We start from the raw sequence: 241396 nt of genomic DNA, 5'->3' as shown, positions 1-241396 counted from the left end.
AAACCGTGGCCGTTTCAATTTTAGATCATTAGGTACTGCGAGTGTTTGAGTTGTTCTGAACTTGAGATATTTGCCCGACCGATCAAACGAAATCGACTTGGCTTCTTGACCCGTAGTGGAGTGGGGACTGGGAGCAAACATAGGTCTAGCCGAAGTGGTCTGGCTATCCCACTGCAAACATTGGTTCCATTTTCGAAATTGTGTGACAAAATAATGTAATTAATAGGTTTTATGGGGAATGCGCTCTAGCATACAGGGTGTTGGAAAAGTTGTAAGTACCAATAGTTAGCTGAAACGGTGTAATCATTCTGAAAAACTTAATGTTCTTACGAATTTTGGAAATTTATGAAAAAAAAAATTCCTTAGAAACGTTGTTTGTTACGTGCTTATTATTTTTATGAAATTGCTAGCCAGGAAACGAACCAAAGACCTACAGTCCCGATGAGGCCACGAGGACTAATCTCAAACTAAAAAAAAAAAAAAAAAAAAAAAAAAAAAACTAATCAACTGATAAAACTTTTTCCTTGTAGCTGATAAGTACAGACGTGGTACAGTGGTAGTGCTTACTCGACTTCTAGTCTTATTCTTTTTGTAGCTTCCCCCTGCTTCGCCAATTCAAAATTAGTCTGGGAGAAAAGTTACCTAACGATATAAAGCCTGAAACGTAGGTCCAATGTACAACCTACTTTACGTATTTATATTTTATATTTTGTACGTATTTGTCTCCTACTGCGTGTAAAACTTTTAGGATGAATTCATTACTAAGTACTTACGAGTAATATACATATAACTATAAGAGAAAGCTAAATAAAGCCTCATACCTCATAATATCAAAAACCTAATTACCTAATATAGAACCTAATATAGAAAGGATATTTGGTAATATATTGTGAAAACGCCTTCAAGCGTTGTACCTATACTAGCCAAGCGAATAAATGGTCTCAAATTTGAGGTCCAGTAGGTCCGATTACCACCCACGCTGAAACTTCAGCGCCTGAAATTCAGTACCTTTCGAAAGCTTGGCGGGGGAGGTCGCCGCGTTTCTGAACGGGACGCGATCGAAATTTCTGAACGTAACTTAACATAAAAAAAACTGCAATAGCATCGTCACCGATTTCATATTTAAAAAATCGAACGCGCCGATCACCGACCACGATTTAAATTTCGATTACAATTTTGTTTTGAGTTTGGAACACGTGGTGACGCTTTGTTTTTATTCGGTCTGCAGTCGGCCAGTTGTAATATTTTTTCTCTGAGTGTTTGTGTTTGTGTCGGGTAGTTTTCCTCAGAATGTGGTGGATCCTGCGCCGGGCTCGGCTGACGGGGGCGTCGTTCTTCAGCCAGTCCTCAAGCACCAACAACAACAACGTCTCCAAAGCAGGTAGGTTCTGACATGATTTTTATATATTTTCCTCGGAAGAATGGTAGTAGTACCCGATTTTTCAGCTACCTACTGTTGACTATAAAAGTTTTTGGTGTATGAGTATGAAGCCTGTTTGATGTTCCCTCATGAACGGATATCTACATTTAATTTATCGTTTGCCGTATTTAAATTATTTAATTGTAAGCTTCACTCATACGTACCTACGTAATAATTCATGTTTCCTAGACAATAGCAAATCTGAGGTGAATATGATGAAATCATGATCTTTTTAAGCCTACCTGCGTTTATTATATTATATATTATGGTTAGGAATATTTTTAAAATTAATGAATTGATCTATTTTCTTATTACTTACTTAGTCCGCTGGCGCAGCGAACCAAAATGAGTGTTGGCCTCCGATACAAGAACTGGCCACTTTCCTCGGTCCTGTGCTGTGTCCTACCAGTCGCTAGCTTGAAGCTCACGTATTTTGTATTAGTTTATTATTTGACCTTGCCAATTCTTGCCTGTGCTACCTCCGTGGTGCACGAAAACAGCATCCACGCGTGTTTCTTGTATACGCACGCTGCCGCTGGGCAGACAGCTAGAGACGTCTATAATCTGTCTGGCCATTCCTTCTGCCAACGTGTGGAACGAAGAACTAACTACGAAGTACCTGTTTTAGTACTTATCCTTTTCGTGAAGATCCGTTTTATGTATCTTCATAAGTCGGTTAAGTACTTAAAATAATCACAATCCCGCGTAGCCTGACAAGTTAGTTAAGCCAAATTGGTATAAAATATTCACGAAGTTCATGTTGTGGCTATTTGAGGAATCTAGTCGTCGATTATGCAAGAAAATAGGCCATTATTTAATGGTATGTCCATCAAAGTTATGTTTATAAATCTATAATATAAATAGGTGTATGAATGTTCTTTCCACTGTATTATCTATTTGGATTAATCACGATGTATTTCGCGTATACATATATAGCAGTACGTAGGTAGAATAAACATAGATAGAATATTCTTTATTAACTTTAGTTTTGCTTTCTGTCATTTTTGTTCTTGGTGCAAATAAAGTCAGTATATTCTATTTATTTGTCACAAACAAAAGTTAATAAGTAACAAAGCGTATAGGTACAACAATGGCGGTCTTATCACTAAAAAAACGTTTTTTTCAATACATCCTTTGGATGGAAGGATTGTGAAATTATGATCAAATGTGTACTATAAAGAATTCAGGATTAACGTTAACTACGTTAATGGTACATAAATGTATATTGTATTCTACTCATAGTAGGTTTGTTCAGCAGTAAACTTACAAACAAATTCTATTTCTGTTTCGCCAGCAAATAACTTTCAGAAAGGCAAAATCAGTAACAGATTTGGGAACTCCAAGTAACATTTTAGGCACAATTACAAGTTGCGTCGCGCCACGCTAGCTCGTCGCCAACGCAGTCGACGTTAACGGCTTTCTGTGATGTAATCAACGTACGGGTAACGCAATTTTGTTAACAAATTAACGTATTCAAAGGAGTTTGCTTTGCTCAATATACATATTATCCTGTATAATGTAAAGGATCCTAACTGTTCCCGCGAGCTTCGCTTCGCCCATGGGAATTCCGCAATAAAAAGTAGCCTATGTAATAATCCAGGGTGTCAGCTAACTCCATTCCATACTAACTTTCATTAAAATTGGTTCAGCCATTTTGACTGGTAGAAGTAACAAACATACACACACATACTCTTAAACTTTTGCCTTTATAATATTAAGTAGGATAAATTATAAAAAAAACTTATTTATTTTTAATTGTTATGTAATTAAGTAGTTTAATAAGGATCTGGTTTCAATAAACAGAGGTGTTTATTAAAGCACTTATACATTTAAAGATAGGTGAATTATTGTGTGCTATGACTTCCATGTGGACTTGGGCTGCATCAGCTGAAAAAGAGAGACATATAATTGATTATTGACGACCGGATAGTGTAGTGGTCAGTCACCCTGACTACTGTGCCGAAGGTCACGGCTTCGATTCCCGGCCGGGGCAAATATTTGTTTAAAGACTCCGGTCTTTGGTGATAATATGAATTTATCTGTGTAGATATATGAGCTGTACGATGCCGATATTACAGGCTCCTGGGTTCGGATGACCCTGTGTGAGATGTCCCTACATATTATTATTAATGGTGTAACTACTTACATAATTATTATAGAGATTGTTTTTGTATGTATAGACAAAATATGATTTAAGTCATCTATCTTCCACACATATGAGTCTAGGATCATATTGTATCTAATAATCTTTTGCTGACTGACTTGGTAGTGTCCATAGTTTGAAATAGTTTCTGCTCTGTTCTGTTTTACGTTTTATAGCAGTTTTGTAATAACAAAGTCTCCGACTATAACGAATAAAAACTCGACTAAACGTGATTGTAATGGTCAACTTTCCGCGCTATGAATGGCAACTATGAGTGAGTGAGTGAGGGAGTATCCATTCAAACCTTATTAGGTTTAAGAGCACTGTATTTAGTATTAAGAAATATTATAAATAAACCATTGACATATATATTAATAAACGAACATTAAAAGTAATAGGCCCGCCCCCTCTTACATTGGGACTAACATAACACTGGCGCAAAGTGGGTGCAGCAATGCACCTCTGCCTACCCCGCAAGGGAGTACATTAGTACAAGGTGTGAGTGTTTGTTTTTAATAGTAATAAAATAGTATCATAACGAGTTCTTACCCTCCGCTGCTAAACTGCAACGTTTTAACGACGACGCGAGGCGTCCGTTGAAGTTGGCGATTGCGACGAGGCCGCCGGTGGCGATGCCGACGAAGAAACATCTTCATCACCAGCCTGCACTGTCCCAGCCAGGAACACCAGCTGCAGAATCAATGTAACAATACAGTTATTATCAAAGATTAAAGGTAGAGTACTTATTTTTTTTTGCACTACAAAGGACGTGACTGGTGTCTAAAGTGTGTTTTTAATCTCAGATACTAAATTGATAGATTCTGACCGGTTCATCAACAGTCGATTGTCCCGCGATTAAGTGACGTATCGTTCTATTGGCGGGACAATCGACTGTTGATGAACCGGTCAGAATCTGTCAATTTAGTATCTACTCCAAAAAATCAGACTTTAGGGATTGCAATGCGGCGACTTTGTTTTATACTATGTAGTGATAAACACACGTAAAATAAGACCAACGTATAAAAACAAATCACATTTATCAAGTTATTAAAATTTAATAGAAGTTATCAAAAACTTGATATAAATTGAACGACTTACCATCATTATCAGCGCCAAAAGAGAGAAGTACTTCATCTTGTATTTGTCAGCTACAGACACACTCAAATGCCTAGCGTAGGTTTTTATAGTCTCATTACACGTGTTGTTACAAAAATCAACACTTCGCACTTGTGTCAAGTAGCTGTTAGGAACATTTAGGACCTAATTCGTCACAATCACAGATTTTCTGTGAACCACCTTATTACATATTTCCATAGAGATCATTAAATATTATAAAATAATGTTATCAAATGATTAGTTATGTATTTAATATGATAACGTATTCATGTAAAAATATTTTCAGTTCATGAATGTTTGTTTCAATGAGGAATTTTCTGACACCTCAATTGAAGCTTTAGGGTCACTATTACCAAACGCTAAACGTATTTAAAATTGTATTTAAATCAAATTTTGTACTGACAGACGTTTGACAGTCCACTAAATACGTTTAGCGTTTGGTGAAATTCCACCTTAATGTATCTTTTAATAATGACCAACTATATTATTCCACGTGAGCTACTTAAGTAGGTATAATATTAACTTATTGGAGGATGAAAAAAAAACAAATTACTCAGAGGTAATGTAGGTATCAGTTTTAAAATTTTATAATTCCAAAATTTATTTATTTATTTATTTATTTATTTTAACACTTTATTGTACACAAAAAACAAAAATACATAACAATTTATAAACACAGTAAAAGCATACAATTGCTTCACTGCAGTTTGGGAGTTTAGATTAAGTATACCTACCCAATAATTTAATTATTAATATTTTTTTATTTTCTTTTTTGCTACACAAATAATATATAAAAATAAGTGTACAAAGGGTGGACTTAAAGCTAATATAAAATGAAAAAATCTTACAGGGTAGCTATGAATATTTGTAAAATTTCATTACTTACGCGTACTGAATAAATACTTACAAATATTTCCTATTCATAGTATTACGTAGTATATGTTTGATGAATTAGAATTTTATTGAACGGTTAACTTGACACAAGTGTGGTGTATGTAAACTGAAGGTGTAATATAAAGGCGTTCATTCGTCGCCACGATCATAGAGTTTCTCTGACAAATCTCAACATGAAGTTATTCTACATTCTATCACTGATAATGATGGTAAGAAATTTATATTATTTAATAAATACTCTTAAATTATAGGCGACCGAATGGCGTAGTGGTTAGTGAGGCGACCGAATGGCGTAGTGGTTAGTGACCCTGACTATTGAGCCGATGGTCCCGGGTTCGATTCCCGGCTGGGGCAGATATTTGTTTAAACACAGATATTTGTTCTCGGGTCTTGGATGTGCCCGTAAAATGGCAATAGGCCCGCCCCCTATTACATTGGGACTAAGATAACACTCTGGCGAAAAGTGGGTGCAGCAATGCACCTCTGCCTACCCCGCAAGGGAGTACATTAGTACAAGGCGTGAGTGCGTGTTTTTTTTTTTTTTTTTGTTTTTGTTTACTCTTAAATTAAAATATTATTTCTAGGTAAAGTGTGTGTCATAATGGTACAATAATCCATGGTGTGTGTAAGGTGATAGATGTTAGATAAGGCTGTCCTGAATTTAGAGTAGGCGTATGGACATAAAATGACAGACATGGAATTAAGATAATAATTATTTTTGATTACTTAACTTAGTTACTTACCTTAGATTTTAAAGTACTGAAATAAATATAACTAATGTTATTTCTTCGTACAACCAAAAAATTGTAAAAAGTCATCATTAGCCTATAGCAGTCCACTGCTGGACGTAGGCCTCTCCCAAAGCACGCCACTGGATGTGATCTTTAGTAGTAGTTCTGTAATAATTATAATTACAACGCGACACTCACGACTGTCTGATTATGAATATAGAAACAGTGAATGAAAACGTCTTTTAAGAAAGAAAATGAGCCCTCAGAGATTTTCGTAAGTTCTATAAATGTTTTCATTTTCATGACCAGTTTCAGACTTTCTCGTATTTGTTATCAATCAATATAACATTTTTGTGTCCTGTTCTGAACATAAAATTAACAATCATAGTACGATTTAGATAGTTACATACAGATGTAGGTACATAGGAACCCTAGATTTATTCCGCGCCATAAGAACAGTTTGAAAGCCTAAATAAATAAAGTGGTTATTAGTTTTATAAATTACTAGCTGTCCCCGCGCGCTTCGCTTCGCCTTAAAAAGTTTTCCCGTGGGAATTCCGGGATAAAAAGTAGCCTATGTTCTTTCCCAGGGTCTAGACTGTATGTATACCAAATTTCATTCAAATCCGTTCAGTAGTTTTGGCGTGAAAGAGTAACAGACAGACAGACAGACAGACAGACAGACAGACAGACAGACACAGTTACTTTCGCATTTATAATATTAGTTAGGATTTATTCTAATTTCCCTTCAAAATCCTTAATAATGATGATTGATTTTTCAGTTTGTGTTTATCGCTATTGGAGGAGCTCAGGCCCAGAAAGAAGAAGAATCTTCAACGACTGCTAATACAAGTTCTGCCCCAGACATTGAGAAAGATGGGGATATGGACAATAATGGCAGTGACTAATCCTGAACTTTTCCTATTGAACTCACGGGCGCGGTCATGAAATATCATACATTTTATTTATGACGTGATACGAAGTGTATATGTCGCAGGCAACTGGTTTAATCTCCTGTTTGATTGAACCACTAGCCCGTTCATTGGATGGCGCTGTTCAGTTGTATGACTAGGCCGAACGTTGATTGTACAAGCGTCACAAAACGTCCAACTAGTTAGCTGACTTAAAATCAGTCAGGTGGTGAATAAAACAAATATGGCGTCTAACAGCTAACAGCTGACACAAAAAGCACCTATATTGTTAGTTTTTTGCAAATAAATTAGCTTTAAAGTGCGTTATTTGTGTTAAAATAGTGTGACAACATGGATTTACCTATTATTACGCCGCGGGCGGATAGTTTCAATGAAAAAAAGTGGCGAAACTGGATAATTATGAACAACAATATGAAGGTACGTTTATTGTTATTATTTAGTTTATTTGTGAGATAAGAGCTTTGTAACATAGTCTTTTTGTTGACTCTTGTCTGGTGATGTTCACCCTAACCAGACATTACAAAGTTGCTATACTATATCCCATTCAACGACCTCGCTGAATGACGTTCAGTCAAGACGTCGAACGTTACAATCAACGACTTGACGAGTTGTCCTTTAGTCATACAACTGAACAGCGCCATCCAATGAACGGGCTAGTGGTTCAATCAAACAGGAGATTAAACCAGTTGCCTGCGACATATATACTTACCTAATTATTATATCTACGTAACACTCTATATTTATGACGAAAAACAAAGTTACAGAGCGCTGCTGCGCGAACCACGACTCTATCTCGTTGTATTAAACGTGCCGATTGCACGTCAGCTCTCTTTCGTTCGTTTTTCGTCAGTTTAGTTAGAGTAACCTTCCTGCGCCTGCGGTCGCGCCACTTCAATAATACCTAAGTACCTAATAATATGAATAAGCAAAAGGGTTGGCTGGAAGAAATTGCTTCTTGGCAATAAGCCCGCCTTTGTGTACTTCTTACTTTTTCTGTCTTCATGTTTTTGTCTATTTATGTTTTGTATACAATAAAGTGTCTAATAAATAAATAAAATAAATAAGATAGGTACCACGTGAGGAAATCAGTAGAAATGAATTATAATTAAGTAAACCTACCTTATACAAGTATAATTAAGTATAAGTCTACTTTCTTAAATATCCCTTCCGATAATAATAATCATTAATAAAATTTAGTAAGTACTTACCTAAATCAACACTTTTTATTTGATTTGAACTATTTTATGACGACCGAATAGTTTAAGCAGTGGTTAGCGACCCCGACATCAATGTCGAAGGTAAGGAAACCGGGATAACTCATAATTATGTCAATCTAGCTAGGGTATCAGCATACTGCAAGCCTGAACTACATGTTACCAAAGTTAATGAAAATCTGTTAATTAGGTAGGTATGTACTTCAAATTAACTAGGTAATAACAATAACGCATGGAATTTTGAATATTTTGTTACTCTTGTTCGTAAAAAATACTGAACTGTATATTATACATAACATACCTACCTACAAGTACAATATTAGTAGGATGACCTTAGATTAACAATATACGAACAATCATTTATTAAATAAAATACAAAATTTATCAAACATTTAACATACAATCCACCCTCGCTTCGTCAAAAATAAAATACAAAAGAAATAAAACAAACAAACAAAACACAACTTACTTAGCTAAATAAACCACCCCAGGACGCACCCGACCCAAAAGTCCCCATAACGCTAGCTGCGTTGCCGCGCTGCACGGCGAGGGAGATCCTCTGTGCCAGGTACGCCCCAGAGCGGCAGTCAAAGCCGCGGCTTCTCAAGCGTCGCCCAATCTCCCTGACGAACTGCCTCCCCTGTTCCCCCCAAACCCCAGTGGTCTCAATGGCAAGAGGCACAAAAATATAGCCGCCCGCAATCAACTGGCCGTATTTGACGCACTTCTGTCGTGCAGCCGCCTCGGCAGCCGCACCCACCGTGCCAAACAAGATGTCAGTGCAAAAGAATCGTCTCGATAAATAACGCCCCACTTCTACACTGAGCTCTAATTTTTAATATAGTTCGGTTAGAAGATAATATCATAATAAGGGACTATGCATGTCTTTTTTATATTCTTATTCAATAAAAAAAAATTCAACGCCAAAAAAGTAATTTATTGTATTTTAAAGAAAGTTAACAATTTACAACCATCACGACCACTATGAAACGTCCGTCATTTCTACGCGCTGGGTGTGACGTCACACTTTCGTTTCACGGCTCAGCATAATGAGTCTGGCCAGTCGCGCCGACGCTCAGTTCTATGGGAATAGATTATTCTGAGATTGACATATCAACTTGCTCAAAAATATTGATGGAGGTATAATTTCTAAACAACAAAGTTTATTAAAAATGGCCTTTATTTGAATCACATGCATATTCCCTATAATGCGACGTTATTCATTGGTACGATCAGGTACAGAGAAACCTGACCCCCATCTCATAGTAACAATGCTTCTGAGGGGGGTCAGGTTTATCTGCCCCTTCCTCTACCTACAATGGTTCTCATTAGGCTGAACTTCAAAACGGTTTGAAAATAAACAAATGCGGACAGTTTTTGCCTTGTTTTTGAATGTGACACACCATCTTTTGTCCTTATATTGTTTAATCAATCTTAACGTACTTAGTACTGCAGGGGTAACTTTGTTCCGTACTGTAAACTCAGCTGAAAGGTTACAATACATACATACCTATACCTTTATCCCATTCCACGGGGAAAGACATCTGACAGGACCCTTATTAAATTCGAATAAGGGTAGTTTTTGTTTGTATCTGATGTCTTTTCCCGTGGAATGGGATATACAATACATAGGTACATACTATTTGTCGTGTTTTGGTAGCGGAGGCCAAGATCCACTTTGGGTCAACGAGCTGTGGCGGACTCCTAGCCACTAGTTCAGATGAAGATCAACAGATGGCGCTCGGAACTCAATACAGAGAAGATGTATGGGAACTACGCAAATTACTATGAAATCCTACATGACCAAAGCTGCAATATATAGAAATCCCCAACGCTAACCGTTGGGCAGCTGCCCGCCAGGCCACACCACCCGGCCTGGTCAGAGGATCCTCCCTTTGCGTGGGGATGCTCCAACACCTCCAGCATCTCCATAGAGCCATCAAGAGTGAGAGTGAGTGAGTGAGTGACTATTATGACACATTAAAAGTTACAACCTGTCAAAATCGTATGAAAGTACCTCAGTCATCGGTAGATAGAGTTATAGAAACTGGCAGTAAGTCGTTACTTATTTCAAGTAGCATAGAACAATGCGGTCTCGTCAAGTAGTGTCATAATAGTAAGCTGACCGTACGCCATGTCCTGGCAAATATCGTCTGTGATTTTAATGATGTGCTCTGCCTGTACTGTGTCCAGGATTGAACATGGATTGGTACTGGTTCCTGAGGTTATTTTGCACAAGTAAATGACTAACCTATAACACTTCTTTTTTACGTGATTTGTAACATCGAATATAATAATATAAAACACGATTGTTTAATACATCGTACTAACAAAATGTATTATATATGAAGAATCAAAAAATGTATTCCTAAGTACCTAATCAGAAGAAAAACCCTTTCATTGCAACCATAGTTTCACGAACCTCTGTAGATGCAACTAAAAACATTTTATATATATTATTGAATTTATTGTGATAAATCTAAAATTAATATAATGAGGTTTTGTAGGAATTGCGAGTAAAACTTGAGATTTCTGATAAATAATAATATTTATTTTCTGCAACACACACGACAGCTAGAACACGGGGCGAAGACGGTTTCCATAAATCATAATAATATTATGACATACTAAATTCAAACTTTTCATTTTCCAACACGAATCCGAGGAGCGAATAAACAAATAGTGAAATATAATAAAATATACCTACGTTTATTTGTTAGTAACCATGTAGATATTTAAAACATTTGTGTTGACTGTTGTGATGTCCTCTTTCTTATGTGGCAGGCTACAGGTACTCCGTCTGGAAAAAAATGCAGTATTAAAATACAGGATGAAGACCAAAATAAAATGCTTCATGTCGGAAACTGGCTCAGAAAATTAAATTCTAATTCTGGACAGTGATGTAGCAGCGTCTATTCACATCCTTGCCACGATGTTTTTCACAAAGTACATCACCAAAGGAGCCACCCCGAGTAACGTAGGTACCTTAAATCTACTGGAGGGTTATTGTAAAAACAAACTAAGAAGAGCAGCAGAGCTGTCATGCAATCAAGTTCAATAAAGTTACGAATCAAATCAAAAACAACATGTAGGTACATTCGACGTGCATTGGGCTGCCAGCGAAGCTGAAGATTATATGATTGTATAATAAAACTGAATCGTCTGAATCTGGTTGTTTTAGCAAAAATGTCATACTATAATTCATTTTAAAATGTTTTACATAAGATAATTTTAATGTAGGTATTTTTTTAATATTTACTTCATTTTGCCATTCCTCGTGTAATTTGCGTATTTTTGGATCGTTGCTAAAGTCTACGTCTTCTAATGGTTTCGCTATAAAATGGGAGTTTCCTTCCGGCTTCGGCAAAGCATCCGACACTCCGATAGTGATAAATATCATCTGAAAAATAAACCGTATGTATACAGGTATTCAAAATTAGAACAGTAGGGTGCCAGGAGCCCAGGGGGCAGGGGGTCAAATCGCGGAAATATGTTAGCTTTTCGACAGATACTTTACTGTCACATGACGTTTTTACTTAGCAGTAGATTTATTTTGGGTGAATTTCCAAGTCGTAGAATAAAAGTTTTTGAGAACTTAAAATAAAAGGACAAGCGCGAGTTGGACTCGCGCACTGAGGGTTTCTTGTACCTGAGATAGTTTTACTTTTAATTTCGTCATATTATGTACTACATCCATGATTTCTTTCATATTTTTTGTACCAACCATTTAGCCAGAGGGATACTTGAGTCTAAGAAAAATTTGCACTTTGAAGCTCAATATTTCGTTAATTGAAACGTGTAGGTAGTACTCGCGAGTAATGTAAAAGTCCCACTTACAAATGAAAATTTGTAATGGCCACAATTTATGACAGAATTTTAACACATTATTTATACAAGTATTAAATTGGCAATATTAAATAAACACAAATATAAATTGAAAAATGTACTTCAATATTGCAGACGCCGTCATTATCCAAGTTTTTTTCCGTTCAGGAGTAATTGGCCAGTTGACAACTTAGGTCTATCAGGAATTCTATTCTATTCTATTATCTGTGGGGGTGTAAGTACCTGCACCTGGTTCTCTCGAGTGGAACCTTTGTGCATATCCCCCCAAGGTCTACTGCCTTCCTAAGCTTGGACCATTTCCCACCACGCTGGTCCACTGCGGGTTGGTGGGTTCGCATATCTAGATGTGCTAAATCTAGATATGCAGGTTACTTCACGATGTTTTCCTTCACCGTAAGAGCGATGGTATACATTGTACTTAAATTCAAAGAACTCATTGGTACATGTCAGCGCTGGCATTCGAACCCGCATCTCTGGCATGAGAAGCGGGCGCTACCCGACTGAGCTACCACCGCTCTCGGTCTATCAGGAAAATTGTGCTATTGTTACTGGAACTTTTTCATCTCTCACGAGTGTATTTACTGTTGAGTGACTTTGCAATGATCATTAAAAATGTGTTATAATGGTTATAAATAACCATTGCCTTGATTTCAAAGCGCAGCCACGACGACGCCCGGCTGTGTGCTTGGACGAGAGGTTGATGAAGATGTTGAGGTGCCCCTTAAAGAACCCTGTGTCCAGCAGTCTTTTATATATTTACTACACACTTATTTGTGTTTGGTTGAGGCTCCACTCCCACTCACTAAATTGGTCCTGGCAGAATACCAGCGCTGTGATTATTTAATTATAATCATAGTATTATGCTGAGTCAGAACCCTTTTGCTAACATGATAAATACACATGTTGCTTATCTATCTGTCTGTCTCATAATAATGTTTTGTGTTAATGTAATCTTAAACTTAATGTTAGAAATCTTTCTGTGTAACATGTGTATGTGTTGTGTTAAGTAAATAAATAACTTATCTATCTATCAGTCTACGATAACGAACTGATGATGATAAAATACTCAAACTTGTTCTCGAGTTTTGGAATTTCCAGTACCATATAGCAATTATTGGTTCCCGATTGGTGGAACACTAGTGAAAAGTTTCGTAATGCACTCCCTACCCTGCTAAGGAGAACACTAGTATGGTCAAAGTTATGATGCAATAACTTAAAAGTAGTTTTAAAAATTCTCGATATAATTTAAAAAAAAAAAATTACTTACCACCATTATCAGCGACAGAACAAATAGGAACTTCATCTTCAAAGGTTTTCAGAGACACACTGATTCTGAAACCGCCAGTAAATCCTTTTATATTCCTCCTGATGTTTAAAAATAACCAATACACCTACATACACACAGTTGTGTAAAGAATTATATGAACCCAAATTTAATTCAAATCATCAAGGATTTTAAATTTGGTAGGTAGGTACTTAGGTCTATCTATGGTCTTCCATACAATACTATTAGGTATATTGCTCACTTAACCCTAGAGTGCTCGCGCTATGAGCATTTTGCCGCGCTCAGCAAAGAATGTTTAATATTTTGTGAACTATGCACTCCTCAGGGTCCAGCGCCTATGTAGCTGCCCTCTCGGTCCTCTCCTACATGTAACGTAAATTTGGAGAAATTCAGTGCACAGGTTACAGCAGGAAGAGAGAATTGAAGAGAGTGTGTCGCACGGGGCGGCAAAATGCTCACTGCGCGAGCACTCGCGTCAGTAAAATTAAAGTTATTTTCTTTACAATTTTTATGAATTATTATAAGTTTTTCAGTGTTTTTTGGTAATAATAATGTAAATGTAATGTAGGTATGTATCTATTTCAGTTTACATTCGATTTACGATATAACTTTGTTAATTTACTAACCAGTTAATTTTACGAAGAATTTACCTGAAAGAAATAGCTCTGCCCATAACTACACCACGTATAACAATAAAATCTTACATATGGACAGTACATAAGTGTTTTTTGTTGGTCCGGTGGTACAAATCTCCCGTTTTGTACCACCGAACCAACAAAAAACACCCTATAGAAGAGAGGGTACATGCCTATAACTATGTCCATATAAGAAAAATAGCAGGTCAAAAAAGGGTGCAATACATGAAGAAAGTTACTGTGCAACGAACACTTTATGTTCATGTTTCAGGATTGTATTGCTGAAATAAATGCTGCAGATGACAATAACTTCTAATTTTTTAAATAATTTTGAGATTTGTTGATTTTGTGTGGCTTAAGACGCATTTATACCTAAAAGATCAGAAATTGTCCCAAAGCATGAACGATAGCTCATATAGTGAATAATTATAATATTAAAACTATAAATATTACGTTTTCTAATACCATATGATTCATTTTATTCAAATTATATACATTTATAAGATATCGTAATTATTAAGTGTCCAATAAATACATTTTAATATGGGCGGCAAAATGCTCCCCACGCGAGCACTCGCGTCACACAAAAAGGCGCGACTACTCTAGGGTTAAAATGAATTGACCTAATTTTTTAAAGCCCACTTGTTTTATAACTGCTAGGCAAAGACCTCTTTTTCTTCCACACCCTTAGATCCTGTGAATCTTCAACCCAATCATTGTGAAATTTATCCAGATCGTCCCGCCCCTCTCCAATTTTTTATAATCGGTTCAATAGTTTTTGAGTTTAATCGTTGTACTAACATACATACTTACTTACGAATATTTCCTATTTATAGTATTATTATGACGTAACGTATGATGAATTAGAATTTTATTGAACGGCTAACTTGACACAAGTGTCGTGTATGTAAACTGAAGGTGTAATATAAAGGCGTTATAAGTCGCCACGATAGAGTTTCTCTGACAAATCTGAACATGAAGTTCTTCTATATTCTGTCACTGATAGTGATGGTAAGAAAATTATTTTATTTAATAAATATTTTATATTGAAATTTAATAAATAGTCAATGTGCTGTACCACGGTCTGTATGGGTAACGATGAGAAGCACGAAATAAATGAGGGATCGCCTCTTTTTTCCTCTATCTACCAGTAGAACGCAAGCTCGGGAATGCCTTCGCTTCACGTTACGGTTATATATGTGCGGTGACCATTGAGGTCAACCTAATTTTAATTTTATTTCGTGCTACTCGGCGTTACCCATACAGACCGTGGCATAGCACTTTATATTATTTATTAAATTTCATTATATGGTATACTAGGTGTTGCCCGCGAGCTTCTCTTCGCCTCTTGCACTACCCTACCCTACCTACCCCACCCTACTCTACCCTACCCTACCCTAACCTACCCCACCATACCCTACACTTCTTACCTTTTACCTTTTTACGTTGAGATATTGGTACGAGAACCAGACAAACAATTTAAAATGGGGCGACCTATCTAATGGTTTTAGATTAGACTATGGCGTACGACAGGGGGGCTCACCTCTCCGGACCTCTTCAACCTGTATGTTACCGATCTAATCGTGGAGCTGAGAAGCACCAGGATCGGTTGCCATATAACGTGTGTGTTAACAACTTGAGCTACGCGGACGATTAAAATTTGATGCTTCTCAGCCCCTCGATTAACGGATTAAGGAAGCTGCTTTCAGTCTGTGAAGCCTTTGCTGAAAGACACCGCATAAAGTATAATGTGGCGAAAACCGAGATGCTCGTTTTTCGGGCAGGTAGGGTGCCGCTGGTTCACCAGTTCGGGTAGTGAAGAGCTTCAAGTACTTGGGTCACCTCCTGAAAGAGCAGATGAACGACAAGCAGGACATGGAGCGGGAGCGGCGCGCGCTGGCCGTGCGCTGCAACATGCTCGCCAGGCGATTCGCGCGCTGCTCCCGAGAAGACAAAATAGACTCACGGGAAATTAAAAAGTTCCAGTGAGAAAAGCGCCAAACTACTCCTAGGCCGAAATAGCTAGCTTAATGACGCCGTCTCATCTGCAATATTAAACTACAATTAAATGTGCACCAAAATATTGCCAACTAAAACCAGTTTTTGGTAAAATTTACTATTAAATTTGTAAAAAAACTATTTAGGCCCACTTGCGTGGATCACAGGGTTAAAAATATAAACTCAGAGGTAACTAACTCAGGGTTAACTTTGTAAAATTTTAACCCGGACTTTTGATTGCGCTAATGGAAAATAACCCCGAGTTAGCTAACCTGACGTTTCTTTTTGCACTCTGTGAATCTATGTCCCGTTCCAGGCTGAAAGGGACCAAGTTTCTATTGCCGTAAAAAAACATTGTCTTCTATCTCGTTTTCACCTCACGTCTTTGGATAAAACTATCCCTCTCTATTTCCATTTTCGCAATCTGTCAGTAATTTGTATTTTGTTTACAAAGTTTCATATTTGTGATTTCCTTGTAGATATACATTACGAAAATTATAAAAAATTGAAAAGAAACGGCGGTAGCTCAGTCGGGTAAGCGCTCGCTTCTCACACAAAAGTTGCGTGTTTGGATCCTAGCGCAGACATACCAATGAGTTCTTTGGAATTTAAGTACAATGTGTGGCAACTTACTACCACACATTCTACTTACCACAAAACGTTCAAGAACCTTATCATAAGCAGCTCTCTTCAATCTAACCGTACCAGCAAGCAATACTCAACCAATAACAACAGCAAGTATTGATTTTATTGAACACATCGCGGTTGCAAGTTGTGCTTTAGATAACAGCAAAGATAGCCCTGTAAAGAGCTGTTTCTGGAAACAAAGAGGGAGTTCCGAAAATAACTGTTCAGCACTTACACTACCCTACCCTACCTACCCCACCCTACTCTACCCTACCCTACCGTAATCTACCTTACCATACCCTACACTACGTACGTACGACAGGGGGGGCTCACCTCTCCGGACCTCTTCAACCTGTATGTTAACGATCTAACCGTGGAGCTGAGAAGCACCAGTGTCGGTTGCCATATTGATAACGTGTGTGTTAACAACTTGAGCTACGCGGACGATTAAAATTTGATGCTTCTCAGCCCCTCGATTAACGGATTAAGGAAGCTGCTTTCAGTCTGTGAAGCCTTTGCTGAAAGACACCGCTTAAAGTATAATGTGGCGAAAACCGAGATGCTCGTTTTCGGGCAGGTAGGGTGCCGCTGGTTGCTTGCTGGGTTCACCAGTTCGGGTAGTGAAGAGCTTCAAGTACTTAGGTCACCTCCTGAACGAGCAGCTGAACAATGAGCAGGACATGGAGCGGGAGCGGCGCGCGCTGGCCGTGCGCTGCAACATGCTCGCCAGGCGATTCGCGCGCTGCTCCCAAGAAGACAAAATAGACTCACGGGAAATTAAAAAGTTCCAGTGAGAAAAGCGCCAAACTACTCCTAGGCCGAAATAGCTAGCTTAATGACGCCGTCTCATCTGCAATATTAAACTACAATTAAATGTGCACCAAAATATTGCCAACTAAAACCAGTTTTTGGTAAAATTTACTATTAAATTTGTAAAAAAACTATTTAGGCCCACTTGCGTGGATCACAGGGTTAAAAATATAAACTCAGAGGTAACTAACTCAGGGTTAACTTTGTAAAATTTTAACCCGGACTTTTGATTGCGCTAATGGAAAATAACCCCGAGTTAGCTAACCTGACGTTTCTTTTTGCACTCTGTGAATCTATGTCCCGTTCCAGGCTGAAAGGGACCAAGTTTCTATTGCCGTAAAAAAACATTGTCTTCTATCTCGTTTTCACCTCACGTCTTTGGATAAAACTATCCCTCTCTATTTCCATTTTCGCAATCTGTCAGTAATTTGTATTTTGTTTACAAAGTTTCATATTTGTGATTTCCTTGTAGATATACATTACGAAAATTATAAAAAATTGAAAAGAAACGGCGGTAGCTCAGTCGGGTAAGCGCTCGCTTCTCACACAAAAGTTGCGTGTTTGGATCCTAGCGCAGACATACCAATGAGTTCTTTGGAATTTAAGTACAATGTGTGGCAACTTACTACCACACATTCTACTTACCACAAAACGTTCAAGAACCTTATCATAAGCAGCTCTCTTCAATCTAACCGTACCAGCAAGCAATACTCAACCAATAACAACAGCAAGTATTGATTTTATTGAACACATCGCGGTTGCAAGTTGTGCTTTAGATAACAGCAAAGATAGCCCTGTAAAGAGCTGTTTCTGGAAACAAAGAGGGAGTTCCGAAAATAACTGTTCAGCAAGCTCAAGCAAGCAGCAGCAGCGACCACCACCGTCACCGCGGCAGCTCGGAGAGGAGAGCCTCCGACAGCGCAGTAAAGGAACGAGTCCCCGTGCATTCCCAACGCCACGAGTATTTAAGTTAGCACCGCGCGTATAAATAGGCTTATTTTCTGTAAATAAATTATTATTCTGTCCACTCTGAGTATTATTTTGTACCTACTCTACACAATATCTCCAAAAATGTATACCATAGCTCTTACGGTGAAAAAAACATCGTGATCTAAATGTGTACCCTAAAGTGCATTGTACTCTTTCAAAAGCGGCGATACGGCTCGCGACCTATCACGTGAGTACAAAAATGTACAGCGAAAAGTGGGTGAGTCACCTCTGAGTAACTACATTACAGTCATAGTCGTGAGCATATATGTATGTAACCACACCATCGTGCTCTTTAATTTCACAAGTGGGACCATTTGCTACTTTGCTAGATAGTGGAAAAATATAAGAATGATGAGTTAATCATCATAATCAAACATTTCCAACGAATACAAGAATATTGATAAAAACCTTTTCTTTTGACGTAAGCCGGGTTAGCGTCTTAACCCTCCAATATTGGGGGGTTAAATATTTAAGAGTTTATCCCAAGGTTAGCGCTCATATTTCAGCGATGCAAGACAAATTAATAATCTAACCCTCCTTATGTCAAATATCTCCGAGTTAATTCGCTAACCCAGGTCTGCGCAAGTGGACCTAGAGATGGAATTTTGTAAATAGAAATGTTTCTTTGCTCGTGCGTGTCATCACGACCCATTACGTCCCCACTGCTGGGGCACGGGTCTCCTTCCAATGAAGGAAGGGTTTAGGCCTAGTCCACCACGCTGGCCAAGTGCGGGTTGGTGGACCCCAACACAAGCAAGCTTGTGCTGAGAGAGTTGTCGGGTAAGTGGGCAACCCGACTGTCACATGTTTTCAAGCCGCCCAAAGGCCTCTGACTAGGCTTAACGACTGCTGCCGAAGCAGCAACCGGGACCCACGGCTTAACGTGCCGTCCGAAGCACGGAAGCGTCCAGAAAAGCACCACTTGAAATTGGTCACCCATCCAATGGCTGACCGTGTCAGTTGTTGCTTAACCTCAGCGATCAGTTATGATCACTGAGGCCCACTCGACTACGGACGCTTCCGACTACGGACGCTCGTGCGTGTAACATTGTTAGCCCCACTTGCGCAGACCTGGGTTAGCGAATTAACTCGGAGATATTTGACATAAGGAGGGTTAGATTATTAATTTGTCTTGCATCGCTGAAATATGAGCGCTAACCTTGGGATAAACTCTTAAATATTTAACCCCCCAATATTGGAGGGTTAAGACGCTAACCCGGCTTACGTAAAAAGAAAAGGTTTTTATCAATATTCTTGTATTCGTTGGAAATGTTTGATTATGATGATTAACTCATCAATCTTATATTTTTCCACTATCTAGCAAAGTAGCAAATGGTCCCACTTGTGAAATTAAGAGCACGATGGTGTGGTTACATACATATATGCTCACGACTATGACTGTAATATGTAGTTACTCAGAGGTGACTCACCCACTTTTCGCTGTACATTTTTGTACTCACGTGATAGGACGCGAGCCGTATCGCCGTTTTTGAAAGAGTACAATGCACTTTAGGGTACACATCTAGATCACGATGTTTTTTTCACCGTAAGAGCTATGGTATACTTACATTTTTGGAGATATTGCGTAGAGTAGGTAGAAAATAATACTCAGAGTGGACAGAATAGTAATAATTTATTTACAGAAAATATCCTACGTATACGCGCGGTGCTAACTTAAATACTCGTGGCGTTGGGAATAGTGTTGCCCAAATGCAAGAACAAGACGAGACTTAGCCAGTCTTGGTCTTGGTCTTGCGCCAATACACCTGGTCTTGGTCTTGGTCTTGGTCTTGCGCCAATACACCTGGTCTTGGTCTTGGTCTTGGTCTTGCGCTCCCAGTCTTGGTCTTGGTCTTGGTCTTGCAGCAAGAGTCTTGCAAGTCTTGCAATTACCTATTAGTCTATTACTATTTATTATAGTTTACTTTTTGATTTTAATAGATATTTTTTTATTCGCTATGTTTATGGTATTAGTCGTAATGCGCATAGGTCCAGTTTTTCATTTTCTTTGATACAGTTTTTTGCATCTCATAGAATTCCTAAGCGTACTTACCTATACACCGAACTGTTACACCTAACTACTCAGTGAAATAGCGCTCTGCAAGACGCAAGAGTCTTGCAGGCTATGTCTTGTTCTTGCTCAAGTCTTGCACGGTCAGTCTTGGTCTTGGTCTTGCTAAAAATACGCGGTCTTGTTCTTGGTCTTGGTCTTGCAAAAACGCAAGAACAAGACCAAGACTGCAAGACCAAGACTGAATTTGGGCAACACTAGTTGGGAATGCACGGGACTCGTTCCTTTTCTGCGCTGTCGGAGGCTCTCCTCTCCGAGCTGCCGTGGTGACGGTGGTGGTCGCTGCTGCTGCTTGCTTGAGCTTGCTGAACAGTTATTTTCGGAACTCCCTCTTTGTTTCCAGAAACAGCTCTTTTCAGGGCTATCTTTGCTGTTATCTAAAGCACAACTTGCAACCGCGATGTGTTCAATAAAATCAATACTTGCTGTTGTTATTGGTTGAGTATTGCTTGCTGGTACGGTTAGATTGAAGAGAGCTGCTTATGATAAGGTTCTTGAACGTTTTGTGGTAAGTAGAATGTGTGGTAGTAAGTTGCCACACATTGTACTTAAATTCCAAAGAACTCATTGGTATGTCTGCGCTAGGATCCAAACACGCATCTTTTGTGTGAGAAGCGAGCGCTTACCCGACTGAGCTACCGCCGGTTCTTTTCAATTTTTTATAATTTTCGTAATGTATATCTACAAGGAAATCACAAATATGACACTTTGCATTGACAAAATACAAATTACTGACAGATTGCGAAAATGGAAATAGAGAGGGATAGTTTTATCCAAAGACGTGAGGTGAAAACGAGATAGAAGACAATGTTTTTTTACGGCAATACAAACTTGGTCCCTTTCAGCCTGGAACGGGACATAGATTCACAGAGTGCAAAAAGAAACGTCAGGTTAGCTAACTCAGGGTTATTTTCCATTAGCGCAATCAAAAGTCCGGGTTAAAATTTTACAAAGATAACCCTGAGTTAGTTACCTCTGAGTTTATATTTTTAACCCTGTGATCCACGCAAGTGGGCCAAGCGTACTGCTCAACTTTTTATACTTGTCAAATTTGGGTTAACTCCACCAACCGCTTTTAAAATGTATTAAGAGTGCAATACAACGACGCCTTCCGTATTATAATGAAGCTACCCAGGTACTGCAGCGCGAGTGGCATGTTCGCGGACGCCAGGGTCCCGGACTTCTATGCTGTCCTTCGGTTACGTTCAGCTGCTTTTTGGGAGAGGATTAGGAACACTAACAATCGGATCCTAGGAACGATTAGCTCCATCCTTGATAATGGATTTGATAGACACTGGTTGGCTGTGCACCGTGCTGAGATAGGCAAATTCTAACTGATCTTAGCTTCGTAGATTACATAGTTACGAGTATAGGCAACATAAATAACTTAATTTTACTATTGTATTTGATTGAGTGTTACCTGTAAATAACAGTTCTTTATTATTATTATGATTAAACTTTCTCTGAACTTTTACAAATTCCCTGGATGTCAAAAGCAAAAACATACCGGTTAAAATCATAAACCTCCTTTTCGCTCCGCCGTAGTCGGGTAATTAGCGATAGCGTTTCAGCCGTTCTCGAGTTATAGCGTCAGGAAGGAAACCCGACTCTATTTTTATATAGTAGATGTGCGGTGACCTTAAGGGTGACTTGTACCAACTCTGAAAGTTTTTTTTAATGAGCTTAGCTAGTAAGCTTAAGTGCAGTGGGCTACATCTGTCGAAGAACCGATAACCGATGGGGTAAGGGTAAACGTGTTCTGGAGTGGAGACCGCGGCCGTTTTATAATGGACCCTCTAAAACAGAAAATATCTCGTATGTTTGTGTTAAGAGTCGTGACGAATTGAAAAGGGGCCTACATAGATTCATTACATTTTTATTTATTTTGTATCGTCATAAAATATTTTAAAAATACATGTATTTAAAACTAGATATTCAAATAAAACATAAGAACGAATGAAATACAAGTAGGTACCTACTAGAAAGAATCATTACTATATTTTGTTTAAAAACTCAAAAGACACATTTAGATTATTTTATCTTAAACTTGTATAAAAAATAGTCATACATGAATTAGCCAGCAATATCCTTAATGATGGTTGATGTTATTGTTTATTGCAGTTTGTGTTTATCGCAATTGGGGGAACTGGAGCTCAGGTCTCGGACTCGACTGGTTCAAGTACAACTGATCCAAGTACAACTGAGTCAAGTACAACTGAGTCAAGTACAACTGAGTCAAGTACAACTACAACTGACTCTACTCCACCTGATAGTACAACTGATAGTACAACGACTGATAGTGCCACTGATAGTACCTCTAGTACCTCTACAACTGATACAAGTATAGGTAATTTTATGCGGGAATGGTATGAAAAATATAATTTAGGTATATTTTAAATATCACCGTTGTATTATAGTAATATAACTGCTGCTAATTATTTGTTCAGTTCAGACCCATCAATCAAATATAAATAACTTGTAACAACTTGCATGCAAAATTATGTAAATTATATCCAAATTATTATTTAACAAAATACATTAGATACCTAGGTACTTAGTTACTGAACATCATAATTTTAAATAAGTATTAAGAAAACTATTTTTTTTTTCATTTTTTAAGTGGGCAAATGTACTTAACTAAGTACTTATATTACATAATTATGTTCTTATGAGAATAAACATATTTAAACCTAATTATTAATGTTCTTGTTTCGCCCTTTATCCAACTAACATTCAACCGATAGCTCATAGAATTATCTGTAAAGATAAATATATATTAAACACTTATTCATAAAAAAGTTAGTAGACGCTTTAGCTATTGAACTGTTTTGCCCTCCCTGTCAAAAAACAAATTGTTCTCAGTGACAGAACAGTTCGATAGCTAAAGCGTCCAGTAACTTTTTTATGAATAAGGGGGTTACTTTGTAGTCGGGGTACAAATCTGTCTTTAAACAAGCATCTGCCCCGGTTAATTAATTATACCTACAGGTAAGTATATACCCAAAACCTACAATTATTTACACCGAGATAACTGGGACCTGGATATTTATCCACTTTACTCAAGGAAACCTCCATATTTGGGACTCATGCTGGGCCCTCGGTACTTTAACACTTACCTCTGTTAGGGTCTCAGCAATACTCAGATACTTCAGAAAAAAAAATACTCAGATTACTCAGCATAATTAATTAAGCGTTACGTAAAAGGGTCGCTTTTTTTTCTTTTGTCAACCACGCGTTTGCGAGCTCGCGTTCTACTGGTTGACAGAAGAAAAACAGGCGATCCGTTTACGTTACGCTTATTGTATGTGCGGTGACCTTAAGATCTGGTTTCTCATGATTCTGTTAGTTACAGTCTCAATCACGGATTTGCTGACGACGCGGTTAAGGATTAATACCCTTGTTAATTGGATGAGTCCCATGACGAAAATCTAACAGACCATTCGTAAATCAAGCATTATGTGAATCATTCACTCACACTTCATTCAATATTCTGTCATATTCATTGAAATTGGTGTCTATGTCTCTATAATGTCAAACAACCTCAAACAACCAAACTTTTTGGTTTTGAGGTTGCCATGGTTACTATTTCTATCGAGGTTGTTTTTTGGCATCCGTCATTGAAAATAATATCATTACGCCATGCCCTTTGAAAAACAATACAAGGAACTAGATGGAGTGTCAGTGCAAAAGAAAGATTTCAACAAATAACACCTCAATTTCTAAGAAAGTTCTTATTTTAAAATATTTTGTTAGAAGATTTTTCACTTAATTGAATAGTTCTCATTAAGTCATTAGGTTTAACTTCTTATATCTACCTCTGTGGTCTAGTGGTAGAAGCTCAGCTTCATCACCCAGGGATCCCGGGTTCGATTTCCAGGTTGGGCCATCAATTTGTGTTTCTATATTGCGGTTCTAAGTTAGGATAGGACATTAAATTAAAACTTTTATCTCGGTTTGACAGTATAGAAAACCCAGACAGTATTTCGTTTAATTTTTTATATTTATTAGTATCTATCTATCTATGTATTTGTGTAGATATATCAGCTGTCCGACACCCATAACACAGGTTCTACCTAGCTTGGGGTCGGATGGCCGTGTGTGAGATGTCCCCACATATTATATTATTATTATTATGTGACACAACATCTAGTTCGTATATTGTTTATCAAAGGATCTGTTCATTTTTCCATCTCGAATTCTTGACAGATGTGTCAAAAGTCAACAACCCGTTGCCTGGTTACCAGTCTAAGGGTGCTTTTCCACCAGAGATGTGCTATGCAGCTATGCTGCGAAGATGTGATATCTACGCTACGAAAATATGTGACCGTTTCCACCAATACTACGCTAGGTAGCTGTGCGAGGAAGATGCGCTACGAAGATGCGCCGCCGCAAAGTAGCTGTGCGAGAAAGATGCGCATCTCGAGCTATGCTATGTATCAATAGTAGGGAAACGACGGGGGCGGCGGCGCCATAGCTACACCACTCGCGATGGTCCATAGTACATATCCATAGCACGCATCCATAGCACACATCCATAGCACGCATCATTCCATACAAAAAACATATCTTAGTTGAATCCGTTTCCACCAGTGCTAAGCTATGTGCACCAATAATTATGATTGGTGGATATCAAACGCATCCATAGCATCGTAGCATAGCACATCTCTGGTGGAAAAGCACCCTTAACCAAGTCTTAGCGGAACCCCACAGCAGCAATTAAGTTTATCACCCGATCAAGAGAGTTAACCCCTTGATTTAGCGTGGTGGGACACTCACTAACCTTAACGGTCCATCATGTAACCAAACCGAGGTATTTTTAACCTAACCGAATGGTGTGAAATTAGGCCTAAGTGGGACAAATCAAACCTCTATAACTAAGATTTATGCGTAGTTTCATCATGTTTCATCATAGAATGTTCTATCATTAACACCCCTGTTACATAGTGTCATCTAAAATCAAATTTCCATATTTATAGTATATTATTATATGTATTATTGATAGGTGTGTCAAAAATCTAGAACTAATCCCATGTGATGACGATGACCCTTGTTAATGATTTAACGGATTATGGTGATACTAGGGCTTATGCCTAGTTATCTATAGTCTCTTAGATCATTAACACCCCTGTTACATTGTAATGTCATCAATTATACGCCATCTCCATATTAAATTCTTTATAGATGTGTCAAAAGTCAACAACTAATATCTTGTTATGATCCAACAGAGTACGGTGGAACTGAGGCTAAGTGCCAATTTCTCCATAGTCGGTTATCTAACCGACAGGGATTGATTTATTAATTAAAAATCATCTTTATATTAAATTCTTGACAGATGTGTCAAAAGTCAAAAACTAATACCTTGTTATGATCTAACTCAGTATGGTGAAACTGGGGCTAAGTCTTTCAATTTAATATTCATGTTACCTCTATAATTGAAACGGCTACCTATATAGGCCTCGCGGACAATCACTAGATGTTAAGATAACTAATTTGAGGAGTGAATAAACAACAGTGCAACATAATAAAATAAACGTTTATTTGCTAGGAACCATATCAATATTTGAAAAATCAGCGTTGTCTGTTGTGATGATCTCTTTCACATGTGGCAGCTACTTGCCGAGCGGTCCGGGCTGAAAAACATAAGTAAATGCAGTTTGTAGATAAATAACATGCTTCATGACATAAAATCAAACTTCAACGATATTTTAATACTAGAACTAGAATTAACACCCTACATATATGTAGGTATGATTAATTAATAAATAAATTTGTAGGGACATGTCACACACAACCACCCGACCTCAAGCTAGGCAGAGCCTGTGATATGGGTGACAGACATCTGATATATCTACACAAATACATAAATAAATACATTTAAATAGATAAATGACAGCCAGATTTTAAATAAGGCAAACACAAATGCTCATAACACAGATGTTTGCCCTGGGCGGTTTCAGTTCACACACACACTCACGCCTTGTACTAATGTACTCCCTTGCGGGGTAGGCAGAGGTGCATTGCGGTTTCAGTTCAGCCCAATGTAATAACAATAATAAAATTTAACCAATGAATAAATAAACTATTTCAAATTAAGAGCTGTATACGCTAGTTAAAATAGGTTTAAAAAATAGATCATAAGTTAGAATAAGATAAAGCCCCTACGAGGGTGACATAGTCACTTTAGTGTACTAAACCCTCAATAAAATAAATAGATTAAAAAAAAAAAAAAAGAGCTCAAAGTTCGACGTGGGGTATTATTTGTCGAGTGGTTTCTTATGCTCTGACCTATCTTGTTCGTATATTGTTAATTTAATTTGTGTACCATTTGAGCCATCCACTTGTTCACAACATCACCAGCTCCAGGAATATCATCCACTCCAGGCACACCAGCACCAGGACTCGGCGCTGCGGTGGCGATGACTACCATCTGCAATATTAACCACATACTCGTACATATATAGGGTTTTGAAAAAAGGGTATACTAAGCCGAAACCTACATGAGCAGCATGTTATTATCTAAGCCCGAAAATGAAATCAGAATTTCAAAATTCGCAAAAAAAACTCAGTCTCCATAGTAAAAAGTCAAATGACCAATAAAGTCTCTATGGAAAATGAATATTTTTTTTCTACATTAACATGATACACATGTGGTTTCGGCTTAGTATACCCTTTATGCAACACCTGTATTATACAGGGTGACCCAAAAGGTTACGTAGCTGAGAAGGGGGATGATGGGGTCACAAATGTTTTTTTTTTTTTAAATAAAGCAATATTAATGTTGTAATACTTAATAATACTTACTAATAATACACTTAATAATAATGTACCTTTATTTAAAAATATTGCTTTATTTAAAAAAAACTTTTGGGCATAATGCCTATGCGAAATATGCAGAAGAGGCAGGTATTAAAAAAAAAAATCTTTAAAAACGAAAAGTTTAACGCATTGTTGGGCTATTTCGCTAAGTGCCAATTTCTCCATTCTCGGTTAGAGCATAACCAGGGAGGAGTGGTTAACTTTTGACACACCTGTCACGAATTTTATATGCAGATGACGTTTAATTTATAAATCAATCCCTGTCGGTTAGATAACCGACAATGGAGACATTTGCACTAAGTTTATGTTTATATGTAATCGTCAAAACATTTAAAAATAAAAAGTTCTTGTCAAGTCATGGTGTTAGTATTGCGATTTTTCTCAACTTCCTCCAAGTTTCCTGAAAACAATAGCCAGATAAAAGTTACCTGGGGACTAATAATACAGGGTGTTGCAAAAAGGGTATACTACACATGCTGCACATGCTGGTTTCGGCTTAGTATACCCTTTTTGCAACACCCTGTATTATTAGTCCCCAGGTAACTTTTATCTGGCTATTGTTTTCAGGAAACTTGGAGGAAGTTGAGAAAAATCGCAATACTAACACCTTGACTTGACAAGAACTTTTTATTTTTAAATGTTACATGTAAATATACAGGATATTATACTGATGCTGTCGTGTCTGAATGATTTTTCAATAGTCAGTTTAGTGTTATCTGAGGAATAAAATTGTAGCTGTCACTGTTTAATACAAACATTCAGTCGCGACAGCATCAGAATAGGGAATATGCATAGTTTTTTTAAATACTTTTATTGGATTGTTTTACATCACTTTATTATAGTAATAAAAAATTCAACGCCAAAATAAGTAATTTAAGGTATTTTAAAGAAAGTTAAAAAATTACAACCATCACGACCACTTTGAAATTCCCGTCAGGATGGCGGGCTGGTGTGACGTCATAATCTTTTAATTTCACGGCTCGGAATAATGAGTCCCGTCAGTCGGCATAGATTTTTTACCTAATCAAGTAATCACAGAGTACTTTTGTATTTTCAACAAACCAATGTTGTCATGGTAACAAACGAAAAAGGAAGTGTATAAAATGTGATCAGTGGCTGTTTTGTAATGGTAATAAAGTGTGACCAGTGGCTGTTTTGTAATGGGAGCTCGTAAATAGCTACTAGTAGCTCTTTTGAAATGGGAGCGCGCAAACCAGAGGACCTTTGTACACAATATTACGCTATTATGGCAATATGAATATAAAGTAATATTTGTATTGTATGTAAGTACTTACTGTAACTTTGGTTCTCAGTAAGAGAGGCTAGGGTTAGTGGGTTATTCTATTCTATTATCCGTGGGGGTGTAAGAACCTGCACCTGGCTCTCTTGAATGGAACCATTGTGCACATCTCAAAGGTCTAAACCCCCTTCCTAAGCTTGGACCATTTCCCACCACGCTGGTCCACTGCGGATTGGTGGGTTCACATATCTAAATGTGCTTAATCTAAATATTGAGGTTTCCTCACGATGTTTTCTTTCACATGCTACATGATTATCCCCGAATTTAATTCTACAAAAATAATAACGTATAACATACATATTATCTTTTATTTATAATAAAAACTTTTCCGCAGCTGGCCACAGTTTACTCGTTCATACTGCGTAATAAATTTAATGTGTCCAGTTCTTCTGATTACGAGAATTCTTCCATAACTTAATTTAGAAAAAAATAATAACTTTTGAAATATACTAACGACTGCCAATATAACCTAAAAGTAGAAAGAGCAACTTGTGTCATGTTCATGTCATAATACTTACAATACAAATTTAATTTTATTGTGTTGCAATATTTAGCATATTTGAGTGGCTCGTTGACTAGCGAATGGCTGTTTACGCCTCATTACAATAGAACAACTAGTGGCAGCCCATACACTACCAACAAAAAATATAAAGTCCTAAACTTTGCAAACAAACAAGCATATCAAACAAGAAGTGGAGAGGTTATAGGAGGCTAGGATCTATTGGAAGAATTTTTATGTGATCCATCGTATCTGATCACAACGAGCATCACAAACACTCGGTGACATTAACATTTCTTTGTTTACACTTGACATTTATTTAACTTCCGCCGTAAACGCAAAGAAGTTATTATTCTGAGATTGATATAAAAAGAATTTTGACGTCACATCCGCCCTAAGAAAATGGGTGACGTTTCTCTGAAGTTAGAATTTACCGAAGTTTTTTTGTACTTTTCAACTTCGTTTACTTGCTCAAAAATAAACTATTATCAAAAATATTTATGGAGGCGTAGTTATGAAATAACTAAGTTTATTATAAATAATATTTGACCTTTATTTGAACCTCTTGCATATTCCCTATTATTCCTCAGATAAGATAAGATAAGATAAGATGTTCTTTATTTGCACACAAAAATATGGACAACAATACAAAACTTAATCTAACACAACTTAATATGTACAAATGGCGGTCTTATCGCTTAAAGCGATTTCTTCCAGACAACCTTTGGGTGGAAGGATATTTAGATGTAAAGGGTAGTTCAATAGTCAGATAAAAGTTATCTGACTATTGAAAAATCAGCCCTTAGACATTGAAAACAACAATTTTATTCGTCAGATAACATTTCTCTGACTTTTGCATAATCAGCCCTTACTAAAATGTAACAAATAAATTAAAATGACTTACCATCATAATCAGCGACAGAACGAATAGGAACTTCATCTTCAGGGTTTTCAGAGACAGACTGACGATGAAACCACCAGTAACTCCTTTTATATTCCTCCTGATGTTTAAAAATAAACAATACACCTACATACACACAGTTGTGTCAAGAATTATTAAGACCCAAATCCAAATCGTCAAGGATTTTAACTATAATTATACATTTTTGAACGCTATTGTATTCTCTATATACCTACTATACAGAGTGTACAAAAGTGGTATGCTTTGTCATATTATATTTTTTTTCTCTTCAGTTCTCGAGACTTATGTAGGTACGCTTTCTATTTTATAGTTCGTTTGAAGAAATGATAAGAGCCGCTATAGCTGTAAAATAATAGCATGAGCCCCATTGAGACCCGAGTCCGTGTTATTCTATGATGAGCCCTATGACATTTGATTAACAGATGTTTCTAATGAGCCGTTTTCCTTGACAGGAGCTATCAGTTGAGTTTTTGTACTAGCCGATAGATGTCGTGACAACATAGTGTACCGAACTGTCAAATATTGCACACAGAGAGCAAAGAGGTTGAAGTATTAAACTCAAAATAAGAACTCACTACTTTTAATAGTACTTCTATTTAGTCTAATTTACAAGTTCTGAATGTTAATTTTTCAAGCTTCGTTGCTGTATAGAGCGTATGAGGGCAGATATACTATAATTTCCTCTTTGGAAATACGATGTGAGCTGACACAAAATCTGTGTTCTAAGGGTGTAACAGTTAGTACAACTCAGACAACGCTTTCTGAGTTGTACTAACTACTGAAATCTGTTTCTCCAACAATGTAAACTCTTTTTTTTTTAACAAACGCCACATTTATTCCTTATGAACAATGGATGTATCCCCCTAACAAACTAACCTATGACAGGTAGGTAGGGTAGGTAGGTAGTGTCATAGGGCTGTGGCTGCTATATTTTGCAAGGAGTAAGTCTTCCCTTTCCTGTTCTCTATAAGTACCACGTTTGCAACATGCAAAAAAACAACCTGTATAATATAATCGAGAACACGACTGTTATTCGTAGGTATTATTTTTAGTAGACACACAGAGTATACTTATAGCAATAATGCAATTAGCTGCTTAATTAGGTATGTTAATAATACACGAAAATATTTCCATTGACGTAATATACTTACTGTATAATACTTAAATAATATTATATTACTGGGAATATTAAGTTGCATAACTAAATAAAATTATGCAAACGTAATTCCGTCACGAATTCTTTATAATAATTAATAAACCATGCACATAACTTATAAAAATACTAAGTTCTTAACTACCTCTACTGCCCGCATCATAACTGAACATATTGTAGTTATCCTAACTAATATTATAAATGCGAAAGTAACTGTGTCTGACTGTCTGTCTGTCTGTCTGTCTGTTACTCTTTCACGCCAAAAGTACTGAACGGATTTGAATGAAATTTGGTATACATACGGTCTAGACCCTGGGAAAGAACATAGGCTACATTTTATCCCGGAATTCCCACGGGAAAGCTTTTTAAGGCGAAGCGAAGCGCGCGGGAACAGCTATTTCTCATAAGTAGGTAATTGTTATCAAAGTCAAAGTCAAAGTCAAAGTCAAAATTTTTTATTCATCGTACAAATATAAAATTTTCTGATGAACGTCAATTTTTACAAATTACTCTCCGTTCGGATAAGGGGGGGCTCTTTCTGTCTAAGGAGAAGAACGGAGGCAAGAAACTCCTGAGCCATCTTTTCAAAAAAAAGACTTAAAACTAGTTGGTATACAATAGGTACTTATAAGCTTAATAATGATTATTATAATAATATGAGCAGAGCTAACTACTTATCACAGCCATGCATTAACGTCCTCTAAGTAATCATCAATTTTATAATAAGCTTTTTTACAGAGTTTCTCTTTAATGTAACACTTAAACTTATTCTCTGGCATTTGAGCAACTTCTGTTGGAAGCTTATTATAAAATCTAATACAGTACCCTAAAAACGATTTATTAACTTTCGCCAGACGCATCGCTGGAAAAGCCAGCTTATGCTTGTTCCTAGTATTAATGTCATGATTACTGCCAATGAGGCGTTTGTTAAAAAAAAAAAAAGTTCCTTTTTGGAGAAATAGATGGCGTTGTCTGGGGTCGTACCAATTTTCAAACCCTCAGAACACACTCAGATCACAATATGTTATTCTGTGAGGCTAACGAAATGTGAAAGTGACGTAGGTAGGTAGAATTGTAGTATTATTTTGTCTATGATGTCGATGTCACTGTTGCTTCAGCGTTCAGTGCGATTGTGCGTACAGCCGTTCTTTTCAAGTTTTCTCAGTTTCCTTGTGTTTCTCCTGTATTAATTGAGTTGTAGTTGAGCTATCTGCTCCTCCTCCCTTGATACTGTAGAGTTAGTGCACTTGAGATAGTGACTCTTTTGAGATAGTGACTCTTGTGAGATAGTGACTCTTGTGAGATAGTGACTCTTGTGATAGTGACTGCTATACTGTAATAATGCCTAAGGACTATGGATCATGGTCCCTTGCCAATCTGAAGATAGAGTTACGAAAACGGAATGCCAAACTAACTGGACGGAAAGCCGTCTTGGTTCAGAGGTAAGTTTGATCAAAGCATTTACAATAATAATATAGTAGCAACGTAGTAGTGCTTATGTTATATTTGCTTTGTCATTGTCATCCAAATCCTTTGTAAGTTAAGTTATATGATAAATATAGGTACAGGTACTGACTGAGCAAGCCACCTAGTGCATATAAAATGTGAAAAGCTATAAGTACCTACATGCAGCTCAAATCCTTTTTAATGAATTTGGAAATTTATGATGTCCTTTATTTTTTTCAAGTTGCGACGGCACACATTCTCATCTTGTCTTGTAAGTATTTCTTTGGGATCTTATTTAGGATCATACAATAAATAAAAATAGAAAATCAGTTCTCGCACGCAGCACCCGTTCAAACGGCGCGCATAGAGAAAAGAACACTACGTGACGGCGCGGGTAGAACTATTCACAGAATACTTAGCACTATCCCAAGCCACATGCAGTCTGAGCCTCGGAAGGATGGCTCGCGCTACCACCCGACATTTAATCACAACTAGTGAGTTCTTATTCTGAGTTTAGTACTCTTTGCTCTCTATGTAATTTTTGACAGTTGGTACACTGCGTTTTCACGCCATCTATCGGCTTACCCAAAAGCTCAACTGACAGCTGTCAAGGAAAACGGCTCATTGTATCAAAAGTTGAAATATTCTTTCGTACATACATTAAATTGGAAAAAATGAACTGACATGGAACTGTAAGGATGTTAATTTCTTTAAATAGTTCTCTCAATGAATCCCTGGAACCTAGTTTGTATATAGAGCGGATGGCTCTTTTCTGTAATACAAATATAGTTTCAATATCAGCGGCTCTACCCCAAAGCAAAATGCCATACGACAATAAGCTGTGGAAATAACTAAAGTAAACTAATCTGGCGGTTTCAACGTCGGTCAGTTGTCTAATTTTCCGTACAGCAAAAGCTGCGGAGCTCAACCTTCCAGCCAATTTTTCAATGTGAGGTCCCCACTGTAACTTTGAATCTATAGTCATCCCAAGAAAAACAGTATCATTAACTAGGTCCAATTTATTCCCATCTAGAATAATGTTAGTATCGCATTGTCTAACATTCGGCAGTGTAAATTTAATACATTTCGTTTTCTTAGAATTCAATAGAAGATTATTAACGGTAAACCAATCGTGTATGTCAGATAGAATAGAATTAATTTCATTAAAATTATTTTCACTTCTTTTAACTTTAAAAAGCAAAGAAGTATCATCAGCAAATAAAACTATATTAGTCAATTTTTCAACCATAAAAGGCAAGTCATTAATATAAATGAGGAATAAAAATGGTCCTAGAATAGATCCTTGAGGGACGCCTATCTTTACATGAGCCCCCTGTGATTTAGTATTGTTAATATCGACCCTTTGTTGCCTCTTGTCTAAATATGAAACTATCAAATCTAAAGCCTTTCCTCCTATTCCATAGTATCTCAGTTTCGAAATTAAAGTCTGATGGTCTACACAATCAAACGCCTTCGATAGATCACAGAAGACTCCAATAGCATCGTGATGGTCTTCCCAGGCGTCAAATATGTGCTTAATTAACGCAGTACCGGCATCGGTTGTTGATTTGCCTTTTGTAAAACCATACTGTTGGCTATGAAACAATCGAGCTTCATTGAAATGCAAAAGCATCTGATTGAGTATGACCCTCTCAAATATTTTACTCAAAACTGGAAGAACCGAGACAGGCCTGAAATTTGCAGGGTCCTCCATATCCCCACTCTTGAACAGAGGTATAATTTTACTCAATTTCATAAGATCTGGGAACACACCTTCAGCGATACATTTATTAAAAATGTTAGCCAAAATTGGGGCGATTTTATTAATAATAGAAAGAACAAATTTAACTGACATTCCCCACAAGTCTTCAGTTTTCTTCATATTTAAAGACTTAAATGTTTTTATAATAGTTAATGTATTAATATATCTGAATTTAAATTCCTTATCGGTTGAAGGTGCGTTCTCCTTCGCCAGGGTTTCAGCTAATGTAGCTGAAGAATCTAGGTTGCAAGTAGTCTCTAAAGGAATGTTCGTAAAAAACTCTTCAAAGACTCTCGCCACCTCGTCATTTGATGTTATTATGTCATTGCCTACCTTTAAAGATAAATTAGTCTCGCGTGTTCGATTCTTCCCCGTTTCGTTATTAATTATATTCCAAATGGCCTTAGATTTGTTAGCCGAGTCTTTAATCTTGTTATTAATAAAAATTGTCTTCGCACAGTGACAGACACATTTGTACATTTTGCTATATTTCTTCACATAAGATTGAAAGTCAGGGCGGAGTATGAATGTTTTCATCTCATACAGATCATATAATGTCGCCCTGCTTTTGCGAATACCATCTGTAGCCCAGTCACAAAATTTAATTTTATTGTCTATCAAAACTTCCTTCGTTTTAAAATTACTCTCAAACTCATCAGCTATTATCTTAAATAAGTTAGTATACATCTCATTAGAATTGCAATCTACTTTAACCTTCGGAAGTTTTTCGTCTAGTTTCTTCAAGTAATTGTCAATTTTCTTTGTAGTAATCGGTCTGCATCTCACCTTAGTTTTATTTGTCTTGTCAGTGTTTACTAAGGTAATGGTCTGCCCACTGTGGTCTGACCTCAGACAATTTATCACACTACTGTCTTTAAACTCACAGTTATAGAATATGTTATCTAGACAAGTGGCAGACGTGGATGTAATTCTAGTTGGTTCCAGAAAGACATTAAAAAGATTAAATGATTTAAAAAGTAACAGTAATTTCGACCTATTAGGAGAGTCACTTAATAGGTCAACATTAAAGTCACCACACACTATTACTTCCTTTTTACTATTGGAAGCTAATCTTAGAACATCCTCCATGACAGTCTCAAAGGTAATGAAATCACCAGTAGGTGGCCTGTAGGTACATACTATTATATACTTGTTTAGCTCTGCACATGAAATTTCTATATGGTGTTTAACAGAAAGAGCAACTATGTCCTTTCGTTCTTTACATTTACAATTTTCTTTAAGAAATATAAGTGACCCGCCATGCTCGTTGCACTTTCTGTTAAAACAGCTTATAAGTTTGTAATTTTTCAATTGGAACATCATTTGATTCTCGTCTAACCAATGTTCTGTGATACATAAACAATCAATGTTAAATTTTTCCGAAAATAGTTCTATTTCTAACAATTTAGAAGAAAGACTCTGAATATTCTGATGTACCAATTTAAATTCATTCTTAAATGTCTTGTCCTTTAATAGTTTTGAGCCGAGAGAGCAGTGAACTGAATCAATCTTTATATCAACGCTATGATGCTCTCCCGTTGTCTGGGAATCTAATTTAAATCTACTGTACTATTACTATTATCAGTATTACTACTGACGGTGTCAATAGGGACACAAGTTTTCGTCGTTATAATGCTTATAACTGAGTTAATAAGATGAGCTACTTCTGTAGCTAGACGTCGTTTCTGATTTGAGGACAAAAATAAACTGGCCCAAGTCAATTTAAAATTATCTACGTACAAATTAGTATCAAAGAAATTGATACAGTCGGATTTACAACATGCATTGTACATTATTTTATTTAGGCTACATGTCATATAATTGCATTTGTCGGGCAGTGTGCATGAGTAAGGAAATGCACAAACAAATACATGTTTAGCAGGAAGGCCTTCTAATATAGCAAAACTTCTATGTATGTCAGACTTTGACACCCCTAAACTATTTCCCACCATAATAAATATAGTTGTTTTGTCAGTGTGTGACCTCTCTGAAATCAATTTAACTATTTGTCCGAATGTAAGTTCTGGGTAACAATAATTAACAACTTTTCCATTTACATGATTACCCAACATGTGCCCAAAATCCTTGCCAAGCCTATCGGAATATACAACTGTGCTGTAATCCTCGCTTGAACTGCTACTACTTGTAGTAAGCCTTGTCAAGGAAGTGGGTGCCATCTTAGGTAACTGCTTATTGCCTACTATTCTACTAGCTGCCTGAGCATAGGTGGGTTTCCTATGTAATTTCTTAGTGGAGGCCTGAAAAACATCTGCTGCCGCCGATGCGCTCTGGATGACCCCTGAGGATGGCGCGGCCGTCGGGAGGCTGGTGGTGGCCGCCAGGAGTCTGGTGGTGGCCCTCGGGAGGATGGTGGTGGTCCCCGAGAGTCCGGTGGTGGTCCTCGAGAGACCAGTGGTGAGTCCAGTGGTGGCCAACGGGATGCTGGTGGTGGCCGCCAGGAGTCTGGTGGTGGCCCTCGGGAGGATGGTAGTGGTCCCCGAGAGTCCGGTGGTGGTCCTCGAGAGACCAGTGGTGAGTTCAGTGGTGGCCAACGGGATGCTATTTGTGGCCTCCGAGGTGGTGGTGGTGGCCTCCGGAGATGCGGTAGAGGCTTCAGCAGATGAAGACTTCTCCGGCAGCATCTCAACCCGAACTAAGCCCACACTTCTCAGCACCAGCAGCTGGTTTTCATACTCCACAGTTCTCTGGTCTAGGGCAGACTTCAATGTGGCCAGCCTAGACTGTAGCATAGCCATGTTGAACTCGCACTCTTGGTTGTTGTCTGCGAGTTTCTGGTTGTAGTCCGACATCTCTTCTTCATATTTATTCACCAGTAGTTGTAGTCTCACTCTATCCTTTTTCAATGGAAGGTGCGTCTTATGCTTTTTCAATGCTCGCTCAGACTTCCTAATATATTTATTTATTTTAATATATTTTTTAAGCCTGTTTGCACCTTTGATATTGATTGATTTTCTTGGAGTGGTGAGGTCTATTGTTGGCATAGGGGTGTGATGTAGGGTGACTAATTCATCGTACAATGCCATTGTCTTATTTGTTTCTTCGCTTGCATGTGCTTCATTTATTTGCTGGATTTCTGTGTGTGCTTCAGCCAGTTGATTCTCCAGGCTGCAGATCTTTGTCAAGGCAGCTTCATGTAAATCCTGACACTCTGTGTTTGATCTCAGTACAATCTCCAGCTCATCACATTTGCCTTGTAAGTCTTGGTATTGAATGTCCATTTCAGCGATGACATTCTTTAAGTCGGTGTTCTTTTTCAAAAGGGAATCGAATTCCTTTTCGTTGTCCTCCCGCTCTGCCATCAGTTGGCTTGAGAGGTCACGAGACGCCTTGAGATCCTCCAAAGCTGTCCTCAGCTGGATCTCCAGGTCACGGCTCTGCACCTTCCGGGTCGTCATCCTCGACATGTCTGAAACCACCCGGGGTTACCCGTTAGTATGTTGATAGGTAGAATTGAGAGGATGCTTATCCAAGATATATACAAAATAACCCTCTTTAGGTATAACTTGATCAAACCAGATACCAATAGGTTATAATAATTAAAGTATATTGTAAGTCTATGTAAAAATGATCAAAAGGTAACTTATTTGTTAGTTATCATATACAATGTAGTCATGAACACAAAGTATGGGTGGGGAGGGAGTAATATGCTTAATATGTTACTTAATGAATAAGTATTCAGTGGTATTATTGACTTAGAATTATGTAAACTTTAAGCCAAAAAACAATCACTTGATCATTATTCAATGAAGTACTAATAGCAATTAAGTAGGTGGAGACTATGGTATAGTAAGAATAGGCAATAAGGGATACAAAAGCTAATAGAAAGTTTGAAAATTAGAAATGAAAACAACAAAGTTTGAAAATGACAAAGTCTAAAAGTGGGTTAAGGAAGTGTGAAAAACATCTCACGTATGCAGCAAACTAATGAATAATGATTAAATAATTTAGTGATTATGATTTTAAATGAGTAATACTAGTAAAAATATGTAATTTTAACAATACTCCCCTGATAGATATCCGTTGGCAAATTCGAACTTTGACAGGTGCCGCTGCTTCAAATATCCGAGTCCCGTAAGTGTTTTATTTCAGGGTTTGAAGGTTTGTCTTCATTTGCACAGCTGTATAACACTATATTCTTTAAGTTAACACTAGTTTTATACGTAGTTACACATTAAATTTAGTAATATTAAAAGAAATTAAATCAGCTGTTTTTTTGACACCCGGTTCGTAGGGTTGCCAGGGTAAAAAAAAAAAAATCATCATCTTTCGTCTATCGTCATTCATCATCTTTCACTGAAATATCTACTGTGTGTTAAAGTAGAACCAATAACTCAAAAGTCTCATAACACAGCTAAATACCAACTTGCACACTAAATAATCCAATATCATATTTTTTTTGTGAACTGAATCATAATAATATATTATTATAATCTTTGTGTGTTTTTACTTGAATTTATTAAAAAATAGGTTTTAAACTAATAAAGCATAAAAACCAATGAAATACTTAGTCCCTAATTTCGTAGTTAAACCATATTTTAGCTATAATTTATTTGATAAATAATATTTTGATTAAAAAAAAAGATCCCGACGAATTGAGAACCTCCTCCTTTTTTTGAAGTCGGTTAAAAAGACAAAGATTGTTGAACTTTTATGCCCAGTAAGAATGACTGCAGTATATCTGATTTAGGCAGAAGTGATTGTGCGAATGCATGTGCACTGTGGAGGATTGGATTAGCTGATGATCCACAACAAAACTTCTTCAGAATGACTGATACCAATGAATGAAATACTGTTACCACTTTTGTACATCCTGTATTGATTTATGTACTTACAGATTACGTACTAACAGATATTTTCCAATATTTGGTCAGCTGGGTCAACATTAAAATTTGGACATATTGTAATAAATAATAAATACTACGTCATACTCATACATGCGCCACAGCACAGTGGGTTGAAACTGCCCTATGCGGGACATTGATTTTATTTATTCCATGATTTTAATGCTTATTGAATGATCTTGGTATTCGAATTAAGGCAACTTCAGGCAGACACGCGCTGATAAGGTAGAATTATAACCAATAAACCATAGTATAGTTTTAGGACAGTTTTTTAGTGGTTTTATATCAGATGTCAAGACAATTTTTTGCAGTCACAATTAGTAATATGATATTTTATAATAATAATGGTAATAATAAGTTACAATTTTATTATTCATAACTATAACAAAATCTTTCAATAAGCGTATTTTTTTTTAAATAACGGAATTGTTCTCTTTAATAGAAGTTTCGACCCACTGTGCGATGCCTGAAATACAGGTGTCTGGCCTAGTTCAGGCACAGATGTACAATGTTATCTATAATAAACTTATTCTATGAATAAAGAAAAGCACTTAAAAACGTATCATGTTATGTTGAGTAAATAAACATTTTTAATTTAATTTATTGATACTACGTCACCGGGTCTCGGTGTTCCTTCCTTGGGTGTTGATGGTGAGCTGGGTCTTGGTGCTGGTCCACCGGGCACCCCCGGGGTCCCCTGTGAGTCTGCACCTTCCACTACTTCGATAGACATGAATAATGTCTACAATAATACATTTAAGAATAAAAATCTATGGAAATTATTTCAAGAAAAAAATACATGTGAATGAATGTGTTAAGGGTCTGCAATAGGGAATCGAGGGTTGGCATTGTCATAGAATTATATAGTAAATGATGCTCTACAGCCTTGAAAAAAATCACACAGGTAGCCGAAGAGTCTAGCTAGGTGCTGAATCATTCGAATTTAAGTAAATGCTTATGGATAACTGTAAATTAATTTCGAAAAACCAGTAAATCACACTCCCGTATTGTAACAACTGTGTCGTAATTATAAAGAATTTTCATATGATTCTTATCAAATTATAAAGATAAATGCTTGGACTAGGCGCTAAATACCTTGTTTTTAAATAAACACACACCTATTTTGTGTAAATTAATAACAAACTTGGGCAATTTTTTTCCCTCAAATCTTCATACAAATATCTATGGCGGCTTTCTGTGTTATAAAATCATAAACACAAGCGACGTTTGACTCAGTCGGCCGCTGGCCTCCAAAGAAGGGTCACGTCGGTTTAGGCAGCACTGACAGCTCGCGATCTTTTCGTGTACAGATACAAAAGCACTGCACATTGGTTGTCATTGCACTTTTTCAACTTTTATGACACCAACATAATTTGATTTGAAATTGAGGAAGCATAATTCTTACACTATATTCAATACATTAAATTAAATTAGATAGTGGGCAATGTTCTCGCGTGACATTACAGTCTCGTAAAGGTCCGATGAGGAGCAGGAATATAGCGAATGGATCTAAGTGATGACAATACGTAGGAACATTAGGTTAGGATTCATCAAAAACACAGTCTCATGGTACTGGTTGAGGAATGGTCTCGTGAGGATCTGATGAGGGCAGTAACAAGGTGGTGACTGAATTTTATTTCAAAGATGTTAATAGCTAAAAGCATCGAGTTTGGGCTATTAAGTATGTTTTTCAGAGAGACAGAAAGATATTTTAGGTTTCCTCTGGATTAGTTAGGTTTACTGGGTTTACTAAATTCATTCGTAACGTAAAATTGATAATGACGCAATTTCTTCTATAGACAGTAGTTACTAAAAAAACCAACGATAGATGGCGTAATTTGCAGAAGTACCTATCTAGTCACCCTGTCACGGGGTGACTTCGGTTGGTAACTCAGAAAAAATACTATATGTTATTGCATCAATAATAAAAAAATCAAGAAAATATTCAAAGTTTCCATCCTCGCACACAAATCACAAAATCATGCCCTGTTCTAGGAGCAGGGTCTACCCTAGTGCATTTTCATGACCACTTTTCGGTTCTACCTTTTTTGACCCAAGATTTATTTGCCTAATCTCGTATTGCATAGTAACGTTTGGTCAAAGTCTCGTTTCGCCGAAAATCGTATGGCATAAATCTCGATTAGTAAAAAGTTATTTCGCATTATCTTGTTTAGCCTAATAATGGTATGGCCAAATCTTGAATAGCCTAATAATAGGTTTATACAAAGTAATAATATTTGTTTGGCTTTAACTTTGACGGAGCGTCTGTCTATAGCGCAAACTGGTGCCTTGTATTGTTTCCGCTGTTTGGGAAACGCTCCGCTCCGCTTCGCTGCGCTCCGCTTTGGTTTTGATGAACATGTGCACCTAACACGCTACTCCTCGCTTTGCTCGTCGTCGCACCTATCTTTAGGTTTCGATCTCATGGGGTTTGTAATAATTATTGTATGTGTATTATAAATGTATGTTGTATTGCTCGTTAACTTTCGATTTTTTAATCATTCAATATCGTGATTTTCGGGATGTATGAGAAAAAATACCACAATTTGTACATTTACTACATACTTAATATAATTTATTAAGATAACATTAGGAGAAACAAGATTATACATAGGTATAGACGAACATACATTTGAGCAAACGAAACTTAGGTGTTTAAAGATTGTGCCTAAAGAGTTTTAGACGAAACGAGCCTTATGCCACATAATTCTTGGCAAAGTGATGGTTCGGCCAAAAAAGTTTAGACCATACGAGTTATGCGAAATGAGTTTTGGTCAATAAAGATTATGCGAGATGAGGGGAACCGCCACTTTTCACTTGTGTCCCACCGGTTTCGGTGCTCAGCGGAATAGCACCATTAACCATTATTATTCTGAGATATCATCACTTCTTATTCTGAGTTACCCAACATAAAAACACGTCATCTATTGAAATCATTTTTTAATTAGGATTTGTCTATGGTGTGGTCCCCAAATTTAAGGGTAAAAGCGAAATAATTATATTTTAACCTTTTTTTATACCTATTATATATATTAAAAGACCAATTCAACGATACCCTACCTACACCATCAAAATAACCGGAAAAAATATCAGCCCCAATTTACTTGTATGGGAGAGGGAGTACCCCAATATTTTTTTGGGGTACTCCCCATATCTATGCGAAATATCAGCTTGATATCTTTACCCGTTTCTGAGAAAAAGGGCGGTGACAGACAGTCAGTCAGACAGACGGACAACAAAGAGATCTTATAACGGTTGCTTTTTTTCCTTTTGAGGTACGAAACCCTAAAAATAAGAAACAATATTATTCTGCTACCAAAAAATATACTTACAAACATACAATCGAAAAATATTACCCTCCTCCTTCGGCAGTCGGGTAAAAACAAGTGAGACAGGGGGTCATTCTGGACTTTTGTTCTACGAGTTTTAAAAATTAACAAAAAAAAAACCTTTTTCATAGAAACTTTGATGACACGTGACTTTTTACCATGGAAAACGAGTATTTTTTTTCGCGAATTTGCAAAACTCGTAGAACAAAAGTTGTTCAGAATGACCCCTTGAGTTGAGTCATCCCCTTTCGGCTTAGTATACCCTTAGTATCTACACTTTAATACCTGTAGTTACCTTTCTACAAGTAAGTAAATACTACATTTGTTTAGAAAGCTAATCGGGTTCCGAGTATGGAGAAAAGTGGCACCCCTATTAATTTCTACTCTTTCCTGGTGCTTACCAGTGTAATTAAAAATTATACTTACCCTCAAATCACTACTTGAAAATAATTGTCAATAAAGTTGGCGAGTAAAAGTTTATGACCCACTGTGCAAACTTACATGTGTGCGTGTCACTGCGTGTGCTGTGTGAAGAGCATTGAAAACCCAAATTTGGCGGGGCACGTCACCCTGTACGGGCCCTTAAGGGGCATGTCTTGTATCCCACAAGTAGCCATAACCCAGATATTGTGAAAATTGGCCCTTAATATGATAAATATTATAGTTACTTTCACAATAAATTATTATTATTGTCCATTCATATAAAATTAATGACTTACCATCATTACCAGGGACATGAAAAATAAGTATTTCATCTTGAGGTTCGTTACAAACGCACTTTTTCTAGAATGGCTTGTTGCACTTTATGTATTTCTTAGAACAAAAAAAAAACACTTAATTGTAAACAAACATTGAAAACATTATATATATTTAGTATTAATTATACATTTACATAGCTACGGTGTAAGTTTTCAAATACATTTATAACATAATGCGTCATTGTTATAAATCTTTTGTTGACCACCTATAACAATGGGTGGCCTATAGAAAAACATTTTGTCATCAGTTGATTAAATTATAGCATCGGTATTAAAGTATTTATCCTAGAAATGCAGCTATGTCAATATTGAGTCTGAATATGTATTTCTAAAAGAAAAAACAAATGCGAGATAACCTCGAAACAATGGTTCCGTACAAAAGGTAATCAGTTTCGCTCAAAACGAAATAACAATATTTAAATATAGGAGGAAACGCCCAAGAAGTCATTTTACTAACTACTTTGTCGTAATTTTACTTACTAAAATACCTCTATGAAAAAGTTTTACTTCGGTGTAGAACTTGTATCCGAGCTTATTCATACTCACCTATTTCTTCAAAATCGACACACTTATTGTACTTTTCAATGAATACTTCTCCTTTCGGGCACATCGGTAACGCAAAAATTGGCAGTAAGTACGTGCTGTAAAACAGCTTGAACACACACATTTTTTTTTGCACATCGTACACCCATCCGCTGCGACAGAGGTACTGCCTTCTTGATTTCACACTTCTGTGGTCCATTTGGTCCTTGAGCGAGTCAAAATTGCGAACCGGAGTAGAGTCACCAAACTTGAGATCCTCGAAGTATAAGTAGTTCAGATCTGTATTGCTGAGTACTGCGTCCAAGATATCTTCACCAATAGACTGAGTTGCCGTGACTGAGAGGAGGAGGGGAATTATGACACAACTTAGATGCCGCATTTTCAGTATACGTCACGTTTTCCTGGAGTTTCTTTTTTTCGTAAGTTTTATTTTGGTATCGTAACCGTTGGACTTTCTGTAAGGAAGGTTGGATGAGATTTTTCAAATTTAATCTTGTCTATTAAGGTGAATATTGGTTAACGGGTTGACAGGTCAGCAAAACTGAATTATGGTCGCTTATTCTAATCACCTTTTAGTATTTTTCTTGATTGGATCGTTTCTTGGTTTTATCCAATCCTATAGATAATATATAAATTATTATTTGCGCGAAAATGGGCAAGTCTTTGTCACGTTTAACCTAATGTGTTAGGTATACACAACAAAAATAAAACTTCTTTACAGTCTCTAACCAATGACGGGTAATCGTGGAATGGGCAATATTTTTTATAATATGGCTAGGAATACTGAATACTCTAGACTGTATTTTCATAGAAAATAACTTCTTGTGTAAAAATAACATGCGTATAGAAGAATATTGAATTAATAAAATATTATTATTATACTGATGCCATAAGGGAAGTATATTATGGTAACAAAATTGTTTAAGTATAAAAATAGCTAATGTACTGAAAATAAATGTACCTATTTAAGTACAACTTTTTACTTTCTTTCTCTAGAGAATAACATTAAAGTAAGCATTGACTTTGCAACTTATATTTAACATTTAGTGTATTGTAGCACACAGATGTTTGAATGAGAGTAATCTTTACAATAGGACCAAAATACTGAGATATTTTATTTTAGATACCAATCATCTTTTGTGTTTGAAAATCATAAAGTTATATTAAAGTTATATGCGAGTAACCTACTCATTCGAAGAGAATACTAATAAGTACAGTGATCTACACAGAAACCTGACCCGTCGTGAAGCCTGCGCGCAATTTCACTTTTGCAACACGATTTACAAGACAAGTCTTCTTGATTTTCATAGTATTCATACTCTTATCATTTCCCCTCGATTATTAACACATATATGAAGACGCAACGAGATACAAACGTACTAAATGTTATATTTTTGGGATAAAAAAAGCGTTACATAAAAAAAACGCAGTGCACTCAGAGTGACATTGCTACTGAGAGGAGGTCCTTGCAGCCCACTGTACCTTCATTTTTATGTCCTCTGAAGGGCTTATTTTATTATTACCCTTATTAAATTTTATTGTGCCAGCGCCGTGCCTCGCCTCACGAGCATTATACATTATATTCTGTGTAGGTGTTTTTCATTCGTGCTATAAAAGTGTCCCTTTTCGCGCAATAAACTTTACGAACTTTTCAGTTGATTGGCTTTTCAGAGAAAAAAAATAGAAAATTGCAATATGCTTAGCAAAAGAAACTGATGAGTAGGAGTCTCTAAAGATGACTATGTAGTGGTGGTACTTTAATTAGATGTTATGAAATACAATTTCAAAATATCTAAATGTTAAATATTCAAGTCAATCATTTGTACAAACGAATAAAGATCAATATTAGTCTTATTATCCAATCCAAGACCAATGAAACATGGAAAGGGCTTATACAATACAGAGAGTATCTACCTCGATCCAATGTAAACTTTATACGCTGTATTTCAAAGTATAGAATTGCTTACAGCAAATTGGGTTAGAATATATTAGGACCCCTGTCCCTCGTGGTTAACCTTTGGAATCCCAAATGAGTTAGTATGAAAGCAATATCATGTATAGATATCAATGTCATAAATCTTCTGTGATTTCGGTACTAACTGGGTTAGAAATATTAATAATATTACATAGTACCATCTTTACAATGACGAATCTCAGTTTTTGTCTCGTCATCATCAGCCAATAATCAGCCACTGCTGGACACAGGCTTCTCCCAAGGAGCTCCACAATTTTCTCGGCCTTCCTCATCCAGCCACTACCGGCTATCCGCCTATATAAGGTCGTCAGTCCAGCGGGCAGGAGGGCGTCCCACGCTGCGTTTGCCTGTTCGTGGTCTCCACTCGAGAACTCGTCTACCCCAACGGTTATCGGTTCTTCGGCAGATATGACCAGCCCGCTGCCACTTCAGCTTGCATATTTTGACAGCAGGCTATGTCGGTAACCTTAGTCCTCTGACGGATAACCTCATTTACGGGAATAGCTAGTATACATCCGAGCTCCATCCGAGTCCGCGTTGTTCTATGGCCCTGCGGACTCCATTCAAGAGGCTCGATATGGTTTTGTTGTCGTCGACAACTTAACTAATATGTCATCAGAACCTGTTTTGTTTTAAGCATGTTTTAAAATGAACGTATCAATTGGTTTTGTTTGTAAAACCTTTAGATACAATGGCATACAATAACGGATTATTTCATCACTGAATATTCATAATGTTACATAGCCCTGACCTTTATATGAGACAAAATGATCGAATTACGTATTCTTAGATTAGATATAAACATCTCAAGGATAAAGTACTTACCTAAGTATCTATAATCTATACATATACTTATGTAATTTATTTCATGGAACTCTGGACTAATAAAGGCAGACAGGATTAACCTCTAATCATGTCTGCCTTTCTCATCATGAACTTTTCGAAATTATTAGTATTTATATACCTATGTAATTTATGTAAGTATTGAGTAAGTATTTTTAAGTAAATTTATTCAGTGTCTATCAACACACTGACTCTGAATAAATAAATTTTATCTTTTGTACATTCGGTGATGATGATACCTATTTGCATTTGGTCCACCTTTCGACACTTAGATATAGGTTCTTTTTTATATTTATGCAAGTCAATAAAAATCCCTTATAAGTGATCTAGGCCGCCGTATTGCCTCGCGAGGACATGATCGTCGCTCCGGGTCGTACTTGGCTCAAAGGCTCTCTCTTGCTATTCAAAGAGGTAACGCTGCAAGCATTATGGGTACTTGTGTGCCAGGTATGACTTGTGGTGGATTATTAGATTAATTTAACTTTACTTTTTACTTTGACAAAGCTTGTTACGCTATAAAAAAAGTCAATAAAAACTATAATTATAATATTAGTAGTTCTTTAGAGTTCTTATATCCATGTTAGCCAAAACACAAACCCATTCCAACAATGCACCACTGATGGGCCATTCACTTAGCGTTATTGGACCCCTGAAAGTTGCCCCGATATTATACTCAATGACCGAACGGAAATAGTATTTGAATGCCTTCACTTTCGTAGATAAGGAAGTGATTACGGGAAAAGCACATAAAACGTAATATTCTTAAATGTATCCGCATTGTTTGGTAGAGATACCTACATAATACACGATTTCCTTTCAAAACTGTTTTGACCTTTGCCATAGATGATACGACGATTATGTTCGACTGAAATTCGTATCCTCAACAATGAATACGAATAACGAGTCCCGGGTTTGAATCTGTGCCGCGGCAGATATTTGTTTAAAATCAGATATCCTAATCCTAACTAATATTATAAATGCGACAAAACTACTGAACGGATTTGAATGAAATTTGGTATACATATGGTCTAGACCTAGACCCTGTGAAAACCATAGGCTACTTTTTATCCCGGAATTCCCACGGGAAAATCTTTTAAGGCGAAGAGATGCTCGCGGGCACAGCTAGTTTGTAATAAATATTGACCTTTAATAAATATTGAATATTGTCCCCACATACTTATTTATTTATTTATTCTACTGGATAATTGAGTACTTTTTGCTTGTTTATTTCAATAACTTATATAAGTTTCCATTGCTTTTTTCAGGTAGGAAAAGCTAAACATTCCAAAGATCACCACAGTGGGTAAGAATTAAATTGTGAAATACATAATTAGGTACATAATGTCCTCCTAGCCGAACTCCATCACTCTCATAGCCCAATGGGACGGATTGACCGACACGACTGGAGAGAGCTAGGCGCAGGACCGACTGCTTTACATGCCCATCCGACAGCATGGATCGTTTCACTGTTTCGGACATCAGGTGATCAGCCTTCTATGTCCTAACCAAACTTAGAACCACAATTTAGAAACACAAATTGATGGTCCCACCCGGGAATCGAACCCGGGACCTCTGGGTCATGAAGCGAAGCTTCTACCACTAGACCACAGAGGCAGTTAAGTTAAGTACCTCTATATTTATTTATTTATTTATTCTTCATTGCACAATATACAAAAGTAATTATGTACAATTAGGTGGACTTAATGCTAAAAGCATTTTCTACCAGTCAACCTACAGGAGGTACAGGGAGTAAATTGAATGGGAGTGCAAAAAAAAAGAACTTATTTAAGACAATTTCAGCGAAGAAAACTAAATATGTACTACTTAAATATAATATCCTACAACAATTTATACTTATACAATATACTAATAGATAATATATAAACCTATACCTATAAAATATATACAATACATAAATACCTAATATAAATATATATACTATAATATTATTATTATATAAACACACAACAACTGAGGTGCATGAAAAAATGAACTGTCTTCTATCCTATCCTGCTGAGATAATGAGCCAACCTATTAGGAACATATAGAGGTACGTATCAAAAAGCCTCATCTTACACTATGTATAATTATAAAGTAGGTACTTACACTAAATAATAATTATAATTATTCATCCACGTGCCTTCGCATAATATTAACCTTTAACTGAAACCCTTCCTTAATTTGTTTATCATTGTCTCTTCCTTCACGTTAACTTGTTGATACTATTTTATGTTGATAATAGATTATAGCAACTTAATTAAATAAGGGTAGGATAGAATATCGTATGTTTTAGTTATTTTGTACACAAACGACTGTTCGTTTATCCCTTTAACTGATGATGGCAATATACGTGCCACCATCTTATAGGCCTGAGAATTCTAAAAGTTTATTCGATCTTGCTACTGGAAACGTCACTAATACATAGCTGAATGCACATCAGTATTTTTTTTCTTCAATCAAATCAATTAATAGTGCCAACATTTAAAAAAAAAATGTCACTTGAAAAAAAATTGCCTCATTTCAAAAGTACAAAGTTTATTTAAAAATATCTCATCAATCCTGCAGATAAAAATGTGAGTAACCTTCTTTTTTATATAAACATGTAGTATAGAAGACAATATGATCACTATTTATAAAAAAAAATTGTCATTTTTTATTCGAATTTCCATTTTTTTGTGGTGGCCATATATATGCCACTATCAACTTGTAGGTACCTACATGGTGGCAATATAATGTACACCGCCAGTCCAAACCCCGGCAAAGCTCCGCTCCCTCCCTGCTTCCTCCAGACAACGATCCACAATGAAGCGGAACAAAGTCCCAGACATGCCCGGCACTCCAGATGGCACGACTTTCGAAGATGACCCGGAAGAACCGGACCGGACCCAGAACAAGCTTCCACCCAAAACGATTCGGTGAGGGCACCCACAGGCGACGACGCTCCACCCAGCTCGACGGCACCACCGTCCCCACCCCCACCAGCCTGCCAATCTCCCCCACCCACCAGACCCCCAAGCACCTCAACACCAACACCAGAGACTCCACACCGAAGTCCCCCAGCCACAAGACCCCAAAGTGCCTCAACATCTGCACCAACATCTCACCAACATCAAAGCCGCCCAGCTGCAAGAGCACCAAGCAACGCAGAACCAACCGCATCCCCCAACACACCAGACAGGCCAGACGAAAATGAACCCCCGGACCCCCCGTCCCCAGACTCGGACGAAGATGAGACCGACTGGAAAAAACAAGAATGGACCCAGAAACCAGATCAGCCACCCTGACACTCCGAAAGTTCAATCCCCAAAACAGCCTCCAAACAGAACGAAACCTCCGACCCACCCCTCTCCACTCTTCAGCGATGACGCACCAAACACCACTGTGGACCAAACCAATTTATACCAAGCCATGATTTCTTCTTTAGTGGTTGGTGTATAATTTCTCGATCCTACTTGTACAGCGTATAAATTAGTTTGGTCCACAACAATGTCCAGCACGTCATCACCAAAGAATAAAGAAAAGCAGGTCAGAGGCCCCGCTCCGCCCGGAAGCCGCTCCGAAGACCGAACCCTCGGAGCACCAAAGCAGCCGAGATCCGGCCCCCGGGTCCACTCCTGCTCCCCCCAACCAGTCCCATCCTCACCCGAATCCGAAGACGAGAAATCCGAAAGCTCACCCCCATCCAACCCATCCGGCATGCTAGAGGATGCAACCGGCTCCGCGCCACCCGGCACTCCCGCAGCCGAGCGGCCCCGACGCCGGGGAGACACCAGTGCAGACACCGAAGCACCCCGAGGTCCTGCAGCCGAAAGACCTCGACACAGAGCCTCCGGTGCCGATCCCGAAGCGCCCGGAAGTCCAGCAAGTGTAGGAGACCGACAAGCCGATGAGGACGGAGACGACAGCGCCGCCGAACCAAGCAGAACGCCACCACCTGCAAGCACCCTCACCAAACCACCCCGGGCAGAAACCCGTTCCGAATACGACTCCCCCACACCATCCCCAGAAACCGCACCATCCGGAACACCAAACGTGTCCCCCAACTCATGGGCAACAGCATCATCCGACAAGACCCCACTCCGCCTCACTCCACTCATTGCAGATCACTATCCAAAAGAAACAAAGAAAAAACAAAACAACACCAAAGTTCAAACCGGCAGTGTACATTATATTGCCACCATGTTTTTTTCATATAAAATATATATATTTTTTAATTTTTTTTTCGAATTTTAATAAAGCTTTACATATATAACCCATACCCAAAGTTTCATTTTTCTGCTACACTTGGATCCTTCTGCTGGTTAAAGGGTTAAACTATACTTACGCTGAGTTGCACAAAGGAACTTTTAGCTAATGTCGACCTTAAATAGTAAGCCTTGCTTTGATACTTTGCGAAACCAACAGGCGGAGATTTAATGCCGACATTAGCTTAAAGTAATTTTGTGCAACTCGGCATTAATATGTTAACAATGAAAGTCATTTCATTAAAATTCATAGGTTGATCCCTAATATCCTGCATTAATAACTTAACCAACGTTAAAAACCCCAATATTCAACTCTAAATACGCATAATCTTTGCCGATAACCCGATTTTGATAAAATATGGCTAAGAATTATTATTACCTATGACCAAAAAAAGCAATTCAGCCGTTTGCAAGCTACTACCACAGACAGATACACACACACTCAGATACACAGACATGTTACACTTATATCACCGCTCTTTTTCTTGGCGGTTAAAAAAGACAAAAGACACGCTCATCGCTCAGGCAAGTCAGGCATCAAGTTAGACAAAATATTAAAAAAGCTCCGCAATGGTTTCATAAATTCTTTCTCATTGTCATTGTGCTTTCAGAAGCGTTCATTTCCTTCAAACTATACAGCCTTATCTTATCTATTCTTCATTACACATACAATAACTATATTTATTTTATACGTAGGAGGTATTTACTGACAATATACCTACCTACATACTTTAATATAACTTTTTTTTTATCCCCGACGAAAAAGAAGGGTGTGTTATAAGTTTAACGTTGCTTTGTATCCGTGTGTCTGTGTATCTGTCTGTAGTAGCGTAGCTCCAAAACGGCTGAACCGATTTTCATTGAATTTTTTAAGGTAATAAGTAATGTTAATGTTACCCTGGTGTTCTTAGCTATGTTTCGTGAAAATCGCTTTGTTACAGCAGTCCAAAAGCTATGCAACTTTTAGTGTTGAATGTTAATTAATTTTAACATTAGTTAGGTCACATAACATGTTATAATCAATCGTACATAAACACTTTCACAAGGACCGGTGGCGGCGGCGGCGACTCAACTTTCGATATTCACACATATTGAGTGTACCCACTCGACTCATACCTATCGCCTGGAGTGCCCTCTGGGAATCAAATGGAAAATGAACTTGGCTTTATCGGGTCCTTTCACTGAAACTCTTTAGGCCTCCACCGCCGCCGCCCGCGAATCAAAGGCAATGGAATGCCGAGAATTTGGTTTCTGATTTCTTTTTGCGAATATTTGTGACTAGCTTTCGCGTGCAGATTCGTTTTGTACGTTTCTGTACGAATCCCTGGCTCAAAAATATCCTCAGTGTCCTCTGTGTGTGTACTCTGTCCATTATATTCATGGAAGTAATAATACAACAGGAATGCGCACTCTCCAAAATGATGCAAACAAAAATAGACCTAACGAATTCACCTTAAGATTTATATTTGAAGTGAAAGAGGCCGCGAGCCGATAGAGAGGGTTACCACAGAGCCCTTCCTCTCTTTCTAACAATTGCCAGGATTTAGTTGTGTAAACTTTAGTAGATTTTGTACGAAGAGAGCTATGCAAAAAAATATTAAATTACTGTATATCATATCATTTTCAAAAACAAATTTATAATAAATCATTATAAACATGTAATTTTAATGAAATATTTGGTATTTGTATGAATAATAATTTCATAAAAAATATTGGTAGTTTTTCTAAATACTTTACGACAAGACCGAAGTTGTCAAGATGACGGATGACGTTTATACTGTTGTGAGAGACGTTATGGTTAGGGTGACCATTCATTCGTACTTTTGAATCACTTTCCATTAATTAGGACCTGTTCCATTCAACTTTTTGTTTTATTTTATACCTAAGTATCATTAGGTATTATTGTGGCTGTTATCTTATAAGGCTGGTAAAGAGTTATGAGCTGTTGATTTTTTTGGTGATAGATATGAGTATTATAAGATAATTTAACAAGTTTAAAACCGGCGGCGAAAGCACTTAGGTTGAGATATTTTTGAAATCTTATGATTTTCATCAACTAGACTATGTAAACGGAACACCCACAGAGAAAACACGTTTTAGGTACATAGTTGCGTTTAATGTTAACCTGTTTTGACACTTTCTTGTCAACCCTACACCCAACTTAATTTTATTTACTTAAACTTTACATATCAATATTACATTGCAGTTTGCGCTGCAACAACACATCTATACAAATTTTACCTTCACCCCATTGGTTTACTCAATTGTCATATCACCAAAATACATTCGTACCTACATTGCAGTCGAATTATTCGAATAATAGGTGACTTTGAGACCATCGACACCTATTCGCGACATGATAGATTAGAAGTGATGTCTCATGAATTACCTAAAATTATGGTCACCAAAAATAGAAAGAGATGGAGGGCTCCGTGCTGACTATCTCTGTCGGCTCGTTTTTTTGGTGCAGTGCGCATTCCTGTTGTATTATTACTTCCATGATTATATTATTGATTTTTTGACATTCGAAATCCCATACCTACATATTTGATGACTGCAAAGGAAACCCAACTTTACTTACCAGACATATGGAAACGTCAAAAATACAATAACATAGTGGAAGCTCTATAGTCAAAATAACATATTTCTTAAAAATGCTTCAAGCTGGATGAAGAAAAGTCAAGTATAACAATTCAATTTTAATTTTCCAAAGAGAAATATGTCCTGGAAACTTGTTGTACACTCACGGGCAATGAAAAGGTTCCACTGAGAAAAGCACCAAATTACTTCTAAACGGAAAGTCTAGCTTAATGCCGTCTTCTGCAACATTGAAGTACATTTAACAGAGTATCAAGATATTACCAACTAAAATCGGTAATATTTGAAAAAATTGGGGTCGTTTGCTGCCGAAATTTTGTAAGTCGAACTTTTTTATTGCCCGGCAGTGTATGTCAATCTGAGTCCAATACCACCGGCAGGCCTGGAAAATTTGAACCTGTCTTTAATACATACGAACCAAAATACAATAGTTCCATTGGTTTAATTATTATTAGTTCGTTTTTTCCATCTTTTTAATTTATTTCTGTAAAAATAAGCTACCTAATTAAATCTGGTAAAATTAAAAAAATCTGGGTAAATGCCCTTTATAGTAATTATACAAACACTGTTTCCTATTAACCTCTCTTTATAATATCCTTTGTGCAATAAAGTACAGCGCGCTGACTCTCAATTTTAATCAGGCACTCTAGTGACGCGTTCGTTATAGGTATATACCTAATATAGGGTCGAATTTATTCAGTGACACAGCGGAGAGCAGGCAACATTTCACCCAAAATAAACGCTACGGCATTCAGTGACGACAATACTATATTTTGTGGCCATCTTTCATATTATTACTAAACTAAAAATATAAAAAAATATTAATGTAATTAGGAATTGTAATAGAGGCGGAACTCCGGAAGCGGCAGGAGTGAGTAGGAGTCAGCTTGCTTTGTGGGGTTACCACCACCGAACATTAGTAACTAAGAATCCTAAAGAAGCGTCGTCTCTCTCAGAATAAATTGGATTTGTTATATTAAAACACCTTTTCTTATTTTGCTGTTTTATTTTCTCAACTTCACCTTTGACATAGTAATTTCTTCTTTTTATACCATAGTGAATCGGACATACCGCCCACCAAAAACATAGTTTTTAAGATAAAATTAACTAAACAAATATACTTAACTAACTTAATATAGCTTATAAATAGCAATGGACTGTATAATTTTTTATAGTTTCTCCTTTCTTTCAATTGTACTTGCATGCCGCCCACCATGACTTACTCGGCCTCAAGTTGTTTCGGCAGTGGTATTATCTTGTACAAAGGTCTCTTCAATTCATTGTTTCCTTTGCACTGTACCGTCACTACTCTGACTATGTTATCTTCTCCTGGGTGAAGATACTTGATTCGACCCAGTAACCATTTAGTCGGGGGCATGTCTTCATTCTTGACGACTACCAAATCGCCTATCTCTGGTGATGGAACTGCTACTTGCCACTTGAATCTCTGTTGCAGAGTGTTGAGATACTCTGTTCGCCATCTACACCAGAAATTACTTGTCATTCGTTGAATGAGTTGCCATCTTGTCAACAATCCGATCTTCTTAGTTTGGTAGTCTGGACCAGGTACACCTATTAGAGGTTCTCCCACTAAGAAATGTCCCGGTGTTAGCGGCGTTTCTGTAGTGTTGTCTATCTGACAGATCGGTCGCGAATTAAGGCATGCCTCAATCTGTGTTAGCAGGGTAGACATCTCTTCATATGTAAGTTTGGTATCTTTATTTACCCTGGTCAAGTGTCTTTTCGCTGATTGTACACCTGCTTCCCATAATCCGCCACATGTTGGCATTCTAGGGGGTATAAAGTGCCATGTCGTGCCGTCGTTGGCTAGCTGTTCTGCCACTTCTTTGGTCATAGCACTCTTGTTTTCGTTAAAGAGTTCTTTTAACTCTCTGGCGGCTCCGACAAAGTTTGTTCCATTGTCACTCCATAAATGCGCACAATGTCCCCTGCGTGCCACGAATCTCCTGAATGCTGCAATGAAGGCTTGTGAGGTAAGATCTGTCACTGCTTCAAGGTGAATTGCCCGAGTAGACATGCATACGAATAAGCAGATGTATCCCTTGTATGCACGTTGTCCGCGCCCCTTGGATGTTCTAATTAACACAGGCCCGGCGTAATCGACCCCACTGTGTTTAAACGCTCTGTGTTGATTGACTCTCGCGGCTGGTAACTGACCCATGAACTGATTCTTGCCTTTAGCTTTGTCTATAATACACGTCTTGCAGTTGTGTATGCATCTTCGAACACCTGACTTTAGACCAATCACCCGGACTGCCTTTGTCAGAACTGGCGATAGGGAGACACTACACCCGTACAGGTGGGGGGGTAGGGGTAGATAGACTATTACTACGTTTCATAATCATCATCATCACAACCCATCATGTTCCCACTACTGGGACACGAACACGAGTCTCATTCCAATGAAAGAAGGGCCTAGGCCTAAAACCTAGTCCACCACGGTGGGCTAAGTAGTGCGGATTGGTGGACCCCAACACAAGCAAACTTGTGCTGAAAGATTTGTCAGTTAAATGGTCAACCCGACTGTCAGGTGTTTTCGAGCTGCCCGAAGGCCTCGAACTAGTTTTTACTACTGCTACCGAAACAGCAAACAGGACCTGCTGCTTTGCGGTAGCACCGAGACAACAACAACGACGGGTGAAGCACTGATAAAGTCCCACCCGCATGATACTTATAATGAAACCGTTATGTTAATTTATCGTGGAACCTTGCACGGTATTACGGAATACCTCCACGTCGAACTGAAATTATTAATGTCGTTATTAGAATACCTTCAGGAGAGGTGCTCAATTTTTATCGAATTTCAGGTCGACTTGGGTTGGCTATAATCGCTGGTGGACATTATAAGTATTGTAGGACAAGATATACCTAATATCATCAGCATGAGATAGCACCATATATGAAGCAGGTAAAGGGGTTTGGAGGGCGCTCCACGCTACGTTTCCTGGTTGTTGTACATGGTTTGGTCTCTGCCACAGACAAATAATGATATAAACTCGCGAACCACGATAAATTTCCCCTTACTTTGATTAATCATTTACGTTTTTAGTTGGTATTCTGATGCGTTGTTAAATGTTCTTTATGGTTTGAGCGAGAGAGAGAGACTTTACAGCTCTTGCGAGCTCATCTTAATGATATTGCAGACGGCGTCATTGGGCAAGCCTTTTCCATCTAGGAGTAATTTGATGCTGGAACTATTTAATTGCTCGTGAGAGTACTTAGTTACCCATATCCTAAGCCGTTAGTTGTACAAGAATATCTTAGAAACCTCTTACAGCTGAGATGCTAAGCCCTTGATAATCGAATCGTACCCAAATACGTACTCGGCATACGGAATGCCGACATCTCACGTAATCCCAATATAGCGGGGTGAAGGGCCCTCATCCCTTTTCTATTGGATTCAAGTACCTCTGGAATATAATTCCACTAAGTTAATCGCTTTTTGTTCGCGGTTCGTCGGTACATGTTCTGGAGTGGAGACCGCCACTAGGGTGAGGTTGACAAGATGTGTTATGCATGTTCATTGTTCAATAATGTACCAATTATATTTTTTGTATGTAAGTACTTACGTATTAATATTTTGGGAACCATGGTATTGTTCTAAGATTTCTTTAATTTCCGGATATTGCGATAGGCACACAGCTTTTACCCAGAAAACATTGTAAGTTAAGTCGGTAGGTAAACAGACTGTATATATTTTTTCTTGTTTCGAGGAATAAAACACAATGTTTTGGATGTTCGTCGTAGCGCGGTACAGTGAAACATGCGAAAATATATTTACGATTTCTGCTACAATATTGTTGTGCTTTGAAACGTGTTTTCCGTTTTATTAGCTTTACCTTTACCATCTTTCTTTATGACGCTAGAAAGGGTAGCTACGGAATTTGTAAAATGTAGTCATGTATCTGTAGTCGTAAAATGTATGACTTCAGATTCTATTCTTAATCATTTCCTTCTCATATGAATCGTGAAATATCTATATTATTCCTTCTATAAAGAAGGAAGCCTTAGATAAAACATCCCAAGATTAAATAAAATCGGTAAACTCAGTCGTACCTAAGTTTAATCTTCTTCTAAAAGTAGCCTTTGATAAGGACAGGATCTGAGAACTCCGGTCGTATTTAAAGAATACGAGTAAAATAGGGCACAGATAAAAGATGCACGTGTGTGCATTGTAGATGTGACATCCACTTCCGACGGGTACCGAATCACGAGTTGCGGAGATCATTTCACCATGCCGAGGTATCTGGCTGAATTGTAGTTTGACTTGGGTAAACATTTAAAAATGGTATTCTGGGAGTATTCTGGTAATTTCGCGTAAAACTTCAAACGTCAAAATTTCTTTAAGTTTGACATTAAATTTGAGATTTAAAGCGGACACGTAAGGTTATTTTGAACGGAGATATATGTCGGGTTATTTATTTATCTCCGGCTCTCGGGAATTGAGCTCCAGACATATTCACCCGCATATCCGGAGTGGATCGATCAACAGAGATCGTGACCTGCCATGTGATCGCATTAGCTAGAATAGTTTTGAAATATTTAGTAGATAGCACTTATGTAGGATCTAGGCGTGTCGGGCCACAGTAGTGTTGCCCAAATTCAGTCTTGGTCTTGCAGTCTTGGTCTTGTTCTTGCGTTTTTGCAAGACCAAGACCAAGAACAAGACCGCGTATTTTTAGCAAGACCAAGACCAAGACTGACCGTGCAAGACTTGAGCAAGAACAAGACATAGCCTGCAAGACTCTTGCGTCTTGCAGAGCGCTATTTCACTGAGTAGTTAGGTGTAACAGTTCGGTGTATAGGTAAGTACGCTTAGGAATTCTATGAGATGCAAAAAACTGTATCAAAGAAAATGAAAAACTGGACCTATGCGCATTACGACTAATACCATAAACATAGCGAATAAAAAAATATCTATTAAAATCAAAAAGTAAACTTTAATAAATAGTAATAGACTAATAGGTAATTGCAAGACTTGCAAGACTCTTGCTGCAAGACCAAGACCAAGACCAAGACTGGGAGCGCAAGACCAAGACCAAGACCAAGACCAGGTGTATTGGCGCAAGACCAAGACCAAGACCAAGACCAGGTGTATTGGCGCAAGACCAAGACCAAGACTGGCTAAGTCTCGTCTTGTTCTTGCATTTGGGCAACACTAGGCCACAGTCGGAGCCAGGATTCCATTACGAGGTACTTAAGGCGAGTACCCGAACTCGACCCTTTTCTGAAACACAATAAAATCTAGTTCTCAACTTAGTTTCATGCCGTTGTGTGCTTTACCTGAATATTAAGATATGTATGCATTATTGTAGGTACCAACTGTGTTATTTACTCTGTACAAGTGTGCATTATGCAAGAGGTAGGGCGAAAATTTACAGTGAAAAATTTATAATTAGTTATACTTATAGTTTTTATAACACCTACATGTTACATTCGGGGCGATATTACACTCACAGGCAATGAAAAAGTTCCATTGATAAAATCACAAAATTACTTTAAAACGGAAAAAATCTAACCTAATGACTCCTTCTGCAATATTTAAGTACATTTAACAGCGCATCAGAATATTACTAACTATAAACGTAAATATTTTGCTCGAAATTCCTATTAAGTATTTTTTTTCAATGTGGCCATTTGGTATCTGCATTTGTAAGTGGAACTGTTTCTTTGCCCGTGTGTATTTTTAAACGCAAACAACCTGTTTATTTATGAAAAATGTAACGATTATCGAGTCTTTCGAAGTAGTACATTTGGCCTCCCAAAGGCCTTTCTTTCCCTCGTTCCATTTTACTGTGTCGAAGTTCGCTGCCAATAACACTTGACATAGTTTGAACGACTTGTTTCGCGTTTCGTTTCTGATTCTTTTATTTGTCTTTTAGTTGTTTGATAAGTAAACAGTTTCTCGTTTAACTGTAGGGTTTTATTTATTTTCCTTGCCTTTTCAGGGTTGTTAGTTTGCTAGTAGCGGTCAAGTTTAAGGTTACACGATGACTAATACTCTTACCTACGCTACGACCATTTTGTAGTAGGAACTAACTGTTTGTAATGATTGCGTTAGATTTTTTTGTTTATCTGTAAAAAATATATTTAGAAGAGGTAGGTACTGACCCATTTTGAAATTAAAATAACTAAGGGTGTCATGCACAACAAAATTAATCCAAATTAAACCTATGACCTCTTGCAACTTTTGACATTATACTGTCAGAGCAAGAGACAAACTATTGTATTTTGTTGTGCAAGCTACCCTTAAATCTTAACTATGACAATAATTTATTGAATTTATTAGAAATGAAATGTTCTTTCATAGAAGTTCTTTAAAAAAAAAACACTTCAGTGAAGTTCTAAACTATACCTATATACCTAGGTACCAAAAATATAATTTTAACCTAAGTACTTAATTGGTTATGTGTGGGTAATTTGGTGCGTTAACATCAAAGTTTGGAGCCCGCACAAGCGTTCACATAATTACAAGCCGAAGCTAATGATTACGCAAATATATTTAACTCAAGTTTTCACAGGTGACACTCGACTTACTGCTCCATTTACGTAATTATTTATTATATAAGTATGTGTACGTACTAGTGAACGCAGCTGTTCAATACATTTTGCCGGAGAAGCTATAGGTGAAGATATAGGATCTTTAGGGCGTCTTGCACAACAAAGTCAAATAAAATTAAATCTATGACCTCTTGCTCTGACATTATACTGTCAGAGCAAGAGACAAACTATTTAATTTTATTTAACTTTGTTGTGCAAGACGCCCTTAGTGTGTCTTTTTAATCAAAATATTATTAAACAAATCAACTCTAATAAATGTTTTCGTTGTAAAAGTAACCATTTTTGCTAGTTTTTAATTTAAAACCTAGTTTAAAAAAAAATTTAAATGCAAGTAAGTCATTAAATAGTAGTAGGTTAGTAGGTTGGCTGGTAGAAAATGCTTTTAGCATTAAGTCCACCTTTTGTTATATTTCATATTTGTGCAATAAAGTATCAAATAAATTAATATGACATAATAGATATATTAAATAAGTAGATCATATTACCTATATTAAATAAATTTATTCTGGTTGTGTCTATAACCCTTATATGAAAATTATTAAACTACGTTTTCCAACACTACACTTTCGAGTGGGTAGATAAGTACACCTTATACTATGTAAGTGTGATTAAGGTAGCGAGTGTGTAGGTTACGTTAATGGGTATATTAACGCCTTATACACACGTGCGTTAATGAGCAGATGTGCACCCTGTCAACCACTTTGTTGGGGGCGTGGAAGGTACAGTCAGCTGCATAAGTAGCTATACACTTTTGAACCTTGTCAATCTAACAATCCGCCTATCCATTCATTGAAGCATTTGACAGTTCGTCTGTTTGACAAGGTACAGAAGTGTATAACAACTTATGCAGCTAACCGTACATACTTATACCCTTGTTACATCTACCGAGTAGAGTGGCGAGACAGTATCCTCAGCCAATGAACGACTATCAATTATTGAACGAGTGCTCTGCCGAGGATACTGTCTCGGCCACTCTACTCGGTAGGTGTAATCAGGGTATTAGTAAGGTTTGAAAATACCTTTTATTTATGAAACCACGCTCTGCTACCAAAATGTTGGTATAACATCTGTTTCCGTACCGTATTTTTGTTCGAACCGAGTTTTAATTGATGGCGGCAATTTAGTTCTAGCAATATACAGTAGCAAAAAGGACCATTCAGCTACAGGGAATCCCAAACGTTCCAGCGAGTTTGTTGCCATAATTAATGGATTTAAAAATTGCGATCGCAATCCGATTAAATTTGACGAAATAATTGCCAAGTTCATAATTTGACCGACATGAACGTCCGCTAGATGGCGGGAATTTTGGTATCTCCGCATCAAAAGGTCACGAGCTGTTTTATAACCAGCATCCGATATTTTAATATGTTGAATTAGCCCGCGAGCCTCACCAGAAATGCATGACATTAAATAAGCTAGTTTCTGTGAGGGTGACAAATCCGTACGATTATCTACCAAGCTGTCAAATAAATTATTAAATCCGACCCATTGATCCAAATCACCCGTAAAAATAGGTAACTGCAGGGTAGGTAATCTCGACACCAAAGCCTCTGAGTCGAACCTGTGTCCGTCTGACCGCGGCTCCGACTCGTCCGTGGAACCGCTCGTGCTCCGGCGTTGTTTTAATTTTTCATACATTAATTTGTCAAAAGCTTCTAATCTTTATCTTTATCTTTATTCAGAAAACCAACAGCGTTTTACAGTAGTACTTATGAACTAGTTTAGAAATATTTAACAAGGCTAATAATAGGTTTTCCTAAAATAAAAGCGATTGTGCATTAGGTGCTTAAAACTGAAAACATCGTATGCTAATGATATTGAATAACTTATACATATATAGTTAAGCTCAACAAAAAGTTTAACAAAAAGTTTCCTGATTTAATTACATATACAACTTATATTGAATTGTAGGAATGGATGCCATTGTTGTGAAAAATAATGACACATTTATTAACAAGTACCTATTATAAATAAAAAAATAAAATCTGTGAAGTTTAATCGTTTAACTTAAATGATGAAAATAATTAATTAACACTAATGTAAAATAGTCCAGATTACTCCAGATAATACATAGGTAGTACAAACACATATTAAATACTGACATGATATTGTAGTCTATGATGTAATTACGCCACCACTCACACATATATACCACTGCGCCTCTAAGCAACAATAAGAGCAAGTTTATTATCCTATAAAACTACCAAACATTAGTCAAAATAGAGGCAATGGTAAAAACGTAAAATAAGAAAAATAATGTAACAACCACTACTATACATTTCCCACACCGTGGTAATAGTTGATTATTGAGATAGATAGTTAGAGTGCACACTACTGCAAGTACTACACTCCACGCCCACTATACCTATTTGATCATTAGCTGTATAATCATATTTTTGAATACTGGTTTGGAGAGGGTAAAAAGATCGATACTGTGGAATGTTTTATTGTAAGTTCGAGCAATCCTAGATAATGGGGCATTACTGGCGTAATTGGTGGCGTGAACAGGTACATAAAGTAACGGCGTATGGCGCGTACGGCGCTTCGGCGCGAGCAGGGACACCGCTGACAACAGCTCCGGGCAGTCCAGCCTCCCGCGCAGGATATCATAAAGTAGGCACATATCCATCACTGTACGGCGTTCCTCTAGTGTAAGGAGATTATACCGACGACAATCTTTTAAGTACGATACAGAAGGTTTACGTGTGCGAAAGTTAAGATTCTTAATAAATTTTCTCTGGATGCGTTCCAGTTGTTCCTTATAAATGATGTATTGAGGCGACCAGATGGGGCTAGCATACTCTAGTATACTACGCACATAGGCGAAGTATACAATCTTAAGAGTGTTAACGTCATTAAATGGTTCACAGGAACGCATGACAAACCCGAGATTTTTATAAGCCCGAGCGGTAATATGTTCGATATGATCTAATGCCCTCACATACTCCTTACGTGCCGCTTCTAAAATTTGATTTTCCGAATTATTTTCCGGGTCCGCGAGTTCAATTATTCGTTGATATGAAGCTTCTAAACTCGTAAATTCCGTATTAACCGTTAACAGTCGAACAGAGACGCGGTTGACATGTTCAGGTCGATCCAGCAAGTCAGCACTGTCAATAAGCCATTGAAGTTTTACTTTAAATACCGAAAACGATGCTCTCAAAGCCATATTACAATCTTAAACAATAAACAACGCAACAATACCGAACTCGATGGTCGGTTATGAATATCACCTCACTTTATAACGTCAATATTTACTAACTCCTGAAATTTATTCAAATAAAACTTTATCCCGTATTATAAGTATAATATTTACTATGAAATTAACCAGTTATCTTTAATCAAAAAGCTATAGTTACTAAGAAATCGAAGTTACAAAGTGACTAAACCAACCGCCATTTAAATTCACAATAATATTAACTACACTTCAATATTACAGCCGTAAATTATTCAACATAAAGTAACTAGGTACTTTCTCAGGTCGAATCACCAAATCACCGACCAAATCTCACCACAGCAATACTGCACGATTAGTTAATAAATAGGTAAGTATGTTTAACTTAAAAGATAAATGATTCAACGCCCATAGCGAGCTGAGACAATATGGTAATTACTAACGTGAGACGTAATTGTACCTACCGAATATCTGAGTTACAATAATAATCAAATTATAGCCGTAAAGTTAAGTAGTTAGCTACCGTAGTACCTACCGTACGAAAACCAACACAAATATAAGTATTGACCGAACCGAAATAAATATACCTATACTTAGTACAATAGAAACTGTATTCCGAAAGTAAAATTATTACGTAAACAATATGCAATGAAGCTAACCGAATTGATAACGCCGCCCGGAGCTAACCTCAAAAACTTACGTAACACGAAAACTTAATAATATAGCCGTATTAAAACCACGCTCTGCTACCAAAATGTTGGATAAATATATTTAATAAAATAAATATTATATAGGTTTTTGCTCACGTGATGGTTCAAGGTCCAAAGCTCGGCGTGGAGGGCCCTCCCGATGCTTGAGTAATCCGTTTTAATCTTGAGGTTCTCACACACAAAATCACATGTCCACTTATAATCGTATACACAAATATAATGCCTAATAGCAGCTGGTAATATTTAACCGAAAATACAAATATTGCGAATATCGAGACCGCGCCGAAATAACAAGAGCAGCTAACCCGACGAGAGGCTGCCAACGACTGGTAGACTGTCAAAAATAAAAGAACCTACCCACATACAAATATAAGAACCTACCCACATCCAATTATTAAAGTGTTCGTCGGTACCGAACAGTAGGTATGTGTTTCATTTATCAGGCCTGGAGGAGTTTTTTCAGTAGTTAGTTGTACATAAGTATAATATTAAACGTATATATCTACATTTCAAGCTTTAGAATTAGAATGAAGGTAAAAAACGGAATTATGGCAGCATAAAAAACGCAAAGTAGGTGCTGGCAACCCCAAGCTGTCAGCTGAGTTTTTATTTATCTCCGCTGTTTTTACTTAAAATTATTAGAAATAATAGTATTTCAGGAATTCATTGATAATCCCAACAATCAGTAAATAACTATACGCTATACCCAGTGTTAAAATACAGTGAAATAGTGCTCAAACAGTGAAAATACAAAAGTGCAATCTTAACAGTCGTAACGGCTGTTAAAACAGTGCAAATTTTCAAAACAACCGATTGCAAAGTTCTCGTCGAAGATTAATAATAAACCGCAATAACTCATTTAAAATATTAATCCACATAATCTTAAGTGAAGTGAATAAACTTTACTAGTTAGTCTACACTGTGATCAGGAGTACAAATACCTATGCTTTCTAAAACAATAAGTCTGATCGTTTTCAACAAAATCATTCTTCCTGGATACAGCAATTTGCCAGAACAGTGATAAAAATCGATTGCAAGCTGTACGAACACAAAGACAACCACGCAGTAAGCTGAATGTTACATATTTATAGGGATATCTGAATTTTTAAAAGAAAATAACATCCATATTTGCGAAATCAACGCTAAGTAAACAAAATCCCGCCATCTGTTGACGAGTAGTGGAACTAGAACTAACAACACTGACAGATCTATCATCTTACCTGATAGTTCATGTATCAGCCACTAGAGGACGCCAAGAAAAATAGAGTCAACTAAAGACAAATTCATAGAAAGTGTAGAGTCACATGTAGAGTCGCATGTAGAGTCGCATGTAGAGACTTATGTAGAGCCAATCAGCGAAAAATAGAGTTTCAAGTGGAGAAATTGTAGAGCCATCTCGAATTCTTCAAAAATAGAAAAAAGCAAAAGAAAATTACCTACACCTCAAGGCACAATATGGCCGAATTGGCAGCTGCACTTAATTTATTAAGAGAGCAAATTAAGCAAGACAATGAACGAAGTTTAGAGCTCCTAGAAGAAAAAATCACCCTAAAAATTAACAAAAATATCGACGATAAATTCAAGGCAATGCAAATCGATATAGAAAGCATTAAAGAAACTCAAAATATCCAGGAAAAGAGATTGGATGAATTCGATAAAAAGCTACGTCAAAGAAACATAATACTGTTTGGAATTCTTGAAGAAGAGAAATGCTACGTAGAGCTAGAAGAATTATTACTTCAAATAATTAATGTGAAAATGGAAATACCCTGTGAAAAAATGAAATAGAGTATATTGGGCGAATGGGAAAAAAAGGTTCAAAGCCAAGACCCATCCGGGTAACATTCACAACATTCGGCAAAAAAATAGTGATCCTGCAGAACAAAAAATTATTAGAAGGAACGGGAGCATACATTAAGGAAGATTATCCCCCAAAAGTCCTAGAAACCCGAAAATTGCTTATACCTGAGCTCAACGAATATAGAAATAAGGGTACTAAGGCTATTCTGAAATACGACAAGCTCATTGTAATAGAAAAACCTAATAATAAAAGAGCACATTCAGCTAGCCCAAGCGACAAAAGTGACCTAGAGAGACCAAATATAGCAAACAAAAATACCAACCCAGGTCAAATCTCGAAAAAAACAAAAACATCAAGTCCTGTGTCAAAAACATGGACCAGCAATATAAAACAAAATGCTAACAGTAGCTCCTTGACATCATACCTTACAAAAGGCGCAAAAAATAATAAAATAAACTCATCAGACAATGCGGACACAAGCAAAGAAAAGCACAAGCAACAATCGTTGCATAACAAGACTATAAATGGAGAAAATTAACAACTACCAAGGGCACCTAAGCATGGAAAAACTATGGAAATCATACAAAATGATACCTTGAACCTGGACGGGTCACACAACACACAAACTAACTACATTACCAAAGAAAACAGAAAAAATCTGCTCCCAATACGGGTGGTCGCCGCGGGAGTTTACGACCAAAACCCTCCATATAATGAAGGAGATAAAGGAACATATCAAAACAACCACAAAAACAATACGTTAAAAATATGTACATACAATATAAGGTCATTAAAAGCCATACATCGTATATTAGAACTAGAGCACGCGTTAAAAAATCTCAACTGGGACATAATTGGACTCTCTGAAGTTAAAATAAATACCGAAAAAATATTAGAAAAGCAAGATTACATCCTTATGTACAGAGGTGACCGAAAAGGAAAAAATGGAATTGGATTTATGGTTAAATCCGCCCTAAAGGGCTATATCACCGACTTTAAGACATATTCCGATAGAGTCGCAAGATTAGACATGAACTTTGGAAAAACAACCCTGAATATAATACAAGTATACGCCCCACAAAGTAAGATGAAAAAGGATTTAGAAAAAGAAGTTGAATCTTTTTACAAACAGGTCGAAGAAGCACTTCTTGAAACAGGGAATGACACCATAGTAATGGGTGACTTCAACTCTAAAATAGGATGGCCCTTAGAAGAAGAAAAATCGATTTGTGGGCCGTATGGATACGGTGAGAGAAACAGTAGAGGTGTTTTATTAATGAACTTTTGTTTCGAAAATAAGCTTCAAATCACAAACACTCTATTTAAGAAACATCAAAAGCAAAAATGGACATGGAAGTCTCCAAATGGTGAAATAAAAAATGAAATAGACTTTATACTTGTAAAAAACAGACAAAAAACTCTAAATAATGAAGTGATTGGGACAAAATTTTCATCAGACCACAGACTAGTAAGAATTACATACGATATCAATCAAATATGTAAGAAAAGTAGAGCAAAGTTCGGAATCAAGAAAAAAGATTTCACTTCAATTGAATCAAAGTACCTTGGAATCGTTGCAAAGGATCAATTTACATATAATGATTTATTTATTTTATTTATTTATTTATCAAATATGGAACACCAGCAGTTTACACAACACACACTGATAACATATTCCTCGTTACAAATTTCGTTGCGAAAACCATTTATAGGCGTACACGTCATTATCAAAGAATCTTATCTTAAAAACAACATAATATTAAAGTAGGAGTTTAAACATATTTAAAATATAACGAACACTAACATTATTAGCTAAACAAATTATTAAAATTATGTGTAACAAAAACAAAATATTAAAATTACTTGTAACAAAACAAATTATTTGCAACAAAAAATATTTGAATGAATGTAAAAATTATAATTATTTCAGGCATATTTTTTTCTTAAAGATATTGAAGGAATCGTGAAAGATGTCAATATTTAATTTATGATTATACATATTATAAAGGTCACATAACCTATTAATTGGAGAGTGGGATCCAAGATTCGTACGAGATTGAGGTCCACTGAGTAGTTTTTTTATGGGATGTCTCGGAAGGTGATGCGGGATTGGGAAAGAGATAGATGCAACAATGTCAGGACAGTCCAATAAATTATTTAGAGTTTTATAGAGAAATATTAAGTCATGCGTTTCGCGTCTTTTTCGTAAAGAAGTCATTTTGAAAAACTTAAGCCGGTGCTCATAAGGAGATCTGTGGGAAATATTACGGGAATTAAAGGCTAGATGGCGAGTGAAGGATCTTTGTATGCTTTCAATTCGTTGAGAATGTATTGAATAAGACGGGCTCCAAGCAGAAGAAGAGAATTCCAGGTGACTCCGCACAAGTGAATTAAATAGTAACATTTTGGTCTCGGGCTTAAATTCTTTGCTATTGCGCTTTATAAAACCTAGCATTTGTGAAGCCTTCTTGATAATAAAGTCAATGTGGGATGAAAATTTAAGTTTAGTGTCAATAATTATACCAAGATCACGAATTTCTGATACTTCAGTGACTACATCGGTTCCAAGAAGATAATTACTGTTGAGAGGATTTCGTTTTCGAGTAAATTTTATATGAAAGCATTTTTGAGCATTGATGGACATATCATTAGAAAGACACCAATTAAGAATATTGTTTAGGTCATTTTGTAGAAGAGTGCTATCATAAGGGGATGTAATTGTTCTATAGATTTTAAGATCATCAGCAAAAAGAGAGTGGTTACTATGTTTAATATGGTGTGTAAGGTCATTTATGAAAACTAAAAATAGAATAGGCCCTAAATGCGACCCCTGGGGAACCCCTGATTCTGCATAAAAAATTCTAGATTCGTGGCCATTGATGGAAACAAATTGTTCTCTACTTTCTAAATATGAAGTAAACCATTGAAGTAGCCAATCACTAATACCTACTGATGCAAGCTTTTTAATCAGTAATGAATGGTTTACTTTGTCGAATGCACTGGCAAAATCTATGTATATTGCATCAGTTTGGCGGCCAGCATCGACTTCATGGGACAGTTCATTGATATAGCTGACTAAGTTAGACTCAACTGAGCGCCCTTTTCTGAAACCGTGCTGAGATGTACTTAATATGTGATCTAATTCCCTAGTTACAATGGGACAAATTATGGATTCAAATAGTTTGGAGAAACATGGAAGAATAGAGATTGGTCTATAGTTAGATACCACAGATAAATCACCCTTCTTATGGATTGGTGTAATTCTAGCTCTCTTCCATAGATTTGGAAACTGTCCGTCTCGTAATGAGCGATTGAAAATAATAAAGAGAGGGTAGGAAAGATATTTAGCACAACGATTAACAAAGAGAGGGTGGATACCGTCCGGACCAGCGCTCTGGTTAACGTTTAACTTTCGTATATATTTAGTGATTTCTTTCTCGGTGATGAAAATATGTATGTTATTTGTAATATGTGAAGAACTATTATTATTAGCAATATTTTTGTTGTATATATTGGAGAAATGGGTTGCGAAAAGATTAGTTATATCTTGTGCATTAGATGCAGTTTCACTATTTAGATGCATCTCAGCTGGTATTGCTGAGGAACCTTTTCGTTTGTCTTTGATAAATCTCCAAAAGGCTTTTGGTTGAGTTTTAATTTCCGATTCAATTCTATTTTTATAATCTCTATAGCATGTATTAATTAGTTTATGACATCTATTACGTAGGATATCGTATTCTAGTTTATCTCTTGGGTTTTTATATTTATAATATCTAGTACGAATCTTGTTTTGTTCAGTGAGAACCCGAATCAGTGTTTTAGTAAACCAAGGAGGATACTTTGACATCTTTCTGCTCCGTTTAGGTACAAATTTGTTGATAATTGAATGTAACGTATCGTTGAGTAATATTACCATAGAATTAACATTATCACAACTTAAAAGTAAGCTATCCCAATCAATAGAACTTAATTCCAATTTAATGCTATCATAGTCAGCCTTGTAATAATTAAGATTAGAATTAACATTAGATTTAAGATATTGCACACCAGTTAGAGGAACTTGGATAAGAAGACTTGGGTGTAGATTATCAACTTTACTTAAACTTTCTAGGGCCACAGAGTTACTTAAATTACTTATATTACTTAAGATGAGATCAAGAGTTTTATCCTTAATATTTCTAATTTTATTTATTTGGAATAAATTATTTGCATGCATAAAATCTATTAAAGGGTAACCTAAATTGTTATTAAAATTATTAGGAACTGTATGTGGAAAGTCTTTGTTGGCAGTCCAATTAATAAAGCTTAGATTAAAATCACCTATTATAACTACATCGTTTAAATTTTGCATAACATCGTTTGCATTATCAAGAAGTGCTTTAAGACTATTTAATTTAACTGGTGGAGGAATATATACGGCACAAATAGTAATTTTTTTAAACATATTATTAATTTTAACATTAACTGTAACCCAGATGTCTTCGCTGTCACTTTCATAACTATAAATACGGCTAGCTTCAATGTCCCGTGAGACAGCAATCAGGACACCACCACCATCTTTTTTGTCATTACAAGTACGATCTCTACGATGCACAATGTATCGATCATCAATAAATTCTCTATTGTTTATGTTAGAATTTAGCCAAGTTTCGGTAAGTACAATTACTTTGTAATTATGACGTAAAATATTTTTATACAAATCATTAGTTTTAGTTTTTATACCTCTTACATTTTGATAGTAAATATCCATTATTTAGTGAGTACACTTATAATAGCATTGATAAGGTCAATTAAACTTAAAATTTAATAAATTTTGCTTAGGCACGAAGAATTACGGATAACTAAAATGGGCGAATATTCGTCCTTTCGCACTTGTATGCGTCCATTCCGTACCCATATAAATTTGTAAGACAGTTCCTTAGCTTTCTTTCGAACTTCCGCGTGAAGTGCCTTGTACGTCGGAGTCAAATGTTCAGCGACATAGACCGGGGAGCTTGCTCCATCATAGCCAAGGTGGTGAGTGCTCAGTTTGTTTCCCGGATTTTTCCTATTGTAGCTGGAGACTGCAGCGATGAGAGCGTCGCGGTGGCGGGTACTGCGGAGCTTAGCTACGACTGTTCTTGGCCTTGGGTTTTCCTTGTTCAGCTTAGCGACACGCGTCACATGGAGTACATCATCATCCTTCAGCTGGCAGTCGACGGACTTCGCAATTTTATTTACTATAGTCGATAGATTTTCGGAGTTTTTTTCGGGGATACCATTAATCTCAATGTTGCTTTCTCGCATTTGCTGCTCCACTAGACATAATCTTGAGGTTAGGTCATTGACCGTGCTTTTTAAGTTCAGGTTTTCTTCTTGTAGTACTTTGATGTGAGTCGACTTTTCCTCAAGATTCGCTTTTAAGTCCTCAAAGTGCTGATTAAAGAATGTCATGGATTCGTGAAAGCTGCCAATTTGTTGGTTTATATTTTGTAGTTCAGCCATGACCAATTCTTTAATACTTGATTTTATTGCTGCAGTAATTTCTTGCTTTAGAATAGCGCGGAGATTAGACTCTGTTACGAAGCTAGTTTCGTTCTGGGTGTTGCTCTCATTTTGCTTCTTGCGGGTGGTTACATGATAGTCAGCTGGTGTTTTAGTCAAGTTATTTGTTTTGCTTGAGGAGCCGGTAGAAGTTTGCGGTGTTGAGGTGGTTGTGCAGACCGGAACTTTCTTAGACACACATACATCGCACTTCCAGTTGATCTTATTTTCTTTCGTCATGAGTGCATAACGTTTAGAAGACACAACCGCGCAATCCAAATCGTATGTTTGTGCACATTGGAAACACTTCATAAATTGGGTATTTAATATTTTATTGTTACAGTTAACACAAACACTGTTCACTGGTGGCATTGTCAAATTACACTTAATTAAGTTTATCGTTTAACGGCAGCGAGCGCTCGAATCTAGCGCTGCAGCGCTCAGGCAACGATAGCGCAAGAGTGTCCGTTGGCTCAAGGTCAGCGCTCGAGCCGCAAGCGACAAAAATGTTCAGTTTATAAAATGTTTTTGCTTATTACTCACGTAATAATACACTTGCACTCAAAACACAAACACTATCAATAAGTACGTAATTAGACGAATAGAATGATATATAGTAAGAATATGAACGGTTACTGTTTACTATTGTTTTGAATTAAAATAGACGGAGAAAAATTTAATACATGTTGTCGGTAAGATAGCGCGCGCGCGAAAAATATATACTGAGCATAGAGTACCTATGTTTAGTCTTAAAGATAGTGAGCCATAAAAAGTTTAACATAATGAAAGTTTAATAAATGATGATGAACCTATTGAAACAAACTACAAACACACCTTGACCAAAATTAAGGAGAGCCTTACAAAACTACCAAGTACAACACAACATCATTATAACAACAATATAATTACTGAAGACATAGAGTCTATGATAATGGAAAGAAACACCCTAAAAAATGTAAGTAACAGGACATTTGAACAAAGGAAACGTCTTAAAACGCTACACAAGAAAATAGCCAAAAAAATTATTCGAAATAGACAAAAAAGGAGACTCGAACTTTTAGAAAAAGAATTAGAAGAAAAAAGTTCAACCAAACGCAGTCTCAAACAATTTAATGGAGGCAAAGAGTGGGTGAAATCACTGAAGAATGCCAAAGGGGATAAAACGTCCAATAGAAAAGACATAATAAAAACGGCAACAGACTTCTATGAACAACTATACTCGAAAAATAATACAACAGAAGAGATAATAGCACATCAAAGAATATCAGAGACTATTCCATGTATCTTAAACCGCGAGGTAGAGTGGGCAATAAATAAACTGAAAAAAGGAAAAAGTTCAGGAGAAGATAATATCACAAACGACGCGATATTAGCGATGATAGAGCCTTTGGTACCGCACTTAACAAAGCTCTTTAATGAAATTTTAGAACAAGTAGTGATTCCCGAAGACTGGAGCAACTCATTAATAACCCTACTGTACAAAAAAGGGGACCCTAATGTAATCGATAACTATCGACCTATATGTCTACTGGCAGTCCTCTACAAAGTTTTCTCGTCGGTTATACTGAACAGGATAAGCAAAAGTCTAGATGAACAACAGCCTCGGGAACAAGCCGGTTTCAGAAAGGGCTACTCAACTTTAGACCACATATTCACGATAACACAAATAATAGAGAAATACAACGAATATAATAAGACACTATACCTAGCGTTCGTAGACTATACTAAAGCTTTCGATTCAATCTCACACGATTTTCTCTGGAAAAGCCTGGCTCAGCAAGGAATACACCAAAAATTTATAAACATAGTCCAAACTATATACAAAAATAGTTCAGCCAAAATAAAACTGGAAACGATTGGAACAAGCTTCGAAATTCATAGAGGGGTAAAACAAGGCGACCCGCTTTCACCTAAACTATTTACAGCGGTACTAGAGCATATCGTCGCAATCGTAGAACAGTGACGGATCTGATTTTTTTCGATTTTCGGATTATTGCAGATTCTTCTTTAAAATTGCATTATCTACCAATACAACAAAAGTTTTTTTAAAAATCTTTTATAATAAGTGAAATACAGAGTCGAACACTGACGGTTTTGATTTTTTCGCGTAGTACATGGGCGCTTGTGATATTCCGTCGATGTTCCGCGGTGAACCTCACCCCCCGCGACCCGCTCCCGCGCGACGGTTTGTTTGTTCTGTCAGTGTTCTATGTAGAAGCACATGGAACACGTAATGAGTACATAAAATGTTTTTTTCGCTATATTTATTATTTAAAAAGTTCTGTTTTCTAAGTTTTTTTTTTTTCATACCTCTCCCATGGAAGAAAGACGGTCTCTCAAATCCGTCGTTATTCTTGGGACTTAGTTTTAATAAAATGAAAGCCCTGATTTTCGCTAAAATAATTGAGAAGTTAGTTATAATTACGTACGGTGTTTAAAAAAAGTAATATTGTTTGTTTGTTATATTTAGTGACGGTATTTAAAATGCGACGATGTTCTATGTCCTAACTGGTCCTAACTAATGGTGCTTTGTATAAACCGACATTGTTCTATGGATAAGTGGTAGACGTGTGTAGATAACCGTCGTTATTCTTTGGGATTATTTTAAGATACGTCGCTGTTCTTTAATAATGTTGCGTATTTTCAATGGAAAATAAATAAATTTATGATTTTTGAGTACATTTTTGCTAATTTATTATGTTTCTAAAACTATGTGTTGAAAAACAATGTTTAATTATGTAACTATTTTTTTTGTGGAGCCATGTTCATCACCTCTACCATCAGAGGCAGGTGATGAATTATGGGAGCACGGTATTATGTGAGATGTTTCGAATTATGTTTTTTCAGCGAGTTTCATGAGTTACCAAACCAGTCAGTCTCAGAATTCACATCAAACATTAAATTTATGTAATAACAGCCAGCTATCGTTAAATCAACTGCAAAGGGAAAGTCATCCGGTTGATGCTGGTAATTGTCAAACAGCTGAGGATAATGATCATCGCGAAGCAGTTTGAGAGGATCCTTATACGGCTACGGATAAGATGAGAGCAATTTCGTTCATTGACTGCTTACAATCAGTAAATTCTCTGTTTCTAGGGGTGAATGTCATTGCCGGGGAGTCAACATGATCGGGCAGCAGTGAATTTACTTATTGCGGGCAGTAAATAATTAAGGAAATCATCATCTCAAACTGCTTGGCGATGATAATTTTACTTAGCTGTTTCACAATAACCAGCATTCGATTGATACTGGGGCTTTCCCTCTTAAATTAGGTGAGCCCACTTAATTCATGTATTAGTTTCAGGAAAATTTCCCCGTAAATTCTGTAATTCTAATACTTAATTCTCCATAAAAAAGGGTGAGAAATCAGACCTCGGAAACTATAGACCCGTTAGCTTGACATCACACATGTATAAATAATCCATAAAATTAATTCACAATCGCATCCGTTTTCTGCTGGACTAACATCAACTACCAGAACAAGCCGGTTTCCGACCTAGTTATTCAACCACGAACCATCTACACACACTCAACCAGATTATTGAAAATTTCATGAGTTTAACACACCACTTTATCTTGCATTTATTGACTATACCAAAGGTTTCGACAGTATCCACCACCAAGCAATACTTTCCGCCCTTAAACCACAAAATTCATCCAACCTAAATCGAACTCGTTGCTACTATCTACATAAACAGCTCAGCCAACGTGAGAGTGGATCAACCTGGTCCGACGTTTCCGTTGAAAAGTGCGACATGCAAGGCGACCCTGTACCGATTACAAGTTACCTCGAAGAGGTCTTCAAGAAGTTGACACAGTCCTGGGAAGACAAGGACATCAATGTTGGAAGTAAAAAATTGTCAAACCTCCATTTTGCTGACAATATTGTCCTATTCCCCAACTCAGCGCCCGAGCTTCAACAAATGTTGCGAGAGCTTTCCACGCAAGCCTTGAAGTTGGACTAAAGATGAACCGGTCGAAGACAAAAGTCATGACCAATAGCACGAAACGTAGGGTTGAGGTAGATGGGCAGGAAATACAATATGTCAATGAGTAATTTACTTGGGCGAGATAGCGTCCTTCGACGTGGATGATGCCAAAATTAAGTGGGACTGGGCGGCGCACATCTGTTGTATGCAGCTGGATAGGTGGGGAAAAAATGCCACCGAATGCATAGCCGATAACGGCCGTCGGCACAAGGGCAGACCTAAAAGAAGATGGCGGGATGACCTAGACATGTTTAGTAGGAACTAGAATGAGGAGGCCATGGACAGGGATAGCTGGAAGACCCAGGGAGAGACTCTTGCCCAGCAGTGGGTTACAATTGAGTTGGGAAACTCCGTCACATATTCTCCTCGGCCATACCTCAGAGCCTGAAGACAAAAGTCTCCTTCAACCAGTGCATCTTGCCAGTGATGACGTATGGGGCAGAAACGTGGACACGGTAGTACTGGTCCACCGACTTAAAGTCGCTCAGCGTGCTATGGAGAGAGCAATGCTGGGTTTCTCTGATGGATCATATCAGAAATGAGGGTATCCGTCTGAGGACTTAGGTTACCGACATGGCTGTCAAAATGTGCAAGCTGAAGTGGTAGTGGGCTGGCCATATCTGCCGAAAAACCGATAACCGTTGGAGTGGACGAATTCTCGGGCCACAAACAAGGACAACCTTAGGCAGGTACCCGGTAGTGGCTGGAAGAGGAAGGTCGAGGACAGAGTGTTGTGGCGCTCCTTGGGAGAGGCCTATATTCAGTATTGGATGATTATTGGCTGATGATGGGACACAATAGGGTCTTAAAAAACATTTTATAAAATAATTTTAATCTTAAGGACCTAAACCAAAAATAATATAGCGCAATCAGCACCCTCCTAAATAGGTTATTTAAAGATCCGCCTTTTAATTTTCCCATATATTCCCCAAAACAACGACGAAAAGTATAATACGCCATTAGATACGCAATGATAGTCCGTAAAAAAACGACGTATCATATAATGCGACATAGTAGGATCCATAGAAAAATGACATATCTGATTTTTCAGGAAACCTAGACTTATTACAGACTTATTATACAGCCTATATTGCAAAAGTTCATTCGTATAATAATGTGACCAAATTTCAAATGAATTGCTTCAGCCGTTTTCATTTTATCGAACAAAACGTTGTTTAAAAACTTTAACTGGCTCTCCTGTAAAGTTGCTGTTTTGCAGATCCGTCATTGTTCTACGACTGCGACGATATCTTCAGAAACCTGAAATGGGAAGAATATGGTATCAACATCAACGGCGAAAAACTCACGCACCTACGCTTTGCAGATGACATAGTAGTAATCTCTGAAAGTGCGGAATATCTGCAACAAATGCTGATGACGCTTGACAATGAGAGTAGCAAAGTTGGGCTACAAATGAATACGACCAAAACAAAAATTATGACAAATGGAGAGCAAATCCCAATAACAATATCATCTGGAACAATCGAATATGTAGACGATTACATCTACCTCGGCCAAACAATATCTTTTAGCAATGCCTTAAACAAAGAAATAGACAGGAGAATAGCGTTGGCCTGGAAAAGATACTGGTCACATAAAGAAATATTCAAGAGCAACTTGCCAGTCCACTTGAAGAAGAAGCTGATGGATAACACCATTTTACCAACCCTAATTTATGGATGCCAGAGTTGGGTACTTACAAAAGAAGTTATTAAAAAAATCTCGGTATTCCAAAGAGCTGCAGAGAGGTCACTTCTAAACCTTAAACTAAAAGATAGAATCAGAAATCTGGACATAAGAGCTACCACAAAAATCGTTGATGCAGCTTCCACAGTCTGTAAACTTAAGTGGAAATGGGCCGGTCATATCGCTAGAGCTACAGATGGACGATGGAGCGAACGTGTCCTGCACTGGCTCCCCAGAGATGGCCGCAGACTAGTGGGAAGGCCCAAACAACGCTGGTGCGATGATATAGTCGAGGTTGCCGGACACACCTGGACGAGAACGGCCCAAGAGAGAAAGACCTGGAAATATATGGAGGAGGCCTATACCCAAGCACGGGTGCCCAAATAATTAACTCTAAATTATAAATGCATGTTTATTTTGTTAGTTAGTGAATTAATTATCATATTAATTTTATCTTACACTATTAATTCAATGTATTAATTTAAAATACAATTGTCTGACATTCTACAGTATAAATTTTATTTAATGCATGACTATTTTGTTAGGTTAGACAATTAATAATATCATTTATAATCTTATCATATACTATTAATTCAATTATTCACCTAAAATACAATTATCCGATATTATAAACTGTTAATTCAATGAAATCTTATTTGTTAACTTATAAAATGTGTATGAATTGTAAACTAATTTTAAGAATTATTGCAACTTTGATATTATTATCTTTTACTTTGTTTTGGGAATAAAGGCTATATTATTATTATTAAAAAACGCAATCAGATAAAACCTTTTCATTGAGTGACAAATGCTTTAGGCAACGCGTAAACTGCTGAATTGTCGGCGATAAAACCTTCGGATTTAAACTGACTATGAAAATAGCGCGGCGTTCTGAGATCGATCCGTCACTTCCCTGGCCCTGCGGCACGGGTCTGTTTTCGTTGACAATAAAACGGTTAAAACCCGTGAAATCAGAGTCATAAAAAAAACTATTGTGTATTTCGTGATATCGCAACTTCAGCTCGCAAAAGGTTATCATTGCGCCGTATTTATTGCTAATCGCGATATAGTGATGTTTATCTACGTCAATAACGGACCCGTGCCGCGACAGCAGGGCCGGTCCCCATTGTACAATCGGACCTTTGATCCCAGATTTTCCGACTGAATTGAGGTGATAAAAGCTTTTAATACTCTTTGAGAACTGAAAAAGATGGTTCTGAAATGACTCCTTTGTGCTCTGTCGGCCCGGAAACTGATTATATTGCGGCCGGGAATCTCCGATAGAGACGGCAAGCGAGGCTAAGGGTAAGAATAGAATAGAATAGAATAGAATACTCTTTATTTTGCACCATTAAAGACAACATTACAATTCACAACTTATATATAAAATAGTACAAAAAAGGCGGCCTTATTGCTTAAAGCAATCTCTACCAGACAACCTTTGGATGGAAGAGACAATTGGTAAGCGTCCACCTTTCAGCATCGTACGCAACGGACGCATCGGATTTAGTTATTTGTATATAAATTCACACAAATGCGTCCATTAGAAGAAGAATATAATGAAATACTTACCTTTAATTTATTCAACGTCAATTTTTCAATTGTGTGTCGATTTTCTAGATTATGAGCCGCGCTGTTTCTGCTTACATTTATGACAATCCGTTTGGTGCAATACAGGATAGATGATACCGATCCAGATATGTGTTTGATTTTTCGCATTGAGATGTTTCGCATAAAACTCTTTTGGCACAATCTTGAAACAGCTAAGTCTAGTTTGCTCAAATTGTTCGTATTGGTATAGTTTTGTTTTTCCTAATATTATCGTAATAAATGATATATTAAGTATGTTGTAAATGTACAATTTGTGGTATTTTTCTCCTACATCCCGAAAATCACGATATTGAATTATCAAAACATCGAAAGAGAATGGCCATTATAATTATTATGACAAACGCCATAAAACCTCATGGGATCGAAACCTAAAGATAGCTGCGGCGACGAGCAAAGCGAGGAGGAGCGTGTTAGGTGCACATGTTCGTCAAAAGCAAAGCGGAGCGCAGCGAAGCGGAGCGGAGCGTTTCCCTCATAGCGGACACCATACAAGGCACCAGTTTGCGCTATGTAGAGAGACGCTCCATCTAAGTTAAAGCCAAACGAATATAGGCTATTCATGATTTGGCCATACCATTATTAGGCTAAACAATGTGTAGGGGTTCTAACTTGCAGGATGGAGTAAAACAACTATTTAAGGTTGACGAAGGCGTGCGTCCAGTGGCCGCTATGTAAGTGAGCACATGTGTGATTAGAAATTTGGCCTTATATAGACTCGGTGCCATCCCCCCGCACCGCGCGGGACCCTTGTGACGTACCGGTTACCGGTCGCACGCCTTATGAAAAAACGTATGTTTATTAAAATAATGCACGGTTAAATATACATACAAAATGCATACAGTAGGTATCAGTAAGTAGGTAAGACATCCATATTTATATGAAACAGTACCTAACGATTCTACTTAGGTTTAATTAACTAGGTATTTAAGTAATTTATTTGACTACAACTAAACAATGCGTGTGTGTGTGTGGGGTGACTGGTTGGTAGGTATATATTGTAACGCGTCGCTAACATTCCCCACCCTAGTGCTGAGGCAGCACTCCTAACCTACAGGTATAGTTGCGACGCGGGTCGCGGGGCGCCTCACCAGCCCGGCGCGGGTGCGCACGTCCACCACCCTCACTCGCTCGTCCTTGCCCGGCAGCACTGCCTCCACGACGCCTCGCAGCCACATGTTCCTCGGGGCGTTCCCGTCCACTATCACCACCAGATCACCAACTTTTATAGGTGGTACTTCATCCGTCCATTTTCTTCTAGGTATCAGTTCCGGCAGAAATTCTTTTACCCAGCGAGACCAGTACATATCTGCCAGCCGTTGCGAAATCCTCCATTGTTTTCGCAGGTACAGGTCTGATTCACAGAATTCTCCGAGGACAGGTAGGTTCGACGATGACCCCAGCAGAAAATGATTAGGTGTGAGCGCTTCGCTCGATCCAGGCTCAACACTGACATGCGTCAGCGGACGACTGTTGACAATTTGTTCCACTTCGGCCATCAGAGTGAGTAGGACTTCTTCTCTAGGGGCGCGTTCCCTCAGGATTATCTTTAGTGACGCCTTGACTGAACGAATAAGTCTCTCCCACGCCCCACCCCAGTGTGGGCTTGTAGGTGGAATAAATGTCCAAGTGGTTCCGTAGTTGATAGCAGCTGACTTTAAAACTTGTTGATCCAAGTCCTGTATTGATCTCCTCAGTTCAGTGTCTGCGCCGCGTAGATTAGTTCCGTTGTCTGAGAACAGCTGCTGTGCCCACCCACGACGACAGGCTTGTCTGCGTAGCGCCATTATTAAGGAGTCTGTGGTCAGTGTAGCCACCAGTTCTATGTGTATGGCTCGCACAGTCAGACACGTGAAGAGGACGCCGTATCTTTTTTCCCTCCTTCTTCCCACAGTGACTTCCATTGGGCCGAACAGGTCAAGCCCACAGAAGGTGAAAGGGCGTTGATGGTGGGCCATGCGTGCTTCCGGTAAGTCGCCCATTCTAGGTGGTCTAGGTTCAGCCTTTCTTATTCTGCAGACCATACATTCCATGGCTACTCGCTTCACAGTTGGTCGAATTTTCAGCACCCAGTATTTTTGTTTCAGCTCGTTGACGACAGTTTCATGATTCCCATGAGCAGCACGGATGTGTAAGTGCTTGACTATAAGGCGAGCGATGTGATGGCGGCCATCGAGGATGACGGGGTGCTTCATGTCTGCGGGCACGTCGCGCGCAGCTTCGATGCGACCTCCAACACGCAGGATTCCGAAGTCGTCTAGGTAAGGTGACAAGGTAAGTAATTTACTTGATTTACTTAATGTGTTTTTCTTTTTCAGGTCCTTCAGGTCATCGGGGAAGCTCTGCATCTGCGCATATTTAATTAATAACCTTTCAGCTCTTATCATCATATCTCCGTTAATGGCACCGGTAAGTTTCTTAATTTTTATATCAATAAATGATATCATAACGCACGTAGATCTGAGTAGCCGCAACCATGATGAAAATTTCAGCGGGTCAGGAACGAATCGTGTGTCCAACGGGTTCGTTTGTACAATCGTTACGCATTCCAGGTCCAACTCGTTCACTTGAGGAGTAAGTATTCCCCGCGGCCATGATGACTCATCGTCGAGGAGGAACGCCGGGCCATGAAACCACTCGTTCTTGAACACCGAAAACTCGCAAGTTTCCCGCGTAGCAACATCGGCGACATTCACACTCGTAGGTACATATCGCCATTCGCTGGTGTGCGTGAGTTCATCAATCTCCCCTAGCCGATGCGCTATAAATGATTTATAATTTCTTGCATCATTTTTTATCCAGTGTAGAACAGTACTGGAATCGCTCCAAAATATCCTTTTGATAGGCTTCATTGTGTGTTCCCTTTCAATGTTATCAGCCAGCCGAGCTCCTAGAAGTGCTGCCTGTAGCTCCAATCGCGGCACCGACATGTGTTTCACAGGAGCAACCCTGCATTTACTCGATACGAATGCTGTTCGAATAACATTAGTTTCCCAGCGCCAGTAAGCCACAGCACACATAGCTTGAGTCGACGCATCGCAAAATATATGTAGCTGTAAGTTTGTATAGCCAGCTGGAGGCGGCGCGTCACTGTTGCTAGGCGAGACCGGCCCGATGTTATTCAGTACATTCAGTACATCTTCTTTCTCGCTCGCACCCATTGGAATTTGATAATAACGGGGCACGCTTAATGAGCCCACGCGCTGTAATAAAGTTATCCATTCAGACCATTTTTCATGAATGCTATCAGTGATGACGTCATCCCATTGTAATCCATTTTTCCAGGTACATTGTAACATAATCTTTCCTTTTATTGTAAATGGTGAAAGAAACCCCAGTATATCGAAGATGGACATAATAACCCGCAGCATTTCCCTTTTCGTGGGTTTCTTAGAACCGTCCCTTATATTTTCAGGAATTTTCTTCAGCGAGACGTCGAAGCTAAGGCAGTCATTCTTCGGATACCAGATAAGGCCAAGAGTTCGTTCACCTTGATTATGTTGGTCCATATTCAAATTAACAGCTGTATTGCCCAGAGATTCTTGAGGCAACCCATCCAAAACAGCTGAGCAGTTGCTTGTCCAATTTCTTATCTGGAAACCACCCTGACTGTGAATGTAAACAATATCCTTCACAAGCTGTATAGCGATATTTTCGTCGTCTATACCATTGGTACTCAACCTTTTTTATATAAGGGCCACAAACACGTTTAAGTCATGGTGTCGCGGGCCACAAGCAATTTTTTTTTAAAAACTATTATAAAGCGATGTAAACCGATGATGTAAACTATCGAATAATAATATAAAAAAAACACATACAGATACTACTCTGTGTAAAAAGTATCGGGATTAGATCCATAAAACAAGAAACGATTGTTATTCATCCAAATTTAATTTATGTCCTTCAAAGTATGCTCCTTCAAAAACGATACACATACGCCTCACAACATTTTTTTAAACGCTGTTTCCAGAGTTGTGTTTAGTACTCGCGGCGAATTTTCTTTTTTGTCTTCTGATATGATTGCAGCTCACGGCTTTAGCTTCTTTTTTTTCCTAAACTCAAATTACCACTTCGAGGCACAGTTTTCAATCGATAGAATACAATAAGGAAAAATCGCCGCGAGTACTAAACACAACCCTAAAACAGCGTTTTAAAAATGATGTGATGATTGGATAATTCGTTGGCGTATGTGTATCGTTTTTGAAGGAGCAAACTTTGAAGGTGATAAAATAAATTTGGATGAATAACAAACGTTTTTTATTTTTCGATATAATCCTGATACTTTTTACACAGAATGTATATTCTCTATTATCTCTCATGGCACGCGGGCCACTGATAAAGGCCCGGCGGGCCACATGCGGCCCGCGGGCCGCAGTTTGAGTATAGCTGGTCTATACTATCTATATAGTCATCTGCGTAGTGTTGTTTACATATAGCGTGGACGGCGGCCGGCATCGAAGACTCGTACCTGAGTGCATTTTTATTCTTCACATACTGTGCGATGAATGGTGAACAGCTGGCGCCAAATATTAGTGACGTCATCACGTAGGTTTTCACAGGTACTTCCGGTTGGTCGCGCCATAGAAATCTCAATGCATCTTGATCCTCAGGATTAATTTTAATCCTAAGAAACATGTCCTTTATGTCTCCTGTCACGGCTATTCTTTTTTCCCTGAAGCGTAACATAATTCCATACAGCGACATAAGTAAGTCAGGACCCGTTAGTAGATAGTCATTGAGACAAAATCCATCAGTTTTAGCGGCGGCGTCGTATACTAATCTCAGTTTTTAGGGTTCCGTAGCCAAAATGGCAAAAACGGAACCCTTATAGTTTCGTCATGTCCGTCTGTCCGTCTGTCCGTCTGTCACAGCCGATTTACTCGGAAACTATAAGTACTACAGTGATGAAATTTGATGGGAATATGTGTTGTATGAACCGCTACAAAAATATGACACTAAATAGTAAAAAAAAGAATTGGGGGTGGGGCCCCCCATACATGTAACTGAGGGATGAAATTTTTTTTTTCGATGTACATACCCGTGTGGGGTATCAATGGAAAGGTCTTTTAAAATGATATAAAGTTTTCTAAAAAACATTTTTCTTAAAGTGAACGGTTTTTGAGATATCAGCTCTCAAAGTCGTAAAAAGTATGTCCCCCCCCCTCTATTTTTATAACTACGGGGTATAAAATTCTAAAAAAAATAGAGGTGATGCATGCTAATTAACTCTTTCAACGATTTTTGGTTTGATCAAAGTATCTCTTATAGTTTTTGAGATAGGTTGATTTAACTGTAATTTTGCTGCTACGGAACCCTTTGTGCGCGAGCCCGACTCGCACTTGGCCGGTTTTTCTTATTCGGGTTGTCGACCCCGAAGTGAGGTAGGTACCAAATTCTAGGCGAAGTACGTGTACACGTCAGCTCCTCGGCGAAGTCATTGTCCAGTAGGTGTTGCACCCGTTCCCTGTACCTGAGGGAAAAACCTTCGTTGGCCTTCATCTTCTTCTCCACGTTCTCCAGACGTTTCATAGCGTTAGGTTTCGAGTTAGGCAGGTTAACATCAGCTGTTTTCCACGGTAAGCCGACGTACCACCGTCCATTCAGCAACACAGAATTCTGGTCCAGATGGTTCACTGCTTGAACGTCCAGCGAGTTTTGCCGCGGTTTCTGCGAGACACCCATGGACTCGATGGTGAAGGAGCGACGCACCTCGTCGTGCATGTCACGCAGGATGCGCTGGCACTCCGACTCTTCCTCCGGTTCCCGGCAGCAGACGAGCAGTGAGGAGTGGCAGGCGGCCCCGGCGGGTGAGTGTGGCACGCAGCCGTGGAGGCACCACCCCAGCGGTGTGAGTGTAGCATACGGTTCATTAACCTTACCCTTAATGACCTGCATAGGTTGCAAAAGATGATAATTATCCTGTCCTATCAGTAATTCCGGTTTAAGTATCCCTTTAATTAATTGATCTTTTATTTTAGCTAAGTGTAAATATTTGGAGGTTTCAACAGACAATGTATTTTGTACAGGTAAATTTAATTTATTTACACTACGCGCCTTGATGGTAAACAAGTCCCCATTATTATTACATAAATCCAACTGAACTATCTGACTATCGCATACCATTTCTGTGTCGTTCCACGCACCACACACGCGCATTGTTTGTTTGTGTCCCTGTAAGCCCAACTTATTAGCTAACCCTGCGCTTATCATTGTAACGGTAGAACCGTCATCTAGCAAAGCAATAACATTGTTAATAATACCATTTGGACCATTAATACTTACAGACACAACCTTTAGCAATACTTTAGACATTACGTTAACATTTGTAACAGTTTCTACAATAGGCTCAGACACTAAGGGCTCAGAGGGTGAAAGTTGTGAAATGTTTACACTATTTTGAGATGAGTTATTCATGTTATAATGTAGCAACTTATGGTGCGACTGTCCGCAGTTATCTATATCACAAACAGGTGCGGAGCATTGTTCCTTACTGTGCCGCGAAATTAAACATTTATAACATAAGCCATTACGTTTAATGTAACTCCACCTATCTTTGCGCAAAGCCTTTTTAAACCTTTTACATTCTGGCAAGTCATGTTTAGATGTACGACAATAACGACATTTATTATGGCTCCAGCCAGACTCGTCCCATTCCACACTCGACCCGGCCAAACTCGACCCGAATTTCTAAAATACGATAAGGTCTAGGTACTTTTGTTGAAATGTATGAAATGTACTGTCAGCCACAAGAGTTTTTTTACTGAAATTATAGTTAGGTGTTTTATGTGCTGATTAATTCAAACAAAAGTAATAATTTGTACTTTTAATCATTTATTTATCATTTTCTATAAACATTATTAGTAGGTAACACATGTTTTTCACCTGTGCACTGGAAGATGTTTTTAAGCTTGTAGAGTGGAAAAGACTGGGCATTAACGTCAATGGCGAATATATCTCTCATCTACGATTTGCTGATGACATAGTTATTATGGCGGAAACGCTGGAGGAGTTAGGCGAAATGCTCACAGACCTCAATGATGCCTCTAAACAAGTTGGGCTGAAAATGAACATGGACAAGACAAAGGTCATGTCGAACGAACATGTTTCATCATCGCCGGTAACTGTAGGAGGTGTCACCATCGAAGTTGTCGATCAGTATCCCTACCTAGGACAAGTGATCCGATTAGGTAAATCCAACTTCGATAAAGAGGTAGCTCGTAGAATCCAAATCGGATGGGCAGCGTTCGGGAAATTACGACACATCTTCACTGAAAACATACCTCAGTGTCTGAAAACAAACGTTTTCAATCAGTGCGTGTTGCCAGTGATGACTTACGGAGCCGAGACGTGGTGCTTCACCAAAGGGCTTATCCACAAGCTCAGAGTTGCTCAACGTGCTATGGAAAGGGCTATGTTAGGCGTGTCCCTGCGAGATAGGATTCGTAATGAAGAAATCCGCAGGAGAACTAAAGTTACCGACATAGCCAAAAGGATTAGCACGCTGAAGTGGCAATGGGCTGGCCACGTAGCCCGCAGAGCCGACGACCGCTGGAGTAGAAAGGTTCTGGAGTGGAGACCCCGTGTCGGCAAACGGCGTGTCGGTCGCCCCCCAACCCGTTGGTCTGATGATCTGCGGAAGGTAGCGGGAAGCCGCTGGATGCAGATGGCGGGTGACCGTTTGGGGTGGCGATCGTTAGGAGAGGCCTATGTCCAACAGTGGACTACAGAAGGCTGAGAGAGAGAGAGAGACATGTTTTGAATTATAAACGTAATAAGTAATAATAAATATTAACAAAATAAGTAACTATTAATAATTATGTGTGCTAAAATCACAGTTAAACAAAATATCTTTACAATGAAATATGTATAAAATCCTTTTTATAAAATCCGTTTGCTGTTTATAAAATTATAATTACTTCGCAGTAGCCCTTGCTTATCAAATGTATAAATTACAATACAAGTAAGTGCGCGAAAGAGATGGATGCAGGCCATCCAAATCTTGACCATTGTTATCGATAACCCGTTTATTTCAGGCTAAAACAATGAGAAGGGTAAACTACCTCTCTCTGTTACTGAGGTCAAACTTAGGCTAGTTTAGCCAACATATTTCTTAAATTTAAGTGATAATCACTTTATATGCAATCAATTAAAAAATCCATAAACATTTTCTGTCGACTGTACTTTGCGATAAGAAAAAAAATACAAACAAAAATGAACCTTATCGAAATTATGAAATTCGGGTCGAGTTTGGCCGGGTCGAGTGTGGAATGGGACGAGTCTGGCTGGACCCTTTATTATTAGAGTTAACACTTTGCAATAATACAGACTGAGAGTGATTATGATCATTATGTTTACGAAACTTAGGTACGGTCAAAGTAACAGCTGTTTTAGTTATTTTTAATGCTTCCTCACTCAAAAAATCAGACAATATTTGTAATCTAGATTTCGTACCTTCGTTTATTCGTGAATATCCGTAGTCACTCCACTTAGAGATTAATACAGGTGGTAACTTTGATAGGATAACAGATGTAATACTCATACCCTGCAAATATTCGTCTCGGCCTAATGCTAGCACAGCTGCAACATAGTTCTGAACTTTAACTGAGAAGCTAATAATGTCTTTTTGATAATCGTCACTTACTGCGTGTAGCCGATTTAGATCCTGTATGATCCTGGGCAGGATGACGTCAGGGTTTCCATACTGCAGCTGCAGGGCGCCTATCACCGTCTCGGGCGCGGCGGCCGTCACCAGCAGCGCCGTGACGGAGTCCCGAGCAGGACCACGGAGACACTTCCTCAGCCTCCACATGTTTTCCTTGGGGGTGAAGTGACAGACCTCTGTAGATTCTTCATAGGCCTGCACGAAGTTCAGCCATTCCAGTGGATCGCCGGCGAAGGTAGGTAGATCTCTCGGCGTGGACAGACGGCTCAGCATCTGGGAGTGCGGAGTACTCGTAGCTGCGGCGACGGCGATGTCCTTCATGGCCTGGACCAGCTGCTGCATGTCCGAGGGCGGCTGCGCTGGCGGCGGCGGCAGCGGCGGCGGCGGCGGCGACTGCGCGATATCGCGCACGGTTGAGGGTAGGGCGGCCGCGTCGTGGCGTGGTTCACCGGGCGGCGGCGGTATGGTTGATGGCCGCGGCGGATCGTTAGCGTCGTGATGGCTATGTTCTAACCACTGCTCCACCTTTTGTGACACGTTCACTGATGAGTATGACGCGGCACTATTTTTAGAACAGTCTTCTAGTGCGGCGATGTCCGCTTCCAGTTTCTTTTTGATCAGCTTTTTATTGATATTGGCGATCGCTTCTGCTGCTTCCAGCTCCAGCTGTTTTTTCCTCGCCTCAATGGACCGCTTGCTTGATGCCATGGACATCTTCTTGGAGGTGGAAGATTTGTGGCAGCCAATTTCCATCTTCATGCAGCTACCCACTTTTCGTACGGGCGGCTCGCATTCCTTCAGCTCGTTCTTGGTAGTTATTTTCTCAGACGTCGCCACGTTGACGTTGAGACCAGAAGGTCCATCCTGGGTGGATTGTTCTAGAAGCGCCATCTTCTCCCGTTCGTGCGCGCTGCGAGTTTGTACCATCTTGCGCAGCGGCGGTGGCGTGGTGAACATTCCAGGTCGTTCTCCAGCAGTGGTTCTCCAGTAATCCGGCTCGAAGGACCAGCTTGTAGGGGTTCTAACTTGCAGGATGGAGTAAAACAACTATTTAAGGTTGACGAAGGCGTGCGTCCAGTGGCCGCTATGTAAGTGAGCACATGTGTGATTAGAAATTTGGCCTTATATAGACTCGGTGCCATCCCCCCGCACCGCGCGGGACCCTTGTGACGTACCGGTTACCGGTCGCACGCCTTATGAAAAAACGTATGTTTATTAAAATAATGCACGGTTAAATATACATACAAAATGCATACAGTAGGTATCAGTAAGTAGGTAAGACATCCATATTTATATGAAACAGTACCTAACGATTCTACTTAGGTTTAATTAACTAGGTATTTAAGTAATTTATTTGACTACAACTAAACAATGCGTGTGTGTGTGTGGGGTGACTGGTTGGTAGGTATTATGCGAAATAACTTTTTACTAAACGAGATTTATGCCTAACGATTTTCGGCGAAACGAGACTTTGACCAAACGTTACTATGCAATACGAGATTAGGCAAATAAATCTTAGGCCGAAAAAGGTAGAACCATGAGGACCAAATTGGTAAATATCGCATAAGTACCTACATAGAACAATGCATATATTTTGACCTGCGTGAAGTTAGCAGCCTAAAGTTAGCAGCCTTTGAATAGCCGACCAAATTAAGATGGTCACTTCAGTCATTGCATACTTTATCAATTAAAACACGTAAAAAGCCCCAAAAACATTGGAATAACAATGCTAGGTATTCATATAAACACTATAATATGTTCTAAAATAAACAAATACTAAAAAAATACGACGTTTATTACTGACGCCCTTGTTGGTTAATGGATATTTTGTATGGGGGCACCAAGATGCCATAGACCTGCCAGCATCTCACCTGGTTTATTATGTGTGTTGACTCAATAAAAAACACTGACAGAAGTTTCATCAACATTGAAACGGTATAGCAGGTGTCCAGGAGCCACTTTCTGACAGATTTTGGGTGAAAAATTGACAATATTACACGAATATTCAAGTTTGCAGGTAGAACCTGAAGGAATTCAGCTGCAAATGATAGTTCATATGAAAGATATTATTAATACCTAGAAACGGTTTTCAGCAATTTCAGATTAAATGACTTTTGGTGAATATTCAAGGGGAAGATCAGAAAATAAAAGTTAGCAGCCCAAGATTACCATTTTGTATGGGGGCACCAAGATGCCATAGACCTGCCAGCATCTCACCTGGTTTATTATGTGTGTTGACTCATTATAAAACACTGACAGAAGTTTCATCAACATTGAAACGGTATAGCAGGTGTCCAGGAGCCACTTTCTGACAGATTTTGGGTAAAAATTGACAATATTTCACGAATAATCAAGTTTGCAGGTGGAACCTGAAGGAAATTAGCTGCAAATGATAGTTCATATGAAAGGTATTATTAATACCTTTAAATGGTTTTCAGCAATTTCAGATTAAATGACTTTTGGTGAATATTCAAGGGGAAGATCAGAAAATAAAAGTTAGCAGCCCAAGATTACCATTTTGTATGGGGGCACCAAGATGCCATAGACCTGCCAGCATCTCACCTGGTTTATTATGTGTGTTGACTCATTATAAAACACTGACAGAAGTTTCATCAACATTGAAACGGTATAGCAGGTGTCCAGGAGCCACTTTCTAACAGATTTTGGGTAAAAATTGAAAATATTTCACGAATAATCAATTTTGCAGGTGGAACCTGAAGAAAATTAGCTGCAAGTGATAGTTCATATGAAAGGTATTATTAATACTTAGAAATGGTTTTCAGCAATTTCAGATCATATGACTTTTGGTGAATATTCAAGGGGAAGATCAGAAAATAAAAGTTAGCAGCCCAAGATTACCATTTAGTATGGGGGCACCAAGATGCCATAGACCTGCCAGCATCTCACCTGGTTTATTATGTGTGTTGACTCATTATAAAACACTGACAGAAGTTTCATCAACATTGAAACGGTATAGCAGGTGTCCAGGAGCCACTTTCTGACAGATTTTGAGTAAAAATTCACATTATTTCACGAATAATCAAGTTTGCAGGTGGAACCTGAAGAAAATCAGCTGCAAATGATAGTTCATATGAAAGGTTTTATTAAAACCTAGAAACGGTTTTCAGCAATTTCAGATTAAATGACTTTTGGTGAATATTCAAGAGGAAGATCAGAAAATAAAAGTTAGCAGCCCAAGATTACCATTTTGTATGGGGGCACCAAGATGCCATAGACCTGCCAGCATCTCACCTGGTTTATTATGTGTGTTGACTCATTATAAAATACTGACAGAAGTTTCATCAACATTGAAACGGTATAGCAGGTGTCCAGGAGCCACTTTCTAACAGATTTTGGGTAAAAATTGAAAATATTTCACGAATAATCAATTTTGCAGGTGGAACCTGAAGAAAATTAGCTGCAAATGATAGTTCATATGAAAGGTATTATTAATACTTAGAAATGGTTTTCAGCAATTTCAGATCATATGAGTTTTGGTGAATATTCAAGGGGAAGATCAGAAAATAAAAGTTAGCAGCCCAAGATTACCATTTTGTATGGGGGCACCAAGATGCCATAGACCTGCCAGCATCTCACCTAGTTTATTATGTGTGTTGACTCATTATAAAACACTGACAGAAGTTTCATCAACATTGAAACGGTATAGCAGGTGTCCAGGAGCCACTTTCTGACAGATTTTGAGTAAAAATTCACATTATTTCACGAATAATCAAGTTTGCAGGTGGAACCTGAAAAAAATCAGCTGCAAATGATAGTTCATATGAAAGGTTTTATTAAAACCTAGAAACGGTTTTCAGCAATTTCAGATTAAATGCCTTTTGGTGAATATTCAAGGGGAAGATCAGAAAATAAAAGTTAGCAGCCCAAGATTACCATTTTTTATGGGGGCACCAAGATGCCATAGACCTGCCAGCATCTCACCTGATTTATTATGTGTGTTGACTCATTATAAAATACTGACAGAAGTTTCATCAACATTGAAACGGTATAGCAGGTGTCCAGGAGCCACTTTCTAACAGATTTTGGGTAAAAATTGAAAATATTTCACGAATAATCAATTTTGCAGGTGGAACCTGAAAAAAATTAGCTGCAAATGATAGTTCATATGAAAGGTATTATTAATACTTAGAAATGTTTTTCAGCAATTTCAGATCATATGACTTTTGGTGAATATTCAAGGGGAAGATCAGAAAATAAAAGTTAGCAGCCCAAGATTACCATTTTGTATGGGGGCACCAAGATGCCATAGACCTGCCAGCATCTCACCTGGTTTATTATATGTGATGACTCATTATAAAACACTGACAGAAGTTTCATCAACATTGAAACGGTATAGCAGGTGTCCAGGAGCCACTTTCTGACAGATTTTGGGTAAAAATTCACAATATTTCACGAATTATCAAGTTTGCAGGTGGAACCTGAAGGAATTCAGCTGCAAATGATAGTTCATATGTAAGGTATTATTAATACCTAGAAACGGTTTTCAGCAATTTCAGATTAAATGACTTTTGGTGAATATTCAAGGGGAAGATCAGAAAATAAAAGTTAGCAGCCCAAGATTAACATTTTGTATGGGGGCACCAAGATGCCATAGACCTGCCAGCATCTCACCTGGTTTATTATGTGTGTTGACTCATTATAAAACACTGACAGAAGTTTCATCAACATTGAAACGGTATAGCAGGTGTCCAGGAGCCACTTTCTGACAGATTTTGAGTAAAAATTCACATTATTTCACGAATAATCAAGTTTGCAGGTGGAACCTGAAGAAAATCAGCTGCAAATGATAGTTCATATGAAAGGTTTTATTAAAACCTAGAAACGGTTTTCAGCAATTTCAGATTAAATGACTTTTGGTGAATATTCAAGAGGAAGATCAGAAAATAAAAGTTAGCAGCCCAAGATTACCATTTTGTATGGGGGCACCAAGATGCCATAGACTTGCCAGCATCTCACCTGGTTTATTATAAGTGTTGACTCATTATAAAACACTGACAGAAGTTTTATCAACATTGAAACGGTATAGCAGGTGTCCAGGAGCCACTTTCTAACAGATTTTGGGTAAAAATTTAAAATATTTCACGAATAATCAATTTTGCAGGTGGAACCTGAAGAAAATTATCTGCAAATGATAGTTCATATGAAAGGTATTATTAATACCTGGAAACTGTTTTCAGCAATTTCAGATTAAATGACTTTTGGTGAATATTCAAGGGGAAGATCAGAAAATAAAAGTTAGCAGCCCAAGATTACCATTTTGTATGGGGGCACCAAGATGCCATAGACCTGCCAGCATCTCACCTGGTTTATTATGTGTGTTGACTCATTATAAAACACTCACAGAAGTTTCATCAACATTGAAACGGTATAGCAGATGGACATGGGTGAATTTCCCGCGGCCAAAATTTGCGTGGCATCAATGAAATCGGTACTAAAAATCAAAGTTATAATTTTCTTATATTTTTTTCCGGTTATGTGGCATAGCAATCTATATGAAGCACTAAATATTTTATCATTAGGATTAATGGATACTTTACAAAAAAATATTAAACCTCCAAATCTTTCATTGCCGTGTTTGTCCCCAGGTCATCTCGTTTTGTATTATTCTTCATTGATGAAAAAATATTGAATGTTTAGATTTAAACTTAGTTTCATTTGATACATTAATAGTTAAAGTATTGTTACGAAATACATTTATTCAAATAAATAAAGAATATAACGAACGGTAAGTGAAAATTCATGTGTCCCAGAACTACATTTCATCGCCGTGACCTAAACATGATCAAGGATATTGTATTATCTATGAACTTGAGTCCCCCCCTCGGTGCGCTAATCGTTTTTTACAAGTTTTGCCTAACTACTCGACGTGGAAAGAGGTACACAGGTGCCCACGTTTTCGCGCTATAGTGAAAGTTATATTTGTTTTTGGTCACTGGACATTTTTTCTTTCATCGCCGTGGATAGATATAACTTCTATAAAATTAAGTTTGTCTTCTTGAGTAAGCATTCAAAAGAAAGCATTTAGAAAATATTTGTCTTATAAAGTGTTTGTTTCTCCGAATAGTTAATACTTTTTTCGTTATTTATATTTAATGGCTTGATTTTCATCGCCATGCTTTCATTTCCGTGGTTTCCGTGGCCAAAATTTGCTATGGAAATGAAAATAAAGTCACGGCAATGAAAAAAAATTCATCGCCATGTCTTGTAAAATAATATGTATTCATTGCCGTGGCCTGGTTATTAATTTCCGTGGCCAGGTTATTCATTTCCGTGGCCAGTTTATTCATTTCCGTGACATATGTTTTCATCATTGAAATTACCTACAGGACTTGTTAAATTACCTCTTTTTGCAGTTCGATAAAACGGGCGCGTATCGCGATGTATAAAAACTAAATGTATAATTTATCAATAATAATCACAAAATAAGTATTATAATTAATGTAATGTATAAATAAGATCTGTTTTAACTCATGCGCCCGCTTCTCGTGCCAGAGATGCGGGTGCAAATCTCGGCGCTGGCATGTACCAATTAGTTCTTTGAATTTAAGTATAATGTATACCATCGCTCTTACGGTGAAGGAAAACATCGTGAGGAAATCTTCATATCTAGATTTAGCACATCTAGATATGTGAATCCACGGACCCTCAGTGGACCAGCGTGGTCGGATATGGTCCAAGATTAAAAAGGCAGTTTAGACCTTGGATATATGCACAAAGGTTCCATTCGAGAGAGCCAGGTGCAGGTTACACCCCCAGCAGATAATAGAATAGCATAGAATATACATCTCCGCAGGAACTCAGCTGGATGCTAAGTGGCCTAAATGCTGCTTGCCAACGTGTAGGCCTCGGTATGAACTTGAGCAAGACGAACGTCATGTAGAATGTTCACATCAAACGGGAGCCGGTGATCGTTGGTGAGACAACTATATGTCTACCTCAAGCAGACTATTCGGCTAGGCAGAAGCAATTTCGACAAGGAGGCTTAAAAGCGCATCTAACTGGGTTGGGCTGCATTCGGGAATCATCGTCACATATATATGCTCCTCGGCCATTCCTCAGAGCCTGAAGACAAAGGTCTTCAACCAGTGCACCCTGCCAGTGATGACGTATGGTGCAGAGACGTAGACACTGAGAGTGGGACTGGTCCACCGATTTAAAGTCACTCAGCGTGCTATGAAGAGAGCTTCGCTTGGGGTTTCTCTAATGGATCGTATCAGAAAAGAGGTTATCCGTCACAGGACTAAGGTTACCGAATAGCTGTCAAAATGTGCAAGCTTAGGCAGGTAGCCGGTAGTAGCTGGATTAGGAAGGCATAGGTCCGAGTGTTGTGGCGCTCCTTGGGAGAGACCTATGTCCAGCAGTGGATGATTATAGGCTGATGATGATAAAATACATTCCATATTATTATATCAATTAAAATATACTTTCATTTAGCATAGAGCTCATAAAATATTCCATCATATCACGTAATCTGTGTAAAATTACACAACACCATCAAAACCCCTAGCACCAAAACCTTAAGATAGGTGTGATGACGAGGAAAGCGAGGAGGAGCGGTTAAGTGCACATGCTGCGCCCCACTTCGCTGTTGACAAACATGTGCACCTAACTGCACCGTCCTATCTTTAGGTTTTGGTGCTTTTGGTGGTTTGTTCGGTGATTTGTAACTCAGCTGATCAGCACAGATCATGTCATATCATAATATATTTTATGAACTTTACATAAAATTAACAGTTCGTATACTGTATAATATTATTATCATCATCATCATTATCTCAGCCATAGGACGTCCACTGCTGAACATAGGCCTTCCCCAATGATTTCCACCTTGTCCGATCGGAGGCGGCCCGCATCCAGTTCTTCCCCGCGGACTTGACTATATCGTCCGTCCATCTCGCGGGGCTTGCCGCTACGTGGTCTCCACTCGAGGACTCTTCTGCTCCACCGACCATCAGTCCTTCGAGCAATGTGTCCGGCCCACTGCCATTTCAGCTTACTGACTCGATAGGCCATGTCGGTTACTTTGGTTCTTCTACGGATCCCTTCATTTCTGATTCGATCACGTAGAGATACGCCGAGCATAGCCCTTTCCATAGCTTGCTGGGTGACTCCGAGCCTATTTAAGAGACCTACAGACCACGTCTCGGCACCGTAGGTCATCACTGGCAACATGTATAATATTATACTTTATGAAAATATGGATGTTATGATAGATAAGGTTAATTTTATGTTGTGAACGATATTAATGTGAAATTAAACATTTAGTTTTTATAAGTCGCAATACGAACCCCATAATACTACTTAAAGAATTCCATACTACATTCTTTATTATTTTATACATACTGTCGTTCTTTCTTTCGTTACAATATCTATCCAAATATTTCTACTATACATAATCTGTCTAAGTTTGCGTTTCCCTCACAGTTATTTTATTGCAATGGATTGATTCTTTCATATCCATAGCACAGTTCTTTCATTGCCGTGAGCGTTAGTTTCATTGCCGTGGATGTTTTTTTCATTGCCGTGGACGCTTATTTCATTGCCGTGAACGCATGTGTCATCGCCGTGGCACGAAATTTTTGATCATCTGTATCTCGTTAAGTTTTTAACTTATCTGCTAGCCATTAAGTAAGAACACTAACATTAACAAAAACTTTAATAAAAGCTCTTTTTCAATATAAAAAACCTAAAGATAAAAAAGTCCACGGAAATGAAGATTTTTTAGGACTTGTTGAAATCCACCCACATCCACATGGATGAGCCACTTTCTGACATCTGTTATCATCAGTTTTTTTGTACTTACGACAAAAAAACTGCACTTATAGAAAAGGACAATACTCTTATCAGTATCACAAAAGGTCATCTTTTCAGCCTTACTCTTTCCGCCATACAATACGCATGACGCATGACGCAGGTGTGAGCCTTTGATGGCATGCCGACTAGTGTTATTTTATAGTTGGGAAACCATTTACCTACCTGACTAAAACAAAGAGTTCATCACACCACAACAATAGAATGTCCTAACTTATTACCTGTTGCGAAACTAAAGAATTGATTATGGTTATTTTTTGTGCGTTAGTATACAGAATATTTTTTTTACCTTTGATCATAAGCCGACTTGCAAAAGTTTTTATTGACAAGACGTGCACCTGGCAAAATAATGCTATTGTCTCTATTTGCTATTTAATCTGAAATTGCTGAAAACCGTTTCTAGGTATTAATAATACCTTTCATATGAACTATCATTTGCAGCTGATTTTCTTCAGGTTCCACCTGCAAACTTGATTATTCGTGAAATAATGTGAATTTTTACTCAAAATGGGGATTAAGAAAGTGGCTCCTGGACACCTGCTATACCGTTTCAATGTTGATGAAACTTCTGTCAGTGTTTTATAATGAGTCAACACACATAATAAACCAGGTGAGATGCTGGCAGGTCTATGGCATCTTGGTGCCCCCATACAAAATGGTAATCTTGGGCTGCTAACTTTTATTTTCTGATCTTCCCCTTGAATATTCACCAAAAGTCATTTAATCTGAAATTGCTGAAAACCGTTTCTAGGTACTAATAATACCTTTCATATGAACCATCATTTGCAGCTGATTTTCTTCAGGTTCCACCTGCAAACTTGATTATTCGTGAAATATTGTGAATTTTTACCCAAAATCTGTCAGAAAGTGGCTCCTGGACACCTGCTATACCGTTTCAATGTTGATGAAACTTCTGTCAGTGATTTATAATGAGTCAACACACATAATAAACCAGTTGAGATGCTGGCAGGTCTATGGCATCTTGGTGCCCCCATACAAAATGGTAATCTTGGGCTGCTAACTTTTATTTTCTGATCTTCCTCTTGAATATTCACCAAAAGTCATTTAATCTGAAATTGCTGAAAACCGTTTCTAGGTATTAATAATACCTTACATATGAACTATCATTTGCAGCTGAATTCCTTCAGGTTCCACCTGCAAACTTGATAATTCGTGAAATATTGTTAATTTTTAACCAAAATCTGTCAGAAAGTGGCTCTTGGACACCTGCTATACCGTTTCAATGTTCATGAAACTTCTGTCAGTGTTTTATAATGAGTCAACACACATAATAAACCAGGTGAGATGCTGGCAGGTCTATGGCATCTTGGTGCCCTCATACAAAATGGTAATCTTGGGCTGCTAACTTTTATTTTCTGATCTTCCCCTTGAATATTCACCAAAAGTCATTTAATCTGAAATTGCTGAAAACCGTTTCCAGGTATTAATAATACCTTTCATATGAACTATCATTTGCAGCTGATTTTCTTCAGGTTCCACCTGCAAACTTGATTATTCGTGAAATATTGTGAATTTTTACCCAAAATCCGTCAGAAAGTGGCTCCTGGACACCTGCTATACCGTTTCAATGTTAATGAAACTTCTGTCAGTATTTTATAATGAGTCAACACACATAATAAACTAGGTGAGATGCTGGCAGGTCTATGGCATCTCGGTGCCCCCATACAAAATATCCATTAACCAACAAGGGCGTCAGTAAGTAAACGTCGTATTTTATAGTATTTATTTGTTTTAGAACATATTATAGTGTTTATATGAATACCTAGCATTGTTATTCCAGTGTTTTTGGGGCTTTTTACGTGTTTTAATTGATAAAGTATGCAATGACTGAAGTGACCATCTTAATTTGGTCGGCTATTCAAAGGCTGCTAACTTTAGGTTGCTAACTTCACACACCTTATATTTTGATGGATATGTAACGTATTCATAGCATCGCACATAAAAAAAACAAACACTCACACCTTGTACTAATGTACTCCCTTGCGGGGTAGGCAGAGGTGCATTGCTGCACCCACTTTTCGCCAGTGTTATAGGTATTAGTCCCATAGCATTTCACGGGCACATCCAAGACCCGAGAACAAATATCTGTGTTTAAACAAATATCTGCCCCAGCCGGGAATCGAACCCGGCACCTCCGGCTCAGTAGTCAGGGTCACTAACCACTACGCCATTCAGTCGTCGTACATAGCACATCTCTGCTGGAAAGTGGAAAAGCACCCTAAAGCGAGGTGAGAAATATAAAGGGCTTGTAGGTTTCTTTTTTCATTCTGTGTCTGAGTGCAACGGAAATGGACGTGGATTGAATATGCATAAATTATATTTAATGGACTCGTGTGAATAAGAAATCCTTGCGAGTGTTTTTTACTTGGATTTCGAATTGTTCATCCATAGTTCACATACTTACCCCCTTATGCATAAAAAAGTTACTGGACGCTTTAGCTATTGATCTGTTTTGCCACTCTTTGTCAAAGAACAAATTGTTCTCTGTCAGGGAGTGACATAACAGTTCAATAGCTAAAGCGTCCACTAACTTTTTTTATGAATAAGGGGGTTACTTTGGTATTTTTAATGGCAAATGTATGCAAATTTAACTTTCATTTCTCTCTGTAATATAATTACAAAAGAATAACATAAAATGTCCTTTGAATCGCAGTTTTTCTTTCCTTGAAAACATGATTGCCCGTCGTAAACACGCGAGGTCCGCTATTTTAAGAAACCAGCAACTGAAATGCAATCTAAGCTACAATACTGCATGGCTAGAAAATGCTCGTGTTTCCCAAATATCTGCTTGGTATTGTAAGTTGTTGGATTATAACTTAACTAATGTTAAATCCCCCCGACATTCAACGCTAAAAGTCGCATAACTATTGAATGGCTAAGCCAATTTCGATAAAATATGGCTAAATAATAATCGGGGTAACATTATCTACGATCCGAAAATAAAATACACAAAAATCGGTCTACCAGTTTGAGAGCTACGCTATGACGGATAGATACACAAACTCACAGCTACGTTAATCTTATAACACTCCCCTTTTTGCGTCGGGGGTTAAAAGCTAAGCCATATTGCTTCACGTCAGGTGAACTATTGACTTAACGGTCGCGTGATAGCACTTTGTAAACTTCAGAAGGACTTTGAACAAATACATACTGTATACCGACGTAGTTTAATAAGGGCCTACGAAACTTTCGCCGTAATATTTCTTAACTTTCGTTGTTAGTAGTTTCTGGAACTTGCCTGACTTTGTTCCTTGCTATAGTTTATGGAGGCAAGTTAACGAAGCACTTTGTTTTAAGTCTTGTACCATATTTTAAACACTGCCTTAAGTCAATATGCCTACGATATTATAAAGTAACAAAAAAGGTATAGGTATAATAAAATATCTATGATGGTACACACACACAGGCGATCATTATAAATAAGGTATGTTGTCAGTCATAGGGCGGGCTGTGCGAATGGGGCTCCTCTCGAGTGACTTCTTGGTGGTTTTATTACTTCTATGACTCTACTTCTACTTCTAGCCAATCTTGTCACAACATTAAAAAACCCTAGGCTTGTGTAGCTCTTGTGTTTTTCAAAGACAAGAAAGCAAGCAGTAGGTACACTATTGTAATGCTCATAATTTACGTTCTGGGGTCAACGACTTCAAGTCAAGCACATCATCAAGTAAAACCGAAATAACTTTCGTATGAACTCATCAAATATGATAATTAGTCAGCCGCACACAAAATCAGCCCTTTTCATTTAAAAGTTGAAACTCGTCGGTAAAACAAACCCGAATTCCTAACAAGGTTTACTAATAGAGTAGTTGGAAACTGAAAGTTTTCTAAAACTAATTGAAAACCCGACACAGTCCAGTGAGCACAGGGACATCACACACTGGCGGGTCACTCTATACTGACGAAAAACTATAGGCCGATTCACACACTATTTAGTGCAAGTGTTAAGTAGACGTACATTGCTGAGTATGTATGGAAGATTCAAAAGTTTTGCAAATACTAAACAAAGCCCAGCAATGAGGATACCGTACGTCTACTAAACACTCGTCCTGAACAGTATGTGAATCAGCCTTAAGGAACGAGAGCTGTCGTGCAATCGGCTCGTTTATTCAACTAGGTAGAGTCGTGGCTCGCTCACCAGCTCTCTAAAGCTTCTTTTTTCGTTATATAGAGTGACCCCCTGGACTTGGGAATAAACAGAGCTCGGAATACAAACAATAACTTCTAATATACGTGCACCTATGTTTATCTTTTGTTTTGTTCAATTATTGTTATTTCTTATAGCCCTTTGAAGGGAGATATTATAGCTACGTATTAAATAAGGGAACACTGATTGACTGATACTGATCAGTACATAGGCATATGAACTTATACATAAGCACTACGGATAATTCTGGAGAAATGAAAAAGTTTAACTTACAAAATGTGGACACCAATTGACCCCATTCTTTTTTAATTTAATCAAAATATGTATTTATGTTTTTAGTTGGTAATATTCTGATGCGCTGTTAAATATACTACAATAGACGCATTTTTCCTGAAATAAAAATGACATATTATGTATCTAGCCTATCTGAAACCTAGTTAAACATTGTGAGATTTGGCGTTTCGACTTTCTCCGTGTTCGGCATCATAAGGGTCACAGTGACAGTTAAATAAAGTTCATTTTTCTCTCCACCTTTAGTTTGCAAGGTGCGGGTGCCTATATAAATAGAGTGAGTCGCCCGCGCGCCTCAGTTGTAATATCACCATGCAGAAATGACTAGGTTTCAGATAGGCTAGATACATAATATGTCATTTTTATTTCAGGAAAAATGCGTCTATTATGTAGTCTGAGCCTATCTGAAACCTAGTTAAACATTGTGAGATGTGTTTATTATCGCATGGTGGAGAGAAAACCAACTGTGACCCATAAGCTACTGATGAGTATATCAGTAGATAAATATTTGAATCTATAAATTTATAATGCATAGATTTCTAGGTAGTAGATATACTAAAAAGAAAGGTATAAGTATACATAAGACTTAAGTACTTCCTTATTATTCCTGACTTGTCAGAAAGTTATGGAAGGTATGTACCTATACATATAGGTAGGTATTATACATATGGATACACACAGTGCCTCTTCGAAAGCAATACTTATAAGTAATTATTGATCAAAATCTTGTTATTGTCAAGGCAATATTTTTAACATACACTAGCCGAATGAATGGAACCAGTGTAATACTTTGCAACAATATTTAAAAGCTGCAAAATGTAGAATATCGATCCAGGCCGCTGGGGCTCAGGCCAGCACATGCTGATTGCTGACTAGGGTATGTAATTCTGGACTGACCTCAGAAATGCAGCAGCCGACCCTAGAACCTCGTGGACCTGCTCAGTCAGCCCCGTACGACGACACGGCCTGCAACACCTGGCGCGGCATCTAGTCCTTGGAACGAGGAGTGGTGCTTGCAGGGAAGATAATTTTACTAAATATCACGCCTCATCAGCTACTGGAAAAGATTAGATGAAGGCTGTGACACTGGCGGATAACTAAGTATTCAGTTTTTCAAAACATGATGCAGGTCACCGTATTCATATTCTAGATTGACAAGTAACACACAGTCTAATTTTGTATTCTAAATAACTCGGCGGTTAACGAGTTCCTGTGCAGTCCTACTAGGAAAGAAAGTTATTTTATAAGCCTTTGCACCGATTTTGTTGGCTACTATCATTCTGTATCATCATGTGTGAATATTATGAGCCCTGGCAGCATTCCTTGGTAGATGACATCAATTAATAAAGATTGATTAACACAACAATCCCGGCTAAAATGTCTTAACTGGGTAAGTAAATGATCAGTCATGCCACCAGGATAAGTAAAATGTTCAGTACTTCATATGAAAAACATTAACAAGGTCACCTTTAGGTATGTTCGTCAATACTAAGGGCAGGTCCCGGCCAAAACCTTAATTTAGGCTTCGCCTTGTTGCAACTTCAAAGGTACGTAGGTACCTACTTACATTGTTGTAGGTTATGAATGTTGAAGTGTTAAGTAGAATACACAAAGCTTTCTGGTCAGTTCGATTTTAAAACCATTAAGTCAACCAAGACAAAACAAAATAAAATAGCTCGATTAAATAAAGATGGTACGTAAAGATGTTAGTTGTACCTGATCAGACCTGATGCAACGACAGCCAACATAGATAGACTCTCTAATCTGTGGAAGCAACAATCATGGTGCCGGGAACATGGACAGTTGGACGAGCCACCTCGAGCCTAACTTATCAATCAGACTTTTAATTGACAGTTCGCCAACAGCAGATAGCTTGCGGCTATCTATAGGTAAACTTAGGTAGTTAGCTATACCAAGAAAAAATCCTTGGACATCGATATGACAGTGGAACGGCGAATATAACAGGGACATTCTTTAAAACAAAAAGGCTTGTTGTTGTCCAGCTAAGGAAGGTTACCTACTTCAGCGACCTGGTATTGCAGTTCTCTCACGCCTTGTACTAATGTACTCCCTTGCGGGGTAGGCAGAGGTGCATTGCTGCACCCACTTTTCGCCAGAGTGTTATGTTAGTCCCAATGTAATAGGGGGCGGGCCTATTGCCATTTTACGGGCACATCCAAGACCGCAGGGAAACGAACCCGGGACCTTCAGCTCAGTAGTCAGGGTCACTAACCACTACGCCATTCGGTCGTCACAAAACTTAACCAAAATGGAATTGTGAAAACGGCACGTCTGCATCTTAACCAGTCAGTCTAAGTAGTTTCAAAAGATACAGTGTTGAAAAATAGTTATGAAACGTTTGCGCCAGAATCGAATTAAAAATACATTTTCATTAGAGAAGCCGTTTAGGCATGAATAGGTACTTTCTCCCTTTGAATTGTGATCCAAATGATGACCTTCGAAGTTCATAGAAATTTAATGACGACTGCCATTGTTTATTATCTAGCCCAGTAAATTGAGTTGGGCTACGGCTACACGTGATGTGATACACAGTACACAGTAGGTATATGCATGTTCCCAGAATAGTGGAAAAGATAATTTTACCAAAAGGTAGTCGTCTCGTGCAAGAGCACCGTTACTCGATTTATTCGATACACAACTAGTAGACAGCTGCTGCGTAGGAGGTTCACGCATTTTTCAACAAAGAGCTCGGACACACACTCACAATCCACTGGGACGTAAGGAAGACAGCTAATATGGTGTCACTCAGAAACCGCAATGACACTCTGATCCTGATCATCCGACAGTAGGATCATAATAAATTCGGTAACTTGTGAAACGGTATGGTATAGCAACAGCGACTTTCACGAAATCAGGAATTAGCTCAGTGCTTTCAGGTTGAACACTCGCCGGTGGGATTCACTTTGCTCACAGCCGAGAAAAGAAAAGACTCAAAGCTGGAATCTGCCGATGTGTCATGACACTTGAAAGATAGTGTCTGGGGGGTCACTTTATATAACGAAAAACTAACTTTCAGTGCACTGCAGCGCGAGCTATCTGTTTGTATGTATTAAACGTGCCGATTGCACGACAGCTCTCGTTCGTTCGTTTCTCATCAGTATAGAGTAACGCTCCTGTACTTACCGTGCGTCACCATTCCCATGAGCAGTCCAATGATCTTTAGGCAGTTTAGAACAAAAGCTGCATTAGACAGTTTCTTCAGCAGACATCGAAATAAAAATAAAAAATTCTTGCACAACTATCCCCAGGAGCAGTCTACAGGTCACTTTGGGCAGTTCAGAAGAAAGCTGCTTTAACAGAATACCCTACCTCAGCGGAGGCATCAAATTGAAGTGCTATAACACTTGTAGAAGCGGTGCACGTTACCCGATTTGTCGTCATCCATGCCGATGCGGCTACGGCGACTGCAGGTGGGTACTCAGGCTTCGTTGGTGTGCCCTTGTATGGCTAACATGACCAACCTTGGCAGTAAACGTTCGTCCGCATATGCCATAATCACTGATGAATAGCGCACGATACCTTCTAAAGAAGTCGCTAACAATTATGGCTGATGATGATGATGATGATGATGACCGTGCTAGCAATAGTGCAGGCGGTTCCGCTGAGCATAAAATCTCTTCCCAGACAGGGGGCGTTTGGATCTGGCAACCAGAACAGGAGTGCCAGGTGTGTGCAGCGATGCAGGTGGGACAACACAGCCGCCAGGGCAGGAGTGCATGGCTGGGTCTATGCAGCGATGCAGGTAGCACAAACCGGTGGCTAGGGCCAGGACCGGGTGTACAGCCGCCAGGGCAGGAGCGCATGGCTGGGTCTATGCAGCGGTGCAGGTAGTACAAACCGGTGGCCAGGGCCAGGACCGGGTGTACGCTGCGACGCAGGTGGCAAGAGACGGCGGCCAGCGCAGGAGCACAGGGCCGGGTGTATGCTGCGATGCAGGTGGCACAAACCGGTGGCCAGGGCAGGAGCGCAGGGCCGGGTGTACGCTGCGATGCAGGTGGCACGAGACGGCGGCCAGCGCGGGAGAACAGGGCCGGGTGCAGGTTACACGAAACTTCAATTTCACCAAATCGGCCTGCCTACCCTTCACCGGGTAGGTACCGGCGGATCACATTACTCGCCGCACATGCCACAATGTCCCAACATACTGAAACTCGGAGCCACGTGCTTCCTGTAAAAAATCCTATGACGGTCCTGGAAAGCTCCTGTTTGTAAAGCCTTACATCAGCTATAATAAAGTGCATTATTGTAATAGCAAAGTTTTTATCAACTGTTTTCTAAAAATATTAGATTGAGGGTAGAAAAATATATTTTTATTATTTTTTCCTGTATAAAATAAACATTATGCTTTACTTAAAGCGGTCATTAATGTAAGTATCTAGCTCAAGCGCCACTAGTAGGACCGGAATATGTGATCAATCATCACCACGACTATTGAATCGGACCCTACTGCGTGGGATAAAAACCCCAAGCGCCGGAGCATTATGACCAGTGGCTGAGCTTTTAAAAGCAGTAATTAATAGCATTTTACTCACGGCTTATCAGCTCAAACCTTCGTTGCGAAATCCTCAGCAATGGCTGCGTGCGCAGCAGCCGGCAGGTCCCGCTCCCCGACGCCACGTGTCGCGGCGGCCGCGCCCCGCGTCGCCTGGTCCGTATCACGCTGCTCCCGGCAGTGAGGACTCCGCAAATTCAATATTATATTTTTCCCCGTTCGGAGCGAAGCCGACGGGAACCGTGGCTACATTGAGCCATTTTGCCGAAGTGTTCACTTCAAAAATCAAAAACCAACTGAGGCGCGCGGGCGACTCACTCTATTTATATAGGCACCCGCACCTTGCAAACTAAAGGTGGAGAGAAAAATGGACTTTATTTAACTGTCACTGTGACCCTTATGATGCCGAACACGGAGAAAGTCGAAACGCCATATCTCCCAATGTTTAACTATGTTTCAGATAGGCTCAGACTACATAATATTGTATTACGCTAGTCTTTTCCATTTAGGAGTAATTTGGTGCTTAACTGGAACATTTTCATTGCTAGTAAGTGTATTTGTAAAATTTACAGTAGGTACAATAAGATTCTCACGCCTCAATGGACGATAACAACTCTGTTTTATACACATTTTATTTTTCCTATTAAATAAAACACACACGAACAGTCTCACTCCACTTCCACGTTTTAACAAAAGCAAAACTTCAAATTGAACGTACGACATTGAAACCTGAAAAAAATAAAAACAATTTAGGCCCGTACAGTACGAGCGCTATTCAGAAAACTGGATTATTCAGAGCTAGCTACACTTCTAAACACAACCCTATTGTTAAATATATACGTGAGATTATTGCTTGGTTCTAACAATATTTTATTCAATACGGCAGAATGCCAGTATTAAACTCTATTGTGTTTAGAGATAAGAGCTATAATGCTTTGTGGTACTGGATGTTGGATCAAAGGTCTGGTATAAAGATACGTATGGTTGGTTCCAGCCCTATAATTGTGGTGTGTGGGAATGCTCGCTGGTCTATTGATATTGAGATTTGTGGTGTTGGTCTAATTTTAAACCCCTTTATACAGCTGAAAGGGCAGATAAAAACATAATAATACTAATCGCGAAGAAATCGCGTTAAGGCGATAAGTCCGCCTTTGTTTACATATAGGTATACTGTCAACTGTAATGATTTATTACACAAAATAGGTACATTTTATGTAATAAATAATGATACTAATTGTAGTAAAAATTCCGTTCCTTGGTAAATGTTTTCTTATTAAATTAAGTATTTTATAAAACTAATGGCTTGCTCTTCCTTCAGTTCTTTTTCAATATCTTTCTCGAATAAACTAGAATTTTCCTGATAAAGGGTTCTCGTTTCTATGAGAGAATATCAAATTCCGTAAGAAAGCTATGACCCGCGTAATTCACTGTTCAAAGGCTCTTCATAAAAATGAGAAAACTTTATATAAATATGAATTATCGTAGAATTCCTAAGCGAAGATCGCTTTTTCTCTAAAGGAAAAATACCTTGAAAATGTAATAATTTATCGATAAAAAATAAAAAGTTTCATTTAACTAATTATTTGCTCTTAGGTATGTTTATTGGCTGATGATGAGGTATGTTTCATTTAAGATAATTTGTTCTATTAAAAAAATTGGTTTATTATTATATTATACTATATTTAACAAAACAAAACACAGTGAAAAGAAAAGTAAATCACAAGATTTCGTTTACTTAGAAGACGAGTTTTTATTACAACCAAAGTGCCCTAACGACCCTTAATCTCCGCTAAATCTCTCCAAATAAAGATTGCGAGACACAAAGCAGGCATCATAACAGTTATCCTTCAGCTAAGAGCTGTATTAAGGGCTACGCACACCGGGACGACATGACAAGGGTTTTTTTTTCTAATGGACATTCAACCGTAATGTTACAAAAAAATATGACATAGGTACATTCCAACTACAAAGTCCTGACAATAAAGAGTGCGCTTTTGCTAAGACTTTTTATCATTATCAGTTATTTACTTGCATTTAAATATATTTTTTAAAATAAAATACCGTTTGGGTGCGGCTTTTTAACGGATTTGTCTTTAAATAAATATAATACATCGATTAAATACGGTCTGTAACAATTACTTAAAATCCACTTCCGTTTTCAGGACTTTATAGTCTTACTGTAAATAACTGTGGTTTGAAATGTAGCCGTTGTAGGAATTTTTCTGCAAAATTACGGTTAAATGATCATTAATAAAAATTAAAATCCCTTGCAATACCGTCCCAGTGTGCGTACGCCATTACAGGACCTTGAGGGAAATACGAGAAAAAATCACTTACTTTCCTTCTAAATAAAATATGGCGACGATTCCTTGTCTGATTAAATAATATTTCCGCTGCGACAAGGACAAGTGGGCATTGGAGGAGGAAACGAGTCTCCGGGATTGTAATAATATGCCGGGAACACTCGCCCGGGGTTTATTTCTCTTGTTTTTGAGCTACCGTAAAACCACCACCAACGATATCTTAATATGAACTAGGTATATGGAGTGATAGTGCAAAAGAAACGTCTCGACAAAAAAACACCCTAAGGGCGGATTCGACCAACGTCGAGTAACTTTTTACTCACGAGTAAAGTACCAGTTACTCGCGAGTAAGCAGATTTTGCATTCTACCAAACCTGAAACCAAGATAACTAGCTTATCCCAAGAATAAAATGTTATACCGCCAAAATTGACCGTGTAACGAGCTTATCCGAGAGTAATTTTGTAATGGCGGCAGCAAATCAGCTGATTAGAAAACGGTCATAATGACATATAAACACATCTGTCAAAACATAAACAAAAGTACGTTAAAAGGCAAAGTCTCAGAATAACAACAGCGAATAAAATATTAAAACATAAACCATTTCATACTATTATAATCCATTCAAACTAAGTTGGCATGTCATTTCTATTGCATGCTTTGAAACGCAGCTATTTTTATTTTAGTTGCATTACAGTTTCGTTCCTCGTTCATTCAATTTAATCATGGTATAACTTGGTAGAATGCAAATGTACTTATCCTAGATATTTACTCGCGTATAATTTTAATTCCGGTATAGTTATTCTCGTGTAACGTGATGTTTGGACGAATTCACCCTAAATCTACTACTGAGCTCTTATTTTGAATTAGTTTGGTTAGAAGACTTCATTCATTGGTACAATGGTTAAGGTTATGTTTGTTAGTAAACAAATGCGGACAGTTGGCATAATGTTATCATCACTAATAACAAGATTGATTTCTAAGCCCGGGTTTAGAAAGTCTGAATCAACTACCTAAGTACCTAGGTAAGTATATAAATTTTTATTTCATCGATAATGTATGATGTCTGATATGATGGATCCTCTAGAAATTCTTCAATATAAGTACTTAGTACTTACGAATTTCTTTATTGTCACAACTTTATAACAAATAATAGGGCTTAACGCAAAACTTTAAGTAAGTTTGATTATTTATCAAAAGTCGAAACGAAACAGAAAAGTTTATCAGAATGGAAAAGATGCGTAAGATGCGAAAGTCTTTCGTTACGGTGATAAACTCTAGGTGGGACCCATAACGAAGTGAAAACGAACTAATTAGTGTCAAATTTAATTACAATGAATATTTGGAATGCATCTGTATAAAAAGAATGCATTTTTATTAATGATCGTAAGTTTTACTGCCAGTTTCAATAACTCTATCTATCGATAGCTGAAAGTTAATATCATACGATTAAGGTACCAAAGGATAAGGTACCAAACTGTCAGCTATCGATAGATAGATTTATTGAGACTGACAGAAAGAGCCCCTTATCCGAACGGAGAGTAGTTTGTGAAAATTGACGTTGATCAGAAAAAAATATATTTATACAGATTTATAAGATGAATAAAACTTTGACTTTGACTTTGGCAGTTAGACGTCAACACTAACACACCGTTCGTGCATCTGTGATAAAACGTGATAATGTCTAAAGAACAAATAACGTGTTAAAACACCCCATTAACTAAAAATTCTAATTCCCTTTTACGAGTGTTGCCAGTTTACAGCCATAAAAAGCGCTAAAGCCTGCTTTTGCGTCATAAAACCATTACGGCTTATATTTTAACAAGAGTTTTATACTTTCTTTGGCCTAATTTTGCGCGGAACTGAAACCTATTATTCTCAACCCTGACATGATGAGCGGAAACAGGAAATGAGGTACCTATTTAGATAATTTTATATCGTACTATAGTATACAGGGTGTTGCAAAAAGGGTATACAAAGCCGAAACCAGCATGTGCAGCATGTTATATCTAAGCCCGAAACTTAAACCAGAATTTAAAAATTCGCGAAAAAAATATTCATTTCCCATACAAACTTAGTTGGTCACGTGACTATTTACTATGGAGAATGAATATTTTTTTTGCGAATTTTGAACTTCTGATTTCAGTTTTGGGCTTAGATATAACATGCTGCACATGCTGGTTTCGGCTTAGTATACCTACCCTTTTTGCTACATCCTGTATACATACAACTTTAAGCTACCACCGCTGTAAGCTAATGTCGGCATTCAATCTATGTCTGTCTCTTTCTGATCATAACATAATGTACTGTCAAAACAAGGCAGCAATTCATTTAATGTTTACATTAGTTTAAAGTTAATTTCTGCAACTCAGCATAAATGTCAAACATCTGTCAGCTCCATACAAGTTGCGTCAGATTGACAAGTGAGCAACGCTGCTTAGCGACTGTTAATTGCTAATGTTCGGTGGTGGTAACCCCACTTTCTCTTATACACGTCCGGCGCACCCAACGTCGATGCTGTGCCAAAGTCTACAAAGAAACTGCCCTTTCAGTACGTAAGTATAGTAAGTACTACGGTGAACACTTAATTATAAATAAATAAATATGTGGGGATATCTCACACACGGCCATCCGACCCCAAGCTAGGCAGAACCTGTGTTATGGGTGTCAGACAGCTGATAGATCTACACAAATACTTATACATACCATATAATTATATCAACACATAATAAATATAAATATGATATAAATATCAACACCCAAGACCCGAGTACAAATATCTGTCTTTAAAGAAATATCTGCCCCAGTTGGGAATCGAACCCTGCACCTTCGGCATAGCAGTCAGGGTCACTAACCACTGCATCATTCGGTCGTCGAAAGTCACTGATAAAATTCCACCCTATTTAATGACATTGATCCTCTTGTAGCTATAAAGAGGAACTGGGAACGTTGCCGTTGTTAATTAAAACGCTCTTAATCCAGTTTTCCTGTGAGAATAATAATAACAAGAATGCTTTAATATTCCTGTACAAAGTTGATGAAATTTTTCAACCGTAAAGGTCTTCTTTGTCTTTTTGCGTCAGGCCGCACTGCCGCTGGTTCCTATGTAGGTTTAATATAGTTATGCAGTGAACTGACCCCTCAATAAAGTCAAATGTAAAGCAGCCTAGTAAGCCAAGCCACGTGACCTGCTACGTCACAAGCCAAGCCGGGAGGTGTTGCCGTACCAGCCGGTACCGCCCACTGCGCCTTGTATAAATAAGCCCGCCACAAGTTGATCGGCGTCATTTTGCTCTTGAAAATTGTAAGGCGTTACGCTGCCCGAATAAAAAGCGATTATATTGTGCCATCTGTTTTTTACTTCTCGCCCTTCTTTATAATCAGAAGTGGGATAAAAAACTCACAATGAAGCGCCGTTCTGCAAGAAAAGAAGACAATCGTGTTTCCGCGGTTGAAACTGCGTCTACGAGCACCAGCACCGAGACAAACTCCAACGAGGTTCGGATGGCCACAGAAGAGGAAGAAGACGACTCGCAGCCTGCCAAGAAACTACTGAAGGATCTTCTCGTCCACGAAGTTGACAAGGCTCTACGATCATTGCAAGAGGAAACACCAAAGCTGTGCCAATCTAACCTCCGTGCCGCTTCCTTAATACCTGAATTTGACCCTGAAAATGAAGACTGCACCATTACCACGTGGTTGAAAAAAATTGAACAACTCGGTGAAATACACGGATGGGATGACAAAACAAAGTCATTTCACCTACAAGATAAGTTACGAGGCCAAGCACGAAGATGGTACAACAGGTTAGAAAGTTATGATTACACGTGGGACGATTGGAAGGTTATGTTAATCCGAGCCTTCCCTAAGCATCGAGACTACGGTAATATGCTGGAAAACATGTTAAATAGAAGAAAATTACCATCAGAAACGATGACCAAGTACTACCAAGAAAAAATTGCCATGTGCTTTCGATGCAATTTATCGGATGCTGCTACCCTCTCTTGCATTATTCGAGGGCTCCCCGTACAGCTACAATCAAATGAGAGGGCTTATCAGTGTACACGACCTGACCAGCTATATGAAGGTTTCCTGTCTGCTCTTGATGACTACCGATATCCGACATTCGAGTCCCGTGCATTCAATAAGCAGCCACTGGAAAGAAAACCGTCAGCAGCCAATACTGAAAGCGATCCGTGCCCACGGTGTAAGAAGACCGGGCACCTGGTACGGTATTGCCCATTGCCAGATCTACGAAGTTGCTTCAAATGTGGCGCTCAAGGACACATTGCGCCACGGTGTCCAGTAACAAAGGACGCACCTATTAATTCAAGCAATACTGTCAAAAATATCCAACTCGTGCAAAATTATAGTGATATCTATATGAAGAGTGTGAAAGTAGATGGAACCTATGTAAAGGCATACCTTGATACCGGAAGCCAGGTTAATGTTATGTCCACTGAAGTCGCGAGGCTCCTGTCGCTGCCAATAAAGCCAACCCAAATCATACTAAAGGGATTCTCTGGTGGTATGCTCACCACCCGTGGAGAGGTAACATTCAAGCTGGAGGTCGACAAGTTAACCATCCCCTGCCAAGCCTACTTGACCGACATAAATATGAATAACATCCATTTGCTGATCGGACAGCCTATCATTAACCATGAAGGCGTCACACTGCTTGTCCACAACAATACAGCAGTTTTACAACAAGACTGTGATTTTTTGTCACAAATTGAAGTCACGGAAGAAAGGCTTAAATTTAATGTCGTAACCCACTCTAAAGAAACCTTGCCACCTGGAAGCTCAATCATAATGGTTGACATCGAAGGCAACAACCAGGATGCTGACGTCATCACTCCGGCACGCCACTTCGAAATGGATGGGACATCCTACTCGATTCCCGCCACGATCCTGCGCGGCTGCCAAGGCCATCTGAAGGTCTTCAACTCGGGGACCAAGGACATCCTGTGGGAGCCGGGAGTTGTCCTTGTGCGAGCTGAGATCTGCAAGCATACGCCTCTTTGCCATCAGGTTAGCCATAATGATGTAACTACTTCATTAGCCCATAATAGCGTTTTGTGCATTAGTCCCAGCCATAGCCATAGCCATAGCCACAACCATGACTCATCAATTGGGGGTGTCAATTTAAACGATATTGACGTAGGCGCACTAAGTGAACAAGAGCTAGATTGTTTGATAAATCTTTTGATTAAACATAAAACTTGCTTTGCTTGTAACTAGTGTTGCCCAAATTCAGTCTTGGTCTTGCAGTCTTGGTCTTGTTCTTGCGTTTTTGCAAGACCAAGACCAAGAACAAGACCGCGTATTTTTAGCAAGACCAAGACCAAGACTGACCGTGCAAGACTTGAGCAAGAACAAGACATAGCCTGCAAGACTCTTGCGTCTTGCAGAGCGCTATTTCACTGAGTAGTTAGGTGTAACAGTTCGGTGTATAGGTAAGTACGCTTAGGAATTCTATGAGATGCAAAAAACTGTATCAAAGAAAATGAAAAACTGGACCTATGAGCATTACGACTAATACCATAAACATAGCGAATAAAAAAATATCTATTAAAATCAAAAAGTAAACTTTAATAAATAGTAATAGACTAATAGGTAATTGCAAGACTTGCAAGACTCTTGCTGCAAGACCAAGACCAAGACCAAGACTGGGAGCGCAAGACCAAGACCAAGACCAGGTGTATTGGCGCAAGACCAAGACCAAGACCAAGACCAGGTGTATTGGCGCAAGACCAAGACTGGCTAAGTCTCGTCTTGTTCTTGCATTTGGGCAACACTACTTGTAACACAAATGAGCTAGGATGTACCGATTTAGTTCAGATGAAAATTAGCCTAAATAGTGACCAGCCCATACATTGCCGTCCTTATCGTTTGTCTTATAACGAACAAGCTATGATTACCGCTAAAGTGACAGAATTACTCGAGGCCGGCATTATTAAGGAATCCGATTCAAGCTATGCATCCCCAGTTATACTAGTAAAGAAAAAAAATGGCGATAGTCGAATGTGTGTAGATTACCGTGCGCTTAACGCTATAACTATTCGTGACCGGTACCCATTACCAAACATCGATGATCATGTTTCTAAGCTTGCCGGAAAAAAATACTTTACGTCACTAGATATGGCCCAAAGTTACCATCAATTAAGTATACACCCCGATGATACTCATAAAACTGCTTTTGTAACACCGCGTGGACAATACGAATATTTACGTATTCCTTTTGGTTTAGCCAACGCGCCATCTGTTTTCATGCGGTTAATAAATAAAATAGTTGACCTTGTAGGTAGTGACGTTAAAAGTGGTAACTGCGAAAGCGATAAAAAAACAATAGTACGGAAATTTTAGCATTCCTTGATGACTTGCTTATTCCTTCGGAGGATGTGACGTCAGGATTACAGTTGCTCGACACTGTGTTAAGAGTGTTCGAAACTCAAAACTTGCGATTAAATATGAAGAAATGTTCGTTCCTTAAAGAAAATATTACCTACTTAGGTCATGAAATTTCATCTGACGGAATCAAACCTGGCGCATTTAAACTCGAAGCGGTATCTAAGTACCCTCAGCCGCAAAACGTGCACGAAGTACGCCAGTTCTTGGGGCTTTGTAGTTATTTCCGTAAATTCATTTTTAATTTTGCGGCTATTGCTCGACCTCTTACCGAATTAACAAAAAAGAATGCAAAGTGGATTTGGGAGGAGGCACAGGAAAATAGTTTCCAGTGTCTTAAAATTAAATTATGCAATAAACCTGTCTTAGCTTTGTATGACCGAGAATTACCAACGGAGATCCATACAGATGCATGCCAACAAGGAATAGCCGGAATACTATTGCAAAGACAATCTGACGGGACGTTACGACCGGTCATGTATTACAGCCGAGTTACTAGTCGAGAAGAAAGCGTTTACCATAGTTATGAGTTGGAAACTTTAGCTGTAGTGGAATCATTACGTCGATTCAGAGTTTACATTGAAGGTATACATGTAAAGGTCGTAACAGACTGTTCAGCTGTCCGTGCAACATTGACAAAAAAAGATCTAATACCGCGTATAGCTAGGTGGTGGATGTCGATACAGGATTATGACATTGAAATAGAATATCGTCCCGGGGAGCGTATGAAGCACGCGGACGCGTTAAGTAGAAATCCGGTAGATGTCGCTAACATCAATAGGTTAGAAGTCTCAGATTGGTTTTATACAATACAATGCCAGGACGATAAATTAAAACACATAATGGACCTTTTGAGTTCCGGTTGTACCGACGCGGACATAGTCAATAATTATGAACTAAAAGACAACCGATTGTATAAGAAAACACTACAGGGTAGTAGGTTAGTGGTGCCTGGTTTCGCTAGGTGGAAAATAATGCAGATGCACCACGACAATATAGGTCATGTGGGCTATAAAAGGTGTTTAGAAATAATTAAACATGATTATTGGTTCCCCAAAATGTCGCGATTTATACGAAAGTATGTTTCAGCCTGCTTGCATTGTGCCTACGGTAAGGGCGAGTCTGGTAAAAAGGAAGGTAAATTACACCCGATACCTAAACCATCTCAACCGATGAATATGATCCACATTGATCACCTAGGCCCATTTTGCAGAACCAAGAAAGGTTATCAGTACATATTCGTAATCACTGACTCTTTTTCCAAATTCGTAATTGCCGAACCGACGCGTACCGTCAATTCAGTAGAAACGATAAGGGCGTTGAAGAAAATATTTAGTTTGTTTGGTTACCCAACGCGCGTCGTATCAGACCACGGAAAGGCCTTTACAAGTAGGTACTTTAAAAGGTTTGCTAACGATAAACAGTTTAGGCATACACTGAACGCTATTGCATGCCCTCGTGCGAATGGGCAAGTAGAACGGACCAACCGTACCTTACTTGACGCGTTGCGGACAACCGACTCTGGTGAGACGGCTAATAACTGGGATAATATATTACCGGATGCAATCTGGGGAATAAATAATACAGTGAACGCGACAACCGGTTATAAACCATATGATCTGATGTTTGCAAATCCTGGTCGATCTATTTGCGACGTAAACATTCCTGATAGACCGACAGACGCCATAGAGACTAGGCGTGCAAAGGCTGTAAAACGCATTAAAAAAGCGAGCAAGACAATGAAGGCACAATTTGATAAACGTCGTAAAAACGCGACAGTGTATAAAAAGGGTGACCTAGTTCTATGGAAGCAGGCACCAACAAGTAGCGCAAGTAAGGTAAAAACTAAACTGGATGATTTATATTCAGGGCCGTATGTTATCACTAAGGTTTTAGGAAATGACCGATATAAAATCCGAAGTATCAAAGGAGTTCGTGGTTATAAGTGTTTTGTTGGAACAGTGTCATCTGATTCAATTAGGCCTTATCGGAGCGTTGCACCTGCCACCGATAGTGCATCTAGCTCGGATGAACAATTGGAGACTGAGGATCTTATAGATTTACTAGAGAGCTAAACCTAAGCTAAATTATTATTACTATGACTAAAGCATGTTTTTGTTCCCATTGCGGGAGCAATTGTTGCAGGATGGCCGAATGTAAAGCAGCCTAGTAAGCCAAGCCACGTGACCTGCTACGTCACAAGCCAAGCCGGGAGGTGTTGCCAGGCCTGCGTTGCTATGCTCGCCGCGCCTCCCCGCCAGCCGTACCAGCCGGTACCGCCCACTGCGCCTTGTATAAATAAGCCCGCCACAAGTTGATCGGCGTCATTTTGCTCTTGAAAATTGTAAGGCGTTACGCTGCCCGAATAAAAAGCGATTATATTGTGCCATCTGTTTTTTACTTCTCGCCCTTCTTTATACATAATAATTTTACCAATATAAAAAATAAATAAAAATACTTTTCAACGGCTGAATAAGTTTTATGCTTGGACCATTTCCCACCACGCTGGTCCACTGCGGGTTGGTGGGTTCACATATCTAGATTTGCTAAATCTAGATATGCAGGTTTCCTCACGATGTTTTCCTTCACCGTAAGAGCGATGGTATACATTGTACTTAAGTTAAAAGAACTCATTGGTACATGTCAGCGCCGGGATTAGATAAAAAAAAAGATAAAAATTTATTAATTGTAAACATGGGTATATAAAATGATTTTACAAAAATATAGTAGGTAGTTCTCCATGCACTATACAGTACGTACAACTTTTTGCTTACACTTTAAAATTCATGCAAATACGATCGATCGAATCAGATACGATTCGAACCAGCATCTCTTGCGTGAGAAGTGGGCGCTTACCCGACTGAGTTACCACCGTTCTTATCTATCTTCCCCTCTGTCACAGACAAAATTCCTCTCTATACAAAACTATTTAATTTAACTTCTTTGTAGAGCGCTCGGGTCATAATGCAACGGTGGGAGCGCAGGTGATCATTATTATTAGTCTCTGAGAGGTGAATGCTCCTTCAGGTGCAAAGTTCTTCATAACTCTTCTCTTATAAGAGTAGAGCTCCCAAGTAAATGCAATTTTGATCGAACGGTTAATTCTTACGGCGTAAAGTAGACATACCACTCAATTGTTCTCGGTTGGTAATAATAATAATTATCTATAGAATCGGAGGATTTTGCTGAAATTTCCACTACTAACGTAGACGTTGTTAATTAAATACTGGTGCGGTCAGTTCGGGTAAATTTTGAGAATAAATCGAAGTTATAATCAGATTAGAAGTTTTTAAGATTCGTAAGTAAGTTTTATTTAGTCTTATTTAAATCCATCTTGGATTTTTAATTTCAGCTCTATTTATTTACGATGCAAACATTAACTATGCAGCAGAAGCAAGATTACGTTTTAAATTATGAATATCTGTAAAAGGTTTTGCCAAGCAGAACCTGATACTTACTTAAATCACAATTCTGTTAGAATAATTTACCTTGAAGAGTGCTTAAACTAATCTACTGAGATTAAATGAAAATGTAAATAGGTTTAAAGACTTCAGATTTGGCGTCCTGCCAAGTAGAGGCAGTTAGAGGCTAAAGTCAATGTGACCTATTTTTCCCCTTTAGCATCTTAAGCGCTCAATAAATTATACGATTATATATATATATATATTTATAGAAAGGGTGTGCGTTAGAAATGAAAAACAATAGATTTATTATTCTTAACGTTGTTTTGTACAAAATATACTGAACGGCACAAATCATGAAAGTGAATTCAAAATCCACTCGTAGTACAAACAGACACCTATACTATAACTTAGAGGTGTAAAATAGATTAATCACACAATTTATGTACCTATCAATACATAGTAAAAACAATATTGTTTCCGTCCGTTCGTCCTGTCCGACAATGGATAAAAAAAATAGTGTTTGCAGGGAGGTATACAAATTTTTGTACATAACACATAAGATAACCGCTCCTCTCTAATTGAATAGCCGCAGTGTCCAGCCAGTGTCCAACTTAAGCAATAAAACGGTAGTAAAATGGTACTTAAAGACTAAGCTGTTAGCTGATTGCTCTGATTACGTTCTCGTCAGTAGCGTTAGGTACGTAATTATGTAGAGTTCGCGTGTGCATTGACGCAATGCAGCTATAATACGTGGAAACATTGACTTTGTAGGTAAATCCATATTCATAAGGTCTGGGCAAAAGAGATGAATGTAAGTCTTTCCATGCTATGCCTTCTGTGGGGCCCTATTGCGAAGTCAAAACGAAGTAATTCATGTCAAATTCAATACAATTTGGATCCCAAAATTGTTGTCAAAACTAGTTCGCGATAGAACTGGTCTTTATCACCGACACGGTAAGAAGGGTTATTAAATTCGAATGTAATTTATAGGTTCAATAAAGTTCAATTCCGTTAATGTAAACTTGATACAGCTAACCATTTTGCTAAAAGCTTCCTATGATAAAAATATTTATTTCCGAATAACCGTTGTATTTATTTAATAGTAGGAATTTTATTTCATTTTACTGTGAAAAGCATGAGCAAATACTGACTTATAACCTGATATTTTCCTTGTACGTTTTATACGAAAAATAACAATGCTATTCCGTACTTGTAAAAACACACGAGTGAACAAGGAACTCAGCCCAGTTTGTTACTGTGAGGAGTGACGTGTCCTGGGACTCAGAGAGTCTATTCTCCTCATTAAAATACAGTCGCAAACAAGTCGCAAACTGTCATTTTCCATTTAGAGCTCTGCAGCGATCACAGGATTCGATATTATTTTCGAATCTACACAAACATAGTTATGCAAAAACAAATGTTACTTTTGGAACTTACAAATTTAGCTTACATGGTCATGGTCTTGTACGTCACATCACAGGATTCGATACTATTTTCGAAACTACACAAACATATGGAAAAAGAACAGTATCGTCAACTGTCACTGTCAAAATGTAAGGAAAATTTGTTAGTTCCAAAGTGAGATTTGATTTTTCCATATGTTTGTGCAGTTTTGAAAATCAAATCCCGTGATCGTCTTCTGAAACATTCGCGACGTTTTGGATGGTCTGTTAAAAATACGTTTGTTTAATTACTCTAGAATTTGGTTCAGTAGTGAGCATTCAGTAGTTGATGTTCGGAAGTAAACGCTTTTAATACAATACGCCATTTTATAATTAATCTTGATTTAATTTTAGATGTGATTTTATTTGCTATGTGTTTTACCAAAAGTTTCTGAGACCTGAGCGGGAATGTATCCAGTTTTACGGTATCAAAATGGTCGCACATCTGTGTTTGTGACATGAGAATGTGTTCAGTTGTGCCTCTTGTACAGTTGTACTTATTCTGAGAACCAACAATGACGTGAAGGATCCTCGCGACGTCATGTCTCACGCAGACTGGTTGAAGGAAAATGTTCAGACATATTTCTAGTAGTGTGTGTAAGTATGTGTATTTTAAAAACATTGGTACAAGAAATCTGACCCCTCATCTTACTACCTACGATCACGGCCTAGGAATATCTAAGAGTCTGATAAAGCTACATTTGCATAGAGTAAAAGTTGATAAAAATCTTTTTTTTTTTCTATCAATAAATAAATGATAAATTGGTGAGTATTGTTCAGATTGTATACGTTTGTGGTATCTAAAACAAATGAACAATTACATACATTCATCAAATAGAGCCTTAACTGTCTCGAACATAAAATTGTTGCAAAAATCTCTGAACTCGTAAATAAAATACCTGAAATATTCGAATGTGCCCGGAGGCTTTCCATTATAACCTGTAACCGATGGCCGATGGAATATTCAGTTCATTGATATTGTAATTAAATTTTGATTGATATGTTTGGTTATGAATAAATAAAATGGCTTTGCATTATCTGTTGATGTCATTGTTTACCCTCAAACAAAAATGTGGTTGTTAATTTTGAAGTGTGTGTTAAATATCTACGTTTTTCGTTAGAGTGAAAAAATTGGTTTTAGTGGCTTTAGCGTATTAAAAAAATATATGTGTGTGTGTGTGTGTGTGTGTGTGTGAATGTAGCGCAGTTTCACCAATATATCTATTACAGGTAATGAAACACCTCCCTCAAAATTAAACAAGCGTCCACTCATACTAGATTATATATTAAATACAAAAAATACTTATACCCACAAAATTCAGATACCCACTTAGAATTTTGAAAAAAAAACTGCAAATTTTTTATTTTAATTAATTTAACAGATGGCCAGAGAGCGGAGGCTTAATTTCAGGACCCCATTTGATTGCGGAACCCTAAAAAGGGCTTTAGTAGACAATACACACGTCACATCCGGCCATAGAGACATCCACTTCCTGTCACGTCACACGACAAACCGCCACTGGGGTGGGGTCACTCTATACTATGTAAAAAACTAAGTTTCGGAGCATTGCTGCATTAGATTAATAAGGTACAAACAAGATGGAGTGTTTAAAAACGTCTCGACAAATAACACCCCACTTCTACTGAGCTCTTATTTGACATAATACCTACAGTGGTTGTCATTAGGTTGAGTAAACAAAATGCGGATACTTTTTTGTTTTGTTTTTATATTTTTCTTATATTGTTAATCTAAGGTTGCTTCGCTAACCATCTAGTTAAATTAAACGTACCGTTTCAATGACATATCTAGTCTGTTCGTGTTTTTTTCAAGCTAGAGTAACCGTCCTTCAGCTTCATCGTCGTGAAACAGGAAAAAGAACCACCCATTTCACTCGCAAAAAGGACAAATATATTTTACTGTTTTTGTAGCGTCGACATAGGTACACAATGTCATGTGAGGAATTGGATGTTGTGGATGTGATGTGTGATGTGTGGGAGCAATTAAGCTCGGTCAACGACCTGCGTAGGCGACTATGACTGTAACGAATGTACTGCTTACCGAATTTATTGACCGATTAAGTGTTCTTAGTTCTATCTTCATCAAAACCGGTCAAGATGCTTATTGATATGTACTTATAAATTATTATGCTTTGCGGAGGTTTATAAACGTTTCTTAGCCCCACTTGCGCAGACCTGGGTTAGCGAATTAACTCGGAGATATTTGACATAAGGAGGGTTAGATTATTAATTTGTCTTGCATCGCTGAAATATGAGCGCTAACCTTGGGATAAACTCTTAAATATTTAACCCCCCAATATTGGAGGGTTAAGACGCTAACCTGGCTTACGTCAAAAGAAAAGGTTTTTATCAATATTCTTGTATTCGTTGGAAATGTTTGATTATGATGATTAACTCATCATACTTATATTTTTCCCCTATCTAGCAAAGTAGCAAATGGTCCCACTTGTGAATTATGAATGGTGTGGTTACATACATACGAGTATATGCTCACGACTATGACTGTAATGTAGTTACTCAGAGGTGACTCACCCACTTTTCGCTGTACATTTTTGTGCTCACGAGATAGGTCGCGAGCCGTATCGCCGCTTTTGAAAGAGTGCAATGCACTTTAGGGTACACATTTAGATCACGATGTTTTTTTCACCGTAAGACCTATGGTATACATTTTTGGAGATATTGTGTAGAGTAGGTAGAAAATAATACTCAGAGTGGACAGAATAATAATAATTTATTTACAGAAAATAAGCCTAGGTACTTATACGCGCGGTGCTAACTTAAATACTCGTGGCGATGGCGTTGGGAATGCCCAGGCACTCGTTCCTTTTCTGCGCTGTGGGAGGCTCTCCTCTCCGAGCTGCCGCGGTGACGGTGGTGGTCGCTGCTGCTGCTTGCTGAACAGTTATTTTCGGAACTCCCTCTTTGTTTCCAGAAACAGCTCTTTACAGGGCTGTTATCTTTGCTGTTATCTAAAGCACAACTTGCAACCGCGATGTGTTCAATAAAATCAATACTTGCTGTTGTTATTGGTTGAGTATTGCTTGCTGGTACGGTTAGATTGAAGAGAGCTGCTTATGATAAGGTTCTTGAACGTTTTGTGGTAAGAAGAATGTGTGGTAGTAAGTTGCCACACATTGTACTTAAATTCCAAAGAACTCATTGGTATGTCTCCAAACACGCATTTTTTTTTTTTTTTTTTTTTTTTTTATTTATTTATTCATCATCACACTACATAGCATTACAGTTATAAAGAAAAACCTTAGCGCTACATAGAGGCACAATAATAATAATACTTATTTAGTTATATAATAATAATTTATCACACATAATAAATATGCACAGTAGGACAACTTTCACTCGCTTAAAAGCAATGGTCTCCTACATAATTCTATGACAATGCATATTTTGTGTGAGAAGCGAGCGCTTACCCAACTGAGCTACCGCCGTTTCTTTTCAATTTTTTATAATTTTCGTAATGTATATCTACAAGGAAATCACAAATATGACACTTTGTAAACAAAATACAAATTACTGACAGATTGCGAAAATGAAAATAGAGAGGGATATCCAAAGACGTGAGGTGAAAACGAGATAGAAGACAATGTTTTTTTACGGCAATAGAAACTTGGTCCCTTTCAGCCTGGAACGGGACATAGATTCACAGAGTGCAAAAAGAAACGTCAGGTTAGCTAACTCAGGGTTATTTTCCATTAGCGCAATCAAAGGTCCGAGTTAAAATTTTACAAAGTTAACCCTGAGTTAGTTACCTCTGAGTTTATATTTTTAACCCTGTGATCCACGCAAGTGGGCCTAATAGTATTAATGGGCCAAACAATGGAATAAAAAACTAAAAAATATATACCTTTACTTAAGTATATAAATACTAAGGCCATACTGATAACAACCTTATTTTCGCTGAGGCGTAAAAATCTTCATCGAATTTCCAAGCAGTTAACCGAGTAACCGAGATACCTTCTGCGTCTCAGATATCTCTCGAATAATGTCTCGAGATAAAATCGATCGTGATTGCGTTTCCTCGCCCGTAGCGCCGATATTATTCGATTTGTTGCCGATGCGAAATGTTTATCACGCTTTCCGATACGCAATTGAAATAAACCATATTTCTAAAATGATTTTCTTGTTGGGTGCTCTTTTCATAAGAACTTATTCTTGTTTATATGATGACATACATACGTAAATCTATAAGTATGGTCTTAGCTTATAATCATACACATCGTTTATTAATTATTCGAAAATGATTTGCAAAATCTTATCTACAAATTGGCGAAATGTGCCATGTCATATGTCCTTTGTGTACTTAAATGGTTTCAGATATTCTTTTTACAAAATATTAATATCTATACCACTTTATTACCTGCATACAAAAGAGTACAAACATTTTAAGCTGTAGCGTGACGAAGGGCACTTTTTTATCCCACGTATTTCAACGGGAAACTACAAATATTATGTGAGTATTCAAATAATAAAACCCGTGTTCGAATATCAACCTGAGAAACGTCGAGCTGTAGGTGTAGATGTCAATTATCTACAAACCGCTGAACTGTAATCAAATCTAACATCAACCGAGATTTGATATCATTATATCCGATCGGATCACTTCGATTGGAGTTGAAAGATATTGGAGTTGATCCCCCAAGCACCCCCAATTGAATTTATCAGACTTGCAAACTGAAGCCGCGTCGGCTTATTAAAATATATTTTTTATATGGAGGCCTTTGCCCAGAATTAAGCAACAGGGTAAATAAAAATATTGTGTATTTTTATAAGAACATAAAACATAACTTCGTATACGTACACTTGGGGTGCTTTTTCACCAGAAGTTGTGCTGTGCTCCGATGCTATGGATTAGCTACGTTTGATATCCCCCAATGATGTTCATTGGTCCACATAGCACTACTCATGGGAACGGGTTTCATTCACACCATCGCAGCTGCATAGCTCATCTCTGGTGGAGAAACGCCCTAATTAATATCGATTATAAGTGTAAACAAGCAATAAGGTTCACGTTTAATTATATTTGGTAAACAGCCAGAGCAACTAAGGTAACATTCACCGAAAGCGAGCGTTTAAACTTACGCTTCATTTGCATTTAAATATTAGTTAAACAGTGGGTAATTCCTTAACAAGAAACTCTTGCAGTTTTAGGTAAGTACGCAGAGGTACAATAAAATTATAAGGGCCTCTTTCACAATATCTGGATAATGGCTATCTGTGGGTTAAAAGACATGCAGCATGTATTTTCTTCTACAGGTAGCTATTATCCAGATATTGTGAAACAGGCCTTAATTATTTAGTTCCAGTTTAATTTAGGCCGATTGCCTCGATTCGGACTGCATCAAAACCGGTGGATCAATTGATGTCATTTTTACCATGATCTGGGCTAGTAGCACGGGGCGCATTTAAGACGTGACATGAGTTTCGCATCGCCCTCACTCACATCAAGCAGTCTCAAGAGCGAGCGCGACGGACAACTTTTATCACGTCTTAAATGCGCCCCGTGCTACTAGCCCAGTACCTACAGTCAAGTGCAATAATAAGATTACACTTTTGTAGTGTAGCTTCTAGCAATACAATATCATTTTGACAACCAATCTAGTAATTGGCCATTTCGGAATTTATACTTCGGTATTATCCGTGTCAATAGCGATGACTGTATGTTTATGTGTACGTGTACGTGTGTGGCGGGAGGTCCAGGAGGGTCACTCTATACTGACGAAATACAAACTAATGAGAGTTGTCGTGCAATAGGACGAGGTAGAGTCATGGCTCGCGCATCAGCACTCTGAAACTTCGTCTTTCTTCATATACAGGATGTTGTAAAATTGGTATACTAAGCCGAAACCAGCATGTGCAGCATGTTATATCTAAGCCCGAATCTGAAATCAGAATTTCAAAATTCGCGAAAAACAAAATCATTCTCCATGGTAAAAAGTCACGTGACCAACTAAGTTTCTATGGAAAATGTTTTTTTTTTTCACGAATTTTGAAATTCTGATTTCAGTTTCGGGCTTAGATATGACATGCTGCACATGCTGGTTTCGGCTTGGTATACCCTTTTTGCAACACCCTGTAGAGTGACCACCCAGTATATCGACATGTCGATATGTGGCCCGTCCACTCATCCGAACATCGAATCAACAGTGGCGTTGATTGAGAACTTAATGAACCATTTCCCAGCCGCATGCGAATGCCGGTTGACTACGAAGTTTTCTGTTTAAATTTGTGATAATTCTTCGAAATTATTGGTGTAATTTTTATTGATTATAGTAAAGTATTATATATTATATAAAGTATAGATGTAATTTTTATTGATTATAGTGAAGCGTCCGTAGCCGAGCGAGCCTTAGTGATCGTAACTGATCGCTGAGGTTAAGCAACAACTGACACGGTCAGCCATTGGATGGGTGACCAATTTCAAGTGGTGCTTTTCTGGACGCTTCCGTGCTTCGGACGGCACGTTAAGCCGTGGGTCCCGGTTGCTGCTTCGGCAGCAGTCGTTAAGCCTAGTCAGAGGCCTTCGGGCGGCTTGAAAACATCTGACAGTCGGGTTTGCCCACTTACCCGACAACTCTCTCAGCACAAGCTTGCTTGTGTTGGGGTCCACCAACCCGCACTAGGCCAGCGTGGTGGACTAGGCCTAAACCCTTCCTTCATTGGAAGGAGACCCCGCCCCGTGCCCCAGCAGTGGGGACGTAATGGGTCGTGATGATGATGATGATAGTAAAATATACTTAGATATTTTTTTACTTTAAACAAAGTATGTAACAGTGTGTTTTTTTTGTTTCAGGTAAATGATTGAATATAATGTTTGCAGTCACCAATGGGCGACGTTCAAACACATCGTAGAGGTATTTAATCTTAAAACGTATCGTTCGCTTACTAATCCATTAATTTTAATTCTGTGTAGTTATAGGATCGCAGATTCGAGTTTGAAAGTGTAACGAATGAGGCTAAATAAATAAAGTCAAACAGGCTATAAATAAATAAAAAAGTAGTTATAAGAAGATTTTTTTCTTGACGATACTAATTTTATTGTAATTATGTTCAATAATGTACCAGCGGTCAATACACGTATATATATATTATTTATTGATAGGTACTCATTTTGTCGGTTTGCCGAGGAAAGTAATTTCATTAAGATGTGGGACGTGATTCAATATCAATTGACGGAATCGTATTTATTTTACTACATACTAGCTCGTTTCCTTTTACGTCGTCTCTTCTTCTACCTACAAGTAGAAAGCAAGTTTTGAGACATGAGAAAGTGAACTTTCATGATGGGTAACTACTAACATCTACTTCTTGTAGTGCCTCTCCATCATTGGAGGTTGGCAGTCAGCTCTTGGCAGCGCTCTCTATTCTTGGCTAGTTTAAATATTTCTTCCACGGTTTATACACCGGTCCACTCTTTGATGTTGCACAGCCATATCATAATAGTATCTAAATAAATACAAAATAAAAAGTTATTGAGACGTATATCACTTGTCTCATTTCCGTGCACTTATTCCACGTATTTACTTAATATTTACAAATAACTGAAATACATAATATAATTATAATTATGTATTTCAGTTATTTGGATATTTTTATAAGTAAATTTGGTAAATATTGGCGCAATTAGCGTTGCTCTGCAGTGCATCATGAATTAATGGTCGTGGTACGATGTTGCGGCGGCGGCAATATCGTGCTACATACAATGTATTGTTGACGCCCTAGTAGTAACATTATTTCAGTAAAGCTGAATTAATTTAATGCAGTATCGATGGCCGATTAATTAACATAATGAAAAATTATTACATACAGTATACACAATATGCTAACGACAATAATCCCCGGAGGAGTAGTCAGAGGTGACTCGCCCTGTAGAATCTGTACATAAAATATTGTTTATGATATATAAAAGATTATAACAAACACAATACCTACTAAATAAAGCTTTTAGAAAGTATAAAATGGTTAGAAGCAAATTAGGGGGATCCCTGCCCGCGACTCTTTTACCTCTGAATGTATTTTGTGATTTCCGACAAACCAAATAATTTCTATGGCGATTACGAAAGGAAATTGGCCAATTTATTTTGACCTCTGCTACTGACAGAGAGCTATTATTATCATACCTTTCACTTAACGCCGCTAGGGGTCAAGGTATATTAGTCTCCAACCGCTAGAGGTAATGAGACACTTCATTCTCGGTAAGCAAATCTGGTTCTTATTTACTTACGTTAGAAGCGTTTGTGTATTGTCTTTGTAGAGTGTTAAATAATTAAAAATTAAAACACTCGTGTTTCTGAGCTCCTGGTAGAGAAATGCAGTTATTACTAATTAATTAGTGAAACAGAGACTTGAAGTTTATTTGTCTGCTGGTCATGAGGAGGTTGTAAGCATTTGTTCAAATTATGATAAATGTACATGGATTTGAAACAAGCCTAGTATCTTGTAGAAACATGCTTTAATACTACCTTCCTTAGACTATAAAGCAGTAGATGTATCTATAGTCTACAGCACATGCTGAGCTGCTGCCTTTTTGCTCTGGACAACAGCTTTTCATTTTACTCTGTGTTCTGTACTAATATTCTGTACAAATAAATGTTTCTTTTAATAGTAAGTTTACCAGATACTTTAGGGCGGGCACGTCATATCTTTTCATCATGTTCTTAACGGCTATTGTTGAGATCCACAATACATGACATAGTGAATACAGTATAACATACTATTGTTAAAACTACTCAAGTTATTCTTATCTCAGCTGGACAAAAGGTGCCAGACGTGCTTCCATGTGCGGCATTCAGTATAATAGTATTTTTATTCTCTTCATAAAATATATCTTTCGAGAAAAAATATGTTAAGATATAAAACCAGTAAAGTACCTATTTAATGTTAGTAAGGTAGACCTACATACTTTTGTAAATTAACGTTATAATTATTTATTTTGGAAATCCTTTCTATACACTTGCTGAACTAACTGTGCCGGCCATACTGCCTATTTTTTTTACTACCTGAGAGGAGCGGTCAAATCAGACACTTAATTAATCAATGACTCAAAATATAACAGCTGTCACATTTAACGTGATAGCGACAGCAAAAACGTTACACAATTACACTCCAGGGGTCAGTTGGCGGAAGTAACTCATATAATACTGAATTACCGCCGTCTCATAAAGCAGAAAGGACGAGGACAGCATTTTTTTTGTTGTAATAACCTTCCTCCGTATAACAAAAGACTAATATCATTACGCTACATTAACGGTGTTACTCGGGGGTCCATCACACGGCAATGATATTAAAGAGAGAACAAAGCAGAATATATGCAGCAAAAATATTATGGTTGTGCCACAGAAGCTTAATGTAATGTTCAACAGACGTTCAGCACCGTCAAATGTTTGTCATAGATTCGATATTTGAACAAATAATGATGTCGATTCTGAAGGCAGAAATTCTAATTTTAACGCTGTCAAACAAAAAAAAATGCTAGTATAAAATGAGATTTCAGGGAACAGTCATAGAGTCGAATTTTAAACAAAGAATTTAAGGTTTTGACAGCATTAAAATTAGAATTTCCGCCTTCAGAATCGACATCATTATTAGGTTTTAGACCTGGTTTCTCATGATTCAGTGGTTTCTCATGTTAGTTACAGTCTCAATAACGGATTTGCTGACGACGCGTTTAAGGATTATTACCCTTGTTAACTGGATGAGTCCCACGACGAAAATCTAACAGACCATTCATAAATCCAGCATTATGTGTATCATTCACTCATTTCCCTCACACTTCACTCAATATTCTGTCATATTCATTGAAATTTGTTGTCTATGTCTCTGTGATTTCAAACAACCTCAAACAACCAAACTTTTTGGTTTTGAGGTTGCCATGGTTACTATTTCTACCGAGGTTGTTTTGTGACATCCGTCATTGAAAATAATATTATTACGCCATGCCCTTTGAAAAACAATACAACGAACAAGATGGAGTGTCGGTGCAAAAGAAACTTCTCGGGAAATAACATATCAATTTCTAAGTAAGGTCTTATTTTAAAATATTTTGTTAGAAGATTTTTCACTTAATTCAATAGTTCTCATTAAGTCATTAGGTTTAACTTCTTGAATCTACCTCTGTGGTCTAGTGGTAGAAGCTCAGCTTCATCACCCAGGGATCCCGGGTTCGATTTCCAGGTAGGGCCATCAATTTGTGTTTCTATATTGCGGTTCCAAGTTAGGTTAGGACATTAAATTTAAACTTTTATCTCGGTTTGACATTATATAAAACCCAGACAGTATTTCGCTTAATTTTTTATATCACACAACATCTAGTTCGTATATTGTTTATCAATGGCTCTGTTCATTTTTCCATCTTGAATCTTGACAGAATGAGTGACAAGTAAACAACCCGTTGGCTGGTTACCGGTCTTAACCAAGTCTTAGCGGAACCCCACAGCAGCAATCAAGTTTATCACCCGATCAAGGGAGTTAACCCCGTGATTTAGCATGGTGGGACACTCACTAACCTTAACGGTCCAAAATGTAACCAAACCGAGGTATTTTTAACCTAACCGAATGGTGTGAAATTAGGCCTTAGTGGTTTAAATTTAAATTAGGCTGGTCATACAAAAGTTTCAATGATTCTAGTTAGGTACTCGAAATAACAATTACTATCCCTTATTATAAGTATAATAAACTGAATTTCAAAAGCAAATATTATATTTTGACGTTTTTTTAGAATATCCTCCATTATTTTGGGTTGGATGGTTTCTCTCGTGAGGTAAAGGGACTTATTTGCGGAACCCTCGATGACCCGACCACAGATGGATATGTTTACCTTGTATTTCTTGTGTGGCCCTTTCTGTATTATATTAGATAGATGCGGTAGGTAATAAGAAAATCATACCTTACATTACATGATTACTTAGTATTACTACTAGTTATTATTCTGTGGTATAAGGTACTTACATAATTTCCTTTCCGATTTATAATCGATGAAAATATTTCGTTTCATAATAACCAAAAAGTTAAGAATCAAAATCATAAGACGCATCTGAATGCTTTTGATAAATTCTACGAATATCCTACGCAATGCTTACTCCTAACTTCCACGTTACACTTTTGTATAATACCATTCAGTAAGATTTATTTAACAAATAGTTGTACCATGTTGTACCAGTGTAGGGTTGATAATAATGTTTTATTACAAGATAGATAAATATAATGAGAGTTTCTGGACTACTACAGCCACGACATCAATTAAAAACATTGACCCGATTTGTTAAATGGTTTTGTTCATTGTTTTAAAGAAAAACCCTTAATTTTCTTCGAACATCGAATAAAAGTATTATTCTTGTTAATGAATTTTGCAAATTGCTTTTTACTTATAATATCTCAGTATCTATTATTTGAAGTGGAAATTTTCTAATTAACAGATAATTTTAATTGTAGATTTGTTAAGGTATTGCAAAAACAATTATAATAATAAATTAGAAACTAGACAAAATATCTAAAATGTTTTTTTAGTGATCCATAATTATGTCAGTAAAAATGTTTATCACATAATCTATATTAGTACTAAAGCTACTCATATTTACACACACATTATTGTACATTCATAATGATGATGAGACGAGTTATTAGTTGCTAACAAAATTATAAAATTAGTCTTAAATATTATACCGTCTTCATCTTTTTAGCGTTTCGAATCTGAATATTACAGAGGTAAAGCCTCATCATCAAGTTAATGAGCTTTGAAACACAACGCTTCCAAATTAACTACGAATGAAATTCTCAAATTGTGTAATCGAGTTTAACACGCTAATAAACTTTAGCTCCAAACGCTGTCACGTCACGGTGCTCGGCCATTTTGAAATTAAATGGCGGGAGAAATGTCTCTGGTGCCACGAGCTATTTAGCAGCAAGCACTGCGCCGTGTAGTAATCATCATCGTCGTAATGGTCCACTGTTAGACTGAGATTTTTCCGATGGAGCGTCACTATATACAGTCTTTCCTCGGCCTTCCTCACTACCATGCACTAGCGCCCCCTGGCGAAAGTCGTCGGTCCATCAATGCTATATTATATTATGGAATTCATAAATATTATTACTTTTTAATAGTAGTAGGAAATATTTGTTAAGCAATTATTTCAAAATTTCGCCTGTAATATAATAAACCCATGTTTTTTAAAGTAAGAAAATATAAATGTTTTATTTATTAATAATAATATTACAAAAGGTATACCTTATAATATCTTCTTGAAATTTGTATTGTTAAAGACAAATTCCTAGAAGATGAAAATATATCGTGTTTATTTTCAATATGAACAGACTTTAAAAAAGTCATAAAAAACTGGCAAACCGTATATTACAAGGACTTATTTAAGCACCAATTTACTTTTAATGAAATCCTGAAGAAAATCCGGATTATTTCATACCTACTTCCCGGAAAAATCTCAGAAGAAAATGTTTTTTTATGCTCCGTCGTGTACATTGAGCCGAGATATTGCCGTGCCGTGTAATCAAGGCTTTTATAACATTTTCTTGCTTGTAGTGGACTGTAGCAAGATGGAAAATACATGAGATAGAGACTCTAATAGCCAAAATTTTATTTATGTTACTATTATGGCCACCTTATACACCTAACTATACTATTATACACCTATAATCCTACATATAAATGTATACTTTAGGTTATGGGTATGCCAAGAAGTCACAATATGATAGACCTAGAGATTTACTCTAACTTGAAAAAAATAGAACAAACAAAAGCAATACCGATACGGTTAATAAAACGAGACAAAGCATTAGGGGCTGAAACTTCGTTTTTTTACAAGCTTTAAAAAAATACTTACACAGTTTGAATTGATTTAGGTTTAAACGGAGTGTTAAGTTATTAGATAGTCCGGTTAATCGAGTAACGTTATTCTAATATCTGTAACAGAGTCGAACAGAGACAATTTGTCGGCAATTTGGCTACCAATTGAATGTGAAATAGCTTTGTCTGTAACACTCTCACAGTCTCATCAAGTAGTGCCGTCTCTCTCTACCCTTCCTGTTAGGTAAATCTTCTGTCACGCTCACACATAATGGTGTGGTGTGTTAGGACTAATTACTTAATTTGGATTAGGTAGTGTAATGTACATTGTACAAGATCATGGTATATAAACCTGATTTGTTTTCGTACCGTTTTTCTGCAATATGCATGAATATGACACAATGTTTCGTTTACTTTCAATAAAGCAACACACACGATGAACGAATGGTGTACTGGTTAGTGACCCTGACTGCTGTACCGAAGAGTTTAATTCCCGACCGGGGCAGAAAAAATATTTGCCAAGTTCCCATAGTTAAAAAGTCACGTGATCATATTAACGTTATATTTTACCTATTGCACTACAAACCCATATAAGTAATATAATAATTATGTTTACATATAATATATAAAAATAGATTACGGTTATATCGAAGCTTCGACCTGACTCATTAGGTGGTAGGAAGCGGTAGCTTATACACAGCTTATCTCTAATGAGGAAAGCTTCTATGCAGCTATAGCCTGAACTGTGGTTAAACTTGTCTCATAGGACGGACTGACACCAACTTTGCTCGCTGAAGACTGAAACTTAGACTTCAGAAGCTCATAAATGGTTTATTGCAATACTTAGTTCCTAGTGGAAGTGTCGCTAATGGAATATTGTTAATTAAAGTGGGAACTTTGTCTTTGGACTTATTGGCGGTGAAGTGGGGATAATTACTTTACATTGGAAGTTATAAGTAAGTACATAATGTAGGTCCATTACTCATCTCATCATGCACAGAAAGAAAGTTGGCAACCATTGCTATCCGGTTCTGAAATGTTGTATATAACAAGCGTCATTCATTTATTTCTATCTTATCGCCATGATCGTAAACTGTTTTTGTAAATACAACATGTCGACATACACTACCAAATGTCGACACCGAATTTATAATTTAATCAAAACATTCTGCTGCGCTGTTAAATGTACTTCAATATTGCAAACGGTGTTAATCAGCTAGTCTTTTTCATTTGCGAGTAAATCAATTCTATTGTCACTGGAACTGTTGCATTGCTCGTGAGTGTATTATCTTGATTTAACCAGGAATCTAAATCAAAGGTCCCGGGTTCGATTCCCGGCTGGGGCAGATATTTGTTTAAACACAGAAATTTGTTCTCAGGTCTTGGATGTGCCCGTACAATGGCAATAGGCCCGCCCCCTATTACATTGGGACTAACATAACACTCTGGCGAAAAGTGGGTGCAGCAATGCACCTCTGCCTACCCCGCAAGGGAGTACATTAGTACAAGGCGTGAGTGCGTGTTTTTTTTGTGTGTGTGAATCTAAATCACTTGGCAGCCTCAGCTCAGGACCTGAAGAGGCGCATGTCGCCGAGACTTCAGCGCTTCATGCATAAAACATACTCTTCTACATATTTCAGCAGCCCGATCCCACGTAGTCTCTTTATTATGAAGATATTCTAAGTAGCCGGTATTTTCGTCACGGAAACCAGGTAAGTTAGCGACGTAATGATCTGCTGGAGGGAGAATATGGGTTTCTGGGCCGATGTGTAGCTTGAATAATTTATATCCATCAATAAACTTTATTTTTTACAAACAACATAAAGAATCTTGTGAATCGGAACAAAATAGCTCCTAAATGGGGAATAATTATAATATTTTATTAAACCAAGGTAACCATTACGCTATCGAGTCGCTTCAGAAACAAATCTACTTAATTCAAATAAGTGCACTTGGTTTGGAACTTTATTACTACAATCGGATACAAAATATATAACTATAATTATTATGACTCATTATCAATTATCTTTTGTACTATCGATTTAAATCACAACAAACAATAAAATGCATAAACACACGTCAAACTAAATTTAAACTAATAATAGCTATAAAACTTCCATCTGTGTGAATATCAAAAGTTCCAACGTAGATGCGAGGAAAACCGTGCATTGTATAAAATACGAGCCTCAGGGGGCTAGCGAACCAACTAAATTGGATACCCTTACAGTAAAAAGTATGGGAAAACTTATATTCCACCGTTACCATACATTTTCCGCTTCCAACCAGGTGGCTTATTGTCATAACGAGAGGAAGATGAGTTTCCACGAAGGTCTTGTTATAATAAGTTGGTCACAAAATCTCTTCCAATTTCCTAGTTCCCTAGTAGCTTGTTATATTTTTCCTTTGTTAAGCAATTTAGTATAGTTTCTTGAAATAAAGTGCATTTTTACAAGTATGCAATATTTCAGTTTTCCTGTACCTCCTGTAGGTTGGCTGGTAGAAAATGCTCTTATCATTAAGCCCACCTTTTGTACATTTATTTTATATCTGTGCAATAAAGAATTAAATAAATAAATATTAATGTTGGTGTTTTGTGTGTGTTAAGTTGCACTTTTTACACGTTTCGCAGTTAACTTCCTTTCACATCCGGGTCCACCGGGTTCGATTCCCGTTTGGTATTATAACTAAATTAATGTCCTAACATTACATTGTATATCAGTACTTACTTAATATTATAATAGTAAGTATTAAATACTTTTGAATAAGTACCTAACTGCAAATCACTTTTAACCCTTAATTTTAAAAATACACACAACCTTTATTTGCTTTGACCCTTCATTGAATGGATCAAAATAACATGGAGTCCATATTCCCACTGTCTTAAAGCTATTTCTTTTAACTCTCACCCCAGCTTTAGTGAAATGTTTCACAGCTTCGCAATAATTTACCAAAACTTTTCCGATAAACTTCAAAGAACCTTCAAACTACAATATTTCCCAACAAATATGAATAGCGATATCCTGAGTCATCTTAAGATGAAGCGATACTTTTTAGATACTCATCAACGATATTTTTATACTAACTACGTAGATGGATTGTCAGAAAAATCTTGACAAATAACAACTTACTTTTACCACTGAGTTCGGTTAGAAGATCTGCGATTTTATTCATTGTAACAAGATCTGTGATTAGGTTGAACCTAAAACGGTTTGACAGTAAACAAAATGCTGTATTTTTTAAAAACTTTTTTGTGTATTTGACACTCCGTCCTGTTCGTATATTGTTAATCTAAGGATTAAGTTATCATTCTTGAGGTGATTTGGTTCTTTGTCTGTGGCGTCATCAATCATGGTGGTCGGAAGTGACGTCACAACTGGAGTGGCGCAATGCGTTCGGAAACTCAACCGCACGGAAGTTACGTTCAGAAACCACTGCTAATTACAACGCAAATTGAATAAGTTTCATTGTTAGATCGCGTTGTGAAATTTATGGCTGTAATAAAATTGTTCATGGCTGTTACGATGTACCTTGTATTAAGTGATTAATTGTGGGTTTTTAATCGCTTGCTAGGTACTAGTGACATTTATAATGCATTAAATTACAAATAACATTTTAGAAATTCATACATCTGATATTTAAAAGTTTATGTTACACGAAAAAACATTGCATCGTAGGTAAACCCATAGAAGCGTAATAAGCACAAATAATTCTATCAAATGTATCAAGAGTGTCTGACCATGGACCATGGGATATAATAACTAGGTAAGCACCGAATTACAACTTTTTTCTAGTCACATTGACGACCGAACGGCGTAGTGGTTAGTGACCCTGACTACTGAGCCGAAGGTCCCGGGTTCGATTCCCAGTTGGGGCAGATATTTTTTTAAACACTGATGTGGCAATAGGCCCGCCCCCTATTACATTGGGACTAACATAACACTGGCGAAAAGCGGTGGGTGCAGCAATGCACCTCTGCCTACCCCGCAAGGGAGTACATTAGTACAAGGTGAGTGTTTGTTTTTTTGTTGTTTTCTAATCACATTAAAAGTAGATCGTAAATAAAATGTACTAGAGGGAACCCGAGCATTAATCACTTTTCAAGTGTAAAGTAAATGCGAGTAAATAAGCGTCGGGGATTGAGCAAACAAGTTCAAAAAGCTTTACACACACACACACACATACACACATACAGATTACATACCTACCCACATCGACATGCATTTCTGTTGTTGAAGTACTGCGATTGCGATTGCGATTCTGAGGCGACATGAGGTGTGGTCACATTTATTGAACACATTATTGTAAACCTAATACCTACACATATTACCATAGGCTACACTAAAAATGTACAGATCAATAAAATACTCACTCACGCCTTGTACTAATGTACTCCCTTGCGGGGTAGGCAGAGGTGCATTGCTGCACCCACTTTTCGCCAGAGTGTTATGTTAGTCCCAATGTAATAGGGGGCGGGCCTATTGCCATTTTACGGGCACATCCAAGACCCGAGAACAAATATCTGTGTTTAAACAAATATCTGCCCCAGCCGGGAATCGAACCCGGGACCATCGGCTCAGTAGTCAGGGTCACTAACCACTACGCCACTCGGTCGTCAATACTTAACTATATTATACAAAAACTTCGTCTAAACTGATAATTTACTATAAAAAATAAGATTTTCTACAAATTTAAGCATGTTTTATAGATTATTAAGTGCCGGAATTCCCTTAACCCAACCTCATCACTGAACGTTGCTTATACTACGTGCGTGTGTGTGGGTATGTGTATGTGTGTGTGTGTGTGTTTATGTGTGTGTTTGTTTATTTATTCAACACATTCCGGTTCAACTGAGTTTCTTTGAACGGATTAAGAGGCTTAACTTTTGTGAGACATGTTTATGCGAATACTTTGAAGAAGTTTTTGAATGTAGGAAAAAATATATTTCACTAGGTATTAAACTTTGTAATAATAACATTATATTTCTAAAGAAAGTATTTTAATATTATGTACTCTACAACTCTACTACTCGAACCGCCATTGTTGCTTACCACATTCGTCTAGTTAGGATAAAAGCAGCCCTAAATTATTTTTTTGTAAGTAATTTGGATTGTATATGTATGTATAGGTACTCATCATCATCAGCCAACTCATATATTTTATAAATTCCTAATTCTGGAACAGAAAAAAATATAGTAAGTAAGCTGTGCGTGCATTTTATGTAAACAATGTATAAGTATATTTTGTGTTTGTCACAGGATATGTATCACACTTTCATTTTGAATCGCTGGTAAAAAGAAAATGTATAGTCAACTTGGAACCAAAACACCCATTAGCTCACTTAAAAACAGTTTCCACTTTACATGTACTACGTAATACCTACTCGTATTCTCTATAATACGAGTAGGTGACTAGCTGATCCCGCGAGCTTTGCTTCGCCTTAAAAATATTTCCGTGGGAATTCCGGGATAAAAAGTAGCCCATGTTCTTTCTCAGGGTCTAGACTATATGTATACCAAATTTTATTCAAATCCGTTCAGTAGTTTTGGCGTGAAAGAGTAGCAGACAGACAGACAGACAGACACAGTTACTTTCGTATATATAATATTAAGTTAGGATAATAAATATGATAATTATCAACATCGTAGTAGTACGTTGCAAAGTGCTACGGGCGTAGCAAACTACTACGGCGTAGCTGCTACGCCGTAGTAGTTTGCTACGCCGCCCGTAGCTTGTGTTGCTTCAATAGTGAGAGTGCAATAAATTTTTGCATACAGTTACAGAGTACGTATACATAAAAAATATGATTTTATTAAGTACAAATGTAATGCATACTAACTGACCGAAGACATTAAAAGACCTACCCTGGAAATTTTGTTAGTAAAAAGAAAATTATTATTAACATATCAAACATTTCATAATTTAATGCCTTTCACTTTGAAGTTAATTGGCAATCTATGGGTGTTGACTTTTTTCTGACCACAATAATAAAAATGTTTGTAATGTAAATGAAGTTTGTTTTTCATTCAAATTATTTTCGTTTGAATTTGTCTGCGTAACTTTAGTAAGTCTAACAATTTCTATATAATAATTCTGTGTTCTTTCTAGAGGTTTATTATTTCCCATATTATATTAATCCTGAGATGGCAAGTTTATTACAGTCAAAATATTTTTATTTCTTTTAAAAACAAATCAAGTTCTTTTTAATTCTAATCTAGTTGTGAAAAGAGAAGCATAATCTGGTCTCTCAATTTTTTTATTCCGACGCACTTACACACAGCCCTTAACCCGGTTTCTGAAAAACCCGAATCAGCATAATTATTATCTGAACGTAAACGATACGTCACACTGGAGACAGAGGTTGAGCGATGACGTCACTTATCCCGCCACCAGTGATTAATGAGGCCCGTCATTTGGAGGCTATTAACGGCATTTTATCCTGTTTTATATGACACTACTCAAAGGTCCGATTTTTCATCTGACATAATTATCATCGTCAGCAAAAGAGATATGACTGTTTACCACCCTGTTATTTTAAAAAATGTAGGTACTATAAAATAAATGTGGTGGATTTTATAATCATTTTATTTCATCATAATTGTTTAACAATACACATTGGATGCAATAAAAAACTTCCACACAGAAATTACGAAAATCACCCAATTTATTTTAAACAAAATATTTACGTTTTTAGTTGGTAATATTCTGATGCGCTGTTAAATATAGTTCAATATTACAGACAGCGTTGTTAAGCTAGTATTTTCCGTTTAGGAGCAACTTGATGTTATTGTTAGTGGAACCTTTTCATATCTCGTGAATGTATAAAAAAAAAACTTCTCTCCCAGGAAAGGGGCTCTCCATCTCGTTACCCGCATGGGGATTGAATCTGCCAATTATATTGAGCTTCTAATCAATGTTTACGAACTTGGGCAGTAATTTTTTGCAAGTTTTTTTGTGAACATATCAGAATAAAGAGACTATACTTATTCCTCTTGCATCACAGTTTTTTAACAATCATATACCTTAGCAGATAATTTTATGATACCAGTCATAAAAAAAACTATTATGTTCGCTTTCAATAACAAGATACTTAACTACCGCGTGTTAAGCCAAGTTATTACTTTCATTATTTTGTTCCACATATTAAATTCTATAATCATTTTTTATTGTTCCAGGTACTTACTCAATACTATCAATTTTAATTTTAAATAAGAAACTGAAAATTAAGAAAGGTACCTTTATATCTCTTATAGAAGGCCTAGCACGGGCTGCAAGACGCAAACACCAAGACGTGACAAAAATTGGCGGAAAGCTTCTGTCACGTCTTTAGCGCGTCTTGCACCCCGTGCTAGGCTGGCATGATGGTCATGAAATAAAAAATACAGTGCGTAGTGCGTTCTTTTCCGAGTAACGTATCAACTGTACTTTGTATACCACGAGTATCCTGCTTCAGCGTATCCACCAGCTGGAGCAGCTCAGCCGCATCTCCAATCTCGAAATCCAGTGCGTGCCCGAAACAAAAGGAGAGAACGTTGTTAGTTACGTCACTCAACTAGGTCACATAATTAAGTGTGAGATACGTGAAACTGACATCTCGTTCTGCTCTCGGACTGCAAAGGCTAACCCACAAAGTACCCGTCCGCGCTCCATACTGGTGAAGTTCCAGAGCTCACGCACCAGGGACTCATATCTAGCGGCTGCTAGCAAATACAACAAAGAGAACCCTAACGAGAAACTGAACACCGCACTCCTGGAATCGCTCTGGAAAAGAAGTCTCCAGTTTACGTGGTCGAGCACCTAACCCCCGACACCAAGTCACTTCATACTGCAGCCCGCCAGAAGGCCAAGGAGCTGGGTTGGAAGTACACTTGGGTCAAAAATGGACGAGTTTTGATGCGGATATTCAAATGGTCAATAATTTAAAATAATCTTATTTTTCTATTAGGTTAATTGCCTAAGTATTTATTCAATAAACTAAAACTATTAGATTGCCCTATTTACTTTACAAAATTCACTCAATTAAAAATAATATTCTCCTACATAACAATAACCTTAGATATCTGTTATCAGTTTGAAACGTTCTTTACCTATATACTATGTATTTTAAAAGTGACCCATACTTTTTTCATGTTAATCTTTACTTACACTATATGGCCATACTATTATGTACATTACGATGCTGTGCTAAAATATAATGATTTGTTATACATACACATATATTTTGATAGCCTTACTCGATACACTTATAAATATAAAATATTATGGACACAGCTACATATTTTTCAGTATAATTGTTATCATATTATTCTAATCACTACGTTAATGCTTATCCACGAATTGTCACTCACTGTTGTTAACAGTATTTACCTGGCTAAACTAATGCAATTTACAAACATACATAAACATTTGGGCTCATTACCCTTGAGTAAACAACAACTAACAAGTCCCTATTTCTATTTCTGTAAGATGTTGCAGTACCTAAGTGTACATTGTAAACAAGTAAACAAATGTACTTTTATTGTGGTTTCGAATGTGCATATCTTCGCGTCGGGCCGACCAAAGTGTAAGTATATAGGAATATTTAATCATAGTTTCTATATCAGGTGTTCAATTGTGCATTCTTTGCCTCAGTTTAAATTCGCTATCACGATTCTACTAATTTTAAGAATTCTACTTTTAACCAACTTGCTTGATGGCGGTTGTAAATGATTGTGCTGCTGATCTAGATAACTTTAATGTATCTAGATCCTTATTATGTAATGCAGAGGATGTCTGTGCAAACCTAAACATTTTTTTTTATTTTTTTTTAATAGTCTATGTGTTTTCCCACTGCTGGGCAAAGACCTCCCCTTTAATTTTCCACTTCTCCCGATCCAATGCGGCTACCTCCCAATCCGGCAAATATTTGACGAGGTCGTCCCGCCACCTCCTTCTCGGCCTGCCTCTCCGCCGGCGCCCGTCGCCCGGCACCCACTCGGTCGCTATCTTGGCCCACCGGTCCGGGTGCATTCGGCAGACGTGGCCGGCCCAGTTCCATTTGAGCTTCGCGGTCTCGACACCAACATCGATTATGCGGGTTTGGGAGCGTAGTGCGGTGTTCCTGACACGGTCTGTCAATTTTACACCTAGAATACTACGCTCCATCGCTCTTTGGCAGACCTTCAGTCTGGTCTTTTGATGTTCGGTCAGTGACCATGTCTGTGCGCCGTAGGTTAGGACGGGCAAGATACACATGTCAACGAGTTTGCGCTTGAGTGACAGTGGAAGGTTGCCCTTCATCAGCTGCTTCATAGACCAGTAGCTCTTCCAGGCGTTATCGATGCGTCTATCGATCTCCTTGTCTTGCCTGTTTTCGAATGAGACTAGCTGGCCTAAGTAAATGTACTCGTTGACATATTGTATATCCTGACCGTCTACCGTGACCCTATGTTTCACGCTGTTAGACATGATCTTCGTTTTGGACCGATTCATCGACAATCCGACTTGAAGGCTTGCCGTGCTGAGATCTTGCAGCATGCGTTCGAGTGTTGATGCCGACGGGGAAAACAGCACGATATCATCGGCGAAGCGAAGATTGGTTAATCTTCTGCCACCGATGTCGATACCTTTGCTTTCCCATGAAACCGCGAGCTTTCTGAATACCTCTTCGAGCGTGCAGGTAAATAGCTTTGGAGATAGCGGATCTCCCTGTTTCACGCCTTTTTCTATGTCAAAAAGTGGTCCAGGTGACTGTAATTTTATTTTTGCCGTGCTATTTTGATAAATGATTTTGATGAGGTCTATATATGTGTTGGGAATTTTTTGATTTTCTAGAGCTTCGAAAATTGAAGAATGAGATAGACTGTCGAAAGCTTTACTGTAATCTACAAAGGCTAAATATAAAGGTGTGTGGTATTCGGAACACTTTTCAACTATCTGGTTAAGGGTGTGGAGATGATCTGTGGTGGAAAAGTTGGGTCGGAATCCAGCTTGTTCAGGCGGTTGATTTGCGTCCAGTATGTGGGAAATGCGACTTTCTATTATTTTTATAAAAATTTTGTAAATGTGGGATATCAGGCTGATAGGTCTGTAGTTACCAATATCGGATTTATCTCCCTTCTTGTGAAGTAGTACTATATTAGAGTGGCATAGCTTTTTCGGAACTTTTCCAGTCGTCAATATAATATTGCACAGATTTGCTATATGGGGTATTAAGACCGACTTCCCCACTCTTAACAGATCTGAGGTGATTCCGTCATCTCCTGGGCTTTTGTCACATTTGAGGCTCATAATGGCGCGATGAACCTCAAAACCTGTTATAAATGGGATAGAGTCGGGGCGGGAGTATGTTTTACCTGAATCTAAATTTGTATTATTATTTTTGGCGGGATCTGAGTAAAGGGCTTTATAAAATAAAGTACAAATTTTAATGACTTTATCCCTTCCTCCTTGTTCATTGCCATTTTCATCTGTCAATTTTGTTATCCACGATTTGCCTTTGCTTATGCCATTTTTTGCTGCTCTAAGTGATTTATTGTTCTCTAATGCTAGTTTGATAACCTTCGTGTTAAATGCTCTAATGTCCCTCCTTATAGCACGCTTCACCTAAACATAAATAATAAAAATAAAATGCCCGGTTTGAAGGTATTATCTCAAAATATAAGAAGCTTAAATCGAAACTTATCTTCTTTTGAAACATTGGTTGCGAGAATTAATATTGACTTTGACATATTTGTGTTTACTGAGTGTAGGCTTAGAAATAATTATACTGTGCCGGACATTCAAGGTTTTACTTCTCATATGACCTTGAATTGTAAAACACAAAACGAAGGTGTCGTAGTATATTGTAAATCTAACCTCCACTGCAAAGCTCTGGAACACATTTGCGATGATTCTAATTGCATCGTCATAAGTTTTGATAATGATACTGCCATAGTGTGCATCTATCGTTCTCCAGCCAACCGTAATGCGAAAAAATTTCTTAATTCATTGAATGGGGGTCCTAGAGTCACTAAAGTCATTTAAAAATATAATGGTGATAGGTGACATTAATATAGATATCAAGCCAGAAAACAATGACAGCAACTCAGATGAATACCTCAATTTACTTGGAACGCATGGTTTACTCGCAGGCCACACTCTTATAACTCATATAAATAGTTCAATTGATCATGTTATGTTAAAAACTTGTAATCCATCAACTACCATTGTTATACCCGCTACTATCACCGATCACTATGCAGTAATGTGCTGTCTCGAAGCCTATGAACCACATATACCTAACAGCTTTATCAAAGTACTAAATTACGATTTAATCAATGAAGAAATAGCCTCTGCTGACTTCTCTGACGTCATTCACTGTACCGATGTAAATGAAGCCACCGATATTTTTGTCACTAGGCTTTCTTCAATAATAAAAGTGCATACTACTGTCAAAAAAATACCCAAACGCAAACGTATAATCAAACCGTGGATAACTCCGGGGTTGCTGCGATGTATTAATAATAAAGATAAGCTTCACCTTCAACTAAGGAAGGAGCCAACTAATTCTATTTTAAAAATAACTTATACCAGATACCGAAACTATTGCAACTCGATACTGCATAAATTAAAACATGAATATGAACGAACTGAATTAGAACAGTGCGCCAATAATAACCGGAAAACATGGAAAACTATTAAAGCGATAGCTAACATTGGGAAAAATAAAACGTCAAACCTGAATCTGCTAAAGACTTACCCTAACCCTCATGACTCAGTTGATCAGGTTAACGCTTACTTTGCCAGTGTAGGGAAACTACTATAATGTGGCAAGTTACTTGGCGACCCTCCTTGCGGGGTGAAAGAAGTGGCGGGGGCGAGGTAGCACGACATGCTACACACGTAGAAAAGTGTGCCCGGATTAATCTCGCGATAGCTTGTAATTGTAACTATTTCTGACGTAAGTAAAATTTTATTCTATGAGTGTTCCCGTAAATGTCATATTTAGCTTAAAATTTATAGTTTGACAGCATTAAAATTTGGATGTTTACCTTCAGAATATCTACCAATTTGAATTTATTTATGTAAAAGTGTTTTATTTTATAAATCAATTTCCATGTCACTTTCATGTTCACTCTCTGTTTGAACTTGTTCATCGTCGTCGTCATCTTCATCTTCATCATCGTTTTCATTAACTTCAATTATAAATCTAAGACAAAAACCAAAAAACATTATACCTACTTTGAAGTATAATGTACTAGAGTACGCCAGTCATATTAGTTCAGTGTACACCTATAATATTTTATGTTAAATTTACATTAAATTATAAATAAACAATAACATACCTGTCCAATACATCGTCAAATGCTCTATCAGATTTATAATATTCGTCTTAATTTTTTATGACATGGTTGTCACAATTTCTCCACTTTTCAGGCGAATAATTAGAGAAAAGCAACTCAAAGTCTTTTATCTCTTTATCTAAGTTAGAGTCAATCGACGTTCTTGCGAGCTCGCCTTTCACGTACCGCCACACAAGTTCAACAGGATTTAATTCCAGGTGGTATGGGGGTAGGCGAAGCACGATATGACAATTTTCTTTCAAAATTTCATCAGTTTTGTAATTTTTCTCTGTGTTTTGCTCATTAATTACTTTCATTAAATCACATAAATTTTGGTTGCTTTCCTAGTTACAAGAACTGACATCTGACGCACTGTCATATGGACTCTTCGTCTTTGTTGTTTACTTTTTCGTATCTGACTGCGCAGTACCAACCTTTAGCCGCGTAGCATGACTGATCCGGTACGCTGTTCTACAAGAAGCCCCTATATTGAGACATTATACGATTTGTTGTTTTTAACGTTATTTTGTTGACGAATTATAGATACCTAATAATAATATTAAAAAGGCCTCAACGGTTCTACCTTTTTTGGCATAAGATTTTTTTGCCTAATCTCGTATTGCATAGTAACGTTTGGTCAAAGTCTCGTTACGCCGAAAATCGTATGGCATAAATCTGGTTTAGTAAAAAGTTATTTCGCATAACATTGTTTAGCCTAATAATGGTATGGCCAAATCTTGAATAGCCTAATAATGCTATGGCATAGGTTTATACAAAGTAATAATATTAGTTTGGCTTTAACTTTGACGGAGCGTCTCCCTACATAGCGCAAACTGGTGCCTTGTATTGTTTCCGCTGTTTGGAAAACGCTCCGCTCCGCTTCGCTACGCTCCGCTTTGGTTTTGATGAACATGTGCACCTAACACGCTCCTCCTCGCTTTGCTCGTCGTCGCACCTATTTATAGGTTTCGATCTCATGGGGTTTGTAATAATTATATTGGTCGTTAACTTTCGATTTTTTGATCATACAATATCGTGATTTTCGGGGTGTAGGAGAAAAATACCACAATTTGTACATTTACTACATACTTAATATATTATTTATTAAGATAACATTAGGAGAAACAAGATTATACATAGGTATAGACGAACATAAATTTGAGCAAACGAAACTTAGGTGTTTAAAGATTGTGCCTAAAGAGTTTTAGACGAAACGAGCCTTATGCCACATAAGTCTTGGCAAAGTGATGGTTCGGCCAAAAAAGTTTAGACCATACGAGTTATGCGAAATGAGTTTTGGTCAATAAAGATTATGCCAGATGAGCGGAACCCGGCCTCAACACTCATCCTAAGACTAATGGTCTCAGGATCAATGATCTCATGTGGGTCGCACTCAAATTATGACAGACTATACAAGACATGTGGCCGCCTCGGCTGCGCGGCCGAGACTGCCGTAACAATGACATGCAGTGCACGCGTTGCCCTTTACCGCTACCCCTCCCGCTACCCGCTGTCGTCTTGGGTACCTCGTCCCCTCCGCGTCTGTCACCCCGCAAGGAGGGTCGCCAAGCAACTTGCCAATCTATAGCTGAAAAAATTACAAGTGACACCTTTGCTTTAACTGACACGGATGAACGCGAAGTAGAAGCTACTTTGAGATTCCTCAAAGACGATTGTACTGTAGGGTGGGATAACATCCCCGCTAAAGTTTTAAAATACTCCAGCAAAGTTCTAGTCCCATTAATAACCCACATCTGTAATCTGTCATTCCGTACCGCTGTATTTCCCGAAAACTTTAAAATTGCCATTATCCACCCCATTCATAAGGGAGGTGACCGAGACAGTGTCAACAACTACAGACCGATATCCGTTCTGCCTGCGTTGTCTAAGATATTAGAAAAACTAATAAATTCTAGGCTCGTTAAATTTCTTAACAAATATAATATTTTATCAGAATACCAATATGGTTTCAGGACAAATTTATCTACACAAGATGCTATTCTGAAATTAACTGATACTGTAGTCCAGCACTTGGATAACAAACGCACTAGTGTATTGGTATTTTCTTAGACCTCGCTAAGGCATTTGACACAGTCTCTGTCCCGACCTTGTTGTCAAAGCTCGAACGAGTCGGATTTCGCGACGGATCACTGGAACTCTTAAAAAGTTACCTTAGCAACCGGCAATAGATGGTCAGGATAGGTGAGTATTGCAGCTCTATAAAATCTGTCAATTTTGGCGTCCCTCAGGGCAGCATATTAGGCCCTAGTTTATTCCTGGTATATATAAATGACTTGTGTAACCTAAACCTTCTGAATGGTTCTATAGTTTCATTTGCAGACGATACAACTTTGCTCTTTCATGGCAAAACGTGGGAGGAGGCTGCGGGAACAGCTGAATATGGTCTAAGAGTAGTCATGAGATGGCTGAGGTCTAACTTACTTACCTTAAATGTAAATAAAACACAGTATATGTGTTTTTCTATAGTGAACCCAAGTCGAACTCTGCCATCTTTCCTTTTAATTCGCGCTCACACCTGCCTCCCAGAAGACGCAAGCTGCTCTTGTATGGTGTTGGACAGAACAAATGTGGTTAAATACCTAGGTGTGCAGGTTGATTGCCAACTAAATTGGCAGCACCATATAAGAGTGCTCGCGGGTAGAATCAGAAAATTAATAGTCATTTTCAAAAAATTAAGGCATGCTGCTGACTATCCCCTGCTGCGCAGGATATACTATGCTCTTTGTCAGTCCCTACTAGGTTACTGTGTGGTGGCTTGGGGGGGAACTTACAAGACTTAAAACAATCAAACGAAGGCATGACATTATTTGTCGAACTCAATCTTTTAACACTATATTCACTAATAGATTCTTTTGTTTTCTTGGACCATATATATACAACAAATTAAATAGCAGTTTAAGTTTATACCCAAACTCCAGGGCTGTAGCTAAAAAAAATACTGCAAAAGTGGCTCATAAACAGAACCTATCAGGAAACTGAGGACTTGTTGGTTGTTGTTACCTAATTAATTAATTAGTAGAATTACAGCTAGATACATTATTTCATTGCTATTATTTTTTTGTTAAAAATCCTTTGCATCTAATTTCATGTTACCCATAAATAATTATAAAATTAATTACCTACACTATAAACTTCATTATAAACTTTATTGTTTGTTGAATTTAAATAGCAACTCAAATTCTCTTAGTACTTATCTGTATGTAACATTAACAATGTAACAAGAGTAAACGCTCACAAAATACCTTCATTGTCAATGCTACATGTACCTACTGGCTAGAAAAACATTTCCTCCTATAGTACAGGCTAGACCTAGTTTAGGTGGAATTAAAAATGTAAATAACACATTCCTAGATTACCTAAGTACCTATATTGAGCACTGTTAAAACACCAATAACTTACCTAAGTTTTGCATGCTAACCTAATAATAGTTTAAGTAACTTCTTAATGTACCTATGTTTTTACTGACTTGTGTATTTGTAAAATGTGTGTGAAAATGGGTCAAATAAATATATTTTGTATTTGTATTTGTATTTTGTATAGTCTGGCGACAGCGCTCTAGATAGTATCTCGTGTTTGTCACCGACATTTTACGAATTATATTGCGCAATATTGTGAATTGTGCAATATAATTCATCGTCTAGGGTTAATATTGAAGATTGCGCAAACGTCATTTGGATTAAAAACTTATTGCACAATAAATATATTGCACAATATTATTGTAGGTCAAGGATCCGCCTAAGAACAATTGGTTGAAGTGACGTCACTTCTTTCGTCAACTTTGAACGTATACGTGTAATCGTTCTTTTATAGCTCGTGGTAACACTTATAACTCCATGACAGTGCCATACGTCTGTCCGCATCGTAATGGTCTATAAACATGCGGTTACATTGTAGGCGAGTGGTTTACGATCCGCCATCTCTTGTTAATGGGCCAGTTTTACACATGGCCAGCTGTGTTTCACCGCATAAGGGGTAGAAATTTATTAGTGGTCTGGCCTATCAGCAGTTATTTGCCCTGCGTACCCTGACTAGCGTCTTCCCGCTCATCAGCATCAGACCGGGGAGTTTTTGATATCTCAAAGTCAGTATTTAACTGACTTGACTCCAGAAGGCCTAGTACGCGGCGCATTTAAGAAGTGACAAGAGTTTTGCATCGCGCTCACTCACATTGCGTAGCCTCAAGAGCGAGCGCGACGGAGAACTTTTGTCACGTCTTAATAGCGCCCTGTGCTACACTGGCAGGGCAGACTAGTGGCACTTTAGCTTTCATATTTTAACATAAGTTACGTTACGCCCCCGTACGCTTCGATTTCACCTGATTATTAAATCAATTTGGTCATACAAGCTGAATATTTGCAAGAATGTTCACAATTTCTCCAATACATTATTATGTACTACATGTTACTGCTTCCCATATTACTCTTCAGACAATATGAGATTTGTGACTGATGTATATGAAGTTTCATTTTATTCCATAAAAATGATATAATAATTTAAAATGAAGTAGTAAAACGCAATCTCTCTTCGTCCAGTTTTTCGCGTTTCGACAATGGCTGAAATTCAGCCCATTCTCTGTCGAACTTGAAATAATTACCCGAAGCGGCGAACAAGGTTTTAATTAAATTGTGCCTGTTTATGTTCGGATACACCTACAGGGTGCTACAAATTGGTTTCACAGCGCCCACTCTTTTGTTGCGATCTAAATGGTGTTTGATAAAAAAATGTTTCGCCGAATTCATTTGGCATATTTTTTCATTATTTTGTTCTTAACACTATATTTTTTTAGTTCAGTTACAATTAAATTACTTCTGGGCGTTTAGTAAAGCTGGCATTTTATTAAATTTATCCACTTTTTTTAGAATCTCCACTTTAAAAAAATGTTTACTTTATACCAAACTGCTTTGAATTGAAGATGAAAGGATTAGAAACTTTCGCATATCCGACATCTTTTATAGAAGTCTTACTTAATCTAGGTCACCTTATTGCCATTTCATCGGAAGCTTGAATGGTTAAAATACTTGTTTATCTACACAGCGTAACAGATAAATTTAAAGTCCATTATTTTTAGTACTACTTAAAATATTCAGAATGGTGAATTATGACATTTTACAACAAACAGCAAACATATTTCAATTTGGAGTCAGAGGCTAAATACGGAAACATATACTTAGATATTAAGGCCACATCCTTAGGCAGATATTTGTTTAAAGACAGATATTTGTACTCGGGTCTTGGGTGTTGATATTTATATTTAGTATCTATCTATATATGTATTTGTGTAGATATATCAGCTGTCCCACACCCATAACACAGGTTCTGCCTAGCTTGGGGTCGGATGGCCGTGTGTGAGATGTCCCCACATATTTATTTATTTATTTATAATATTAAACCCGACTTGCCGCTATTTGCATGTCGAGGGTTTGTTTGTGTTTGTGGAGGCTTCCGTGGCGTTAGTTTACACTTAACACAAACAATTATTCCAAGCGCTGATATTCTTAATCATATCCTTTACTTAACAAAAAGTATCTTTCGCCGTTTCTTTCGGGGCCATTGTGAAATGGTGGTAGAGTAATATTATGACTATCAATATTTCAAAAAATATACCTAGGTTCTGAACAGAACCTTTTCAATTATAAACAAAAACATATAATTTAATACCTAGGTATATCAATTATTTTTTTTAAATAAAAAAAATACTTTAATAAGAATAATAACATACCTATTTAGATAATATTTTGAAATCTAGCTTACCGCACTTTACCAACATATTCATTAAAAGTTTTCCCGAAACAGTTATTTCCAGTTTTTCCAAGAATGTAGCGTATAAAGAAATGTTGCTATTTCCAAGAACAATTTACTTAAGTATATACCATAACAAAAACATTTTAGGTATTAAAGTTTTCTCAGTACTCTGTTGAAAATTTTAATTAGGTATACTTATTAACAAAAGTGTCGTTCACTACATCATCAACAATAAACATGGGTTACCATTACTTGCTGGTTCTCTCCATCCGTTCAAAAGTTATCGTCTTTTTATACAATGCCAACATATTTTTGACAAATTATAAAGAATACATAGTGCAGCGCAGGTCTAAACATCCCTTAAACATGATTTTAATGGTAATAAAGATATTTCTTTACTTAATGTAATACACTTTCATTCTTTCTATTTTCTATCAATGTGGTTGTCTGGAAGAGATTACTTTTAGTAATAAGGCCGCCGATTGTGTTATTTATTATCTTTTTCATGTTTGTTAAACTGTTCCTGTTTGTGTGCAATAAAGAGTCTTTTTTCTTTTAATATGTCTAGTTTTTGTAGTAAGAGATTTTTATAATTTCGGTTGCTCAAATGCTACGACCCTCGTAGCTTTCTCGTAGCAGATTTCGTAGCACTTCGAAGTAGTCGTAGCACAAACACGAGACTATACGCGTAAGTGAAACAAAACAAAAAGTAAATTCAAAGAAAACCATCACATTTAAGGTGAGTGTTGAAGATAAATCTGCTATTAAAGAATGTCATTGGCTGATTTTTCAATAGTTAGATAAATGTTATCTCAGGAATAAAATTGTTGCTGTCACTGTCTAAGGGCAGCATCAGAATTATTCTTCAGATAACTTTTATCTAACCATTGAAAAACCAGCCCTAAGAGTATAAATTGTCCTGAATATTTCCACTATCTTTAACACAAGCATTCATTGAACGTCTTTTCCGAAGTACTCTCAAAAGCTGGGACAAAGAACCATTCAATACAATCTGTCTCTTATCGAGAGTGAATGTTTTTAGGCATTTCCTGCCTTAATCGTTCATTTCTCAGTTTTCCTTTGAAACTGAAATTAAGCTTCAGTACACAGCTAAAAGGCTGCGATGAAAAGGCGAAACTTTTCATGGATTCTATAGACATTATTTTTATTTAAAATTATTTTTGTCTTTTCATTCAATATTAATAGTACACTCGTGAGCAATGAAACATTTCGACATACAAAATACCAAAATCAGATTTTTTAAAATATTTCATGATTATTGGATTATATTTCAATTCAATATTCAATTCAATGAAATATATTCATATTTTTTATGATGGCATAATATACTGCAACATATTTCGTGCTTCTCATTATGCAGTAAATGTAACACAATAGCTGTGTATTGATTTAACAAGACAATAGTGGGCGGCAGGTGGGTGGCGGCGAAACCGACACAAAAACAAATAAAACTCGTATGTATTGTTAGATTTTGGTATTTTTATAATACTACGTTCAGAATGAAATTCAGCTTAGACTCAATAATTAGTCAATTACCATATATATGTAATATATTGCTTTTCACACACGTAATCATTATCTTCTGTCTGTATAGAATATAATACACTCACGGGCAAAGAAACAGTTCCACTTACAAAATGCGGACAACAATTGACCCCAATTTTGTAACATTTTAGTAGGAAATATGGTCAAAATATTTACTTGTGTAGTTGCTAATATTCTGATGCTCCATTAAAAATATACTGAAATATTGCAGAAGGCGTCATTAATTTTTTTTTTCAGTTTAGGAGTAATTTGGTGGTTTTCTCGATGGAACTTTTTCATTGCCCGTGAGTGTATAATACTGACGAGGAATATTTTATAATTTAAATTTTATGTTTTTTATCATACATCATTAGTTAATACAAAAATTATGCCTCAGAAACTTTAACATTAGTAAATACATAATAATACTAGGATACTCAAAATGAACAATGAAAAACAATCAGAAATCTTTTTTAAAAATCATGCGGAGTATCCTACAAATTGTATAACTTGGGTCTTTTTTATTTAGCTGAATTTCCACCCTTTAAATATCTACCTATGTCGTATTGCGTGACAAACTGACAAGATATTTTATGCGTATCGCGTGTTTGATGTCCCAATGTTTTCACTGATAAAAGAATCACAAGAACAAAAGGAAGTCGTATTGTGTTTGTAGCTAGAGACTTGACGGCTAAACACGACATTATTAAAAAAAACATTAATTCAACAGGACTGAATGACTGACTGACTAAATCCCTGTCATTTAAGTTAAAAATATATATTTTTTCCAAAATAAAATGTTATCTTAAATGATAAAGTCGTCATGGTAGATGATTCTTTTAGCAAATGTGATATGCACTATAGCGGTTATATTAACCTGGCTTTGGGCTACTCCCAGATGAAACTGCAAATCACAAGATATAACGCAATTTCTAACATACATAACATTTTGATCAAACATGCCTTGTCTAAACCACGTAACCCTTAACTTCTTGTCACTGTAGTTATCAGCACTCATGTAGTGTCGACGTTTATTCCCTCTTGGCTCATGCCCAGAGATGGCAAGATTACATCATCCTTTTGTCACTGAAACTTTGACTCTGAAACTGAAGTCGTAAAGCCGTATTTGTGTTGTCACAAACTCAAAGGTGACGCTATGAAAACCCTGTTTGGTGTCGTCAACAACGCTTCAGTTTTGGAAGCGAGAGAATATGATCTTCATGTGAGTGACAGGAGTTAAGGCACGCTTATGTATCTATGATTAATGTTAATTAATTTCCAGTAACAATAGTAGTGAATATACATAATATAATCTGTTGGAGACTGTTATTATGCATAGATTGTATCTAAATACCTTTCACAATAGCTACAGATCCTTATTAGGGTTCTGTACGTTAAATAGTAAAAATGGTACCCTTATAGGAAAAATTTGTTACCCATATATCTGTCAAGCAGAACTCAGATTTGTTATGGCTATCCTTGGGAGAAACGAGGCCATCAATGACAGAAAACGGGCAGATGATGATGTTAATCGGATTAGATATATCTGAGACACTACAAAAAAAGTCTTATAACAACTATTTAATCTCATTTTATTCAATTAAAAATTTTCAGTTGACTAATCACGAGGAAATGACATAACTGTCAACTTTACTGTAAAAAATTCTCGTGTTTACATTTTAATTCACATCTACAAAATTTTGCAGCCCAGCTACCTATCTTATCTGAGAAATCTTGAAGTCCCCGATAGGACAGGTACCAACCCTGAGATATTTTGGTGTCCCTGATAAGTTAAATGCCAAAGCCCTTTCCGTTATATGTCTGCAGGGATCTTCGCGGTACCGAGGCCTGGTTAATGAATAATTTATGCCGAGTCATGACTTATGAGTTGGAATTCCGTTTCATAGAGCGGCTCATTTACATGTCCCGAATGCGGGAAATACAGATTACGTTTGGAAACTAGTAATCCGACGAAAAGTGTCATTGTAATTCATTCAAGGCCATAAATTATGGATATGAAATGTTTTGTTTACGAACCAACGATTGTTGGTTAGAAAATTTATGTAAAACATAAATAAGATACTCATACGAGTACATTTTTGAAATTGAGATACAAAACAATTTTTGGAACCATTAATAATCTATGTACTCACAATAAAACTGTCCATAATTTCACAATCGTGACTTTATCAACGACAAAGTTGATGCTACAGGGTGCCTAATTGAGCAGTAAACTTATAAAGACTTGTGATGAGCGGTAGGCCCCTGGGCGCCTAGAGCCTAGGCTCCTTGGGCCCCGGGGTAATGGAACCTCGTCCTTCCTCAAGTTAGTAAATAGTTTAGCCCTCGCTCTCAAGATTCAATCTCGGGCGGAAGTTTATATAGCTCGGAGGCCGGAATGCATATTATTATTATAACACGAGCCTTATTATACGCTGTGAGCTTCAGTGCTTGTTCATATTGAACTCGCGGGTGTGGTGGCGGGTACAAGAGGGTTACTCTATACTGGTGAAAAACTAACGAACTAGAGCTTCGTACAATTGGCACGATTACAACAAGAGTCGTGGTTGTACTTCGAGTATTTCGTCATTATAACAAAAGTCGTTCAAAATAAACACTCATCCTGTATAAAGTAAAAAAAAACTTTGTATCTGTACATATTTTAGCGATTTTGGCAAACCTTCAGAACTGAAGACTCCCGGCTTAAGAGAAAATTATTACAACACACGTCGGCACTTTATAGCCCTAAAGCTGAAACACTCGTAAAGAAAATTATAATTTTCACTTCGCGGCCCGGAGCATAAAGTTGGCGACAAAAAATTGGTGAGATTCATTTTTATTACAGCTAAGTACTTCCTTAAAAGTGTTCCTGTTCCTGTGTATTTTTATTTTTAAATTTTATTTGCGCTTATAGTTCTTTACAGGAAAGAAGTAAACATCTTTGTTACCGTAGTGAAAGGATTAGGCCTCACTCCATCAATGCTGAGATGAGATGAATTGAGAAGATATAATATGATGTACTTATATAATTATACTAATCCTCATCTCTGTCTCCAAAAACCTCACTAAATAAACATTCGATCAAAAGATCACATCAAGTCTTGTGACATAGAAAACACATGAATATTTCATAAAATCTTCGCCACTTGAGATGTACGAATATATTGGTTGTACTGAAAATGTATCGCCATGACATATGACACAACATATCAAGTCAGATACCTCTTACCTTTGAATAATACTGACGATAAATAAATAATAAATAAATATGTGGGGACATCTCAGACACGGACATCCGACCCCAAGCTAGGCAGAACCTGTGTTATGGGTGTCGGACAGCTGATATATCTACACAAATACATAGATAGATACATACTAAATATAAATATCAACACCCAAGACCCGAGTACAAATATCTGTCTTTATACAAATATCTGCCCCAGCCGGAAATCGAACCCGGGACCTTCGGCATAGCAGTCAGGGCCACTAACCACTACACCATTCAGCCGTCAAAATATAGACGATATATCGTCAGTATTCCGTAGTACCGCGATATTCCTCTGAATTTAACGCCCCGTTATTGAATATTTGGTGAATTTAACGTAATTTTTCAATGAATTTACATTGACAGTAGAGAACAAATATTTTTTTGTTATTTAATGTCACTTTTACAAAACGCAAACGCGTATTTAAAATTGTATTTAAATCAATTTTTAAATTAATTTTGTACTAACTGACAGACATGCGACTAAATAAGATAAAATACGTAGCTTTAAACGAAATTCCACCTTATTCAATTAATTAATTTATAATCAAATAATATAAACGTCCAAATCATACAAACACGTCTAATTGCTCTCATAACTCCCGAAGCGAGGCGAGTCGTCCACAAACTTCGCTAGACAAGTTCTATTCAGTAAACAAGGACCAACAACTCTCTTCCGTGAAGTTTTTGCCGAGTATCAGCCAAAGCCTTAGATTAATAATATATAAACAACCACATACGAAAACAATAAAAAACTTTCCGCATTTTGTTTACTGTCAAACCGTTTTAAGTTCAACCTTATGACAAGGAATAAAGTCACAAATATTCTAAACGAACTAATTCAAATCAAGAGCTCATTGGTAGAAGTGGGTCGTTATTTGTCGAGAAGTTTCTTTTGCGCTGACGCTCCATCTGCTTCGTATTGAAACATCACTAGCACAAGCATTCAGGAGACGTCCGCAGTAAATTAGACGAGCCATTGAGAGTTTCCTCACTTCACGACTTCCGCCTGAAGAAATACATGTGATACTTGTAGGTACCGTCATGTGCATTCATATGAAAACACTTTGACTAGCTGTAAAATCATTGACAGGTTTTTTTTTATGTAATTAACTTCAACAAGTAACTTATAAGGTACAAAAATGTAGCCATGCTAATAGCGATAATTGTACATGTAATTTCTTACAGCCAACACAATAAATATACATACTTATACATATTTATCTAGCTTTTATCTTAACGATTGCTTCCATCTATGATGGTTTATGAAGTAAAGTAAGTAAGGTTTTGAAAAAGTATGATAATAGTGAAGATATTTATGTAGTCGACTGCTGCTGCGTGTCCACACTGTGCACGTGTAGTAATATCGTGTAACATGTAATATAAACCCTCGTTATATGTAATATACACCTATCCACGATAACAAGAAGATATTAAGACAGACATAAATATCAAAAATAGCAACTCTATAGTATATATAGGTTGATTTAATCATGATCTGGAAAACAAAGTGTTATACATATACTTTTTTATAACTTTTTTACATAACATACTAAATCTTAGGGTGACACTCGCCAATCCTTAAAACCAGATTATAAAGAAGATAGACAATTTCATCTCAATTTAAGAGTTATTCAATGGAAGTATAAATAAAAAGGTATTGGACAATTCTAAGATGCTGACCTCGGGGCCTCGGCAGGATCTCATATATTTCTACCACAAGTGCTGAACAAATAAGAGACATACAATTTAATACAATGTCATTCCTTACGACGGCTATATACTACGTACGAGCAATATTATAAAAAAGCATGACGCATGAAGGTTCCCCGAACTTGAGACAAGTACCATTCAACTTTCTTCTGAATATCTGGAATATACTAATTAGACATACACAACCTAGTTATTACATAATGGTGCATTTGTTATAATGCTCTACATAGGTTTATCTCATTAAGTACCTAAGTCATCCCTTCACCCAAAGGTTGCCTGGAAGAGAACGCTTTTAGCGATAATACTGTTTAGTGTGTAATTTCCACTGTGTAAATTTGTATTTATTTTTTAATAATAAAGATATATTATATTCTATAGATACCCATTGTGGTACATATGTACCTGGTACCTACATAAATTCATTTTACATGTTTTAAAGTTTGTTAACATCTTGAATCTTAAACTTACGTCCAAATTTTCGCCTAAACTCACACATTATCCCACCCACCTGCCTCATGGAGTCATAAGAGTCATAAACTAGCGAAGAGAGTGTGCCGACACATGCTACCTCCATTATACTTTAGGCCTTAGTGCATGACTTAATGCGGGTAAATCCTAGGCTTTATGAACCGTTTACACTGATAGTCAGCAGCTATTTGAAGCCAGATTCTCATGACACAAACACAGTGCGACCAGCATGGAAACGTAAAACTGGATGGATTTTAATTAGGAGAATAGATCTGCTGAACAACTACATCGATTTCAAAAGTTAATCTTTAACTCATTTACCTTACATTAATTTCTCTTAACATGCTATATAGCGGGGAATATATTTTTATTGAAAAGTCAATTCCAATAATAAACTTCATATTTCTGTAACAAAAACAACAAAGTGTTGTTTCTTATAATAAGCTACATTTTCAAACAATGAGCAACTATTCGATTTGCCACCACACCGAGACTGAAATTGAAAAATAACTCAATTACGGAAAGAAAGTGCTTCTGTTGCCCTTCGAAATGGCTTTCGGACTGAGGAAACGTATCCTAATAGACATTTTCACTTACAATGCAAAATTGAAATAGCTTTTCACGGCCATTGTTATTTTTCTTGTTTATAAAGTTAGTTCTGAAGATGTAAATTTATATGTTCAATCATTATACACGTACGAGCAATAAAAAAACCGCTTAGCAAATGACTAATATTTCAAACATTTTATTCGGAATTGAATAAAAAAAACGTTTTATTCTGATGTGCTGTTAAATGTACTTCAATATTGCAGACGGCGTGAGGAGTGTTTTCCGTTTAGGAGTAGTTTGGTGCTATGTCACTGGGAGTTTTGCATTGCTCGTGCTCGCGAGTGGATTTAAAAATGTATGTCCATTTACCTACTTATTGTGTGTCACATTTCTTCCAAGGGCACGGCGTCATCTAACCATTTAAAAAAACCGACTTTATTGTTTTTTTTTTGCCAATGCAGTTAATAAATATATATTTTCGTTATAGCGCTATAACAAGCGACTGTCGGTCGCAATAGTTGTCTGAACTGTAAAGATAAACAGAACGGGACGTTTCCTCTTCTCCCGGGGATAGAGTGCTTCTGTAATTCTTCCCAACTAGTTCTATTTACCCACCCAAGAAATACAGGGGTGCTATAAAATTGGGTTTCTCTTTCACACGGATATTATATATTTTACTTATTTGAATGTGAATGCATTTGTTGAATTAGATAATTATTATTTAGTAAAATTAACATCGTTATAAATGAAAAGAAGAATGAGTGTAAAAATATCATCATCATCATCATCAGCCCGTAGCAATCCATTGCTGTCCATACCAAAGAACACAACACTCGTTAAAAATATATCCTAATGAAACATAATAATTATCAGCTTATTAATCTGTATTTCAAATATTATGTTTTCAATCCCAGCTTATTTCATTAGTCGATGGGATCTTGATGAAAGTCAAATAGCAAGTTTTTTTCTTCTCTGTGGTCCGGACTAATCTCTGAAAGGAAAATACTTAGTAAATCTCTCAAGTCTTGTTTATACTTCTAGTGCCAGTGTTTATTCTCACTCCGTTCAGAAAGCTGAATCAATATTTAGATAAAGCTGCAATTGCATTTATGAATGCGCAAACCACCAGGGAGGCTGATAAAACAAACTGTTTTGCTTTTAAATGATAATCCTAACTAATATATAATACTAGCTGTTCCCGCGTGCTTCGCTTCGCCTTAAAAAGTTTTCCCGTCGGAATTCCGGGATAAAAAGTAGCCTATGTTCTTTCCTAGGGTCTAGACCGCCTGTATACCAAATTTCATTCAAATCCGTTCAGTAGTTTTGGCGTGAAAGAGTAACAGACAGACAGACAGACACAGTTTACTTTCGCATTTATAATATTACTAGCTGTTGCCCGCGAGCTTCGCTTCGCCTTAAAATTATTTTGCCGTGGACTACTCCCGAACTACCTACCCAATAACATGCCATGGTGGTATTAAATTAGATGAAAGTTGACAAATAAGTACGAAGATACTTGACTAAAAATGATTTTCATGACTTCATTGAGCAAAGACTTGTATAGCAATGGCAGAATAGTAATTTATAAATGTTTAATTTCAAGCATCTAACTTATGCAGTTTTGGTTTTTTTCAAACTACTTATTTTTTTTCACTTTAACTCCCATTTTTCAAAACAAAACCATAACTTTACTAAGGTGTGCAGACATGTTAGATTGAAAACATCTAGGTATCTTGCAATATCCTATTGTAACTAAGCTTTACGGCTGTTTTAACAGCATGCAGATTTCATCACGCACGTGGGATAGCACGCCATTTTCCCGCATCTCGTGTGCATATTCCACGCGTCACAATGAATACTTGTATGAACGCGTGCGGGGAAATCCCGCGTGCGTGATCAAATCCGCATGCTGTTAAAAACAGCCTAAGTTAATGCCGAATTTCAACCGCTAACTCCGGTTTTTGTGGGAAAATACGGTACCTAAGCTACGTCCCTTCCTAATTTGAAGTGCCTACGCTACGTTTAGCCTGTGCGTGTCAGTCATGGGAATTCCGTATAGAAAATCTCTGCATATTTTCCTAAAACACCTACGTAATAAGTTTCATGGTTTTATCTTCAAAAATGACGCATAAGAACCAAATGACAATGAATTAAACGTATTGAAAAGTACAGTCGTTTATTGGGTTGTTTTCGAGGACCTTAAAACCATAATGCAAATACATACAAACTATAAGTACATTAGCTAAAATCAAACCATACCGCGATCTATATCCGATCCGACAACGCCATCTAGGAGCGGACATAGCTACTATATAAATTAAACTTCTAAAACTCAACACCCATAAAACTTTCAATCCCTATATTACACCCCCACACTGGGTTTTTTTTATATGCTAATTATAATTTTTTTGTGATTATGTAGTGCCTAAATACAAAATATAATGTTTTTATCTTCAAAAATGACGAACTTCATACAAAATATGAACACCTATTTCATCCACTCACAGATCGAAGTTTCAAAAACGCTAGAACAAAATGTTTAATTATTGCTCATCAAGTGCTTAAATATAAAGTTTATTTAAAAAAAGATCTACCCCGGCCGGGAATCGAACCCGGGACCTTCGGCATAGCAGTCAGGGTCACTAACCACTACGCCAGTCAGCCGTAGTATTTTTATCTTTTAAAATTAAGTATTCGCATACAACTTTTAACCCCCCTTTTAACCCCTTACAACCTCCGTTTCGCAATGAAAAGTAGCCTATGTTCTTTCTCAGGGTCTAGACCATATGTATACCAAATTTCATTCAAATCCGTTCAGTAGTTTTGGCGTGAAAGAGTAACAGACAGACAGACAGACAGACAGTTCCGGATATAACCAACAGATGGCACTAAAAGCGCAATACAGAGAGCTTGTATGGAACCGAGGCGAATTAATATGAAGATCCTACATCGCGGTATTAAAGTTTTTCAGTTGTCTGAAATAAATACAAAACCTAATATGTTAAATCTATTCTATAGTAGGAGAGTCAGACAGTGACTTACGCATTTATAATATTAGTTAGGATATATATATATTATAAATGCGAAATATATATATATATATAATAATATATATATATATATATAGTTAGGATTATAAGTGCGAAAGTAACTGTGTCTGTCTGTTACTCTTTCACGCCAAAACTACTTGAATGAAATTTGGTATACAGGCGGTCTAGACCCTAGGAAAGAACATAGGCTACTTTTTATCCCGGAATTCCGACGGGATAAAAAGTCCCGGAATTCGAACGGATTTGAATGAAATTTGGTATACAGATGGTCTAGACCCTGGGAAAAAACATAGGCTACTTTTTATCCCGGAATTCCCACGGGAATACTTTTTAAGGCGAAGCGAAGCTCGCGGGAACAGCTAGTGAAGTAATAATCCTTTAAAGAGGAAAAAATCAAGTGACAAATCCTAGTCCAGCTCTGATGTTTGTCACAGACATGCTATGAAGAAGTGGAGACTGTAACAGGGTTTCTACCGTTCTGTGCATCTCATAACTAAGTTATAAGTTTTCCCAAAACTAAATAAATCTGTAGAACCGTAGCTCTTTGTAGTAAATAGAGAAACCATATTTTCAGTTTTATACCATTGAATTAAGGGCCGTTGCTCATGAAATATGTTAAAATTCGGCCGCCGGTTCGAGATAATATAAAATGAACGCGCAGTTAGGGTCTCATAATGAAATACCTCGCCGTCGAAGAGAAATTATGAATATTACTAGAATACCACCCTACATTCATAATCAGGGACATTATTAATTAATTATTATTCATTAGTTTTCGGTCCTTGTCAGATAAATGCGTACTTGGAATAATTACGCTTTTTTACTACTTATCGTATGGCTTACGCAATAAATGAATTTGACAGACTCAAATTAATTCTTTATAAAAAGGGCTGTTATTTTACGTAATTAATAGGAGGCAGACAATCTAAATTGGTTTACTAGTCGAAAACAAATCCGCAAATTTTAAAATATTGTTTGATTTTTATAATGCGTCGTTTAGGTTATAGGTAGGTAAGTATAGGTTATATGTAGTCAGTTTACCGACTACGAGCCTACAACCCCTATGCCCGTATATCCACGCGCCGCGTAAAAGCTCCAATATATCCACATTCCGCGGTTGCACCCTACGGATAGTATCCGATCGGCACTGTTGCACAAATATAGCTTTTACAAACAAAACAATAGAGTTTAAAGTTCCCAGTCTATGTGTGTTTGGCGTGCGGCCGCCCGTTTCAAAGTGGATATAGCAGTAACAGCTTTTACGCCAACAGAAGTCTGAACCACATAATGTACTGGAGCATATACCTCTATGTGCCTACTGAACTCTGTGAAATGTTCACTTCATTTTTCAGAAGCGGGTTTGTGGAAATAATACTTGAGGTCTGAAACTGGGATTTCAAAGGATTTGTCTTATTTTCGTACTTTCACTCAGTGAGGGTGAGGTTTTAGGATTACCTTTATATTCTTAATGCACCATGTTATAAGAAGAGTTTATGAACTTACTTAAAAATTCGTTATTAAAATATTTAAGAAATAAAACATTACTAACTTCATCTACAATCTTAAGACATACTACAAAGAGCTACGGTTCTACAGATTTATTTAGTTTTGGGAAAACTTATAACTTAGTTATGAGATGCACAGAACGGTAGAAACCCTGTTACAGTCTCTCTTCATAGCATGTCTGTGACAAACATCAGAGCTGGACTAGGATTTGTCACTTGATTTTTTCCTCTTTAAAGGATTATTACTTCACTAGCTGTTCCCGCGAGCTTCGCTTCGCCTTAAAAAGTATTCCCGTGGGAATTCCGGGATAAAAAGTAGCCTATGTTTTTTCCCAGGGTCTAGACCATCTGTATACCAAATTTCATTCAAATCCGTTCGAATTCCGGGACTTTTTATCCCGTCGGAATTCCGGGATAAAAAGTAGCCTATGTTCTTTCCTAGGGTCTAGACCGCCTGTATACCAAATTTCATTCAAGTAGTTTTGGCGTGAAAGAGTAACAGACAGACACAGTTACTTTCGCACTTATAATCCTAACTATATATATATATATATTATTATATATATATATATATATATATATATATATATTATTATATATATATATATATATTTCGCATTTATAATATATATATAATATTATAAATGCGAAATATATATATATATATATATATAATAATATATATATATATATAGTTAGGATTATAAGTGCGAAAGTAACTGTGTCTGTCTGTATATATATATATATATATATAATATTATAAATGCGAAATATATATATATATATAATAATATATATATATATATATATATATATATATATATATATATATATATATATAGTTAGGATTATAAGTGCGAAAGTAACTGTGTCTGTCTGTTACTCTTTCACGCCAAAACTACTTGAATGAAATTTGGTATACAGGCGGTCTAGACCCTAGGAAAGAACATAGGCTACTTTTTATCCCGGAATTCCGACGGGATAAAAAGTCCCGGAATTCGAACGGATTTGAATGAAATTTGGTATACAGATGGTCTAGACCCTGGGAAAGAACATACGCTACTTTTTATCCCGGAATTCCCACGGGAATACTTTTTAAGGCGAAGCGAAGCTCGCGGGAACAGCTAGTGAAGTAATAATCCTTTAAAGAGGAAAAAATCAAGTGACAAATCCTAGTCCAGCTCTGATGTTTGTCACAGACATGCTATGAAGAGAGACTGTAACAGGGTTTCTACCGTTCTGTGCATCTCATAACTAAGTTATAAGTTTTCCCAAAACTAAATAAATCTGTAGAACCGTAGCTCTTTGTAGTATGTCTTAAGATTGTAGATGAAGTTAGTAATGTTTTATTTCTTAAATATTTTAATAACGAATTTTTAAGTAAGTTCATAAACTCTTCTTATAACATGGTGCATTAAGAATATAAAGGTAATCCTAAAACCTCACCCTCACTGAGTGAAAGTACGAAAATAAGACAAATCCTTTGAAATCCCAGTTTCAGACCTCAAGTATTATTTCCACAAACCCGCTTCTGAAAAATGAAGTGAACATTTCACAGAGTTCAGTAGGCACATAGAGGTATATGCTCCAGTACATTATGTGGTTCAGACTTCTGTTGGCGTAAAAGCTGTTACTGCTATATCCACTTTGAAACGGGCGGCCGCACGCCAAACACACATAGACTGGGAACTTTAAACTCTATTGTTTTGTTTGTAAAAGCTATATTTGTGCAACAGTGCCGATCGGATACTATCCGTAGGGTGCAACCGCGGAATGTGGATATATTGGAGCTTTTACGCGGCGCCGCGAGGATGTACGGGCATAGGGGTCGTAGGCTCATCGGCGGTAAACTGTACCTATAACCATAGATGAACGAGTGTACTTTTTATTCTATGCTATAATCTAAACGAAGCATGATAAAAACCGAACAATATTTTGAAATTTGGGTATTTGTTTCAGACTAGTAAACCGATTTGGTGGTCTGTCTCCTAATAATTACATATGTAGGTAGTAGAGCAGCCCTTTTTATAACGGAATATACTAATTTGAGTTCGTCTGGTCATTTCCGAACTTCGCGTTAGCGATGCGATAGGTACTAAAAATGGCCCTCAAATTTAGTATAATTATCGCAAGTATGCAGTTAACAAGGACCGAAAACTAATGAATAATAATTAATTAATTATGTCCCTGATTATGAATGTAGGATGGTATTCTAGTAATATTCATAATGTCTCTTCGACGGCGAGGTATTTCATTATGAGACCCTAACTGCGCGTTCATTTTATATTATGTCGAACCGGCGGCCGAATTTTAACATATTTCATGAGCAACGGCCCTTAATTCAATGGTATAAAACTGAAAATATGGTTTCTCTATTTGGCCAATTATTCTATTAAAATTGTTTATAACAAGGTGATATACCTACGTATTTTTTATTTGATGAGTTGCGTAAATAATTGCATCCAAATTTAAATTTACATTTATTTGAAAAGGGTTTTAATTTTAACACTACTTTTAAGCCATGGACATTGTGTTATTATTATTATACAATTTCACAAGGCACACAAAGCCCAGACTCTAATAAACTAGTACTAATAACAGTCGTAACTAACTAATGCCAATATAGAACCCATGCATTCTAATAACTCTGATTTCCTTTGGGGGACATTCTGTTTTGATGTTTTGACGGGACGGTGTGTTTGAGCTCGTGACATCGATATTACTATGCAAATATTAGTTCCAGAGCAATCGGGACACGTCAACATGCTTACAAGGGTTAGAATAATAAGTTTGCCGAATAGCCCAGTATTTGCGTAGGTGGACGAGAGATCACATCATTCGTAGAATTTGTACAAGTAATATCTAGGACTGGTTGTTTTCAGATCCCCAATGCAATACGTGGTCCGAAATATGGTCCTCACATTAAACTTAATATAGGTACCTAGCTACATTACTACTACCTACTTCGCCTCTCAGGTTGCAGTGAAATATTTTATTTTATTTCGCTACTTGAATGAGAATGTACACGCTAACAAAACAACTCTAGAAACCCGAGTGATTTGTCTCCTACAAGACGGCAATTTATCCCCCTCCCCCTTCGCGTGAGGGGTGGCGGCAGCAGGGGGGTCGTGTTGCAAATACACACGCAAGTGTAACGGGATACTTACAGATGAGGTAATTGTAGAGAATCTTGAAGGAGTTTGTTAGAGAGCTCAGGTTGCCGACACGACTGACAAAATTTGAAAGGTAGCGGAGGTCTATAATTTCGTATTCATACTTGGCTTGCTTTTCTTACAGGTAAATTATTCCGTTTTGAGCATACAGTTCTCCCATATTAATAATGCGCATGCAAATCTTCGCAAACTGTCGTATTCCCGGAAACACCCGAATCATTGAATCGTAAGAGCACTTGCATTTTGATCCTTGTTCTAAAGAAATAGTAGTCAATATCATGTGGCACATAATCGAAAACAATTTGGGCAGTCGGTGGCTGTCACCGATCAGTCAAGGGTCTCAAGGTCAAGATCAGTATTACTTTTGTGGAATTATAAAGAGCTGCAATTACACATCGTTCTTGTTATTTTTTTCAAATGTGAATTTTATTTCAACTTTAATTATTTTTGACGATGCCATATTATGAGGCACATTTAAGAATAAAATATACGTCACATTGATAGACTTCACTTTGCCAATAAAGCCACAGCCAAAAGACCAAGTTTGTAATTGTAATATTATTGTGAATGATCAGCGCTGTATATACTTTTGAACTGAGATTTTAATGTAAACATTTTTATTAATGTGAAATAATCAGTGCTGTAAATACTTTTGAACTAAGATTTAAAAAATTTAATGTAAACCTGTGTTTGAAATCCATTTCTCCTTATAATATAAACCTTGTGTTATTCAAACCTTCTTTCATCCATCTTTACATCAGCTTTCAGTAAGACACTTGAAAAGTACCAACTGTAACATTTTCGAAGTAAATTTTAATATTATGGAATATTATGAATTATCGAATCAAATTTCTTTACTGATAAATCAATTATCTCTTTTAGCACCAATTACATAATTCTACTAAAATTTCATGAAGAAAATGCACTTAACCACTCTAAATACATAATAGTTTTCTAACGCTCGGGAATACGACCGTTGCCGAACAATGGCGAAGATTTCTATGTGCATTATCAATTTTGGGGAACTGTACATTAACTTTGTTCGCGTAATATTCTTGAAAACTCGAAACTCTCATGACACCCTGGTAGATGCAATATCCACAAATCCATCTTTATACATACTAAAACCTCCACTCCCACGATATTGGCAATATGCTATTAATCCAATATATCGAAGACATCCCTGAACCTCCCAGGCGGGACTAACCGGCTGTTATGAAGCTGTAAATAATCCTTTATTGGGGTCACTTGGCCTTGACCTTCGCTTTGTCTCGCAAGGCGAATTCCTGAGGCGGAACCCACATGCCTGGGTTCCCATCAGGTCTCCAATTATGTAAATTAACTAAGTTGTTTTAAAGGGTAATGGGTAGATCACGGGAAGAAGGGTAATAAATGTTTTACGTTTGTATCTGAATTTGTGTCTGTAATGTTTGGCACATTAACTAGTGCCCACTCGTATACTCGTATTAGTCGTATACATATAAAATATTCTGGTGAACATAATAAAATATTTTTTACAAACTACTCGCCGTTAAAAAAGAGCTCTTTGTCTTTGGAGAAACTTCCTCATATTCACCCATTCACCCACTCTTATGTGAGAGCTACGATAACGGTTAAAAACCTTCAAATTTTACCACTAGCTGTGTTGAAGGAGGCAAGTTTCTCCAAAGACAAAGATCTCTTTTTTAACGGAGAGTAGTTTGTAAAAAATATATTATGTTCATCAGATTTTTTTTATGTATACGATGAATAAAAGCATTTGACTTTGACTTTGACTTCAGGCTCATTACCCCGCGGGGAAACTGTGGCATCCAGTAATGTGTCCGGCGCGGATATTACCTCCATCTGCCTCCGTCTACGCGAGCCAGCGGAATGAGGTTGGCGACAGGGGAATTATAAATACAAAGGATTCAACGTTGGTTAGGAACGAATGGGTTTTTTCAGGGAACACGTGGCGTGGTTTTCACAAATTTAACCCACCACAACTGCTTGATTTATAAAGCTTTTGTTAGACGACCTTTCGATTAAAACTTGTCCATTTCTTATCTATTTTTGACCTTACCATCTTTTGTACGACTTCTGAAGAAAGGATAATTTCATTCTGTCATTAAGGAAATTCTTGAAAATAAACCAATGTATCTTCGAGGTATGTAAAAGAATTAATGTTATGGTGCATAAAATTTACAGAATGTCTCAATTTATATTTTCAATCTGACTCAGCGGTTGTAACCATAATTCAAAGTAATAGTGAAACATATTTTAATCTTCGTATTTATTAACCACCTAATCGAGATTTTTCGAGGCAAGTTGAGTAACCTGCTCACTAAATAACTCGCCCACACACAAAACAAAGGGTTGACTGTGAGTGACTCTACCTTTGAGATAGCGTGTGGCTTTGTAAAGTGACTTAGTCAAATCAGAGCCACAAAGGCTAACTACATCTCAACTGTCTCTCTCACTCCGTACAACTCAGACAGAGATAGTACAGTCGTAAGATTTATTAAAGGTTTCTTATCTTCGGCAAAGGAGGCCTATTACGTAATTCATTCGGAGTTTTTGCACGTCTAGACGGAATAACCCGGAGAAATATCGCAGGTACGGTTCACGTGGAAATTATTGGGCTTTCAATCTTATCTTCTGGCGGAAAGGAATTTAAATGTAGCAGTATTACTCTCAAGCGCTGCGATCAGTACTCTATTCATTTTGCGTTATATTTTTTTAACAATAGCGAAAAAAAAACATTTTCTATAGAAACTTTGTTGGTCACGTGACTTTTTACTATGGCGAATGTTTTTTATTTTTCGCGAAGGTTTCGGCTTAGTATACCCTTTTTGCAACACCCTGTGTATGTGGTGACATCTCACACACGGCCACCCGACCCCAAGCTATGCAGAACCTGTATATCGGACAGCTGATATATCTACACAAATGCATAGATAGATACATATCAATTATAAATATCAACACCCAAGACCCGAGTACCTACAAATATCTGTTTTTAAACAAATTTTTGCCCCAACCGGAAATCGAACCTGGGACCTTCGGCTTAGCAGTCAGGGTCACTAACCACTAGATAGAAGGAGACAAAGGACATATTAGAAGGAGGATTGGTATGGCAACAATTTGCATCGTATCGTATTGGATTATAACTGAGGATTATAAGCTACAAAGTGCCTCCATGATCTAGACCAATGCAATGTAAGAATTTATGCCAGGGTTTCCTACCCGGGTATTCCATTATCAATAATTGTACACATGCCTTGGAGAATAAAACGATATTTTTTTCTACGTTAACGTTGTGTATAAGTTTTCGCTAAAATATATATTTTTCATTTTTCTTCTACAAAAGGAGACTCTCAGATTAATTGTGATAAAAAATTTAAAAGAAAATAGTAGAAAGACAGAATCTATACACCGAAGATTTTCTTTCGGACAAAAATATTATCTTTGATTTTTTCAATATTTTACGATAGGTATAAAAAATAGGTCACGCATACAAAAGATCGGACGACTGAGGATGATCGGAGCAGCCTTGGCAGTGTCCCGAATAAACCTTTATTTCGGCCATTTTTATATCTTAATAGCGAACCCGGCGCATTCTGGAAGCAGTTAGACAGAAGGGCATTGTGGGACGCCCTCCGGGACCACTTTGATTCAGCATCATGGACAGGGTAGAGTTTTATCATTGATCAAAGGCGAGAGAGATTTCATATTCCCAATACCTCTAGCAAAATTCAGAGATACTTCGATGATCTGAAAAGTGAAAGATTTTTATTCGACGTAAAATGAAATCTTTCTTGGAGCAGTGGCAGTGCGTCTGACGTAGAAGTAGCAAAAAACAAACAAACACAAACACACGCACTCACGCCTTGTACTAATGTACTCCCTTGCGGGGTAGGCAGAGGTGCATTGCTGCACCCACTTTTCGCCAGAGTGTTATGTTAGTCCCAATGTAATAGGGGGCGGGCCTATTGACATTTAACGGGCACATCCAAGACCCGAGAACAAATATCTGTGTTTAAACAAATATCTGCCCCAGCCGGGAATCGAACCCGGGACCATCGGCTCAGTAGTCAGGGTCACTAACCACTACGCCATTCGGCCGTCGTAGATGTAGCAATAGCATAGAATTTGAATAGAAATACAACAAGACATGAAATTCTATAATAAATTGTAACGTTACCAGGTGTAGGAACTAACAACCTCGCAGAGAAATGAAAGGAATGGAATATATTTATTATTATTCTAGTCACACGTCAGTAGTTATAAAAGTACACCTACTCCTACTAAGTGATATTTTTAGAAAGGGACTCCATATATTTTTTAAACTCCTTGATAGATGTTTAGTTTCTCAGAATTAGTTATGATATTTATAAAACTTTGCCTCGCTCACTAGTAAAATGCCACCCCGTGTACAATGTCAGACATCGTAACGTATAAATCACGGGAAGGTTGCCGTTATGTAACGCCGTTACTGCGATTACACCTTCCTCGCCGTGTCCGGGCACGGCGAGGAAGCAACATACTTCGTGCTTGGTATTTGCTTGTCTCGTTATGTACGGATAAAAGTTGTACTTATGTGTGAACAAAATTGATGATAATTGCATGATCCGTCCGTCAGTGATTGTAATAATGAATTATCATCATCAGATTTCCATCGCCCACTGTTGGGTATAAAGGTCTCCTTTTTGTGTATGCCAACTATTTCGGTCAGTCCGGTGCTTGTCATCTCTTTAATAATTATTATGTAATTAACATACTGCATAAGTCAATGGGGTGGATCATCGAAAACATATATGATAACTATTGAAAGAGCGCAACGGTCAATCATAAAGGTCATGTTTAAAAAGAAAAGGAGATATCCTACCACACTCTTATATAAAGAAAGTAAAATATTAAGCATAAGAAAACTTTACATCCTTCAGGCATCGCTCATACAGCACAAGATAATTCTCAATTCTATAGAATACGAACATATGCTTTCCCAAAGAGTTTTCAGAGCCTCACCAGTCACTGCCAATACTGCATTTGGACAAAGATTTCCTCCCTTCCTTCATCCACACATATACAATAAGATTATCAAAGTAAATCCTAACTTGAAACAATGCACAATGAAAGAAACCAAAAATATCTTGAGTAAATGGCTTATTAATCTTGATTATTCAGATACAGAAGAAATCCTAAGCATAACAAAATAAATTCCAACTACCTATTTTATGCTAAATAAATTCCTACTTAAGCTCCCATATGTATATTATATATATATTATCTTATATAAATATTGTATGGTATATCTATATAATAATATATTTACCTATATATGTGATAATATTATTATTATTTGTAACTTATCTCCAATGTTTAATTAAATTTCACAGTTTTTAGATTAAAATAATTTAAGTTTTTAAAGTCTAAATAATTACCTAAAGTCAAATAGAGATCTCATTTATTTTACCTAATAAGTTGATTACATCCTCACAAGGATAGAATAAAATTATTGTTTTCTTTTTTAAATAAAAATATTTTTCTATAATTAGTTACTAACCTAGAATTTAAAGAATTTTGTTACTTTTATTTTATTTTTACACAACAGTGTACCACCTAGCGCATAACAAATTACTTTGGTTATATCTGCCTACCGAAGTCCACGACACAGGCTTAGCCTAGTGTGGACTTCACTGAAATTCCATGCGAAATACCTAATGTCATCATTTAGTATGGACGACTTGTACCTACCATCTTTTATGTAATGTTTCTCACTGTATAATTGATACTAATAAGCAATTACAGTTCAACAAAAAATATCTGGAATTTTTTACCAGGAAGGACACTTCTGTAACATCTATCTCAAATTAATCATATCCAATATCTGAGAATAACTAGATAATTATGTTAGCAAAACGGGATATTCCAGGAAATATCGAAATTAGACAATTCTATGTAATTCTATGTGTATCCATATCACGATAAGCTAACAGAAACCCAATAACAAAGGATACACGTTCACTGTGTGTGTTGCACACAACTAACCCATCCATTATAGCTCGATTCTACAAACAGCTATTGATAATGAATATTTCCCGATTTCAAACCTCAGGTCGAGGATCATTATCACGACCCATCACGTCCCCACTGCTGGGGCACGGGTCACCTTCCAATGAAGGAAGGGTTTTAGGCCTAGTCCACCACGCTGGCCTAGTGCGGGTTGGTGGTCTTGCAAGCTTGTGCAGAGTTGTCGGGTAAGTGGGCAACCCGACTGTCAGATGTTTTCTAGCCGCCCGAAGGCCTCTGACTAGGCTTAACGACTGCTGCCGAAGCAGCAACCGGGACCCACGGCTTAACGTGCCGTCCGAAGCATGGAAGCGTCCAGAAAAGAACCACTTAAAATCGGTCACCCATCCAATGGCTGACCTTGCCAGTTGTTGCTTAACCTCAGTGATCAGTTACGATCACTGAAGCCCGCTCGACTTCGAACGCTTCATGGATTCAGGTCGAGGATACTCGCATAGAACTTACTTTAATGTCAGTAGCAGGATATCACTTAATTAGAAAAGCTCTAGTGTGTGTCAACGACACGATAAGAAGATTCTCATTTACTTAATTATGTTAACTAAAGGTATATTAATGTTCGCCTAGCGACGTCCGTGCGATCTATTGACATTTCATTCAGGATATTATGAATTATACTTACTATATTATGTCCAATTATGTATAATAATATGATAATAAATCTATTCTTGAATTTCTACCTGCATTTATTGCATTTTCTTAACAGCAATAATACACTCACGGTCAATGAAAAAGATCCAATGAGAAAATCACCAAATTACTCCAAAATGGAAAAAACTAACTTAATGAAGCCTTCTGCAATATTTAAGAACATTTAACGGTGCATCAGAATATTCCAAACAAAAATGAAATTATTTTGTTCAAATTTTCTATTTAATAATAAAAAAAAAATCTGTCATTTTGTGTCAGAATTTTGTTAGTGGAACTGTTTCTTTGCCCGTGAGTGTAAATGATGATTGTGTACTATACTGTACGTCTATGATTCTATAGAATATGAGCTTTGACGTCACTACTCACTGCCGTAGGCTTTGTTAGCTCGCGGCAGGTGCGAGTCCATTCCATCAAGTAAATTACGTTTAGAAAACATAAAAATAGCCTCCTGAGCCTCCAGTTAGTTAGTTTTACTTTGTTCCAAGAAAGATGTTAGAAAACACTCTTTTTGCTTCAGCTTTCAGTCGACTGAAAATGAACTTCGTAAACGGGCGACTGTCTCCAAACTACTTCTGAGCTATTAACTTTTCTCTCTAGCTGTTGAACGAAACTTCACTTTCCAAAGTTCACTTTTAACACTCGTTTTATAACAAAAAGGGAAAATGGCGTAACGTTTGGTGAGAAAATTGTGTGCAGAAAACGTTTGAGTTCACGAAGGAGTTCTCATAGTTTTATTTTAGAAGTCCGCAGTAGAATTTCCAGTGTTTGCAGAGTGCCTAGCGCGTGGTGCACGAGTCTAGCTCGCCTGGTCTAGGCGCGATGGGAAATGTACGTAAGTTGATTGTGAACGAGCGACGTGCGCGTGCATAGAACGTCGCTCATACGGAACTTATCTGCCTATTTATACATCGTTTGTATGAAGTTGTATCCTACCTTCCTATTGGTATACATTCGAATAGTAAAAAGTATCCGTCACATGTCCATGGTCAAAATATTGTCCTGTATACTAACGATAATATCTGCCCTTATTTATGATATTATGACCTATTTTTATTTACCTGTAATAACAATATTTATTACTGAATTAGTTTATACCTAAGTAGGTATAAAACAGGCCTTTGCTCTTCAGTCTTATTAAATATTTACATTATCCACAGGCTTTAGCAAAATTTCTCTCGAGAATAAACAAGTTATTATATGTTTAAGTAAATGCTATTTACATAGACAACAGTGTTCTAATATTCGAAATACAATATTTCCATCAAGCAAATCGGGTACAATACTACAATTTAACTCATAAATCATAATTTATACGGACAATGTACATTGTACATAAGTATACATACTATATTACATAATTGGATGATTCATTTGTATATAAAGGGCAGCCTAAAGCAGATATACCTATTATACCGAATTCTAAATTGCCTACACAAGCCTGACATATCTAAATTCCCATGATAACTAAGTTTCTAACTTGGGCTAAGAGCAATCAATGCGCAAAGTTATATCTTTTGAAGTTAAGTGAGTTATTCTGCTGATGAAGTCACTTTTCTGATCGATGAGTCCTAGTTTGGGTCACAGTGAGTCGGCGCAAAACTTTAGATTGAAATCAATTGAAGTTAGATATATGTATTATGTACGTATAGGTGGATAGAAATAGCTTCATTGACCGTATGTTAAGGCAAATTTTAGGTTTGAAAATAAACCTAAGGTTAATCGGGACCTAAATATTCACGTTACGGTAGCTGTAACATACACCATTGTATAAAATATTTGATATGATCAGTAAAAATGGGTTTTATTTATTTTTTGTTTATACCTACAAAACATTGTGTAACATTAGGTTATTCAGTAAGTAACTTGTATGTATTAAGAAAATATTATCACTTTGATCACAGCCATCTTCGATAGCCAATAGGACCATTGTTTATCGAACCCAGGACTTTCAGGACAACAACCCACTAACCATTACATCCTCCGGTCCATCGCGTCTTTTTACTATTTACTCAACATATTTATTACGAAGCAATATCCGTTGTTCCCAAAAACGTCGGCCGTCAAATAAATATTATTACAGCGCAATATTAACAGTATTTCCGATATCTACTGTTGACACATCCCAGTCACTGTTGACTCTGTCCAATTGTTTGTCCAACTGTAACACACCATACGACCTATATTCAGGTATTTATAGCAGTTAAACAAGCACAGGTGGTTATTGTTTTGACTAACAATACCAGAAACACAATCAATTAATGCCAATAGTAATAATAAAGAGTAGGGATAGTGTGCGTGGGTATTTAAATGATAAATAATTAATGAGTATTAAAAAGTGATTAATTATTTACATAATGGTATTGTAAGTAGAATGTATTGGGACTAAAATCTGTATTTATTATCTTTTTTATAGTTGACATAAAACATTTGGACGAAAGCTATAGGTACTATTTTAATTATGTCCAATTTAAATACATCTGGGTTAGTAATATTTTATGTAGGTAAATAATAAATATTTTTGAATCCTCAACTACTCAAAATATGTACCTCGCTACACATTTAGGTAGGACCTAATCCCTAATCACATTGTGACATTGTGATACCCGAAACAAACAGATTAAACAACAATGTCCAAAACACACACAACAATGCAATTAATAATCTGCTGCAAACAAGCTGGAGGGTTACTCTATACTGACGAAAAACAAACGAACGAGAGCTGTCGTGCAATAGGCACGCTTAATACAAGCAATATAGAGTCAGAGAGAGCGGTGGTGGCGTAATGGATAAGGATTCGTCCTCTCAATCGAGAGGCCGTGGGTTCAAATCCTGGCCTGTGTGTTTTCATTTAAAGGAGTTTAAGTACAATAATATCACGTGCTCTTACGGTGATGGAAAACATCGTGAGGAAACCTGCACATCTAGATGTGTATCCTAAGTGCATTGTACTTATCCCAAAACGGCGATGTGGTTCGCAACCTATCACGTGAGTACAAATGTGCTGCTACTACCCCTTGCCCTTGCATATGTATAGAGTCGTGGCTAACCCCCGTAACCCCCATAGTCCCACTAGATATAAATCAGAGCTAGCTAACCCGCTTACCAGTCTGCGAGCTTCGCAGTTCCGCCGCTATGCTAATTAGCGCGCGGTGGCGCTGACGTCGCGCCGTCACCACGCGCAGATAAGTAATGAGGTGGATTACGATTCTGGAGCTCTGTTTTCTAATTTAAACATAAAAATATGTAAAATAGGTACTCTTTTATAAGTGCTGGCTGGCACGGTGCCATCTACTCGCAGCGCTGATTAAAGTCACGTCTTAAAGTGACTAAGTTCATTAAAAATAATAATGTTCCATAATTATTGTGCTGTTTCGTAGCTCCTAGATAAGTAAGTACCAGTAATAAAATAACTGAGGCCCAGATAAATAGTCGTTGCTTAGCACTTGCTCAAACTAATGCTTAGCCAAGTACGACTTCACCTGAACTAAGTCGAGTTGCAATGAGTCTCTAAAATAGACACTACTTAGCGTTTGCTCGGCTAAGTCACTGTCTTAGAACCTGTTATGTCAAATCTGCGTCAAATATATATTTATTTATCTGTGGTCATGGTTTCATTCCGTAGTTTTTTAGCAAATTTGGTATAAATGTGGTCTGTGGATAGCCTGAGAGCATAGAATAATAATTTCCTGAGAGTGTGGCAGATGTGACAACTTGGGTATGCTAAGCAAGGGCCAAGTCGTGACAAATGTGAACTCGAACTCGGCTAAGTCAGAGTGCGAACTTACTGGCATAGTCTGTGCTCAAGTAGTGTCTATTTTAGTGAATTCGTGTTCTTAGCATGTGCTTAAGCTAAGACTCCGTCTTAGTTTCGTCTATTTATCTTGGCCTGAGTCTTGAGCTGGAGCTGATGGTCACGAAATTAATTGTAAATATTATAATATGTCTTCGACATAAAATTTTGCAATTATTTGTCGATTGTTAAAATGTTATCTGTCTACCAGGGTTCCGCTCATCTCGCATAATCTTTATTGACCAAAACTCATTTCACATAACTCGTATGGTCTAAACTTTTTTGGCCGAACCATCACTTTGCCAAGACTTATGTGGCTTAAGGCTCGTTTTGTCTAAAACTCTTTAGGCACAATCTTTAAACACCTAAGTTTCGTTTGCTCAAATTTATGTTCGTCTATACCTATGTATAATCTTGTTTCTCCTAATGTTATCTTAATAAATAATATATTAAGTATGTAGTAAATGTACAAATTGTGGTATTTTTCTCCTACATCCCGAAAATCACGATATTGTATGATCAAAAAATCGAAATTTAACGACCAATATAATTATTACAAACCCCATGAGATCGAAACCTAAAAATAGGTGCGACGACGAGCAAAGCGAGGAGGAGCGTGTTAGGTGCACATGTTCATCAAAACCAAAGCGGAGCGCAGCGAAGCGGAGCGGAGCGTTTTCCAAACAGCGGAAACAATACAAGGCACCAGTTTGCGCTATGTAGGGAGACGCTCCGTCAAAGTTAAAGCCAAACGAATATTATTACTTTGTATAAACCTATGCCATAGCATTATTAGGCTATTCAAGATTCGGCCATACCATTATTAGGCTAAACAATGTTATGCGAAATAACTTTTTACTAAACGAGATTTATGCCATACGATTTTCGGCGTAACGAGACTTTGACCAAACGTTACTATGCAATACGAGATTAGGCAAATAAATCTTATGCCAAAAAAGGTAGAACCATTGACAGTTTTCAAGAGCATCCTGAGGTGAAAGACCACGCGTTTTTATTATTTTACCGGTCGACCAATCACAATCACACAGGGGCACATAGAGCTAAAATATCTGATTCATTGTGGCCGGGAATAACCGATATAAATTCCAGCATTCCGTCAGATCCCCCCCGATCCTGATTCATGTAGTAATTAGACGATAATCCCCGGATGGGGGCCACACGGAGTGGAGATTTCACCAGTAAATGAGCTGGCCTCGTTTGGGCACTGTGGGGTCACTCTATATGACGAAAAACGTAGTTTCAGAGCGCTTCTGCGCGAGCATCGACTCTCTCTCGTTGTATTAACTGTGCCTATTGCATGACAATTCTCGTTCGTTCGTATTTCGTCAGTATAGAGTAACCTTCCTGACCTGGCTTTGTCCTGTGTGGTTTGGTACAACGACAAAGGGCGTCGTGTGGAAATTACACGCACATTACAAACAATGACAGCCACAATGAACTAACTAGAGGGTTTGTACTACGGTTGTAAAGATTGCGATGTTGCAAACTTCATGGCTTGTCAAGACGTAGATTTTGAACGAGAGTTTTGCTGCGCTTGAAAAGATTTTCTGTAGAAACTAATCTAGGTATATTCTGAAAAAGTAAATACTATATAAACTCAACTACTATATTACTCTGTAGTATTAAGTTCTAGTACCAGTTAACCCTACAAGAATTTTATATTTTTTGTTTTCAAGCAATAGTAAATTGGTATAAAAATATAGCAAAGATATCCACGCCCAACCGTTGTGTAACACGTATAAATCAGTGTTGCAGCCCGCGCAGCAATGGGCACTAAATTCACTGCAGCTTTGCTATCGCTAAGTAGTCCTGAATCAAGCCACTGCAGTTCCGCTCACTAAGCTCGGGAAAGCTCCCATTTAACACTAACATGCCCCTCTATTAAACTAAGGCACCACTGTGCATCTCTGAAAGCGCATATTTTAGAATTCCACTCGTGTGCTGTAATTTTCACAAAGGAATTTGTTTGCAACATTAATTATTATTTAGCTAAAAGGCTTCATTAGGGAGTATGTTGTTTTCAGCTACGCTGTTCGAGGCTGCAGAGGAAATTTTGCTGAAATATGAAAAGCGCAGTTTCATGTATGTGCTTAACTACCTAAATTATCAAAATAGACGCTGATGATGGCATTGTGGAATCCCTCTTATTTAAGTATTGCCAGGAATTTATGTGAACTATGGGTTAGTTAATAATTATTATTATAATTTCTTTATTGCACATAAAAAAAACATTGTACAAAGGCGAACTTAATGCTAGTAGGATTCTCTACCAGTTAACCTTTAGTGATGTCGAGAAATTGGTTGGTAGTGCGATAGGCTGAGAGGGGAGAAGTTAATAGTTTCCAGATATATTTTTTACCAGCGGTATAATAAATTTACTCACCTGCAAGGGCTTACTGGATATATTAACGAGCTTTTGTGGGTCGACGGCTATAAATGGGTGCGGCACTTGGCTGCATTCAGAACATTGCACTCGGATTGCACATAAATTACTTGCAGCCACACTCGTCCGTCTCTCAGTCACACCCACATTCCGTATTATTCAAACTTTGTGGTCTCTTTGCCATACAAATCTTCTGCAAACTTCGGACGGCATTAGCATGAATTTTGCACTACAGACGATTGATCTAGGCCCTAGGGGTACATCTAAGAACGAAGATCTATTTGCAGCGAGGCTTCTTACATTTTATCATCATATTATTTTTAAATCTTCTAGTTTAGTAGTTCTTAGATCGAAAAAAAACTTACTGATTCGAACATTACATATAATGATACATTTTCTCTGAGATGGTAAAATAGGCTGAGATTTAGTAATACAGGTGTATGTTACAAAAGTGTACATCTATTCGTTAAGCCGAAGTGACCCCCACCACGTCTGTAAACCGCGTGTAGGAACCGGCTTTGAAGGGGAAATTTAGGACTGAGCTAGTTTAGTTTAAAAGCAATTTCAGACACCGCCCAACGCCCGCCCACCACCAGCCAGCGTGTGGAAGGTCCACCCTGTACATTGTTAGCCCGTTTTGCATATTTATGTTTAGGGTGAGACGAAAATTCAATCGGACTAATTTTGACTCATGGAGAGAACTGTTTTAGTTTATTTTCACAGATTATAGGTTCATATTGTTTGGTTCATGTTCTTGGATCAAAAAAATCATTATTATATGTTCTTGGAAATTGTTTTCAATTAAAGTATACCTACTTGCTCGTGGTTACTTATCTCAATGCAGATACGGTAATTTCTGAAGTACAACAGTTAGTATAGAGGGTGAGCATTTGATATGTCATACATAATCTAGGGAGGTACCTATATCTGATGCATGTATAAATCATTGGAATAAACCGTCTAATTTAATTTAACATTTCGCGCCATCTAAATGGCCCTAAAATACATCTACTACGTCGCAAGTCCCCAAAGATATTAACAATTTCTCACACAAGTTTGACAACAAAGAGTGTGATTTATCGTGTGTCATTCCACTCACTACACGCCTGTCTGATAAACACATAACAGTGTAATTTATTGCACGTCTCTCATTTAAACATAATAAATTGTAGAGAGTCATCAAGACTCCAACATTTAAGGTATCTTATAACTTTCATAAATGAAGATGACTTTTTCTGATGTCTGCAAATTTTCTATAATCCCGTTCAACTTAGCAAATGGGTATTAACACAAAAAGTGAAATAGAAATGAAATGATTGGGAAAGTTGGATCAATTGTCTTTACTTAGTTGGATCAATCATTTTCATGCAAACGTTGAGTGTTATTTCTGAGTGGATTCCTGCTATGGTGTATAGAAGTAGCTGTGTTGTAATATAATCTACACAGTTTGACTCGATAGTAGATCAATCAGCCACTTATAGAGCTTCCACTATGTTATTTAGTATAAAGTTGGTTTTCCTTTGATTGATTTTGATTTTTGATTTTCAAAGTTCTTTATTGACATATAAGCAGTACAACTTAAAACCTAGTGTACATTTTTATCCTAGGATTAAGTACCATAATGGTTAATGTTTTGAAGCAACAAGGCTTTTTAAAACTTTTAGAATCACTATAAAATTATATAAAAAACCTAACTTACGTTATGAGAATCGGTGTACATTCAATGCATTAGGTTGGTACACTATGATTACAACTATGCACACTTTGATAGTGCGCATTTGATGACAAAAACACGACACTTACACATTTAAACGGTACAATTTACAATAACAAGTATTAACACACAATACAATAAATTCAATTTTAGTTATTATATTCTACCAAAAGTGGGTAGATTTAAGTCTCAACAGTACGGCGGCAAGCAGTTGGAGTGATGACGTCATGCAACACATAGTGATGGGGTAGTCTTGTCGTATATCGATATCGATTATTTGGGATCGGGCGGGACTTACCTATATTTGAAATAAGTACATTGGTATGGATTGGTTTGGTAAACAGATAAAACTTTTTACACATTTTTATGATGAAATTAAGTAGGGATGGTAATTTTATTTTATCTTGTAATTTTGTTAAGTTGGTCTTAAATGGAGTATTGAAAGCTATTTTTAAAGCGCGATTTTGGAGGACTTGTAGTTTCAAGTGGTTAGATTTTGATGTATTGCTCCAAACGGGACATCCATAAGTAAGGCATGGTCTGATTAGAGAGGTGTAAAGCAGTAATTTAGTTTGACTACTTAAATTAGATTTTCTGTTAAGAATTGTACTAAGGGCATTAAAGGCTTTCATACCTTTTAACCTCAGGTACGACACGTGTTCGTTCCAATTTACTTTATGATCCATTATTAGCCCCAAATATTTCACAGATTTACTCCACGCTATTGAATGGCCGTTTATCTTTAAGGTTCTCAGCGGTTGTGTTCTTTTACGAGTGAACAAGATGGCTTCAGTTTTAGAACTGTTTAGTTTCAATTTCCACTTATTGAAATATTCAAACAGTTTTTCAATTGCCAACTGTAGCCGATCTATAATTAGATCCAAGTCGGCTGACGAGGTAAAACAAGCTGTATCGTCTGCGAAGCATGCTAGGTCAGTTCTGGTTTGGGTAGGGATGTCGTTTAGATAAATCAGGAATAGGTAAGGACCCAGTATAGATCCCTGTGGAATTCCAGCAGGAATGTGACGAGCTTCAGAAGAAGCTTTATCGATATGTACCGTAAAGCTCCTATTAAGGAGATAGGATTGAATAATTTTAACGAGTGATATGGGGACATTATACTTCATAAGTTTGTGGATAAGACCATTGTGCCACACAGTGTCAAAGGCTTTTTCAATGTCTAAAAGAAACATGCCTGTGGAGATGCCTAGATTTAGGTTTTGAGCTATGTTTTCAGCTACTCTTGCGAGTTGTTGAATAGTTGAATGTCCATGGCGGAATCCAAACTGTTGGTTGATTAGAATATCGTTGGTTACTCTTTGCAGCCTACGGCAAACAACTTTTTCAAACAGCTTAGCTAAACTTGGTAAGAGGCTAATGGGTCGGTAGCTGGTGGGAATTGAACTGTTTTTACCAGGTTTCTTGATGGCAATAACCTTGGCTAACTTCCAGATCGATGGAAAGTAAGCCAGGGCAAGGCAAGCGTTAAATATTTTAGTCATAAGTACTAAGGCTTTCTGAGGGAGGTTTCTAATCAGGAGGTTAGTTATCTGATCGTGACCTGGGGCTTTTCGTATTTTTAGTCGTTTTATGAGCCTACGAATCTCACCAGTGTGAACCAAGCTAAATTGGGACCCTTCTTCCATGTTTCTTAGACATTCTATGGACATGTTCACCTCAATATCGGTTTCACCGCTGTCCCATGCAGTCGTAAGACACATGTTATTATGGAAGGCGGTGGCGAGTTTTTCACACTGATCTTGGCGAGACTGTGTAAAGGTACCATCTGGTCGTGACAAAGGAGGAATAGATGTTGGAGTATCTGACCTAACTGATTTAGCTATTCGCCACAAATCGGAGCTTGGGTTGTCTACTTTGCTTAGTTTTTCGTTCCAGATGCTGTCCTGGTGCTGTTTTAAACCAAGGTTAATTTGTTTACCAAGGAAGTTTATTTTAGAGCGGATATTTTTACGGCAGTCGGGTTTGACTTCGTTTGTGAGAGTTCTGCGTAGTTTGTTTTTAACGTTGATTAGTCTCTTTATTTTTCGGGGAATGCTGCACGTAGTTGGTTTAATAGAAATTAAAGGTACGGAGTGGTCTCTAGCTGATATTATTGAGGTGCTTAGGTTTGCGATAGCCATGTCTATTTCATGCGGACTTTTAAGAATTGAGGAGGAGAGATTGATTGATTCATTTAAGAGTTTACGGTAGCCATTCCAATCCGCTCTAGCGTAGTTAAGACGCTTTAATGACAATCGATCTACTTTCCCAGTTATCTGGAAGAGAACTGGTAAGTGATTCGAGCTCAGTGCTGTAACTACACGGACGTCGTTAATAGTGTGTATATTATTTGCAAGTATCAAGTCTGGAATGGATGGTATGAGGTCATCGCGGTAGTGAACAAGAGTGGGGCTGTCTGGTGCGTGAATGGAATAGTCGTGGCAAAGTAAATGGTTAAAAAGCAGGTTACCGTTTGTGTTTCTAAGTCCAGGGTACCAATGGTCATGTTTGGCATTGAAATCACCCATTAGGATAACGCTTTTATCAGTTTTCAACAACAAGTCTATGTCTCCAGTAACAAAGGGAAGGTTAGGGGATTGGTATACTGAGTATATCGAGTAGTGGCAGTTATTAACTTTAATTTTAACTCCTATTGATTCTAAATAGTTTGTCCCCGGAGTATGGACGAGAGTATGTTCAATATCGTCTTTTACTAGAATTGCAACTCCTTGACCCTTGCCATTCAGGTGTTTGTCACATCTGTAGCAAGAGAAGCCTGGAATTCGTAATTTAATGTTATGGGTCAGTCTTGTTTCAGAGATAGCTATTACGTCAACAAGTAGATCACAAACTAATTTAGAAAGCTCCAGCTGCTTACCGCCGACACCGTCGGCGTTCCAGTGCATCATGCGTATCTGATTATACTTAGACATATTTACCAAGGTGAGATAATATTAACACTACTTTGTCAATCATTGAAGTACACTGTAGAAACTGTCCCCGTATAGTCTTCAAGGTAACCATGATGTCGAGCATTTCTCTTGTAGCCACGTCGTGATCTTCTGGGATTAAATTGTCGTGATCTTCTGGGATTAAAGAGGACTTTGGAGGGATTGACTGCACGCCGGAAGTGACATCAGCCCAGGTTTTAATTCCAAACTCAGGGAGATAATTGTTTTTTTGTTTTTCTGCATGGGGTTGATCATTTCGTTTTGGAGGAACAGGTTGATTTGCGGTTTTCCGTACGGCACGTTGGTTCTTAAGCATGAGAATGTATCTCTGCCGCTCTTCGCACTTTGAGTAGTTTGCAGGATGATCTAGCTGGCAGTTGCAACATTTTGCAGGAGTAGCTTTGTCCTTTTTGGGACAGTCTTTCGTTTGGTGTTGTTCGGTGCATTTGACACATCTCGCGGGAAGGTTGCAATTACGAGCAGCATGTCCGAATTTTTGGCATCTATAGCATTGAGTGCCAAGAGAGGCATTTGATCGAAATCTTTCAATTTTGACGGAGCAATTTCCGATATATTTAATGGAACGAATCTTTCCTATATCTGTTCCGGATGGCATCTGCACTAGGAAAGGAGGACATGAAACTGCGTATTTATTTGGAGAGTACAGTTTAGATACTATCGCTCCACTGAATCCCATTGAGTCCAGTTCGTCGGATAAGCACGTCTCAAAGTAATCCGGGAGACCTTTGATGACTACCTTGGACATCCTTTCATCTTTCCGGGTAAAGGTATGGAAGAGCATATTTTCGCTTTTGAGGCCTTCTTTGATTGCTTGGTGGGCTTCACTTGAGTAACATTGAACTGCTACTTTATTTTGCCCTTTATAGCTAAGATGAAATTTTTTGTCGTACCTTTCTATGACGTCCTTGATTTTTCCGTGAGTCCATCCAGATTGCAGCTCCATGATGATTGGAGGAATTCTAGCAGGATTGTTCCTTTTTGTAATTGCCATACGGAGAGGCTCGGGTAATTGGTTTGTTTGTTCGACGTTGAGGTGACTGAAGCGATTTGAGGTAGACAAAGCTGGCTTACCGGGAGGTGATTTTTGAGCAGCAGCTGTTCTCTTGGGTTGTTGCCACTCATCTGATAGTTCTTCATCACGCTGGCGTTTTGGAGGTGCCGACGATTTCGTTACAAATCTATCCATGGGTACTGTGAACGGTATCGATATTCCCACCTATCGATACTATACCCCATCACTAGGAATAACAACCAAGTACGGCGGAGCTTTAGAATGCGTGCGGTCAGGATAACTACCCGACAGCGAAGGAGGTTTTCCTTTGCAGTTGTCAAATATGTATAGGATTTCGAATGTCAAAAAACCAATAATATAATGGACAGAGTATAGTATGTAAACTTTTATTACATGCAAAGATACGAAATATATTATCACAAATATATGTATGTGAATGTGTGAGGCTATAGAGTTTGCAACACAACACCTACACAGATGGAGATTAATCACTTACACAGAACTCTCTGGAAACGCGAGCAGCCCTATTCACTACGATAGCCACTAGAATAGACTAGTTGGCATCAGATGGCTGTCAAATTACAACTATGCATATCAATAACTTTGAGCTGAGGAATTTTATTCCCTTCAGATCAATATATGTTTCAGTTTCAATAGCAAGGATTACTATAAAACTACATTTATTACATTTCATTTCACGCTATGCAGGACTTGTAACAAAGCTGAAATTACTTCCTAATCTTCTCGCTATGTTACAGAAGTAAGATTTTTGTTTAAAATGTATTTTTCTACCCGACTATTGTATTGCCGTAAGCACTTGTCGATCGGAATTTACCTAAAAAAAACTACTTTTTATAAATAAAAAGAAGAGAATAGGGGGTCGGGCAGGATAGTGTTGGTATTCCAACGTGTTAACGGGCACTAAGGTCAGTAATTGGACGAGGACAGGCCTATACATACGGGCGGTGTAGCTGACCAATGTCCGTTTGGATATCGATTATCCGAGTGCATTGTTATTGTTACTAGATCTGTTGTTGATGTTGAAACGCAGTTGTCGAATAACTAAGAATTGGTATAATTAATACGCATATGATCGCAATTTACGTGATTATAGTCATTATAGTTTTCTTTGGCATTATATAGACTCTATGTAACGAATAATACTACTACTAGTAAACTCATGGGGTCATTCAAATCAGCTTTTATTCTATGACCTATGAAACTTCTAGAAAAAATTGCTTAGTAACGTCACTTTGGGTAGGTATAGAATTTTATTTTCACTAACATCCGAAAAGTTGTTCAGAATGACCTGAGTAAAACTTTTCTACTAAGTATAGCTCGTAGTCTGTGTAGCCCTGTATATGCCTATGTACCGAAGACCGTCGGGTCTATACGAACGAATAAACACATAACATATAGCAGTACCTTAAAAATGTCCATCAAATAAATGTTCCTTTTCCTTATCGGTATTGCCTCTTGTTCCTCGAACAACATCTCACAGCTGTGGCTTAGTCACCTCTTTGTATAGTTAGTCTATACCTATAGTTATTAAATGAAAAGATTAATAAGTAAACGATTTTTTTTTAAATTTTAAAGTGTATTAACCTAGTATATTAAAATATCTTTATTTATATTGTAACCAGTATCCTTTTACCAATGTTTTATTCTGTTCTGGAACTTCAGCAAGTTTCATTTCGTTCAATCTTGTTTGGAATTTAATTTAGCATAGCGCTTCCCCTCCACCCCTTTCGCTTCAGATTACACTTCAATTCCCTGCAATTTGACCCTTAAAGCCATTTTATTAACAACTATCTATATTATACTTGCAAATGATTGAATGATACAGTGGATAAAATTACGTAATAATTATCATACTGGGATCTGTCATCGCCTAATCGAACTATTTAACAGTAAAAAATGTTACCATAAATTAACAAAAACCGTGAAAATAAAATAAATTCAAATAAAATACGGAACATTGTCGCAAGTCGCAGGTGTATTTCCCATTTTCAAAGTAAAGTACTTTTAAATCGAACCTTTCCGCGTATCCGGTTGCCGTCTCGGATCCGTTCAGGCACGGCACCGGATCCGGTGCGGCGCCGGGCCGGATGTGAAATCATCTCGCGCCCGGCACCGGGTGAAAATAGATTTGCTCCAGCGTGTTTCGGACTTGAAAAATATAGTTTACAGCGTGATAAAATATTTAAGTGTAATATTTGTTTTAGTACTTTTAGTATGTTTTATTTTCTGATATAAGTATATAAGTATCAGATGTTTGTCAATAGAGTCTTTAAGATTTAAGTAATTATACCCCTGAAGATCCATAAGGTTGTCTGGGTGTCAACATTAATCGAACCATTTGGTTAATTTCCATTAAAATACTAATAAGTACCTACATACCCTCTGGAAAGATACTATCCAGCGGTTGACAAGCAATACAGGGTGTTGCAAAATTGGTATATTAAGCCGAAAAGGGTCCACACAACTTATCCCGGAGATAACGTTTTCGATGTTGGAATCGGGCGCACGACATTTTTATCGTCCCATACAAAATTTAATCCACATTTTAGTCTGTATCGTTTTTGGCAACCCTACGTTCTAATATCATTACGTCAAAAGCTGACGTGTTTATTGTAAACAAAAACATAACCTCAAAAACATATGATAAATCGGAGGCCGCAAATTAGAAATATTACTGATTAGAAACACAAGAGTATGTTTGGAATTTGTACGTTATACCTCCCTAGTTTTGAAACATTGCAATAAGAACATTCTTGGGATACAATCAAAGAAAAACATACCTAGTTAATTCCAAAGTTCAATCCATTTTCACAACAATCCTTTTCCACAACAAACACAACACTACATCTTCAACTCTTCACAGACATCTGATGAACCACCGCAGCCTCAAATAATCACATTAATCACATTCCACTTTCACAATACTAACTGTTTTGAAGTAATACTTAACACGAAAAACAACAAAACACTTGAACCACGAGAAAAAGGTTAAATCGGTCAGACTTGTGTAAGTTCCAAGTGTTTCGGTTTAATTATGCTAATGTTTAAATCCGCACTGAATCTCGATTATAATTATTCCTATGAACTTCCAAATTAGTTACTAGTAATATTATTTAGTAAACATAAAAAAGCAGAAAGCAATTTTTCCACCCGTTGCCATATTGTTGCCTTGTTGCCAATAGAGAAAATAAACTAACTACGATGTTGCCAGTAACTAGTAAGTCGAAGACCCGTTCCCGTTTCCGGCATTTTTATTTCGTCGGATTTCATAACCCAATTAAATAAACAGAAATAGTTTTACTAAGTATTTTTTTTCACTGTCTATTATTTACGTAATATTAGAGACAAGTAAAAATAAATACCGGCTAGAACTCGCATTTTACGCTTTCGCGGCGCGAGTGTAGCGCGGGCTTAAAGAATAAAATATTTAAAAATGAACGGATCGGTTTCCATAGGTACGTGATTTTATAAGGTCGTTGACACTCGTTGATATGTAGGTCACTGTGTCACGATAGGGTTGTTGGTACCCAGTTTTCGAGTAAAACTTTGGACGTTAATTACTCAAAAACGGTAACGTATTTTGAGATTGTGACTTCTTTCCCGGGCTTAGATATAACATGCTGCATATGCTGGTTTCGGCTTGATATACCCTTTTTGCAACACCCTGTATAGTTAAAAGCATAGAGGAAATAAACTAACTAAACTTCCCCCATCAACAAAGAGTCATTTTATAGAAAATTGAACATACCCAGAGTTAGTCATCTAAGAGCAAAGTGCGCGAAATTTTGCAAATATGTAAATAGTAAAATCTTCAACTAGTTATTTGAAATTGTCTAGCCTACTGGTTGAAGTGGTAGCCATACAGCGAGTATTGTTTCACACACAGAACGTTGATGAATACCGTTTGTCTCTTGTTTGGGAATTTGGTTACCTGTGTCAGCATATTCCTGTAAGCAATACCGGATTTATGTATATGCTGGAATTTCAGTAGCTACTCTCATGTTCCCTCACACTCGTATTAGGTCTTGTTCTCGAGGTATTTAGGGAAACTTACATGAATTGAATTGATTACTATTTTATTTCACCACAACAACAGAGTGACTCGTACTCATTGGAGAGCTGAGACTTATCATAATGTAACTCTAGTAAAACTCGACAGTATTCTACTGGCACATTTATTAATTTCCTGAAATTTTGAAACCTAAAAAAGCATTATCAGCTGAATGATACGGGTTTGAGATTCCATATTTACACCGTATTTAGTGTCATGTCATCCATCTTGATGCTATCACATCAAGATGGATGACATACGAATAAAACCAGTTTTTTCAGATGTTGTATACCTAAAACTATGAAAACGCCTTGTTACCCGAATAGCGATCCACGGTCCCGGTACACCCAGCAAACCTAATAATAAAATACCAAAAAGCAACACAGCTGAAGCCTGTACAATATTGCATAGATGGAATTTGAAATGCCAGCTTCGTTACGGTGTACCTAAAAAAAACATGAAAACATTTATTTCCTGAACTTTAAAATGTTTACCTGCTTCCGGTCTGTTGGGAGGCACTAAATAACCGGAACTGGCCATATTTTAAGCTCAAGGGAAGCTTTCGTAAAGCTTGTCTAACTAAGTAGCTACACATTATGGTATAATTATTTCATTTAAAAATACTGTATTTTGCAAATAAGACATATTTTTTAATAAGTACATAACTTCATGTCATAATAATTATAATGTAATAAACTCAGTATGCCATGCATTTTACAAAATCTTCGACTAGATTAAAAGAGTAATACGTGCACAGTAATCCTTCAGTGTTGCTGTAACGTGTAGCACGTTACACGTGTGGTTACGCCGTGTCACGCGCCATGTTGCGCGTCATGCTACGCGGTTACAGCGTCACGTAGCACGTTCATTATGAAATAAAGTTTTGTCTACGAACTTTGTTTTGTATTGTACATGCCTATTGTAAGCTTACATGATACTGTAAATTTCATTTTATTTGGTTATTTCGTTATAAATTGTCTATCCTTATAAAATCTGAGTATATTCCTTACATATTTGTTCAAGTTACATAAATATTATAATTCTTGACATTGGCAAAATTGTCAAGTAACTTAAATTTACCACGATTGATCATGATCCATGATTTACACAAAACAACAGAATATTTTTAACGTAAAAGTTTTTTTAGGTTTTCCACTTGCCAAGCATGGCCGATAGTCTTTTGCAGTCTTTTAAGAACTTTTCATAGATACTATTTTTAAATAGAAAACAATTACATTTCATGAGAACGCAACAGCTCAAAAGAAAAAATGTAGTGAAATATAAAACACCGTCGGAAACGAAGCACTCTAGCGTTACAAAAACAACCACAAAAGAAAGTTAAAAAAATTATACATATTTGAATACTTTTGTATTTTAAAATACTTCAGTCAGAAGTAAAATATTTTCCGCCACATACTTCACGGTGCTTGCCTGCTTTAAAAACCTTCATTACAATGTTTCCTTTTGATGTAACTCAGAGCCAGACCACACCGCTACTTCTTAATTTATTTTCTGCGAAATTATTTGTAACAAATTATTTTCTTCTCAAATACATCAAGTTAGGTTAGGCTCATAAATCAAAGCGTTTTTGATAGAATAAACATAGCCTACTTGGTAAATATTCGTAAAAATATTGTAGGTTTTCCTATAAGAAAATTTTTTTATGTAAGTACTTATCTGATAATTCGATTTGACGTCTATTGATTAATTTTTTTGTCTTTTTCCAGGTAAATGCTTGCCGCATCTGTGGTCTCCAGCGGTAAGGGCTCGAGGCACTTTGAACAAGATTATTACAGCCATAAATTTCGTCGGAAAACTTGTAAGACAATGAAACTAAATGAGTTTCATTTGTAATTAAAGGTTATTTCTTCTTCTTCTGAACTGAAGAATCTTTAGGTACTCTTTATTACTCCAAAAAAAAAAATGCTTCCCTGGCATAAAAATACGAGCTCTTCGTCCCAGATTTTATATCAAACGAGTTATAGAGGTTGTGATGGGTTACTCAATACCCATGATGTCCCACCTTTTGTAGGGTTCACTCTTTGAATACGCTAGATCAAACACCTTTCGTCCTATGAATTTTGACTTTAGTCGAGATTCAAACCCGTTTCCCCATTTTTTTTTAGTAAGGGTAGTCAAGATAACGTAATTATAAATCCTAACTAATATTATACATGCAAAAGTAACTGTGTCTGTCTGCCTGTCTGTCTGTTACTCTTTCACGCCAAAACTACTGAACGGATTTGAATGAAATTTTGTATGCAGATAGTCTAGACCCTGAGAAAAAACAAAGACTATTTTTTATCTCGGTATTCCCACGGGATAACTTTTTAAGGCGAAGCGAAGCTCGCGGGAACATCTATATATTATATAATTCTCGAGTAAAACGCAAAAATGATGCGACTCACTCTATGCCGTAATTGCCCTCTCTCGTACAAATTGAAATACTTTCTCCGGAACGTTAATGTTGTAACTTTTTTAATCTATTCTCTTTACTCTCTGCAAGTGGTCTTGATGTACAGCAGGGATGTTATGGATATGAAATTTCGGTTACGGATTGGATACGGATATAGGAATGATTATTATACCGGATACGGTTACGGATACGGATAATAAATTATTTCGGATTATCCGTTAGTTTCGGTTACGGATATTATATTTTTAAGGAATTTTAAAAGTAAAATACTAATAGGTAATAAAGTAGTTTTATTTCGTTTTTGGCAGGAATTACAATCAGTCTGTGAGTAATTATTACAGCTATTTAAAATAAAAATAAATAATTATATTATATTGAGTATTATCTATCCTACCTATCAAGATAAGTATAGTTTTCATGTTTTTACTATGCAATAATGTGTTTTCATACCTAAACTACAATATAATGGTTCACGATTTTTACAATAAATGCGACTTAATCGCCTTAATATCTATAATTCAAAACAGCTTCACACATTCACGTAATATGTTAGATAAATCAACTTATAATCAAAACTCTATAATGTATGAAATATGTACTCTTACACTAACATTTCTAACTACCAAGTTTTTATTAGAAAATACCTTTAAAATTAGTCACATTAAAAAACAAATATACAGTTATATTGTAATCAACCCCCACGCGTTTATTTACACCTCAAATGGTTAGAGAAGATCATTTTATACAAGAATTAGACTCCACAAACATTAATGCACTTACATGTAACATAGAAGACTTATCTAACTACTTACCTCCAGGTTCTCCAAACTTATCAATCATTACACAGAACATTAGAAGTATCCATAAAAATTCTAATATTGACGATTTAGAAATAAATCTCGACCTATTGGAAAAAAACATAGACGTTTTAGTCTTAACTGAATGCCGTATAGATCCAAAAATACCACTACCGAACAAGCCCAATTACGTTACACATAATACAACACTAAAGGTTAACCAAAATGATGGTGTGGTAATTTTTATAAAAAACTCAATTGAACATTCGGTCAAAGAAATAAATCTTTCTGGTGCTTCTTGTTTAGAAATTTCAATATTTACCTACAGCATAATTTGTATATATCGTTCTCCATCTGAAAAAAACCCAGATAATTTTATAAAATCTCTTGAAACGCATCTTAATTCACCTCACCTTAAAAATAAAAACATAATAATATTGGGAGATATAAATATAAACATAATTGAAGGGAATTGTGATAACTACGGATCTATCTATCTGGACATGCTGGCTGAGCACAATTTACTGCCAGGACATAGATTTGACACAAGAATAAATAGCTGTCTGGACCATATCATAACTAACCTAAATCCCACTAAATTTTCTGCTACCATAGCAGTATTAAATACAACAATAACTGACCATAAAATGGTAAGTATTCATATCTACGATAATAAAAACATATATAAAGCACCTAAAACAAAAACAATTATAAAATATTCAGAGGCTCTAAACACCTTAAAAGATAAAAATATTAATGAAAACTTAATTACAATAGAAGACCCAGATTCCTTAACCTATGAACTAATTACCAAAATAAATGATTCATTAAATGAAAACACAACAGTTATAAAAATTCCTAACTCTAAGAGAATAATAAAACCATGGATAACACCTGGAATTTTAAAGTGCATAAAAAACAGAAACAAATTACAAAAACAATTAAGTATAGACTCATCAAATGATATTCTAAGAATTACATACCGCAGATATAGAAACTTCTGTAATAACCTGATAAAAAAACTTAAGAATAAATATGAAAGTGATCTATTAGATAAAATTAAAACAAATAATAAAACGTTATGGAACTGTATAAAAAATATAACTAATCTTAAAAAACAAAAAACTATCAATAAAGAACTTATAAATCTAAAACATAATCCTACAGATTCAGCGGAACATGTTAACAGGTATTTTAATAGTATAGGTAAAAAATTAGCTGAAGACACTAGCATGGATCCATATATTATAGATGACTATTACACTATGTTACCCTCTTTACCGAACTCTATTGGAATAATTGAACCAGAACCTGCTGAAATCGCAGCTATCATCGTTGGACTGAAGTCGGAATCAGCAGCAGGATAACATACCAACCAAATTCCTCAAAATGTCCATTAATGAAGTAATTCCCATACTTACACGTCTTTCTACTCTAGTTTTTCAACAAGGAATCTTCCCACAGCTCCTTAAAAGGTCAATAATCCACCCAATCTATAAGAGTGGGGATAGAGACGATATAAGCAATTATAGGCCAATCTCGGTGCTCCCAGTTATATCCAAAATTATGGAAAAATTAATCAACAACCGAATAATAAATTATCTTAACGCTTTTAATATTCTTTCTAATTCTCAATATGGCTTTCGGCAGGGAAAAAGCACTGAGGATGCTATTTTAGAGCTCACTAAAAATATAACTAATTCTATTGATAACAAACGGAAAACTCTTTGCATCTTTTTAGATCTAAAAAAAGCCTTTGATACCGTCTCTGTCCCCATTCTCCTTCGCAAATTGGAAAAGGTGGGCATAAGAGGATCATTCTTCAACTTAATTGCCGACTATCTTAATAATCGCTCACAGCGGGTTAAACTAGACCAAAATACTTTTAGTAGTGACATACTTTCAACAGGCTACGGTGTTCCGCAGGGTAGTGTCCTCGGACCTACCCTGTTTCTTATTTACATTAACGACTTAACAGATCTTAAACTAGCCAACGGACAAGTTATCTCTTATGCAGACGATACTGCGTTATTATTTCAGGATATTGGCCAAGAGTATTCGATAAAGCTGAACGCGGACTGCGTGTAGTTAATACATGGCTAAACACAAATAGTCTCGCCTTAAACACTAGTAAAACTAACTACATTACCTTTTCCATTTATGATTCTATGCAGCCCGATGCTCACCTAACATTAACATCCCATAATTGTTTGTATAACCCAAATCAACAATGTAGCTGTCCTAAAATTGAGCGAGTTGCTTCAACGAAATATTTGGGCGTAATTATTGATAGAAATTTATCCTGGTATCCACAACTAGATGCCGTCGCTAATAGAGCAAGAAAATTGATTTGGCTTTTTAAATACCTTCGCAAAATATCCGACAAGCAACTAATTACATATATTTACACAACCCTTGTTCAGTCTATCCTGCTTTATTGTATAGTCATCTGGGGAGGCACTTTTAAAACTAACTTTATAAGTATCGAACGGGCACAGAGAACTATTTTAAAAGTCATGCTCAAAAAGAACAGAAGATACAGAACTGCACATTTGTATCATGACGCCGATGTGTTAACTGTGAGAAAATTATATATTTTACAGTGCCTCCTTATAACCCACAAAAATACAACAATTGATTTAAATATTCTACAAAAACGAAACGCATATAGTGTAATTAAACCTAAAACAGTAAGAACAAATTTTGCATCCAAACAATTCTCAGCTCAATCTGTAAACCTGTATAATAAAGTAAATAGAATTCTAAACATTTATTCCCTAACATACCGTGAATGTAAAAGAACTTTAACGATCTGATTGAAATCCTTAACTTATGAAGAAATAGAAAATTTATTATCTTGAACCATTGTACCTAACATAATTATGAACCTACATACTAGTACTTATTATAAAATTAACTTTATCTAATAATGTATAATAAAACATAACTTAGGTATATTATTCAGAATAATATTGAATCTCTAAAATCACGAACCTAAGTAACAGTTACATCATTAAATTTATTGTTATGAAACCTAAATACCTACTGTTAAAAGTAACAATAAGCCTTTTGTTTATATAATTTTAACTACATAACTAAATTCATACTTTGCTAAATCATGAAATTATTAACGTAAATTCATACTTTGTACCTACAATACCAACCTTATGTTTATTTAAAATTTTAACTTCTTTGATAATACACTCACGGCAGTGAGAGGGTTCCAGTGAGAAAAAGCAGCAAATTGCTCCTAAACGGAAAAAGCTGACTCAGTGAGTCGCCAGAATATTACCAACTAAAAACGTCAATATTGTGATCAAATTCTAAATTTTCTAAGTGGAACTGTCTCTTTGCACGTGAGTTTATAATAAATAAATATAATGAGTTATCATACCTAAAATATTGTTATATGCATAATTTTAACTTCATAAGTAAACAAGAATGTAATATTGGACAAAAAGAGCGGGCCTCTTCAAATACAGGTTTATACTTAACTGGAGAGTCCCAAACCCTGTAATGTACCACTTGTTTTTGTGAATAAAGAATTTATTTATTTATTTATTTATTTATCCGAAACTTTCATTTCGGATTCGGTTACGGTTACGGATGATTTTTTATATCGGATATCCGATAGTTTCGGTTACGGTTACGGAGCTCCCTAACACCCCTAATGTACAGTAAAATTTCTTAATAAATATGATACAGACTTTGTGGGTTAAAATATTCTGCAAATTATCACCGCATCTTATCTTTCGGCTTAATTTTTTAAAATCATGTTTTTGCACAGGGGTATAATCGTGACAGTTCTGACATTGCGAAAAAGAGACGCTTAGCTACATTAAGCGTAAGAAAGAAACGTTAAGCTGTAAATGTTTTTTGTCCTTTTTGCTGTGGCGCCTGTTTACGTCAGTTCTCTGTGCCAAACAATGAAACAAATGAAAAATCTGTGCCAAACAAAGGCTGACAGTTACAACAAAATTTTCTAAATGCTATTTATTTTTGATTTGCTAGTGATTTGTGGGTGTTTATTAAGTTTATTAGACTATTATCATCACTTAACGAGTGTGTGACATGGGTGGATGGATTTTGTTCGGTTGTACAGAGCATATTGAACGAAAACACGATGGAATGATGGATGAGATATATTTTCACATGTAAGTAGATAATATCATGTTTAACAAGCTTACATTCATCATAGTACTATCTATTGGCTCGATTTTAATATAAAACGATACTAATTTTAATACTGTAAGGTCTTTTAGTATCAGTTTTAAGTAAAAATTACGAGGTACCATATCATAACAAATCACATGGTGTTGCAAGTTATTGAAAATTTATTTTACCCACAAATATTATAGTATCCAAAGAAAATACTAGAAATTGTAACGGACTCGGGTTGGGTTTACAAATGGGGCGCACGAATTCGGTTTTTGTGAAGATTGTATTTTGTAGAAGTCATTCTCCTCTTTCAAATGAGGTGCCTCTCATTGTGAGGAAACGTTCGTTTCTTTTTTTTTCTTCCATGTGTGATTTCTCCTGTATAATATAAAGTTTATTGTATTGATACGAAATACGTGTTTCCTTTAAAAAAAACCCCATCACATATTTGGCCCACGATTATAATGCTCATGCTCATCCATTTATCTCTTTCATAGGTTTCCGACAGAAAAAAAAATATCAAGAAAATGGATAGACATTACCGGTCGCACAAATTGGGAACCAAGGAAACATACAAAAATTGTGTTCGGCACATTTTGAAGAGGATTGTTTCGATTGGACGAAGACAATGAATTATACAATCCACTCAGTTTGTGTATATTAAATAATTATATTGAAATCAAATAAGTATGAGTAAAGTTTTTTTTCTTATATCGTCGGTTGACAGGAAAAACTCACTAAGGCTGATTTTTCAATATTCAGATAAATGTTATCTGGGTAATACAAACATTGAGAAACATTGAGACGCAACAGCATCAAAATTATTTCCCAGCAAAACTTTTGTCTGGCTATTGAAAAATTAGCCTTTAGTGTCTTTTTCCTATCAACCGACGATATACTCAAGTTTTGTTTTTGTTATTATGATAAGTTAAATTTCCCCATATTTAGGTTTTATTTTTTTGTCGGCAACATCTATGGTTTGAGTGAGAAAGAGAATAGTGCACACGGCGATTGCGAATCTATTTGTAGTTGATCTGAGTGTTTTTGTAATATTTTCAATTTTTTTCTAATATTTGTCAATCTATAAATTCCTTGTAAATAAATTTGTACGCCATAAGTATGTCAAAACATAGAGAAACTAACAATTTATATTTAAGGGTCTGCAATAGGGAATCGAGGGTTGGCATTGTCATAGAATTATGTAGTAAATGATGCTCTACAGCCTTGAAAAAAATCACACAGGTAGTTGAAGAGTCTAGCTAGGTGCTGAATCATTCGAATTTAAGTAAATGATTATGGATAACTGTAAATTAATTTCAGAATATCAAGAAAAACCAGTCAATCACACTCCCGTATTGTAACAAATGTGTCGTAATTATAAAGAATTTTCATATGATTTTTATCATATTATAAAGTTAAAGGCTTGGACTAGGCGCTAAATACCTTGTTTTTTAATAAACACACACTTATTTTGTGTAAATTAATCCCAAAGTTGAGCAATTTTTTTCCCTCAAATCTTCATACAAATATCTATGGCGGCTTTCTGTGTTATAAAATCATAAACACAAGTGACGTTTGACTCAGTTGGCCGCTGGCCTCCAAAGAAGGGTCACGTCGGTTTAGGCAGCACTGACAGCTCGCGATCTTATCGTGTACAGATACAAAATCACTGCACATTGGTTGTCATTGCACTTTTTCAACTTTTATGACACCAACATAATTTGATTTGAAATTGAGGAAGCATAATTCTTCCATTATATTCAATACATTAAATTAAATTAGATAGTGTGCAATATTCTCGTGATATTACAGTCTCGTAAAGGTCTGATGAGGAGCAGGAATATAGCGAATGGATCTAAGTGATGACAATACGCACGAACATTAGGTTAGGGATCAAAAATACAGTCTCTTGGTGCTGGTTGAGGTATGGTCTCGTGAGGATCTGATGAGGGCAGTAGCACGGTGGTGGCTCAATTTTATTTCAAAGATGTTAATAGCTAAAAGCATCGAGTTTGGGCTATTAAGTATGTTTTTCAGAGAGAGAGAAAGAGATTTTGTTTTTCCTCTGGATGTGTTAGGTTTACTGGGTTTACTAAGTTCATTCTGTTAATGGCATCAAGTTGTTATGTGTTCATAAGTAATAATTATTTATTAACAAAATGCTGTTGATTCTCCACGAAAATGTAAAAATAAAAATAAAATAAATAAAAATAAATTCGTAACGTAAAATTGTCAATGACGGAATTTCTTCTATAGACAGTAGCCACAAAAAAAACAAACGATAGATGGCGTGATTTGAAGATAAAGATACATTTTTTCGACACATAGACAGCAACAACAAAAAAAAATACAGATTTAAAGAAAAGAAACACATACTTATACAAAACAACAAAGAAAAAAAAAGGATACACATCAAAATAACTGGAAAAAATATAAGCCCCAATTTACTTGTGTGGGACAGGGAGTACCATAATATAATTGGGGTACTCCCCATCTATGCGAAATATAAGCTTGATATCTTTACCCGTTTCTGAGAAAAAGGGCGGTGACAGACAGTCAGTCAGACAGACGGACAACAAAGAGATCCTATAACGGTTGCTTTTTTTCTTTTGACGTTCGAAACCCTAAAATTAAGTAAAAATATTATGCTGCCAAAAAATGTACTTACAGGTATTGAAAAAGCGGTATATAAACAAATTATACCAGCAGAGGGTTCACCATTTACCTGAATGTTACTTAGAAAACGGCCTTGAGTGGCGGTCAAGTTGGTCCCCGCCTGCGATACTTTCCATTAACATTGGGACTCGTTTTCATGTTTTTAGCGTACAGTCAGGTTTTTAGTTTTTTATAATTGTATTTTTTTATTTGTAACTTTTTAGTTGTTTTTATTTTATGAAATTTTACGTCGTTAGGTAGTTCATGATCATTTTTTATTTCAATAATTTTGGTGTTGTTATTTAAATACCTCCAATAGGCATATTTTTGTAATGTGAAAATCAAGTCCTTTCATTTGATACCTTACACGGCAAAGTTGAATTATTATTTTTTCGATCATCACGTTATGTCCTCAAGAGGGCGCTATGTACATTTTAATGGAACGTCACATAGCCTATAGCCATCGCGCCATCAATACGCTTCTAACAATACCTCATACATCAAAATCTATCAAGCCGTTTAGGCTACAGGAGGGAACAAAGAAACAGACAAACATACATATATACATACATACAATCAAAAAACATTACCCTCCTCCTTCGGCAGTCGGGTAAAAAGGAGTAAGACAGGGGGTCATTCTGAACTTTTGCTCTACGAGTTTTGGAAATTAACAAAAAAAAACCTTTTTCATAGAAACTTTGTTGGACATGTGACTTTTTACCATGGAAAACGAATATTTTTTTTCGCGAATTTGCAAATCTCGTAGAACAAAAGTTGTTCAGAATGACCCCTTGAGTCATCCCCTTTTGTATTTACTTTGCTTTGTCGTCGGGGTTCAGTTGGCTTGAGGATGCCCGAAACTTATTATATACACTTTAATACTTTTAGTTACCTTTCTACAAGTAAATACCACATTTGTTTGAGAAAGCTAATCGGGTTCCGAGTATAGAGTAAAGTGGCACCCCTATTAATTTCTACTCTTTCCTGGTGCCTACCAGTGTAAGTAAGAATTATACTTACTTACCCTAAAATCACCCAAAATGTACTTGAACATAATTGTCAATAAAGTTGGCGAGTAAAAGTTTATCGACCCACTGTGCAAACTTACATGTGTGCGTGTCACTGCGTGTGCTGTGTGAAGAGCATTGAAAACCCAAAATTGGCGCGGCACGTCACCCTGTACGGGCCCTTAAGACCATTGTATTACTAACCTATGTTTACAAATAAATACTTTTACTTTGACTTTGTATTGTTGAGGATATCATTAATTTGGGCGGAGCATTGCAAAGTAATTTTATAATTTATTTTTCAGTCTATCACTTAAATTATCTGAAAATTATTCCTATGTAATTAAAAACATGGAAACTTTTTCAAAAGCTTTGTTGAAGTGGTTAAATAACTCATAAGAAAATAACAAGCTGTTTTCTTACCAGGCCAAAGTAATTTATACGAGAAATTTGAAGTTGAAGACCTCGGTTAGGAACAATTATATTATTATTTTTAACGTCGAGTGTCTTCACTGGGTAAATCCTCATCTTATTATACTTAAAGAAGTAAAAGAATCATAGAATATAAGAAATCAACTCATTTATGTCTGCTCAGACAGCGCATTACAGATTCTGTCTCTCAATAAATAAATTTGTACTAAGATAAACTTACATAAATTCTAAAATGAAGTTGCTACGGTGGCGACTACGCTTGTGCTACAACTACAATGCTACGGCTCGTCGTAGCAGGTGTGCTACGAGGCTACGGCGTAGCAGGTGCTACGAATCGATGTCTGCAACAAATTCACACGAATTTCAGAAGCGCCAATTCCATAGGGGCGCCTCGGGCTACAGCACTGCGACTACAAACAGCCATACAATGGAAAATACTTGCATAAACCCTTCTGAAATACACCCATTTTGCCATTTCCGAAGCAATTATGTTTCGTGAAAGTAAAGTTTTGGACATGGAATCAAATAATTGCAGTACCTACAGGCAAATACGACTCCAGCAAAGCGTTTTACTCTACATTTCTACGTGTTGTGTGCCGTAAAGTTATCCGTTATTTGGCGGCACGCACAAAGTCAAAACGACCAAAGGCAGCGGATGCCAGATCGGATTAAACTACACGATGCAACGATTCAACGCAGAATTGCACTTTTCGGTTCCCTCCACCTTTTAATCGTATGTATGTACCTACTGTAACTTTATATTGGGGAAATTTGTTGGTGTCGTTTAAAATTGATGTAAAGGGAATTGTTGTATACACAAGATATTTTGAGTGTATGTGTACGACCCCAGACAGGCTATGTCGTTAGAATGTAGCTTTGTTTTTTTAAAGATGAAAATATATTATCATTAAATATATTATTATCTTCACTTAGTTTAAACACTATTTCTAGTCCCTACTGAAATCGCGGCTACTGAAAGTCTAAGATTATTTACCGTTATTCTACTTATTGCTTAATCAACAGTAAACAAGTTCTGTTTAAGTATGCACTGTATTTCTTTGCTTCAATTTGAATCACCTAAAATTTATGTAACTATGAAAAATATTTATGCACAACATTTCCAGCAACCGTCCTCCATTCCATTTCTCGTCCAAGTTCGCTATTACATCACTGAAGCGAGAGCGGGACAGCGATGTAATCAAATCCGTCATTTCACCCGACGCCGCTTCAGCAGTTACCGAGAATACGACGGGCGTAAAAAAAATATTTCTCCTCACAAAATCTGGCAAGTTTTACGTAAATTGAAAGACCTACGCGGTGTCCTTTTTATAGCTACAATTTAACCTGTGCGATTCGGTTAAGTATATAAAATGTGATTCAGCAATATATTGATTCTTCTTATTGCATCGGTAATAAACACTAGAGCTGGAATAAAGTTCGTTACGTGTTAATGTAGGTATTGGCCAGCCAGATAAAAATAGGCTTGTCTAATTCAAACATAATTCTACTCATATTACGTATGAAATTGGCATACAGAAGTAACTCGAGAGGATTAATTGTGAATAATCCCTCGCCGTGTGTGGCTGATTGTATTTTAAATTGAGTCGGAGGCTCACCGGCGCTGGTTGATGTGAATATTTTACTGGAGTTCATCATGACCTGGTCGCCAGAGGGCCAAGTGTAGGTTTGGTATGGTGGTGACTATCCCATGACTATTTTTCGGCAGGAGATTGAACTTGGCTGTTCAGAGCCAAAGAAAGATAATTTCTTATCTATACATTATTACTTTATTATACATATTTTATAAACCTCTTAATTTCGTAAAAAGGGACTACATTAATGTAATTAATACAATTAGGTGTAAGTAGTACCTATTAATCTTTTAGTAAAATTCATCAAAGAAATCTACTGAAAGGTCAAGTTTGTAATTTTTTAGATCTGTTCAATGAATAATTAAATTAATTTGATACTCAAAGGTCTTAAGTAATTAGCTGAGAGTATTTGTTAATGGAGTTAAGTTTTATTTTTACATGGCTGACAATTTTGACTCACTCGACATCATCCCAGCAAACGACATAATGTTGTGCGTTACATACAATCTTTAGGAATGCGAGATAATGTCGAGTGCTAGCGAATATCGAGGGACGGAAAATCTAATTACACGGCATAGCTCATCCTGAACTTCAATGTAGCTTATAACGATATCTGCAAAACTAATGTACTTATTTTATGGTATTACTAGCTGAATTCCCGTGGGAATTCCGGGATAAAAAGTACCCAATGATCTTTCTCAGGGTCTAGACCGTATGTATACCAAATTTCATTCAAATCCGTTCAGTAGTTTTGGCGTGAAAGAGTAACAGACAGACAGACACAGTTTCTTTCGCATTTATAATATTGTTAGGATGTTAACTTAGGTAGGTACATATATTATGGTAAAGATAACAAATGCATTTTAAGATTATGAAGTGCCTGCAAAAAATCATTCTCTACAAACATGATCTATTGAAGGGAATATTTCTTCGCTGTTTTATTTTGTACAACGTTAAATTCATTTGTCAGGTAAATTGCCGTACTTATTTACCTACATTTTTATTTCAATGAGAATCTCTTGAGAAATCTACTAAATCCCATTTCTAAGAAAAAAAATGTAACAACACAGACAATCCGAGTTATAAATGTGTATGTACTTTGTCTGGTTTTTATAGACCTTATTTAATAATCATAACGTTATAAGCTTCAAAGAAAATCCCGCTGAAAAGTTCAAACAAGTATTTTACGAAAATAAATTTTGTTCCGCTCAACCCGAATTACAACGGAATGTACTTATTTGAAGAAATTGTCTGCCCGTTTGAAAATATTTAAAAGTATTCATATCGCCAGTACCTAATTATTTTGTACCACTGGGGAAATTATTCATTCATGACACTCATTTCATATTCATTATAATTATTATATTATAAACCTATAACATATTTGGTACTTAATATACTCTCATTTTCCTGTTAAGAGCCTAGTCATCATTTATTTCATAAATATTACGAAAATGTAGCTTCATTTCCCCGCGGCTAAATCATTTGGATGGAATATGAAATTAAGCTTATTCGAATTTAATGGCCTTCTTTCGTGTACAAATAAGAACATTTTGAAGGACTACGAAATATTATTAGGAGTTTCCCGTTTATCAGGTATTGTTATAATATAAGGAAGGATGTTTTTCACGCGTAAGCTTTGTTAAGCACTTATTTGATATCCATAAAGGATCCTTGAAACAGTACCGACTACATTAAAAGTAAAATTGCAATATACCTAAAAGTACTTGTACAAAAACTAATGGCTCCACGGCACGGGTCCGTTATCATCGATAAACTCGTTTAATGCGCGTTCCACCATTTCTGCACCGATATATAGCGAATCGTGATATAGTGACTTTTATCTACGCCATTAAAGGACCTGTACAATGGAGACTGGTCGTGATATCATAAAAAAATATATGATAGGTACATTGTTGGCCACTAAACTTAGACTCTACATTTTGTATCCGTCCATTCTCATATAACTTTAACTTATGCGTTGAAGTTTTCTCATACATACATCTGGATTGGCAACGGCTCAAGTTAGCAACTCTAGTAATGAAACAAGTTCTACTAAACAAGATTTGTTTTTGGGCTTATCTGCCTATTTCGTTACCAAATTGGTTACAGAACTTTTGCAAAGCTTCAAATATGTGCCAATAAAATATTGGTTACCTCAAAATATTTACCTAGATCGATAGATTCCGATGTCGTTGAAATGGTCCTTTTACATCAGGCGAAGAGCCAATCACCGATAGCTGTGAAAGGTGAATGATAAATGACTTGAAATAGTACATTGTTGCTTAAATAGCAAACTGTTATTTTCATTATGAATATGAGACTCTTCTGATTAAGTACAATTTTTTTTTTTCAAAACTAGGTGCTCCCGCGAGCTTCGCTTCGCCTTAAAAAGTTTCCCCGAGGGAATTCCGGGATAAAAAGTAGCCTATGTTCTTTCTCAGGGCTTAGACCATATGTACACCGAATTTAATTCAAATCCGTTCAGTAGTTTTGGCGTGAAAGAGTAACAGACAGACAGACACAGTTACTTTCGCATGTTCCCGCGCGCTTCGCTTCGCCTTAAGAAGTTTTCCCGTGGGAATTCCGGGATAAAAAGTAGCCTATGTTCTTTCCCAGGGTCTAGACCGTATGTATACCAAATTTCATTCAAATCCGTTCAGTAGTTTTGGCGTGAAAGAGTAACAGACAGACAGACAGACAGACACAGTTACTTTCGCATTTATAATATTAGTTAGGAAGTTAGGATAATATATTATTAACCAGGTCCACCAACCCGCCCTAGGCCAGCGTGGTGGACTAGGCCTAAACTATTCCTTCATTGGAAGGAGACCCGTGCCCCATGATGCCATATGATGATGAATAAATTATAAACAGTAAAAAGGCAACCTTATTTCTTTAAGAAATCTCTGCCTGTAAATGTAAAGTGGCTGCGATGTGACGACATTATTATTTCTCAGTTATTTCTGTACCTTCCAAATATCTACTAACCTAATTTTAAAACCCTAACTCAAAATAAGCAGTCTGTTCAACATGGTTTTACTTTTAGTCAACATTGAATACTTTTAATATTTTAGTAAAAGTTATAAATTCATGAGGATTTTTCTTTTTTATAAATACTTACCAAGTCTTCATATCTCTGAACTAAGTAGCTGCGTTTTACGTTGACCTCTTTCTTTATAAGTATATCACTGATAAATTTCACAAATTTAAAATTATAAAAAGCAGGTCCACATTTGTAAAACTTCCCCGTATCATATCTTCCGTACCTATCACAATCGCTAGATTGACAGTTTCATAATATTTATCAGAATATTCTCCAACTTCAGTGAATGAAAGAAAAAAAATGACGAATTGAGCTCCCCTTTTTTCGTAGTCGGTTAAAATGTAGCAGGCACTATCAGCACGTTCCTCTGCCTACCCTACTACCCACTTTTCTCTCAATGTAATATAGGTCAGGTTATTTGGTATTGGCAAAAATCCAAACACGTAGTACCTAGTTTAAACTTTATCTTTACATTACAAGGTACCCTACTTAGTTATTGATCCCGGCAATGAATACTAGGTACTTAAGTACCTGCAATAGCAAAAACAAAAAAAATGATTATACTGACTACGCAACGGTAACGTCAAGATAAATATTATGATAAAGCTAAAACATAGTCTAGTGATGTAGATAATATTGAAGCTTCAAAAATACATGATTAGTTTTCAATATGTTGGCACTGTCAGTTCCCATGAGTAGGAATTCCTTCACCCTCGCTGTTCGAAAGCCGCTCTCTGCCCACGATTTCCCGGGAATCCCCGAGAAATCCGTTTGACTAAGTAATCGACAACTCGGTATGACAGCTACAAACTTACTACATTGCCTTGGATGTGAAATAAAACAAAACTAATGTATACTACAGATCGCATCCAGTGGCGTGCTTATGGAGAATCCTACGTCGAGCAGTCAAGCAGTGGACTGCTATAGGCTGATGATGATGAATTTATTAAGTGTTTATAATTTTGTGGATAAACCCCTGAAAGTTATAAGTAGTAAGTGACGAATGTATAAGTAAAACTGTAGAAAAAAGTTAACTTAATTAACTTTACACCACATCTTTAATTATTGAAACACTGAAAAAATTATGATGATTAAGTAAAAGTGAATAATGCACTGAATTTAACTTTTTACTTACTTATATGCTAAAAAAAATACACGTCAGAAATAAAAATCAGTTCTGGAATCAGCCAATATAATATATCGGAATAATAATTAACGCGAAAGGCAACTTAACAATCCCTGATTGCCCACGGAACTTTTTAAGGCGAAGCGAAGCTCGCAGGAAAACCTAGTTATTTGTATACTTACATCTAGAAAAATACTACTCCTCCCTTTTATTCGACTCAGGTTTCGTCCGTCCATTTCTATGTAATTTATAGGGTAGCTATAGTAAATACCTAGGTAGGTACAGGTAAAGTTTCGGTTGCTCCAGAAAATTCCAGACGTCTTCAGTCCGCTGGTGTAATGTTTCAGTGAATATTTTTATCTTGAATCTGATGCTTACATAAAAGGTAAAAAGGGTGGTCTTCGAAATTCTATTAAGTTAAGTAGTTATGTACTTTATAACGTATTTTTTTTAAAGGTTTTGCAGTAACAGGTCGAGTAGGTATAGTAAAATAAGTTATTTAAAAAAATTAAGTAAGTACTTAAATTAAATATGTACTAATACGTAGTGCGGCAGCAAATAATGATTTTTAAAATGGTACCTAACTACTAGTTCTGCGTTTTTTATAGTTTTCTCTCACTAGTGTAGGTAGATACATATCGCAATCAGTCAACCATACACGGCGCTATCAAATAAATGCACTTCAATCTTGTTCTTATCGTCTCAGTCAGGGACAAATACAAGACCTAAACTAGAGAGAGAAGGGATTGGCAGGCCAGATTAGCGTCAGTCGCTGACTGCCCAGGGTACTAAAGAACCGGAGTAAAGAAACTGGTGATACATCACTGGAGCAGACTTAGTATTTCGTGCTCTCAATTGTAGGTAGGTGCTTCAATGTGAGATGGCATGTTGTATTTTCGTGCTCCATAAGTATATTTATTTTAACATACACCAACAGCATACATATTTGACGGTCGAATGGCGTAGTGGATAGTGGCCCTGACTGCTATGCCGAAGGTCCCGGGTTCGATTCCCGGCTGGGGCAGATAACTACTTGTTTAAAGACAGATATTTGTACTCGGGATCTATCTATGTATTTGTGTAGATATATCAGCTGTCCGACACCCATAACACAGGCTCTGCCTAGCTTGGGGTCGGATGGCCGTGTGTGAGATGTCCCCACATACTTATTATATTATTACAGTTTTTAAAAATATATTTTGTAAGAAGTCTAGACTGCTTTAAACCATTTTGTCAGTAAACAACTCGAAATATCAGCTGAGCGTTATTTATTTTTGTTAGTAATTATGTAATTGTAAACGTTCCAAAGAACGTTTACAATTACATAATTGATAAATCAAGTTATTACTTTTATACCTGCATAACATTACATAAGTTATCCGTCTTATGATGTGTATTTAGGCATATCTGTAGTAGAATAAGTATAAATACTTAGGTAGTTTTTGATATGAGTATTTCTTGGAAGGCATATTTTTTATCTCTGATTTAGCATACTTATCTACCGTATTTTCGTAAATAAACGTAAAGGTCAAATATATTTTTGGCCATCAAAACATGCCTAAACCCTGTATGTAAACAAATAAAACCAGTTTTATATCTCAACTTTAAACTTTATTTAAGTTAGTAATTTACTTTATCAATATTATTCCTACTTTTATTTACATCTAGCTTATCTCATCATAATGTTGTGTACCTATCCAACCGATATTTCTAACAAACCTAATTCACAATTTATTCTTCAACTTCAACAAATCGAGCCCTAACCTGACGGCGTGCATTGCCGTCCCTGGAGCGCAGGTGACTCCGTAGCCACCATGCCCGTAGCAGTGCACAACCCTGGCCCCGCCCACCAGCTCGGGCTCCACCCGGACCGGCGAGCGGTGCGGCCGCAGCCCCACCCTGTGGCCCACCACCTCGGCGCCCTTCAACCCTGGTACCAGCTCCACACAACGCTCCATGATAGCAGCAGCATCATGCTTGCAGACTTCCAAGTTGTAGCTGTCGTACTGCCTCGTCCCACCCAGAGTCACCACCCCGTCGGGTCCAGGGATTATGTAGGTGTCGTAGTCGCCGTAAAATGCGGTTTTCAGCCACGGCGCTTTTACCTTGATTACTTGGCCTCGCATGGGGACGATGTCGTGATCGTTGCAGAGGTACTTGGCTCCCAGACCACTGCAGTTAAAGACCAGATCGTAGTTCGCAAGGGATGACAAAGAGTCCACTTTGGTCTGTATGATTTCGCCGCCGTCTCGGAGGAATGCCTTTTCGGCCCACGGGAGGAACTTCTCGCACGAGATCAGCACAGTCGTGTAGAAAGCGCCGTATTTCCAGCCCGCGCCGCCGGCTAGCTTCAACTCCTCGTCAGTAACAGGTCTGTAAACAGGCACCAGATCTTCTATTAAATGGTTTCTGGTGACATGTGGGTTGTCTTTGGAGAATATGTAGCTGGACACCTGGATAACTCCTGCTTCCGCCGCTTCGGGGGTTTTTAGTATCTTCTGCCAGTAGTGCCAGGAGTCGTCGACCCACTGCTTGGTGACCTGTGCGGTGGGTCCCTTGAAGCTGACCCCTGGGCGGAAGATGCCGGCGGCGACGGTGCTCACGAGGTCTTGCTTGAACTTGTCCGCCAGAATAGTGATCTTGGCTCCTGGCATCTGCTCCTGCAGTATCCGGGCCGTCGTCAGCCCCACCACCCCGGCGCCCACGATGGCTATTTTAGGCTTGTTCGGCTCCATGATCTGGAAATAAGTTGGGGTAAAAGCTGTAACCGGCAGTTTCGTGTGTTAGATAGAGTTTATGTTTAGAACAATAAAATAATGAACTTATTAATGTTACAATTGCGGCATGTCCGACAATTGGTTGGATCGATGTTCTAATCGAGGAATATTACCTATCAAAAGCAATACACTAACTAGAAGCTTACGAAGAGATTTTTAGATTTATATAAATTAGTACAATTTATACTTCAAAACATAACTGTGTACCTAACTACATAACTCTAGTTACTAACTACTTATTTGCGTCACAGAAGTACATACCTATTTCGGGCCTACAATATTGGACAATGATACCTAAACGTGGGATAAACCGGAATGTTATCATATTGTTATGATGATTCTTATCCGGTTCATATCAACAAAACTTTAGGCGAAAATTCAAAGTTTGTGTTGAGCTCTGTACTGTTTGTATAATAATTTCATGAACTTAACTATGGCTTAGTTTAATGAAACAAATGCCTACTTAATAATTCTCAAATGTCGTCTATTTACGATGTAAATAATGGAACCACCAAAACAACACTCACCTACGTCACTGCAGCTGAGTGGATTGTTGACACTGAGCGAGCTGAATTTATCCAATACCAATACCAATGAGGCGTTTGTTAAAAAAAAAAAAGTTCCGTTTTGGAGAATTAGATGGCGTTGTCTGGGGTTGTACCAACTTTCAAACCCTCAGAACACACTCAGATCACAATATGTTATTCTGTGAGGCTAACGAAATGTGAAAGTGACGTAGGTAGGTAGAATTGTAGTATTATTTTCTCTATGATGTCGATGTCACTGTTGCTTCAGCGTTCAGTGCGATTGTGCGTACAGCCGTTCTTTTCAAGTTTTCTCAGTTTCCTTGTGTTTCTCCTGTATTAATTGAGTTGTAGTTGAGCTATCTGCTCCTCCTCCCTTGATACTGTAGAGTTAGTGCACTTGAGATAGTGACTCTTTTGAGATAGTGACTCTTGTGAGATAGTGACTCTTGTGATAGTGACTGCTATACTGTAATAATGCCTCGGAAGGATGGCTCGCGCCCACCCGACATTTAATCACAACTAGTGAGTTCTTATTCTGAGTTTAGTACTCTTTGCTCTCTATGTAATTTTTGACAGTTGGTACACTGCGTTTTCACGCCATCTATCGGCTTACCCAAAAGCTCAACTGACAGCTGTCAAGGAAAACGGCTCATACCGTACCGCCAATACGTCACAGTCAGAGACACTAGAAATGTTGCCTGAAATTACCAAAAGTCCTATTTCTGGGTATTATTTGATCAGCTTGGATAGGAATGTTTTGATTTACAAAAACGGGAGAGCGCTTGCGCGGTGACCTAGAGATCTTTCCGAGGTAGAAACTGGATAGGTATTGCCAGAATCGTTGCTAACATTGCAGGAAATGTAATTTACCGGTAACTTTGTGAGCCTTCTGGGAATAAATTAATTAATTTAATTTAAAACCTACAATAACTAAAAGAGTTTTATTTCTTTTTCAGAATCGCGACCACCACGCAAGAACTACAACCAGCTGTCGTCAAACGAGAAGCTCGACAATCGACAGACTGAAGACATCCACATTGAGGAGGCGGCGGCGGAGTCGGACGCGAGCAGCACTGATCTAGACGAGCGCGACACCCGGAATGTGTGCCCGCCGTGCCGTGCGCACGCCGACCGATATAACAACAACCACCGACACGACGATTTCAGTGATGATTCAGATTACGGTATGGCCTTCACATTTTCAAGTTAACTATTTATAAATAAATCTCAATCGATAATTTCGATTATAGTCGTATTTAACTTTCGTTATTGGACAACACTACAAATGTCAAAATGACACTTAGTTTTCTTGGCGTTTCGTTGACACTGACAGTTCACGAGGTGATGTCACTGGGCTTTGTTGATTTTTATCGTGTTTTCCGCAATTTAAATATTTAGACCGAGTATTTACACACAATTCGGGGCACAAACTGATTTCGCGGCAACATGGCGAACCTAAAGTCTGATTTGGATCAATATCTGCTACAAAACGAGACTCGACGAAGTTACAAAATAAGTTTACCTTTCTCGACTCCGAGTTTCTTTTCGAGGAGTAATGAAGAGACGCCCACCAGCACCAGTAGCGCTGGGACCTGGTACGATGAAGTTCAGAAGGAGTACTTTACTTTGGTAAGTAAATATTTCCAATATAACTAATATAATATACATTATACAGTAAATAAAATCCTTTGTTTCTATGAGTCATCCAGGATGTTTCCTACAAGTCTATGTGTGTTGCAGACTCGCACGCAGCGGTTCATCGGGTTCGCGGTGTGCATGTTCTTCGGCGTGCTCTGCTTCATCCTGTCCTTCCTCTACATCCCACTGCTGCTGCTGCAGGCCAGGAAGTTCGCGCTGCTCTTCACATTGGGCAGCCTGTTCTTTATATTTAGGTAAGTTACCGTTGCACAACACTAAACTGGTATTACTTGTTGTTTATATTGGTCACCGAAATAGTTGCTATCATGAATTTACATTACAACAAGAGACTCAACTGTTGCACATAATAAAGCATATATAGGGTAAATTGTGGTATAACTGGCATGTGTCAGTAACTGGCACTTTGACTATAAAACTAAATATATTAAGCTTTTGGATATAGTAAGACCATTTTTGATGTGTTTACAGCAATCTCCAATTATTCATTGATATTATAGTTTAATTTTACGCCGCTAGGTGGGTATTTTCCGGCGCTGGAAATTATCTCAGAAAAAGCGGCGAAGATCGCCAAAAAAATGCACGTGCGTTAAGTTTTTCTTAAGGAGACACCAAAATTTGTATGGCCTGTTTTCGCGAAAATAAATAAGTTTTTGATAGTGTGACAATAACAAGGAAGTAGGGGAAGGTCTAAACAATATCATAATAGCCCGATTCACTGTGATTTTAGTTGCTTTTGAGTTATATTTGAGGGTGCTAGTTACTGAAATGTAATTTATATCTTCACTTAGTAACTGGCACCCCCCTGCCAGTTACTAATATTTTGGGTTTTGTGATTTTAAGCTATTTTATACCTTCTATCGACAGAAAATACGATTTAAAGTGCACTGTAAAAACCCCCAGTGTCTAGGCAGCTTTGTTTCAATAACTGGCACGGGGCTGCCAGTTACTAATCTGCATACATTTTTTTTACGCACCAATAACTGGCACTTACTTGTGCAGTAAACATTTCTTTCATGTTTCTTTTCAGAAAAATTACTAAAATCAAGACAATCTACAGTAGTCTGTAACTGTCCACAGCTGGACCTCTTACCAGCAGTGACACTGCACTCTGTTCTCGACCTTCCTCATCCAGCCACTACCGGTCAGCTTTATAAGGTCGTTGGTCCAGCTGGCCCGAAGGTATCCGCTGCTACCCTTGCCTGTTCGTGGTCTCCACTCTAGAGCGCGTTTGCCCCACTGGTCATCGGTTCTTCGGCAGCTATGGCCTGCCTAATGCCACTTGAGCATACAGAATTTAAGAGCTATATCGGTTACTCAAGTTCTCTTACGGATTACCTTATTTCTGATATGGTCCTTCAAAGAACCACCAATCTTTCCAATGCCCGCTGATTGATTCGGTGGACCAGTCCAACCGTCAGTGTCCACGTCTATGATCCATACGTCATCACCAGTAAGACGCATTGACTGAAGACCTTTGCCTTCAGGCATTTATGTGAAAATTTGTCAAATCTTCCCTTATGCAGTCCAATTCAGTAATACATATTTTGTTTTATGCACCTTACAGCTTCGTTTTCGAAGTTCCTTCTGCCTAGTCGAATAGACTGTCCAAGGTAAACATAATATACTGTTGCTGCATTAAGGCCGCTATGCATGTTACAACGAGGGAATTCCAGAACTGCGCAGGTCTAAATGGAATCAAAGGCTTTCTTATAGTCCTTGAAGAACTTGATAGAAACACGGTTCGAGATGACCTTATAAAACAGCTTGAAAACATGACTTATAAACAAAATTGGTTAAAGAGCTTCGAGAGCTGAGAGAGAAGCTGTTCGAGAATAGTAATAGCTTTCAGAAGAGCTGTACTAATTCTGTCTTTACCCAGAGCTGAAAGCCGTAAAAACTTTCAATTTCCTCAAGAAATTTCAGCTTAGAGGCAACTATACTACCGTCAGCAGTCTTCAACTTAGCCAGGTCACTTCTCCCAAGCTGCTGAATGAATACATCAAGGTCCACAAGCATTTGCTTTCTCCATTTCCGTTTCCAAATCCAAGGGTTTCTCGATTTGTTGCATTCATATGGACCCACGATTCGTCGCATACTTGTACTGTCATTTTGTCGTAGAAGTCGACCATTACAACGGTGATTTTGAGTCTTACCGGTACAAAACCTAGACAGGTAATTGTACATTACCTAATATCAAATATATTATTGATTTTAGAGTACTTATTGACCTAATTTCATGATTTTTTAAAAGGTGCCAGTTACTGAAACATCATGTGACAGTTACTAATTTTTACTGCCAGTTACTAGGTTTTTTGGGGGTAGTGGATATAAACTTCATTAAAATCGAATATTAATCATATATCTTTACCATTTATGCCTATAATTGTTCGTCATCTTATTGCCAGTAATTCAAGCCTACCAGTGCTTAAATCAGGCAAATACTTTATTTTTAATATTTTTTTTTGTGTTGCTAGTCGCTTAAACTGCCAGTTACTAGTACTTTTACCTACCTTATCTAGGTCTGTATCATTAACCATGTAATAACCGTAATTTTTTTTGCTTACAGTTTCAGTTTCCTGTGGGGTCCGTGGGCGCACTTGAAGTCACTCTTCTCAAAGGACAAAGCACTATCAACAACCCTATACGGGTCCACACTACTCGCCACATTATACTGCGCACTGCACTTACAGAGTACTCCGCTGACCATCGTCTGTGCGGTGGCGCAGGTCATCGCCCTCATGTGGATGATGATGGGTTCCATCCCTGGTGGTTCCTCGGGGATGAGGTTCTTCGGAAGCATGTTCAAGTCATCTGTGTCCAGCACTCTACCCATTTAATACAAGACTGTGTTCACTAATGGACAATACAAGGTGCTCAGTGTTTTAAGTGGTTGACTGTGAATGTGGAGCCGGAGACATTGTGTGTGTGTCTTTGATATGAGTTTCACTGTGAAGTGAACAATTGTGATTGTTACTGAAAGGGAAATTATACAATTGCTGAACCAACTGTTTATATCATGGGGAAAATATGTTAGATGGAATATGATAATACTATAATGCAAAATTAAACATTGTAATTAATCTCAAAATCCATGTACGCAATACAAACAGGTAACTTATTATAGTAATTATTACTGAATTTGTAATTATATGAATATGTTAAGTGAAAATTATACACTTGGTGCATTTCATATAGTTTTACCTACACATAGATAGAATACTAAGTAGGCATTTAGATTTTGTACCTTTTCAATAATTTTACATATCACTTTAGAAACAGATTGTGAATTATTGTGTAGAATAAATACCTAGTTTATTTGTGATTGTATACCAAATGATTTCACTTATTATCTTGCCTATTTTGTATACTTATTTACAAAATACTTTATTGTCTCTTCCATATTGTATGTACCTCACCTAGATTCAGTTATTTTGAAAAAACATTGCACAAAGTACCTACAGTGGGATCTACTTACCCATTTTTTGCATAAAGTATGGATTGAAATTGAATAATGTACAGTGATCTACCTATCTTTCAAGTCTACTATTTTCTTTGTTTAATGTCATGAATTTCCGTCGATAATCAATTAAAATGTATAATTTAAAATATTGTTTTGTAATTATTTTATTAAAATTACTCCCTGATACCCTAGACACAGAGTTATTCAAAAACGTACAAGCGAACCAAGTACAATAAGCGGGTTCGAAGCTCTAATTAAAGTGTGATCTAATGACACAGACAATCTAATGATGATAATGAACCAGTCAATGAACTAGAATATCATCTCACCTAATGACCCAGAATCAGGTACTCAAGTAGGTATGTAACTATGTACTGTACCTACCTATCTAGCTAGTAGCTACACACCTTTCCACAAACAATCTCGCTCTTCTCGTAAAAGAAGTTGCTATGTTCCTAGGTCTCATCCCACCTTGAACACAGAACACATTTACTCTTGAACCTATCTACTAATGCTTTGCAAAATGATAGAGCTAGGTAGAGGTATGCTTTTCGGTACCTAGGTACATAATCAACGAATAGTAACAACTGCAATCCAAATTATTCAATGAACTAGATATTGTAATAATGGTAATAAAGTGTAACTGATTGCTATGTCCATGGTCCCTGCCAGGGCAAGACTTGTTTAAGACAGACATTCGTTCTCGGATGAAATTTTTCGTGATCCTTAGCCCACATACGAAGAGGGGATATTATGGCTCTAGTCTAGGCCCACTATCTTACCTACTAATGGCAATGATATACTATGACGGCACTGTAATGCACCATAGCTAAGGTGGTAGTGAAGCTGCTTCCGAAATTCTCTCTGCCTAGTTTGGGGTAGGATGGCCGTGTGTGAGATGTCCCCACATATTTATTTATATTAACTATTGCAGAGGAGGCGTTGACGTGCAACGTGTGCGACCGCTCGTTCCCCTCGCGCCGTGACCTCGCCGACCATCAGCAGAAGAAACGCCATTTCGGGTAAACTAACTACTGTTTATTTAGTTTTGAGTTTGTTCTTGGATATACTAGCCTAAGGTTACACCTGTTACCTAAGTTCTAGCCTTAGGCTATCTACATAGTGATACCTGAAGTAGCAGTGGGCGAGTCAGTCATTTATTTATATGGCTGCCTATGGCATAGCATAGCCTAGCTAGAACCATTCAATATAACCGTTGGAGTAGACAAGTTCTCGAGTGGAGACCACGTATAGCCGAAAATAGGTATGTTAGACAGGTGGCAGGTAGTGACTGGATGAGGTAGACCGATGACCTTATGGCCATCATTTATAATATTGTAGCCGTGGGCCCTATGTCCAGTTGCAATGCTGGCTAATAACAAACACTGGCTGATGAAGACAATGAAGACCATAATATTTTACCTAACTATTGAGTGTTGATCATTAACATTACCACTTATATCTCATCTTCATCAGCTCTATCGCCCACTGTTGAGTATAGGCCTTCTTTTCAGTAGCCAAGTTACCAATGCCTCATAGGATACTAATTACGTAAATAAACCCGCAAACCTCCCCCTCCACAGCTGCAGCGCCTGCGACAGTCTCTTCCCATCGCTCATGGCTCTCGAACACCACAAGGAGGAGTTCCAGCACTGGAGCGACTCCTCATGCTGCTCACACTCGGAGTCTGAAGACAGCGAGGCGGACCCGCACGACCGACACCGCCTCTTGTAATGCCACCACCTCATTGTTGCCGGGGACAAGCCTAGTCGGCTTGGCACTTTCGTTTGAGTTTTTTGGGAAGTTAGCTGGAGTTGGTTGGTTTTGGTAGTGCAAGGTGGAATAGAAGTAGGTATGGGGGATGGGTGCATAATGAGAAACTTTCTAACAGCCCATTAAAAAAGAACTAAATCATAGATGGCGCTCGTGATGCGATCATACGACATTCACATTTTATGAACGCCATGTTTTTTTTAAATGTGCTGTTTGAAAGACTCTGGTTATAAAAATAGGTACTCATACTCTCGTAGCATTATTACAGCTGTTAAGCCGGGTCCAGACATGTATCATTTGTCCGATCCGATCACCGTATCCGTATCGTCGACGCGTATCATGATCGCATAATGATACGCGCGATACCGTGGACGGTTAAGTCTACGCGATCTCGATACGCCTTTATGATACGGTACGGCCCGTCCCATGTCGTGACGGTTTTTGTCCGATCATCAAAATGCGATGAGCAAATCGGAGGCGTCCACAACTTGATACGGCGCTTGATACGATACGCAGATACGGTACGGTGATCGGATCGAGCAAAGGATACATGTCTGGACCCGGCTTTAGGTAAATGCCACTTGCACTAATCAATGAGTCTTTATTAGCCTGCCGCCAGTTTGTAGTAAAGCCAGTTTAACTTTCAGCCAATCATGTTTGTAGTTTTGTTCTACCATGAGTACAGGTTTATGTATGCGAAAAAAAAAAACATATTTTGTGCAAATTTTACACATTCAAACAGCGCAGTCAGATTCAGCGAAATTGGTTTTACTATTAGGTGACGGTTTTGGGCGAGTAGGTAAATAGCTAACTTTCCTAAGGTCAAGTTGTTTTTTGCTTCGGTGTTACGGATAAAAAATATTAATTGAAAGAAAACACGCACGCAAGAAGTAACTTGACCAAACTCTAGATATGATTTTTATTTCTTTATTCTAATGAAATACGAAATTCATACTAAAGGGCCTATGTATTACTGAAACTACACACATGTCTTTAAACAGAAATCCCTAAACAGGGTAACACTTTTTGAAAAATATTATCTAAACCAGGAATTTATCTTGAGCGATTGTGCTCCAAGAATTTGTAATTTCGATTAATAAATCTAAGGGCTGATTTTTCAATAGCCAGATAAAAGTTATCTGGGGAGTAATTCTGATGCTGTCGTGTCTGAATGTTTGTATTGGATAGTGACAGCAAGAATTTTATTCGTCCGATAACTTTTATCTGGCTTTTATAAAATCAGCCCTAAAACTAACATATTTGATGAAAATTTATGAGTGAATCTCCAAAGTGAGTTAGATTTCCCATGTAACCTGTAGCTTATAGAAACATATCAAACCTTGTACAAGTCTACCTTCCCAATATTGACATCATAGTTCTCTTTTGTAAATAAAATCTTCCTAGTGATATCCCGGCAATAATGCATATCACAGTATTATTAGAGTAAGTTGAATGTGAGGACTGAAATAAGAAAATTTTGTAAATATTGTTATCAAAAAATATCAATGTCAACACAATTAGAATTTTAAAAATTCTTAGTGTCTCACTCTAAATATTGTATGTAGCCATATGCCTTCCCTGTGACCCCGAGATCCCAAGGAATCTTCCAGTGTCGTGTTTATGTAATAAAATTAATAATAAAAATATAAATTATTATCATCGATCACTATCGTAAGTAGCGTCTGCCCTACCTATAGTATTTTTATAAAGTACTGTACCGCCCCACCACTATGTATATTTGTACAAATAAAAACTACAATTGAAAATATGTACAGAAATGTTTATTTCATAGGAAATCACATGCCAACAGAGTACAGGTTACTTGCACGTAGGTACCGGCGTGACTTCCTTAGAGACCGAAATGCCGCGAGCGGCGGGCGCGCGCGCCTAGTATCGTCCGGGAGCGATGTACACATCTTAATTTTTCATTTATATCGATAATCAGGAATACAAATCACGAATCTCTTATAAAAGCATAATACGAGTAAGTCTAGTAATGGGGCCCCAGTGCGTCGAGCGCGGGCCGGGCCGGGCGGCGCGGGGGCGGCGTCAATCAATCAATATACGATAAAGTTACGTTAGGTTAGGTTATAATATCGTGTCGCTGGCTGGTCTAGGCGGTGCCGTTCACTAGGGGGTCGCTCTTGGGCTTGGGCTCGCGGCGCTTGCCGGGCGCGGCGCGGCGGCCCTCGCCCGCCTCCGCCGCCGCCGCCGGGGGGGGACCGCCGTTCTTCAAGCCGCCGCCTCCTGCTGAACATAGATAACGTTAATTGGAGAGATACACACAGTATAGTACAGTAATCAATATGAATATATTGCCACATTCGATAAAACGTCAAATTCTTAAAATTTTGGTTACGTAGCTTGCGGACTAATATGGCATATTATTATGGACTTTATTTTAAACTCATAGTGGTCTTCTCAATATGAACTTTCTAAAACATTTGCAGAACTAAATAATAACGGTTGCTAAAACCAATACGAGTTTCAGAAACTTTGTATTGCCATTGGTGACGATGATACAGCCAACAATACAAAATTGACGATAAATAAATGTTAACTGCTGCTATTTACAAGTGACAACAATTAATACATGGTTATATTATAAGAATATTAATCACATACTTGAGCAACTTAGCAGTGTAACAAAGCTGCAGCAGATGATATAATTACAACGATACATCGAATATACAACAATGTAATGTAATGGATTTCTTGTTAATTATGACTATATTAAACAAAAGACCCTATCCAAATCTGAAAATCTTACATCTTGTGATTGTTATAAGTAAGTAAATACACATGATATCATGCATTATTAGAATATGTAAAAACCATGCATACATATTAAAATAGATAAATGCATAATAGCCATAAAAGATTTAACTCATAAAAGCTACGTTTATATTCATAAATAAGGTAACAAACTACAATAATATTAATACAAACAACAACATGCGTGTTCCAGAATTGATGGTGGACAGTGTTGCCATGAAATACTTCCATATTGTAGAACATTACTAGTATTGATTTATAATTATAATAATTTGGTCCCGACCAAGAGCTGTAAGGAAATAATTATCATGAACGGATCGACTGGTCAATCCTTTCACCACAGTGACAAACCCTAATATATCACTATATCCCATTCCACGGGGAAAGACATCTGATAAAAACAAAAACTACCCTTATTCGAATGTAATAAGGGTTCTGTCAGAAGTCTTTCCCCGTGGAGTGGGATATAGTCACCGATCTGCTATGAAGAAGTAATAAAGAACTAAATATTGAAAAGTTACTAGCTCTTGCTCTGAGGGTGTCCGCAGTGGTCGTGCAACTTGTGGTAAAATCTATGTGCCTGTGTCTGCATATTTTCAAACTTGGCATAAAAGATAAACCATCTTATATCCCATTTCACGGGGAAAGACATCACAAACAATAACTACCCTTATTCGAATGTAATAAGGGTTCTGTCAGATGTTTTTCCCCGTGGAATGGGATATAGTGTGTCTGTGAGTGTATACAGGGTGTTGCAAATAGGGTATACCAAGCCGAAACCAGAATGAGCAGCATGTTATATCTAAGCCCGAATCTGAAATCAGAATTTCAAAATTCGCGAAAAAAAAAACTTTCTCCATAGTAAAAAAGTCACGTGACCAACAAAGTTTCTATGGAAAATGAAATATTTTTTTCACGAATTTTGAAATTCTGATTTCAGTTTCGGGCTTACTGCACATGCTGGTTTCGGCTTAGTATACCCTTTTTGCAACACCCTGTATATGTGTGTGCGTGTGTGTGTGTGTTACCTGCGCGCCGCCGCCGCCTGCGCGCCTCGCCGCCGCCGCGCTCGTCCGACGACGCCGACTCTACACGGAAATTCAAGCTTGCTCGTGAACACACCCCACACAGGCACGCCATACAACACCCCATGACCCCAGCCGTGTGGATATAGCTAGGAACTGATAGACCAGAGAGAGAACTTTGTGCCGAACAAACTGATCAATTCAATGCGGCTAAGCTTTCAGCATTCGTTGGTCAAACTAAATGTGGACTAGTTTTTGAGATAGCAATTATTGATATGGATTTCTGTAAGGTATGTAATTTCACATTTGTCAATTTATGAAAGAACTTTGGATTTAGAAAGTTTACTTTGGAGACCTGTAAAACTTTATTCCTCATTCATTATGATTGTAGTATTTAAAGGAGTAAGTAAAGGAATGTATGTTCACCACAAACTTAAATTTCACATACCAGGCCAATCACACGTCACCAGACCAAACCACTATTGTAATATGTAACTACTTTGCAATCTAAGCCCATCCTCCATTGAGAATTATTGTTTGCTAACATGCTGATTAAAAAAATAAGTACTATAGTATTAAATCAGCAAAATCATCACTTATAAGCAAACAATAATCCTAAAACTTATTTATATTCTAAGTTATACCGTCCCATCCATTCTACAGCACTTTTATGTACTAATTAAAATGTAATAAATAGCAAGAGGGTGCAAGACTTAAAAATAAAGATATAGGTTTTAGGATATAGGGTATACGTATGTGATACTTAAAATAGGTAATAAACTACAAATACAAACTACATTTCAACTAGCACATTCAGTAATATTTTCAGATTTTTTACATCTACGGATATAGAAACTATTTGTTTCTTCTATTATTGTACCGAAATATTCATGGCTACAAATACAATAGCTATGTAAATACTAAAGGACACAATAGAAAAACCTTTAGGCTGGCAACATACTGGCAGAAAGAGAATCTTCTACAGGCGGCACATCTGTTAAGAGAAAATAATTAATGTAATTTCTTACTTGACTTGGAAGAGTTAATATATTAACTTTGATCAAGTAGTAGAGGTGGAAATGTACTTCCCAAAAGGCATCTCTCTACCAGTATGTTCGGCGAAAGTCGTACCATTCATTGCATCACAACTGTGGTTCCTATATTCAGGTTACAAAACCCAGATAAATCATTGTGCTAAGTGAATAGGGCCCGAGTGAGCTGAGTATAAGTTTTGATAATTTACGCAATCGAAAAAGATTGTGCATTTAACTTCTATAATTTGTTCCTTACTAGATTAGATAACGCAAGTTTTGCATTTCCATTACTATCAATCGTTTGGAAACACACGGTTCGTTGTGGCGCCACACAGAAAACATTTCACCTTGTCGTATCGCCGCAAGGCACTGTGTAGTTTCGCAGTAAGGCATCGGCCATACTGCAGGAGGTCTAGTTGAGTTCTGCATTCCGTCCAAGAGAGCAGTCGCAGTCACACCACTTTTATGTGTGTAGGATTCAACGCCACCACATAGGTTACTGCAGAACGCAGAACTCAGAGCTCTAGCGTGCAGTGTGGCCGACGCCTAAGGCCGTGTATATGTATGTGTGTGTGTGTGTGTGTGTGTGTGTGTGTGTGTGCGTGTGTGTGTGTGTGTACCTCGGTCCGCGCTGGACACGTCGTGTGAGTCGAGCGCGGAGCCCTCGTCGTCCGTCTGCCGGCGCCGGTCGTCGCGTCGCCGCCCGCTCTGAAACACACACGCCACAGGCTTGAGATTTATGCAGGCTTATCAACCAGAATTTTACTTGACACGCCATATTTGTGAGTTCTTTTTATCGAGTAGAAAAGTAGTAGCTAAAACGGAGTCTCTTAGCTGTTTTCTATCCTTACACAGACGGGGATTACAGACACTCTAGAACAAAACTTTCCTTCACTAATATTTAATGGCCGCGCGCGCGCCGGCCGACTATGCGGCGGCGGCCAGCAAACCGGCGGGAGCTGTAGCCACCGAACGGACACTGCAGACGATGCCTAACCAGGCTGATAATGACGCTGGTCCTTGGGAAACGGTTTCCAGACCCAAAAGAAGGAAAAAACATCAGACTATCATTGTCGGAACGGGCAGTGAGGATAATGAGCTTCAAACGGTCGAAACAATTAAATATCTACAGGCTTGGTCATTTAGACCCGAAACGACAGAGGAAAATATTAAATACTTCCTAAATAAGGAAGTCAAATCGGATGATTATTTCGTGGAGAAACGAACAATAAAAACGGATCGACATGCATCATTCGTAATCGGCATACCCGAGAGCCTGTTTACGAGATTCAAATCGCCCGTTGTATGGCCCCTGGGCGTCAAACTAACGGACTGGTTTCAAAGACGTCCCCGCGGCTCACAAGAGTGGCGGCGGGGCGACTCCAAAAATCGCATTGACGAATGCCCCACTCCACGGGCCCAGTAATAGGAGTATCCCGTCACCGTCCACTTCTGGAACATCATCCAGGGCCGCTCCAGACCCGCCCGGGACGACACTTCGAATTTTACACCAAAACATCCGAAAACTGGACATTAAAATTCCAAGACTCGAATACTTATTACAAACGATGTATGAATGTGAGATTTTATTGCTTTCCGAGCACTGGATGACAGAAAGTGAGATCGATAAGATTAATATTATAAACTTTAACTTAGTGTCTAGTTACTGCCGACCCACCCGCGGCCACGGCGGTGTTTGTATTTATGTTAATAAGCGAGTAAACGTGATGGATAGGACAGATATTCGAAAATATTCTATTGAAATGCATTGTGAAATTACTGCAATCGAGTGTGTTGACTTGGATTTGATAATACTGTGTGTCTATCGATCTTGCACAGAGGGTGACTTTGATATTTTTATGTCGCAGCTTAGGCTAGCGTTAGACTCAATAGTTCACGAATCATGTAATATTCTCCTAATGGGTGATTTTAACGTTGACCTACTTGTTCCGTCTGCTCGTAAGCGTGAGCTACTTAGTCTTGTGTCTGAGTCGAACCTGAGGTCGCTCGTGCGGTTCCCGACGCGCGTGCAGGACGCGTCCTCGACGTGCCTCGACCTGGACGCGGCGCGGACCCACGTCTCCGCCGCACACTCGGATCTCTCGGATCACAAAGGTATTTATTTTAAGATAAAATATCTCAAAAAATGCCACAATACTAGGCATATTAAGAAGCGCTCTGTAACTAATAGTAATATAACTCAGTTTCTGGAATATTTGTCGCACTTAGATCTGACACAATTAAACAATGGCTCAGTGATGCACATTTCCACAAACTTAAACGTTTTCATAAAAGAACTAATGCGACTATTCCATAATCACTGCCCAATAAAAAAGGTCCCAGAGACTTTTAAACAATTCTCTTGGAAGACCGAGAATCTTTCACGCATGCACAATTTTTTGCAACTGTTGCAGATGTATAAAGATCACTATCCTAGAAATGATGATATTATGCAACTGTACATAGAGTATAAATCTAGATTTCATAAAGAGGTGCGAACGGTACGACGTGAGTATATAAATCAATCGATAGCTCAAAGTTCTAACATATCACGATCGTTATGGACTGCTATAAAGTCAGAGACATGCAAAGGTCTTAGTACAAACCCGTTGGCTATTTTACAAAAATGTTTATTAGGGCCGTCCGGCTCGGCGCGCGAGCTCGCGTGCCTACTTAATGAATTTTACATCTCTGTGGTGCGCGACACGGCGCTGCGCCCGCGCCTGCCCGCCGCGCTGGCCCTGCTGCGCGCTGCCGTGCGCCCCGAGCCCTCCTCCATGTTCTTTATCCCCTACACGATGGAGGAAATACAATCGATCCTAAAAAAGATAAAGAGGAAACCCACTAGAGATGCCTACGGATTCCCTTGTGATTTACTGTGTAGATTGCCGGATGCTGTCCTGTCATGTCTTTGCAACCTGTTTAATAATAATAATGTCCTCCTAGCCGAATTTCGGCTACGGCGGCCAATCTCAATTGAGATCAGCCATCTACGCAGGAGTAGATTATAGTGCCCAAGTGTGTGCGCAGTACACAGGAGCACTCTCTGTTCCATCACTCTCATAACCCAATGGGACGGATTGACCGACACGACTGGAGAGAGCTAGGCGCAGGACCGACTGCTTTACATGCCCATCCGACAGCATGGATCGTTTCACTGTTTCGGACAACAGGTGATCAGCCTTCTATGTCCTAACCAAACTTAGAACCACAATTTAGAAACACAAATTGATGGTCCCACCCGGGAATCGAACCCAGGACCTCTGGGTCATGAAGCGAAGCTTCTACCACTAGACCACAGAGGCAATCAACCTGTTTAATGAAAGCACAGCTAAGGGAGAATATCCCTCAGCTCTTAAACTTATAAGGGTCGTCCCGGTCTGGAAGGGTAAGGGAAGCAAGACTGAGATGGGGCGGTACAGACCGATCGCACTCGTACCGGCCATCTCAAAAATATTTGAGACAGGCCTCTGCAGCAGGTTAATGGGCTTCCTGAACCGGAACAAGGCGCTCTGCTCGGAGCAGTACGCGTACTGCCCGGGGCGCTCCACCGTGTGCTGCGCGCGCCGCCTGCAGCGCGAGCTGCTCGCGCGCCTGGAGCGCCGCCCGCGCCGCCGCGTCGCCGCCGTGTTCGCCGACCTCTCGCGCGCGTTCGACCTGGTCGATCACTCCCTCATTATCGCGAAACTGGAACACTATGGCGTCCGTGGGCAGGTACTCGAGGTATTTAAATCCTTTTTGGCCGACAGAACGCAGGTGACGGAGGTGGACGGTGAATCATCCGAGCCGCTATCGGTTGGTAACAGGTCGGTCCCGCAGGGCTCCAACGTGGGTAACACCCTATTTGTCATCCTGATGAACGATTTGCCGGGAATTTCGGAACGCGCCACATTTCTGATGTACGCCGACGATATCTGTGCGATTGTGGATGGTAAGGATGACCTGGAGCTGACCACGAACCTGGAATCAGTCATCCACAGTCTCACTGGATGGTTCTCAGCAAATGGGATGCAATTAAATTTGGAGAAAACCCAAGTACTAAGATTCTCCCTGCGTGGGCCGTCGTGCGGTGACACGGCCGCGCCCGCGCTCGTGGTGGACGGAGTGCCGCTGCCGCTCGCCGCCGCCGTGCGCTTCGTGGGCTTCACCGTCGACTCGGCGCTGCAGTGGGGTCAACATATAGACGCCGTATGCTCCAAGCTCGGTAGTGCATACTATGCCCTGTCAAGGCTTTCAGCGACCTTAACTAAAGAGCATATGTTAACTGCCTATTATGGTTATTTCCACTCTTTGCTCACTTATGGCATAGACCTATGGGGCCTGTCCGCAGACTGCAATAAGCCATTTATAATGCAGAAGCGAGCGGTTCGCCGCGTGGCCGGAGCCCCGGCCGACGCGCCGGCGCGACCGCTGTTCATCGGCATGCACATCCTGAAAGTGCCGTGCCTTTATATTTTAGAAGTCCTAAAATATGTAAAGCGCAACCCCACTGAGTTCCCAGACTTTACTTCAGGGGATCGTAGATTTGCCTCACGAAGACCTAACGACCTAAGGTCTGCTGAATGCCGCCTATCTAAAACTGGGAAGTCAATACATGTAATGGGTCCCCAGATTTTTAACAAACTTCCTGATAATATAAAAGAAATCAGGAGAGTTACTAGCTTCCTCAGTATGGTTAAGAATCACCTATTAAAAAACGCGTACTACTCTGTGCAAGAATTCTTAGACTCATAAGTGATGTATATGTCGCAGCCGGATCGTATAACCCGCCGTATTACATGACGGCTAGCCGCATTACAAGACAGGGCCGCTTTGTAATGCGGCGGATCAACGTTTAGCCGTATTGAATACGGCTGAATGAAAATGCGCCGGATTGTATTCGACATCATACGTCATTCAATACGGTAGGCCGTTATGTAATACGGCGAGAGATTAGCCGCCGCTTTGAAAGATTTTAGTTTTGATTTTTAACACTCGTGGCGCTGCTTGACATAACTACAATAATGGCGTTGGATACAGATATTTGATGATGATTAAAACGAAGAAATCGTGTTAAATATGCTAGTAAACAGTACTTCAAGAACAATTTTCACGTGAAATTAAATAATTTCTATTGCGATCAATGCGGTACAGTGAAAACCGTACAAAAGATATAACGCACATCAATCAGCTAAAGTGACCATGGATTCTGCTGGTCGGCGGATTTCCAGATAATACTACTGAGTCAAAAAATATAAATGTGGCCGGCAAAGGTTATTTGATCTTGAAGAGACTGCGACGAGGCAAACGTAGTGTGGGACGCCCTCAGGCTAGATGGGGTGACGACTTGCGAAAGGTGGCTGGTTATGATTGGATGTGGAATGCTGTAGATCGCATCCAGTGGTGTGCTTTGAGGGAGGCCTACGTCCAGAAGTGATGTTGATGATGAAGAATAATAATTCCGAAGATCCTACAATCCGAGTAGTGCCCATTAACAGTATTTTGATACTTTAATGAAAGTCCATATGATAGATTTACTCTATTATGATTACAAAAATCCTTCGCCTGTAATGTCATGCTTAGTATGGAGATGGTTACCCTACAATTCAGTAGTAGTACGATGCGGCTAAACGTGGGCCGCCGTATTGAAGAACGTATTGAAATGACAATGCGGCTAAACGTTGATCCGGCGCATTACAAAGCGGCCCTGTGTTGTAATGCGGCCAGCCGTAATGTAATACGGCGGATTATACGATCCGGCTGCGACATATATAATATGTTGTATTAAATATAAGATAGGTACCTACTTACTTTTATAACTTTAAAATAATATATATTTTAATTAACATACCTATTATTAGTGTGTCTACTAACAACGTGTATGACGATTGGACGATGTATTCATTTAAACATAATTATTTGAAATTATTAATACTATAATATTGTGATAATTAATTTAATTTAATGTTAATTCTAATGACCTGTAATGCTTATTTATCAATAAATGAATATGAATATGAATATGAATAATACAGGGTGTCCGAGGTAGCACATTCGATAAATATTCTTTCAGATGTGCACTGAAACACCCTGTCTTACTGTACTTGTCAAAGTATACTCCCGCCTAGAGTTAACATCATGGAAGTGCCATGATTGTTCGTACGTTTATAGCGTCCCCTACCTACAGTGACTGCAGAATCTAGGAATATTCTCTAAAAGTAGATTCGGTATGTATACTAACGGGATGAGTTCGTCCATTCTCTAACGGGGGGCGTCTGTCCTCGCCCCCACCGCCGCCACCGCCGCCGCGGCGCGGGCCGTCGCCGCCGCGATCACGCGATCTGTAACATTAGGAAATATTCATTATAACACAATATAATATAATATTGGGACATCTCACACACAGCCATCTGACCCCAAACTAGGCAGAACCAGTAATATGGGTATCAGGTCCATAGCAGTCCACTGCTGGACGTAGGCCTATCCCGTAGCACGCCACTGGATGCGATCTATAGCTTTCCGCATCCAATCATTACAATACACCTTTCGTAAGTCCTCACCCCATCTAGCTGGAGGGCTAGGTTACCCTACTAATATTATAAAGGAGACACATGCCTCATCAGGTCTAAACGGCTGATTCGATTGTAATGAAATTTGGTATGGAGTTAGCAGACACCGTGGATTAACACATAGGCTAAAACATCCCGGAATTCCCACGGGTAAACTTTCTAAGGCGAAGGGGAGTTTTTACATATTTATAGTACAATATTACCTGTTGGCCGGCGGCCCCTTGCCCCGCGCGCGGAAGGGCACGTAGCCCGCCTCGCCGCGCCCGCCGCGCTCCTCCGCGTCCGACTCGGGCCGACGGCCGCCTGTGAGGAGGGAATGTACTGTTAGTGCCACAGAGTTATGGAGATAAAATGGTATGATGATGAATGTCACCAGACGATCCAACGCGCGATCGGATTGCGTTGGATTGTTTGGTGTGGACCGGCCTAATGACCTCAAATTTCTACCGCCCGTATCTTGCAAAAATTATGAATTACACATTTTGAAAAATTACAATGCTCTTTACGGAATAGACGTATTTGCAGTGTTTTATTAACGTCCGGGGAACCCTGGGTAGTCAGCGACAGCGGCTGTTCTTCCTAGCTAAGGACAACCACACACAAACACGATACGACGTTGTGTCGTTCCTCTCTCTCACGCTCTTCCTTCGAACACCTGCAAACGAGAATTTCACGTCGAGACGTCGTATCTGTTCATGTGTGGGTACCCTGAAGGGCTAGCATGGGGCGCATTTAAGACGTGACAGAAGTTCTCCGTCGCGCTCGCTCATGAGGCTGCACGATGACTAGCCCTTCTGATTCTTTTAGGTCACAAACCCTAGTGTGGTGACATACCGGGCGGGTGGCGGTGCCCGTCTGCACGGTGCGCAGCCGCTGGTCGATCTCCTGCTTCTATTGTATTGTATTGATGTCTAGTATCTCAACTACGCGCGTATGAATTCGCGCGAAACGATTCGCGGCGAATTCGCCCCTACTGAACCAGGTCTATATCACTTCATAAATGCGGCGCCCCCTACTACTAGCCCTGGACAAGCTCTAAGGGTTATATTTCACCGGGACACCATGGCGGCGCAACCAGTCGCCGCTACCAACAAAATGTATAGAGCTCTACGGAGAGTTACCCACCTGGTGTGCGTTTGGTTGCGCAACCGCTCTATACATTTTGTTGGTAGCGGCGACTGGTAGCGCCGCCATGGTGTCCCGGTGAAATATAGCCCTAAGTGAGGACGCCGTGGTGCCAAGTCTAGCCTCGTCACATACCGGGCGGGTGTCGGCGGCGCGGCGCGGCGCGCGGCGGGCGCGGCGCGGAGGGCGCGCCGGTCAGCACGGTGCGCAGCTGCTGGTCGATCTCCTGCTTCTCCGCGCGCAGCTGTTCCACCTCCTGGAATATAACAAGGATATACAATTAGTAATAATAATAATAAATCAATTTATTTTCAGATTATCAAATCCATACAATGTGTTAGTAACAATGTGTCCTTAGCCTATGTTAGTAAACAATATAGTCACAAAAAATTAAGTAAAATAATAACCAAAATTAAATAAGATGCATACTAAACATTGAAATAAGTGTAATATGTCACTTCATTCGCCTAATGTCTTATGGGAAAGCCTTTGATAATCAATACTACAAACGTTCGTATTGTTAATCAAAGGGGGAATAGAAAACGATGCTCATAATTTGTAAAATATAGCATGAAAATCTATACATTTAATATGCAATTTGTTCGCTTTCAAGGGACAATGTACTTTATTTACCAGGCGTAAGGGTGTGTTATGATTTCCGGGTTTCCAAGGAAAGAGCCCAGAACGTCTGGAGAAGAACTATGTAGGCCCTATGCTCCTCGTTGAGTTAAGCTGCGTACAGACCGGGCCAACGAAAGCCAACGAACAGATTTCGTTGACCTTCGTTGCTGCAATCTGCCCTGTATTATGTATGATAAATATCCATCGTTGGGATAACCATTGGCGTTCGTTGGCCCGGTCTGTACGCAGCTTTAGAGGAATAATCATCAACACGTACCTTCAGGGAGAGAAAAGGAAGTCGTGGCCAGAGCTCAACTTGCTGGCCCACGACAGAGAAGGATGGAAGCGCCTGGTGTCAGCCCCAGACTCCTCGGAGGAGTAACGGGATTGAAGAAGAAGTCGTACCTTGAGATGCGCCACGTGGTACTCGACCAGCACCTTCGCGTTGGCGATGTTCTCGCGCGTGCCCACGAACACGAAGGGCACCACGCCCTCCTCGCGCGGCGCCACCGGCATCGGCTCGTTGTCGCCCTCCACCTTCACCTGTAGAGGAGACGGGGTTAGTGGGTGTACTAGTTAATAGTTTTAGACGGTCGAATGGCGTAGTGGTTAGTGGCCCTGACTGCTATGCCGAAGGTCCCGGGTTCGATTCCCGGCTGGGGCAGATATTTGTTTAAAGACAGATATTTGTACTCGGGTCTTGGGTGTTGATATTTATATTTAATATCTATCTATCTATATATTTGTGTAGATATATCAGCTGTCCGATAGCCATAACACAGGCTCTGCCTAGCTTGGGGTCGGATGGCCGTGTGTGAGATGTCCCCACATATTTATTTATTTAATACTAAGGTCAATAATTTTTCACTGCCACAAAAAGTTTAACGTCTGGTTTGTCGAGAAATGAGACACAATCATTGAAATTGTAGTATTGTGTGTGGGACGGATTCGGGCTTCATAATCACAAAGGTTAAAATCGATTGTTTAACGGGTATTAAAATGGTATTGTACAGATTAATAAGGCATTTGATATTAGCGCTGTACACCTGTGAGTGGGGGAGTCGTTTTTGCGACATCACATCATAGTTTTGTCTTGAAACCTTATGAGTATTCGATGTTCGGAGATTCAGGATATATCGTAGGATATAATAGCTTCTCAGAACTAAACAAGATCACTGTATGGTTTAAGTAGCCTTCATCTTGCAATAATGAATTTTGTTTTAAGTTGAAGTTAGTCAAACAAAGAAACACACAATGAGTTCCGAAACATTAGTGTAATATGATTAGAGTATCGCATCTTTTCAAAATGAAATAAAGCATGAATCCTCTTATTAAAAGCAACTGGCTCACAAAATGAATCAATTACATTGCAATAAACCACTTATCATATCATGCACATTTCCCCAAGCTCAACACCAATAAAATAAATCATATAAGTGACTGGGCATTCATTAACATTCGCCATTCTTTAGATACTTTTATTTCAGAAATGATAGTTTGTTAAATTAAAGATTGCCCAGTCTAATCAAAAATAAAATAAATTTATTACTTACATAAAACTACCATAATATTTAATGGCCGGTTCACAAAAACCCATCTATCCATGGATTACAATTTTATAGTCAATTTTCTCTGAAGTATATTTGTGAAAATAGGTTCTACCTTTTTTGGCATAATATTTTTTTGCCTAATCTCGTATTGCATAGTAACGTTTGGTCAAAGTCTCGTTACGCCGAAAATCGTATGGTATAAATCTCGTTTAGTAAAAAGTTATTTCGCATAACATTGTTTAGCCTAATAATGGTATGGCCAAATCTTGAATAGCCTAATAATGCTATGGCATAGGTTTATACAAAGTAATAATATTCGTTTGGCTTTAACTTTGACGGAGCGTCTCCCTACATAGCGCAAACTGGTGCCTTGTATTGTTTCCGCTGTTTGGAAAACGCTCCGCTCCGCTTCGCTGCGCTCCGCTTTGGTTTTTATTAACATGTGCACCTAACACGCTCCTCCTCGCTTTGCTCGTCGTCGCACCTATTTTTAGGTTTCGATCCCATGGGGTTTTTAATAATTATATTGGTCGTTAACTTTCGATTTTTTGATCATACAATATCGTGATTTTCGGGATGTAGGAGAAAAATACCACAATTTGTACATTTACTACATACTTAATATATTATTTATTAAGATAACATTAGGAGAAACAAGATTATACATAGGTATAGACGAACATAAATTTGAGCAAACGAAACTTAGGTGTTTAAAGATTGTGCCTAAAGAGTTTTAGACGAAACGAGCCTTATGCCACATAAGTCTTGGCAAAGTGATGGTTCGGCCAAAAAAGTTTAGACCATACGAGTTATGCGAAATGAGTTTTGGTCAATAAAGATTATGCCAGATGAGCGGAACCCGTGAAAATAACTTCGGATAAGAAGACAGTGGATAGATGGCATAATGCAACTGACCAGAAGCTAGGCCCTTATATCGACGAGCATTAACTGCTAGTTGTAGCAAAATTATATATTTGTACGAAGCATTATACTACCACAGAGCCTACATCTTGAGACAATTGGCCCTGATGCTTCCTATACTGCTGTTAGCACGGAGAGTGTGAGCCCAGTGAGTCGGCTGGACAAACACACAGCACCTCTGCAGAATGCTTAGCTGTAGAGATGCTGTTTATGTGCTATGAGGCTATAATTTACAATAAAATTAGCACTTAACAAAAGCAGTCATATGTATAATTTAAAAAGGTTATGGCATACTATGTGTGTACTTATACCAAACCACACTGTATGTGATTTAAAAGATCATTGTTATCATTCAATTAGAGACGCCTACACGTATGTCAGTCAGAAGTAAGTCGTTGTATAGCAAAACCAACCTGTCTGACCCACCATAGATAAGCTTTACGCCTAACACGAGTTGACTACGTATTCTACGTAACACTTTAGCAAGCACATACAACGTTTTATAATAGGCAGACTATCACAAGCTGCAAAAAACGCGTTCGTTTATAAGCAGTCAACTCATGCTCACTAGCTCCCTATTCAGGGCAACACAGCATTCCCATACCGATACTGAATTCAGCAGCGTTGCGCATAAATATACATCAGTGGTCCGTGGTCAGATAAGTTAGCGTCACTTCATCTACATCCATCAATATGAGGGCATGGCTTATTATATCTACCGCGGGTGTCCCACGCTACGCTACGCTAGTAGTACTTGTAAGGTAGAAGGCGTCATTACAGCACTTACGCGGACGACGCCGGACTTGTCCACGATCTCCTGGATGACCTTGCCGTTCTTGCCGATGACCTTCCCGACGAGCGCGCGCGGCACTTTGATGGACTCTTCCGCGTATTCGAGGATCGAGCGCGCTTGCCGCACGGCTTTGGCTGACTGTAAGGAAAGGTGAGGTTTAGTTAGTGCTTGTGATGTTTGGTTTGACAATTGTAACAATGAACGGCATAAGATAGATATACAAAGACATTAGATAGTCTACTGGGACCTATGTCACTGCCGAGGGAACAAGCAGCAGATAGCCGCGATATCTGCCTTTGCATAAAAATATTACCTGCTTAGCTGTCAATGTTATATGGACGTAGTAAAACTAGTCTAGATAAATATGCATCACAAGAATATGCTTCATAGTAAGAGTGATGCTGTGCATCCTACCAATATTATAAACGCGTAAGTTTGTAAGGTTTTTTCAATACTAGTGAGAGAATATACAAGAACTAGACAACATTAAGTCCAATTTCCAGGCGGGTTTGAACAGCGTTCTCGCGAGCAACTAGGACAGCAACAACAACTGGTGCTCACCTCTCCGCAGATCTTGAAGGTGCACGACATCTCCTCGAGCTCGATGTTGGTGACGCCGTCCACCTTGCGCGCCTGCTGGATGTTGGCGCCGTGCGTGCCGATCGCCAGCCCCATCAGGTCCTCGCGCACCGAGAACTCCTCTGAAAAACTGTACAATGCGGTCCATTAGATAGTGGATGGGGGAGGTTTGACTTTTGGAATGCCGAAGCATGAATAGGAAGACGTAATAAAATTTCAATTCTAATTTCCCGGAAATCAAGCATTTAATGGTATCATGAGAAATGTAGATAATCATCCTTTCCCAAGGAAGGCTTCTTCATCCAGCCACTACTGGCTACTTGTCGAAGATGGTTCCCAGTGAGGGCACTTATTTGCTGTCTGAAACTTGGATAAGATTGAAAGATGGCCAAAAGACAGAAAAATCCAATAACTGTCCTCCGTTATCCATTATGTTTCGCTCGAGTAACAATTTATAAATCTATAATAACTTAATTAACACAATAAAAAAACTTGACTGCTACAACGATGATAGTGGTTAGTCATTGGAGAAATGTGGCTTATCTCATGCATGACTAAACGCACGAAAAGAATAAAGTGAATGCGAAAGTGGTTTGCAATCAGAAAGGATTATCACAAGTGTAACTGAATGGCCTGACTACATGTAAGAAAATGATAAGATTGTTTATATTGCTTCTGTAACCTAGTTCTATCTAGGTATTTTGCGCTAGTCTTGTATGCAGTGGGCGTTGCCAACAAATGACTGCAAAATATTGAAAACAAATAGTTCAATGACCTGGGCAGAAGTCCAAGAAAAGGCCATCATTACATTTTATTTCCGTGAAAAAAGTACTAGTTACTTATTTTAACTGGCGTGTGCTTGGAATGCCGAGTTACTTTGTGGTAGGTATGAATGGTGATTTTTTATTTACCTTTGATTCTGAAACTGAACCAAATGGTAAGGAGAAGGTTATAAATGAGTTTTTTCTGAGCCTGTAAATGTAAATACTAGTTAAATATGAGTAAGATAAATATGACTCACCCTCCCTGACTATGAATTTTAGTGGACTCCAACTGCCTCGCTGCCTCTTCAGTCTTCTTCAGCAATAATAGCTTTTGAGAAAGATTCCTGAAAACGAAAATGAATAATACAATTAACATTTAACATATTTTCATGAAAAATTAAGCAGTGGCCAAATAACTAGCAATGTAATTTGTTGTTCTTGTGCAGTGTCTAACCCAGAGCATTAATAATGTTATGATACTGGGGGAAACTGTAGAAGCTAGTGAGTACCATAAAGCCTTTACTTAGGGCAGTTGGTCATGACGCTTCCATATAATTGCTGTTAGCACAGATAATGTGAGCCCAGTGAGTCGGCTGGACCAACACACAACACCTCTGCAGAATGCTTAGCTGTAGAGATGTTATTTATGTGCTGTAGTTGTGTATAGCTATCAATATTTCATCACTATTGTTGTGTAACAACTCAGATTGGAGGACCGGAGACTCCTTGTTACATTAAAAATGAAAAATGACTGCGGTATGTTATAAGATTGTTATTTGCTGTAAGCCACCAAATTCAGACAAGGAAGCAAGTATGGCAGGTGTTGGCTGTATACAGCAGATAAGCAACCACTACTATTATCACACTTACTGCCAGTTTATATAACTATCTATCCATAACTGGTAGTTACTTGCATACGATTTTGACATAATGAAAAGTTACAATCTGTCCATCAATACCATCCCACAACAGTACACAACAGGACATGCGCCTCTGCCAATGTAGGAGAGGACCCATAGTGACATAATCTCTATGCTCAGCAGGCCAGGTGAAAATATTGAAAGCATTGGAGATGTAGCAACTTCATAATCATCACAACCCATCACATCTCCACTGCTGGGGCTCTGGTCCTGAAGGGTTTTAGGCCTAGTTCACCACCCTGGCCTAGTGTGTGCTGGCTATATGGTAGACAATATTATTATAGCAACTTGACTACAAGAATACTCTTTATTTGCACACCAACAAAGAATCATAGGAATTACAAATTGCAACTAAATTAGGGTACAAAAGGCGGTCTTATCACTAAAAGTGATCTCTGCCAGACAACCTTTGGATGGAAATAGAGATGACATATGTACCTATAATGCATGTCCTGCAGCATGGTGGCGCGGCGCTGGGCCGCCTCGCTGCGCGCCAGCACGCACAGCACGCAGCGCTCCGGCACGTACCACACCGAGGCCGCCCCGATGGCCTTCTGGAACTCCTTGTGGGCATTCTCCACCTTCGCACTGTGAAGCGAGCTGAGGCTGCGGGGGAAGGGGTTGGTTAGAGGATATCCTGTTTTTCACCCTTCATTCAGCATAATTAATATGGATCCCTAATAGTTTCGAACTTTATCCGAGAGTAGTCATGCCCGATTAAGGGTTAAGTTTACTTGTATTCTGTTTCTTTGGCATTTGATAGTGATTGATGGTGGATAGGATATAGGTCTTTACAAAGAAACATGACAAAGCTCCCTTGTCCTACTGTAAACAATAACTACCAGCTTTCCATGTATGTAGGCAGTGGAGGTTGACAAAGCATGACAAAACTCAATCTTTGGCCTACTGCAAACAATAACAACTAGATTTCCATGTAAGTGAGCAGTCCAGATGGACTTCATGTGCTAGGCTATAGATCCAGTATGAGTCATAATAATTATGTTGGTTGTCAGAAACTGTGTATGGATATCAGGTCCATCAACCCAGTCTGAAATTTATTTGCTCGTGGATTTTATTAAAATATGGCAATGCATGCTTATGATACTTTTCAAAAATAAGGTAACATGAGTAATTGTATTTGCCAATTATAAATAGTAATAGGTACTTACTAGTCCTTGAGATCATCTGGTACTGCTATTTCAAACTTATGGAAGGTGCTTTTATCAATGGGGGTTTTGGTGGTCTTGACTCGTAGGCGATCTTTTGGCACAATTTCTGTATAGCAGTTGTCCCATTCTAAATACTCTATTACATAAAATTCACCCCTGATCATCTGTAAAGACAAAAAATAAATCAAATATTAGCAATAAGGTAGACCACAAAAAATTATATGTAAGAATTTGGGGCATAGACAATCCCAGTTACAAAACTTCCAAAAATAGTAGCCATGAATTTGTAAAACTCAATTCTATTTATGTAGCAATGCAGTCAGATTGCTGAAAATCTGACCTGAATACAGATCAGGGTACATTGAAGTGATGTTTATTATTATGTTTATAGATTTGTTATGGTAAGTAGCACCTGGCTTAAAGGGTTGCTACTAGACTGGTTAACTTTTGTGTATGTATAATATACAAAAAGGGATCTTTTCAAGGTTGGCTTCACATAATTCTAATAAGATTTGGACCAAGTACTTAGCTTCTTTGTGCTGTAAATAAAATATATTGGAGGGTAGCCACAATATTTTGTCTCAGTACCTAATCAAGAATGAACAAAAATGACAGTAGGTGGCTCATAAGAATCAATACAAGTACCTACCTTGATATTTGCAGTCCACCAACCACATGCCTCTTTCTCATTAGATCTAGCGAATACCTCCACATCTTGGTTTTCACCGAAATCAGTCTGTTTTCCAGTATCTTTGGGTGGTAAAAACACTTGGGAAAAGGGAAACTTCGACTCCGGCTGCCAGCTAAAACAGAAAATTATTATGTAAATAAATTTTAACTAACTGCCTAAAGTTATATTTTGCCAGTATTATTTTAGGAATAAATTGTAAACTTACTCATTCTCAAAGGCTACCAGAACCTCGTTGTCGAGTACGTCGGTGACAATGGCCTAAAAATATAGAAGAATTATTTTAGAGCATATTGAAGATCCCAATAAGTTGGTTGTATTCTAGAAATAAATACTCGATAAATAGGTCACAGCCTACACAAAAAAATATGGGAAATATTTCGGTAGTGTCCCGGTCAACGTTCTTTCGCAATCATGGCTAAAATTACAGAAAAGCGGCACAATTTCAGCACATGGAAAATTCACGCCCTGTCAGACGGACATGGCGTCCATTCCAGCCGCGATGGTCTTCCCGGAAAATATTTTGGTAAGTATACAATACAACACGGATTCAATGCTTGAAAACAATAATATAAGAACTTGGCCACTGAATAAATGCCATTTTAAACACAAAAACAGTGTACTTTTTAATGTACAAACCTTGTAATAAGCACCATTTTCACCGTACACCTCGACCGACAAATCCTCCATTTTGGTTTGAAAGCGAAATTTGGCGTTTTCGGTGCGAGAACGAACGCTCGTCGAAAAAGAATCGACCAATCACTGCCAAGTATTTATCCATAGACAAAAAAGAACCATAGACAATTTATTTATTTTTATTTAGTACTGGCGGTAAAGAATAATATTTACAAGAATGCTCCCTTTTAGTTATATTTTCCAATATCTTGCATGGCCATTCATGCCAAGATTCAAAAGATAAGGCCTTTCTCCATTGCTTTAATAGGGGGCGTCGGAAAATTAATCGAAATCGAAACAATTTTTTTTTGGTTTCCAACGTGGCTCGAGGGTTTTCATTCACACAACATCCAGCAGGACACTAGGGTAGGTATATTATAATGAAGTGGATTTGGGTGTTGGTTGGGTGTTTCTTTAAGGATGCTTTAAGGTTAAGGTCTTCGCACAGTATAACACGTATAACAACTCAACGGCGACTCGACTCTATAATAGACATTGATATTTACCCTGTGTCATGTTCAAGGTTTAGGGCGTCTTGCACAACAAAGTTAAATAAAATTAAATCTATGACCTCTTGCTCTGACATTATACCTACTGTCAGAGCAAGAGAAAAACTATTTAATTTTATTTAACTTTGTTGTGCAAGACGCCCTAAATTTCAAAAAATGACATTTAGTGACGATGCGTTGCCACTCGTTGTACAGTGTACACTACTTTACACTACTTTATAATCATTTTTGAAATTAAACCTTGAAGCATACCTTGAAGATATGACACAGGGCTTCAATATCAATGTCTAGCATAGAGTCGAGTCGCCGTTGAGTTGTTATACTGTGCGAAGACCTTAAATCAGCTAATGCGATATTTTCTGACAGACGATATACAATATATAATATATATATTGTAGCAGGGGTGTCACACATTTTAGGCCTTTTCATTTAACCTAACCCCAGAATCCATGTTTTAAACGGGATCGGTGATATGAGAGTTCAGGAGGACCACTGGACGATACGCATCGCATAACGCAAGTGATGCCTATACAGTGAAACTATAAAGTCCTGAAATTAAATGAGGGCACTGCTATCTTTCATGTAGCAACCCTATATAGCGAAACATAACCGACTTTGATACTTGAAATTTAAGGATAATAAGGAAAAAAACACTGTGTCATCCACTGAGCAAATAATCACTATAGTGCCACAATCTTATCTGTTCCGGTGGTCAAAATGTGCAACAACGAGACGTCATTGTCAAACGTCATTTCATACTCTGTGCGTTATTTGAGTTGTCAATTTCTGCGAAGAGGCTGACGCTACGTTATTTAATTTGTTTTGTGATTTTCTGGGTGAAATAATGCCAAAAGCGCTAAAATGTGATGCAAGAAAAGTAATACTAGATATATTGGCTTTTATGCAGGAAGAATAACGTATTCAGGCGCCTTTAATTCCGTTTGAAAAATTGGAAGAACGAGTTGCAGCGGCTACAGGTTAGTGTTGCCAAATATGACGAATAATTTTACCCATATACTCGCATGTAATTTTATTAATATTTTCCCGAGAGACCCGTGCCCAGGCACCACCACGGGGACGGGGTGGGTCGTGATGAAAAGTAGGTATATAATCTTTATTTTTCTTTGATTACAGGTGTGAGGACATGACATGACACTTTAAATCTTAGGCAGTATACCAAGAAGAATTTCGCGCACCTGCTGCAGCGATTTTAGACGAAATAATGATGATTAATGACATGTTATCCCAACCTATCAAGGGTTGGCTGGAAGAAATTGCTTTTTGGCAATTAGCCTTTGTACGCTGTCTGAATTTCTTTTAATTTTATGCTATTGTTTCTTGTTACTTTAGAAAATGTAAAATAAAGTGTTCAAAAAAAATAATTCATAGTTTTTTTAAGTCTATCTATCTCGTTATTCCCACGACCCACAGATATAACATTATTACCTTATTACATTATTGTAATCTACATTAAATCTCCTAAATCAGAACCAATTTTATTTCTGTTCGCCGTGGACAAATTTTCTATACAACAAATGTCGTTTGATATAGATAGATAGAATATTCTTTATTTGTACACAAGAACAGATTTTACAAAGCTTATATACAAACACATAGGTACAAGAAAGGCGGTCTTATCACTAAAACCGATTTTTTCAAGACAACCTTTGGGTGGAAGAATATTTATGTTCAGATAAGGTCAAGTGTACTAAATGAAAGAGGATATATTATATCCTCAAATTCAAATTCAAATGGTTTAATCGACGTAAAATTTTACAATTATTTGTCGATAGTCATCTACCACCATTTCACAAAGGCCCCGTCATTGAGAAGGAAAGAAATGGCGAAAGAAACTCCTCGAGCATCTTTTCAACTTTTTCCTTATAATCTATTACAATTTTTACTTATATCTAGTACCTACAATTTTACTTAAGTACCTATATCCATTTCATTTTTTCAATAGCCTTAGCTGAGGTGGACAAGACCACGCGTTTTTGTCGTTTAAATAATCATTTATACTATAGTAAGCTTTACTACATAATGTAGCTTTAACATAATTCTTAAATTTTTGCTCAGTAAGGTTTATTGCTTCATTTGATAATTTATTATAAAAGCGTATACAGTTCCCCATGAATGATGTGTTTGTTTTCGAAAGTCTGAGTGTGGGGAAAAGTAACTTATTTTTGTTTCTGGTCTCAATACCGTGAGTGGCTCCTACTTTACTAAATGAATTTAAGTTTTTACGAACATACATAATATTTTCATAAATATATTGGCATGGAACAGTTAGTATACCTATTTCCTTAAACGTATCTCTTAATGAAATTCTAGACCCTAATACATATATGGCTCGAATTGCTCGTTTTTGCAGAACAAAGATTTGATTAATGTCAGCCGCTCGTCCCCACAATAGAATTCCGTAAGACTATGAAAATAACTAAAATACACAAGCCTGGCTGTATCTACATCTGTTAACTGTCTAATGGTTCTAACCGCATAAGCTGCAGAACTCAATCTACCGGCTATCCTCTCAATATGGGGTCCCCATTGCAACTTTGAGTCAATTGTAATACCCAGGAATACCGTTTCATTTACTAACTCTAGCTTATCGTTATTCAATGTCAAATATGTCTCTACTTGTCTTACATTAGGCAAAGTGAATTTAATACATTTTGTTTTCTTGGAGTTAAGAGCTAAATTATTTACAGTGAACCAATTAGCAACTATGGAAAGAGTACTGTTTGCATTGTCAAAATTGACTTCTTGTCGCTTCAACTTAAATATAAGTGAAGTATCATCAGCAAACAGTACTATCTCACATAATTTATCTATCAAAAACGGTAAATCGTTAACATATACAAGAAACAAGAATGGTCCTAAAATCGAGCCTTGGGGAACACCCATACTGACAGGACAGCCAGCCGAACGCACTCCATTTATGTCAACTAGTTGAGTTCTGTTGCTCAAGTATGATTCCAATAATGTAAGAGCTTTGCCAGTTAGCCCATAATATTTAAGTTTCATAAGTAGAGTGGCATGATCCACACAATCAAATGCTTTCGATAGATCGCAAAATACACCCACAGCATCAAGACGTTCCTCCCAAGCACTAAATATGTGTTTGACCAACGCGACACCAGCGTCAGTTGTAGATCGACCTTTGGTGAAACCGAACTGTTGGTTATGGAGAAGGCCGTGAATACTAAAGTGCGAAAGCATTTGATGCAGCATAATTTTTTCAAATATTTTACTCAGTACTGGCAGAACTGATACAGGCCTAAAATTATTGGGATCATTTTTCTCACCAGATTTAAAAAGCGGTATTAGTTTACTAAGTTTCATCAAATCGGGGAATACACCGACCTCAATGCATCTGTTAAAAAGATTAGCCAAGTGGGGTGCTAGGATATCAATAACATGACTAATAACTTTAACGGACATGCCCCATAAATCTTCTGTCATTTTTAAATTTAATTCTTTATAAGTGGTAATTATGGTCTGTGTATTTATACCATGAAATTGAAAGTCGAGATCGCAAGGCGGTGCATTCCCTCTTAGCAAACGTTCAGCTTCAGCGCAAGATGAATCAAGGTTCTCAGTTGTAGCTATCGGTATACTACGGAAAAAATCTTCAAAGACGGAAGCCACTTCTTCACTAGATGAAACAATTTTATCATTAATTTTAAGTTCAAAATTTAAATCACGTGGTTTATTCTTCCCGGTTTCAGTATTAATGATATTCCATACGGTTTTAATCTTGTTATTAGAGTTTTTAATCTTTCTATTTATATAATCTGATTTAGCTTGGTGGCAAACGGCTTTGAATATCTTTGTATATTTCTTTACATAATCTCTAAAGTTATCGTCATGAGTAAATGTACGCTGTTCATAGAGATCATATAATTTACGTCTGCTCTTATAAATTCCCGATGTTGCCCAGTCATTAAGACTTAGTTTACAATTAACATCTACTTCTTTCTTAGTGAACACGTTTTCAAATTCTTGAGACAAACCTTGAAATATTTCCTTAAAGGCATCATTGGGATTTCTTTCAGAGCTTCTACAGTAGCCAAGTTTACTGTTCAATCGAGATTTAAACTTATCAATTCTGTATGATGTTACTGGTCTGAACTTGAAAGTGGCTGACTTACGTTCAAAAGTACAAGGAAACGTAATAATTTGCCCACTGTGGTCGGATGGTAAACAATTGATTACAGAATGATTAGTAAAATCACAATTACAGTAAATATTGTCAATACAAGTGGCTGAGGTGGGAGTAATTCTGGTAGGTTCCAGGAAGACATTACTTAAATTATATGACTTGAACAAATTAATTATACAACATTTCATAGAAGTCTCAACTAATAAATCAATATTAAAATCTCCCACCACGACCACTTGTTTTGAGCTCTTAGATAAGATGGTAAGACTATCCTCCATCACTTTCTCAAATACTTTATAGTCAGAAGAGGGGGGCCTGTACACGCTTAAAATTATATACTTGTCCATCTCAACACAAGCTAGTTCAGCTATTCTTTCGACCGATAATTTTACAATATCTTTCCTATCCTTACA

At 37.7% G+C, this 241396-nt stretch overlaps 6 protein-coding genes and 3 long non-coding RNA genes across 18 annotated transcripts; 4 read left to right on the top strand and 5 right to left on the bottom strand.

Annotated features, from left to right (window-relative positions):
• Positions 1-915: 915 nt before the first annotated feature.
• On the top strand, positions 916-215196 carry LOC105387477. The gene is made up of 4 exons (XM_048621594.1): positions 916-1381; positions 209190-209417; positions 214287-214374; positions 214936-215196. The coding sequence occupies exons 1-4, from the start codon at positions 1291-1293 to the stop codon at positions 215084-215086; spliced, it is 558 nt and encodes a 185-aa protein (XP_048477551.1). The 5' UTR covers positions 916-1290; the 3' UTR covers positions 215087-215196.
• LOC105393969 lies at positions 3165-4731 on the bottom strand. Its single transcript, XR_961047.3, has 3 exons — positions 4662-4731; positions 4113-4253; positions 3165-3307 (listed from the first exon to the last, which is right to left on the bottom strand). It is a non-coding gene; the product is annotated as an uncharacterized LOC105393969 (long non-coding RNA).
• On the bottom strand, positions 11139-13631 carry LOC125488606. Its single transcript, XR_007266340.1, has 3 exons — positions 13564-13631; positions 11710-11850; positions 11139-11250 (listed from the first exon to the last, which is right to left on the bottom strand). It is a non-coding gene; the product is annotated as an uncharacterized LOC125488606 (long non-coding RNA).
• On the bottom strand, positions 26232-40104 carry LOC105393968. 2 transcript variants are annotated; one of them, XR_007266339.1, is made up of 4 exons: positions 40086-40104; positions 30232-30328; positions 27035-27139; positions 26232-26342 (listed from the first exon to the last, which is right to left on the bottom strand). It is a non-coding gene; the product is annotated as an uncharacterized LOC105393968 (long non-coding RNA). The 2 variants fall into 2 exon arrangements; XR_007266338.1 differs by lacking the exon at positions 40086-40104 and having other exon boundaries at positions 30232-30347.
• LOC125488605 lies at positions 36251-38690 on the top strand. Its single transcript, XM_048621595.1, has 2 exons — positions 36251-37093; positions 37136-38690. The coding sequence occupies exons 1-2, from the start codon at positions 36903-36905 to the stop codon at positions 37410-37412; spliced, it is 468 nt and encodes a 155-aa protein (XP_048477552.1). The 5' UTR covers positions 36251-36902; the 3' UTR covers positions 37413-38690.
• LOC105393537 lies at positions 110830-116398 on the top strand. The gene is made up of 2 exons (XM_048621593.1): positions 110830-112634; positions 116157-116398. Exons 1-2 carry the CDS (start codon positions 111009-111011, stop codon positions 116169-116171), a joined length of 1641 nt encoding a protein of 546 aa, XP_048477550.1. The 5' UTR covers positions 110830-111008; the 3' UTR covers positions 116172-116398.
• On the bottom strand, positions 206630-208299 carry LOC105387475 (D-aspartate oxidase). Its single transcript, XM_038119933.2, has 2 exons — positions 208234-208299; positions 206630-207667 (listed from the first exon to the last, which is right to left on the bottom strand). The coding sequence occupies exon 2, from the start codon at positions 207662-207664 to the stop codon at positions 206654-206656; it is 1011 nt and encodes a 336-aa protein (XP_037975861.2). The 5' UTR covers positions 207665-207667; positions 208234-208299; the 3' UTR covers positions 206630-206653.
• Positions 209561-212950, top strand: LOC105387476 (protein transport protein SFT2). Its single transcript, XM_011558210.3, has 3 exons — positions 209561-209862; positions 209974-210125; positions 212459-212950. Exons 1-3 carry the CDS (start codon positions 209680-209682, stop codon positions 212727-212729), a joined length of 606 nt encoding a protein of 201 aa, XP_011556512.1. The 5' UTR covers positions 209561-209679; the 3' UTR covers positions 212730-212950.
• Positions 215197-216884: 1688 nt separating the features above from the next.
• Positions 216885-236419, bottom strand: LOC105384604 (synaptic functional regulator FMR1). 9 transcript variants are annotated; one of them, XM_048621660.1, is made up of 15 exons: positions 236277-236419; positions 235846-235898; positions 235599-235752; positions 234950-235113; positions 234219-234386; positions 233118-233204; positions 232079-232226; positions 231503-231655; positions 228659-228796; positions 227768-227888; positions 226711-226810; positions 226180-226279; positions 220580-220667; positions 219887-219919; positions 216885-217375 (listed from the first exon to the last, which is right to left on the bottom strand). In XM_048621660.1, exons 1-15 carry the CDS (start codon positions 236325-236327, stop codon positions 217239-217241), a joined length of 1695 nt encoding a protein of 564 aa, XP_048477617.1. In that variant the 5' UTR covers positions 236328-236419; the 3' UTR covers positions 216885-217238. The 9 variants fall into 9 exon arrangements, with proteins under 9 accessions (XP_048477617.1, XP_048477618.1, XP_048477614.1 ...); XM_048621661.1 differs by having other exon boundaries at positions 216885-217372; XM_048621657.1 differs by lacking the exon at positions 219887-219919 and adding an exon at positions 218929-218988.
• Between the last annotated feature and the right edge of the window lie 4977 nt (positions 236420-241396).

This window comes from Plutella xylostella, chromosome 6 (assembly GCF_932276165.1).
Source record: "Plutella xylostella chromosome 6, ilPluXylo3.1, whole genome shotgun sequence".
Lineage (NCBI taxonomy): Eukaryota > Metazoa > Arthropoda > Insecta > Lepidoptera > Plutellidae > Plutella > Plutella xylostella.
The sequence above is the reverse complement of the archived record's forward strand: the minus strand, read 5'-3'. Positions and strand labels throughout refer to the sequence as shown.

Excerpts from the sequence above, each read along its gene's own strand:
- LOC105387477 (XM_048621594.1), top strand. The coding sequence starts at position 1,291 with ATGTGGTGGATCCTGCGCCGGGCTCGGCTGACGGGGGCGTCGTTCTTC. Across the intron at positions 1,382-209,189 it reads CAACAACGTCTCCAAAGCAG|AATCGCGACCACCACGCAAG; the intron begins GTAGGTTCTGAC and ends TTTCTTTTTCAG. Across the intron at positions 209,418-214,286 it reads CAGTGATGATTCAGATTACG|AGGAGGCGTTGACGTGCAAC; the intron begins GTATGGCCTTCA and ends TAACTATTGCAG.
- LOC125488605 (XM_048621595.1), top strand. The coding sequence starts at position 36,903 with ATGACCCCTGAGGATGGCGCGGCCGTCGGGAGGCTGGTGGTGGCCGCC. Across the intron at positions 37,094-37,135 it reads CTGGTGGTGGCCCTCGGGAG|ACCAGTGGTGAGTTCAGTGG; the intron begins GATGGTAGTGGT and ends GGTCCTCGAGAG.
- LOC105393537 (XM_048621593.1), top strand. The coding sequence starts at position 111,009 with ATGAAGCGCCGTTCTGCAAGAAAAGAAGACAATCGTGTTTCCGCGGTT.
- LOC105387475 (XM_038119933.2), bottom strand. The coding sequence starts at position 207,664 with ATGGAGCCGAACAAGCCTAAAATAGCCATCGTGGGCGCCGGGGTGGTG.
- LOC105387476 (XM_011558210.3), top strand. The coding sequence starts at position 209,680 with ATGGCGAACCTAAAGTCTGATTTGGATCAATATCTGCTACAAAACGAG. Across the intron at positions 209,863-209,973 it reads AGAAGGAGTACTTTACTTTG|ACTCGCACGCAGCGGTTCAT; the intron begins GTAAGTAAATAT and ends TGTGTGTTGCAG. Across the intron at positions 210,126-212,458 it reads AGCCTGTTCTTTATATTTAG|TTTCAGTTTCCTGTGGGGTC; the intron begins GTAAGTTACCGT and ends TTTTGCTTACAG.
- LOC105384604 (XM_048621657.1), bottom strand. The coding sequence starts at position 236,327 with ATGGAGGATTTGTCGGTCGAGGTGTACGGTGAAAATGGTGCTTATTAC. Across the intron at positions 234,387-234,949 it reads CCAGATGATCTCAAGGACTA|CCTCAGCTCGCTTCACAGTG; the intron begins GTAAGTACCTAT and ends CTTCCCCCGCAG. Across the intron at positions 227,889-228,658 it reads ACCACGTGGCGCATCTCAAG|GAGGTGGAACAGCTGCGCGC; the intron begins GTACGACTTCTT and ends GTTATATTCCAG.